This window comes from Lutjanus erythropterus, chromosome 12, assembly GCF_056507025.1.
Source record: "Lutjanus erythropterus isolate fLutEry1 chromosome 12, fLutEry1.hap2, whole genome shotgun sequence".
NCBI classification, from domain to species: domain Eukaryota; kingdom Metazoa; phylum Chordata; class Actinopteri; order Lutjaniformes; family Lutjanidae; genus Lutjanus; species Lutjanus erythropterus.
In genome coordinates, this window is record NC_139328.1 from 36,675,455 (window position 1) to 36,943,888 (window position 268,434).

The 268,434-nt window shown below is 39.0% G+C and overlaps 1 protein-coding gene and 1 non-coding gene across 2 annotated transcripts; one reads left to right on the forward strand and one right to left on the reverse strand.

Moving 5' to 3' along the window:
* The first annotated feature begins 19,881 nt into the window (after positions 1-19,881).
* Positions 19,882-185,492, forward strand: LOC146318420 (cadherin-12-like). Its single transcript, XM_084732514.1, has 13 exons — positions 19,882-20,052; positions 66,222-66,884; positions 99,610-99,734; positions 102,229-102,398; positions 108,963-109,082; positions 111,239-111,406; positions 111,572-111,759; positions 133,853-134,106; positions 140,950-141,086; positions 152,422-152,543; positions 152,748-152,862; positions 156,741-156,992; positions 184,591-185,492. Exons 2-13 carry the CDS (start codon positions 66,579-66,581, stop codon positions 185,205-185,207), a joined length of 2,574 nt encoding a protein of 857 aa, XP_084588640.1. The 5' UTR covers positions 19,882-20,052; positions 66,222-66,578; the 3' UTR covers positions 185,208-185,492.
* Positions 32,578-32,649, reverse strand: trnam-cau (transfer RNA methionine (anticodon CAU)). Its single transcript has one exon. It is a non-coding gene; the product is annotated as a tRNA-Met (tRNA).
* Positions 185,493-268,434: the final 82,942 nt, after the last annotated feature.

The following is a 268,434-nucleotide window of genomic DNA, read 5'->3' on the forward strand; positions in this document are numbered from 1 at the left end:
GTATTGTAGCATAGATTAATATATACTGCATATGACAGATGACTTGTTTCTCTGTGTGTCTTAAGTTAATTCGTTTTAATTAAAAGCCAGTATATCATTTTTAGACAACTACTGTATATATAAGCACAGTGGCCTTTCTTTCCCTGTAAGTTTGGAGCTAATTAAGAGGAGGGATTATTCTTAATTAGAAACAAAAACAGTGTAAAATATGGGACAGACTGACAGCTGGACTATTAACTAAGAAAACACAGTCTTTCAAACTTGACCTCTCACCTCCTCATTTGCATACTCCTCATTTATTGTGTGGGTTCTGCACCAAAACAATTTCCTCATCCCACAGTGCTTGTGTTTGTGTAAAACTCTAGTTTTTGGCCTTTAGTGAGTGGTTCCTTTTTTCACGTCAGCTGTTAATGTTCTGGGCTGCACCTCTCCCAGATGCGTTCGACACGGGGTCCAGTTTTTCAGACTTTGAAAGCCAGCATTGTGTTTCTAAGATGATTTCATCTGAAGGACAGTACTTGAATGCAGTTTTACATTTTTCCTTAACGAAATTCAGGACCTTTCCCTGCATTTTGACCCCACTAACACCCCAAGCATTCCTGCTCCAACACTGCTGTGACATGTTGTGTACAGCTTTTGACAGAAAACATTGAAAAAGACGTAACAAGACAAAAAGACTTAAAAGACAAAAAAAACAAGAAAAAACATAAGACATAACTGGACGAAAGGCAAAGGCTTAGAAGACAAAGGCAAAAATGACAAAAAAGACATAACAAAGTGAAAAAGATGTTAATAGGATGAAAAAGACATAAAAGATGTAACAAAATGAAAATGACTGAAGACATAACAAGACAAAAATGAAATAAAAGACGTGACAAGAAGAAAACAAAAGCATGACAAGACAAAAAAACAGAGTAACAAGATGAAAATTACTTAAAAGATGTCACAAGATTTAAATGAGAAAATAAGGTGGAAAAACAATGTGGAAGATGTAACAGGACAAAGAAAGGATGTAAAAGATGTAGCTTTCGACGAACATTAATGTCATTAGCCGCGGTCAAAAGCAGCTGCTTTCCGGTTGACATTTAATTTCGAACATGTTAAAAGAAAATACAATATTTATCAAGTACCCCCTTGTTTATAGTTCATCGATAAACTGAAACTGAAATGCTTTTGTATTCCCACTTTTTGCCCCCAACTCAGCCAAGAGAAAACATTCATCACACAGCAAGAGGAAATAATCAGAATAGAATCAACAAAACTGCACAAATCAAAATCAACTACACACCCTGTCCTGTCTTCTTACTTTGTTAGTTCCCGTCTCCCATCATTCATCACATTTGCGATCAGTATATTATTTTTAAACATTCTTAAATGTATTCACTGTTCTTATTTTCATTCAGTTATTCCACAGAGTAACACAATGGCCTTTAGTGCTGCTCCTCACTGTTTGCTTCTTGAACATCAAACATTATCTTACATCACATTGACTTTCTCTCATTTGAAGTAATTTGACTGGTTTTGAAGTCAATGAGGTCTTTAAATTTTAGTGCTTTTAGTTTAATAAAGAGTGGGTTGGTTGGTTCTCTGCAGGTGGTTTTATTTACAATTCTTTTTGAAGGATGAATATTGGATTAGTGAACAGCTTTGTATTTTCCCTAAACTTCAACACAGTGGCTCATGTACTGAAGTGTGAAAGAAGAATATAAGGTATAATGAAGAGTGATTTAATATATCTTTCACTTTGTGTGATATTGCAATTGATTTAGATATTTTAGCTTTGTTATTATTCATATGTGGCTTCAAGCATAGTTCTAGTAATCTACTATTATTTATTTATGATGAGTTTTTTCTTTGAGTCCGTTAAGCAGTTCCCAAAGATTATAAATTTAGTTGTACTTAAATTCATTGTTAATTTTTTATGATCAGATCAAATCAACTCTTTAGCATTTTCAGTTCTTTTTCTATTACATCCAAAAGCTCTTCCAAATTCACTCCACTATAAAGTAAATTTCATCTGTGAAGAATATCATTTGCAGATGACATTTTTAGTATTTTAGAGACCTCGTGTGTATATACCCTTAGTGTATAATCTGAATAGCAGTGGGCTGAACACTGAGCCCTGTGGATCCCCACAAGTTATCTTCAGTGGTTGTGATTTGGAGTGATTCATTTGGATGTACTGCTGTAACCAGGACAGTGTCGCCCCTCTCACTTCACATTTTTGTAGTTTTTCATTATCAAATTGTGGTAAACAGTGTCAGATGCTTTTTCGAGATCTAGGAATACTCCTATTGCATATTTTGTTTTCTAATGCAGTTATTTCCTCTACAAATACAATACATTGCAATGAAGTAGTCCCAATAGCTTTGAAAGCATATTGCTGTTCAACAAATTGATTTAATATCTTGTAGAAGATTATTTTTGTTAAGGTTTTGGATTTTGTTGGACACTTCCTGTTTTATTTTGTAGTCTTGGTTCTCCCTTGTGTGTCTTTGTTGTTTTTACTTCCTGTCTTTGTCTGTTTTCCCGCCCTTCTGATTGTCATGTGTTTCACCTGTTTGCCCACATGTGTCTCATTAGTTCTCTTTATTTAGTCCCCGTGTTTCTCTGTGTCTTTGTCGGTTTGTTGTGTTTGTTCCCCTGTCGGTAAGCTTGTATTCCCTGTGTTTCCCTTCCTTGTGTTGTTTTTCCACCCTGGACAGGTTTTTTGAGTTTACCTTTGTGGATTCTGTTTCGTTGGTCTTTGGATTTTACCTCCCTGCGTCAGTGTAAGCCTTTGTTTCTTTGTTTAATTTCATTAAACCCTTTTGAGCTGGTTCCTTGTGTCGTCTGCATTTGGGTCCTCCGCCTTGTTAAACTGTAACAATTTTGAGAATTATGGAAGTAAGGACACTGGTCTGTAATATGAAAGTACGAAGGTTCATGCCTCTCTCCAGCTTTACATATTGACATGGCTGTTGCTATTTTCATTTTGTTTCACCCATAGGATTTATGTAGATCCAAATGAGAAATATCTTTTAGTTGAAGGCAGAACACGCCTACTCAGAGACGTCCATAAAGTCCAGGGAGCACAGATTCGGTGTATGTGCATGCATCACTTGTCAAAGTCACAGTACAGAACCAGCTCAGACCGTCGGTCTTTGACCTGCTGTGTGGAAAAAGCAGAAACAAAGTTGCACAGCGGAGCGTGTCAGCCAAACTCCTACTGGTCAGTCAAACGCTCAAGATCTTAAACATGAGTTTCATCAGACACAGAGAGTATTAGACAGAATGAAAAAGAGAGTTTGAATGCTCTGATGGAATTGTACATTTTTGGACCCATTCTAGGATTGAGTTGTTCAACTTTTTGGATCATAAAGAATCATTTGTGATCTACTATGACAGAGAATAGATGATCGAGTTTGGCTGTTGGCTATTTATGATTGAAATGTTATCCATTGACCCAGTGAAATTCAGCGTGGTTGCTAAGAGCTGAATGTTGGATAATTTTAGAAATGATCATAATAAGCTAATTAATTGCCAAAAACTAGAAATGGCTATGATTTGCTTCCTGCTAACTTAGAAAGCTGATCTGAGATTCTCGGTCCATCTTTGTGATATTCTCCCACTGGCATCACCTGCAAGCCCAGTGGTTCTCAAATAGTGGTTTGAAACCCCCAGGCACCCCTAGCAGTCTGCCAAGGGGCCTGGAAAAAGTTTTAAAATTCATTGTTTTTCTTCGTTATTTTACCTGATAAAGAGTTAATTCCACTAATTATCAAATAGTTCCTCTAATCATAAAATAAATGCAGGCTGTGATGAAGTCATTTGTAATAAATAAATAAACACCATTGCCATTCAAACAAATAAATCTGAAAACTTTTTACTGACCCCTTGGCGGAGTGCCACAGACCCCTGGTGGTCCTTGGACCACAATTTGATGACCATCTTTTTTAAAGTCCTGGACTTCACAAACATTCTCTTAGGCTCTTAGATCACCTTTCTCAGTTAACAAGAAGCCCAATCAGCCATCTCCAGTTTTTGACAATTAATTAGCTCATTATGCTAATTTATCAAATGGCCCCTCATGTAACTCTTAGCAACCAAACTTCTAGGTCTATAGTTGATGTTTTAATCATATGTTAAAAATTGCCGGGTGTCCAGTAAATTATTTACCCAGCACTGAATCAAAGCACAGTAAAACTTTCGATCTAACTAAGTTTTGGGGTGTTTTGCAAAATCGCCACATCCATCTCTTAAAGGTTCATGTCAACTTTGTGCTGCACTGCTCCACTCACTTAATGTCTTCTAGAAAGAATATTAAACAATATTCATGGATATGTGTATAGATCCTTGTGTCATTTCTATTTGTCTAAGTTGTATCTTAAGTCTGGAGAATATAATTTATGGGCTGTAGGGCACCTCAGTACTTCAGTTATGATATTCTGTCATCAAACTTCTGAAGCTCTTCTGACTTTTTTGTGTTTTCCACTCGGCCAAACTGTGACTTTGATAGTATTTTGATTAGTTATTCAGAACTAATTTGTTACCTGACCTCACAGTTGTGTATAGTAGAGGCTGTTTTTGATTTATTGTAGCTGTCGAAGCAGGGAATAGAAACTGAATGAAAGTAAATGAAACATGGTAATTGCTGCAGTTAGCTCTTCTAGGTTAATACCAACTTCATGCTGCACTGGCTCTGCTCACTAGTATGAGCCTTTTTTCTGGAAAGAGTATTTCATCAAAGTCAGGGATTTGTATAGACATCCTTGTGTTGTTTACATTTGGGTGGCATGTATTAACTTTTATTCATGTTGCATTTAGTCATGTTTGCAATGCGTCCTCACTCTCTGACATAACTGATATCTCGTGTTTTCACAGAAGTTATAGTAACTAACGCAGACCTGGGCAAAATGTGGCCTGGGGGGCTGGATGTGGCCCATGGAAAGGTTTCATGTAGCCTGCAGGACCATCATGGAAATACCACAAATCTTGACAGTCAGTAGCATTTTGCTTATCATTAAACTGTTATAAGACTTTTATTTTGAAAGGGGTCAGTGCTGTGTTCATTGGTAATGATAATGAGCAGTATGTTTTATATTAAACTAACTTTATTCACTCAGTGCTGTACATTCGTCTTCATCGTCTTCTTCTTCTTCTTCGTCTTTGTCTTCGTCTTCGTCGTCTTCTTCTTCCATTGTAGCCTGCATGGTTCACTGTAAAACATCAAGTTTTGGACGTTGCCAACAAAGTATTTGTCCACAATTCATCACATGGCAATTCAGAAAGGGTGACCAACAGTAGAAGTGGCCTATAAAGAAGACTTTTGACCATTCCATTTGGAGGTTTGGCCATGATTAGGACCTTATGTTGTTTGTGTCTGGCCAACAGCAGCCTGACCAGTTTCCCATGTGGCCCCCCATGAAAAATAATGGCCAACCCCTAAACTAGCAGCTTATTAATGACCATGAATAAATGATGGATTTCTCTGGGTTTGACAACTGAAGGAAATATTTGGGCTTGTGTAAGTACACAACTCAACACAATATGTAACATGTCTGACAGTTTTTAGACATTTTAATGCAGAAATGTTAAATATTATAGCTTGTTGTCTGGAGTCTGCTGATTTACCTTCATCAAACAACTGAAGCTTCAGTGACTTTCATAGTCTTTTGATAACTTGTTCAGACCTACTTTCTATGAAGTTATTTGTTAGTTGACCTGACAGTTGTATATAGTGGAGGTACTTTTTGACAAATTGTAGCTGCCTGAGTAGGGAAGAGAAACTGTCAGTAAATTTAATATATCAGTGTGAATAAACTGATTATTGCACTCAAGTTGTACTTATGAGTAATTCATATCAGCTGTCAATCATATATATTGCCTCACTGGTTTATCCCATGCTTTAGTCTGGATTTTAATGATAGGCTTCTGTTGAATGTTAAGAGACATGTAAATGTCAGAAGAAACTGTTTGATTTATACCACCTTTAGATGTTTCTTTTTACTCTGTAAAGCCTGACACATGAAATAATTGCCAGAAAATTGTATTTTTTATACTTGAAGTGTTTATTGGAGCTTTTGACAAAATCAAAAGGAAAAAAAACCTATCATTTATATATATATAGTGTTTTGTTTGCATCATATTTGATTTGTTGGGTATTTATGAAAATTCACTCATCACAATAATTTGTATTTTAGAGACAATTACAAATATTGTGGTTTTATCTTGTGGAAAATTTGGCACATTTCCACTCGTTTGGTTGTATTTTTCAAACAGGAATCTTTTTATTTCATGTTGTCAGAGCAAAAACAGCTCAATCAGCGTCAACTGAATTGGTCAATATAACTAACAACACTGCAAGATTGGGCTAGTAGGGGATGAGGGGTGTAACAACAAGCAGAGCTCAGCACATATACACACACACTGTGGCATATAACAATAACATACAATTATCATAGCCCAGGAATAGTTGTAGTGAAAATCAATAACTGTTTGCAACACAAACGTGATTATAATGTGGGCAGGTTGCACATGCCCATGTAAAAGTTCATATAAATACTTAAAGTTCCACTCTCTTAAGATACATTTAAATTAATTTGCTTTGGAGTGCATTTGTGATTGTGGTGGAATAATGCAGATTGCATCATGAAAGTCAATAGAATAATAACTGAGGGATTCACAGATGATCTTATGTGCCTGCTGTAGGATTTTGCTATACAGTAAGTTTCAAAATATTAAGTAATTATAGGTTGTTTCACTTAGGTAAATATGTATATTGAAATATTAGAAGCAATTTGAATGTTAGTTTTACTGTAACATTTTCAAAATTAGCAAAGATTTTCTGTCATTATGTGAAGACAGCCATGTTGGATTTTGCACCAACAGGTCAGCAGCTGCTGCCTGGAGTGCACTGATGATCCACAAGGGGGCAGAAGACATGTCTCAGGTTGATATGACAGGTTTTAGAAGTTATTGATCATATTGGTACTGTATCAGATATGAAGCAAACAGTGTGCCACACTACAGTGTCCAGTTACAGCGCTGGAAATTTGTCTTCCCCTCACCAAACACAAGAAATAACATAGAGAATTAGTAAAGCAAACACATGAGGAAGGTCAAATTAAACATTGCTAACAGTTGGCCACATTGAAACTATTATTATATATTGACTGCAAGAGGCAGCGTGCAGCTTCTTGGACCCAGACCAGTGACCTGGAGCTCAGAAGACCTGGCTGGCCACGTATATCCTTATTGTGCAAAGTGATCGATCAATATCATGTCCTTATGGAACACATGACCTGTGACTGCCCAAAGCATCCTCACCAGGAGTGGAATACTACTTAGGTGATCAACAAGATGCTTCAGATAGGCTCGACTAAACTTGCACGGAACAGATTTACTCTCGGACACCCAGCGGGAAGACTAATTTCACCACCTCCCGATGATCACTGGCATCTGCTGCCTGTGAGAGGGAATTCAGTACAATGAAGAGAATAAAATCAGACCGGGGCTTCTCTTCATGCCCGTTTCCATTAGTCATGAAGCCCCCGAAGATTCCCGAGCCCAGAAGGAGGTGGAAAGGTGATTTGTTCAGGCAGAGACAATTTGGAAAGTGAGTGTAGCCTAATTTCATTGCAGAGCAATTGCAGCTCTTATAAGTCAGAGAGAAAAATGCATAGGTGCAAAGTGTCTGCCTCTTGCTACGTCTGTTATTCAGAGTAGTAATACTGCTGCATCCCAAGTAGTTCAGCATGGTTTGTCTTTATCACCGTTTCCCAACTGAGGGTCAGTGGACTTCTAGTGGTCCCTGCTGGAATTTCAAAGCATCTGTGAAGGTCTCTGAGATAATTATGTGTATCTATTCATTTTTATCTTACACATAGTGTAATTCTTTCACCTTAAAAACAAGCTCTTAATGTGTGTCCAACATACTAAATCTTTCCAGTATTTGACCAAGATCTTTTGACCAAGATCTTTTCCTCACTTTAACACAAGTCCTGTGACTGGGTGATTCCACTGGCATGGCATGTCTGAGCCATGGTTTTAATCTGTCCTCCACACGTCCACAGACCCCACCAGCAGCATTTCAGAAATTTTGCCTGCCTGATTATGTTTACTTGCTCAGATTTTGTTGATTTGGCCCTCTTTCCTTGCTTTTTGTGCTTCCACCATGGATAAGTACACTATATAGTTGAATAGTTTGTTTGTCTTGATGATCAGAAGTCTACATGAGGACTTTTACTTTCAAAATTGACCGGATTCTCTCTGCTTTTATTGTGTTTGACTTCCTGCCCGCTGTGTTTTGCTGACTGACGCGGCATCCATCAAAAACAGACTGTGTATGACAGATTGTGTATTCGGAGTGGAGCGGAGAGCCACTTCTGGGACGATCCGAGGTGCCGGTGGTGGAATCACAAGCATTGTGCAGAATGGCTGTGATGAGCTCCAGCTGCTGCAGTGTGGCTGTAATGCAATGTAGGCATGCCTGGCCATCAAAGCTTACCTGTTAAAATTCCAGTTTTTCCCAGTTTTCTCCCGTATTTCTTGGCCATCTCCTGGCACTGTCTCATTTTGTTCTTTATCTCGGGAAACTCCTGTAATTTGCATGGCCCTTAAACTTTTTTAAAATGAATAATCATCATAAATGGATCCATAAGTTTTGTGCGTTTGTCTGACACAGGCCCGGTTCAGGGTGCAAAAACATACATTGCACTTTCAGTTTAATATTTTGGACCCTCAGCTGAATTTAAACAGTAAATGCCAAGCGCCATGTACACCTGAAACAGCTGTACCAGTCACAGTTAAAGTGTCATGACATGAACTAGGGCTGAACAATTATTTTGAATTATTTTGATTGATATTGCAATTCCAGTATGATTTGCAACATGAGAAGGAATGCTAATTTTCATATCATTATTCTCATTTTTATTGAAAACATATCATTGTGGTATGATCTGCACCAAACAAAGATGTTTTCTTTAAGTCTGTAGAATCAGATGTGAAGGCTATGACATCTCTGCAGCATGACAATAATTAATTTAAAATAGTATTTTGACAAAAAATTTGCCTTTGAGAAATATTGCACCTCCTGCGATCTGAAAATTGGCATGAGCCATATTGTGATTTTTGAACATATCACCACAAAAGTTGCCACCAAACACCGATGAGTCTCATGTTCTATCAGATAACAATGATTAGAATTAAAACTAAAGAAACTGAATTGATGATGATGATGATGATGATGATGATGATGATGATGGTGCATAACAGCACTGTGCACTGGCTAGATATCCTGCTGCCTTCATGTGCTGCAGGGATTTCATGACCTGAGAGACAAGCCTTTCATACAGTGTAAAGCAGAAGCAACATTTTGATGAAACAAGTGATGTAGTGTAAATTAAACCTACATGTCCTGCTGGAAGTTCAGCAGACACATCTTCCTTATCGTCAAAAGCTTTTAGTCCAGTTGTTTCTTCTTCTTTTAGAGAAAATATACCGTACCTAACCTAACGTGGAGCAGAGTGGGTGGAAATCTGTCTGAATGGGAGGTGGGCCAGACATATCTGCCAATTTTCTACAATACAAACAGTTCAGTGTGAAACAGCAAGTATGACACAAAGTATTCTGACAATAGCCTGTATCATATTAGCACTGCAAAGACAATGACCGACTGTTCTTCAGTGCCTTAGACTACGACTACACCATATGGTCTGCTGTAGGATATATGCCAGATTGTTCTGTTGTTTCAGAAAGTTTTGCATAGGCTACAGTACATGTTTTCTCAGTTCCCCCACATTCCCATAAAGCTTTACAGTGCTTTATGGAGACACATACGTTCACCCTACAGCATTTTGTTTTGTACAGAACGTATTTAAAATGTGTGTAGGACCACTGTTGTGCCTGTTTGCTTTGTATTTTCAGCCATCTGTAACACCTTCTGCAGACTGCGGCTCATACAGTACAGTGTGATTACAGAAGGCATAGGCCATCTAAAGATAGTCCTGTTTCCACTGATTACACAAGTGTGGGGTTGCTTTGTACATCCAGGTAATGCACCAAACTACATGAATAACAAGGTTTCATGCAAAAATCCCTTTTCAGTGAGTGAATATTGTTTTCAATATTGGTGAGTGTGTTTGGATTTTTTGATAAAATTAACCTCAAGCTGTGTCTCATAACCATACTTCTGAGTTTTGCTACCAAAATGATCCATTTTTCCACATTTAAATGCACATTTATTTCCTTTTAAAATGTGGTTAACTTTGTGAAATATGCATGTTGGTTAGGGTTAGGCAGTAAAACTACTTGGATAGATTTTAGTAACAAAACAACTTGGTAAGGTTAAATTTGTGGTGATTTTGGTGGCCCCTGTGGACAAAAGCAGTAGTGTTTCCTCCATAACCACAAAATATAAGCTTCTGCTTGTTTTTAATGTTTTAAAAATGTAAACACAGGCTTGGTTCCTCTGATTTCACTGAGAATCTGGCCCAGTGGCAGGCATCAAATACAATTAAATAGAAACAGCTAATCTTCTCACCGATGGTCTTGTTTGTTTTGTAGGTCATATGGAGGCATCAGTATTAAATTGGGACTTTTTCATAACAATGTAAAACTCCTTGTAGTAACGTTAAAATAAATATGTTATGTTAAATAAGCCATCATAACTGAAGTATGTTGTGCGACATGCTTAACATTATGTAACTTAAAACTTTAAATGAGTTGGTTTCACACAGGGACCCAAACCCCAGTCTCTTGGATGAGAGTCATGTGATGTGTCACAGGTACCTTGTGCATCCATATGTGATGCAGAGGGCCATGACAAAGTATCAGCATTTGATAGGAATACTAAAAAGAAATCAATGTACTTCACCATTTTGTATAACCAGAAAATGATGTAATATGTAAGCCAAAAAACACCAAAACATTTGAGACTTTGCAATGTAAGTTTTTCCTTTTTGGTTTGTCACACCTGTCTGCTCCTGTAATGATAGTGTTGGTTGGTTAGTTGATCAGTCCATCACTGCTGTGGATCAACGTTTCAGTTGTCCTGTGAACATCTACAGTATGGGGCACTGGGGTGACCAGGTGTCCCACTTCATGTAGGACTGCACAGCATTTTTATCTTTTGTCCCACCAGCCCACTTATTGAGATGATGTCCCTTTTTTTTTTTTTTTTTTTTTTGGCTCTAGTTTTCATAAGTCCAACCACTAGGACGCATGCTTTTCTATAATCTACTCAGTTACTGTCATGAAAATAAGTAAGGCAATCACCAGAAAAGCACAAGCTATGCAGATTCAGGCAGAATATAATGGAAACTGTCAAAAAAAAAAGATATACAGCTACAACAAAGACTGGGAAAGTACTTATCTATGGTCTGTTCTGTCCTACCTCGAGGATAAAGCATAGAGATGCTATAAGCTAAGGTGCAGAATAGAAATGTTAGATAGACAATATATAAATATTGTAATGTATCCCACATTGTCCCACACAAACATAATCTTTGTCCCCATTTGTTGGGATCTGGTCACCCTTAGTGGCTTCATATTTTCTAGACCAGGGGTCCCTAACTGGTGGACCACGGTCTGAGTCTGGACCCACACGCTGTCCTATACCCAGACCTATAACCAATAAATTATTAAGAGATTTTAAATGTCGACGGGACACTTCTATTTTAACTGGCGCAACTTTTCTAGTCTTTCCGGCGCTGGTTTATCTGATCAGGAAACACACAGACCAACTGCAGAGAAGCTGCGTGTGGAGGAGACTGTTGTTAATGACGGAGTTTATTACAACAGAAACTAACGTTATGGTTAATGACATCAACACCAACCAGATGCAATTATAAAATTAAATTAAACTGTATATGGAGGCCTAAACGTAAAACAGGAGAGTCTGTGTTTGTCTGTGAGAAACTTTCAGATCTTCTCACAGCAGAGTGAACAGGTGAGTGAGGAGAGGAGGACAGACTATTTTGACAGAGAGACACAGAGGGTTGTCTCTAGAAGGGAACCCTAGACCCGTGAAAGATCGCGTGAGTTTGATTATTTTAGTAGAAATAACGAACACAAAAAACTAGAAAATCATGTCATGGTGTCGATGTTTTTAATGTGGCGGGCCGCCATAAATAAAACACTATTCACTGATCCACAGAGAGTCACTGAAACACTGATCACTGACCTGCTGTGATGGAAAAAATACTCCCATTCTTTATTTAGGTATTTTTACATAGTGGTATTAGTGTTTTTACATAATTACAATTTAAAAATCTTGCATGTTATTGTTTCCTTTTTTGAAAAATCAACATTTTTATTGCTGTTGTTGTACTTTAATGGTATTCTTATTGTTATTTTTTGACTAAATACAGACCTGCAAACTCATAAGAGGAGAAAAAGGTGTCATGTTGGTAAACCAGTCCCCTGTCCTCTGTCCTCTGGGGGTCTGGGAGCGTCTGTCCTGCTCCAGAAGAAAAATGTTGTGATTTTAACATCCTGGTGACTGTTTCAGTTAAAAGAGTTAGTTCACTCTTCTCTTTGTGGTTTCTGCAGACATTACTACCTTTACTTTTACCTTTGTACTTGAAAAAAAAAGTAGAAAGTAAAGTAAAAACAGTAAAAGTAAATCTCTATTAAAAGTAAAGTTACTTTACTGAGTATTTTTACTTTAGTAATTTATAGTTGTTGATTTAATAGACCTGTCTTATCTTCTCTTTTGTATATTACCATTGTTCTTAAATAAAGCAAAAGTAATGTTATAGAAAAAAATGCAGAACACACAATATTTCTTATCTGATTACTTGATTAATCACCAGAATAATCAATAGATTATGCTTTAATTTTAATGGTCCAGCCCACTTGAGATAAAATTGTTCTGTATGTGGCCCCTGAACCAAAATGAGTTTGACACCCCTGATGTAGACGTTGATACAACTACTACACTACTTCAGTATATATCACTCTCATAACACAAGTTAGACATTATGATGTTCCGGACCTTTGCTTTAGGAAATTTTCTCCAACAGGACCTCTTTGAATTTTAGTTGAATACCCCTGTTCTAGACGATCCATCCTAATTTCTCTGGACTTTTCCTGCAGCCGCATGATCAGCCCAGATATTCAATATATCTAGTACTTTGGTTTATGACCAAATCCCTGAAAAAGCTTGCGATTTAGGATGGTTACAACGGGAAGCTTTATAACTGATAAACATCAGTATGCTAACAGTGTCATTGCGAGCATATTAGCATCATTTAGCGTGGCTGTTGGTTTGAAGATACTCATTTGTGACATTTTCCTGGTGTAAACATCACTGAAATCCTGCTTAGCATCAGTTTTGACATATTTGGGACATAGCTCTGGCGTCAGAAAACCTGTAAAGAGTTGGTACTGTAATATACTTTTTAAAAAATTTTGCTTTTGCAGGTACAAGTTTCATGAAAACCATTCAGAGAGCCTAGCACTGATCTGCAGCTACTCAGGAATATATATGAAGCTGATTTGTTTGAAGTCCTTGAGCTTTAGAATTGGAGTTTCATGCTGAGGAGGTGTTTATTCCATTTCTTCTTGAAGGCATGAATGCCTCTTGATGTGATGTCTCCAACAACAGCAGGGGGGAGGCTGTTCCATGTTGTTACAGCAGTAGGAGATATCGCCTGTCAAGGCGTTCAGTGTGAGTTCTGGGAGTTGACAAGGCGGTGGAAACCTCCAAGTGCTTCAACCTGGGGAGGAGCTGAGGGGAGCACTGATTTAAAACCTGCTGGACAGTTCGTAATATGCATCTACAAAAAGACCAGTTGTGGCAGCAACTGTTCAACGATGGCTCAGCTTGGTGATGCATAATCCTCTACAGCAGAGTCCTCATCAACATCAGTGATCTTTGTTGCCTTTTTCTGGATGATATCTGGCTGGCTAAGAGTGAGTTGTGAGGCATTCATTCAGGTAAAGCAAGAATACTCTGCTGAGTTTTGTAGATGTTGGTTCTGCCTTTAGGATCAGGCTTGTTGGCGAGCTTCCACAAAGGTCTGAGATGTTGTCCAGCACATTTGTAGGACAACATGTGGGACAGATGGCTGGAGTTTGAAGTCCATGCATAGTCCTAGAACTTTCATCTCCTCTCAAAGAAAAGATCAGGGCAAGATGGATTCCACTTCCTGAACAGGATCATTGTACTACACTTGGTGGGCTCGGAGATGACCCTCTAGGCATCAGACAGCTTTCGAATGATAGGTCTTTGGTTAGGCTTGGTGTGATCTCAGACCCATTTGCTGATGTTATGGATGCAGTGGTAGTGGAATCACCTGTTTACAGAAACATGTTGTTTCTGCATTGTTCCACAACCTCATGTGAATATCATATCATAAGAAAATGGAGAATAATAATGGGCCGAGATTGGATCCTTGAGATACTGATGCCTTGATGGGGTGTGTTGTCAAAGACTGACCAGAGCACACAACTCTGATGGATCTTCCTTGGAAGTAATTCTGTAGCCATATGGATAGTCTTCCAGTTACGCCTTTTGACATGAACTTTACACAAACACAACTGTACCAGACTGTGACGCAAGTTCAACATATCAGGGATGTCTTTACGTTATCTGGCTTCTCTAAGACTAACATCTGCAATCATGCTTTTGGTGTCACACAACGGTGGACATCAACTCAATAAGTCAATCAATCTATCCATGCAAACACGGATAGGTCTACTGGCAGCAGAGTGGCATATTTTACAAACACAGAGCAAACTGAAATAGTAGACAAAGAATTTAAACACATAATCCAGACTAAAATCAACACAGTTGCAGCTGCATATTGCAGGAACAACAGCTGGAAACAAATTGCTGACTCTGTGAATGCACAAGTTAATAAGCTTGCATCAGTGGCAAATAATTACAGCATGAGTAGATCTGACTATAATTACATTCATGTATTCCATTTAATTGATGTGTTGCTTGAATGTATTATTATGGCGTATATGACAATATACGCCTCATTCTTTCAGCTGTAACCTCAGGGGTGATAAACAGACTTGGAAGCAAATACAAAATAAATAGAAAAACAGAATTTGAAGTGTTAAGTAGATTTACTTTGAAAGATTATGAGTCCAAAAAGCACAAAGCATGAATGATTAGATCAGTCTCTGCTGTAAGATGATATGAGTATATTAAATGCACAGTGAAATAACTTTCCCAGTCTTTGAACACACATCCTCTCATGATCACCACACTGAGCTCCACATGATGTTCTTCTACGAGTGGTGATGAACAGTATTGAACAAGATTTTCCAAGAGAACTGGTGGTCAGTAGGCAGTACTTTTACATGTGTTGATCAGAGCAGGTTAGGTATTCAGCATATATATATATATGTGTGTGTGTGTGTGTGTGTGTGTATAACAAGACAATAAGAGTAATAAAAAGATTGAATATTGTGCAAACAGTATAGAAGCTAAATAGGCTTTTGAATTTACCTCTCCCATATAAATAACAATAGTCATTCTTCAAACTGTCAAGACTAAGCAGTTATATAACACTTTACATCAAAGTATATGTCCACAAGTAGTGATGCATCACAGTGAAAGAAGTGTTATAAATCTTGGCTGGTCAGTGAACTTTTCTGATATTTTTTGAGAAATGATAATGTGGATGTTGACCAAGAGATGCTCCTGTGTGTTTCAGCTTGAATTGGTTAAAGGAAGTCCATCAGTCTGGAAGATGGAAGTCCTTAGAATGTTGATTTTTTGCATTTTCAGAAATATGAGCAGATGAATTTTAGATTAGCAGAATCTTATTGAGAAAAGTAGGACATGACATGGCCCAAACCCTTGCAGTACATAACATAAGGCTACACTAAAGTCAGTGTAAAGGAAAAAGGGAGTTTTTCTTCTAAACACATCAGAGCATAGTTACTGAAAACATGAAAACACTGAGAAATATGTATTATTAAATTGTGGAGTTAAACTTTTGTTCATCATTTCTTTGTTCAGGATTTTTTGGGTGGACCTGAAACATGGCTCAGTGACGTGCTGGAGCCACGGTCCCCCAATGCTATATGAGCCCCACCAACTGACACCCGAAATACACCACGTCTCCCTCCTCTCACCATCCCTAAGGGTCAGTTACAGATGTACCTTCAGTGACTCTCTCAGTCCAAATCAGCCCAGCAGTTCACTTTAGCTCACTTCATTTCCAACAACCTGACACAGAAGGAAAAATATACCATCCTGTCACCGTCCTCTGGCTCTGGTGACTCAGACATGCCTGTCCAATAAAGCTGTTAGATGGACCATCCATGTTTCAGGTGGTGTTCAGGTTGTAGTGGTGTTTGACACCGAGACAGCAGAGCAGACACAAACCCAGTGTTTCAGAGCATGAGAAAACGGATTATTTTGTCCTGATTTTAAAACCTATTTTTTTGTACTTTGCATTTTCAAATTTGACTGAGTTGTTAATAACACATGTTCCTATGGTGTGACAAACTCAGAACACACATTTATTGTTACACCAGTGGTTCTCAACCTTTTTTCCTTGGAGCACCCCCCCCCCCCCCCCCCACTTGTATTTCTAAAAAGCTGAGCTACATATAAACACATATATACCAAAAGAATAAGAGATTAATTCCAAAGTTTTAACATCAGTTCTAATTGTTTCCAGCCTTTACCTTTGGCAAATGTCTTTTCTAGTATAAGCTTGACATTTTTTCTTTTCTTTTTTAAGAATGCAACAGAGTCGACTTATACATACTCAAAATTATTCATTATCGTTATAAAGTAGCCTACTATTTTTGATTGGGGACTTTCATAAATTTTCATAAAATGTGATTTTAGTTAACAAGTACAAATCTAATTTTGACAACCTCAGAGCAGACACCCTGTGATTTCTGGCGCCCCCTGAAGGTGGACCTAGACCCCAGGTTTGGGACCTATGCTTTACGCAACCTTCAAACTGTAACAGAAAATTAAATCCAGGAATGATTTATCAATGAATGAACTCAAAATACCAACTTCATAGCCTTTTTTTTACAGACAAATTCAAGATTTCCATGTTATTTTTTGTCTACTATGAGTCTTGAGAATTTCATGTGCAGAACCACCATCAAGCAGAAGTTCAGGGCCCTTTTTGAAAGCATAGTTTATGTAAAGTGCAACAATACACACTGTCATATGGAAGGAAGTTGGTTTCAAGTTGGTCCTATCATTTAATGCAGAAACAGATTGAAGACAGTTTCACGCCCCACAATAATTCTTGGAATTGTAACATCACAAGTTGAAGGAAGGACTGTTGAGATCGATATTTCCCGTTCAAATGTATATTAGTCCTCCTCACCTGTTTTTTGACTGCCTTGGATTTGAACAGAGTGAGCGAGATAAGAGAGAGACAAAGCGGAGGTAACGCGGGTGGAGGGGAGGGACACCGAGGTAGTCTGTCAACGAGATAAAAGCAGACAGGAAAAAGAAAGTCAGACAGAAAAATAGCGAGAGCGATACAAGAGCTAGGTTGGGGTGTTTGTATATAGGTCAGTCAGCAGTGAGGGACACTCATCCATCAAGGCTCGATCAAAAATGCAAGAGCTGCAGCTTTTCTGATTAGCAGTTAGATTAAAGACACGTATAAAACAGCTCTGATCATCTGTCAAACTGCTTGGCCAAAGAGACCAAGCTGCTGTCAAGTAATGAGGCTGCATGTGATTCGCCACAACACACACATTTAAAATATGTATTAGCTGAGACTAGCAGTCCTCCCCCATAAACACACACAGCATCCCATCACATGTTAAGTCTGTAATTGGCTAAGATAGGAGCCAGATGAGGGTCTTTGCGGCAACAGAGACCCCTGCAGCGTCAGGCTTTACAACGGGGGAGGGGGGTGATGTTAATCCACAATTTAGTCTTTTGTCTGTGTGTTTGTTTGTGTGTTCACCTGCTGCATGCGTGGTCGTGGATGCATGTCACGTCACAAGTGCGTTTTTGCATGCATGCGTGTCATGCAGAACGACTGTTTGGGTTACTTTGTATGCATGTGTGTGTGTGTTTATGTTCTCTTTTTGTGTGTATGTGCCATCTTTTTTTTCTGCGGGTAAAGTCATCCCGTGTTTGAGCTCATATTCATGCAGGAGTCACTGTTTGTGCGCTCGGCTGTCATAACAGGCATACTTGTAAGACCGCGTGTGTGTTTGTGTGTGTGTATGATTAAGTGCTGGGAGAGAAACCCTGCTCGAGAAGCTCAGGGGAGATGCAGTCAGATAGCGTCTCAGCTACAATACAGCGAAAACAGCCGGCAGAGAAACAGACCGTTTGCCTGGAATCTTCACGACTGATACTCTGTCAACAACTCTGAACTATCTGTTACCGGGAGGGATGGGTGAGGGGGTGTGTGTGAGGGGGAGGGGGTGGAGGAGGAGGGAACAAGGGAATAAGATAAAATGAAAAGAGGGGAAGAGGCAGAGGGAGAGGTTCTGCCAGAGGAAGAGAGAAATATAAAGTTTTGTGACATTTTCAACAACAGCCTGAGCTGAAAGAAACAGACTGCATAACATTAACAATATATCTCAGGGTGTTTTATTACATTTTATTGATGATTCCCTTTCAACTAATGAATACAGTTCAGTACCATACATGTTCAAACCATTTTCTCCATCTTCTTTCATACTCTAATACTTTCTTTCCAAGACTGAGATGAAAAGATTAAATAGAGAGCTGGAGTCACAACGTGATTAGCGTAGCTTAGCATAAAGACAGGAGGTAGGGGGACAGAGCTCTAACCAAAGGCTTAAGTGCAGTTCAGTAGTAACACAAGTAATATACAGCAATATAAAAACAATACTTTGTAGTGGTAGTGAAAGCTGCGTGCTGGAGATATTTTCTGGCCAACGTTCATCATGACAAATAAATTCCCAAAAAAATTCAGAAATCGAGAAACGTTTCTTTCTTTCTGAGATTTTTTTTTACAAGATGTTCGCAATTATTGAACACGAGCACCGTTCACTCCTGAGAGAGATAACAGCGCTCACAGCATCAACTGATTTAAAAAAAAATGTGAGGAGAGAGAGCGTGCATGAATAAGGGCAGAAGTGTCGACGTGATATAAAAACATTTTTTTTTATCTTTAGTTCTGTGGTGTATCAGTGAAGTGTATGAACTACGCTGCAGGCTGGAGTCTGTTATACACTCATCTCCAAATGTGTGTATCTGTGGAATCCCATATCCACCAATATGATAGAAAAAAAAAGATCCTGTAAATCATTATAATGAAATAATGCCTTGTAAACTCAAAAATTCAAAATATTCTCATTCTCAAAATGACTTATGTACAAACAAAATATGTTGAAGATATTAAGTAATTCTTTTGAGATACTAAGTCATTAAATACAGAAAGTTTCTCATTATTTTGAAATGCTAACTCAGTATTTTAAGATGGGGATTTTTGTATTTAATTTGTAACATAACCTCCACATATTTCCATGAAACTTCATTTTTTGTGTTTGTTTTGATGTGAAAGATCCTTAGCAGCAGAATTTACATACTATGCAATAAAACAGTATGACTACAGGACATAAACACTCTTAAGCTGAAATAATTTCATTCTACACAGAAGAATTAACACAGAGACAGCAGATTGATGCCCATGTTTTACCTCATTCTCAAAAAGAAAGTGAATTTTTCAGCATTTCTTGGCAACATGATTCTTAATTAAGGTCCTGTTAATAAGAGAAATTTGAGTTTTAGGGGGAAAAAAACCTAGAGAGCGAATGACAGAGAGATGAATCGGAAGAGGATTGGATGAAAGTACGGCAAGGGACAGAGGGAGGGAGAGGAGGTAGAGGAGGAGGAGGGGGGTCAGGGGATGTATGAGAGAGAGAAAGAGGCTGAGAGAGGGAGGGAGGGACTTAGAGGGAAAGAGGGAGAGAGAGAGCTGAGAGGATACACAGAGAGGAGAAGAGAGGGCAGATAGAGCGTGCTTTTAGTTCAACAGGGTGAACTAACGGAGAGAGGGGAGGCAAACCGCCGCGGGGAGAGTAACGTGAAATATTTGGAGTCCTCAGCAGCAGCTCGGAGGGACACTGAGAGGCTTGTGTGAGGTAACTGCTCTGCTTCTTCTACTCCTGACACTGCTTGTTGATGAGAAAAAGAACAAAAAAAAAAAGGCGCTGATTCTACACCAGAATTTCAATATGAAGTCTCTTGAAGAGCTACTTGCCGGTTTCTTATTTATTTAATGTGCTGCCAAGAATCAAGGTTATTCCTCAAGTATTTAACGTGAGAGGTGGGACAGTAAGCCGGAGGGGGGTTGGTGGAGCTTCTAGTCTCTCTTAAATCAATTAAAGAAGTGACAGCTACAGTAGAGGAGCTGCAAGCAGGACATGTTGTGCATTCCTAAACAGGAAAGCCTGTTCACTTCACTTTCAAGAACATGCCTCTGGTTTAAGCCCTTTGATCAGTTTATGATGGGATGTGGAGCTCCTTTTTTTTTTCTCCCTCAGGAAGTTCAGTGTCATGTATCTGGCTGAAGGGCTTGTTAAGAGGGTTAGTGGACAAGTCAGAGTTCAGTGCAGGAGGCTGGCTGGTGAGGCTCTGCCACTTCTCAATGAAACTGAATGTTGCACCTGTTTATGCAGCAGCATCTCTTTAAAGATACACTTACAGGCTGACTGTTGCTCTTTCACAACTCGACTGTGACCTGAGTTGAGCTGCGGGGAATTTTTAGTAACATGTCTCATGGAGTCCATTAACATTTTAGCAATTTCTGCTAATAATCATTTATATGATACACATTCCTTGACATTAATGTAGCAACCCTTTTATAATTCCATGTTGGTACATTTTCTGTGTAGTTGTCATGCTTGGTGTAGCTTATAAGATTATACTGCAGTCCTCACTGTAGTGATACATTAAATAACGTCTGTATGTTATATTACATTTATGGTTGCATCACACTTTAAAAAAAAAGACCCAGGTACTGGGCCTAATGCAAGAACATTTTTGTGTTCTTATCTTAAATTTCTTTATCTTTTTTGTGTGGTGGGCTCGTACGAACATGTCAGTCAGATTCAGCAAATGTTTACAATTTCAGACAGCTGTGCAATTCTGCCTGTGAATATCTGAGAGCACAAGTATCATACTTGTAAAGTAGCATAATTAAGGCCTCAATTATATCATATAAGGCTGTGCTTCCTGTCCCACATGTCAGGAAGTGCTCATTCATGAAAATGGCATCAAAAAGAAAAAGAACTTTATGAGTTTGGAGTTTGACGTCCTGCTTTCAGACATTCATTAAGAAGATTATATCATTTTAACAGCATCAGCAGTGGAATTAAAAGACCTGCTAAAGTAAAGACACAGGAAAAAACGAGCGCTGCCCTGTTACCTGAGGGTTGGACTGTCACTGACATAAAGATAAAATGTCTTGATATGAAAATTACTTCAGAAAAAAAAATTACTCTCCATAGCAAAGCGATCGATGACTGCAGCGGGAGGAGGGATGAGAAGGAAGGGAAGTTTTCATCACAGAGACAGAGGACAGAATAAGTGGGGATGTTGCCATGAATAGCAACTTCATAAACCTGCATGTGCAGCCAATACACCTGACAGCAGGTAATAATACATCATCAAATGAATGATGAGAGGCTTTAGATATAAATTTACATTTATGTTATAATTTGAAATGCAGTCAAACAGGATAACACTGACAAAATTATGAAGTGTAATTTATTTTCAAACTCAAAATGTCTTCAAACTAATGAAACATACAGTCATTAGTGAGAAACTTTAGTTTGGATAACAGCAGACTGACTGCACATGACTCTACGACAGGTCTGGACCTCGTAAACTGTGTTTGTATCTGAAAGAAAATTCATAATACAAGAAAATTGTTGAAAGTTCTCCTAAATTACTGTCAGGATTAAAAACAAATCTGTTCATACGGGTTGTTCTTGCATGATTATATCTGTGTTCTCAGTTTTGGATGTGATGCAGTGGAGTAGGGCTGGACGATATATCGATTATATTTGTTATATCTGAGGTTAAACTGATGTGTGAAAACGGATAGAAGATACTCAAGTTTTCGGTGTTTCTACTGGTCGCTGCTGAGAGGCAGTTACTTTATTTCAGTCAGTCATAAAGTGTGAAGACCAGCTCAGATCACAGTATAATACTCACTGAAAGGTTGTGTGTTGTGTTTGCTGTCACAGAAAAGTCCCTGTTTATGCACCGTTACTACAGTGTCTGACTACTCTTAAGTTCAACTTAGCTAGTCAGCAGCTACAAGAAACTGTGATGTCTTTTAACCATGCCAGTAAAAAAAAAAAAAATCACATTGCATGAGAAAAAGAAATCGATCATCCCGTCACATTTGTTACTCTACCTGTGGCACCCTAGCTCAGAAATGTACCTGGAAGACCTCCAGTTTTAGGCTGTTTTAATTGTCTTCATCCTGACTTGTAACAGCTAACTAGCTAACTCACTTTTACAACAAACCCCTCTAACCTCTGACGCACAGGTTACCCACAAGCCAAGCAAAAGTACCAATACCCCACGTTAAAAATACCCCACCACAAGTAAAGATTCTGCATTATAAACTTTAAGGTGAAAGTATGTCAGTATAGAAGAAATATTTACTGAAACTGTCAAAAGTAAATGTGCAGGGCTCCTGTGGCTCAGTTGGTAGGACGTGTGCCCCATGTGCTGAGACTGTCGGTCCTCTGCAGCGGTTGCTGGTTCGACTTCCACCTGTGGCACATTTGCTGCACATCATCCTGTCTTTCTCTACCCCCCTTCATCTATCAAACAATGATAAAAGCCCCCCTAAAAAAATCTTAAAAAGGTAAATGCTCATTGAGCAGTAAAATGTTCCCTGTCAGTGTTTTACTACATATTATATCAGATGTTTCTGAAGTAATTGGATTGGACAAAAGACAGTCCATGAGTACTGATATAGAGTACAACAACACTGGGACTTTTGACTACATGTATCACTCCACTTTACAAGTCTTCTAATAACTGTTAGCCCACATTAATGTGACAATTACAACTAGCTAATTACAGCCAGACAAATGCGACTAACAGTTAGAGACAGGAGGAGACGGGAGGTCTTGGACATGATTCAGGGCTGATTTTTGTGGGATCACTGTCACACACGTTTTAATCTGACAAAAAACACATTTGGCTACAAGAACAGCAGTTTAAACAGCTTCTGATCTGTTACTCAGGGAAAATACCCGCTCTCATGCATGTGTTACCATTGTTATGAAATGATTTGCATAAATATAGTCTATACATACATGACTTAAATATATACATTATATTATAAGATTGTTCCTTAAATAGTTTTCATGATTAACAGATGGATTTTAGTAGTTTAGCCTCTTAAATCAGCTAAAATAAGATACTTGCTATCATAAAATCCTGTGGTTTGTTTGTTTCCTATCAGACCACAAAGAGTCCATTTGGAAGTGGACTTTGACCCACCTTTTGAAGTAGTCTGGTTGTTTGGTCTGTACCAGACTGAGTCTTAAAAATTAATCACGGACATTCAGTCTCCTAAGAGGTCTGAGCTGAATCCAGCCTTCAGGCAATTTTATCGATCCATCGGGGCAACTAGGCTGGGGAGCTCTGCTGTGGTGACGTGTAGACCTCCATAAAGTCAGCAAGCTAAAGGTAGAGTGCAGGAAAATGTGGCTTGGCAACAGTCCAGTCCACTGATGGAACTATTTGTTTTGGCAGAGCCAAATAAATGAGTAAATAAACAAAGAAATCAAAATGTGTTGTCATTTATTACTGTTAACTAATAAATGTCTATAGGAAGAACTGTTGTATAAAAGCAATATCACACTGAGGGGGTGCTGTTGGACTGAATAATCAGCATAGCTGTGATTATCCTCCTACAACCCAATCACAGCTGTGATGATATTCAGTCCAACAGCAGCCCCTCTGATGTGATATTGCTTATTACTGCTGTAGATGTTTAAGGCTGTGCTCATTTTAACTACTTTTTATCCCCCTGGTTAGTTTAATCAACAGCAATGCATCATATTCTATAAGATCATCATATGTTTGCACTATTTGAGAATTTACAGTATGTCATTTTAGAGCAAATATGTATACTGAGATATTTATGTATTGCAGAATAGCCTCAAAATAGCAAGATATTATTTTTTAGGGGAGTGGAGTCTTTATGAATGTGCGTAGTGCAAATAGCTGTAAACACAGCATATTATCTCCTTATAAAGTGGTATATGTTGGCAAAAATATGTGACAGAAAGTTATTCATTTGGAGTTGTGTTTGATGACAAATTTATATTGTCCTGTTAGCTTTGTTTTGGTCTCCACCAGCTCCCGAGGAAGCATCTCTTTAGCTGCTAAATGCCCCACTATGTTCATAGGCTGGTTGCTGACTTTGTCCGTCTGATGTGTGGTACTGAGCAGGTGCTGCACACTGAGTTTCTCTGTGAGCTTTTTGCCTGCTGGAGGGTGAGGTTGATGAGAGCTGTGAGGATGAACCAAAACAGTAAAGTCCTGCGCTGTAAAACCAGAGAAATCAGCTGAAAGATGCAGAAACATTCTGTAGGGCTGGGAGGACTGCAGTCTGTTGTGTTACTGTGAGCAACGGCTTTCATATGTATCTGTTCTTTTTAAATATAAGGAATACTTACTTGTCCAGCTTTAAGTTGGACACTGGGCATGCTCTTTACACTAAATCTGCACTTTAGACTATTTAAGGTAAAATATATATTTATTCTTAAAATGCAATAAAAAAAATAAATGAAAACTTTATTTTAATACCAGCAAACATTTATATTGTTAAATGCAGCCTGTCATCATCAGAAAGAGGAGGCTGCTCACTCCACTGCAGGATGTTAGGTTTGCTGGACAGCGTCAGTGCACAGCCGTAGTCCTACTATTGCTGTTTGGTGCTGCTTCTACAGCCAACAACGGTGGAAAAATACTAAGGAAAGGGTCATCAAAAACGAGTGCAAACTCCTGTAAATGATGAATTTCAGTTAGTATATATTTGAAAAGAGTGTGAGCTGGAGGAGGGGGCCACCCAACTCTTATTAGGGGACGGTAACAGGCTTTTTAAAAGTGTAAGACACTGACTTACAAACACTCGAGTCTACTCGAGTGTTGGCCCTGCAAGGCTCAGGATGATTTTAAAATAGTGGGCGGGGTTTTAGACATTTTCACCCTATGAAAAGAGTTTTCATAAAGTAAACAGAGCTCTAAGCTAAGGATCTACAGGAAAGGTTGAGAATAAATACACTTGGCACTTGGCATGTTTGTTGGATTACACTAGACGAGCAGTATGGAAGCCTTTTCTATTATTTTTTGGTTGTTTTTCTCTTGGAAAACTGGTCACCATTCACTTTCATCCTTTGTGAGATTCTGCAAAACTTTTTCTGTGAAACTCCAGCTGTGTTTTGTTGACTAAATAACTAAACCCAACCTTAAATTGGCACAAGGTGAGTAGATAATGACATGAGAGTGTCATAATGTTAACCACATTAATGTCATCATGTACTTCAGGTCCACTGGTGCCTGTTGCTGGTACTCTCTAACAGTCTTATATGTTGTTTAGGGAATGATTGGCAGTCGAGGTATGAGGGCATGTTGATGAAATCACACATGAATAAAACCTCTACACTTTCCAGAAGACAAATATGAGAAGAAGCTCTCCTCTAAACCAAAAACTACTCAGTTAAGTCTGATTTGCCTAATTTACCGACTCGCTTCATGATCAGACAGACAGTTTTCCTCGTCTTAACTGTTTTCAGAGTCAGTGATGAGAGGAAACTGTTTGTTATCCCAATAAGGAAGCAGTTTCATCATGGGGGAAACAAACTTGAGAAACACTTTTAGTTTATTTCTTGACATGTTGATGTAATTCAGGTGAGAGGTAAGAAATTCTTGATTTGAAATTATGATGAAAAACAGTGATGAGACACTTGAATAGCCACAGCCACACTGTGAGTAATCTGAAGTCAGTGTGCAGAGAAGCAGTAAAAACTCTCTAGGGGAACAAGTCAACAGTAAAGAGAAGGTTTTTGGGTACGCTGATGCTAACAGGCAGGGGCGTTTATAGAGGGGGGCCACATGGGGGAACTGGCCACCCCTGAAATCCTAAAATATGATTGGGTAACAGTCCAGTGAGAGGCGGGATCTTTGTTCAAACCAACTATTTGATGAATATTTTTCAATACGCATTTTTTCTTTTGGATGTAGACATGTTTTAATTATTTACAAGGTCTTATTATTCTTATTAGTTCATTATACAATATAGTGCTGTATAATGATAAGGCTTGGGGAGTAATGGATTACATGTAAGGTTACTGTATTCCATTACAGTTACAGATAGAAAAGACACAATCAGATCACAGATACATTTAGTAAAAATGAGGACTAGTAGTAGGATTGTTAAGACCTCCAAGTTGTGCTGGGGGATGAGGGGAAAACTTCTCAAATTTCAGCTTCTTAAATGTGAATATTTTGTTTTCTTTACTCCTCTCTGACAGTAAAATGACATTTGAGGACATTATCTTGACCCCTGATCAACAGTTTTCACCATTTTCTGACATTTCATGGACCAAACAACTAATTGACTAATTGGAGCAGATAATCGACTGATCCATCCCTAAAAATACTATATTAGGCTAAAAAAATCTCACCATATTTTATACTGAGGTAATCTAAAAGTAACGGAAAGTAATCAAGTTACATTACTTTAATATTGTAATACTTTGATTGCGTTACTGGCTACATTTTTTAACAGATAATTAGTAATTGTAGTGGAATACATTTTTAAAGTAAGCCTCCATCCCTGATAATAAGGTGTTAGTTGTAGTTCCCTTAAAAACAAAACAAAACAACACATACAAAAAACTATAGCAAAATAAAACTGTTTTTCATAGTAGAATGCTCACAGCCATAGACGTACAACAGAGGTACAGTTTCTTTTTTTTAGGACTATTCATTAAAAAATGTTAAAAGCAATAATGTAAGAAACTGTAAGATACTGTATGTACTGTAATGCTGGCTGTTTTAAAAACAGATATGTCAAATAGTAAATGAACAATATTCCCACATGTTTGTGTGCGAGCCCCCCTGCATAAGTCAGTTGGGCCACCACAGTCAAAAAAGTCTGGACACGCCCCTGCCAGCAGGACTAAAACAGAGGCTGGCACTTACTTGATTACAGCTGATATAATTAGTCAATCAAAAGAAAATCAATTGTTGACAAATCTAACAATTGATTCATTGCTGAAGTATCATCAAGCATCATCCTCTGATTGCAGTTTCTCAGCTACTTTTCTCGGATCATTTTATATCAGTACTTTGTGTTTCTGACTGTCACTCAGACAAAACAAACAATTTGCAGATGGAAATTTGGCAGACTTAACAACTGATCCAGAGTAGATGATCTGTTTGAGTCATATATGTCTGAGCTATTGTGTGTTTCTTTCTTTGCATCATTATTTTCACTGCAGGTAATACAATTTTGAGGTATGGTTGTTTGTATCGGTGTGTTGAATACACAACATTGTGGTGGACTGTGGTGTGCAGGTGTGACAAACTCAGCAGAGAGCAGATTTAACCTTGAGCAGCATGTGTTATAGACAGCAACAGTCTGAGCAGGGACACCGCAATAAAACCATCTGTACTCACACAAGAGTCACACATCACTTGTGTTCAAACCATATAAACTAGGATGTATTTGTATTTAATGTCTGACAGAATGCTACATTTTTTCATTTCACAGCATAGTGAGCAGCCATGTCATTTTTAAAAGTGTCTCAGAGTTCTCTTAATGCTAATCAGAATACACATTTTTAAACCATAATTCTTATTTAACTTTGATTAGAAGGGCTACAGAGTTAACATGTTATGGTTGAGACACATCTGAAGTGAGACAGGGGTCCTTAAGGTATAGCTAACCCTTTTTATGCCTGATTAAATCATGTTTTTACAAAAATCTGATGGAAATCTGGAACACAACCTTAAAGGACCAACATCATTTTCAAAACAATCAATTTTAAAACAAAGATGATTATAATAGCTCATTTTTACATCTATGTTATCAGTAGGTATAGTTAGTTTTAGACTTTGAAAGCTTTTATCACATTTTTTAATTGTTTTAAGTTGTGAATTCTTGTCTGAGATGAGACTGTTTTCTAGTAAAGAGCAAGTGTAGAAATGAAAGCAATTAAAGCAAACCAAAACAGTTCATAAATTACATATATTTAATGTACATAAATACTTAAAGAATACATTTTCACCCCTCAGAAAACTGGAATTAGAGTGGTGGTATTCTCCTAGCTGTTCAAAAGTCGAGACTTAAATCTAAAGGTGACAGGGCTTTCTCCATCAGGGCCCCTCAACTGTGAAACGACCTGCCCAAGGAGATAAGGCTTGCAGATTCAGTAACATCTTTTAAATCACTGGTTAAAACCCATTTTTATAGACTTGCTTTCATGTGATGTCGATGTTGTCTTATTCCATCCCTTTATAGTTTATGTTGACTTGACAACATCATGTTATGTCTCTGTAATCTCTGCCCTCTTCATTTGAACTTATTCTTAGTGTCATGTTTTTCTAGTTTTACTGTTCTTATTTATTTTACTGTGTTTTATTGTTTTTTTTCCTATGTTTTAGTGTCTTTGCTTCAGTCTTAATTAACTCCTGTTTGTCTCTCTGTTGTTATTTTTCCATGGTATCCTGCTCTTGTGCTCTTTTACTTTGTCTGTCAAAGCACTTTGTAAACTTTGTTTTTAAAGGTGCTATATAAATAAAGTTATTATTATTATTATTATTATTATTATTGTTATAATGTTTTAAGTCCTTTTGGAAGGACATGTTTTGTCCAAATTCTCAGGAATGGATGAACAACAAATGACCTGTGAAAATGCAGAGTCAAACATAAAACAAGACTAATGTCCATAAATCCATAGCCCAGGCTTATTATGGGAGGTTTCTCAACCGCCAAAGCCTGGAATGCTACAATATACATTTTTCTAATATATTTCTGTCCAGGTTTGGTGTGGTTTAGTCGAAATATTACTGGAGATGCTGCTGCCTCAGCCCAATAATACTGTAAATGCACGTACACCTGTGACAAACAGGGTTGGCTGTTCACATTGAAGAAAGGCGCCTTGCCTGAAATGTCTTCTTGTGCTGAATAAAATATCAGAATTGGAGTGCGGTGCTGGACATGACAAAGATGCACAACTCATTTTTCTCTCAGAGAAATAGAAATTCCTCCCTGTATAGAGTTAGAATATATCAAGTGGCTCTGCTCTGATTTCTAATAGCTCTTGGGTCTTGGTAACACATTTTAGTATTAGAGGACTCACCTCAAACGAACCTCTTACATTGGATGAACCTGCTTTGAGCGAACATTCATCCTAGTATTCATTTGCAGTGTGTGCATGAAGTATAAATACCCCAACATGTCATTGTTTAAAATCTTACTTCCAAACCACAGACATTATATCAGCCCAGTACTGTAACATCCTCCACTCTCCTGTACATAGACAAAACAATTCTAACTCAAGGTCCACTCACTGTACCACACAATCTCTGTCATCAAACTGAGTTTACTCAGTTGTCATGGAGATGGATCAGTTGACATGAGCTCCGTAGATGTAGTAGAGGTTTGGTGGATGGATCCATGGGCAGGGATTCATGTCCTGTCTGAAACCAAAAGTCAATGTTATCTTAAATTTTAAGTTACTTAACATGGTCACATGACTTGCATCACAAGTTGCTTTTCTTACATCACGTGATGTATGTAACATGCACTGGGGCCAAAAAACAAACAAACAAAAAAACACAAAAAACCACCGCTATAGAGAAACTCCACGTGAATAAAATAAAATAAAATAAAATTTCTCCATCACAAAAACAACAGTTAACAATTTTCTGTACAAACACATCACAGACACTAACAGAAAGCAACAACTGTACGTTGAAAACACCAACAAAACGCAACATTTGTATTTTGGAACATAAAATAGTAAATTTAAACTCTCAGCAATGCATCATGGGTCTGAATCCTACAGCACCCCACAATAGTTGAAGGATGCCATGAACACTGAACAAACCTCCCAGATGGTGAAAACTCCCAAACACAGTCCATCAACAGTTCTGTCACACAACTTTTCACCACTAGAGTTCAGTTTCAGCTTCATGTAACCTTACACAGTACAATAATAATAATAATAATAATAATAATAATAATAATAATAATAATAATAACAATAATAATGGCTGATTTTTTCCACACAGAAAATCAACAGGAATCGATCTGAATAAGAATGAGGTTTATAAGCAGAATCTATAATGACATTGTTATCAATAAAAACATATCAATTCCCATCCCTAATCACGTTCTTATTTTAATGTCATGATCTTTTCATAAACCTAACCAATTATTGTTGCCTAAACCTAACCAAAGTGCGACTGCTTCACAGCGTTGAGCACATATTAAAATGGCTCTCTGGCAGCGTCCCATATAGCCGCCAAAGGGTACCTTGTGCATCAGAATGCACAGCAGGGTGTGACAAATATGTTGGTATTTGACAACTTCAGATGAGAAAGGATTGGTGTTGTGGGACAATGTGCTATAAAATTGAAGGCCCATGTACTTGTGATGCTGTGAAAGATTTCCTTTAAGAGCATGGAGCAGGAACTTCAATGCTACATGCTATCATGAAATGCACGTTTTTTTTTTAGGTGAGTGGGACAACCCTTAAATTAACAGAAGAGTTCAAGACATTGTTAGACCTTGTTTGCAGCAGAGTCATTGATATACAGGATGGTATCGTCAGCATAAAAACTGACAATGCAATACTTTGTTGGAAATAAGAATTAGTTTTTGTGTAGACTTATTATAATGTTGACACCTTTGTCAAACATTTGCAGTCTTGAATTGAAACAGTCTACCAAGAATGTATGGTTGAAAGCTCTGGAGTGGACCTTGAGTTGGGACGTTTTTTGTCCAGAAGCATTATTGAGATTGACCACTCAGTCCTGACAAAGGTGTTGGATGATCGGGTTGAGGTCAGGGTTTAATCCAGTTAACTTCTTACACAACAAACTGGGGAAACCATTTCTTTATGTGTATGGGGTACTGATGAGTTGAAACAGCAAAAGACAGCCTGGATATCACAGCGCCTCTATGCTTTTCACATGTCATTCATATCATTCCACACCATGTAATCTATACTGACTTAAGCTCAGTTCAGACCAAAGATTTGCGACAAGACTTTTTGAAACTTGCAATGTGTCATTCTGCAATGTTCTGATCACCTGTCATTTTACACCAATGTGACTAGAATAGACGCTGTATCATCTTCATTGCAAATATTCTATGTACTTGAGCTCTAACTGCCGGCAGTTTAGGCTTTTTCTTTTGTAACTGCAGTATTTGTAGCATCTTAAAATATTAATGATTGTAGTGATAGTGAGTGACTTTCTACAGTAGCGTTCATAGTCTTGTTTAAACAGCGAAAACATATAAGGTGTGTGTGGACTAGTGTGGCTGAGTGGAGGGAGAGACAGAAAGAGACACACTCACGTCAAGAACGGAACCTCAGATGCTTGAAAGAATTCACAAGGGGCACAATGAAGAAACAACATGGTCAAATCTCATCAGAGTTTCACAAATCAAGGGTTCTGTTCTAGAGACACACAAGGAGCAGCTGTACGGCGTAGTGCAGGTAGCGAGAAAGCCAGTGATCAGAAATGAAACATTATTTTCTGATTGTTTCACAGTGGCAGCACAAATAAACACCACTGCACAACAACAATTGTGTACAAATGTTGCAGAAAGCCTTGTGTCATACAGACACGGCTGTTCCTCAGACAAACTGATGAGCTGGTCCTCTTTATCCTATGTCCAAAACTCTGCCATTTCTGACAGTGACCTGAGAGCTGACTTTGCTACAAGCTGATTGGCTGTTAAAACAGTGACATTCCAAGACCAGCTGTTGATGCAGACGATGCCATCAGCTGGTTTGAGTCGAGCTGAGGCGGGCCAGCTCACTACACTGCAACATCTCCCTACAACGTTCTAGAAACAATTTTATCGTGTCTTTGGCCATAGTTAGACTTTATGCAGAGATGGCATGTCATTTTTGAGCGAGTCATGGAGAGAAAAAAATGTCAGAAAATGTTAACAAAGTCAGCATCAGGAGGAAGTGGGGTGGAAGGATGGGTTAAACAAACACAGGACTTGGACCGCAGTTTGTGTCCCGCGGAAAACCAAAAGTCAGTGTCGACTTATTGTAACATTAGTAGGTACACACAATATACAAAATTCTTCCGCTAGACGTCTCTGACATTAAAACCATACCAAAATATGACACTGGAAAGTGGCATGGGATCATGGGAGTTGTTATATTCACTTTTAAAAAAAGCACATTGGCTGATTACAAGAAGCAGAACATCCTTTATTACTATTCTGGCCCCATGCAGTCTGGCTTCAGTGCCTTGTTTAGGGGCACCTCTCCAACTATCAGTCCACTCTGCACTTGGACCTGAGCTGGACTTGAACTGGCTACCTACTGCTTGGCAAGCCAAGTCCTAATGGACTGAGCTACCTCTCAAAACACTGATAGCAGAGGATGGTTTCGATCCATCGACCTCTGGGTTATGGGCCCAGCACGCTTCCGCTGCGCCACTCTGCTGTGAAACACCCCAAATGGGATTCAAACCCACAATCCCTGGCTAAGGAGGCCAGTGCCTTATCCATTAGGCCACTGGGGCTTCACATAATAATATGATTCAGGCGGAATACATTTTCATGATGAGGTCGTATTACAGTTTTATTCATGTTACGTCTAATCACATTCACAACAATGTATCTGACATATCCTGTGCTTTACTGGAAGTTATAGTAACTAGCAACTAGTTGGGAGGAAACACACTGTCACCTTGAATAAATAATGTACTGTTCTGAGTTTGTTATGTTTTTTTTAGTTGTGTAGTTACCTACGTTTCCATCAATGTGTATGGCATTTTTAGACATTTTAATGTGGAAATATTAGATATTATAGATTTAATGTACTTGCTTAACTTACATATTAAGTTCTTCCAAATTTGATGTCATGTAACCCTGAACCTAACTTGACACGTGTAACTAATTTATTTTAACCATCTTTCCTAAACATAAGGGAGAAATCTGCAATATATTTACTGTAACAAGTCAAATATGACCACACAGAGACCAAGGAAAGTTGAAATACTCACTTCTCTGGCTATGACACTTCAGCCACACTGTCCCCGTTTGAAATTTCTGTTCCTTGGCCAGAATCACTCTTTGTTTATTTTTTTCACATTAATTTGAGATAATTAGACAGCCGTGTCTTTTCATGAGTTGTAAGAAGTCATTAATAATCTTGTAGAAGGTACAGATGTTTATAACTGTTAAATTGAGCAAAATATTAATGGAGTTTGGCAGGCACTGAAACAGACAGTCACTTAACTCATCGTCCAGAGTGTGTTATTTCAGAGCAGTGAGCTTTTGTTTTCTGCATAACAGGCTTAACTTTAATTTGACGGACAACTGACAGATGAAACAGCTAAAAACTTGGGAGGACTCGTCCTCGCTTGTTATTGTCAATTTACGATGTTGTGTGCATCCTGCACTCCTGTAGTGTTCCTGCAGCCTGCAGAGCTTCTCCAAGTCTGGGAGGCAGGAAGAAATAACTTACTTCAACCAATAAATCACATATGTAACAGGATTACAATTTATTTAATATACAGTCTATTTCTCCAACTCACTACTTGACTGCTGGTCTCACTTTTTTTTTTTTCATGTGCAGTTACTACATATTGCTCCTTTAACCAAGTAGTTTTGGTGTCTAAAACTAACCAAACCATGGTTGTTTCACAATGTTAACCACTTCAGAAATTAGACATGAAATTAAAATTTAAAGTAGTGTGCTTTTAATATGCCATCCCATGACATAATGGTGACAGATAAGATCACAAAGCTTGAAGTACTATTGTTTAAAATGTCATTGTACCCAGAGCACTACAGCATCTGCAATATGAGAGTCTGAGGCTGTCTGTCTTCTTAACCACCTGTTCCATCTTCTTTTCTGATGCGTGCATTGACACAAAAACTCTTTGTCTTACACTTGAAAGAATTTACATGCAGGAGTGTCTGCAATGAAACGGTAAACAATAACATAACCTAGCAACGACCACAGCCCACACAGCCCACACAGACCACATCACCGTCTGCAATGGACACGAAGGAGGCAGACACAATAATTCAAGCTATTGCATTCAAGATATACAAAGGACAGATCATATAAAGATGCTTTGGTATGCTATTATTACCTGCAGGTTGTGTGGATCCTGATGAGGGGTTCATGGTGCAGTGACCAGAAAATCTGATCTGTTTGTTTCTTTAGCTGAATGTCATATTAACAGATGTTCACACATGAGGGTGGCTGAAAACCGCTCTGAAAATATCTCTAAGTACATCATCACATACAGCATCAGAAATAGTGTTAGAAAATACACTGTTTATGCTTTAGTGTCTGCAATGCACACTTCTAATGTAAAGATTCTGTGTTAACACTTTATATATTAAGGTGCTTGTAATAAGCATTAATTAATAGTTAATGAGGTTCTCATAAGGTGCTCTTAAACATTAATATGTGAAGACTATATAAGACTGTATAAGTATTAATAATAGCATAATGAACATGTTTATTGTGTTATGTGTTATTATGACAGCCTTATGAGTTTCATATAATGGTAAAAGCATCATAAACACATTTATTGATTTTAACTAACCTACCTATTATGTGATTGTCAGACCTTTACTAAGCTTTTGTTGTTGCTTTGTTAAGATTTCTGCATACTTTATTATGCATTTATTAGCAGTTAACTATACACTTACTTACAGTTAACTATGTGTTTTCGTGGTACCAGATCTAAACTGTGAGCAGTGCTTATTATAGTTAATTAATTCTTTATTATGCAGTTGTTAACAGTTAACAGTGCATTTTGGGGGTACCAGAACTAATGTGTGAACAATGTTCATTAAGCTTAATTAATCCTTTATTACAGTTAATTATGCATTTTGGGGTATCAGATCTAAAGTGTGGACAGTGCTTATTATGTTAATTAATCCTTTATTATGCATTTATTAATAGTTAAGTATGAATTTTGGGGATACCAGATCTAAATTGTGAACAATGCTTATTGGGGCCAAGTAATCCTTCATTAAGTACTCATGAATGGTGAACTTTGCATGTTTGGAGTACCGGATCTAAAGTGTGAACAGTGCATATTAAGGCTAATTAACCATTTGTTGTACATCTATTAACAGTTAACTATGCATTTCAGGGGTCCAGAGCTAAAGTGTTAAGAGTGTTTATTAAGGTTAATTAATACTTCATTATGCACTTTTTAATAGTTAACCATGTTTTTTGTTTTTTTGTTTTTTTTGTTTTTGTTTTTTTTCAAATTAGTAGTATTAGTCTTAGTATTTTGAGACTTTGTGCATATTGGACAGTGACAGCTGCAGAGAAGAAGGAGAGAGGTTAAAGTAAGAGGGGACTTCCTGAGCCGGATTCAAACCAAGGACACTACAATAATCATTCTACACATAGAGCATGCACTCTACCATTTGAAATACTGAGGGAGTTTGTGAGCCAAGCTCAACTCATCTCAACTCAACTTTATTCATAAACTTTCAGACAAACATAAGGGCCTAATTGTGTATGCTTATTACAAGCACCTAAATATAAAGTGTTAGTGATTCGGGTCATGGCTGACTTCACGCCCCAGTGGATCAGCCAGATGTGAACAGCAGTGATGTTGCTGCTAATTCAGCATTGTTTGCCCTCAGCAACAGGGGCAGGGAACACAGGGGTGGTTACTCAGGATGGAATTAATTTTGTTAAACAAAGACAATTCAGCATCGCTAATAATAACAGAGTGCAGCCTAACTCTCTTATTCACCTTCAGCAGCAGCAGCGGTAGCCTCTGTCAGAGGGAACACTCAAATCTTCAGTTATCTCCTAAAGCTCTGCTGCTTGACTGCAACTTCAGCTGTGGCCACAGAAAAAGATTGGGACACCACCCGGGAAAAACTGAGCCTGACATAGAGAGATGACCTGCATCTTAGCCACCCCCGACGCCCCAAAGAACACTGCCAGGAAGCCACGAAGCACACGTCTCATTCAGCTCCACTCCACTTATTCTATGTCCTTTCCTATCATATCGTGGTATGTCGCTTACCAAGACGCTAGTGAACAAATAATATGTACCTACACCACAATGGCTGGGTTGCACTAAGATTTATTTAATCTAAGATTAGTACTAATCTGAGTTTAGTAAAACTAGGTTTGAAATAAAATAATTCAGATTTAAAATTGAGCAGAGGTCTGTTGCACAATTTAAAATTAATCTTCATTTAGTAAAGCCAAGTCAAAATTAAACCAAGTTTAACTAATATAGACATGCTAGCTTACCTAAATTAAAATAGATAAATACAGATAAATAAATCTGAGTGCTGTTGGGACCCAGTAAGTATAACAGATGGAGGAAAACCATTATCTTTCAGTTGCTCTGTATTCCTTAACAAAATGTTACACTGTTTGCTAACTACCCTAAAAGTAAACTAAACATGACATAATTTGGTAGGTAGCTGGTTATTCTTGTTAGCCTACTCATGACGGCTCAGCAGAACATAATTCTGCTCAATCCATCTCAAAAAGGCAGCTATTTTAAGAGTTAAACCTCTAGTCTAAGTTTAAAATTAGTTCCAGATCACAATTTCAACCCTGTTAAATGTTTTGGTGCAGCAGAAATGAATTTAATCTTTAGAGTGAAAACAAAACTCAGGTTTATTTTAAATCTTTCTTTAAAATTTTTAAGATATTTTGGTGCAGCATAATTTAAAGGTTTAAAAATGAATCCTTGTTGGTGCAACCCAGTTTATGCATAAATTCCAAACTTAATGAAATAATGTATACTTTACGTTTTAAGTGGCTCTGTAAACATGAAGCCAATAAGATTAATCTGTTGTTTAAATATAGACCTCACATCTTAAAGGAATAGTGCAGATTATTTGAAGTGGGGTTGTATGAGGTACTTATCCATATATATTCCTGATGTTAAATTGTTTTACCTCACAGAATATGTCAGTTGCTTCTCTGCTGTTGCTTCAAGTGGTTATTTTTTTGTGTTACTGTGTGACATTACCAATGAAGTTTGGTTACTTTGGAGAGACTTATATTTGGCTTCTATAACAGTGATTTCCTGTCACCAAATGCTGCCTGACAGCAAGATAACGCAGTGAAAATATTTTAAATATAGTGTAGATTTAAACTGATATTGCTTTTTTTTAGGTGGCTAAACAACATGTTGCTACTGACCCTGTACACCCAGTAGAACATTGCTTAGCTTCCCACACCAGTACTCCTGCTGCTTCTCCAAACTGGGGGCATGTTAACCGCCATCTACTGTGTATACACTGATTATGGATAAGTACCTCATAGAACCACATCTCAAATAATCTGAAACTGAGTTTTAAATCCGGCCTTTATAAGATAATTTATTTGTGACAAAATACACAACAAATAAAGTTTTAAACTTGAAGTTTCACACATACACACACTCTCAGCCACTCCGCTTTATCTGCTCTTTGTGGGTGTGTTTGGATCTCAGAAGATGATTCATATTGCTAAATATCAGACAGTGACTGTAGTAAATTACAGTAAAGCAGTCAGTCCCGAGAGGTCGTGGTTTACATTGATTTTAGAACAGTTAAGGGCCGACGCAAAGCAATAGGGTTTAATGTGAAATGCAGTTTTCATTTTGCTTTTGTCCACAGGGTCCACCACAATCAACCCAGAATGAATAGAATGTAATTGCTTTAATCCAAACTGAGGGTCTGAATACATATTGTCTGTACAAGAGGTGTTTTTGTTCTTTTATGAGCTGCAGAGGTCAGCTTGAAGGCCCCAATACCCACTTTAAATCAAGGCTGCAGCTCTATGAATATGGAAAAAGCAGACCATGAATAAGTAAATATATGAAAAAAAAAATCTATTTCCTGTCTAAGTGCTCTTGCTATAGTGAAGGAAGTGCTGGTGATAGATGGGAATGAATGAGTGTAATACATTGGCAGCGTGGAGAGTTTCTGTGTGGCTCCAACTGGGGCAGCTCGCCTTGTTCCACCTCAGTGGAAGATTGATGACTTCTGGGTTCTGGGATTTGCACCTGTTTCCACTCCTCTGTCTCCCCCTCTCCCCTCCTATCCTTCCCTCTATGTGCTCTGCTCTCTCCCCTTCTGTTCGCTCGCTTTATTGTCATTATTAAATATTAATGAGAAAAATGATATCATTAATGTATCAGAATTCAATTTTCATTTGAAGATAGAGTGAACACATGAGCAGCTTCTACAGGTTTCGTCAGCAGGCCTGTTGCACATGGACTGTAATGGTTTTACTAGAATGATACCAGTATATTTAAGAGATAGTTCACCAAAAAATTCAGTCATTATCTACTCACCCTCATGCTGATTGAAGGTTGGGTTTAGTTATTTAGTCCACAAAGTTTCACAGGAAAACAGCATTGCAGAATCTCCCAAACAATAGAAGTGAATGGTGACCAGTTTTCAAATTAAAAAAAAAAACCAACAGAATAAAAACATAAAATGCCTCCATACTGCTCGTCTGGTGTAATCCAAGTCTCTGCCAAGCTGACTAAAAACATATTATTTAGCATTTTTTAGCCTGAATCTTCACTGTAGATCCTTAGCTTGGAGCCATGTTCATGTGCACACTGTCTGAACTGTGTTTGTTGTGATGGTGTGCAAACAGCATGTTGGGGCTTTAGGAGACTTGGATTATGCCAGATGAGCAGGGTGGAGGCATTATATGTTTTTTTCCAGTTGTTTTTTTACGTTTGAAAACTGGTCACCATTTACTTCTATTGTTCTGGAGACTCTGCAATGCTGTTTTCCAGCAGTGTTTTGTGGACTAACAAAGCATACCCAACCCTAAATTAGCAGGAGGGTAAGTAGATAACATCAAAATGACACATGTTCTTTAAATGTCATATGAAACGTTTCTAGTCAGTACGGTTGGGTACCGTTCACATTTTAACCAATATGGTACAGATACCAGTACCTGGAAATCAGTGTCGGTACCCAATGGTACCTTTTTTTTTGCTATTTTACCCTCTCTGTAATAACAAAAAATGACAATTAAATTGTAAAATTGTTAATTATTTTGAATATTTTGTTATTTATTTAGAGCATTTCACACATCAAGCTAAATAAAATCCCTCCTTCAGTCCTCTCAAACCTGTCTCCACTACCTGCAGCCTGTCAGTCTGTCATCAGGGCAACACTTTTGTTTGGGTTGTATAGGAGGCACCCATGATACATACTGTAATATTCCCCCTTTAACAGTGTGCAATTCACAACTAATGGTTTCTCACAAGGTTTCAGACATACTAGTAAATCTCACACATTTTTGTAGCATGCTTAATATCATGTTGGTAGGAGTTAAGCCAACCAAGACTGAAAAAAGTCATTTTTTCTCCAACAACAACTTAATCCAGTGAGCTAACTAATCACTTGAAGATGTTGAAGAAGCTGTTGTCCTCCATTAAGGCTTTAGATGCTGGCTGCAGGTGTGCTAACGTTAGCTGCAGCTGCTGCGGGGAATTAAGAGTTCAGGCTATGATGAATGTTGCACTCTGTAGCTTTTCACTGGACTGTACTTAGTGTGTTTTAGACATGTTGCCCTCACCAGCTTTGCATGTTACATTACATATACTGCAGCCAGTGTTTTCTCTGTTGAGCTTGAAAAGTTTTACCACACTTGCAACTGCCTATTACTAACTCACTCACTCCACTGTGTGACTTGAACAACCGGTTGCTACTCTTGCAATGATTACACTGCGAGGTAACAAAATTTGTCACTGATTTATTTAACATAAATTGGTATTTGGTAATACCAATGTAATTCCGTCAGTATGCTTACAAGCACTGAGTTTGGCACCCAACCTCACTGGATGTTGGGTCAGTCTTCAGTGTTACCTGTTTTTATTTATAGGAGCAACTCAACCAGTAATATCTGAGATAATGCTGGATATCTGCTGCCAGCCTAGCGTGTGTGTGTATGTGTGTGTGTGTGTGTGTGTCACTAAATGACTCTTCGGTGTGACTGCTTCTCATGCACATGCTTTTGACTTTCTTATTTCAGCACATTTCAGCATGTATATTTTGAGGGTTTGCATATATTTATCATTTTATTTTTAGTTATTCTTGGCAGTGTGCATGACGTGATTGTTGAAATACCCATCTTCATAGCCTGGCAGCCAGAACAAGCCAATGAACCATTTACAGGGGTGTTCAACATTTGGCCCGTGGGCCAGAATAGTCCGACCAAAGGGTCACCTCCAGCCTGATAGATTAGATTGCAAAGCGTAAAATATTACAGAGCATTCATTAATTCCAGACCAGAATACAGTCTGAAAAAACACTGAATACTTTTTGTTCCTGTTGAAAGGTATTGAGCACTGTCCAAAATATTGTCCATCAGAAGCTTCAGTAAAAGGAAAAGTAAAAAAAGAAAAAAAAAAAAGAAAAGGAAATTCTTGTGCCAGATTTCTCTAAAATTATAGTAACACAAGAATAACAACAACAGAGTATCAAATACAAGTAAATATAAAATATAAAGTGTACAAGGAGTAAATGTAAAGACAGCGCCTAACAGAATAACAAAAGAAGTAGGTAAGTAAGTAAGCTAAAATAGAAAATGTAGTATTGGAAATGACATTGAAAAGTAGTACTGGTAGTGTTTTTGAGTTGTAATGAAAAGTTATACTACACCGTATAATGAAAGTAAAAATAGCACATGATATTACACCTAATAGAAAGTACTATTCCATATGATAATACAAAGTAATATTACACATGATATTTGCACCCTGCTGGTGAGTCACTGCCAAAACATCAGAGTTGCAAAATGGTGTGTTAGGCAGGAGATAACTTCTTCATCATTAGCTTCCCTGAGCTTACCCATCTGCCCAAACTGTTCAAATTGCATTGTGAAAAGTGCATTTCAAAAAACTGATGCATGTCCAAAGCTTTGAAATATTCTCATACCACCGAACCTTGGAAGCCAAAATACAGCAATCGGGACAGCTCTAGTGACAAGATAAATAAAAGTAAAGTACATATCTCTGGGCTACTGTGACATCTGAACTACAGACTGTATGATCAGAGCAAGTTTCAAAGAGTGACTTAAAGTTTATTCTAAAAAATCGACAATTCCAGAATGAACTCACAAGAAATTATTTACTACACCACCCATAACAAAGTATTCTGTGTGTCGCTTGAAACCCCACTTATTTTTCTGTTTGTTCCCTGTGCTACTGAAGTTGAAAACCCCTGATGTATACTTATTAATTAACTTGCTCCCAAACCGACCGCGTCTTCATTGTCCTTGGAGTCAAAGTCCTGGTCGGAGCAGCTGTGAATCACCTCAGTACTGTATTCCCTGTCGTAAAACTAGTCTCAGTCGGTCTTGGAGGCTGTGTCCCAGTCTGACAGGACAATTAACTTTTCTAACCAACTAATGGCAGCCACAGCACAGTTATCAGCGGTGCAGTGCAGCTAACAAATAAATGAAAACTTGGTTGAGTAAGACTGTTCTCACTGACTAATTTGGTCTGACAAGAGCATAACAACTGACCAATCAACCAGAAAGTGTACGTCATTATTTAGTTTCTTTTTTTTACACAATCCATCCTTCTCTCCTGCTTACTTTACTATCTCCCCTGCTCTCCTCCTCTCTGCTCTTGTGTTGTACATCATCCTCTGACTGTGCAGTTAAATCAACACAGTGTGTGTTTGTGCTCACACATGCAGAGATCAGCATGCCTCGCCCAGACATAGTACCTGGATCGCTGCTATGCAAACTAGCTTTTTTTTTTCGCCCCTGTTTCATCAGATTTACACGTTTAATATTCAAACATTGGGACTGCATTCACCTTATAAATATTTGCTCTAATATTTCACACGAGCGTCCTGCAGATCATCAGTGTCAGAGCCACCTTTTTAAAACAGAATCATGCAGACCATCAGCAAAATGGAAATGGACTCATGAAATTTTCAGCACTCGAAACATGAAATTACTCATCATGGCAACTCTGATGGAACTGATTTTACCCCTGAGAGCGCAGACTATGTTATATTTTCATTTATGAGTTTTCTGTGAAAAAAACAAGCAACACTTAGTGATTACAAGTACAAAAAGCAGAGGCCTTCAACAGTCACTGATAGAGTAGTGAGTATGAAAATGTCACGCATACATGCTGGCTCATTTCTTTCTTTCTTTCTTTTTTTTTTTTTTTTTTTGAACATTTGACTAATTTACTTTCATTCCCCTGTGGCTCATTCTAATATCAGTGAGGACTGGGTTACTTCTGCTGAATGGCAGTGGAAACATAAAGGGTTTTGGTACTCTATTAGACACCTGTCCCCAACCACACACACACACACACACACACACACACACACACACACACACACACACACACACACAGTCTAAAGTTTCTCTAATGTCTAACTAAAATGTCTGACTGAAGGCAGTGCTGGGTCATATCAGGTTGTATGACCATGACTAAAACGTCCTTGGACATGGTCACTGTCAACTACAATCAGCTTTAACTTAGTGAACTTCCACTGCATTTCTTTCTTTTGTTTCCTCTGTATTTAATACATGTTTTGTTCAGTTGGACTTTGGATTACTTATTAAAGAAATAATGGTGTATGCTCAGCCTTGAGTAATGATCATCCTCAGGTCAGCGATGTCTTCCTCATAATGTGCACACTTGCATGAATAAATCATTACTGTAGATTTCTTCAAAACAAGTTAACTTCTGCTAACGAGATATTTTCAAATCCCTTAAATGAAAAAAAACAAACAGGTTTCTTCTTCTGAAATCAGAATTGGAAATGAGAGTCGAGCAATCTGATGTTCTGTTAAGCAAAGGTTACAACCAGAGGTCAGCAACCTTCACTCCTCTCCGGTGGCTCCCTGTGGCTTTGATACAAAATTACACTGAAATGAATCCTTGTTATTTTTAAAAACATTTTAATCTTTTTAATTTCATCTATCATTGTTGTAGGTTTAAAGTTCTCATATTCTCCAAATTTAAAAAGGTGTAGCATAAACACAGAAAAAAGAAAAAAGTTTGAATATTTTGTCAAGCAAAATGTGCATCAAGCCTGTGTCTATGTCTCTATGACTCGGGGCCTTTTCCACTAAATTTTGTTTGTGGCTAGTCTTGAGCCTCCGTAAGCTAACTAAGAATGTCAAGTCCAAACAAACAAAAGGGTTTTTTTATTTTTTGTTTTTTCATTTTTTGGCAAAAATAACGGCTCTTCTGGGAGTAACGGTTCCTGACCTCTGGACTACACACACAAATATTCTTAATCACTGTTGTCCAGTCAAAACAATCTCAGACTCCATTGACTGATTTAGCCCCTGGGGGCAAAGGGCAATGTTTCAGGGCTTCTGGTACAATGGATATATGGTTTATCGGTCATTGTTTCCAGTCCGATTAGCAACTTGAGACTTTGTCAGCAGCCACTTAATCTCTATGAACAGTAGGACTGTCCCCAGCTAAAGACTTTCCCAGTCAACTAGAGGTTGACAGTTCCAGCCACTCGTTGACTGGTTGCACGTTTATGATATTCATTTATTTGAATATTTCTGGGGCACACAGTGAGTTGCCTGTTAAGTGCTAACGGATAACGTGGTAATAATTTTGAATGTGTCTGCACACTATTTCAACACAGTCTAACCTCAAACGAATCTTACTGTTCAAGACACAGGAATAAATAACTTCCAACTTCTTAAAAACAGAGACTTATCAACATGATGGATGTCCTGGCCAAAGCACCTCTAAATAACTTTGGTACTGTGACATTATTTCTTGGCATCACTGTGGCCTCTGTCAGTCTTGGAGGCTGTGTCCTAGCCTAGTAGGACTGCTAACCAACCTAACTAGTTAATGGCAGATACAGCACAGTTAGCAGCAGCGTGCTGGTGACTGCAGTGCTGCAAGAAAAAAGGACGGTGTTGCAACGATCCCCTGGGCCTAATGGCATTGTGCAGCTCCTGTAAGCAATTTGAGGTGCAGCCTGAAATGCCTGATTTTATGGCAACATTAAAAAAAAAAAAAAAAACATTGTGATGTTTTTAGGCATTTTTAGCAATTTTGAAATTAAGAGACCAAGTGAAAATTGCAAAAGAAAGTAATTTTTTTTGTATAATTCATTAAAAATCAAATGAAAAATAAATGTCAAATGTTCTTTTCAGTACATGTGACAAAATAAAAAAATATATATAAATCCAAAAATCAGTGAGTGATAATTCAAAAGACTGGGTCAGTTCATTGAGCTGTACATGTATGACGGGGACTGCTGTGATTGGTGAAACTTGTGTGGAGCTGCAATCAAATTTACAGAAAAGTTGTGGTGTTAGGAAAAGTTGCATGGTCGCACAGAATTTAGGTGGATTAGTTGCACAAGATGGCAACATCGCAGCTTACTGGAGGGCCTGTCTTTTGCTCCCCACATGGACTGTTTACTTGCATGTAACCAAAGCCCGCTAAAACATGATTGGACAACACTATTCAGACTACAAATAGAAATCAAACTGCTTCTGATACCAAAATCTTATTCCTTGCCTACAGATACTAGGAGAAACCTCTTAGTAGAAATTATGACAAAATGATCAAATCTCACTCCTGAATCTATTTCCCTGTGTGGCCATGCAGACAATAGTGAGGAAAAACAGCTTGTTGCATCAACTGAATGCTTTACAGAGCGATGTTATGCATACTGTCCTGAGACACTCAGAACAGATGTTATGGTGGTGGACAGAATTACTGGCTCAGGAAAGGATTCTCACAGGCTCAGGGGTAAGCTTCCCAAACCTCGAATGTCGAGTACGCTCCACTCAGAGTGAGACTGTGTTCACAGCACCGGAAGAATGGTGGCACAGATTTCTGCTGCTGTGTCTTGGTCTACGCCAGGGGTGTCAAAGTAAGTTAGATCATGGGACCCACACAGCTCAATTTAGATCCACAAATGCACAAAACATTTATGTATTTTGGAACTTAACAACAACATAGTATTTTACTTCTTAAAGGTCATGTAAAGCAACAATAAATGTGTGTTCTGAGCTTGTCACACCACAGAAACATGTTACTGATCACCCAGCCAAATTTGAAGGATTAGAAAAAAATGCTAAGTATATAAAATTAGGTCTCAAATTCTCAGTGTCAAACACTGCTACGACCTGAAAACAACCTGAAACATGGACACTCTGTCAAGCAGCTTTATTGGACATGTCCAGACATGTTTGGGCCACCAGAGCCAGACGACAGTGACAGGTTGTTGGAACTGAAGTGAGCTGCTGGGCTGATCTGGACTGAGAGAGTCGCTGAAGATACATTCATAACCGACTGTTAGGGAGAGTGAGGGGAGGGCGAGGCGGTGTCAGTTATCTGTCAGTTCATGGGGCTTATAAAGTGTCAGGGGACCGTGGCCCTGACACGTCACCAAGCCACATTTCAGGTCCACATAAAAAATTCTGATCACAGAAATTATGAAAAAAAACTCTAAATTCCCTTTACACAGGCTTTAATTATTCTAGAAATTCCTTTACAGTGTCACATTAACAGCAAAGTCATCCAGAGGCTGGATTGGACCCTCTGGTGGACTGGTTCTGGCCCTTGGGCCATATGTTTGACACATGTTGTATACGCCTTGGCCTTTTGTCTGTTTTCATTTAGGAGTCCCTTTCCATTTATCAGTTCTTGTTGGCACTTCAGACCTGTACAGCTGTAGTTGGACATAGCTGCTACCTGGATGTTAAAGGGATAGTTCAGGGTTTTTTTCTGTTTTAAAACTGGTCATCATTCACTTCCATTGTCTGGGAGATTCTGCAACACTGTTTTCCTGTGAAATTCCAGCAGTGTTTTGTGGACTGAAAAACACTAAACCCGACCTTTAGTCAGCGTCACGGTGAGTAGATAATGACTGAATTTTCATTTTTGTGTGAACTATCCCTTCCACACCCAAGCTGAGCCGACTGATGATGTTTTATAGTGTTTGAGTTTGGAATGAATCAATTTGGCCCCAACAAACACTTCAACAGTCCTTATCAAAAGGCCACAGCCACAAAGCTCCTCTGAGATGAGTTCACACTGAGCAGCAGGAAATGTCACGGAAGCTGATGTGTTTACTGATCTATTCTGTCCATTAATGTTTGAACTGGACCATCTGTGATTGTTGGCATATTTGTGACATCATTCTTATTGAGATCTCATACTAAATAATGTGTTGATTGGCTGATGAAGACGAAGTATCTCTTGCTGTAGTCATCTTATCTGTGAATGGCTGTTATAACCTCCTCATATCAGCTGAACTTAAACAGGCTTTATAGCAATGTGTCTCATCCAGACTCAGAATAATGAACTAAGAACATGCAGTACAGCTTCTGAAAGTTGAGTTCTGCAAGAAGTAAAGACAAAAATCAGAAGAAAAGAAAAGCCTTTGGAAAACCCACCAGGCTTCAGCTAAATAAATATATATATATTTCAAATAAAAATGACTGCAGTCCCACTGTATCTGTCTCAGTGGAGTTGATCTGCAACTCAACAAACTTGAGCTTTGAGTTCACTCAGTCTACTGAAGGCTGAAAGAGAAACCATGAAAATTATTTCACTAAATGGCCAGTGTACTGCAGGCCTTTATCATCTACAAGTATCACACAGACTTACACTGCAGTATCAGAAGGAATAAATATAAACTGTATAAGTAGTACACTGTAAAAATGAAAAAGTTGACAAAACTCAAAATCTCAAAGTTTTGAAAAAGTTTGTTGAGATAATTTACTTTTCTTCTTCAGATAAATTTAAAGGTTTGAATTTTAGAAATTCAAAGCATTGTATTGCACAAAATATTGAGTGAAATGAAGTAAAATATTTTCAGTTGAAACTATTTAATTTTTCAGGCACTAAAAAACAGACAAATTAGGTTCACAGATCACTGAGACCATTTTTGTTTTTAGTTTCTAAAACTCAAAAGTTCAAATTTATCTTTAAAAGAAAAGTCATTTATCTCAGCAAATCTTTGTATAGTTTATTTCAAAACTGAAGAGTTTGAGTTGGGCTCAAAACTCAAAAATCTATAGCAGTGTGTTGCCTTGAAACTTTAAGTCATCTCAACTATTTTTTTTACAGTGTAGTCAAGGTTATAAGACAGGTATACAACTCATCAAGTATGGAAGCTTGGTCTTTCACATGACTCAACTATACAGTAGTTACCCCTGAAGTGTACATGCAGGGCTCCACAGTCAAGATAGCAATAATAAATATGCAACAACTGGTTAGACCTTTAAAATAAAATCACAAAATCACTTTTTAGGCAGGTTTAGTGGGCAGAACTACTTGGATATGTTTAGGACTGCAGCTGAACTGTGAGTTGGAGGAAGGTCAGGGAACTGGCTGAGGGAGCAGGTGTACTCCCAGTGGCTGAGGAGCAACCCAATGTTCATTGTCTTGTCCAGGGACAAATCAACATATAAACAGGAGGAGGCGCTGATTGAACTGCCAACCATGTGGTTAACTGACGATCTGCTCTTGATCCACAGCCACCTAGGGCAACCTTTTAGCAATTGTTTTATTCAAGATTACAATTGCATACAAATATACCACTCATTCTTGAGAATTGGGACAAAGCCATAATTTGAGAGTGTTTTGATTTTTATATTTGAATTATGCAGGAAAATATTAGAAAACTGTTATCTATCAAATCTTGTAATGGGTCAAACTCCCAGTGATTCAATTTTTTTTATTAAATATAGATGTCACCTCCGTGAGATGCAATACCTGATGTCTTACAGAGTTGGCAAAATGTTACAGTCGCAGTGTCTCAGAGTTCTCTTAATGTTAATCAAAATACACATTTTTAAAGCATAATAATTTCTTAGCTACAGAGTTGACATGTCATGGTTGTGACACATCTGATAGAAATATTATTTAATGAATTTGTCTAAAAATAGAAGGTTTACCAGTGTTTGAGCAGAATACCTGCCTTTTTTAAACCAGGAAGTGAGAGAGGGGTCCTTAGGGTATAGCTAACCCTTATTATGCCTGATTAAATCATGTTTTTGAAAAAAACCTGACAGAAATCTGGAACACAACACCTAACAACAATATAGCAAGTTTATACCTATATTATCAGTAAGTATTGTGACTTTTAGATTTTGAAGGCTGTTGATACATTTTTGAAATGTTTTAAAGTTGTGAATTCTTGTTTTCTGGCACAGAGCAAGTTTAGAAATAAAAAAATGAAAGAAAACCAAAACATTTCATAAATTACATGTATTTCATATATATAAATCCTTAAAGAATACATTGTTGGTATTAATCATTTCTAAAGTTTTATTTGGTAGGACATGATTTCAGTGATCATTTCATTGCAGTTTCAATTTAATTACACTGTGTTACATAAATTGCAGTTACAAAGTTCCTATAGCCATCTTCATAACACTCTCACGTGTCTCAGGTATGACATCAACATGTAGAACTGCCACATAGTCAAGTCAGTTTTATTTATACAGATCCTAATCATTACAGAGGTTTTCCTGGGGAACTTTTTTCCTAAGAGCAGGTCTAGACTGTACTTTTTAGAATATTATTTACAGAAACACAATGTCTCCCACCAAGAGCAAGGACTAAAAAAATATCAGTGAGTACATGTACAAAATATTCATATTTTTGCTCTTATCTCAGAAAAAAAAGACACTGAGCTGTTTATGTAGCTCAAATGAATATTCCACTCATATTTTCATTTACATGCAGCCTAAGACATACATCCTACAGTGTTCGAATTGATGGTATTTTTTTAGGTAGGACATGATATGTTCCATTTTGCAAGAATGGGTGAAATATATTTATTTCCAGCAAAGCAAGATGGAGCTATAAAGCAACCCAAACTCTTTTCCACCGCTATACCAACTAGACAGCTCAAATAAGAACCATATAAAGTTAAATCTATCTGATGTATATCCAGTCACAGTTGCATGATATGTCCCCATTAGACAGCAGCACATACTGGTGTAAAACCCCGGGGACTTTGGCTCGAATGTGGTCTTCTAGAAGATGAAGTGGACTCTGCCCTTCAGCCTCTCCTCTGTATCCGTGTTCAGACTTCACCAGCTGCGGCTTCAGCTCCTGATAAGTCTCAGGAGTCACGACTCTCTCTTTTACACCACCGAAGATACTTTCTGACTCTGCACTGGGCAGCAGTTTTGTTTTGAATGAGGGTGACCTCTCGACACGAACAGCTTCTGTTGAATTAGCCCCATCTTGGTCCTCAAATGGCTGTTCAGAGGCTGCGTTAGTTTCAACTTCCTTTTGTCGGAGGCTGAGCTATACTTAACTGCAGGCTCTTTTTCAGATTCAGCTCCTTCTTGGTACTTTGGGTTGGTGAAGAGTTTACAGGCAGCCTCTGCTTTGTGTTCATCTCCATCACCATATATCAGACACACATTCTTCGGGGAAAAGCGGACCCCCGATATCAGTTTGCAGGCTAGATGGCCAATTATGTGCTCAGCTGCAGCACATTAAACAGCATGTAAACGTCGCTGCAAATGCCACTTGGGTCCAGTTAATGTGGCCGTTACTGTTCAATACCACTAACAAGGCTCTGTCTGCACTTGACATGCAGGCTGCAACACAAGTTTGTTTACCGTCTCTTGTTCCATCGGCCTGTCAGCTGCTGTCAGTCAAACACAGACAGGGACACGCCCCTCCAGACGGCTGAGAGGAATATGAGCATTTCTGATATTTCAACATTTCCAACAGATATTTTCTTCTTTTTAACAGAGAAGGGTTTTCAAAATGTAATCTAATATGTATTCTTGGTTGCTGCCATTTGAAAGTAACTGCAGAAATAAAACTAAGCATTATAAAATGGAAGATCATGCAGTTTTATAGCATTATCCCCAGAAATGTACCTGTATCGCAACACCTATGGTAAAAAAAAACAAAAAACATTTCAAACAAAATCTGAAGCTTATTAGTCTAAGCTTAGTCTTTTTGTCTTTTACACCTTTATTTTGATAGGGCAGCTGAAGTGAGGACAGAAAAGCAGGAGAGACAGTGGGGGATAAGCAGCAAAGGGACGCAGACAGGAGTTGAACCCACAGCTGCTGCTGAGGACTCAGCCTCGGTACATGGGGTGCACACTGTACCATCTGAGCCACTAGGTCACTCCAGGCTTCTATTTTTTTTATGATGCACATGCAAATGTGAGATTGATGTCCAATAAGACAGCACTGAATAAATTTATTCATCTACATTTTGCAACCTAGACAGAGCAGAGTGCGCTGCTCTCTGGCTGTCTGCTCGGATTTGTAATGTAGGTTAAAATATTGAAGACGGCCAACATTTCTCAGCAGGCCTGGTCTGGACTGAGTAGTTTATTAAGTTTGCTATTTTATGTTTCAAAATGCAAACGTTACTTTGTGTTTGCAAACTCAGAACACACATCTGTTGTTGCTTTACACAACCTTTAATAATAAAAAAAAACTTAAAATACACACTGATATTATATTTGATTTCAGTTCGACTGCAAAGGCCTGATTAACTAAAGGTTTATGTGTTGTTAACATGTTGAAACTTGATATCACCTGCAAATAAATGTGCAAACTGATTACTAACTTGCTCACTGAGGATTGCGTCTTCCAAATGTGAAAGACAGCATGCAATGTCCATTTAGTACGTTTGCCTCAATGAATATGCAATGTGGGGCGTTTCTACCCTTCTATGCAAAACACTGGGAGGAGAAAACACAAATAGGTTAATTTAGCACACACACTGTGATTTACCAAGCTTGAAAATGATTTTTGGTGACTGTGACTGCATCTGTATTTAATACGTTTGAAAGGAAGATGCTGATGGGCCCAACAGTGCACAGAGATGGCTGCTGTTAGTGTGGCGAGGAGGAGACGCTCTGATTTCAAAGCATTTCTCATGAGCTGTTTGTGTAATGCATTTTTTTTATTTCATTCAATAATCTTTAACACAGAGAAACACCAAGATTGAACATAAATATATTGCAGCCTTTTGCAACCAAACTGAACTGAACATTCACAGCCACTGTAGCCTAAAAAATTAATCCTTATTATGTGAGCTGTCTTGTCTTCATATTCCCTTCTAACCAACATCACATTTTGAACTGGGGTTTTTTGGCAGGTTGTACGTCTCTGCCCCAGTGCACTCCTCTCCTCCAGCACGCTCCTCTGCTCCCTCTCCTGTCCCTGGCTGCTCCGCTGTGGGACCGCTTGGACAGACAGTCCTCACCACTGCCTGTACCCTGTCTTCGATCCATCTTTCTAGGGCATTTATGGCCATTGTAAGAGCAGACACAGCCCTGACCAGATGCCTGGTGTGTGTGTGACAGTGTCTCACCTGAGCGCTCGGGAGGGACATTTCATTTTGTGCTCGCAGTCATTTTGCTTAAACTCCCCATAGCAGAACCCTGTAAAACACACAAAACCCTCATTTAAATCCTGCTGTCTCTACAGTGTTTGCACCTGTTGTCATTTACATAATATTCTTAGTTGATCACCCGCAAAACACACACCAACCAAACGTGTAATTAAATAAATAGCACACACAATGTAGCACTCTTTATCTGGGATGCTAGTAAATCAAGTCCCATGCGGCTTACTGGTAACATACATTGAACATGTTTCTCAGGTTTTCTTGGGCTTCCAATGCTTTGGGGCATTACAGTCCTCAGTGTTGCCAACTATCTTCAATGAAAAGTAGTCAGTGTCTGCGGGAAAAGTTGCAAGATGTTGCAGAATTAGATTGCATGTTGTTGCATAAAAACACACCACCTCTGACTGTTGTCTGAGGCTGAGACACATGGGGATTATAGTATATATAAAGGCATCCACCATATCAAACTGATGGCAATAACACAAACCTCTGGTGTTGTTGAATTATCCATGAGACTTGTGTTTCTATGTTGTGGAACATAGAACATGGCAGCAGGATTTCATTATAAGAACACTTTGTAACACAGTCTGCGCACATGTTCCTGCAACAACTTTCTATTTCCAGCTGGCCACTGTTATTTTCCAGCTGGTGTTATGGTGTCATACATGACCCTCACCCATATCACAGAGGTGTTCCTGTCCATTAGTGTCTGCTGTATGACATGCCGTGGTTACAGAAGTTGAAATCTATTTTTGCTGCAGGTGATTCTTTGTTTTCATGTGTTTGTGTAAGAAGCTACTGTACGGGATGGTGTGCTCTAATGCTTGGAGACCTAAATATAGACCAGAATGAAATATGCAAGAAAAATCTGAGTGCTTCTGCAAATTCTGGGAAGAATCTACAGTATGGCTTTTCACTTCACGCACACTCTCTCACACAAGCAGCACCATCCCGCGTCCTGTGTCTTAGCTAAAAAAGTTATAAATTGCTCTGTGGGCTGGTAGGCAGCCGCTGAGCCTGAATCACTGTGACGCTGTCTGGGCCTTTAAAGATCACTGCAGTGGAACTGGGCCTGGATACCCTGCTGCCACAACACACACACACAAACACACACACTGATGGCCGAAGGCACAAACAGGTATTTGCCTCATAATGTGTTAGAATGTCTTGTGAAGTGGTAAACAAAATGTAGTATGTATGCACGTGAATGATGAAATCTAATAGATCATCACTGGGTCCTTTACTAAAGTGTAAGTAGACATGCTTATGGACATGGACAGCTACAGACACAACACATTGTTGTAGTTATGTTGATACCACTTTCTGGAGTCCACTTGGGAGTGGAGCAGAGATTGAAAAGGGGCTGAAGGTATGCTACTTGTGGCACAGTGGCATATGCGGCAATCTGTAGAGTGGTATGTCACTCCTTCAGTGGCATACGCTGGCCTCTACAGTGGTATGTCAAAGGTTCTTTTTATTAAAGAATGTGTAAAATTAAGTTAAATTAAATAAAACAAAATGATTAACTTAATCTACTAAATTAAACAACACACCCACACACACACATACACATACACATACACACACACACACAAGACAACAAGTGCCTTTGCTAGCTGGTGGAGCTAGCAAAGCACTTGTCACTCAACTGCCACGAGTAGTCTAACCTGCCACTGCAGGACTAGACTGCAGATTTGCAGACCTCAGTCTGCTGAATGGCCCGCTGTCCCTGACTGGCTGCACTCTCCAGGCTTTTAACACCCCAGGTCCTGATTGCAGAGTGACTACACCCGCTGTCAATCACTGCAATCTGCAAAGGGGGGAGGGGCAGGACCTGGGCACAGCAGGGTACAACAACACACAGATACTGTGGCATGTAATAAGTGGCATATGCCAGTGTCATCCTTGACAGTGTGCCACTTATGTTCCACTGGCAAGTTGTTGCCTAATGGCAGGTGCCACTCAAAAGTTAGGCCACTGTCAGGCTGTCACCCCAATCCATATGCAAATTAATTTCATTTACCTTGTATCCAAAGCTAATGTTGGAGCTAGTGTTTAGCTAAGCCACCATAACCAATCTGACTAACAGATTACATAAATTTAGAGCCAACTAAACAAATCCTTGCGTCTTGTTCTACAGTGGTGTGCCACTTGTTCTGCAGTGGTATGCTGCTCTTTCAGAGGCATGTGCTGGTGTCTACAGTTGTATGCAGCTTGTTCACCAGTGGTATGCTGCTTGCTCAGTAGCATATGCTGGTGTCTACAGTGGTGGTGTGCCACTTGTGTTCTTTTTGTTAATTAATTTTAACACAGTTGAATAGTCTTGGTATCCAAGACACAGGGATAAATAACTTCCAAATTTAATTTGATTTCCAAAATACTTAACACAATCAGTAATGCCTACTTAGAAATCACACCTCTTGCACTTCACACACCTTCCCTGTCCTTGATCCCTTTGTGTTTTCATGCCCCAGGCGTCAGAGTCCTGGTTGGAGCGGTATATCAACTTGGTACTGTTGTCAAACTGGCCTCTGTTGGCGTTAAAGACTGCCCTTGTTCCCAGTCTGCCTAGACAGCTGCTGTACCACTTTCAACTGCCTGGTTGCCTGGCTCCAGTTTTGGTGCTTATCCCAGCAACACTCCCCATTAGCATTCCCCACTAGGTCGAACTTTACATTGTTAGCCACAGTACTGGTAAGGCTCTCAGAATAACACATTTTCAGGCTGGTGTTCCTTTTATCCACCTCTTTTCAGGTTTACAAAGTGTGAACATCACAGCCTCTGGGGGTTAAGTAGCAGGACTCTACACACAACTGAACAACACTATAGTTTTTTTTACAGAAGTGTTGCCTGTCTTCACAATAGAGAGGTACATACCAAAGGGACATGCAGACATTTGCCAAAGAAGCCTTCCTGAGGTTTTCTCACACACAAACCACTGAGATGACGTTCATAAATTCAAATAATCCTCATAACATTTAAATTTTATAGAATAGATTTCAATTGTGTGTGCAGTTCATGGATGTGTGTAGAATTAATGAGTATGTGTGTGGGCAAGAATTTTATTACAGACCACTTTGAGCATGGCTAATTAAAATCTTAACCACAGCCACTCAATAAATCTGCAAGAATATCTCTTTTAAAGCAAATGCTCCAGACAAAATCCATGAATATCTTTTGAAAAAGTCCACAAAGAAAGAAGAATTGGATTCTACTGATCGCTTTAAGCCCAGTCTTCATCAGTTTGAGCACTGGTAGTTATTGTTCAGGGAGCGAGAAAATGGCAGAATAGGGCGACCAGAAATGAGAGTGGACTGAGATGAAACGCAGCAGTCTGCCAGTGGGCGGCTTATCACAGCAGTCCACATCACGCAGTGAGTCAATCATGATAAATAGCAGATATTTGATTAGTGCGTTCCACACAGTTTATCTGTGAGAGTCTCAAAAGATGGGAGAATATGGCATCAGATGGGTCTCGATATTACTGAATATGCACAGAAAGACGCACAAATATAAATGTATAATACAAATGTCCTACCAAAAACTTTACCAATGATAAAGTACCAACATTTGAATTCCATTTTTTGGTGAAAAGTTATTCTTTAAGGATTGTTATATATGAAATATATGTAATTTATAAAATGTTTGCTTTAATTTTTTTAATTTCTAAATTTGCTCAGCCTTGTCCCAGACAAGAATACGCAACCTCAAACAATTTAAACAAATGTTAAAAGTATTCAAAATCTAAAACTAGCGACACTTACTGACAACATAGGTGTAAAAATGTGCTATTCTACATATTGTTGTTGTTTGTTGTGTTCCAGATTTCCAAAATCATGATTTAATCAAGCATAAAAAGGATTAGCTACACCCCAGAGACCCCTGTCTCACTTCCTGATTTAAAAAAAGGCAGGAATATTGCTCAAACACTGGTAAATTTTCTATTTTTAGACATATTATTTAATGAATTTGTCTATTTTTAGACAAATTCATTAAATAATATTTCTATCAGCTGTGTCTCAACAAATAAGAATTATGGTGTAAGATGAGATTTATTTCTGTGAGGACAAATTCAGCAGATTGCCTTATTTTTTTTTTTTTTTTTTGACTCTAGATAATTTAATTAATATTAACTATATTTATACATATTTTATAAATGTAAGTTTAAGTTTAATCTATATAATATGGCACACCTTACGTGCAGGTAATGTGAGTTATGATTGAGATTGGCGGAGTGATATGCAAGATGTGAGATGCCATTTCTGTTGTCAGTATTAGTTTTTTTTTTTTTTTTTAATGTTAGCATTAGCATTAAGAGAACTCTGAGCAACTTTGTCAGATTTTCATTTTCATTTTTTCCTGACAGAGACATTTAATTAAAAAGTTAATCATAGGAGGCTGGCGTTTTGCAAGGTTTAATAGCCAAGATCTTTCAAAATGTATTTTCCAGCATAATTGAAGAGTAACAGTCATAAAACCCCCTCAAAATATGGTTTTGTCCCAATTTTCAAGAACTGAGAAGAAAATGACCACAAAAATGTATCATGCTATATAAATGAAAAGACAAATCCACATATTGGAAAAAAATAATGTTCATAAATGCATTGTTGAAACACACACGGCTTTATTGTTATAAGTAAATGTAAATGAAATCCATAAATGTATGTTATATGTCACAATAGTCACTCAGAATTGAGAATTTAGATCAAAAGAGAAAACTGCAGTACCTCTTTTTCCATTGTGATGTATTAAAATCTGTAATAAACCTATGCAAGGTTTTTTATAGTTGATTTTTCCTCATCAGCTCATTTTATGTTGTCATTTTCGAAACCTAGATCATATTATTCACAAAAATGTGTCCATTAGTATGTAAATAGGTGTTAACTGTGTTGGTGGAAATGCCACCAACTCTGAGAAATGTCACCATCAACTGTTTATGGCCTCCCTGCTGCTCCTGTGATATTTCCATTATTATTTAATGATTAAAACACTCAGCAGAGGGGAAAGTCTCCAAATCTGGAATACTGCTCCGTGGGTGCCACCTTTGACGTATGATTGACAGGGTCATTAATTAGCTAGTTAGCGTGAAGTGAAGCGTGGAATATTACAGGAGACACCTGTCCATTTGGCTGAGAGTTTTCACCATAAAAAGTCCAAACAGCTTACTTCAAGTGGCAGCTCTCAGGTATATTCATGCTCCATCAGTGTACTTCAGTAAACAAACTTTCCATCCTGTTTAGGTGCTTCAACCTTTGGTAATTAATTGAGGTTGTTTGCAATACTTGTGTGGGCTTTTTTAATTTGCTATCATATAATTACACATAATAGAAACACCATCCTGAAGTTAGGAATTTAGTCATAAAAGACAGACTAAACTATGGTGATAGCTGACATTTATCTGGTTTTTACATAAACCAGATTCTCCTTTATTGAAAGGTGGCTTTGAAAAGTTTGTAGCTTACTAATACTGTGTGATTTTTGGGAACTGAAACAATAAATTGTACCAGTCTTTTTCAGCATTTAGACCACAGGGCAAAACCGATCAATATCCAAGAATAGCTGAATCAATTGGGGCAGCGCAGAGGTTCAGAGCTCTGCACTGTTGTCTCACATCAAGAAGAATCCACCGAGAACCCACTGGCAAAATGTCCACAGTGTTTGGACGTGTGTGTGTGTGTGTGTGTGTGTGTTCACAAGAATATATCACCTCAGTGTAGCTTAAAACATCTAAAGATGCAAGAGCCATTAAGAGGCTGCATGACCACTGTTACGGACTGGCTCAAGGCAACAAAAAGGGAGGCCACACGCAGATATAACAATTAAAAGTTGATTTATTTAACTCAAATCAACCCACAAGGGCAGGTACCAGCAGGCTCTCCCTCCTAGCTCTGCTTACCAGCCAACTCCCAGTAACTGCAAGAAAGCACAGTGAGACACAGGCAGGCAAACTGAACAGGGTCGTCACACCACATAAAAAAATAATGTGGACATGGACTAACCCTTACAGTAGGTCCAAAAGGAGTGGGACTAGTGAGACAGCCAGTGACATGAAGACATCTGTCAAAAGGCCAAATACGGCACATTTAAACCAATCAACATACTTCAGACCGCATCAACGACAACTTGTGGCATCATTCTTTTCAACAGCTTCTTATCCTGGAAACCAAACAAATGTCCCAAGCCCATTTTTCCATTTGCTCTGGCAGATAGGGCTGCCCTCACTTCCATTCAGACAGAATTCCACCAGCCTTGGATCTGGTCAGGCCATCAACTGTTGACCAAGGCACTTGGTCTACAATGATTGACAAAAACACGTCACCAGCCCAGATTTGAAAAGTCGCATGTCAAACGTTTTGCCAACCAATTACATCCAGTCTGAAGGTCTGTCCCGCAAAATACCTCAGACTCTCAAAACTCTGATCAAACCGTCAAACCTGGCAGTGCTGATCAAATATGACTGAAGATTCTGTTATCTCATTGTCTATGTCTCACCTCAGATGTCTTCAAAAGCACAATTTTGCATGAAGGAAGAGGTTTGACGTGCTTCAACTGATTCACAAAGAATTGCAGGCCTGTCTGGTACTCTCAAGGATAGGATAATCTTCTCACAGGAGCCCATGGAGTCAAAGCAACAAACTTTATTTAATGACTGTAATTTCAACACCAGGACACTGATGAAGACGAATCTGGTGTTGAAACATTACACAGTTTAGTGTACTGTTTGGCTGTAATATGAAAATGATTGTGACCAGGCGCCTGACAAATTGTTTCCAGCTTTCAAACAAACTTGAAGACTCCTGAAACTCTGGTAAAACTGTAAAATCTAGGCAGTGTTGATCAAATATGAATCAAGACCTACTTCACAACACAGTTTTTTTCAGAAAGATATGGTAATGACATTGTAGTGTACTCTTTAGCGGTATTACGAGAAAGATTGTGAAGACGTGGTCACAGTTTTGTGTCCTGCTTGAAGATAGACCAAGCATTGTTTTGTTGCTCTGATTGGTTGTAGGTCTACCCAATTGTGACCTGAGGAATTTTTGTCTGTTTGTTGTAATAAACACAACCACTGGAAATTGAAAATGAACTGAGAGTTTCCAGACTGTCCAGAACAAACCAGAAGTCATATTTGCGAATTAGACTGGCGACCACTGGTGCACTCAAGCAAGGGGGCAAGGGGGCGCGATCGTCCCTCCTGGTGCACCAATGTTTGAAAAAAATTATGCAGTGAGTGCCCTATTGGATGGCCCTCGATAGATAAAACATGCTGTAGTGCCCTCTAGAGCAGTGTTTCCCGAACTTTTTAAAAATAACAAACCATTATGACCCATTTAGGCATAAACAACCATTTGACCATTTTTACTCCATCGCCTTGTATTATCACAGCATATTTTATTGAAATTATACACATTTTATATGCTTCATAAACGAGAAATAAATATATCTGGAGTGACTTAACAGACCATCTTATTATTTTTATTTTCTCTCATCAGTAAAACACTACACACATTTGAAATCTTTGCTGAATTTCTTCCATAGTCTTTTTTTAATTTGGTGACCCAAATAAAATCTCCTGCGACCCTCCTGTAGGTCCTGACCCAGTCTCTGGGAATGACTGCTCTAGAGTGTCCTTCCACTGAAGAAAACATGATGAAGTGCCCTCTTTTTTCTAATCTATGTATGGACTGGAGCTGTTTTAGCATAAATGCATCACAACTTTTGTCACGTTGTTACCCTGCCACATACAGCTGGTGCCCTTTTTATTTTTTTTGCCCTTGACCCCTGGACAACTTGATTCCGCCGCTCCTGGCGATGCAAACAATGTACAACTGAGCATCTTGCTACAGTAAAAAGTACTTGCTGTGACATCTGTAATTGTGGTGTAGCTAACAGTACAACAAGCTTGAAAGTTCCAGGTCATTGAGATCTGCAAGTAGGTTATCCACTCTGAAGTACCACTCCACTTACATGTTCCTTTCAAAATTATTTTAATACTGTGTGAGGTTATGTGCCTGAGCTAAAGGCTCTCTGGAGAACATCCACACACACACACACTTGCACACACACAGAGGCTTCTCCCAAGAGGCATTTTTACCATCTCTTGTTTCAGGGAGCACTGATCCATGACAGCCTGGTCATGTGATGGCGGAAGGGCCAGTGGAGCACAGAAATGTCCCTCATGACCTAAAGAGGAGAGAGGAGACTTGGAGAAAGCAGTATTATTCTTCATGGCAGCTCTGAGGATGGAACAGATTTTCTGTATGTGAATTAGAATTTCTTTTGTCAATTCAAGTTCATATTTCTTGTGCATCGCCAATCCACAATACAGCATGCCCACGTTACTGATGGTGCTTTATGACAGCTGAATAATAGAAGTGGACAAGCTTCACGACACCCACCTCTACTGTACTGTACATCTCTGCTACAGTTCAGAGGACATTCATTTGTTTCCACTGTACTGGAAACAAGTGAATCTCTGACCGAAACTGCAAACTGAGTCAAGCACAGCTCCAGCCTGCAGCAGTGGTTAGTCCAGGGCAAACAGAGGCAGAGCCAGCCTTAATGGTTAGGGCCCGCTGCCCTCTTGCTCTCGATGATTCAAAGCCCTGATGTGTAAAAGTTTGGATGTACTTTTAGAGTCAACAATTATTTTATTAGCCTGTGGACAACATGGCGAACTAGAGAAGAGAGGTCAGGATGGTGAGTGGGAGATTATGTTCTCATTTATATTACCCTAACCTTAACTAAACCTTAGTTGCCATGCAAGGATATTAAAGAAAGAAAGAATTCTTCAAGTCAAGGTGAAATACAAAGTCTGCTTTTAGATCACATCCCTGGTTTTATTGTGCACAACAATATATGCCAAGTTTTTTTTGTATTGGTATATCAAAATCTAGTCGTGTTTTCTTCCTGTAAAACAAAATGTGGCGTGTGCATATGTAGGCTACAACCAACTAGGTTCAACCAATAATATCACAACATCCACCCACCAATCAATCTTCAGCTTTTAGCAGAACACAGCTAAGATTCATTAGTTAGCTAGCTAGTAATAGAGTGCTATACCGTTTCACTTTGAAATACATTACCACATGGAAGCTAAAAAAATAGTTTTATTTGGACTTTAATGTTGGCATCGGACATAAAAAATATGAAGATAATTTGGTTTTGCTAAATTGTCTAATATTGATGTTTTTGTCCAGTGAGAGGCGACAATTAATGAAAAACCAATGTGATCTCTAAAAGTCTATGTTACATAAAAGTGTTTGATTTGATTTAATTTAGCACATATTAAAAAAAACATAAACAATACAATATAACTAAGAAGCACAAGAATGTGCAAGGAAGACTAAAAGCCTCCAAGGCTTACCATGAGTTTCCCCCTGTTATACACTGAAGCAAATCAATTCAATTACAATCACTGAGTCTAAATATTTAGATTCAGAACCTTAAGTCCCGTCTTTATAGCATAGGTCTCACAAAAATGGACAAAATATTCAGCTTAGGAAACAATGAGGTACAGGGTGTCCTGGAAATGGCAGCTCTAAAGTTCCATTTCTGAAAAAGAAAAGGTGACTTGATGTTTGACAAATGTGTACTGGCCCATAAAATATAGAATCTTAACAATATACATATATTAAACTGTAAGTGTAAGAAAAGTCTCAGTGTTAATAAATATTTTGTAGGAAATATAATGCTGCCAGATGATGTTTTTTGTTTTTTAAATCAACATATTAAGCAGTGTTTCTCAAACGTTATACACTGTGTACCACTTCAGAAAATATGAAGCTCACAAAGAAACACTGTACTGTTTTGTACTGTCTGGTCCTAGCAGAGACTGTGGACTCTCACATGTCACTGGCAATTCTTACAGTAAGTATCCACTAGTGTTAGTGCTGGGGTTCCTGTCGTCCACTTCATTCATTCAGCTATGCCACAGTTGTGGCATTCTTGAAGTTCTCATTTCCAGTGTCTCCACTTTACTTTCGCTTACTCTCTACCATCATAGTTTAGCTTGTAGTTACTGGTCATCAGGCTGATATTGAGGCAAAAATACAAGAAGGACAAAAATTTTATATTCCACTTTAGTGATCTCGCATTATATATGGTATTATATGTTTGAAATTAATTAGTTCCTTAAAAACAAATTGACATCCCTTCACATTCCACTAAAGGGAGCTTGCTTACATGCTTACATGACCCACAGCTTGAGATCTGTGCCCGAACTGAACAGGACGTGACAGGTTTGGGTTGGGTTGTGCCATATTTCTCATATATTTCATGGGCATATGTCAGATTTGTGCAGCTGCATTATTATTATGCCTAATGTTTGGTACATAGAGGGAAGCTGGTTAAGAAAAATGGTTTGTGCTGAAATATGCTAATGAGGGACAGGTTTGGGTTGGATTTGGATTCAGACTAAGCACAAAGCAATGGGAATTGGAAAGGGGGAAAAAAATTACATGCTATTTTATAGGAAAAGCTGTAAAAATACTACTAAGTACTACTACATAATAGTTACCTTCTACAATGTAAACACCCTGCATCTACAGTTCTGTTTAGGAACTTCTATGTAGCTGTCTTGAAGCACTTCCTTTATTGGAAAAAAAACAAAACATGGCCAGTGAAGATAATCAAGAAGTAAATAACTTTTCTTCCAAAATATAGTTTAGTATTTCAGAAAACTTTGCCAGAAACATACTGAAGGTGTCATTTTTGTCTCGTTAGTCCTCTGTGCAAAGATGGTGCTGTTGCATGGCAACATGTTGTGAGTTACATGTCAGTATTTATTTTATGCTTCATCATGAACCTTTTCATGCGTACACTTTTATATGACATTCAAGTCAAAATGAGATAATTCTTTATTAATCCTCTCTACCATTACTCTCAAAAGAGACATTTTTGGCCGCAAAAAGATGGAAAAATCATTTGGGAGCCACAATTATTTCTGTTTTTCCCTCTGAATATTTGGATTTGGCATCCATAGTTGCCACCAGCAACATTTAGAGGAAAAGGCACCAAACTGTACATGTTACCCATGTTGTACATTTTAGCTGACAAAATATTAAAGCCTAAAAAAAAAAAAAAATCACAAAAAACTCCCGGGCGCTCTCTTTTAAAGTAATTAAAATGCCTGTCTTGTCACAACATGGTCATGGTAGATCATAAAGTCTTAAATCTAAAGACTTCTGTGATTTTTGAGGACGTGTCCCTATCCAAAGAACACCTCAACAAACAACAGGAGTCCAGGAAGCACTCATACCCAAACATTTTTTGATTTACACACTTTGGCAATTGGAGAATGCAAAAAATCACTTTTGGCCTACGACAATGATGGCGAAAAAAAAATTAACCCTTATTTTTTCCATATTTTCAAAGCCACAGGGGGACACTGAAGAGGAGAAAAAGAGCTACATGTGGCTCTTGTGTGAACCTGTGTGTGATAGCATTACTGTATACTGTCTATATGTTGACTTGCATGGAAATATTTGTGGCATTTTGACTTGAATCCTTGAATCTGCATGGACAAACCACTGGCTAAACGGATAACAACTAGTTTCAACTGGTTTGCATCTATCCTGTTACTTTAAACAGAGAAAGTGCAGACAGAGATCCACATTCATCAGTTGGGTTTCAGTGTCTAGACACAGTAAGAGTTTAGTAGGACAAGCTTGTCTAGTGAAAGTCTGGAGGGACTGGTCTATCAATGTGAGCTCGACTGTAGTGGAAAACTAATTGGTGATGGATGCATTGTTCCTGACTTTGGGACCAAATTACCAGCAAGCTTATAACAGACAGGTGTGTCGAGACGTGACAACAGATTGACAGCTGTGTCAAAGCAGTTTGTTAGGTGACTGATGTACGTGCTGAATAACAGTAACTAACAGTAAAATGTGCGGCACTTTAGAGCGCGCTGACAAATGAGAGGAATCGTTCTGTCATGAGGTGAGTGATGGCGTGTCAGTCTTGCCCTATTTTGTGGCAAAGGTGAGGGACACTTTGTCTCAGTAGTGTGGAGAAAAAACACTAGGAAAAATTCTGAGTCATAACTTAGATTTGAACACACAGACATAACACACAAATATGTAGAGTCAGTGTAACTTGTCCAAATATATCATTTTAATGGTCATTTTGACTTTATTATTTCTGATGATAAATACCAGACTGAGATTAATTTATTCATTCTATTAGTTTACTTTTTAAAAATGAAATGACACCAAAATGTCAATTTTGTGCAATTTATCAATATGCAGCCATCCCATGTAGTAAACCATAATAATTGTATATCACAGCAGTATTTTTCTGTAGGATAATAACCAACAGTGATCAGATTTGAATTTTCGATTCATTTAGAATTACACAGAGCAAGAAACAGTTAAATGTATTTTATAAGATTATAAATATGCTATTTTAACATTAATACTAATACATTTCCATCTAGAACAGGGGTCAGCACCCTATACTCTCAAAAGAGCTAAAAACAAAAAAAAATGTAAAAAAATCTGTCTTCAGCCACAACTACTCAATTCTCTTTAGACTTTGGATTTGGCATCCATAGCTAACCAAGGGGAACTCAAGACTAGCTACTGGCAAAATTTGAAGGAAATGCCACCAATGTAGTCAGTGATGTTTAAACTCATGCATGCATACATCTAAAACCAGGGTCTGAAACTGCTGCGTCCAGAGCTGTGGAGGATCTGTGGCTCTGCAGGACGACGTGTCTCTCTCAGACTGAGCCACTCAGAAATTCACACTCTCAAAAATGGTCACAGTCTTGAGCCCTGATTATAGCACTCTATCTGTTCATTTACTGATGAACCTGCAATACGGTGGTTTACTGTGTCATGTTTATATGTGTAATATTGCGGTTTTACTGTGTATTTTGTATCATTTTGTTGGTCTGTTGGTTTTACTGTTGAATCTATGAACACTGGCTTTTTAAAAAATGTATCGTAATATGAGTGATTGCAAAGATGCTGGTAACTATATCTGTGAATGTTCTGCACTGATGCTGAGCCCAAGAAGTTTCCCAAAAGGGACAATAAGGTAAAACTTATCTTAATGTTGCCAGTTTTGCAAAATGTAAACAAATATAGGATAAACACCTCTCAAAGTATCCTGGGTATTTCAATACATCCCATGTTGCACTTTGTTTACTTTTTATTTTTTGGCAGTAAAACTCAGAATGACCCATCAACATGTTTCTTATATTTCTAGAACACTGACACTCTCTGATATAATACAATAAAATAAAATCTTATTCCGTTAAAAATGACACATATGAGGCTCTCAAAAAGTGCCCTACGTAAGCAAACATCCCTTTCATCAACTTCAGCACGTGCACCATGCATCAGCTGTCAGACTAATCCAGCAAGCCTGCCAACCTTGCATGCTAAAGCCTTTTTCTAATTAGAGCCCTCTGATCTGATTTGATCTTGGTCCTCGGCCTGATGTGCTGTTGACAATGACTGTAGAGATGATAGAAGTCATCTACACTGAGTAAACACTTCACAGCCCCTCTCAGTTGTCTTGCATAAATTACAATAATGTGAAAGAGAATGTGTTGCGTCAACTTTTCACTTCAAGAGTTTCATGAAGCAGGTGGATGTTTCCTTCTCAGAACTATTATGAAGACAATGTTGTGATCTACATATGTTTGCCGTATATGTGCATGACAACAACAGTAAAATGAAGCACCGGTCTGAGACAAGCACTACTGTAGGACTTTTTATTTATGATTCACTTAATTAAGCAAAAAGCTTCACTAGGTAACAGTGTCTCTCACTAGACCCAACTAATTCACAAAATGTGTAGTTTGACAGTTTGATCTGAGTTGGGAGGGTCTGGTGCATTGTCAGTCATCATATTGAATCCACTCAATATAAAATAAGATCCAGAACTTGTGGAAATCTGCCTGGTGGCCAGACACATCTTCAAATAAGCAAATAAAACATGGTCTTGCAGATTTGTCTGGTTCTCAGGCTAGGTTTCTTATGTTCAGTATCAGATCTTGATATGGAATCCCGCTCAACACTTTTTCATGCATCTCAGCACCTCATACAGACGGAAAAAAGTACATTTTAGCATTGTATAACAAGCTTCAGTGTAACTTGAAGCAGGTGGATGGATGGGTCATGTGGAACCTGAAGTCAACATTATCTAAAGTTACATTACATCACCTGACACATGTATGTAACTTACTTTTATTATTATTTTATATATACCATGATCTATTCCTAAACCTATCCAAGTAGATTTGGTGCCTAAAACTAAGGCTTTCTGGCACTGTCTCATACAGTTGCTAAAGAGTTCCTTGTGCATCAGTATGAGCACCTGGGATGAGATGATGTTGCAATATCATTAAAACAGGATGATCACTTGGAGGGTGGCATATCTGGCCATATCAGGCCTGGCCTGGCATTCAAATGTCTACAAACAGGAAGGTGTCCTCATAATTCTGCACTGGAAATATAAAAGCTAGCAAAGCTCTGCAGTGTTGTGAGATTACAGATCCTAAAGTCAAATTGATGTTTCTTCTGATAACAAAAGCCAAAATTGAAAACAAACAAAAAGTGCGAAACTTTGTTAATGTGATATATAGTATATTTGTACCAAGATTTATTTTTTGTGGCCATGATCAAGAAAAAACTTTCATGCTCAACATTTGTATCTTGATCTTTCCCTCTAGGTGTCTAAGCTGAGGACTGCCAGAGAGGAACTGAAGCCAAGACGAGGAGGACTTCTTGGATCTTTGCAGTCAAACTCCAAATATTACCTGGATATAAAAATACAGACCAAAGACCAAACCAAAGTGATCGGCAGTTCCCTTATCCAACATAATGATCTTCAATAACTTCTGCACTTGAGCAAGGACTGTGCACTAACAGATCTTCTTCTCATCATCTTGGATCATATTGGAACTGAAACACATTGTCCAATGCTTACCTGTGCAGTAAATCCATCTTTGGATGTATGTCCAGTTCCAACCTGGAAATAGCCTGCTTTTCGAACATTTCGTAGCTTTTTTTGACAGCGATACTCCCTGATGATCACAAGGGAATATGTCACTCTGTTTCTGGTGGCCTCTTGTTTTCTGTTGGACTACAGCTCCCAAGTCCCCGCGCAGGCTCAGATGCAGAGCAGAACTAAGGCTGGGGGGATGTCAGCCAGGGGAGGGACTGGAGGTACAACTGTGAGGGCACCTTTGGGGGAAAAGATGTCATTAGAGGGCAGGAAGAGGCTAAGGAGACATGGGAGATCGAGGATCCAGCGTATTAAAAGAGGATGGGTATGGAACCAGTTCTTTGTCCTGGAGGAGTACATGGGATCTGATCCACAGTATGTTGGAAAGGTAAGGAAACACTGTTCACACCTCAGTTTAGATGCATTAACTGGTTCCTCTCAATGTGTTCTCATGGACTGAGACCTAAGACCACTGTGATCAGTTTATTTAGGGAGACATTAAACTTAAACAACAGTGCTAGGATGTACTGGCATAATGCTAGCACTGAATTAAGCTGGATGCCACAAGTTAGGAAATGCTTTTGATCAAGAACTTAGTTCTGGAGCTTCCACCAGTTTCAATTTTAGTGCAACTTCTTAACTAGGGTTGGGCGATGTCTACCAAATTGGCATATGATGATGCCCACAGTGGCACATCGTGGTGGATGATGATATTGCTGCTGGGTTTAGAACAAAGGAAGCACTTTGCACATTTATTAGATAAGACAGGTGTGTTGAAGAGAGGCAAGTGGACCAAAAACTTGCAAAAAGGGCTACCACACACTGTCTGTAATATATAATTTATTTGCAATGCTTTGGTACTAGACCTTCATGCCTGATGATGATTATGGCCTGATGAAGGTCTAGTACCAAAACACTGCAAATAAATAACACATTGTAAGTTAGACAGTGTTGAGTCCTTCATTGTTGCTGGGTTTAAGAGGTTCTTTGTCACACGTCTGTAACTAAGATGTGTTAAATAAGAAAATAATAAACACAACACGGAGATGTAGTGCAACGACCAGCAGTAACAACTTGTGTCATCACGTAACATTCGGGAAAATGTAGCACACATGAAAGCATACTGCTGGCCTGGAATTAAGTCATTTTTAGGGCAAGGCCACATTCGCCCTCGTTAAATGCAAATATACTGGGGCATTGTAGCTAATTTGTAGGGCACCAAGACCAGAACCAGAGTTGCAGAAACCACAAGTTAGATGATGTGAAAGCAAAACACAATCAATACAATTAGCTAATCCTGTCAGTTACTTGTGTAAGTCATTAATCAAACTACTAACTAACTGCAGTCAGTTTAGCAGTTACCTAGTGTTTCTGTAGTGGTGACATATTGTTCAAAAGTATACATACAGTAGCAGTTTTAACTAAAGGGAAACTCTGCACCAAACTTCCTTTAAAAGATATGACAAATTAATAATTCCTCATATGTTTCTTGAAACACTACTCTAGAAACACAAGATAAATGCCGTCATATGTCGACAGTTTTCTTGTCAGTTCGGCAGCAATATAACCTACAAAGATAAACTGTATTTATGTGCAAATGCCTCAACTTGCCACCATTTTCATTTGACAGTATTTGAGGATGTTTTTTTGGTCATTACAAAAGTAACTACCCGGTTTCCAATTTCTCACAGCAAGTTATAAACTCTATCTAAGTTTATTGTTACATTCTGCTACTGTATATTCAATAAGGAAGAGATGGGGACATTATATAACAGTCAGCCATCCTTTTTTCTTCCTTTCCTTCCACTATTTTCATTTTTCTGTGTTTGTCTATAGTTTAATTTCTCTTTCAATAAATAACCTTGGTCACATGTGTGGCCTTCCCTCCTTTATTCAGCCTTGAGCTGAGGTTGCGACAAATTGGGGGCTCATCTGGGATCAAATTAACCAATTTGGTAAGAAAAAATATGGCCTTCGTGTTAATTTGGTTTGGTTTATGTAGTTGCAACCTTCTGTGACAGACAGACGAAAAAGGAACGGAGCCATCAAAAGTAAGGTTGGAAGCCAGGGTAGAGAGAAAAAACTGGCTGACTGCCACCAGTTTACAGCTTGACCAGGTGAGCTGGATTTCCCTGACAACTGAACTCCTGCAAGAGAGTTCAAGGTCTCCTACTTAGAGAAGGTCGACTTGTCACAACTACAAAAACTATAAAAATTAATCCCTGAACCTGGCTCAAGCACACTCAACATTCAAACACAATAACCGTGTGAAGCACATGCAAGAAGTGATGAGTTGATATCAGACAACTGTACTGTAGCTTACTGCAGCAAATGAACAGAGCACAGTCAAAGCAGTTGGGCTCCAGCTGTAAAGATCAAGGGTCAAGTTTAAGGGAAACATAGCAGAAGCTGCAGCAGTACTCATTTACTGTCTTATTTAAATAGAGCATGGCCCTGCACACCTATAGTCCACTCACATAGTAAGTGTTCACTTATTATAATTGATTAAGACTTGGCACAGTCAGATGAAATTTGCTTCCCATTTATTTTTGTGAAGACCGGGATGAGACACATATGTGTAACTAATTGACCTGCCCAAAGATCTTATACTATACTCTTTTCACAGGCTGAGTACCAGTAATGGTTTTAATTTGTGTTTATGTTAGGGTTGTTCCAATACTGATACCGGCCTAAAATGCTGGATTGGGTATTGGCAAGCATGCCATCCAACACCGATCCATTATCATGTAATTTATTAACCTTGAAACGGAACCCTGGTACTTCCCGGCAGTGTCCTGTAGACATTTTTTTTAACCTGAGCCAGGCCATACAACAATGATAGTGATCACATCCATCTATCCATCCATCCATCCATACTTTCAGCCATCTTCCTCCGCTCCTCCGCTTATTCGGGATTGCATTGGCAGAAGTCTGAGCAGGGTATTTTAGATATCATTCTACCCAGTCAAACTTTCCAGGTGTCCCCAGGCCAGAGGAGATATGTACTCCCTCCAGTAGGTTTTGGGTCTACCCCAGGCTCTCCTCCTCGTGCCCGGAAAACCTCCAAAAGAGGGCATCTAGGAGGCGTCCTAATCAGATGCCTGAACCACCTTAACTAGCTCCATGTGATGCAAAGGAGCAGCAGCTCTACTTTGAGCCCCTAACAGATGTCCAAACTCCTCACTCTATGTCTAAGGCTGAGACCAGCCACCCTAAACTCCTTTGTGCCGTTTGTATCCATGACCTCGTTCTTTCAGTCACTACCCAAAGCTCATGACCATAGGTGAGAGTCAGAACGTAGATCGACTGGTAAATTGATAGCTTTGCCTTCCAGCTCAACTCCCTTTTTATCACAACAGTCAAGTACAACGCTCGCATTACTGCTGACACTGCACCAATCTGCCTGACAAGACTTGAACTCCTTCACTTGGGGCAACAATGCGCTCCCTCCCCCGGCTGGTCAAATCCAGAGAACCATGGCTTCAGACTTGAAGGAGCTAACCCTCATCACATCCGCTTCACACTGGGCTGCAATCCACCCCAGTTAGTTACGTCCATACAGGGCTAGTAATATATTAAATAATAATAATAATTCTAATTATAATGTACATATTATTTTTAACACACTGGTATCGGATTGGTCTTGAGCACTAGCCAGTATGTAAAGTTTGAATATCAGACCTGCAAGTTTAATCTAATTTACTGCATGTGGGTACATGTTTATTTTCTTCCATAATTACTGACGATGAGTCATAAAGCACCCTGACTGTCAATGATGGACAGATTCCTGGTGCAGATCAGTTTTCAAACCTTTTAAACCTCCTTTTATCTTTGACAATGGTGTTGGAGGGGTCGAGCCGGAGGTGTGGGTGGGGGGGAGTTCTGAAGCCTTTCATTCCTCTTTGTTGTCTGAGTCTCCTCTCTGAAGACTGTGCCTCCAAGATCGATGGCTGCACTGCTCAGTAATTGAAGACAACAAGCAAGGGGAGGAAGTAAGGAAGTCTAGGAGATAAAATACCGACCAAAAGGGACTGACTCAGGGCAAACTTTAGACAACAGTACATCCACAATGACTTAAACGCGACTGCTCTGAGAGAACAGGTACATTCTTCATCGAAAATAATTGCACTTGGTGTGGCAGCAGGGTCATGCATACTAGGGAAGCCATAATACACTGTCGTAATATGCTGTGGGAAGACAGACCTCTGGGACAGTAAAAATTTCTGCTTTCCCAATTGCAGTGATGATATACTTGACATTATATAATATTTTAAATAATTGACCTATTTGTGAACATTGGTAATTGAATAAGTTGCTAGAAATCCAGATATGTACATGATTTATTGGGTTAATTCAGCTCAGTCTCTTGAACTTTATACTTTACACTTTCAAAGGCAGTGCACACACCAAAGTCCAATTTTGTCCAGGGGATATGACAGTCCTTCTGATAACCTTCTGTGGAGAACAGATACATCCAAATAGCACACATAAAACATGTCAGATGATGTTGTATGAAGAGTGCCAAAGTCCATTTGGAGTGGTGGTTGGAATTTTAACCAGCAGAATGTGTTTGTGTCCCACATGAAACTAAAAGTCAGTCTAGAATTGTTTTAATGAACATATGTAAGTTAATGAACAAAACATATTTAAATTGCGTCAGAGTTGTGAAATTCAGGTTTGGACCCAAATGCAAACTATGGAGGCAGACAGTTGCAGTTCTATGATATTTGAGAAACTCAAGAGTCCTCAACGAGAGCAAAGTAAAAACAATCCAGAATGAGCACCAGGAAAATCAAAGTTCATCAAGTAATAATCCCAAAAACTCAGAGGGGAAAGTACTCTGGAAAAATCCACCAGAAAACGCAAGGAGACTGGACAAAGAAACAAGGTGAACTGGCAACTATAAAGAGGGAACAGACACAGAGCTACATACAGAGATGTTGATGAGGGGCAGATGGAAACAATCAGAACTCAAGAGGGTGGGAAAACAGGGAAAGACAGGAAGTAAAGCCAGAAACAAGAGAGAAGAAAAGAACTACAAAATAAAACAGGAAGTGATGAACAAAGCTCTAAACCATGACACACACATGTGATCTTTCCCTGAAGTTAATGGAGGATTGCCATATCTGTTCCAGACGTGATGTATTTAACTAACACAACATGCTTATTTTATATGAAACCATGATCTTTCTTTAAACCTAACCAAGTAGTTTTGTTGCCTTAACCCCAACACAATGTAACTTGACACACTTATTTTACCCCACACATGATCGTGTAGTTTTGTTGCCTTAACCTAACCACTGTGACCATTTCACAATGTTATCCACGTTTCTATTGTTACTTTGATGATGAAAGATGATGAAAAACTGGCATACCACCTTCATGCTGGACGCAATGCATTGAACTTATTTAACGAAACTAAATGAAACACAATGCAACATACTTGTTTTAAACAAACATGATCCTTTTCTTAACCTAACCAAGTAGTTTTGTTGCTTAAAGCTAACCAAACTGTGACTGTTTCACAATGTTAGCCATGTTTTTTAATTGTTAATTTATTAGCGAAGATTACTTGACTATGGACTGCAACACAACATACTTGTTTTAACCCAACATGATCTTTTCCTTAACCTAAGCAACTAGTTTTGTCAGAGGGTTTTGTTTGGATTTTGGCGTATGCACTGCATGCAATTTAAAAGTGTAAAGTTTTGTCATTTGTATGCAGATTGAAGAGAGCAGATTGGTTTATTGCCTCCTCTGGTTTCTTGAAGAAACTAATGTCCTAATAAATATGCTGATATATGTGTTAGTTATCTTGGTGGGATCCTTAATAATTCTCAGCCAAGAAAGCAGAATTTTCTCAGCTTCACACATGAGTTAGTTGTGAGAAGCACTTTCCAACACGATGTCCCAGTGACATTCCTCAAAGTATTACCGGGAGCTCAGGATTCTCAGAATGCTGCTGCTGTTGATGTGATCGGTTTGGCAGACTAAGTTGCCAGCAGCTCTCCACCAGCCTGCCTACCGCAGTGGACTGGCGGCAGCTTTTTCCCAGCAGGAGGCCTGAGACCTCCAGCTGGCAGACACACAGAGAGAGGCGGAGAGTATGTGCGTGTGGGAGCGAGGTAAAGAGAGGGTCAGAGGCAAGGAGAGAGCAGGATCTTTGTTGGTAAATCAAATAACCTGGATTTGTGTCAAAGGAGGTCATCATCACATGTGGCTCAGAAAAAAAAAGCCACAAGGAAAAACAGTGTGATCTTATGAAGGCTGGACTCAGGCCTTCATACCTGGATGACTGAATGAGCCTGATCTGATTGTTGATGATCTAATACAAGACTGTTATACTTCTTCTGACCTGGCTTGGAATATAGCAGCAGTGCAGGCTGATTCAGTTAGCTGGATCATGACCCGGGTCAAGACTTTACAAGGTGAACGCCACAGTGACTCCATTCTCGTGACACAGAAATCTTCATGCACCCATTCTTCAAAACTGGGACAATTCATGCATTATGAAAAAATCTTTTAGGCTATATATATGGAATACATAAATAAAGGTTTTACATTTCTAAACTTGTCCTGTGCCAAAAAACAGCCTTGTCCCAGACAATTATTTACAACTTCAAACAATTTAAAAATATGTTAATCTAAATCTAACAATACCTACTGATAACATAGGTGTACCAATCTGCTATTATAATCATCCTTATTTAAAATGTATAATTTTAATGAAAATGTTGGCCCTTTAAAGTTGTGTCCCAGATTTCAATCAACCCTGACAGATTTGAACAAAAACATGATTTACTCAAGCAAAAAAAGGTTTAGCTATACCCTAAAGACCCCTGTCTCACTTCCTGGTTTAAAAAAGGCAGAGATACTGCTTAAGCACTGGTAAACTTTCTATTTTTGGACAAATACATTAAATAATATTACTATCAGATATGTCTCAACCATAACATGTCTGTAGTCTAAATAAGAATTATGATTTTAAAATATGTATTTTGATTAACATTAAGAGAACTCTGAGACATTTTAAAAAATAAAAAAGCTGCTCACTATGACTATGCTGTGACAAAAAAATGTCAACTCTAAGAAGAAATGAAGGCACATGCACATACTTCATGCCACCCCTGCATGTCAGTACCCCCTTGGGCCACCCCAGTCAACAAAAATGTGGAAACGCCCCTTTTTTCACTGTGTATTTCTGACTCAGGCACATCACACAGGAAAAATAGGCAAGACTGCAAATCTCTAGACGAAGCATGGCTGCAGGGCAGCTCATGCAGCCAGTGTGGCCTGGTCATAATATTTCTGTTACAAACTGAGCTGATCTGCACACTTCTCTTAATTAGTCGACTTAAAACATCTTCAGTTTCAGAGTGTATCTTGTCTATAGCGGTCACTATTGTTGTTATTACGCCTTTTTGATTTTGGTGGATAGCTTGACCATCCTTGAGAACCCTTGACAACAGCCTGACAACAGCATTAATCCCACTCAGCGGTGCTTATTAGTTGGTCATTTTCTAAGACTGCTGTTACATGTCATGATGCCAGATCAGTCAACTCCATGAAATGGGTGAATTCGAAGGTCAGGACCCAGGCAAAGGCAGAACCACATTCCATGGTAATCCATCCAGTACTTGTTGAGATTCAGTCTGGATTGACTGACCATCATTGTTTATACAGCCACACTGCTGGCATGGCTGACAAACTGTGGATAGTATGTTATATCTGTGGTAGTGTTGGTCGATATCTACCAAATTGGTTTTTGACAGTGTCCACAGTGGAAAACCACAATGGATGATGATATCATTGCTGTGTCCAAGGGGGTTGTTTCTTTGGGATCACGTCTGTAACTTAGTTGTGTTTAATAAATAAGTTATTTATTTATTTATTCATTTATTTTAATTTTCCCTCCTACTGTCAAAAATGGACCTTATGCAACGACTCTATGGCAACTTTAATGGGACACACTATCTCAAATACAGAAGGCTTTTAAATCATGGTCTTACAATGGCACAGGGCTCAGTGGTTTATTGTTGACTGTCAGCCATCGTGATGGACGATGGTATCATCCTTTGATCCAACCCTGATCTCCCTACATATTTGGACTTTGGGAATTAGACTTGTAAACTCTGTGTGCTGGCATGAGTGAGCACAGTTGATGCCAAACATTTGGCCTGATGAAGGTTGGAAAGTTTTGGTTATATCCTTGAATTGCGACCAAGTATACAGAGCCTTAGATTGCCAAGGTTTGATGTCTTTGTCTGTAGAGCAGTTTGTGTGTTGTTGTTGTTGTTGTGTGTTGTCAAGTCTAGTGATCTCCTTTAGATAGATCTTTTCTTGCAAAACTGTTCTTTTGTTGTGATCATTTCTCGTTAGTTGAGACAGATATTTTACCATGAAATATTTCTGATCATGTTACCAGCTCCATCACTATTACGGTAGGGTAGTGCCTTCTGAATGTTGGTGTGATTCAGGTGACAGACAGGCTGTAGAAAAGGAGGTCTCTGGAAAGTTTGCAGGGCAGGAGGTCTCATTTAAGTGTACTGTGGGTGCAGCAGAGGTCTGGGTGTAATTGAGGGGCAGACTAATTAGAAAAAAATGCTTGGCTGACAAATCCATAACAGTCTGTGATCCAATGTGACCACTCAGCAACAGGTCAGCTGCTGCCTGGCCTCACAATCAACAACAGACAGTCAGGTTCAGGTCAAGCACTGCATAATGATCTGCAATCAACAATCAACACTTTCAGATCAACTGCAGTCACATCACGCTGTCCTGAAGACACTCTGCTTACTGTCCACAGCCGCTGAGCGCCCTGCCAGCTCCACCACACATCAGCAGATCAATACTCGAGTATCAATACCTCCAGCACTTTCCACTCCGTCTGATAAATGATCCTCACATAAAGAGAACAATTCTCAAGCAGAGCATTTTCTGCAACAAACAACTTAAATAATTTATTTGGATTAAAATTGAATGTGCAGAAATAGGACAGAAAGTATTGTTCTTCTTCAGCGCTGTGTCCTGGAAAAACATTGAGCCAAGTTATTCATTATTCTTGTTCATTATCTCAAATGTCCTGTTGACTTGTTATGAAAAACGTCCTGTAAGCTTGGTAAAGGTTGAAAGTTAAATTTTCCATCACTGTTGAACATGTGCTGATATTGAACAGAAACACATTTTTGGCAGTTCTACAGCAAGCGTTATAAAGCTCGTATTTTTATACATAATATGCCCATTTATCAACAGAATTTACAAAGATGAACACAAGCAGACTTCAAGATAAACTTATGTATTTTTCAACCTGACCCCCGTGTTTGTGTGTCCAAGTGACTAATGAGGACAACTTTTTTTTTTGAATTTGGTCCAGTATTGAGGGAGACTGCAGCAGCAAAAGAAGCTGCAATGTAATCCTTAAAGGCACCGTCCACCAAAAATTCTTGATTTGCCTCTGACAGGCTCAGACATTAAAGGGACCTTCACATGATAAGAAATTTGTCCTGGACTCGCCACGAGGCAGTGCTACAACCGCTACGTCCTGTCTGCCTGGTATACAAACAGCTGAGCTCAAGCACTGGATTTAGCAAAGTTCATAAACTATATGATTCCTAGATCTTATAGCCAGACCTGACTGTTCACAGTTTGCAATGTATTACATTTACTAGCAAGATCGTAGTCTGTTTTTAATGTTCTGGAACCCTGAAAAACTTTTCTTTGGTTGTGTCTTGAAGGGAGCCCTTGATTCGTGAAACTCTTGCAAGATTTGTGCATGTTGTTCCTTCATTCTGACGTTGCACAAACATCATAATTATTGCTCTTGTGAGATCCTCTGCAGTTCTGGGATTACCCTCTGCTTGTTTCACTTCCAAACATCTGCGGTCTCTATTGGCTGCATCATCACATACAGCTGCTATCTCATCGGTTGCACTTTGAGAGGTCAAAGTTTAAATATTTGAACATTGAGCTGAGAGGTGTGCCATGCAGTGCTGCTTAGCCAGCGCCATTGCTCTCTCCAGAGGAAAACGTGTGTTGGGGCTATTATTCTAAGTCAGTGGTTCCTAAAGTGGGGGATGGGCCTCTTGGGGGGAAGGCGAGGGGCAGAGCTTCTGCAGGGGGGTACGTGAATGACCAGGGGAGAAATATAAAGTGAAACAAAGTTAAAAGAATATGATTTATGGTTTATGTAGGGGAGTTTGCTGATGATATCATGATAACCTTTATTTAATCAAAATTCAACTTTTGAATCCTTTTTTATTAGTTGCTGCTCCAATCATTGTTAATGATTGATAATAATTGTGAGGGGACCTGAACTTTTTTCGGCTGCTGAAGGAGGACACGGCAGAAAAAGTTTGGGAACCACTGTTCTAAGTGATCCCTACAGAGACAGAGCTTTTTGTTAAAGATTTGGCGGCTGTTCAAATTTTTAAACTTTAGATTGCATAAGGCCTTAGAATATCATGACACAAGTATATAATGTTCATTCCCATGATCCTCTGTCTTGTCTCATACGTTGCTGCAAAATTTAACCACTTCTCACCACTGGAGAATTGATAAAAATGGTTAAAAACTCAACAAATTAAGATATGACGACCTTGATGAACACATTAGGCCGGTGATATACTTGCATTTAACAAGGCGTTCACTTCCCTACGCATCTATACACATCATGGCTGCTTCACATATCCCGCATTCATTTGGTGCAATGGTTGTGTGCTTCCTCAGAAATTATACACAAACCTAAATGTGTGGTTAAACAGATGGGCTGTGTATCGGCAAGAATCTGGTGATAGCATACATATCATGATACAGGGGTTACGATTCAATATACTGTGATATATTGCCATACTGTAAGCAAGATGATATATTGCTATTTTTTTCTTATCTAATTTTAGAACAAACCACCATATGTGTAACATCTGAGTTAAAACTTTTTTATGCAATCAGAACAGGCATGATGCGTCTCATCCACAACCATGACTCTGTAGCCCTTCTAAATCAAAGCTAAATAAGAATGATGGTTTAAAAATGTGTATTTTGATTAACATTAAGAGAACTCTGATACACTTTAAAAAATAAAATGGCTGCACACTATGACTATGCTGTAAAATGACACATTCTGTCAACTCTAAGACATCAAATCTGTCAGATTTTCCTTCTGACGAAGTTAATGTCTGCATTTAATAAAAAAATTAATCAACAGAAGGTTGGCTTTTTACAAGATTTAATAGCCAAGATTTTCATCTTTTAAAATGTATTTTCCAGCATAATCGAAGGGTAAAAATCAAAAACCCTCAAAATTCGGTTTTAGCCCAATTATCAAGACTGAGTGAAATATATACACAAAAATATCTCTTTAATAAACCACGAGTTAGATTATTTAGGACATTCGTCTTGTGTTAGATCACACTTTACAAATATAATTTTCTCCCCTCGGGCTGCTGGGCAGTAGAGGTAAACGGCCAAAAATAATCATCCAACCAGGAAGCACTCTATATTTTCAATTTTCCTTCAATTGCATCAGTCAAATTGCGAACACAAATTAAAAGCACTTGACATACAGCTTCTGAGCAAATAGGAATTAAATGAGAGTCCCAACTTAGTGTCTGTTCTATGCTAAGTCACTGTCTGACTTTATGAAAGAGGTAGCGGCGGCAGAATAAATTATGATACTGATGAGAAATTGATGAGTGGATTCGCTGAGTGTCCCTCACAGCCACGCTGGTTATTTATCAAGACTTTGACTTCAAAATAAGTTTTAAAACTATGACGGAGCCTGTGGGAGAAAAACAACTGGATTTATGTTTGACTGTAGGTTTGATTTATTGTTCAGTGTCAGAGTTTACCTGCTGTGCAACACTAGACAGATGTATGGTAGAGGAGACAGAGCACAGACAGAAAGAAAAGGAGTTGATGTAAGAGCATATAGTATGTTTAAGATGTGTTTAAGATTATTTACACAGATAATAATATGTGTATTATCATCATGACATATATTTAAATATCACAGTTATCAACAATACCATCAGGACACCTCTAATTGAGACACATATTGTGAATGTGCTGTATAAATGTCTGAAGAATTATCCTAAAACCTGAATAATATCAGTATATCCCACATGCCCAAATCAGAAAATGCTTCATTGGGAATAAGGCCTAAGTAGGCACATTCAAATGGAATATACTGTTAGCATGACCTCTATTAAATTCAGAAAATTGTCATTATTGTGTGCATGTAAACGTGGTCAGTGTTGAGACAGCAGCCACAGCGTGATGAACTGGGAGCTGTCTGTGGTGCTGAAACCTGGAAGTTGATCCTCAGATGGGAAAACAGATTTTTTTAGATGTATGAGACCCATCTCTTTATTAAAGGGACAGTGCAGATTATTTGATGACATTTTGTAAGACTTATGTATTGATAGTCATTGTGTTACCTACAGTAGATGTGGGATGGCACACCTCCATCATTAGCATGGAAGCTAAGTGATGTACTGCTGCAGACAGGGTTAGCAACAAAAGGTGTTTTAGCCACTTTAAAAAAACTCCATCTAAAACAATCAATATTAGTTTAAGTGTACACTATATTTAGAATATTTGTACCACTAGGAAACTTAAGTTATATATGCCTAATATTAACCAACCAAACTCCATAGGTGAAAAATTAGTCATTTTACCTTGCAGAACACAGGACTTGCTATTCTATTGCCTCCTTGATCTGTTGCTTTGTTGTTTTTGTTTGTGTTAGTGTGTGACTTTGGTGTTATAAAATTATAGTTTGGATTCACAGAAGTCAAGTAAAAGCACAAATAAACCGATAGATAGAGGCAGCGGAAGACCAGCAACTCATGTGTCCTGCAAGATAAAATTACAGATTTTGCCTATGGAGTTTGGTTGCTTTGGAGAAAACAATATTTGGCTTGTGTAACAGCAGTTTCCCATCAGAAGAGACTGTCTGATGCCAAAGTAAGGAGGTGAAAATATTCTAAATATAGTGCACACTTAATCTGATGTTGATTTTTGTTGCTGACCCCGTCCAGGTCAGTATATTGCTTAGCTTCCGTGCTCGTCCACCCTTCTGCTTCTCCCAATTGTGCTGACCAGTATGCATTGTCGCTAATACACTTACTATTGAGTCTCTCAATAAGTCTCTCAGACGACCCTGCAATAAATGATCACTTCTTGTTTTTGTCAGTTATCTGTCCTGTGAAGATGACTCATTCTAAGACCTTAAAACATCCATTTCAATCAATGTGAAGCCCAAATATCATAGAAACATGGACGATATGCTGGCTGAGGTTAAAGTTTTAAACCATGATGTAATGCAGCTGCTTGGTAACATTGGTGTGTGTCGTTTCTTGTGTCTGCTCTCATTAATTCATCATAAATGTGCGACTGAATCATGTTTACCTCTCGTAGCATCTGAGTCATGGCACATTATGTGTGCAGCTCACAGTCACTTCTTCACTATGAATCAATACAAACGCTTCACTCCACTCCGTTTCATTATGAGGCTTTTACCAAAAGTTGTAGTGTTCCATGTGAGCGAGCACAGAAGTTGGATTCACAGTGACGTGTGAATGAGCTGCCTTGTTAGCTGTGATCAGCTGCTGCTGTATCTCATCTGGGCAGCAGCACAGATCCACTTTATGTTCCAACTGAGATCACATTATAGAGTGCTTTTACCTCATTAATTCTCATTTTCTTGACACGGTGGAAACAAACATGGAGGAAATGTTAGCAACATTCAAATGTACCATGAAACAGCCATAAATAAAGCAGTTCAGAGTAGAAATGTTTGTCTTGAGCTTATTTGGAGGGTTCATGCTATGGAAGTGCAGGATTCTACTCTTCCCACAATGCAACTTGACTCCATCTGATCAGTGCTTGCTGTAGTTGCTGTAGTTGTGTGAGATTTTCTGTTAAATAAGGAAAACTACTTATATTTTAGGCTTGCAAAAAATAAATATGAAACCCATCCAAATACAGCTGCAGTGATTAATCGATTATTAAATGAATGCGCAACTTTTTTGACAATCGACAATCGGTTTGAGTAATTAATTTAAGCAAAAAAAGTCAAATTCTCTGATTTCAGCTACTTAAATGTGAATATTTAAGATGTCGTCTGGAACTGTGGGAAACACTGATCAACATTTTTCACAATTTTCTGAGATTTTATAGGCAAAAAACAATTAATCGAGAAAATAACTAACTAATATGATGAAAATAATCATTAGTTGCAGCCCTCCATCCAAATAATATGGTCCAGAAAATCTAGATATACTGAGACTTGTTTGCAACCTCTCTGATCATCGTTTCTTGCCCTGTTGGAGCTACTTTTGCAGTATTTCTGAATTCAGTTACTCTGGTGAGTACAATGGGTGTCACGCATGAAGCCTTTGTATGCACAGATTTGATCTTAAATTGTGCATGCAAAAAAATTAAGAACTTTTGTGGCATTGATTAATGCCACAATAATACTTAAGTACTTCCCGCTCCTTTCTTCCTCGTTTCCCGTTCTTTCCTTTTCATTTCTTTTTTCTTTTGTCTGAGTTTTACATCACCTGTCAAATGTGGCTTCTTGCTTTGTGGGTTGCACACCACAGTTAAGTCTGCTGCTCTTACATGGAATTACTGGGGAGTTTCTACATGCTATCTGCAAACTTCCTGGCACTCACATCCAATTTTAGATCAAAGGCGATTCATCAACATACTCAGCTGTGTAAGAACAGACTTGGCTGTCTGCACACGTTTCATGACTCCCATGTAAGATTTTTCCTTCTTTCCAGCTTTGTTGAAGAACAAATATACTAGAGAAATAAGAAAACATTCATGCATGAGGCACATTGTTGTCATAACCTATAAAATGATCTACAAAATAAACCCTACAAGAAGACCCTTAGCTAAAAACAGCACGGTGGCATGACTTAGTAGGACATAAGACAGTTTAACAGTTGCTTGAACTTGGCCACCCAAAGTTTGCCCATCAAATGAAGGCATTGATTGAGATATAGATTGGTGGTGGACTATGGAAAGTATTTCCCTGTCTCCTCTGTTCCCTTGATGAATTTTCCTTTTCTTTACAGACTTTGAGAACTCTTTCATTACTGCATTAGTGATAGATCATTTGCACATCACTGACTGACTGAGCCAGCTTAATGACATTACACTTGTTGCCACTGGACTAGAATGAATGCACAGAAATAAACGGAAGCAAAGGCAATGGGGCGGATGGATGATCAAACAAACATAGGACTCCCACCCAGGAGACCGAGGTTTGTGTCCTGTGTGAAACCAATAGTTGACTTTTTCAAAATGTATTTAACATATGACGGTTAGAGCTTTGATAAGGCCTGTAAAGTTGAGCCTGACAAGGCCCAAGCCAGGCAAAATTCTGTCTGAAACCGACCCAAACCTCACCCTTCTTAGCATATTTCAGCCTGAACCCGATTACAGCCCAACATTTTTCTTAATAAGCTTTAAACCTTCCTCTATGCATCATAGGACAGGTGACCAGATAGTCTATTTTCCATTCAGTAAATCATATAGAGGTAGGAGAGGTTATTAGACAAGAATAGAAGTCATTGTGACATGCACAATACAAAAATACAGTCTCATAATTTCATGGTAAACAGATGGTAATTACCAAGCAATATATTTGAAATTTCTGAGAAATAACCCACAAATTACCCTCAAAGTTAAGAGTTAAGTATGTGATAAGTACCATTTTTATGTAGTTGGTGGTAATTACAAAGCAACTTTTCTCTGAATTCACCAGCCAATTACCCAGGGGATGATAAGTGGTTTTGAATAGAAGAGTGTGTTGTGGTGGGCTCAGGAAAGGCAGGGTTGGACCCAAACGCAGGCAATGCAGGAGGCAGAGGAGAGCAGTTCAAAAAGGATATTTACTGAACAAAATACCAAACAAAAGCTTACATGAACGACGAGCGTGAATCCAAAAAACAGGTAGGGAGGAACAAAACCAAAAATCCGAAAACACTGGGAAACACTGACCAAGACAGAGACGAGACAAGAGAGTGAGAGTCAAATGAACCAACAAAGGAAAGAGGACAAGACACAGGATTAAATACACTAGGAAGGGGAAGGAAAACAAGACACAGGTGAGGGCAGTCAGACAGGTGAAAATCATTAGTGAACACAAAGGGCGGGAAAACAGAACAAAGACAGGAAGTAAAAACAGGACACACGAAGGAGGACTAGAAACTACCAAATTAAAACAGGAAATAAACCACCAAAATCCAACACCGTGACAGTGTGAACGCATCGTGGGTCAGAAAGAAGCGATCATGAAGGAGCTGATAATGCTGGTAGGTCGCCATGTACAAGGACAACTTTTCCACCAAAATAATATGCATGTTGTGGACTTTTTGGTGAGTTGCACCAACGCTGCGATGGTTATCAGGGCAGCAGCAGTGTGAAAGAGCCTTTAGCTTGGATAACTAACAGACTTGTTGTAGCCAAAACGGTGACATATTGCTAAACCCTGCACATGCAAAATATTGCATTCTAATCATAGCGTAGGGCCACTGATCAAAGCTGCTGTATTTGATGAGTTAGGAGTGAGAACATGTTAAAGTAGCGTATGGTCTGGATCCTGTCTACGGTTCATCTTTGAACACTTTACATGGTCTGACCCCAGCTTTCATCAGGTGAGCACCACAGGCTTGGATCACTACCTACACATTGCAGTTGGCTGATTATTGTGCATAATTTTTACACTACTGCCTATTTTGCACAAGGATACATTTGCAGTAGCTGGAGATGGTGAATGTAGTTCTGTGCTGGCCCAACTCCAGGCAGGGAGGAGAACACGTGCGAGGCAGTCAGGCTGAGTAAGCTTGGCTCCACTCGTGCCCATGCAGCCAGAGAGGACTTGTGCCCAGGGGCTCCTGATTAATCTGCTGTTGGTGCTAATAGCAGGGTCACAGCTTGATTATCACTGGAGGAGGCAGGGCTGTGTGGAAGGAGGGGGAGGCAGAGGCAGAGGGAATCCGACGACCTTATGCTACTTGGGGTTTGAGTGAGAGCTTTTAGTGCTAAAACCTTTGCTTGAGTCTGTGGCAGGAAGGTTTAGAAGATTAATGCAGAGCCGGAGTCCCACTTGGACTAAAGGGGTTACAACTAAACACATGCACATCGTATCAATGGCCAATTATCTCTGACAGGCAAACAGGCCACACACATAAACACATGGCAGCACTGCTTGTCCTAAAATCACCATAACTCTCCATCACTGTGAGCTGCAGCCAGCACAGTTTTGGAGATATCAGCTGTAAAGATTTCTGCCTTCTCTACAATATACTGGCACTCAACAGCAATGTCTCTTTCAGGAATTTTCAGGAAGACAATCCTCAGCCCTTGTTATGAGCAGTTACATGTAGGAATTATTTTCTTTTTACCGAATTACAACTGTATCATTGTGCAGATGGAAGCATGCATCTACCCATGGACAAGAGGCTTGTGACAACACATATCACTGCCGTTCAGGTAGCATGATGATACGATTGGTGGGTGTACTTTGGCAGACATCTTTAGGGCTGATAATCAGATCACTCAGAATCTAGATGGACAAACAGCACTACAGATAAGTGGTGATGTGGTGAAGTGTACCTTTAAAAACACGGGCATCACACTGGAGGAACTGTTTAAACAATATAAACTCCACAGCAGCTGGAGCTCACTAACACACGCTGTCTGCACAGTTTCTGAAATAATAAATCACTGCAGATGTGACATTAACATCTTGACTGTTTGAGATGAATTTTTGCTTTTTGATGAATTATGAATCATCTGACAACTGAACAAACAAAGGGAGCCAGGCTCATCTCATGCCTTTTGTTATCCTCTTATTACTAAACTCAAAGACATTTCAGATATTCACACTCTTCCATCACAAGCATCTGTATGTAATTATCTATATCATGATTTTTCATTCTCCTACAGAAAAAGTGACAATTCAGATTGGTCAAGAAGACTAGAAATCACATACACATTATATCACAATCCAAACATCAATCTACATCTCTTTATTCATTTAACTTGTGTTTTTGTAAAAGTAATTCCATTTATTTAATTGTGTCTATGGTGTCTCTCCGTTATTTGCCATGGCTTTTCAAGCTGGCCATGACAAACTGGGGGCTCGTCCGGGAGGAAGGAGTTTCATTGCATTTGTAGTCTTGGTTGTGTTGGGGTGAAAGTGGTTAGTAGTCCATGGTTTCTGAGGCGTTTGCCAGCATGCTGATCATTTCTCCAATCCTAGGGTTGAGCTTAGTTAAATGTTTGCTTAGGTAGATAGTTGGGACACTTCTTTTAATTTTCACTTTGGTCTTTTGGGGGCATCCAGTCTGTTGATGCAGCGTGTTTGTAGATTTGACAGAGTTATGCACAGAAGATTGAAACTGGTCAATAAAGGTCAAAAGAAAATGTTAAATCAATTCTAAAAGCAAATATGTTTCAAATGATCTTTTTGGCAAATGTGGAAGATTCTAAAGCCACCATAGTGTCTCTCGCTCCAAGTTTATCTTTGGTGTCTCGCCCTTATTTGTCATGGCGCTTTGATCCAGTCATGACAACCTGGGGGCTCATCTGGCAGGAAGGAGTTTAATTGCATTTGTTGTTTTGGTACTGTTGGGTTGAGAGCGGTTAGTAGCCGTTGTCTCGGGGTAAAGCCCATGCTTTCTGTAGCAGTTGTCAGCATGCTGATCATTTCTCCAATCCACTGATTTTCAGTGCAGACGTACCAGTGACAATTAACCTCATGAAGCCTAAGGTTGAGCTTGGTTAAATGTTTGGTCAGGTAGATCAAGGACACATTTTTCTCTTTTGGGAGCATCTAGTGTGTTGGTGCAGTGTGTTTGCAGCTCCATCTGAACGTTTGATAGAGTTGTGTACAGAAGACAGGTTGCTTAAATTGCAGACCATTATAAAATTGAAACTGGCCAGAAACGGTCAAAAGAAAACATCAAATCAATTCTAAAAGCAAATATGTTTGAAATGATTATTTTGACAGCATGTGTGGGTGATTCTGGTGTGAGACTTAGGTTACCTTAGTGTCTCTCATTCCAAGTTTATCTTTGGTGTCTTTCCCTTATTTCCCTTGGCGTTTCCAGACGGTCATGACAAATTGGAGGCTTGTCCTGGAGGAAGGTGTTTGATTGCACTTGCAATTTTGGTAGTGTTGGTGTGGGATTTGTCTCAGGAGCTTGTCGATGGTTTCTGGGGGATTGCCAACATGCTCATCTCCAATCCACTGATTTTCAGTGCAGAAGTACCTGCAAAAATTAATCTCATGAAGCCTGGGGTTGAACTTAGTTAAAAGACAAGCTACTTAAAAGTGCAGACTGTTATATAGATGAAACCATGATGAAATTGAAACTGGTCATAAAAGGTCAAAAGCAAAAGTCAAATCCATTCTAAAAGCAAATATGACTTAGTTTACCTTAGGACCCTATCTTATGCTGACCTAAAAAGCAAGTGGAAAGTGTGAGGTGCAATGGCTTTAATTTGTTCAAGGTGTGTCCAAATCCACCTTTGCCATCTTGTGCCAGGGATGCTGGGGTATCCTGCCCTGTCCTGCCCCTTGTGCCACCAGTACACATCTGGATACACCTATCAGGTGTGCTCAAGTGCTCTCATTAAGAGCATTAATTCACAGGTGAGTTTAGGCTGAACATGCAATAAACCAATCAGAGAGTCAGCTCTCATCACATTTAAGAGGCAGGTGCACCAGGAGCGCAAGCGGTGTCAGCATGACGGTGGATTCACCAGGAGGAAACAAAGAGAAAAGGTTTTCAAGAGAAGAGACAGATCTCCTGGTTCGAGAAGTGAAAGTGCGAGAGCATGCAATATATGGAGACAGCAGGACGTCTCCAAAACAGCTTCATGTGGAAATAGTTAATTTTACATGAACAACAACCATCTGATAAAGACGATCTGACAACTGTGATCTTGTCCCCTCTGCACTTTGCAGGTCTGTTGAGATTTATGAGGCTTTAAAATTATGACAATAATTCCTTTTTCCTTATTAGGGAGATTAACTTTAAACACACACATGCATGCACACAACTGTTAAACATAAATGAAAGGCGTTTTTTGATTGTGGAGACGTGTTTGCGCAGCCAAGTGTGAGACACACACACCAACATGCTTTTAAGTTCAATATTTACACTTAAGTGCTGATAGAAAATCTGTTCAAACAACACTTTACTAATCCACACTCCTGTGTGGAGACTGAACAACACATGCTGGTTGCTATCTTGTGTTTTTAATCCAATATGCCGAGCACAAGAGAGCAAATGCACTGGGCCACACCTTCATTTTGTCTTCATTTTTAGACCTCCTGCCCACAGACCAGGTGTGAGTGCGTATGCTATCTTGCCAGTACAACGGCTTTGCAACATGCGTAAGATAGGGCCCTTAGTGTCTGTCATTCCAAGTTTATCTTTGTTCTCTCCCTTATTTGCCTCGACCTTTTGAGCCAGTCATGACAAACTGGAGGCTCATCTGGGTGGAAGGTATTTAATTGTGTTTGTAGGTTTGGTAGCGTCTGGGTGACAGTGGTTAGTAGCAGTTGTCTTGCGGAAAAGTCCATGGTTTCAGCATGCTAAACCTAGGGTTGAGCTTAGTTAAATGTTTACTCAGGTAGATGGGGGTCTTTCAGTTTTCACTCTGGCCTTTTGGAGGCATCCAGTGTGTTGATACTCTGTCCTCCACTAGCATAAAGATGAAACTATAAGGATTTAGGTCTGTGAACTGTTTGCAGCTCCATCTAAAGAGTTGTTGATTGTGTACAAAAGATGAAAATCTTAATAGTTTTACAAGATAAGAATGTTACCTTTTGAAATGTTTTGAATTGCAGCCAGGCAGGTGAAAGAAGTGTGAAGGAACAGAGAGTGTTGAAGGAGTGCAGAAGGCTGTGAGTGTCAGACTCACAGAGCTGTTCTTCCACTGCATAAACCCGTCTCCAGGCAGGGTTACTTTACTGTGGGCAGCAGAGACTCACTGCACTGTGACAGGATACACACTGCGCAGAAGTCCTGCACACTCTCGGCTGAATACATATCCTGGGTGCAGGTCGAGGTGGAAGCTGGAGTTCCCCTGGATTTCTCTCTTCACTAGTCATCTGTGACAAATGAGGTTGTATTTTCCAGAATGCAAGCCCAGCAGGGCTGTGTACCAGGGTGTGCGTGTGTGTTTGTGGGGAACTGTGTTCTCCTCCCTGTGAGTAGGTTCTTCACCTTGTCAAGTCATTGTTGGTGACAAGATTAGGCATTAGTTCTGCTCTACTGAGGAATGCTTAAAGCCAATGTGTCTGTGTGTGCGTTTTTGTGTTAGTGGCTTTTCATCACCAACCAATAAGACCGTTCACACTTGTGTTATCAGACAGCCAGGCTATGTTGGTTAAGTCCAAACTAAAGTGGATAATGGCCCGTTTTTTAAAGGATAAGAGGAAATGAATATTTAGGTGAACATTTGACTCCAGAGCAGCAGTAATGCATTAGTAAAGCTACACAAGTCAACCTCACAAAGTAGTAGAAAGTTTGACTTAGTGTCATGTAGCAAAGTCCATGGAAAAATGCTTTACCAATTATTCAGGAAGGCATGAGTCTGGATCCAATTGGGGTCTAGCCCAAAATCCAAAGCCCAAAGTCCAAAACAAGACAAAGATTCTAAAAGAACACAGGAAATGCTAGAAAAATGCTGGTTAACAATAAGGACAAAGACTACCTGCCAGTGAAAGGGAGGGAAACACTAAAATACTAAGGGAACTCTTCAGAGAAAAGTGAAACTGGCCAGTGCTGAAAATATGCAGGAAAAAACAGACAGAAAGTAAAGTACACAAAAATGCATTAGGAAAGACCAAGATACCATGACCTGGATGACTGTGAATCTTCACAGATATCTTGCTATGAACTTTTGGATGAACACCCTTTGACTGGTGTGGGAGTATGAGGGGACGCCCAGAAAACTTGTGGATTACAGAAACCGTCTGTGATTCAAAATATTTGCAGATACCATGACCTGGAGGAGAATCTTCTCATGAGGCAAGACTTATGAAGTAAAACAGCAGTATAAAACAGAGCATATGCAAAATATGTCAAAAATTGTGAATCGCCAGGACTACAAGACATCCTTGATCAAAAAGTCATAAATCCATCCATCCATCTTCAACTGCTTATCTGAAGTTGGGTTGTAGAGCTAATGGTTTCAGCAGGGGACCCCAGACTTCCCTTTCCTCGGCCACATTAACCAGTTCTGACTGGGGGATCCCAAGGCATTCCCAGGCTAGGGTGGAGATAAAATCCCTCAACCTAGTTCTCGGCCTGCCCCGACCAGGTGGCAGCCTTACCAGCTCAATCAGCTCCTTTCTAGCAGCAGTTCATCCCGAGTCCCTCAGGGATGACTCATGCTACAGTCATAAATGTACACAATAAATATTAGGCTAATAGGTCCAGTGGTAAGTGAGATTTGGTGGTGGACAGATATATGTGCGAATATGGCCTTCGTCAAGACTTTTTTTCTCCAGTGTGTACTTTATTGGTCCAGCTCCAGAGACATATAACCAATAGGAGGAGTGACGTGACTTCTGCAATGATTTGTGGTAAAGCATTTTGGTTTGCTGATTTTTTTCTGTGTGAAAAGAAACCAAGAAGTGCAAAACACTTTATCTACACATCCACTGATTAAAACTAGAGCAAACAACCTATGGGCTTGAAACCTTAAGGATACTTAAGGGTAAGGCTACAAATGTGGAAATAAAACTGTGACAAACTGTTGTACTCACTATATCCTGTCCTCTATGCATTTATATCCTATCCACCATCGTGATTGTTGAAATGAACTTAAGTGCATTTGCCCATTTGGTTCAGTTTGTTTAGACTGGTGTAAAAGTTCTCAGTTGAACTCTGGTGTGGATCAAACAACTGGACCAAGACTGTTTTAAAGGAATGTCTCAGTTCACTTCCAAGCAGACTCTGTTTTGGTTCAGTTAAGGTCGGATGTCAGCTTTTGGCATGAATTTAAAAGATAAACCACTGTAAATTAATCCATGTTCCATGTCCATGTTGTTGTGTTTTTTTTTTGGTGAGTCTGAATTAACCCTTTAAACACCACACTGAGGGCTGCCATCTGCTAACCCCACCTCACACAACCCCACTTCAAATAACAGGAACAATCCCTTTAAGGTCAATATTTTCATATGGAACATTTCCTTCGGAGCAGTGCTGAGTGTGTTGTGTTGTTGCAGTCATTATGTAGAACTCATATTTGTTTGTCTCCCAGCAGGATGTATGTGTGTTCAGCTTTTGTGGCCTTTTGGGGGTGAAGACATATCACCCCAGTGCCCTCATTACATATGTCTGCCTGACCTTTGCAGTGGCACTTCCATCTGTCACTGTGGGGTATGACGGCTCGACAAAATGACTGTCCGGAGCACATTGTGAGGTCATCAGCATTCATCAGAAGTGAGCATGAATCTCACTCTATGACAACAGCAGCATCTATCATCACAAATACGTGTAGCACGCAATAAATATGATTTCCATTTGAAATTTGCATTTCTGCTCATCCTACTGTATTATAGGCTACACAGTCAGGAAACAAAGGGATTCATCAATCAAATTCAGGCTAATTAGCCAGTTTAGAGAATAATGAATGTCTTAATTCCAGCTAAATTAAACACTTGGACAGAATATCAGTCCTCATTTCAGAAAAGATTCCACACAAGCCTCCAAATCAGTGCTGTCACCTCCCATTATGACTGACTGTATGAAAAACAGTCAAATATAGTCAAATGATTAAAGATTGAGATGAAGTGATGTAAGTTGGTGTAAGGATGATGCAGGTTTGAGAGAGTCCTAATTAGATGAGTGTCAGAGCTGCTCTCTGTACTGATGTGATGTTATAATTTATTAATGCATTGACGCATTCCATTGAGGGTCAAATACTGGAAGTAATGGTGGGTTTGTGTGCACGTTTATCAGGCTGACAGACGTGCTCATGTGTGTGCTAGCCTGGCAGCAGTGTAGCATATGGGAGACGGATTTTTGTGGGTAATGTTTTAGCAAACGGGATTCCCTAAAAAGTTGGTGTTTCACATCTTTACACAAAGCATTGTGTGCCTGATGTGCGTTGTTGTCAGCTCATAATGGGTCATCTTGTCACTTTCTGGACAAAGCTGGCAAAACCACAAATGGAAAAGTTGTTCACAACCAAATCTTTGCCTTTACACACATTTTGGCTTCTTGTTTCGCAACTGTGACTAACATTAGACTTCTCAGATTTTCAAATGATTCTGCCTGACTGTAAATGAATTCTCAAATTGACCATAATAATGTTTTCCTTGAAAAAATGATTAAATCAGCAGTTAAGTGGTAAATACAGTAATACAATATTTGTTTTCCTGCATATATTTGATGCAGTTGATTTGAAAATAGGTGAATAAGCTCTCAGCCTCATTAAAAAGAGGTGCATAAACTGAGTTTACTTGGGTTTACTTCCCACTATGCCCCTGAACTAAAAAGCACTAAAATATGTTAACAGGATGGACTAAATTATGTTTAACAACATAAACACACTGAGATATGGAGTCTGTATTCTGCCCAAATGGGGTTACAGGATCACAAACATAAAACAAACTGCATCATATATCGTATGTGTGTATTATTCAGTTTACTTTACTTAATTTTCCAAGTTATAGAAACCATTATCATTATCTTTCATTTGGAGTCATATCTCTGTCCAGCTGATGAATGTGTGTCCAGTATTCACTTGTATTTAGCTCAGTTTTGGTCTCACCGGCTGGGCAAGTACAGAGGCTGGTTCCAGCAGCTGACAGCAGACTGAAACAGTTGAGAAATGATTGGATTTGCTTTTTACAGGCCTTGAACAGACACAGACACCACATTATTTTAAATTTTTTAAATTTTACTTTAGAACATTTGATTCATAGATTGCTGTCAGGGGAAGAACATTTAGAGAGAAAGAGAATTTCAGTATTTATAACAAGAAATGCTTCTGAAATACATAACCTACTCTACTCTAGATTTAAAGGGACAGTTCACTCTCAAATCAAAAATACACATTTTTCCTCTGACTTGTAGAGCAATTTATCCATCTAGATGATTTTGGTAGAGATGTCTGCCTTCTCCCCCATATAATGGAACTAGATGGCACCAGGCCTGTAGTGCTCAACACACCAAAAAATACATACACATACAAATACATTTGAAAAACTCAACAGTATTGTCTCTTTCCAGAAATTATGACCAGGTTACTCAAGATGATCCACACACATTGTATTGAGCATTTTTTTTAAAGGAGGAACTACTTTCTTTCTGCAGTAGAGTCTACCAGAACTATTTTGTTTCTAATTAAAAGAAAGTAGTTCCTACATGAATCTTCTCACAATAGGATTTGTGGATCATCTGAGTCATTATGTTTATGTTTGGAAAGAGACACTGGTTTTGAACTTTTTAAATGTTTTTTTTTTTCTTTTGGTGCTTTGAGCATCACAAGCTGAGTGCCAGTTAGGTCCATTATATTGGAAAGAAGGCAGACATCTCTATAGCTGATATCTCCAAAACTCTGCAACACTACAGGAAAGGGGAAATACATGTTTTGTTTTGTTTTTTAAATTTTGTGGTGAACTGTCCCTTTAAGCATGAATTAAACCTTAAATCAAGCTGTAGCATTTCCTCCAGCTTACATGAATGTGCATGACATGACCTCCACTGTGAATGTCATCCTTTCTGTGTTGGACCAGTATGTGGCAAATGCAGCTTACATAAAAAGGAAAGAACATTATGGAAACTAAAAACACAACCTCAGGACAGTGTCAACTCAGCCAGAAGACACGAACACATGAGACAAAGGACAGAAGGACGATGACAGCATAAAGGTCAACTGTGCAATAAAGTGAGACACACTTTAGACAGGAGTTTTTGGTCCAGTGATGTTGTGACTGACAGGGTTTTTACAAGGAAACAAACAACTTGATGTTTTGCATTTAATGTCAAATGTACAGGAGACCATGAATAATGAAGAATTTACTGTCTGTCCCATTCTTTAAAATTGGCATAAATGTCCACTTGGACTTGAGGATGAACTGATTAGTTTTTGGTGGTCAAAGGTCAAAGGTCACCATGACCTCACAAAACATATTTTCAGCCATAACTCAAGAATTCAATTATGAAAAAATGACACACAAATGTTTTGAGTTTAATAACTTCAAAGTCTTCACTATAATTGCGCCTATAGGAGAATCCTTTTTGGTGGAACCTTTTATAAAGGTTCTACCTGAAACCTTGTTTGAGAATCCAACCCAACATGAAGGGTTATACCTAGAACCTTCTGTAAAGGGTTTCACCCGGAAACCACCTATGAGAGGTTCTACAGAGAACCCCTGTAGTAGAACACAGTGCATTCTACTACAAAACTTTTTTTTTATTCCAAGAGTTTTATCTAGAACCCACTCAGGGAGCTCTATCAAGACCTCTTTCATACTATAGTACAAAGAGCCCTTGAGGAAAGAGTTCTACAAGGATTTCATCAATCTTTGAAGAACTCTCTCATCCAAAAGGGTTCTTTGGATAAAAGGGGTTCTTAATGAAGCCCTTAGTCTTACAAAAATCTTTTGACAAACCATTTCTTGAATGAAAGATTCTTCAGTATTCTTCAGATTAGAAGGGTATAATCTCTGACCCTCAGGAAGAACCTTTTTAGAGCCCTTATTTCTAAGAGTGTTCATTATGGATGGCAACTTGGCAAGAGCAACTTGGCTGTCTGGTGGAGGCATACAACCATGAGGCAGTAATTGTAGTTTACCTCGCTTCTAGTTTGACTCCAAATGAAATTAATGCTACTGTCATAACTTTGCTGAGTTGTAAAATCCTGTCTCAGAGTTTTATTAACAGCTGTTTAGTGTTTCATCATCTGAGAAGCTTTCCACTTCGCAGAGCTGTTCCTCAAACTGAACTCCACCAGCGCAGCCCTGCGGTTTTATTTTATCACAGGGCTGATTTCCGCGAGGCTGCATACTGGAAAGGCAACAAGAACATTTTCAGTGTTCTCTAAAACTCCTTGACAGGCTGGTGATGACGTAAACTGCTCCCTTCATTTTAATAAATCTGCTTATAACAGTAGAGAAGTTTCTGTAGAAGCACTCTCTGTCCTGGAAATGCATGAACTCTCTGTAAAGGACAAACCTCACGCTGACCTGACTGCAGCTAAAACCATTTCATACATGACAGACTCAACACTGTGTCCTCCATCCCCACTGCTGCATGTGCCGGGCATATGCTTTCTCATTTGAAATATATATTAAGCAGTTAATATTTGAAGAGCTATGAGCTACTGTTGGACTGTGTCACTCTAATTTAACAGCAGCTCTTGTGTGCACTGACCTCGTGCAGAGGACTGTGCGTCGCTCAGCTCCCTGTATTGTGTGTTAGGCCTGCAGTTAGTCCTCCTCTGGTTCTTATTAACTTTCACACCAGTATTTCAGCTCCACTGGATCTCCATTAAATTACATCAATATTCAGGTCCTTGTTTCACATCAGTGTGAGGAGCCCACAGGGTCTTGGTCAGTTAGTTGTTAACTTTCACATCAATAGACCCCTTTTCGAGAAATATAATGAATTCACTGTTGGGGAGCATCACCTCACTTTGAAGATTCATGTGTCATGATCAAGTCACTGCTACTACTATGGACATAAACATGTAGTTTATTACTTTGGAAATTGTGTTGTTTAGTCTATAAATTGTACTGGTTAGTTGTTTAATCTACAAATGGCCTTGTAACTTTGAAATTGTATTGTTTGGTGTAGAAATTGCATTGCTTAACCAAGAAATTACTATATTGTTATCCCCCTCCTTTAAAAACAATGTCACAAATGTCAGTGTCAAACTTGACACAAATGTTCATTTGGACTCAAAGAGGAACTTTTTTTAGATTTTGGTGGCCAAAGGTCAAAGGTCACAGTGACCTCACTAAACACATTTATGGCCATAACTTACTCACATGCTAATTGTGAGAAAATTACACACAAATATCTAACAGGATGAAATGATGACTTGATGGTATTTTATATCTAAAAGGTCAAATGTCAACTTCCCTGTGACATCATCTATCAGTCCTCTGTCCTCCTCTGTGAAATTAGTCTATAAATGAAGACAGCATGTTTCTACCTGGAAATTATTCATTGGAATCACACATGTCTAGTGAGAACTTCCATTTTGACAAAAAATATACTGAATGCCTTTTGCTAAATTCCTTCAAAGTTATAGGTCAATATTGTGATAAGTTCTAAATTAAATCCCTTCAAAGTCTTCACTACAGACATTATATGAGTGTGGAGAGACATGGATGTGAACTGTAACTTAACTGGTTAGTGGAGACAAACAACTGTGAGGCAGTAATTCTATTTTTTGACTGCTCTGTTTTATACGACCATTGACAGCTTGACATCTCACTCTTCTTAACCGGCCGCTAGGTGATCTACAACTTCTTTAGTTTGAAAACTTGTGTCAACTTGGGACAACGTATGTGGAGGTCATGTTAATGTTGCCGGAACTTTGCAAATCTCTGCTGGTTGCATTTGTTAGTTGTGGTGGCATTGCAGTAGGTGCTTCACCATCGGTTGCCTGTCGGGGATCTGGGCTCTACTGAGTGACCTCTTCTGACAATGATACTCTCGTCTAGAAATTGCACGATTTAGAAAATGCATTGGATTGGGGTCAGGACACACAGTAGGTATAATATTAGCTAATTTAAAGTCATGAACTCTGTGGCTAAAATGTAAAGATAAAATAAACAAGTGCAACACAAATGGAGGGCTGCAAAACTTTCCTTTCATCTCAAAACATTTTTCATACTGTATAGCAAAGCATAAACATGACCCCAGACGCCTCTTTGACATTATCAGCCACACCACAAAACCTCCCTCACTTTTTTATTGAGCCCTCGGTTGATAAATGTGACGAGATTTTTATCGTTTTTCTCAAATAAGGTTCAAGCTGTTAGGAATGCAATTATCCCTCCCTCTCAATCACTCCCTGACCGTTGCTATAACAGCCCCTGTACCCTGTTAGCATTCAAGTCAGGCACTAATGGATCTAACTAATGTCATTACTCCTTCACTGGACATTCTTCCAACCTTCTTTTTTAAAGAAATATTTAATTCAATATCCCCATCTCTCCTAGCTAATATCAACTCCTCACTTTCATCTGGTCAAGTACTTGATTATTTTAAATCTGCTTCTGTCCAACCACATATCAAAAAGCCATATCTTGATATATCCAACTTCCATCCAATATCTAAACCTCACTTCCTGGCTAAGGTCTTGAAAAAATAGTAACTCACTGATCATATGATTGAAAACAGGCTTTTTGATCAAATCCAGTCAGGTTTTAGGGTGGGTCATAGAACTGATACAGCAAGTCTTAGTTCTTATTTATATTATTTAAGCACCTAACAATGGTCAAACATCGGTTTTATTGTTTTTAGGTTTTACTGCAGCTTTTTATATACATTTTAACCATTGGTATAGTTTTAGATTGGTTTTATTCTTATCTTTCCAATCCTGTGTGGCCATTGGTGATTCTGAATCCTCCACCTTGCATTTCTCCAGTGGAGTGCCTCAAGTATCAGTCCTTGGCCCCTTATTATTCTTAGTCTATATGCTACCATTAGGTCAAATGTTCCTCTTTATGTTCCAAGGGTTTTATCTCGAATACACTCCATGGGTTATACAGAGAACCTTACTATACTCCAGTGGTTTTATCAAGAACCCGCTCAGGGTGTTCCACCGAGAACCATTTAATATTACTGTTATAATAACTCTTGACAAAGAGTTCCTCAAGGATTTCAACAACCCTTGAAGAACCCTTTCTCTTCCAAAAAGCATTCTTTGGATAAGAAGGGTTCTAAATGCAACCCCTAGTCTTACAAAGAACCCTTCACAAAGCCATTTTATCAAAACCAAGAGGTTCTGGCTACAACCTAAGCCCTTGAGGAAGAACTCTTTTGGAACTCTGATTTCTAAGAGTCTACTTTGACAGAAGCAGCTGCTGCCCAGTATTGTTCATTGAGCGAGACCATTCAATTCTGGGACACTTTCATAACCCAATAGTCACCTAACACACATCACACCTGCCTCGTTTGTCAGTCAGGTTTAAAACAGACCGTGGGCCGTTTCCAGTTTGTTTGGGCTGGTGTGAAAGCTGTCACTTGAGCCCTGGTGTGGATCGAAGAACCGAACCAAGTCCGCTCCAAAAGGTGGGTCAGTCCCAAATGAACTCTGGTGCGGTTCGTTCGTGGTGTTAAAGCAAACAAACCAATCCCAGGATTTTGATAGCAGATGTGATTTAAGCACAATTTCAAATCCATCTGCTCATTGTTGAATCTGTTCAGGAGGCGATCGTGTAATTGATGAGACATGTATAGCCTATATTTATGAAATTCATTTAGTAACAGGTAAATACATCAGTGCAGGTATTTTCCCTAATTAACAGACCAAAATATGTTAAAACTGCTGAACTTGTGTCAACTCTGTGTGCTTTGTCAGATTAGATAAGATGCGTGCTATCCCTCCCTCCTTCCCTGTATCTTATTCTTTGAATGAGGGAAAACAAAAATCTAGTTGCTTTCTTCTTGTTCTTTTCTTCTCCTCGCAAGATTTCTGTAAACTCAGTGTATAAAGATGTATAGTTAGGCTGGCAAATGCAGCTTTGCAGTGCACTGTCCCTGTGTGAACAAAACACACATGCGAGCCCCTGCAGGTGAGTGAGTGTGCATAGGTGCACAGTGTGTTGTAAGCTACAAGATGCCTCCTTCTCATCCTTTTTCTTCACTCAGTCATTATTCATAACATGCCATGATTTGCTAAATAATGCTATAACTGGATTTCCTTTTGAGATTAAATATGCATGTCTGAAGCATTAAATTGCTGTAGACCTCTGTCACTCACAGGAATTTTCAATGATGCACTGATGATGCAAAATGACAATCAGCAAAACTGTCCAATCAATGCAATATCTGTCAGTATGTAAATCCGCATGTTTCCTCCTCTTGTTTCTTTTGTAAAAAGTCAGTGTGAACACAAACCACACCAGGACTAAAATGCAAGAAAAACATGAGACAATGCGGTCCTTGTTGAAAAACACAGAAGTTACCCTTTACGTCATCTGATGACTGAATGTCAGTTCATTTTGAAAGAGACATATTTCCTTTACAAATCTCCTCAGCTCAGTGGGACTGCTGAAGTTCTCACATCAGGAGGCAAAGTTGGTTTTCAGCACTTAAATGAAACCCGTCATCTCTCCAGTCAGCACTGCAGGAGGAGTGAAAGAAGTGAGGAAGTGAAGAGTGAAGCACTTACTGGAAGTCGCTTCGAACAACAGAAACATAACTTTATGTTATTATATGTCAATGTTATTCAGCACACAGTAAACAAACAGAACAAATAATACATTTCATAGAAAACTTTTATGCACAGCATATATAATACTTAAGTACATTTTTATTTAAATTTCTTTGTAGCAATGACTCATTAGACCTGTAACTAATGTAAAATGACCTGGAGGATAACATTCACACTGAATAAACATGCTCCAGTTTGTATGCTGAGGACGGCTCTGTCTGCCTGAAGCATTGCATTAATAAATAATTTAATTGGAGTTTTGTTATCACTTGTAAAAATGAAGAGCCAGCAGAGTCTAGAGCTGAATCATCAGACCTTCACACAATCTGAATGCTTCAGTTTTGAATGCAGACTGTAAGCTGTCATTCTACTGCCAGCTGTAGAGTCAGGACCTCTTGGATTTGTCTGTCCAGCTTTTGTCTGTATTGATTCATTCATCTAAAGCACTGCTCGAACAGTACAGTACCTGATGAACACTGAAGGAATGGAGGGACCTGGCATTCTCGAGTGTGAAAGACAGCGCTTGCCCCTCCCTCGTTACCACCACTGAGGTGCCCTTGAGCAAGGCCCTTCACCCCAACCGCTGCAGTGGAGCTGCTCAGTGGCCGGCAGATAAGACTGTGGCTTTACTGGGAAGCTTTCAGGTGTGAATGTGAAACTGTGTGAATGTGATCGGGGCGTTCCTGCAAAAGAGAGCCTCGCTGTCAGTGAACCCACCCTGAATAAATAAAGGTCAAAAAGAAAAATTAAACACAATTTAAAAATGTCTTGAAAGCTTTAAAAACCTGAAACTAACAATACCTGAGTTTTAAAAGTTTAAAGTTAAGAACTTTAACAGCATTTCTCGTATCAGTACTCGGTATCAGCAAGCACCCAAATGTAAGTACTTGTACTTGAACTCAGTCTGAGAAAAGTGGTATTGTGCTATGATTTTGTTGGCCCTTTAAAGATTTACATCAACTCTGTCAGAGTTTTACAAAAACATGATTTAGTCTGGCATAAAAAGAGTTAGCTATACCCTGGACGCCTGTCTCACATCCTGGATTTAAGCGGTTTTAATACTACTCAAGCATTGGTAAACTTCCTATTTTTAGACACATTCATTAAATATTTCTGTCAAATGTGTCTTAACCATAACATGTCAACTCTGTAGTCCTTCTTAATCAAAGCTAAATAAGAATTATAGTTTAAAAATGTATATGTTGAACTGTGTTAGACGTTTACATTTAATAAAAAATGTAATCACTAGGAGGTTTGTCATTACAAAGTTAAATAGCCATGAGTTTGATCTTTTAAAATGTATTTTCCAGCATGATTGAAGAGTACAAAATACGGTTTGGTCCCAATTGTCAAGAAACAATTGTATTATATAGAACTCTTCATTCAGCTATCAGTTCTATTTATCACCTTCAACTTTTGTTTATTTGTTAAAGTGTGTAACTTATAGTTCTTCATCTTGTGTCCACCATCACCATATTGTGAGAATATTTTGCATATTTATTCTTTTTCAGGTGCCAGAAACTTCACATTACCTTAGACACATTATTTCAGATGACGCTGACCTCTGCAATAAATCAGGTTTTATTGTGACTGATTGCTGCTGCAGATAACTGCAGCAGTGCATTCAGGCGCTTTATGATTTTTAATGTTCCGTGTGTATGTTCTTCCTCCTGCAGCTCCACTCAGACATGGACCATGGAGACAACGCAGTCAAGTACACTCTGTCAGGAGAAGGAGCTGGGTCCATCTTCACCATCGACCAAATTACAGGAGACATACACGCACTGGTGGGGCTGGACAGGTCAGTGCTCATCAGTAATTACAACAATACTGTAATGAGCTGGGTTATTAGCAATTTTGCCCATCACTGTGAATTATTCTTTTGACTTTGACTTCTCTCAAGTTATCAAAGTATATATTTATTCATATATTCATAGAAGCTTTGGGCTGGTATTATCTCAGCCTATGTTGGAACTCAAAGCTCTGTGGATAGCTGCCTGTATTAGCTCACCTTTTGTGTCTTTTTAACAAAATTAAGGGAATAATCTAAAATATATTTACTGTAATAAATTATAAAATTACCACAATATGTCATCAAAGATTAAGGAAACATGTTTACCTGAAATACAGGCTTTATTTGACATGGACACTGCAGCCACGGTGTCCATCTTTGAAATTTCCATTCTGGACCAGAATAACTGTTTTGTATGTCCATTTCACATTAATCATAATTTAAAATTGAGGCAGAATTTTCACAGAATGAGTAAGTATCTGTTTATGAATTGTAAGAAATCATTAATAATCTTATAGGAGCTGTAGATGTTTTTAACTGTTAAATTGAGCAAAATGTTAATGGAGTTTGGCAGACAGTGAGACAGGCTGTCATTGAACTCATCATCCAGAGTGTGTTATTTCAGAGCAGTGGGCTTTTGTTTTCAGGATAACAGGGTGAACTTTACAATGACAGGCAGTTCAACACAGCTGATCAACTTACAGTACTGGTTGCCACTTGTTATTGTCAGTTTAGGTTGCATGCATCTTCTGCTCCTGCAGAGCTCCTGCAGAGCTCCTGCAGCCTGCCTGACTCTGTGGTGTGTGGGAAGGAGGGGGCAGGGGGAAACAACTTGTTTCAACCACAGATCTTATATTAAACAGGATAATACTTTATTTAATATACAGTCTAAGGCTCAAAATATTTGGACTGCTGTACTCATTTTGGCACATGTGATGGCTACATACTGCTCCTTTAAATAGTCAGCAAGGAGGGAAGGACAAGTGTGTTCTTTGAAAAAATAAAATTTGGAAGGGCTTGGTTAAGGTCTATACATTGATCGTGATTACATTATGGTTAGAAAAACACTGAGTTCGATAAAAATTCACAAGTTCTGTTTAACCAGCTGTCCACCCCTTCATTTCCCCAAGACATTTCTGCGATAGTATAACATCACTCTGCTGTACTGTATTTGCTTTGTTTACAGATAAACATAATTACCATGGTTATTTGTTAGGAAAACTTAAATATGGGTAGTAAGTGTAACGCGATTGACAACTATAACGTTGATTTAAAATAATCAACATTCAATAGTCACTATTGAGGGAATTACATATGAAATGAAGAACTTACTGTATGTAGCTAAAATGTATTGCTCTAATACATGTATCATTATATTGTAGAGTATTACGGCAGAGCAGACATATGGGGATTTTAATTTTGTATTTTAAGGCTAAAGTCAAAATGTTAGGAGTAAATTAAAATGGTATTTCTCATGCTCAACATTTTGATTTCCTCCTCTGGTCTATTTTTCTTCTGCCTGGCTAGATGTTATTCTTGACATTTTGACTTTATTTTCAACATCTGGACTCGTTTTACTTTTTTTCTTGACATTTGAACTTCATTCTCAAAATTTCATTTAGCCTTTACGTTCAAAATTTTAAACTTTATTCTGAACATTTCAACTTTTTTCTAGAAATTTTAACTATATTGTCAACATTTCAACTTGATTTCTCGACATTTTGCCTCTGTCCTCGACATTTCGGCGTTATTCTTGACATATACACTTCATTTCACTTTATCTTCAACATATCAGTCAGACTTAATTGTCAAACTTTCAACTTTTCTCTGAGCACTTTTACTTCATTTTCAAAATGCTGTTTTGTATTCATTATGCATTGCCATAATACAGATCACAAACACAAACATTTTTAACATTCAACATTACTTCACTATTCATCTGCTTCAGAAGTTATCAGATTTTTTTTTCTATCTGCTTCAGTGCACTTCCACTGCAATGCAGAACCACTGAAATCTCCTATATATAATACACAGTACTATACTAGAGATTACTTTATGTCTATGTGTGTTCACCATTTTGTAGAGTTAGACTTCATGGTTAATCATGACCAATGTCACCAACCACCAGCTTCAGAGTCAGATGTAGAAGAGGAAGCAGAGGAGATGGTGCAAGTGTCACACTGATTGACCATGACACCTTGACACCATGACCCCAATCCCCTGAGAAGCCAAACATTATTACATTTAGCGTGTGGGCATGTAAGCAGAGGTGTAGGAGGAGTGTCCTTTGTTTCCATTCATCCTGGTATTAATGTGTGATCTGCAGCACATATGGAGAATAATCAGAATATCTGTATCACCCACAGTGCTGGCATTAACACAAAGTCACTTCAAAACCGTGTGACAAAGATTTTAAAGCCTGCCTATATAATCATCATGTTATCTCTGTGGACATATTAACATGAGTGCATTGCATGTGTATGTAATATTTGACGTTTTACAGGGAGGAGAAGTCCTTCTACACACTGAAGGCTCAGGCTGTGGACATTCACACAGGCATCCCTCTGGAGCCGGAGTCCGAGTTCATCATCAAGGTGCAGGACATCAATGACAACGAGCCACGATTCCCTGACGGTCCCTACAGTGCCAGTGTCCCCGAGATGTCTCCGACAGGTAGGACCACTAGAGGCTGAGACAAGAAGACAAGCCCACAGCCTTTTTTAATATACACGCCTGTATCGTCTGCATAGAATAAATGTTTGGTGGCCTAAATGAAGTAAATTCCCAGACAGAAGAACAGTGAGGGGTGAAAAAAGATTATAAAAGGCTTAAGCTGCCAGTGTGTCTCTACACAAGTTCTTAACAGATGGTCCAACAGCCCCCTCGCCCACACACCCACCCCTCCTTCCACACCTTTCAGAATTGGATTAAAGGAGCTGTGTCCGACAATTTCTGTAACTTTCCAAAACTTGTGTCACTATACTGAGTGCGACACTTTGAATGTGTTCCAGGAGGCACTGTGTGAAAGTGTGCCCTGTTATCTATTGATTCAAATTTTTACCCTGTTCACCGCTGTCTTGTGAAATTTATGGAATTTTACAATGCATATCTTTATTATGTTTTTTCTCATACTCTGAGCCTGAAATTTCTCTTCCTCTTCAGTAGCGCTCACATACACTTTCCAGTTTTATTCTAAATTAGTTTTAATCTATATTCTTGACGTTTTTACAGAGAGGGTGGTACATTTGAGTCATAGCCTGATTTATATAAGGTTTTATTACTAACAACAAGGCAATAATAGATGCAGACTGAAACGGTGGAGGCAGAGTGCGTTTAATAAAGCAAACAAATGGTCAACAGCTTACTTAAATGAAGAAGGTCAAAACCAGAGTCAGGAAGAAAAAAAAAAAGAATCCACGAAGGCAAAAAGCAAAACTCCAAGAAATGAGAACAGGTCCAACAAATGACGAGGTGTGACAGACAGTGAAACCAATGATAATCAAAAAAAAAGCGGGAAAGACAGGAAGTAAAGACAAGACACATGAGGGAGGACCAGGACTACAAAATTAAAACAGGAAATGACCAACAAAAAACAAAACCGTGACAAATAACAACAACAACAACAGCAGCAGTAACATGAATTTTGAACCTGGCTTTGAGTTCTGAAAATGTCTGCAAAATAATACGTTTAATTCTGAAAATGTAAATATTTGTAATACTTGTAATACAAAACATAACAACCCATTGTCACCCCAACTCATAAACATAATGATCTTTTGTCACTGCATCTCAGTGTCTGATACCGGTGCACAGGTCCTCTTTAGCATCTGTATCAGACGTGTCAGAAAGTCTTTTTGGGGGTTGTGAAACAGTTTGGTTAGGTTTACGCACAAAAAGTCAGTGGGTAGGTTTAGATAAAGACTATGTTTGGTGTTACAATAAGTACGTCATGTGACTTCACTGAAGCTACTGACTGGCTGAAAGTCATGTAACACACCACAACACTGTGCATCTTAAAACTTTTAATGACTATTTGGTTTCACACTGACCACAAACCCATGTCTCCTGGGTGAAAGTCCTGTGTTTGTTTGAGCCTAATTCACCTCCTCCAGACCTGGACTTTCTTACTATTTATACTATGTATAAAGCCTAGTGCACAACTTGCCAACCTTGACACCTTAAAAATAGGGAAAGATTTGACCTTCAGAGAGACCGTTTTTCTTGCATTGTGGTGACTTTTAAAGAATAAAGATAGCAAAACACTGATTATAATAATAATAATAATAATGATAATGATAATAATAATAATAATAATAATAAGTACGCTGCAACAGGGCTGCATCTAATAATTATTATCATTAATCTGTTGATTATTTTCTTGATCCATCAATTAAATAATCCTGTCACAATCTTGTCACTTGAAAAATAGGTCCAAACATACTGGTCCTATAATGATTATTTTTATTATCAAACAATCTGTTAGTCATTTTCTTGATGTATTAATTTGTTGTTTGGTCCATAAAATGTCTGAAGATGTTGAAAACTGTTAATCAGTGTTTCCCAAACTCCACGATGGCTATTTTTTTGTCTTAAAAAATCCTCAAACTGATTAATTTTAATTATTATAATAGTTGGCGATTAATTGAATAATCAATTCAATCGTTGCAGCTCAACACTGACACAATATTTTTATGCTGAATACCTTTATTTTTACTTTTAATTCTCAGGAAACAATACAGAGTAATTTGTGCCTTTAGCGCAAACTGGCATAAATCTCTGATATAAACTAATATTCATCTATTCAGCTAAGACTAATATTTCTGTCATTCATTCATTTTATGCCCCTTAAAGAAAACTGATATGGCAAATTTTACAGAATGCATGAACTTTTCCTTTATGATGTTCATTAAGAAACAGGAATTCTTAGGCCGTCTGGTTTGGTGTTTATTGTTATACAGGTGGAAAAAGATTTTATCATGTCTTCAGCCTCAACAGATACCAGGTACCACAGTACCGGTGACACATCATTGATATTTGATAAACTCCCCTTAATTTTTCTGCAATCTGACAGTTACATCTTTATCTTTATTTAGATGAAAGGTCGGAGGGTCACCAAAAGCACTGGGACTCATCCTCACAGGACACTGAATGCATTAAATTTAACAGCATCTGGCCAGTATTTGTTGAGATATCTGAGTCAGCATGTGTTGGATGGACTGAAGAGATGATCCAATGACATCATCATCATTATCATCCTCAAACATCTTGAACGGTGAAAAAAACAATGAACAAAAAATTTAAACTGCAGAAAATTTGGAAAAGTAGACATCATTAATTTAAAATCTTTCAATCATTATACTTGTAAAAAATACTGTTTGTGAAAATCTTGATAGTATTTAAAAGTAAGCTGAGCTAAAATTATTTGTCATGTTTGGTTAAGCTAAAATTCATACACATAATTGTATTTTCTAAGCTTTTTGTTTGAGCTCAGTTCTTAAGTTTCACTTTGCAGTCTGCTTGAATGTATTAAGTTGTAGCTGCGGCACACACACACACAGTGCACTAAGCCAGACTTAGTGGCCCATCTGTCTGCTAAATACCATTACTGAGAGGTAATTTAACAGTCAAGGTCTTTAGGCCTTAAGCTGTTAATGCTTCAGCTGAGGCCCAAAGTGCTCGCAGAGAACACACGCTTGACCCCAGTATGTCTCTGTTGCAGTGAAACACAGCAACAAACTGTATAGGGGATTAGCTGTGGTAGCAAACAGCCCAAGTATCCATATGATAAAAAACATAATCCCATCTATGAGAAGACCACCGCTAAGAATAGATGCAGCCATGTTTTCTCTTTTCAGAGCTCCGGGTTGCACTGGTGTCTGTGGAGATCTCAGAGGTTCTATTATGTCTTTAATACAAGCCTCATAGTGCACAGGTTCACTGATATGCATTTGCATTGTAGTAAAAGGACACTCCATCAGTTTGATACATGAAGCTTATTTTATTATATTTTTTTATCTTTATTTAACCAGGCTTGCAAATTTTACATTTGTCGAGTGGCAAAAGACAAGAGCCTCTTGAGGAAACAGGGCAGGGAGTGAAAGGATGTCAAACAAGCAACATATACAAGACAAAGACAATAAAACAGCCATGGAGAGGTAGCTAACAGACAGCAGCATCAGGTAGCACAGCAGCAATAAAGGAGCATAGACATGCAGCAAGACAGACAATGCGAGGTAACAGCAGTAGATGACAGGAACAGCAACAATAGCTGAACAGTCATGCTCAGCAACAGAACAGCAAAAAACAAACGCAAAGCAGGAAACAGCAAAAAGCAAACAGGAAAGCAACAAATAGCAAGACAGAAATGCAGAGCAATAGACAATAACAGCAAAAAGAACAAAGGGTCATGCACTGGGCAACAGAGAGTAGCTGACAGACAGAAGTTCTGAAAATGTCACTGGGTCAAGCGGCAGTTGCATGTATCAGAGAGAATGTCCAGTTTTAGTGTTTTTTACAGGTCATTCCAGTCATTGGCTGCAGCAGCCTGGAATGACAACCAGCCAAGTATCTGTTTAGGGGAACAAGTTCAAGTTCAGCTCACTTGTCACGAGGACGTCTACTGAACCTGTGAAAACAGTCACCAGTTACCAGGCCTGGGCTGATGGACAATGCCACCATCCATCACTATGACCACTGAGGCCTCTAACGTTGTAACACTGTCATTTAAAAGTCACACAGGTTAAAGAGGTACAGGGTCCAAAATTAAAGCAAAAACAAAATGTGGGTAAATTTTGTAGATTAAAATTTGTAGAGTAAAATCTTCTTGCTGAAAATGCAAAAGCCACACAAGTTAAAAACCAAGGCAATAAAAGTAAATTATCAACAAATGTTGCCCCTTCAAAACTAATAAGGAATGTCAGCCAGACAGTGTAAAAATGAAGGAAGGGTTGCTTATTCCAATTATTCTGAGGCTATAGCTCCTTGTACCTGGTTTATTAAGATAAAAACTTCTTATAAAATCACATTATTTACTGAAAGCATGTTTTAATTTATGCCAAAAAATAGAAATGATTTTTAAATATTAGCTTTATAGCTTTATTGCTGAAGCACATAGGCCCAGAAATATGACAACAATGTCATCATCATCATCATCATCATCATCATCATCATCATCACCACCATAGATAGCGCCATGTTTCACTGTGGACATCAACAATATACCATTTTGGCAGACATCCCTCAGCCATAGTATTTATACTAGTTACATAATTGTTTAATGTCTTCTGTGGCTCTGGAGGGAAATTCTACTGAGTTGCAACACATAGCTACATTATGTCCATTTGCAAAGACAAAATGCTGTGTTGTTTTTAACTAGCAGCCCAACAATAGGAGTCAGCATTCTTTTTTACACAGAGAAAGAAATAATTATAATGTTTACTGAATTCTCAAGAAGACCCAAAACATCAATAATTTGTCATAAACTGTATTTCACAAAGTTTATAAAGTTTCTCCTAACTTGACAACTCACAACACTGCACGGTTTTTAAAGGAGTCTGGGCATTTTCTCCATGGGTAACAAGGGATGTACGAAAGTATTAATACACTTGAGTATCATGATATTATGTTTTTTGATACTGTATTTGTCACACCAGGCCAAAAGGAGGACTCAGAAGCTGGACTCAATCACTGGTTTCTTTAATGAACAAACAAGAGCAGGCAAAACAGGAACAAAAAAGCAGGAACAGGTCCAAGCGTAGGATATCTCTAGAAAAACTATACTGCTAGAACACTCTCTCAAACAAAGAGACGAACTGACACAGACAAAGGGTGGCACAAGGACTAAATACACAAGGGAGGAGGGGTAATGAGGGACAGGTGAACCCAGTCAGGGTGGGGCAGGCAATCACACAGGAGGGAGACACACAGGGGCAGGAAGTGAAGAGCCTTCAGGATGTGACAGTACTGACTGTATCTTGATATCCTGACACATGCAAAGATTGGTGGCAGTGGTTCTTCTGTTGTGTCGAAACCCCTGATCACCAGAGAGCAGTGTTGTTATCAATCTTCACTATTCTGTCTGCATAAAAAAGTAAACTTTTTAACTCAGATTTCATGACTTTTGTGACTTTTAGCACTTCAATTTTGATAGATTTGGTAAATTGAAAATTTAGCCCTGTCAGCCATGACCAAAGAGCAATGTCAAACATAATCGCCTAGTTCAGGCAGCTGCATCTTCATTAAGACTTTGAAAATGCCAGTTACATTTCAGCAAATGAATGTAGCATAAATACTGATAGCAGCACAATTTATTGACTGTTAACTTTAGGCAAATGACATACTAGGTCGGTGTATTCAGAGGCACCTGAGCAATGCAGCAAGTGCTTTGCAACAAGTGCTTTGCATCCCCACTTTCTAGTTAATGTAACATTGCTACTTTTGAGCTAATTTGGATCAAAAAAAAGTCGAGAATCATAATAAAATCAAAGATTTTTGATCTTATCAGAAGGTACTATAGATGCATTTTCTCCAGCATCACACAGGAATCAGCAAACCGGGTAGTTACTTTGTTAACGGCCAAAAAGACTCCACCTCAACAGTATTATGAGTTAATTTGATCCACCAACCAGCACTTATTTTAGTGAGAAATCTTAATTTTTGAAACAGTTTGCCTTTCATTTCCACTGTCTTCTCCCGCTAAGATAGCACAGCTCACCGACGGAGGCTCAAGTGACAAAATCCAAAATGTAAAGTTTATACAGAAGTACAGTTTATCCGTGTTAATTACAATTATATATATATCTTATTTCTTAAATGGAGTTTGGTGTAATATTTTCTGTGAAGAGTGCATGAAGCTTTTGGTTAACTGGTAATATGGGTAATTTTATCATCATTTTATCACCCCTGCAGAAAAAAAAAAATCCTGCAATACTTGCACTCCCACTTTTAACAATAACTAGGTGTCCATGGCTGTAGTACCTCAGCAGAATGGATTGCTGGGTATAGATCATTGGTTTTCATGGTTGGTTTTCTCTAACTGAGCATGCAGATCAAGGCTTCTAACAGTGACTGACCTTCACTTTGATGAGGAAAAAAATCTATGAGAAAAACTGCAGTTTAACGCTTTATTTTTAAATGAAGGTCAGTGAGGCTATGACTTGCGGTTGCCTTTCTGTTAAATGATGTGTTGAGAATGGAGGCACAAGTACATACCTTGTCTGTATGTGTGTGTGTGTTCAGGAACCTATGTGACCCAGGTGACTGCCACAGACGCAGATGACCCTACATATGGCAACAGTGCACGCATCGTCTACAGCATCCTTCATGGCCAGCCGTATTTCTCTGTGGACCCCAAGACAGGTGAGAGAACAACACCATTCATGCTACATGAACACTTTTCCATTACAGCTTCCATACCAAACCCAGAGTTATTCATAGAGTTGTAGAACAGATCTGTGACTTCTGCGTGAACCCGCAGCTCACACTCCCAGCTGCCTTCACTCCCTCCTAGAAATCATGAAATTCAACTGGTAACGACACAGCAAGCGGTCCTGGGAGGGAGTTTCTCCTCACTGCTGCACCTGAATACTAAAACACACAGTAAAAGGGATGTAAAGATTTTCAGTCCTTTAACAGACATCTCAACCGACCGATAATTACTCTGAACATGAAGTGTCATGTTCCATTTTCACCCTGAGAAGCAGTGTGCCTCACCAACCAGCCTCTTTATGAGTACAGACTGCATCAAAGACTAAAGCGTGAAACAAAGGTAGGTTTACTGATGAAAATCTCAAACTGGCAGGAGAATGTTGGAAACTATCAGCAACTGGGACCAGTTATCTTTTCCAGTTGGGACCTTTATGTGACATTACACATTGCTCTCTTTTATCCTCAGTGTGCCACTTTATAATTTCAACATGTAACAAATCAAAGCGAATTAGAGGTTTGTGTGATTTTAAAGAGGAGCATTTAAATATGATTTTCTATACTAAAGTTATGACTATAATAATAACCTTGCACAGTTATTACTATGTTTTCATAGTTGTGTGAGGTTATACTGTCTCCTGCTGGTTGTTCAGACACATTCAGAGTCATTATCCATTTTGTCAGAATTGAATTCATATTTTAAAATGTGCAAAGACTAGTCCATTATTGGCTTAAACTTATATAGACTACCAGTTGACTAGGACCTTTATTTGGTGGCAGTCCTTAAACACAAACACACCAGAGCTTGGACAAAGTCATTGTTTTGCAATTCACAAGTAAGTTTCAGCTTTTTGCAATCAAGACCTCATTGAACTCCCAAGTCAAGACAGGCAAGTCAAGTCCCAAGACCTAAAGTTTGTTGTTAAGTGGCATTACATTTGGTGAAGATTAGATATGATGTGATTTACATGATGTTACGTGAAACTCAGAGCCACGTCTTCTTTGTGCAACTTCAAATGTCAAACAGGCTGGGCATTGTTGCATCTTTGTAACATTTTGCAAAATGCAATAATTTTTTTGTTGAAAGACAGTTGATTGTTGAGTGACTGTTTTGTTGAGTGACTCAGACTGAACCGCCGACCCAAAGCGTTGGTATTTGACGACCAGCTATTATTCTCCAGAATCACACAGTATCCCTAAAAGGCAGAGTAAGTTTAGTTGTGAACTAGACATCCAGAGACATAAACTTTTAAAACACCATTAAAACTAGAAGTAATTCAAATTAGCATTAAAACTGAAGTGAGCAAGCCTCATCATGACTGATAAGACCAGATCAGGAAGCAAACGTGTCCTTTCCAAAAGACTCTGCTTCTGCCAGTCCAAACTAAAACACAATCCAGGAGTTTCCAAACTTAAACTGGGTCAGTAGCACAGGCATGGTGCCAGGATTTCAATTTTGGATGGGTCAAAGTAATTTTGGCTGGACCCTTTGATTCCAGAAGTTTCTTCTGTTTGGGTGTGCGGTCTTTTGGATGGACCTGTGTCTGTCTGATGACCAGATGTCATCATGTCCTTCAAAGGCTGAAAGAAAGATGAAATCTGTTTGAACTTTGGCAGAAATTGCTGTCTACATGTAGAATCTCACTGATGAGGAGAAGCTGATTGAAAAAAAAATGTTTTCAGGGCCTTCAAGCTGCCTGATTAGCTGCTCAGAGCACTGTTGTGCACCTCTGTGCACCCCTATAACCACTTCATCAAACCAAGGAATCTTTACTGTAATTGACAAGTCCTTCACCTGGCCTTAGGGACCTTTAGAACACCTTTCAGTCCTTTCTCCTGTTTCTTTGACTGTGCTTGCCTGAACTTTTGAACTGCATGCTGGTTCAGTTCTGATCAGATGTTGCTAAGAGAGAGGGGCAATTAGGGATAATTAGTCATTTGAGGAATGAGTCCAACAGGCAAAGTACTTTGGTATGCTGACCTGAAGGAAGGTTAGATTGAGAATATATTGTATCTCTCTGTCTATGTGTCTATATGGGAGGCTGATTATCATAACCTTTTCAACCTTTTCAACCCCCCTCCTCCTCCAGGAGTGATAAGGACAGCTCTAGCCAACATGGACCGTGAGGTGAAAGGGGAGTACCAGGTTCTTATCCAGGCCAAGGACATGGGAGGTCAGCTGGGAGGACTGGCCTCCACCACCACCATCAACATCACCCTCAGTGACGTCAATGACAACCCACCGCGCTTCGCTAAGAGTAAGAAAGTCTCACTAATGATGTCCACTTGGTTGATTGTTTGGCTGGATGAATAAGCCATTGATTAGTTTGTCTGTTTCCATAGATGAAATCACTGTTCATATTCTTCCTTGAATTATACTTAACTGCTTTTCACTCCCTCCCCCTCTGCTCTCTCATCATCAGGTATCTTCCATCTGCGGGTGCCAGAGTCGGCATCAGTCGGCTCAGCGGTGGGTCGCATTCGAGCCCACGATCTGGATGCTGGCAGTAACGCACAGGTGGATTACGCCATTGTTCCAGGAGATGAAGGCAACATGTTTGACATCATCTCTAATGACCAGACCCAGGAGGGAGTTGTCGTCTTAAAAAAGGTACATTCACTCATCACTAACTACACGGTAGCTGCTTCTGACATAAGTACGTACTGTACACTGGCCAGCATTTTATGCTCATGATCCATTGCATTCTAAAAAATGGCCAGGTCTCAAATAAAGGCTGGGAGGGTGGCCGGTGTGAACCAATTAAGGTTAGTGCCAGCCAACATGAGGGTTTTTAGATTTATTCTTCATCTGAGACAATCACAAACACTTGACATTTTAGTCACAAAAGATTAGTTGAAAAAATGTTGACTAATTTAATTTTGGCTTAGTTTTAAGACCAAGAGACCAAGAATGAGCTTTTTCATCCAAAGTACTGTCAGTTAAGGTTTCAGCCAACAGATTTTATGTTTCAAAAACTGCTGCTGAAAATTAGCCACAAAATGAAAGGTTTGTATGATTAAGAATGGAGGGTGTCTGGTCTGATGATAATAACTTAAGCAATATATCCAATGACAACAGGGAGATTTGGATTTCAAGATTGATTGAGTCCATGTAATTTAGTCTTGGAGATTTCATCAGTTATTGTTTGAAAGCAATAAAAAGACACCAGAAATAGCAACAGCGCAGTAATAGGTTGCCCCAAAGGTAACATAGGATATAAAAGTGCAGGAGAAACCAATTAAACAACCCAATCAAGATTAATGAGTGATTTATAAACCAGCAGCACAACTTAAAAATCTATTCCAAAATTAACTAGAAGCTTGTGTAAAGGTTAAACAACAAGCATAATGTGCTCATTTGTCTTGGCAGTTCTTGGGAAGACCAGACAATAAAGTGTTACAATACTGCACCCAGTTGAGAGTTTCTCTAAATCTTGCCTGGTAATGGTACACAGTATCAATTACCTTGCAAGGCAGCTGGATTCACAAGATCATGTGATGATGTGATCATGTGATCACGCAAGACTCCACCAAGCTATCCATTTGTGTGCACACCAGAGGTGGTGTGAGCTAATCAGAGCCCTAAGATGGACTACTGGCAGCTACGGGTGTTGTTTTACATGCACCAACAGCAAGAAGTGTCCATAGAAATGTCTCATCTTAAAACAAATATTGGCAGTTCCTGAAAATGTTAGCGTGGATACTGTGATAGCATCGGTTATATCTGAAGTAGAGAGTATTTCTTCATTGAAAGAGGAGGAAAGAACAACACTGATGGCTTTTATCTATGGAAAAGATGTCTTCACTCTTCTTCCGGCCGGCTTTAGTTTGATGAGTTGATCTGACTGGTTGAAGTTAGCCTGTGTTAGCCGTGACAGATGGTTCATTCAATAATCTGCCAAGTGTTTTGCTGAAAGTGCTTGCCCTTTTCCATACAGGTTCTATGGATGGCTTCCCAGATGGTTCTGAGTAACAAACCACCTGTCAGGTCAGGTTACAGTATCAAAGGCTGCACTAAGAAACTGATGATTTACATTAAATTAAGACAAATCACTTTTAACACCTTTATCAGTGCAGTCTCAGAGCTGCTGCAGTGTGGTCTGAAACCAGATTGAAATCTGTCCAAAAGGCCATTTAGATCTAAATTATACAAGTAAATTTTAGTAAATTATAATATTAATTTGTATATTTCAATACTGAAGGATTTGGGTTGCTTTTTCTTTTTCAAAGGAGCTTGATGACTTTTGATGATTTTAGAAAAAATGTGACTAGGAGTGAGCTCTTGATGGTTGTAACATCTATTTCCAAACGTGTTTTTTAGAAAAAAAAAAAAAAAAAAAAAAAGCTGGTTGGCAGGGTGTTAGAGTAGGTAGATCATTTAAGATGCTTCACTACATCATTGAGAGGCCACATTTTGTCTGTGTGGTTGCAGTTGTCCGGTTCCATTGTTTGACATGGAGGAATTTATTATTACACTTATTCAGACGCTGGAAGTCAGGGGTTGATCATGTTGGGAGATAAATAGCTTTTCAATTATTTTTTCTCCATTTGTGCTCAGCTTTCCTGCATTCTCTGCCTGACATGTGCTTCCTCCTTGCCAGAGATGTCTTTACCTTATCAGATGCAATGGCTTGAATAACTTTCAGAGTTTTATGGTCAAAATGATCAAAGTGTGAATCAGCAGCCTGAAGTTAAGTTTACGGACATAGCTTCATTAAAAGACAATGAACAGGCTAATTTATATAACTTTTTTGACATAAACTGATCTGGTTTGGTATCAGAACAAACATATAAACGAAAAAAGAAATATCAACACCTTGCCAATTGTGTGCGGGCAAATCAAAAGTTTCAAATACAACGCAGAATCCCCTGGCTGTTTTGTCTTTTGGATGATCAATGTGAACATGAAAATCACCAGTTATGACAAAACAGTCAAACTGTGTTGAGATAACAGAAAGCAGCTCAGTGAAGTTGTCAACAAAGTCTGCGGAGGATCTCGGAGGTCTGTAAATTGTTAACAGCAGGACGCTTGGTGCTCCTTTCAACACACTGCAAAGATATGCAAAGGAGACAAAATAACCACATGACAACTGCTTACATTAAAACCAGTCTTTAAATATAGAAACAAAAGCACCACCTCTCCTGTCAGGTTAAGAAACAATCATAAAATAAAAAATTGTTGAAGAAAATGTGTCATCACAGTTTTTAAGTCTGTGGAAAGGGCATTCAGAGTTTTTCTTCTAAACACATTATACATGTTGAAAAAAGTTGCTGAAAACATGTGAAAACGGAAAGTGAGATGGGCCGGAGAAATCGGAGCAGCAATCTTCGTTCCTACTCTCACCTATGGTCACGAAGGGTGGGTCATGACTGAAAGAACGAGATCACGGATACAAGCAGCAGAAATGTGTTTTCTCAGGAGGGTGGCTGGCATCTCCCTCAGGGATAGAGTGAAAAGCTCAGTCATCTGTTAGGGACTCAGAGTAGAGCTGCTGCTCCTGTTCGTAGAAAGGAGCCAATTGAGGTGGTTCGGGCATCTCATAAGGATGGCACCTGGTCGCCTCCCTAGGGAGGTGTTCCAGGCACGTCCAACTGGGACCACGGGGCAGACTGAGGACTAGGTGGAGGGATTATTTTTCCACCCTGGCCTGGGAACGTCTCAGGACCCCCCAGCCAGAGCCGGTAATTGTGGCCGGGGAAAAGGAAGTCTGGGGTCCCCTGCTGGAACTGTACCCCCATGACCTAACTTTGGATAGGCGGTTGAAGATGGATGGATGGTGGATGTGAAAACACAGACGGCTATGTAGAACTGAAATGTGGAGTTCGACTATTCAACTGTTCATGATTTCTGTGTTCAAGATTTTTTTGGGTAGACCTGAAACACTATATAAGTCTATATAACCCTCCCCCTCCCCAAGATTCAGTTACAAATGTACCTTCAACGACTCTCTCAGTCTAAATCAGCCCAGCAGTTCACTTCAGCTCACTTCAGTTCCAACAACCTGACACAGAAGAAAAAAAATACCACCCTGTCACCGTCCTCTGGCTCCAAACATGTCTGGACGTGTCCAACAAAGCTGCAAGACAGAGCATCCATTTTTCAGGTTGTTTATCATGTGGTTTACTTTGAGACAGCAGAGTGGACACGTCTCCAGCATTTCTGAGCAGAGAAAACTGCTAATTTTTTAATTATTTCAAGACCTAATTTTACATACTTTTATTATATACTTAGGGGTTTTTTTGTCAATCAAACATGGCTGGAGAGTTAATAACATGTGTCTGTGGTGTGACAAACTCAGAACACACATTTATTGTTGCTTCATACAATCTATACAATCTCTTCACAAAATTAATGGTATGAGTTTCACTTGTAGTTTGTCTTTTTAATACAAGTACGGTTTTATTCACTCTTTAATTCCAGTGCCTTCTCCTTTGCCATTGTTCCATCTGTTTTAAGTCATAATCAATGAAACTCAATACCTCCTGTGCATTTTTTAAAATTAAAAGCCTACAAGAGAGGGGGCGGGGTGTTAATGCTCTTTGAGGTGATAATCCTTAAGATTTCAGTCCTGATTGATCTGGAGACACCTAATTAATGGTGGTAATAGCAAGTGTGTTTTGGGGCCGGTAGCAGAATAAGCAACAGAATAAGTTGCGTGCATGCAGCCTGTCGCCTGCAGCTCTTCATCTAACAGCTCACTGTTTTAACACTAACTGTTCCATTGCTGCCTTCTAATATAGAAACTGATTGTCTGACAAAAAGATCTATAAACAAGAACAGAGACAGAACGCAGCATGTCAAGCTATGCAACCAAAGGCTGAAACAATAACAGAATGCCTGCAGCTAGCTACAAACATTTCATTCAGAGTATGATTTTAGCAACATATATTTACCAGAGAGGAAAAGTTTGATTGACAAACTTAAAACAAATATTGTCAGTTTATCTCAGTGCCCCTTCTTATTACTTAATTGGTGTTTTTTTATATTTTGAAGAAATGATCCCATCAAATGACCACAAGTGAAATTCTTTTATCTTTACATTTGTTTGAACCACCAGATAACATCATCATTTAAGCTAACGAAGATCAAACCAGGCTATTCATAGATTAGCTTCAAGCTCTACTGAATGTCTGGCCAAACTGTAACTTAGACAGTCAGGATACCAGTTTTCTCATTCTTTCTGCTGATTTTATTGCCTGTATCTGCTTCCGTCATCAGTTTTTCAGTTTGGCAGCTTATAAACACTCAGTTCTGGGTTGTTCATCCTGTTGATAGTGCATCACATGACACAGCAGCTTTTAGGCATTTGTTCTGTTGTTTGCTTCCAGACAGAAATGACAAGGTGACACCTTCACATAAAGGCAGTGGAAGGCCAGGAATATTTTATCCTCATGTGTGGGCGGGACTTAATTGTGCTCTCTTTCTATTGTATGTTTTGAAGATGCTTTCATAATGAACGAGTGTGGTCAGCACTAACTTCAGTCAGCGACAAATGAATTGTGTTTCCTGTGACTGCTTCACAATAAAAGCCACCCTGTGGTTTGCCATTTGATGGTAGCTTTACATCCATCAAAAACTGGTAAAGTAGAATTGACTGAAATTAATAAGTGAGAACAGTATTTTTCATGTTGTGTAATAATGCTGTAGAAATGTCAGCCCATAATGTGTAATGTACTTATTTCATCTCAACTTCCATAATATATCACTGCTGTCACAAATCTTGTATCTTCATATTTTGACATTTTTATTTTAATTCACAAATCAATGCTGTTGGTCATCTTTTGTCTGTCTGTGGGTTTTTACAAATATTTAACCATTGAAAAGTGTCAAGAAGAGCTACTAACTTCAGCAGCATTCAGTTAGTTCAATTATCATTATTATTATTATTATTATTATTATTATTATTATTATTATTATTATTATTATTCAATTTCTGAAAAGTAACCATTTTGGACATATGAGGTTTCTGCTCAAAGTTGCATTTTGTATGGAAACTTCTATAACTATGGTACTTATTTTAATCCAAATCCATCTTTTATTCGACCTAACAAAATAGTTTTTGTGCCTTTATTTTGAAAGTCTACACAGTTGCATGTTTCTTGATCCCAGGAGACCGGGGGTCATGTGCCATGTGACACCAAAAGTCACTATATCACTATTACTATATTTCTTTTAAGCTTACATAACATAGGTAAATTATGTTAAGTTTTTTTTGTACCTTAATGAAGTCTACCCCAGTCTTACATTTTTATTTTTGCTAAGTTTACCTCGGAGCCCTGCACATGCAAAACTGACACTATTATGATGGTAGCAAACAGCACCAACATCAAATTAAAATGTGAGGAATTCAGAAAATAGGAAGGCCTATGTTAAACACATTACATTAAACCCTAAACATACCTTTATTTACCTCAACTACAGAGAGGACCAGGCCTTTATTTGAGACCTTGTATTATTTTAAGTATAAAGACAAGACAGAATTATTACCTCACTGCTCTACCCTGCATAATATGTCGCCAAATATCTGCAGATTCATACCTTAAAGGGATAGTTTGAATTATTTGAAGTGGGGTTTTATGAAGTACTTATCGATAGTGACTGTATTAGCTACAGTAGATGCCAGTGGGCAAAGCCCTAAGTTTGTACAAGCAGAGAAGAGTACCAGCATGGAAGCTAAACAATGAAGTGCTGTGGACAGGGTAAGCAAAAAAAGGAATTTAAGCCACCTCGAAAAATCAATATCAGTTTAAGTATACACTATATCTGGAATATTTCAATTGCTTCACCTCACTGTCAGACACTTTTCAGATGGAGAATTGCCATTATATAAGCCATGAATTGCTCTCTCCAAACCAACCAGACTCCATAGACGAAATCAGTCATTTTACCTCACAGAACAAAGCAGTTGCTGGTCTGCTGCTGCCTCGATCAGTCAGTCAGTCAGTTTGTTTGTATCATTGTGTGACTTTGGTGTCTTAAAGGGAGTCACACAAAGTCACACAATAAGATAAACAAAGTTACAGAATGAAGCAGTGGTACACCAGCAACTCCTGAGTTCTGCAGGGGTAAATTTACATTTTCTCATTAGAAAAAGCTGTCTGACAGTAAAGTACAGTGATAAAAATATGCTCATTATAGTTGATTTCTTTAGACTGCTAAAATACCTTTTGCTGCTAGCCTCGTCCACAGTAGTTCATCGCTTAAACTCCATGCTGGTACTCCTCTCTTGGGCAGACCGACTGGGATCTACTCAATTGATGAGTACCTCATACAACTCCACATTAAATAATCCAAACTACCCCTTTAAAGGGTGATTCTGACTGACAAATATCAAGTTTCAGTGAAGAAATTTAATTAATTTAATCCCCAAATCAGATGCATTTAAACTGATTGTAATATCCCATGATAAGCTTTTAGTTCGTTAGATCCAAAGGCAAATTTTTGCAAACCACAGCATTTCATTAGTGATGTGCTGTCAGTGATCTAAGAGTGGGAGGAATGTGCTGATCTGGCTCTGATCCCAATCATTCTGCCTCTTAACCTTCCACTGAACCAAGCTATTAGACTAGATAATGCCTTCCACACAAAACACGCTTCATTCTGCAGCGTCAGCCATCGGATTCCCCCGGATGATTTGATTTAAGATCTGTGGTTTATATATCGGAAGAATGGGAAGAAAGAGAGGAAGGTGTGGAGGGAATCAGCGGGGGAGAGGAGGGGAGAAGACAGCAAAGATGGATTAATTTTAGATTTGATGTGATCTTAAAGGCAGAAGTTTTGTTGTTCAGTTTTATGTTTTGGTTTTGGTTAGATACCCATTCTGTCCCAATGGAAAACTAAAGTCCTGCTTGATTTTCATCAAGCACAAACTTGAACATATGACACATGCTCCTGGTGGACCACAGCATCTGGATTGTAGCTCCTCATAATGGTTTTAACTAGAAGTCAGATCTCAGAGTAAAGCTCTCCCAAAAGGAGTCATTTGAGGACTTCAGAAACTTAAACTCTGTTAAACGCTCTGTCTAGAGGGATACCACCTCATATCACACTCACACACACACACAGAGGAACACACAGTGGAACACACAGCGCACATGTCACATCACATCAAGCAGTTTAACATCACAGTGCTGCGGAGGCTTTTATTTCAGACTGTCCTCTAAATCAGAACAGACACGACAGCTACTTTCTGAGCACGAAAACTTTGCCAGCTACGCCTCTTATTTTAGAAATGAGATAAGCCATAAATCCACGGCTCTGAGCGCTGACATTCTGTCCCCGCTCATTGTTTTAAAACTAAGAGGCAGCTGTCGAGCATTAAAAACAAATCGACTCACCATTACCAAACCAAATGTTCTTCAAACTTTCCACGTCTTGATCTCTGACTGAAACTTCATGTTTTGAACTGACAAAGTGACTGACAGCAAACAAGTGAAACTATGTAAAATGTCTGAATGAAACTTTAAACTTTTTTTTATGTTTCATATGATATATAACAGAAGGTATTAATCATCCATCACAGGATCATTTATTTACAATAGAGTGGCTATAGCTAATACAAATATATTTTTTATAATTACATAATATAAAATCACAATATAGAAACAATGTTTATGAATGTAAAAGGTATGGAATCCCATTTCTGCCAATATGATGATAGAAACAATCTTACATTACAACAAGAAAATTTCTCTATATAATGATAAAGTATCTCATTTGATCATATGTGATCTGATATCCTGCATTGTTATTATATAATGTTATTCTATGCTATCATATTATTAATATTATTACTACTGCTATTGTATATTTACACTCTACTGTTTAACACTTTTTTTATTATATGTAATTATGTTATTATAATTATTATTATTATTAGTAGTAATGGTGTTATTGTCGTCTGTTGTCCACTCTACTCTTTGCACATCTATCTATCTATCTATCTATCTGTCTATCTTATCCTGAAATAATGAAACTATTTCAATATAGTTTCTCATTCATTTGACACATTAGGTCAACAGGTGTGCTATCACACATAGCCTTCACCGCACTTAAACCAAAAGTCAGTTTAGAGTTTGACTGACCTGGTGCCTCCTCTGCATTCAGTCAGTCAGTTACTTCATGTATGTTTGTGCATACTAAGTGGAAATGCTTAAAGTCAGTCCTTGAAAAAAATGGGAAAAATCCATAATTTGTCAACAAATGCATGTCATGCATATTTCTCAGCAGAACGAGAAAAGAATATAAATACGTTGCCTCAATAACAGCTGAAAGGAATGTATTACCTATACTATTTAGGTAATACTTTTGATGATGTTCATGTCTCTAATGCATGATAAGCACTGTCATAAGACATTATAATGCATTTCTAAGGCTTTATAAAAGTCTTTATAATAAGGTTTACATAATGTATTATAAGTTTAGGCATTCATAATGTTATTTGTTACCCATTTCTCAATATCTCAATGCCAAAGTGTTTTAAAAAAGAATCTGAGCTCTAGACTGCAGAGCACATTATATCTACCATGACTTCAGTCAGTTTGGTTGTGGGGGGGCATGGGTGTGGGACTGGCCACCCCTGAAATATAATTTGCTATCCCAATTGGCAATCTGTTATCCTTAATGATATGACTGGCTGTCTGTCCAGTGAGAAGCGGGACCTTAGTTGATAATTTGATGTGCATTATTTTGTTTTCAGTGTTAAATTTACCTTTTTAATAGATTATTTAAATGATAAATCATAAAAGTAACAGTACTTTTCATGATGGAGAGCAGCAGATGAATTACAGCCTGAGAAGCTGTACAACAGAAGTATAATTTCCTTTTGAGGACATAAAGAATAAAGTCTGGAAGCTCTGTATTATATCTGTATGGTGTCACTCTGTTGTGCTGTAATTAGAGGGACTATTTCTTTGAAGTACACTTTTTAAACACAAGAATAAGAAGCTGTAAGATACTGTAATGTTAGTAATTCAAGTAGATGAGTACATTAGTGTGCACATGCTGCATGTGAGTCTTACAAGTCAGAGCCCCCACTCAAGCCACCCCCATTAATAAATCCTGGAAACACCACTACTCAGATTCTTCTTTCAAACACTGTTGTGACTTTGGCATGAAGCTATAAAGCATTATGAATACATTATGTCCACCACTTTGTGAACCTTGTCATAAGCTGTCATGCATGGTTGTAAACATTTAAAACCAGGCTGCCTCCTAAAGGCTTATGAATTTGCTTATAATGCATTACAGACATGACCTTCATAGGAAGTGTAAACTGATACTTCTGATGTGATTTTTACAATTCGTTCTCATCCCAGCTTGTCAACTACTGAAGTCTTTGTCACCGTCCTTCAATGTCTTATACAGGTACACAAGGTGTTCTTCAGTGTCTGTATGAGACGCTTGAACAAGCCTTTTTAACATGGTTAATTTTGTGAAATGGTTGCTTTTTGCAGTAGGTTTAGGCAACAAAACTGCTTGGGTGGGTTTAGGAAAAGATCATATATGTCACATGACATAAATGAAGCCACAAGACAAAAGTCACTTGAAACATGTCTCCTTATTTATACTGTGTTGAAAACCTGGTGCATCTCATACAGCCACAGATGGTGTTTACATGCAAGTCACTTACAAGTCAAAAGAGTCACCAAGGGGCGTGACAAAACATCTGTATTTGGCAATTTGCACTGTGAAAAAAAGTGTTGAGATGACTTAAAAATCCACTGCAGTGCGTTACCTTGAAATTTTGAGTTTTGAGCCCAACTCAGACTCTTAAGTTCTGAAGTAAAGTTTAAAAAAGTTTTGCTGATCTATAACCTTTAGTTAAGATAATTAACTTTTTTTAGATAGGCTTTGGCAAGAGTTTGATCTGATTGGCTGAAGTTAGCCGGTGTTAGATGTCACAGACAGATGGTTCCTCCAATCACCTGCCAAGTGTTTTTTTAAGTTGTCCTTTTCCACACGTGAACAATTGCATCTAAAAAGATGCTTCTTCTTCACTTACCTGTGGTGAATGTAGCCTTGACCAGGAGGAGCTGACATCTGAACCGTAACACCATCCCATTGGTGGATCAGTAGCAGCCAAATCACCGCCCATCTCCCCCTTCTGGCTTCCAGCTCGTCTCCTCTCTCGTGTTCTGTGGCCAACAAGAGGCTCTCTCTGCTGCCTCCCCGTCTTGTGAGCAGCTGTCTTCCTCTCCTTTCCTGTAATTACAATGGCTGTTAGCATCCTTCAAACCGACTACAGCCGACCTCAACTGGGAAACAGCATTTCCATCACTTCTCCCTGTAGTTTTGCAAAAGGTCCTGGTGTTTGGCGCTCTTCCTTTCAAAAGCTTGGTCGCACCCTTCATCCCTCGGGACTGTAAGCCCCTAACCCCCTAACCCTAACCCTCATGAACTTGATCGACAGTGTTTAGTCTCTCCTGCTCCAGGGTGTTAGCAGTCTTCATGAGCACCTTGTCATGGTGCCATCTCTACCTTCCTTGGGTGAGTCCTGCTGGCAGGATGTGTGCCACGGTGCCAGTCTCCCCACAAAGTTTGTAGAGTGCGTTTTCTCTCATGCTCCACCTGTGTACATTTGTCAAGCTCAGGAGTGTGTCATACAACAATTGCAGCAGGAAAGAGATGCACAAAGGTTCCAGTTTCCATAGATCCACCCCACAGATACTGAGGATGACTGTGTAACAAACCATCTAACCTGTCTCGTTAACATTATACACTCTTTTACAATATTTCATGCACATTTCATACAGCAGGCCCCAGGAGTGTGTTTCTAACTGTTCTATCTTATTGTTGTTGTGTTTGCGTGGATCTCAGTACTTGATGCAGCAGTAATTGATAGAGAGGTTTATCCAGAAAACTAAAGCAGATTTATTTCAGAGGTAAAAGACAGGTACAGGTAGGCATGGAGCTCTGAGGAGATACCTGATGCATATTTTCCCTCGGGACATATTACAGAAAAGGAAATGACAATTGAACAGGTTACAGAACGAGGACGTGAAGCTGTTTCATGTGCACTGAACTCCTGAGGAACTTGTCATTTTTACGTCGATTCGTTGTTCAAAAGGAAAACTTGAGTCACTGTTGAAAGAGATTCCGTGCTGCTCAGATTGACACCCTAGATTTGTGATTCACAGGCTAAAAGTTTGATTTGGGAATACGTGTAAGCGTTGTTCTGTGAGTCGTAGATGCTTGGATGAGTCCTCCTTAAGATTTAATAATCGTCCCTCATTTATCTGAACTTCTACATCATTAAGGCACGGGATAAACTGATTAAATCATTTTCAGGCCTTTAGTCATATGTTTGTTTAACAAGTGTCTCAGTCTGCAGAAGTGAGTGACGGGATGACAGCAGTTTGGAACACAGCACATTTAGGACACATCAGAGTGCTTTTCATGATGAGAACTCCTCTGACAGAGTGTGGCCACACACTGGATTGATGTTCAGGCCTATTTATGCAGAGATGATTTCTTCTGATGTCTCTGATATGATTGAAGCAACCAATTAAACAGTTTATTATGTGGGCCTGTCAGTTTCTTATCTGTTTACAACACCAGTCCAGTCAGCAGAGTTCTTACGAAGCACCAAACATCTCTCACATTTATTTTTAATAATGCTGGGATACAGTTTTAATTCACTCACTGGTCTTTGTTTTGAGCTGACGACATTGGGCTGTTTATCTAATACTTTTACTGAGTTGGACTGAACATTAGAGAGGCAAAAAATGTTCCCCTTTGTAATGTTAGCTACAGTGAGGAGTAGGGCTATCCCCATCTTTTTCCAGTTGAATCAGATTTGTCTGTTATATACAAATATTATACAATGATTCACTTCTTTTTTATAGTTCAGTGCAGCGCACTAAGCTCCTATCAGCCTACACAACTGTGTTTTACCAGTTTTAACAACGTTCTGTCTAACATCTGTGAGGTGAAAACATCAGATTCATCAGAAGTCCAGTCCCCAGCTGCTGTCTGGTGTCACCTGCCGTGCGTGCTACACATTCGTTCCTGCTGTGAATTAAAGATTCATTTTGACCAAACCAGAGTTGGTGATTGTTGCAACAGTGGAAAGACAAGTCAACACGTTTTTGTTGATTTTGTTAAAATTAGAGTTTTACAAAGGGAGTCTGTTGAGATCAGCGAGAGCAATAAAACAGCTGTTTCTGGTTAAACTAAACAAATCTTAGACCCTTTCCATCATGTTATCAGACATTTATAATAATCTGAGCCTGTCAGTGGTAAAAACAACAACAACAACAGCTGCCCTGTGCGCTGTGCTGGTGCGCTCTGGTGAAGTGGCTGACAGCGCTCACCTGTCCTCCTCTTCTCTCCTTCCATCACAGTTTTGTGGCTTGTGCTGTGATTTTTAGACTCGATTTATAAAGTTTACAGTATTTCATGCTGTTGCATTACTCTGAACACAGAGTCAAAACTTGTTTACCAACCACAACTCACCCTCTTTTTTTAAAATAAAAACGGCAGCTAATACAAAATATATTTATTATCTCTTGTTTATAAAGCCTCATTGAAATGTTCTCCCTGTGCAGTTTCTGTAAGCTGTCTGTTTTATCCTGTAACTGTAATACACAATGAAGGAAAGAAGGAGTAGCGTATTATCTGGTGGTATTAATAAATATTGAGGCAGAAGAACACCCTTTCAATATTAATTAACAATAATATAAACTGCCGTCTGGCTGAACAGCATCATAGAAGATATATTTCACAATTCTTCATATTATAGACAAACTAAATTTGTTAAAACAAATAGTTTGGGGTTTTTAAATCGTTCTTTAAACCTGGAGGGGGCTTAGAGCCACTGCAGGGGCAGCATGGATGGCCAGGGGAGAAAAACAGTGATAAAAAGTTGAATGAATGTCGAAGAATATGGAGGGGAAATGAACAATCAAGAGTTAGCTGACACTATCATCCTGACCTTTACTTCACTAACATTCAATTTGAAAATCCTTTTTATCAGCTGCTTTCCCAATTATTGTTAATGACTGATAATAAATGTGGGTTGCGGAGGGCGTGAACTTTTTTCGTCTTCTGAAGGGAGGCGCACCAGAAATGGTTTAGGAGTAACTGCTTTAAACTGAAACATATTCTGTTTGCGTTCAGAGGCTGCTGCTGTGCACAGCAGAGGGCTCCCACCATGTGCACCGCAATGACAGATATAGTAAGCTATCTTTCTTCATTGAGAAGATCCAGTGTTCTCACACAGTTGGACTTGGAATTTTGTCTGAAATTTCAACTGTGACAGAAAATCTCAGTCCGAGCCATTTTAACCTTCATTAGAACCGGTGCATGTCATTGTTTAATCTTTTGAAGTATTTCCACGCAAAGCTGGTGGCAGAAAACATGTTATGTTAGTCTAATTCTGATGGTAGAGCCACAGGTAGCTGTACTGACTGCATTAACAGAGGAATTTGAATTCCTGGTGCTTTGTGCTTTTAAAGTAGGTAATTATTTTAATTGTGCTTGGTTGGTAAAACATAAGAGCAAACGCACTGCGTTATCGTGTAAACTGAATATTAAAAATAATGTAACATATGCTATGACTCTGTTGTCCTTTCAAATGCTAATGAAATTTATTTGTCTATGTAAGATGTGTAGCTGTTTTTTTCCTGCTTTGAGGGGTCGCTGCACCCCAAGGCCAAGGCACAATTGCAGTTCCAGCATTATTATTATTCCAGCAGTACAGAACACTGCAATGCTAGGGCCTTTTCACACCTGAAAGACAGAAGGAAGGTTTGTTTGTACACATTTGATCCAGGTAGTTAAGGTTTCACATTCTATATTGCAATCAGACAGCAGTCTAAAGAATTATACGTCACACATCTAACTCCTGTTGTCATCACCCACATGAACTGCATCTTCCTATACAGGCGAGTGACTGGTTTGCAGACTGGTGTGTGTCTGACGTCTGTGTGTTGTCAGTTCATTTATTTTCTTCTTTTTCATCCTGTCTGAATTTGTCAGTTAAACATCTCCACATGGCTCGTTGTGTATGGTTGCATTGTTTTTAGATGTTCCTTTTGCTAGAACTTCCTGTAACTGATCTGAAAGTCCAAACCATCAAAACAAAATAAAATCACAAGAAACAAATCGAACCATGGTTCAGTCTGATACAGACCTAGACCACCTCTTTTGGTCAGACCAAGACCGGTGATAGGTTTCACACATGTAATTTTGTTTGGAATCAGAAAGAAAGTCCAGACCAAACGCAGTTGGAGTGAAAGTACACTTATATAGCCCAGCATCATATCTAATTTAGTAGTGCTTAATGCAAATCACTGAGTTGTAGTCTCAGCACATACCCCTCTACATTAGAAAACAGTCCTCTGACAGTATGAGGGCTTCTATCATAATGTTAAGTGCTGCACAGTTGGCTAATAATCATCTGCAGGTCATTCATTTCATTAAAAAAGCTTTTCAAATCTCTCTTTTTATATACTTGTATCACTGAATACCTTTATATTTTATTCTGTGTTATAAGGACAAATCATAATCCACTCAGTTAGGAGCTTTTCTTTTTTTTAAAGACTGTATAGACTAAACTATTTGACCATCATTCAATTTGAAAGTAATAGTTAATTGCTTCTCTACTCAAGGCCTGTTTCACTACAATCCTACATTCTAACATATTGCATGTTTGATTGATGTGTGTTTTGCAGGTGATCAACTATGAATAATTGCGTAAATAATAGCAGGTGTAACCACTGTGGAGACAGCAGGATTTAAATCAGGGTTTCACATGTTTTACAGGTTTCCTTTCCTTTTTGAAATTCCTTTGGGAGTTTTGACGGAAAACAGAATGACTGCAAGTGCAAAGTGAAATTCAGTCCCATGAGGTGTCGAAGGAAGAGGCAAATAAACATTTTCGTTAAGTTACAGCAAAAAAAAAAAATCAAGAACATTGGATGAAATTAAGAGAAGATGGCAAGATGTAAGGTGAAAAACAAAACAAAAACTGGCTTATAATAAAACTTTTTCGACTACCTTCAATCAATAAACACATAAATTACAATAACTGGTCAGTGCTGTATCTGGTCTGACAAGAGCCATCAAAAACAGGGTACATGCAGTGGTAAGGACTCTGAGTCCATCCATGTCCATATCTATGTCCATGTCCATGTCCTCGTCACCTGCTTCATGGCTGTTACACGTAGTATGTTGTAAAGATGCATGTCAGTGGCATTTATTGTCTCTTGCAAATTTATACCTAAATAATTTTCTGGTTTCAGGGGTTCATTTAACTCAAAGATATTCATTATGGTTTTCTCAACTTCGGCCCAGAAAGGTTTTAACACTGGACACTTAAAGAATGTTTGTGTATAATTTGCGTTTAGTTCTCCACTTCTTCTCCAACAACTAGTCCCTACTAAAGGGTAATATTTACCATATATGCAGGGTGTAATAAAATACTTCATGCTCACTTTCCAGGAAAATTCTTTCCAGTATTTGGATTGTGATGTCTTAAGATTCCTATTTAAGGAGCCTTTCCAGTCATCTGTTGGTATATTAATTTCTAATTCTTTTTCCCATTTTTATTTTATGCTATTATCTACAGTGGTAAGCTTTTGTAATATTTTATAAATACTTGAAAGATTGTCTTTAGCTTCATTTCTATTTCATTTGTTAGAGTATCCATTTCTAAATGTTTCAGGACATAACCTCTCACCTGTATGTACTTACAAAAATGTATGTAAAATGTCAAACTCATACTTTGGAGCAACAATTTCAAATTATTTTAATTATTTTTCTATATTGATCCATTTAGCTTCTGTTTCTCCTTTCATCCACTTCAATATTGTGAGGATTTGTGTGGCATAAAAGTAGTTCTGTAAGTTTGGAACACTTAATCCTCCCTCTTCTTTTTGTTGTAGTAAGATTTTAAATTTGATTCTCTGTCTTTTATTATTCCATATAAAATTTGAAATAATCTTATTAAATGTATTAAAATCCACTCTTGGTATTGGTATCGATAAGGTCTGGAATAAAAATAAAAATAGTGGAAGTACCATCATTTTTACAGTTTTCACTTTGCTTAGTATCCCTTGCATCACTTTCAGTCAGAGTGTCTCCTCGCCATAACACCCATTATCACCTTCCTTTCAAACATATTAAATAAAACAGTCACAGAAAATTTTTTTCAGTCTTGGTAAATCACAGTGCATATGCTTAATTAACCTATTTGCATGTTCTCCTACAGTATTTTTCACACTAGGGTAGAAACACCCCATATTGCATATTCATTAAGGCAAACATACTAAATGGACAGTGTGTGCTGTCATGCACATTTTGAAAGATGCAATCCTCAGTGCACACCAGTAGTAGATCAGTTTGCACATTTGTTTGTGGGTGATATCAAGTTTGTACATGTTTTTACACACGCAAACCTTTAGTAAATCAGGCTCATAGTGTGTTGAGCCAACTAAAGAAACTAGTAGATATATACCTGAAGTCTCACTTAAAGAAACTAGTGGTTATGGTTACAGCGTAGGATCTCAATAGTTTGAAATATTGTTACAAAACAAAATATTTTTCTCAGGAGTTGGTGGAGGCCAAACCAGAGCTAAAAGGAAAGCAAATTATATACTTGGCCACAAACATGACCACAAATACATTATAAAGTTTCATGGTGTTTTATCTTTGTAGTCATTTTGTGTCTCTCTGTAGTTATCTGTAGTCTCTTTGTGGTTGTTTTGGTCCTTGTGTGGTCATTTGTGTCTCTGTATTTTGTGTCTCTATGGTCATTTTGCATTTCTTTGCAGTTGTTTTGTGTCTCTTTGAGTGAGCTGTGACTCTGTAGTCCTGGGCCCATTCAGTAATCCATCCATTGGCATCTGTTTGCGTATAACATATGCAATTTACATATCAACTTTATAAGGAGGTATGCCGATGTTGTGTTTACAGGTTGTTGTACTCGCCCCAAGTGGCAAAACAAAATCAACAAATGCACGTGTGATACACCATGGCCTGGAGTGTGGCTTTGTATTTGAGGATTAGCTCGGTCAGAGAGTGTGACTTTAAGAAAGGCGGGGACCTGGCATCCAGCCTGGAGCTGAGGTACAGTAACCACTATCCATAGAGCCACCTCTGGTGTCAACAGACACAGCAAATCTATATATAAAAGAGCAAGGCTAGGATTAACTTCATTTAAATGGCCAGCTTTGCTCTTTTCTTTTCTGACTTCACTTTCATTACTCATTGTTCTGTTCTGTGGCTGCTCGTCTCATCCTCATCGCCACAGCAGTTAATCAACAAAATCCACGTGACAGATCAGCAGGATGTGCTGCCAACACCACTGAAAGACAGTTTCAGCCAAAACATAGTTGTGAACACAGGCTGCAGACACACTGATACAATATCCAGTTTATTTCATTGTGATGTGAAAAGTAGCATATTGCAGCTCTATCAGACACTAATCTGTGGCCAGCTCCTCTCCTCTCTGCACGCTTTCCCTCTCCACTCCTCCGCTCTCCTCTTCCTCTCTGCCGTTTGTGGCAAGATGCCAATCAGTTAAATCCTCCCTGGCTCCCTCGCTGCCAGTCAGGCCTCTTCCCTTTCCCTTTTCCCCTCACTTAACCCTACAAGTCTGTGTGTCAGCCAAGTGAGACGCACAGTGAATTTTACTGCTGCAGGAGAGATTTTAACTCTCCTCTTTTTTTAATCATGTCACAGGTCTACAGCAGACAAATTCAGGTCAGCCAGGAGACATTCAAGTCCTCCGTAGCACAGCTGTTTGAAACTTTTATTAGTTTCTCTCTCCTGTCTGTCTTCCTGTAGGTGTCTCCACTGTTGCGTTCAGGTGTCGTGCTGTACGTCCGGCAGTCTAAGAGGATTTGCTTACTGTAATGAGTTCAGAGGGATCAACAGCAGACACAATAAAAGATTATATGAGAGACAGGTGAAGATCTATTAATGGACTGCATGTTGTGCGATTCAAGTGCTCCAAAATTCTGTACAAAATCAATTATACATTTTACTCTTAGTTAAATAACTTCTTCCACTCTTTTAAGATAGACACATTCTTTAAGTCTGTGTAAAGGAAATTCAGAGTTTTTCTTCTAGTCTATTTATCTGAATTTTGGACTCAGATCATTAAACTGTTGTCCCCAAGTTCTGCATTTAGAATTTTTTTTGGGCAGACCAGAAATACGGCTCAGTGAAGCAATGGAGCTTGTCTTTGTCTAGACTGCAAACGCTGCATCAGCATCACGCTTGCATGATGACAGTGTTCATGCCACACTGAAGCATCTGTCTACATAGGCTCTGTACTATCTGCACATTTCAAAGCATCCAGCAGCAAATAAGCAGCCAAACTATGTGTGCAATATGCAGCTTTCTTTCAATTTGTGTGAATGTTCTTGATCTATTTTCCATCAACATGATGCATAAGCACTGCAGTGTGTGTGTGTGTGTGTGTGTGTGTGTGTGTGCGCAGTGGATATGGATGAGAAGAAGAGTTGGTGATGTTGGTGATCAGAGCAGAGGGATTAAAGTTTAGCAGTGAAGTTGTCGAGTGGCAGTAAATGTACAGTTTCCCATAGAAACACTGCAGAAAAAAGCTCAAAGCCTGTGTCTTGCTTACCTGCTGCTGGTTGGAAAGAAGGCAGAGTCTCTTTGATTCAAACTGAGCAGAGTGAGCTGATCTCTGGCTGTGCAGCACACTCTGCTCCACCCAGGCTACAAAATGTGTATAAAATACATTTTCAGTGCCTTTTTGCTGGGCACCAACCCTTATGCTGTTATGCTTGTATTGTTGACAAAATAGACTAAATAAAAGCTTCAGCTCGCATTCGCACTGCTGGGAGATGCACACAGCTGGTGTAGTCAGCTGCACTGACGAAAACGAGTGTTTCTGTTGTGTGAGATGTGAGTGGAAAAACATGTCTTACTCGCTTCTGGTCGAGACAGGGGATAAGCTGCACAGCTAACTTAGCCATTTTTTAACCTGGACACTGGTCTCCCATGTTTTTGTGTCTGCCGGCAGAAGCAAACATAGACTGACATGTTGTTTTCCTGTCCTTATCTCTTTTACTGTTCTGTCTTATTTTTACTACTATACTTTTGCATGTGTCTCAGTTTTATTTCAGTTTTCGCTTTTGTCTTATTTCTGTCATTGTTTTGGCTTTGTGTTGTCACATCGCCTCCTGCATATCCTGCTCTTTTGTTTTGTCTGTCAAAGCACTTTGCAAACTTTGTAAAGTATTTTTAAAGGTGCTACATAAATAAAGTTATTTTTTAAACCTTTTGTAGAGTAAGATACATTTTGTTCAAGCAAAAAAAACAAACTTTTTTATTGCTCTCACCAAACTAAATTTAACTAAACTAACCCGTGATTCACAGAGTTAGATGTCAAAATATTCTGGCTCCACTAAGCCATTTCTCCCCACTGCTTCTCTGATGTCCAACCTCCTTCTTGCTCCTCTCCCAATATTTTCACGTCTAACTCAGAGTTGGTGATTTTTCAAACAGCGGAAAGATAATCCTAGATGATTTTGGTGTGTTACATTTTGTATCTGTTGTGTTTGAATGAAGATGCTGACAATGATGTTAAAATATACATTTTGTAAAGGGAGTCTGGTTAGTTTGGTGAAAGTAATATAATGCACAGTTGTCTGGAGGGATTACTTTATGTTATAGTTTAGTTTCGCTCCTGCCAGCTGCAGCCCTCTCCCTAAATACTTAGGATTTCCACTTTCAATTACTTTTATTTTAAAGTAACCATAGAATTCATCAGAGCACAGTATATAAATGCATCACTCTTTGGGCAGCTCCAAAATATATGGAAGTTATCTACCAGCTGTTCTCTGCATTTCCTCCAACGTAGACCTGTTTCCATCTCACCTCCCTGTACACATTTTAACCTGGGGGTTCTGAAATATCTGATTGAATTTCGCCAACAGAATTCTCCCCAAAGACCCAAACTGGTGTACGTAGATTGTACAGAGCACGTTCAACCAGAAATGACAAGTCCAGATTCTTTTTCCCATTTGTTGAGTCTTTCTTAATGAATCGAACACTTGAGCATAACTTTGAAACTTGTTTGGTGTCATGTTTGTCCATGAATTTTGTCCTAGTTTGTAGATACCTAACAAATCCAGACTTTCTAAACCATACATGTCCGAAATTGTCTGGAGACTACCCACATCTCCCTTTAATGAAATTGAGCAATATTTAAACCTCCCAATTTGGGACTTTTCTTCTATGTTTTCTACTCTAAATATCTAGTTTCACACCTGCTTGTCATCTTCCTTACATTAACTGTTGGTATAGTTGATCGGCAGGGGGCTGTTTTGTGGGAAACTACAGCATGTTTCTTTCCCACAAGAATGCTTGGAGTGAGTGGACGGAGGTCACATGTATTCATGTAGGTTGGAGATTATGCGTGTTTCCTTGCAACCATCATCTCGTCTTTAAGTGAAGTCCTCCACATGAAGCAGGTGGAAGCTTCAGAGAGGACAACAGATCCACGTGGTCTTATTGTTGACATACAATACAGAGCAGCAGAGGCGCACAGGAATGTGAATTGACTTGAGCATCATGAGAAGAACCAAGTTTGATATTTCTATGAATGTGTCTCGGTAGAGTTTGCGGCTACATTTCCATATCAAAGTGTATGTCTCCTGCGTCTCCCTCCTGTGCATTCACAAACAGATAAGCATGGGGAAGAATGGAGAGTGACCCTCCTCCGTGTCCAAATCAATCACCGAGCGCTGCCTTCATCAAAGTGATTGGACATCAATAGCCAAATATGCTGTCCTTTGAAGTCTCTACTGTCAGGAATTAATATATCAAGATGCAGAAACGGTTGCTATGCAACAATAAGGCAGGTTATCCTGTCATCATGTGTGAAATGCAGAAATGAAAACATTGAATTCTGTGTGTGTTCATGCATAATATGTATTCTTGAGAGGTCAGCTGCCCTTACACATGTTCAGCAGCCAAGGCCGATACACAGCAGCGTTCTGATGAAGTGTTTTCAAATGTTCCACAGCAGTGGATACAATACATCATGCATCATGTGTTCAATAATTCTGTCCCTTTCTACACTACAATGCTTATTTGTTATTTATTTTCTATACACTGTGAACTGCTAACATGCAGGTCAAGGTAACTGTCCTTGTGTTAATGTGTTTTTTTTGCTAAATGGTTGACATATCCTAGTAGTTTATTACAGTTTATTCACATTAGTTTATTTTTTTTTGTATGGAAGTTGATTGCATTCACTCTAAGTAAAAAAAGAGACTTCATCTTTTAATTTTGAATTCTGGATCACAGACTTGCAATCCTTTTTTGATTATTATGAGATCTAAGCGAACTAAGTAACACGCAAAATTACCCTCAATTTTTGTGAGGGAAAAACGGGCATGGCTGTCTATCAAGTGATCCCTGGAACTCTCCACTCAATGAAAATGGGTTTGATGGAGTCTCCCTTTTACAGATATTTCTGCTTCTGTGACTTCATTATAGACAGAATCCTCTTTGATTAGATGACTACCTTGTTGCTCTAAACATAACAGTTATTATTTTCATTGTTTCAAAAATTACAGTTCACAAAATGGGGTTGTCTTATTTTGGGGAGCAAGATATAAATCAAATTGAAGTTAAAAATTATTTTCCAACAAGCAACTGAGATATAATTATGTATCTGATGATTTAATCCCTCTGTTCCTTTATCTGTGTGTTTCTGTAGACTCTTGATTATGAGACCAAGAAGTCATACACCTTCAAGGTGGAGGCGTCCAACGCACAGCTGGACCCCCGTTTCCTTCATCTCGGGCCCTTCAAGGACTCAGCGACAGTCAAAGTGAACATCCTGGACGTGGACGAGCCTCCCGTCTTCACCAAGCCCTCCTACTCTATGGACGTGTACGAGGACACTCCTCCAGGGACCATCATCGGCTCTGTGACGGCCCACGATCTGGACGCCAGCAGCAGTGCTGTCAGGTAATGAGGCATTCAATAGATGCTGTAAAAATGCATATGACAACATGAGTTTACTGAGCTTTTATTATAATTTATTTCCAATCCTGGAGCTATTTTCAACTCTACTTCCTACATTCAGATTTAGCCTTATGATAATTGTTAAGTGTTTAAATAAGTGTTTACTAAGTACACTGTAAAACTAAACTATTTTTTTGACTTTTGATGAAAAAGTTTGTGTCCTTGTTGCCTTAAAATAAAAAAAAATAATAAGGTGCCTGAATTTAAAAAGACAAGTTAAGGTCATTTTCTAACGCAAAAACAAACTTTTATACTCAAATAAACTTGATATTAACTCAGTTGTGCGTCACAAAACATATTCAACATTCAGAAAACATTTTAACAAGCTTAAAATATTGAGTTGAACAAATAATTCTTCAGTCACGCTGACAATAATTTATAACATTTAACATTTATCATCATTTAGTAACTTTTGAATAAATAAATGAATTTAAAACCAACCTTCAAGTTTTCATCAGATTAGATGAACTCATGTGTCAAGCTCTGAAGTGTTCTGTAAATAAATAATAGAAATTTTAAGTTTAACTAACTTGAATAATGTCTGGAGCTGCAACTATCAAATGCTCTCTTTTCCCTGAAGACTTTTTTTGGCAGCCATAGCTTATGGAGACTTAAGAAGATGAGCCACCATCACAATTTAGAGGAAAAGACACCGAGCCATAGACACAAGCCTTTTCTCAATATGCGTTCTTCTCTGTACTTGTGTACTTGAGAAACGTCATCAGTCTCACTCCAAGTACTGTTCCAATTAAAAAGTCTGCATCTCGCCAAATACAGTCAAATACCCGGATGTGTTCTTGCCCCGCCCGTTTTATCGAGAATGCATCGACTGGTGACTTGTGTGGACTTGGGGCAGCCACATATCCCACAATGCATTTCGTAGCAACAATGGCAGAGGAGAAGACCCACAACTTTAAGTTACAAGTGTCGAAATACTACTGTTTTAGTACCACGGAATGCAATTTTAAGATATTTTATGTGAGAATGTAGACATTAAAACTTCAAATCTGTGGTCGATTCATCACGATAGTGCGTAGTTTAAAATTTGCTCCAAAGTTTTCGAAGATGTGTCTTCCTGCTAACGGGACGGCCAGCATACCTCGCCAGCTGGCAAGATGACCGGGCTGTTAGCATTCATGTTACTCCGCTATAAACAGCTTTATCCCTACATGACCTTTTGAAATTGGCTGCTGGCTCTGACATCTCTGTAGTAGTAAAACGAGATATCATTCGTTTTCCTCACATTTAAACCAAATGATACAGGGTTGTGTTTTATATCATATTTTGTTTCATTTCAAATATACATTAATGGTGAAAATAACTGGAAGTGGGTAAGCCAAGACGAGCTGAGATGGTGACATCATCAAGTACGCTATCGTCACAATAGCAGAATGACCGTCTTGTGTCCTCCCGTCCTCAAGAGACTGTACTCCCAAGTTGAACTTGCTAAGTCCAAACTGCCAAGTCCGTAAGTCCGAACTTGGCATACTTGGTATTGAGAAACGGCTACAGTCTTTGATGCATATTTTAATTGACTTTTTTGAAATTTGATGTGCAACATACTGCAACTCAAACTTTGACAAACTTTCTGTTGAGATAATTTACTATTCTTCCTTAGATAAACTCATAGTAAAAGTTTAAGTTAGAGAAACTCGAAAAAATGTTCAGAATTTGGTCACAGTTAACTGTGAACCTGATTTGTTACGATTTTGTTGCCTTAAAATTAAACAGTTTACACTATAATGTTTTAAATACAACATTTTGGGGTTTCTAAAATTCAAATATTTAAATTTATCTAAAGAAGAAAATTATCTCAACAAAAGATCAGTAGTTGGTAAAACTTTTTCAAAACTGAAGAATTTGACTTGACATGTTACTCTGACTGAACTGATGTACTATGTACATAGTATGTTGACTTGAAATTTTGAGCTGTCTCAACTTTTTCATAGACCTACAACAACGAAACATGAAAAAATATTTAAAAATTTAATGTTATTCATTTCCATATCATTTTTTTTTTGCCAAAGTCACAGGGAGCCACTGGAGAGGAGCTGAAGAGCCCCATGTGGCTCTGGAGCCTCAGGTTGCAGACCCCTGCTTTAGACTGAATGTTGAGATTTAAAGTTCTCTCTTGACATTGGACAAAATAGTTGACAAAACAATCTCACCATAACAACTTTGGCAACTCCATCTGCTGAAGACATCTAAAGCACCAGAGCAGCTACTTAATGGACATCAAAGGTTTCAAGTCAGCGGGATGCATTCAGGGACAGCACTTATGTGTAGGTCACTTGCGTTTAGCAGCACTCAGACACACAATACGCTCAACGTTATGTGTGAAAGGTCAAATAAAATAAACTCAAACCCTTAAAAACGTTTTGGGTTGCAATAATGTGTAGGCAACAGTGAATGTACAATGTGAGAAATTACACAGCTTTTGTACATTTGTCCATTAGATGTGTGTGAGAAAGGCAACTGGATAAAGTGCCTCCTGTGCAGAGTTTTAGGGAAGAGGTCTGGCTGCATGAGTTAGCTAAGCACTATTACACAGATGACCAACCAGTATTTTACTACTTATTTGTTTCCTAATTATATTTTACAAAGAAAAGTAATTGCTGATTGGATTATGTTCCATGGCAATGCATTTTCATGGCTATTTATCTACCGCCGTAAATTCATAAGGTGGTGGTCAGGGTGGATGTTGAGGGTACAAAGTGCAGGACTTTGACACTGTAAACCTGAGTTCACATCCTGAGTGCATTTATATTCAGATTCAGGCCACAAAAGCCCTTTGGTTAAGGTTAGGGAGATGTGCTTTTGGTTAAATATTAATAAAGTGAACACCCTGTCTTGTTCTGCAAGTAACTTCTAACTTTTCCAGTTTTTAACCAAACACAAGACTCTTTGTCTAATCATAATCAAGACTGTATGAGTGCCTGATCAGATTCATTCAACATTTTAATCAAGCTGTATTTGCTCTAAGTGGAAATTACATTTCATGACTGGATATTGTACGAAAAATATGAAATGTTGTCAGTGAACATTTTGCTGATATGTTCAGTATCAATGTTTTGTGGCTTAGCAAATGCAAATGTTTATCAATCAAAATAAGAACAATTATGTAAAAATGAACATTACCTCTAATATTGCAAATTATATCACAGGGTTGAGGAGACAGAGGGTCACGTCTGTCTTGTACCTGTAAACAACTTTGGTTTCTTTGAAGGTGGACCCTCATGGTTGGCATTAGGTTTTGCTGGTCTGGTGTGCGATTTAATGCAAAATGACTAAACCAGCATATGTCATTATGAGGTGTCTCAACGATGTCAGCCCCTTAGTGACATTCAACAGAGGGGATGAAAACCCCCCCCAAAAAATCTGTGGGAAAATACAGCTGCTTTCAAGAAGTGTATCAGGCACCTCACTATTGGTTAAAGGAGAAATCTGTGATATAATTAACTGTAATGAATCATGAAATGACCACAAGGTGTCATCAGAGATCAAGGAAACATGTTATTTTGAAATACTTGCTTCACTTGACATGAACGCTGCAGCCAAAGTGTCCCCCTTTGAAATTTGAATTCCAGACTGTTTTGTGTGTCCATTTCACATTAATCAGAGTTAAAATAAATGCTGAATTTTTGCCAAATGGGTAAATATTAGAGCTGTCAGTTTAACGGGTTAATTAGATTAATTAATTTCGCTCCAAATTAATGCGCTATAAAAATTAACGCAATTAATCATGAGTGGCAAGTCAATGCGCAAGCATTTTAAATTTGGCCCATTGAGTTCGGCACGCGTGTGATCCGCGGACCACGTGAGCATCATAGTTTTACTGTCACTGTTACTTTTGTATAAGTTATAATACCCGAAATCTCCATGCAGAGCTGCAGTGAAAAGACGGGACAGATGCTGCTCTGTGCAGCGCATCTCTGTGAAGAGTGACTGATTTAAAAGCCGTCACATTGCCTTGAGTGAAATCTAGACCATAACTTTTTTCACTGATGTAACTATGCTATCACCAAAGAAACAGATCATAAAACTGTGATGTTCATTGAAACTTTGGTGATATCAGCTGTCTTAACTTCTACACAGCTCCTCTCTGCTCACCGGTGCAGCTCTGTCACACCCCGTCTGTGACACAGTGTGTCTGCTGATTGATTGATCATGACTTCTAACCAATCAGATGTGCTGTGCTGTAGGCGGGACATTGAGCCAGACTACAGAGTGTAGTTGTGTATTATACTGTACAGTGTATAATGATCTAATATATGTATAGTATATACATAGTACAGCACTATATAAGTTTGAAGTTTTTAATATATTACCATTATCATTACTATTATCATTATTATTACATTACATAACTATGGTGATAATTACAGACAGACAAAGATCAAAGACAAGTGCATTTTTAAAATAATTTAACTCTAATCCCACCACTTTTTTCTTTTTTGCTGATCCCAAAAATGATGCAATCCGTGACTCAAACCCGTGATACGATCCGAACCGTGAGTTTTTTGATCCGTTGCAGCCCTAAGAGCGAGGCAAGCTTACTTGGACCTTTGAACGGCAAGTTTATTTATAAAAAGAACAAAGACGGGACTATTAACAAGAACGCAGTGATTTGTACCTTGTGTATTCAATTGATTAGTCATGCACTACAATTTTGTAATGTCCTAGAATTCAAATTATTTATTTGGGGACCTTTAGCAGATATGAGATTAAAATGCGATTAATTAGATTAATTAATTACAAATCCTGTAATTAATTAGATTAATTTTTTTAATCGCCTGACAGCACTAGTAATTATCTGTTTGCGAGTTGTAAGAAATCATCAGTAATCTTGTAGAAGGTGCAGATGTTCATAACTGTTAAATGGAGCAAAATGTTAATGGAGTTTGGCAGGCAGTGAGAGAGAGCCACTGAACTCATCATCCAGAGTGTGTGATTTCAGAGCAGTGGGCTTTTGTTTTCAGGATAACAGGCTTAGCTTTACATTGACAGAGAAATGACAGTTATGAACAGTTGATCAACTTACAGTGGAGGACTCGTCCTCGCTTGTTATCGTCATTTTATGAGGCTGCGTGCATCCTGTACTCCTACAGAGCTGCTGCAGCCTGCCTGGGGAGGAGAGGGCGGGGGAAGACAACCCACTTCAATCTTAGATCGTATATTAAACAGGATTTCAACCTATGTAAAATACAATCTTTGGCTCCAGCTCGCTATTTGGACTTATGCACTCATTTTTGCATGTGCAATTGCTACATGTCGCTCCTTTAAAACTATAAACTAGCACAACAATTACCAACACAAATCACCATGTTCTGAACAGACACATACAAACACTAACAAAAAAGAAACTTTTGCATTTTGGAACATTAAACACTAAACTTAAGAAACCACTCAGTCCAGCACTAGTAGGTATGATGGGAAATGTGGGCGGTTGCCACAATACAGTCAATGTTGTTTGCAGCCCACATAGCAGAGTATCACAGCAGTTTGTGAAATTTATTACTGAAAAGTTAATAAATAAAGCTCACACAATTTTCTCTTTTCAATATAACTCTAATATAACACTGTCCCTGACTACCATCATGCTTTTCTTATGTATTTGCCATGTTAGGGACTAGCAAATTATCTAGTCAGCTATAGTTTGTGAGTACCTCCATGTTTCGATCTGTTAAAATTACTGTATTACACTAGTAAGTAAGTAGTAAGTCCTGTATCTGTTTCAAATTAAAATCCCATCAGCCTTTTGCTGGACAGAAACCTTTCATTTCTTAATGTGGATTTCATTGTGGAACATTTCCAGAAACATGCGGTGGAAAACTCATCGACCTAGAGAGTGAATGCAAAGATGGCACCCATTCAGTCCAGTCAGAGTTTATTGCCTGGTGCGTAAGCCAAAATAGTTTTCTATCATCTGGGTTTACTTCCTGGTTACATGGACCACTGAATATGTGCAGTACCATTGCCCGTTAGTTCCCTCTCGGCCCACAGACTTTACATTGTGATGATGTAACAGATTTTTAAATTGCTTTTTTGGCTCGAGGAAAGTTTTACAAATATAAAAATTCCATGCATCAAAATTCATTCATCAACTGATGTTTACAGTATGAGACATGTCATTCAGATTGGTGGCCAACAGGGGAAAATACTTCCTGGGCTGGTGGGGATTTTTCACTGCAGTACTGCCAGTGGCCACTAGGAGAAATTGGCGGTGAGGCTGTGCAGCAAAGCCCTGTCTTTTTCTATAATACATCATAAACTTGTAACGCCACTATTATTCACAATGTTTCATTATTTTCCACTTGGGATCAGGTGAATCACATGTGACACCTAAGTGGTAACATTTGGCACTATCACCAGGTGGTTGTACTTGCCTAAACTTAACCAGACCTGAAACAAAAAGGCAGCCAAGGTAGAAAACATATGTTTAGCTATTTTTGGAACAATCTTGTTGTGCGTTGTCACATTTGTTCTGGTTTAAAAACAAATACAGCTGTACTTGTGTAGATTTGATTGGTTCATAGTTATTTGGAGTCTCAAAATGAACCTCCAAACACCAAACTGCTTTGCTACTTCGGTGCTTAAGAACAGCAAAACTAGCACTTTGCTGTTTTTAATGGGTTCTCCTGTGACAAAAGTTTTCTTCTCTGTGCCCCGCCACAGGAGTGAGAGCGTTTTGCAAACCGGGGTCCTTTGATGACAGAGCACCCGGCCCACCGCTGTAACTTGTCTCCCTCTCAGGTGAACTCATGTGAACTGCTTTTATCTCTGCAGGTACTCGCTGGAATGGCACACAGAGGCTGACAGCTGTTTTGATATTGACACAGTGGAAGGAACCATTTCCACTAATGAATACCTGGACAGAGAGACAGCTGTTCAGCACAATATCACTGTGGTGGCAACCAAAGTCAGTAAGTAGTCCACACTGGAAACACCCTCCATCTGAGACACAGCTACATGGTGATTATGTCGATCATGATACTGTTGATGGTGGCATTTTGTCAGCAATAACCATCCAATGTATTGACATTCTAATTACCTATCAGTTTTAATTGTTAGAGCGTGACTTTCCTGCATGCAGCTGAAATTGTCCACCAATGTTGGTGCAATGCAATGTCAGACATCAGATCCTGATTTAATTTTATTCAAAGTCTTTGAGCCAAAATGGAATTTCGTTTTAGTCATGTTAAGACATCTGAATTGTTTCAGTTTCTGTCTAGATAAACTAAATATGAGATTTTATTCAATTAAATCTACAGTGGAACACTAAGCAGGCTTTACTACAACCCCACTGTGAATAAAACAGAATGCAATGATTTGCAAAAACTTTCCAGGTAATATTTAGTTGAATACAATGCACAGTCATGATATTTAATGTTCAAACCAATTAACATTATTGTTTTTTTGTAAATATACACTCATTCTGAATTTGATGGCTGCAACATGTTCCAAAAACTTTGGGACCAGAGCATGTTTACCACTGTGATACATCAACTTTTCTTTTGACACACTTTCAACAGTGCAGGGTCTCTGTTGTTGTATTTTGTGCTTCCTAATGCACCACACATTTTCAATGGGAGACAGGTCTGGACTGCAGGCAGGTCAGTCTAGTACCTGAACTCTTTTACTACAAAGACACACTGTTGGAACACGTCCACAATGTGTCTAAGCATTGTCTTGCTGAAATAAGCAGGGATGTCTCTGAAAAAGACATCGTCTGGATGGCAGCATATGTTGCTCCAAAACCTGTTAGCATTAAGTTGCCCATGATGCCATGTGCACTAACACACCCCCATACCATCACAGCTGCTGTCTTTTAAAGTTAGTCCTGGTAACAATCTGGACGGTCCTTTTCCTCTTTAGCCCAGTGGACATGATGTCCATGATTTATGAAAGTCTGAAATGTGGACCTGTCAGACCACAACACACTTTTTTTTCACTTTGTATTATTCCATCTCAGATGAGCATGAGCCTAGAGAATTATGTCTTGTCTTTTTACTGTATTAAATTAAACATAGAGAATATCTAAAATGTTTTGCAAATCATTGCATTCTGTTTTTATTTACATTTTACTCATCGTCCCAAAGTTTTTGGAATTGCTGTTGTATATTTCTGTTCCTTTTCCCATCATATCTCAAACATTAAGTATATTACATTTCTTCAAACTTGCATTCTTCTTTTGTTACATATTTGTTTCAATTTGAGGACAGTAAAACTTTATGCTTATTGTCTTTAGCATGTCAGTTGATCTTATAAATCATTATTTTATTTCAGATTTAGCAAAAACACACTAGTTCGGGTTAGCTGATAAAATATCATTAGCGTGACAAACAAAAACATTTAACCCCAAATTTCTTTTTGATACAAAACTCACTCATAAACGGCCCTTTATAGTTCCTCCTTTAATGCAACTGACTTCATAGAGTTCTTCACTGCTAAAGTTGATGAAACCAGAAAAACGATATCCTCCTCCTTCTCCATTTCAACCAGGACACATTCCTTTCATTTTGATTTTTGCAAACTCAGCCACTTTGAGAATCTCCCTTGAAACACTGTCTGGACTAGCTCTAATATTAGTGGACTTATGCCTATCTTTTAAAACAGGGGTTATCAGGCCAGGCAGAATAACCTGGACCCCAATTTGATCAGCAACTACAGGTCAATCACTAGTCTGCCATTTTTGAAACTCCTTGGAAAAAAGCAGTGTCTCAGCAGCTCATATATCACCTGTCATCCAGTGATCTGTATGATGCTCATCAATCTGGTTTTAGAAAATTCCACAGCACAGAAACGGCTCTGATAAAAGAGGTAAATGATTTACTACTCGCCTCAGACTCTGGCTCCATTTCAACATGGACCTCAGCACAGCATTCGACACAATTGATCACCACATTCCATTAGCTCATCTAAAAAGTTATAGTGGTTTCACTCTGCTCTGCTCTCGCCTGGTTTAGATCATATTTAGCTGACAGATCTCGCAACAACTGTTCATCACATCATGCTAAGGTCAGCTGGGGTTGTGCCACAGAGAAATGAGTGGACAACAGTAGCACAACCCCTCCTTAAAAATCCTACGCTGGGCCCAGACATTGTCAGTAATTTCCAGCCAATCTCAAAACTGACATTCCTTGCAAAGGTCCTAGAAAATGTTGTTGCAGCAGATACCTTCTTAAATGAATAGTAATGGTCTTTAGTGTGGTTTTAGGGCAGGTGATAGCACAGACACTGCAACCCTGAGGGGTTTAAATGCTCTTCTTTTAGCAGCTGGCTGCGGTCAACACACTGATTAACTCCTGTTGGATCAGTCTTCTGACGCTGTTGATCATAGACTTTGAATTGAATGTCTTAAAAACTGGGTGGGCATCTCAGGTTTGGCTTCAGAGTGGTTTTATTCTTATTTATCTGGAGGGTCATTCTGTGTAGAAATTGGGGATTATCAATCAGCTCCAGTGCCACTGAAATAATGAGTTCCACAGGGTTCAGTTCTTGGGCCCTTACTATTTTCCATATGCTACCACTTGGTCATATCATTATAAAACACAATATCAGTTACTATCTCTATGCTGATGACACACAACTATATCTCTTCTATGACACTAATTACACCATGCAACCTTCACATGCATTGCAGACATTAATTACTGGATGGCATCAAATTTTCAAATCGTTAAACTCAGAAAAATGTAAAATTATGATCACAGGCCCAGATTCTCTCATCAAACATTACTAACTCCTGCAGAAATCTCAGTATCATCTTTGTTAACCACCTCAATTTCAACCAGCATATACATTCAGTTCAATCATGCTTTTTCCAGCTCAGAAAAACCTAAAAACATCCGGTCATTTTTATCTACGAAGAACTTTAAAACAGTAATTCATGCATTCATCTCATCCTGGTTAGATTACTGCAATGCACTCTTCTCCTGCCTCACAAACAAAACAAAACCTCAGGAAATGTCAGATGATTCAAAATGCCACAGCCAGACTCATAACCAGGTCCATCAGGAGAGAACACATCACACAGATTTTCAAATCACCTCATTGTCTCCCAGTCCGTCTCAGAATAGATTTTTAAATTTTAATAATCACTTTTAAGGCTCGTAGTGCGACCTGAGATCTTTTGGTAGGTCATCCCTGTACATTCTTTGGTCAAACCTTAAAACTAAAAGTCACCAAACCTATGCCATTCGGGCCCCTTAATTGTGGAATGACTTTTAAAAACTCACTTGCTTTTTATTGATTTTACTGTTTATTTTATTGATTTTTATTTTATTTATTTTATTGTTTATTTTGGTAATGTTTCAATTTCCAGGTCCCATCATGTCATGGTAAATAGGTCGTAATTACCAAGTAATATATTTGAAATGTCTTAGAAATTACCCTCAAATTTCATGGATAAGTATTCGATAATTAGCAAGTACCACTGTCATGTAGTTAGTGGTAAATACAAAGCAACATATTTGAAATGTCTAATTACAATCTATAATTACCATTTGCTTATTTAGAAATACTGGAATGTAATAATTAGATAATGTTGGGGTAATTTTCAATAAATCGGAGGTAATTTGTGGGCAATTCCAACAAAATATCCAAATATGTTGCTTTGTAATTACCACAAACTACATGAAAATGCTACTTGCTAATTATCACATACTTAACAATGAAATTTGTGGGAAATTCCAATGAAATTTCAAATATATTACTAGGTAATTACCTCCTTGTTGCCATGAAATTATGGAACTTGGAAACTGAAGCATTACCTTCATTTTTATTGACTATACTGTTGTTTTAAGGACTTCACTGTGCTCTATTATCCCTTTATAATTTTATGTTAAGTGTTTAGTAACTTGTTTTGAAAAGCACTGTATTATTATTATTATTATTATTATTGTTATTATTATTATTATTATTATTATTATTATTATGAGCAGTTCATTTGTTGATCATGTGTCCATAGAGATGAGTAGGTAAACCAACATGCTGTGTAAAACTAGTTGAATCAATGAGATCTAGATGACTCGGCTTTGTCATCAACGTGTTATAAATATAATAATAAATAATAAAAATATGTTAAAATATTTATTTAATGGTATTGGGTCAATTAATGGATGAAGAAAATCAATACCAAACAGAATGATCAACACAAAAATTGATTGTGTTTAACCAAACATATGTAAAGTCAGACACTGCCACCACATGAAGCTGGATCACTACATCAGAGGCTGTTTAAATAAGTGTCTTAGTGTGAAATATAAGAATGGATACAGGTCTATCTGACTGCTTTGATACCGTGTCCATGCTGCTATTTATATTCATTGCTTTTCTCTTGAGCTGGTCATCCCACAGCATGATTTCCCTGCGAGTGCTCCTGCCTGTAGGGAAGGAGAACAAGTCCAGACTTTGAAGTTTAGAAGAAAATTTTGGACTTTACTCTCCTGCCAGTCTTATGAGTTTAAGTTATCAATTGTTTAGTTATACCACAACCGTTTCTGCATTCACAGAGGACGTCCATCTCGGGCTGTTTGCCCCGCCATCTTCAAAATGTGATTCTGGCTTATTTTAAAAGCGACTAATGTGTTTGTAAGTCAAGTTCCTCAACTAACAGGGCAGCTGTGGCTCAGCAGGTGGAGGGGGCCGTCCACTAATCATAGGGTTGGCAGTTTGATGCCTTGCGTGGGTGCTGCCAATGGTGTGCAACTGTGTGTGTGTGTGTGTGTGTCTGAATGAGAGGCAAATTATACAGCGATTTAGATAAACAGCATTACATAAATGCAGGCTGTTTAACTAGAAGAAACGTATACTTACAGATTTCCTGAATTCTGAGTATAGCATACTCTTAAACTGAGTTTTTTTTACATTGACTTTTTTAGGTGGCTAAAATACATTTTGCTGTTGACCCCATCCACAGCAGTACATTTCTTAGCCTCCTACACAGGGTGTGTGTCAGCCCCCATCTACTGTACGTAATACACTGAGTGGATAAGTACCTCACACAACCCCACTTCATATAATCATAGCTTTAAAATATATGATTCAAAGTTAATTCTTTAACATGGAAAAAGCAAAAAACAAACAGTCTCAGTGCTCATTCAGTAGCAGAAGCTTTTGATCATACTACATGACCTTTATCAGCAGATTAAGTGAGAAACATGATTTGCAGTAAACAGGTTTTAGCCTCATATTCTAATACTAATACTAATAATTTTTAAATTCTCAAGGGAAGCTTGAGTTGCTTATCTCTGTGCCCCTTCCTTTGCATGTTTGGTGGGAGTTCAGCAGCAGCAGCAGCTGTAGTGACTGTGCACTGGAAACTAAATTTAGTAAATGTGAGCAAGCAGCTTAAATAGTGCAGACTGTGTGAGCGCCATATGATTTCCTCCCGTAAGCTTCTTGAGGAGGCAAAGGGCTGCAGAGTCACAAATCTGCCAAGCATCAGACAGAGCAACAATATAAATCCTGCGACTCCTCCCACGCACTCAGTCACAGAGACAAACACAAGAGTTTGTTTTAAGTGAAATGACAGCGGGATGATCCAAACTGATTGGAGCGGATTATCTGACAGGTGTTTGAGTGGAAGTTAAAATCCCACAATCAGCCAGGGATCAAATGAAGGATTGGTGAGTGTCTGGCTCCATCTAGTGGCCAAAACAGATGCTCCAACAGGACAGAACAGCAGCAGCATTTGGGTTGAACTAAATAATGTCATTTAAGATGATGTGCTACTTATTTCATTTAGCTCAGGTGGGTCTGCAAGTGACTAAAGAAGAAATGGAGAATCACATTTCTTTCTTTATTTACTGTTAGTTTATTTCATTTTGGACATGTTTAAACTTTCAATTCATATACAAATGGAAATAAATACTGGTTGGTTACTTTTGGATTAGACTGGATCAGACCAGGAGAGACATAAAGAATAAAACAAAGTTGAATGAATATGGTCTATATAGGAGGAATCCACAAATAAGAATTTGGTGATTCTATCCTGATAACGTTTGTTTCACTAAAATGTAACATTTGAATCCTTTGTTTATATGTTTATGTTTATGTATTCCATCCCCAATTATTGTTAATGACTGATAAAAAATTGAGAGATAGGTGGGGTGCAAATTTTTTTTGGCTCCTAAAGGGGGGGGGGGGGCGGGGGGGGTGCCAGAAAAGGTTGGTTTAGCCTGATGTAGTGTTTTTAACACTGCAACTAATGATTATTTTCATCATTGATTAATCAGTTGATCTTTTTCTCAATTAATCTATTAGTTGTTTAGTCTGTAAAATGTCAGAAAATGATGAAAAATACCAGAAAATTTACTTTAATTTACATTTAAGGAACTGAAATCAGAGACTTTGGATTTTTTTAAATTAAAAATTACAAAAAATAAAATAAAATAAAATAAATTAATTAATTAATTAATCAATTAATTAATTCTGTCACAGTCTTGTCACTTTGGAAATATTTTTCAACTTTGATTATCCATTTTCTCCATTAATCAGTTTGTTTTTTGGTCCATAAAATGTCAGAAAGTTATGAATAATGTAAATCAGTGTTTCCCAAAGTCCAAGATGACATCCTCAAATGTTGTTTTACTGTCAGAGAGAAATAAATAAAATATTCACATTTAAGAGGTGGTAATCAGAGCATTTTTTTTTTAATTTAAAAAAATGAATCAAAATAATTAATATATTATCAAAATAGATACAGATTAATTGAATAGTTGATTGATTGAGTAATTTAAAGCCCCCCAAAAAATTACACCCAGTGAAGCTTTTTCTGTGCATGATAATGAATCGGCAGCAGTGTGTGTACCATGTATGGTATTTTAAAACTGTAATACTTCTAAAAATCCCAATTTTTACTAAATGTAACTGTAACCTGATATGTCTTTTTTTTTAACTTTAATGGAATAGAGTCACCTGTTTTGTATCCAGATTACATAATCCTGTTACATGTAATCTGTTACTTCCCAAGCCTGTTAAAGTATGAAAAGTCAAAGTCAAGAATTGAGCAGTAAAGTGCTCGCAGTAATTTACTATAGTTGTCAGACAAATGTAGTGGAGTAAAAAGTGCAAATACCTCAAGTTTGTACTTAAGTACAGTACTTAAATAAATGTACTTAGGTACGTTTCCCCACTGGATGTGAGACAGAAGCTAAATGTGTGTTGCTGGTCTTTTACATTGTTTAAAGTGGTACTCAGGCCTTAAAGAAGGCCGAACATATAAACTTGTCAAAGACATTTAACGCTCTATGGTACAGTGTTGCCTCTTTGTAATATAACCATTCTTGTCCCTTTACACTCTCACAATACATCCTTAATTATAGTGCAATACTTTAAGAGGCAGGACCCTGAAGAAACTAATAGCAGTGTTTAATTTGTCACATGACTCTCTGGAGGTCATGCTGAGTCCTTTTTTTGCAGTCTTCCTCACATACTTCAGCTCCATCATCTCTCTCCACAAAATGTCTTTTCTGTTATTTTACAATCTGGAAAAATTGGATTCACATCAATAGATAAGTAAAGATTTATTTTAAATTGTTTAATGTATTATATTTAGTAATCATGTCATGGAAAGTCATTAAAATGTAAATGTTGCCTAAAGGCTACAATGCTCCATTGTGGATTCCCACCATGACATTTCTGGTTTTGTGTATTTAGCTTTAAATTCTGTTCAACTAACTTCAGACAGGGTTTAAAAAAATAAGTATTTTATTTTATTTTGACTAATAAGCAGTGAGCCAAAGACAGCAGCAACACAACAACATCCTGTCTGTCAGGAAAGACACACACCAGGAAAACAAGCATTTAAATGTAACACAAATGATCAAACACTGAAATGTGACTCGGTGTCTTGTTTTTAAGAAGGTTCTGATAGTTTGGTTTGATGGATTATTGTTAAGTAAGCTCAATGAAATATTCTGACACTTTTTAACACATTCAGATTGTTCTACAATGGTACAATGTTGCCTGAAGGTCCAGACAAACTAACTTCTGAAGAGTTCATTTTTCAATATAAAATCTTTTTCAGTGTCAAATGGCATCAATTTTAAACTGGTGAGGCAACTTTTTTCATTCCTTACCATTTGAGGTAACCCTAAAAAATATATATTTTTTTGAAAATTCCATCATATTATGAATACTTTGTCTATCTTATGACAAAAATGTGACAATAATTGATGTAGAGGGTTAACTATAGAGACGTGAGAAATTTGCATTTCAAAAATTTATTTATTTATTTTTCTTAAATTTAAAATATTATTTTCCAGTAGGTTTTAGTGTATTCAGAATTGTCTCAAGGTCTGTGTTGCCAGATTTCTTTCACACTAATTGAGATACTCTTTGTTTAACCAATTGTGGTATAAAAAATAATTATTATAAAGACTATGCACTAACTGAAGTACATTAATTTATCTTAATTAAGCACATTTTATTATCCAAATGTTCATTCAGCTCAGCAAATGCAAATAACAGGCTTCATTAATTTAAATACACTCCTGTACAACCTGAGTATGTTTGGTTCATTTTTTTGATTATACAAAAGATAAAAACAGAAAAACATTAAATGACCTTCAGTCATTTTATGTTGTCCCACTGCCAGTTTACACTGAAGAATTTCTGGAGGTAATTGCCAGTTCGGAGGAGGTGGTCAGCTGGTCTGCTCAGAATCTCTATGATGCTCCCAATCTGGAGAGAGAATATATAAAATCACATTGGCCGACGCTCGAGTTTGGATGTTTGTTTGGAGCAGTGTGTCACAATCTGTGCAATCAAATCTAGATATATTGGGTTACTTACCATCTGGTACTCGCATAGATGAGTGGTTGGCGAGGTACAAGAATTTGAGAACAAAGCCAAGACCCCCATGTTTGTTGCCTCAGAGACAGAGAGGCCCGGGGCGAATTCAGATGCTCTGTGTAGCACACAGGAGCAACAACAGCACACTGTGAAATTCAGAGTGTGTATCAGAGACTGACACCTCTCCTTAATCATTTACAGCTGAAAAACAGAAGCGCAAACATGTCAAAAGATGAGCTTTGTAGAATGAACCAACCTGTGACCAAGAGGCTGAATCCCCCCACCGTGTTCCACTCCGGGTGAATGACACAAAAACCCTCCAGGGCGTCAAGGCCTGCCAGAAACTCCAAGGACAGAGGAAGAAATGTCAATGAATAAAGATATGTGCCATCAACCAGGGTACAGGCTTGCACAGATCCAGAGGAATACAGTTTGAAATATTTTTCTGTGCATATATGTAGACATTTGCCATCCATTTTAATGTTTAATGGTTTTAAATATCTAACTGCCATTGCATCAGACTGTACCTGCTGTGCAATTTGATCTCATTTCACTTGATGAAAAACTGAAAAAGACCTCTTGTTGAGAATTTCAAATAAAAACATGACTTTCTTCTTGACTGGACACTCACAACTTCAAGCGTGTCCATCTGTGGAGAAAAGAGGAAAAAAAATCATATTTTGAAAGTTACACAGCATGTTTATAGTTCATCTAATAAATAACTAAACATAATCTGAGCAAGTGAACTGCCAGAAAGCATCAAATATCATCAAAAAGAATGAAATGATCTCTCTTTAAACTGATATGGCAACTTTGGCAAACCATTCACTGTTGAAGTCCAGAGCGAGTTGGAGACTTGTGTTGCTGTAAAGTATTATTGTGACCACACAATAATACTGTACACAACATTTAATTCAGTCAACACAACATGCACAAACAAGAAGCTGAAGCATTCAAAATGCCAATGTGAATAAATGTTTGGTGCATTCAATGATCACAGTGTGTTAGATACTGAATATGAGTGGTATTCCTAAAGATTAAGAGAAATGAAATACACTGAATTAGATGCAAGAAGCAATATGACGCAATGCTTTTATTTAAAATTGTATGTATCGTATGTACGTATTATCAGCTAAAACAAAAGCCAACTGCTCTGAAATAACAGAGCTGCCTGAAAAACTCCATTAACATTTTGCTCATTTAAACCATTATAAACATCAATGCCTTCTATGAGATTATTAATGATATCTTACAAGTCATAAACAGACACTCATTCAGTAAAAATTCAGCATTCATTTTAAGTAATAGTACAGTGCAGGTGTAAAGTTTGTGTGTGTATGTCGGGGTGGGTAGTAGTCCAGCGCTTACAGTGGCCCTATGTTTCAAACTATGATGCTGTAGGTACCCCTCCGGTGTCGGTTTTTGCATGTGCAAGTTAAAATAAGTACGTCAGCAGACGCACATTGTGTACACAGGGTGAGGTTCAGAGGCAAACTATATAACCTACGCATCATAACTTGTGTATGTAACATGACGTACAAATATAACGTAAGTTTAAAAGACATCAGCGTTGACCTTTGGTTTCAGATGGGACACAAACCTGTCTCCTGGGTAGAGGTTCTGTGTTTGTGTGACCCATCCATGCACCACACCATCCCTACTCTCGCTCTTTGTGCTATGTCACCTGACTCTGATGGCACATCATAATATATACACTAGAGGGGTGCATCCAGAAATGATCTTACAAGGGTGCAGGTGTAGAACGGGCTGGACGTTTTTGTTAAAACTGTAGACTGTCAGTTTCCCTCTGCCTTCATGACTTACTGTACATGGTGAACACTGTTGCCATCATTATCCCCACCATGCACAAGCCAGCGGGAGGAGATCCAGTGATTGCTTGTGTGCGTGAGTGCATGCGTTAATCAACAGACCTGCAGCTTGTCCACAGCTAATCTTGCATTCTACTGGACAGATCAACTTGTGACCTTATGCTGAAAGACCTCTGTGAAACCTTTGTAACATCTGTGTGCCTTCATGCCAGTGACAGCTGTGGCATTATGTTTTAAGGTCATCAAAATTTCAAGAACACCTTGAGGGAATTTCTTCAAACTTGACACAAATGATCACTGAAGGATCAGCTGATTAGATTTTAGTGGTCAAAGGTTGAAGGTCCAAGGTCACGATGACCACACCAAACACCTTTTTGACCATAACTCAAAAACTCACTGCACTAATCCTCACAATACGACCATTGACAGCGGGCTTCTCACTTTTCTTCTCCTCCGGGGGTCATGTTAATGATGGCAGAACTTTGAAAATCTTAGCTGGTTGCATATGGAAGCTGTGGTGGCATTGCAGTAGATGCTTCATCATCCATTGCCTGGCCAGGATCTGCATATGCTGTGTCATGTACTGTATGTACGTGTATAGTCATCTATGACTTCATGTTGACTCTTACAGACAAGCCTCTGCTGTCCACCAGAGTGTCAGTGACAGTCAATGTCCTGGACGTGAACGAGTTCCCTCCTGAGCTCGCCGTTCCTTCAGATACCTTTGTCTGTGAAAACTCCAGAGTTGGACAGGTAAACTCAACTCTATCTGCTCAAAATGATCTGCTGATTGTATAGTCATACACATCCCAGGATCAATGCAAATAGTTCAAATATCGTTCAGGTAAAGAATGGGTATAATTAAAGGGTGGTTGCATACAGTTGATTTATATATTCTACCTAGGGTTTTCTGATTCTGTGCGCTGAGTCGATTCTCTCTCTGTTTGCTCCCTGCAGGTGATCCAGATGGTCAGCGCCGTGGACAATGACCTTCCTCCTGTTGGCCAGAGGTTTTTCTTCAAGTCCCCCAAAGAGCTTCGCAACAGGAACTTCACTGTTCGAGATTTTGGAAGTAAGTAGAAGATGAAAGATGATTACAAATGGTTTTAGTGTATTGTGATGTCTTTGAAGTGGCTATGATCACTATTTTTATAATAATAATGCAAAAAAGTGACAATATGGCAACATTGTGGTTTGGGTTGAAATAAATACAATCAATGTTGACTATTTGCAAAACATGAAACTTAAACCATGTTCTCACATGTGAAAGTCCTGTGTTTTACCCACCAATCCACCCCAAACTTTTTATACTATGTGGGTTGTGAGTTTTTTGTAATTTATTTCATTTAATTAATTAATTTATTTAAATCCTTTCCCAATGAGGGAAAAACCTTATTTACAGTGGTGCTTAGGTGCAGACATACAATTAGAAAACACAACATCAGAGCATCAGGCTTGGAGGTGGCAATAAAGAGGGATAGATGGCTAAAACAAGATAAAATTAACTATGTTAACAGGTAAGGTGCAGAAATTGGTGAGACACATGGATAAATAAATAACCAGAGCAATTTAAATGTTTAAAGCAATAGCAAACTTTGCATTTAAAGCCTGGAATTGTCTCAGTGATTTTCCTAACTATATGCATGATTTTGTAGGACCTGCAAGGCAAGCCAAGTCTGTGAATGTGTCCAATGGCTACCAATAAAGCAAGGTTCAGAGATATGGGGAGAGTTTTTGTAAAACTGCTCTATGAATAAATAAATAAATACAAAGGCTGATCTCTCTCACAAACAGAAAGGAACACAGCTCCAACAATTCTTTTTGTGTCAACATGGACTTTAAAAGAAAGATTATTATTGATCAAAAAAATCCAGATATAATAGTTAAAATCAATTTTAAGTCATTTTGGAGAGTTTTTGGATGAGGTTAGCACCTCTTAAAACATACATGGCTCAGAGCTCAGTAGCTGAAGATTCAGGGTGGCAGCATGAATAGTCCTCACAGGAAAAAAGGACATTGTCATCAGCATAAAGATGAAAATTCCAATTATACAGTGAAGAGGTGATATGATTTATATAAATGGTGAATAAAACTGGCCCAAGGACTGAACCTTGAAGAACTCCCTTTGTAACAGGGAGAGTGGAGGACTGGGCATTACTGATTTTGACACACTGTGCACCTGTTAAATCATTTTACCTGAGCACTTTTTAAACCATGTATAACTCAGAGCTCGTATTAGGATCAATTTGTGCTATGAAGATGTTTCTAGATAAGGTTAAATGCTGGTTATAGAATCAGGGTGGCAGCCTGAATAGAGTCTGCACAGGTACAGAAGACAGCATCATCAGTGTAAAGATGAAAATTATAATTACACAGTGAAGTGACACTGAACCTTGAAGAACTTCCTTTGTAATGGGAAGAAAGGCAAACTTCACATTACCCATCTTGACACACTGTGCATCTGTTATATCATTTTAATGTAAGTGCTTTCTAAACCATAGGTAGCTCAGAGAAATGATGCTTAGCCCTGCTTTTTCTAGGTTTTCATCATTTGGCAACAATCTGTTTTTCTGAAAACAAAGAAAACACTGCTATTTAACATCTTTTGTCTGCAGCGTGTCTGCCTCTGTTGTCTCGTAGTGTTTCTGTGGGATGATCGGCTTGTTCAGATCTTCCCCTGACATTTCCTGCGTCCCACTGCAACACCTCACCAGCAAGCATTGTTGGATTCTTGTATGTTTGTACCTACACAGTCAGCTTCACATCTGATCGAGTCAGACACACAGGCCTACAGCCACCGAGGGGAACTGGAGCGCGCGTGTGTGTGTGTGTGTGTGTGTGTGTATAACAGGAACAAGGTGCCTTAATGGTCTCTACCTTGTCAAGCTACATCTCTGTCCAGCGAGGGGAGAATGGATCTTTTCTGACACACACAGACACACACACACACACACACATACACAAACACACTAAAATGTATCTAAATATGTAGTTTGAAAGATAAAATAGTGTGCTCTTTACTGTATATAAGCTGCACATCCTCTTTTTAGTCCACCATGAAATATTAAAGCCATCATACAGGCTCCTGTGTGTTGTGTAACAAGAAGTGTACCACACGATCGCTGCCATAAAAGGAGCAGAATGGTTTGTATGACTGATCTGTAGCTGTCTGTTGTCAAACTGTTCGTGTGGGATGTTTGCAACAAAGCTCACATTAGTCAAAGCAAAAATAAACTCACTGCACATAAATTGTTCCAGTAATAGAAGATTTTCACACAGCATGTTGCTTGACAAGTCTGATGTTTCCTGAAGACAAGTGTAAGAAGAAATAAAAAAAAAAAAAAAACGTCATATCAGTGACATCAGACCTGTTAGAATCGCTAAAAAAATCTGTGCTTTGGGCAGCACCTTAAAGGTATCACTTTTTTAATTTAATCCTCTTGTGTTTCCTTTGTCAGTTTTTATTGTAGGGATGTCACAATGTTTCCAGATCTAAGCAACTAGTTTGGAGAGAGTACAGTTTTATCATATTCAGTAGAAATGACTAGGTGATAAGGGACTCAGACAGAGCCATCTGCCCATAATCTGTTTTTCAGATTATCTTTTGCTTTTATTTAGTAGGGATAGCTGAAGATCTTACAGGAAAGGGGGTATAGAGAGAGGAAATGACCAGTAGCAAATGGGCCGCAGGCGGGAGTTGTCGCTGTCTATGACGCTGTCTATGACGCTGTCTATGACGCTGTCTATGATGCTGTCTATGTTTGACTCTTCTTCTTCTTTTTTGGGGGTGCCCTCTAGTTGATGTATTCCCTCATTGGGTCTCGGAGGCTATTTAATTCTGCATATTTACATGTTTTTCTTTAAAACAGGATGCCACAGCTGCAGTTAGCAGCAGGCAGTTGTAACAACAAGTCTGTCCATCAGGAATCTGAGTAAATCACCTATGTAATGTAGTCCCTGTTGTCAAACTGGCTTTATAACATTTAATGAAGAATCCACTTTAGTTGAGGTCAAGGAAAATAATCATGACTCAGTTATAATGGTCTTGTGACAGCCAACGTCAAGGCCAACTACATATGACAGTATAGTGTAAAGATCTTCCTGTATGAGGTATGAGATATGAGGAAAACAGCTGAGAACCAGACTTTAAGGTCAATGATAGGTAATGCTGTCTTCATTACTTTTAACTATGTCAACATAACTCACTGAATGACAAATGTCATGTCACAATTATAACAGTGTCATGGTGGCCAAGTAGCTCAGTTGGTGGAGTGTGCCAAGGCTGTGAGCCCTTTACAGCAGCCATGGGTTCGAGCGCTGTCTGTGCCCCAAAAATACTTAAGAATAATAATAACCTCTATAAATAAAGTGTTACCATCTTTTTTATCTTCATAGATTCTCCTGAGTGTTTCAGCTAATTGCTGACATTAATCAAATACTTCTAACTTTCTAAGCACATGTATTTCAATCAGCAGTTGTTGAGTGCATGATATGAAATCTAAATAACCTGCGTCATGCAAAAAAAAAGAAAAAAAAGAAAACAAAACAAAAAAGAGAGAGAGAGAGAGAGAGAGAGAGAGTGTGTTTCCCTAGTGGAAAGCATTAGTTTGAGGAGATATGAAACAGGCAGTTTGACATTGAAACAGCACAGTAAAAGAAAGAAAAAGTAAAAGTGAGGACACATTGACCTTAAGCTCTTCTGACAACCTACTTTCGATCTCTGGGACAAAAACTTTTCTACTGAAAAAGTGGTCCAACTTAGAACCTTGTGTCTTAGAAATTCTGTTCATGTATTCCATTTTCCAGATTGAAAAAAAAGTCACTCAAGTCTCAAGTCACTGCAGACTTTCTTCATTAAACCAGACTATGATCTTCACTAACCTTAACAATGTTCTTCGAACTGTCTGGGACACTGTCTGTGATCTAACGTCATCCTCTGTTGGTTTCCAGATAACACAGCTGGCATTGTGACTCGACGCTCTGGCTTCCAGCGGGGGCTTCAGGACCTCTACGTTCTTCCCGTTGTGGTTGAAGACAGCGGTTACCCCGCCCAGAGCAGCACAGCCACCCTCACCATCCGAGTGTGCTCCTGCGAGGCCGGAGGCTCGCTGCTTACCTGCTCAGCCGAGGCCATCTTCCTGCCTGTGGGCCTCAGCACCGGAGCTCTGATGGCTATTCTGCTGTGTGTGGCTCTGCTGATCGGTAAGCTCGTCTTCCTTCTTCTAGAACTACAACAAACACCAAATCACTGTTCACAGGACTGAAAGCAGCACAATATATCAGACGTTTGACCAGTTTTGTCCAGCACAGACTCTTTCTCCTACTGTAGTGAAATGTATTAGCGTTACTTTTTGATCTATTTACTGTGAAAAATTGTTTGTTTCTGATCGCTGACCGCCTTGTGTTGCTAAATTAACATAAGCAAACACTACAGACGAGCCTTCAACTTTTGTCATTATAATTAGCTAATAGTTAGTAAATTGTGTCACTTCACTGTCTGTTTGTAAAGTGCTTAACATCATTTTATAGAAAGGACACAGAACTTGTTTTTGACTGTATGTCCACAGAACAAAAAGAAAAACAGCTGTTGCTGCACTGGATGCTGCCATACAGAAGAACTAAAAACAGATCAGTGTTATAATGTAAAATGTTTATTGTTACAGCAAGATAATTTCACATGATTACCATATACACACTTATAACATTATAACACATACCTTTTCTTGTTATAACAATACAGTGTTTATTTTTGATGTAACAACGTGATGACTTATTTTCTTATAATGTCATGTTATAACAATATAAAAATTATCATGTCATAACATGAAATACCTCATTATACCTCATTATAACAAGATAAATAGACATAAAACATTTCATCTTATATCAATATTTAGATATCACATTATAACATGAAATGTCTCATGTTATAACAAGATAACTAGATGTTAATACATAAAACATTTCACCTTATAACAATATTAGGTCATCATATTATAACATTAAATTTTTCATGTTTTAACAAAATGAATAGTACATTGTTATAACAAGAAACATTAGCTGTTATAACAATATAAATTATCATGTTATAACATGAAACATCTCATGTTATAACAAGATAAATAGATGTTATTACATAAAACATTTCACCTTATTACAATATTAAGTTATATTATACCAAGAAATGTTACATATTTTAACAAGTTAAATAGCATACTGTTGTAACAAGAAACATTAGCTGTTCTAACAATGTAACATTATAAATGATCAATTCAAAACAAATGTTTTATGTTATAAAGTGATAACTTATATTGATATAATACATATATACATGCTCATTGGTTTCGTTATGATGTGACATCATTACAGTTCATTACATGGCTTTGAGTACACCATTCTGATTGGTCAATGAAGCCATTGTAAGGTCTGTTATTGCTGTATAACAGACCATTGATATTAAGAATGGACTGTTGCTCTGGGCAGAGTTTTGATCATAGGCTTTGGAGGAGCAATAAGATCTTTGCTGAATTATTATTTTGTTTTCAATTATTGATTTTTTTTAGTAAGTAACAGTGTAAACAGGATAATGTACAGTGAGCAGGTCATTACCCTTCATGTTGGGCTCCTGCATCATGCTGTAGGGTTTTATTTCACTACAATAACCCGTGCACTGTATATTATCCTTAACATAAGTTATCATGTTATAACGTGACAAGTTTCATATTATAACAAGGTAAATAGTACAATGTTATAACAAGGAAAGTTTCTTGTTATAACATGATACTGATCCATTTTCTGCTTCCATACAAATTCAGCTAAAAACTTTATGAGTTCTTCTTTATTCACATTATTCATTAAAGGACACATCATATGATCTGCAGCAAATAGAAAATCATGTTACCTGCAGAGACGGCACTCTACTCCCACACCCTAAATAAAGAACAAAAGCAATGAATAATAATAATAATGATAATAATAATAATAATAATAATAATAAAAATAAGAATAAGAATAAGAATATAAGTAACAGTAACATGCATCAAAAAAGGTTTAAACTTAAATGAGTTTTTTAAACTTTGTGGGACCATTGCATTAGGTTTGTCTATCCACACCATTTCTTTTTGAGATGAAGGTTGCTGAACTATGTACATTGGTAATTGTTGACTAAAATGTTAGCCAAAACAACATCAAATGCAATCATGCAAGAGTTTAGGCATTTAATGGAGTTTTTCTTCCCCGGTTGGTGAAAAGAATCAATGAATCCAGCTTCAGAATGATTTTAAGTTGACTTAAAGCAACATTATGTAAGGTTTGGTATTTTTAATGACTTTGTGCCTCTACAGTTCACTTATGCGCTTACACGTGCATTGGTTTTGATTATATTACTTGTGATCAAAAACTAGCAAGCATAGCAAGCCAGCTAATATTACTTAGTAGTCCAAGCAGCAAGAAGGGCGTGGCCTCTTGCTTGGTCACACTCTTTTTCTCTTCTGAGCCCAGTTACATTGCTACTCACCCGGCTCCGGTTCTGGTACGACACCAGCAACACTCCCAGCCAGCATGCCTCACAGCCCCGGCCCTGAAAACCTCCTCCTCCCAGCAGTCCAAAGCTCCGGCACTAGCAGCATAAATGCCAAGACTACCCTGGTGCTCTGAGCTCGAAGTCTGGGCAGTATGGCTGACTGAGCTAACTAGCTAGCGGCAGCTACATTTAGTTTCCTTCTCTGTCTATCAGGAAACTCTGTAAGTCAGAGTTTAGGCGGAGCAGCCGGAGGACATCAGTGAGAAAACAGGAGAACACTTTCTCCTTAAAATATGATCTAGTCTTACCAAAATCTGGTGGTGTGTGACTTAGAGTAGTAAAGCAGTGCACACTTGTCACAGCCTGGCCACCAAGGTTAGAACAGAGGCACCATTCGCCCTATTACAAGTCAGTGTAGCATCGAAATGAGTTTGATGCTGTTATTTTAAGGTAAAAGAGATACATTATGTTGCTTTAAGCACTTCCTGTTCACTAAAATTGAGTGACTTTCCCACACTGGTCATTTGATGCAGGTGAAAACATCTTTAAATTATTCTTTAATGTCAAAACAACTGTTGTGAGCCCCTTTTTAACACTAGAACTGGTCATTTGACCTTCTAAATTCAGTTTTTAGATTAATCTATAAATACTCAAAGAAAAACAATTAAATGTTTTTATAATATTCAGACATTTTATTTTTACATTTATAACAAATTTGGTCCAAGAACAGTCACAGAAAATAATCATAGCCTATGGGAAAAAGCTGGAAATTAGCTGATCTATAGCATAAAACATATATAAGCATATAATATAATATAATATAATATAATATAATATATTCGGTGTATTTTTTAATTATGCAAATAATAAAATGTGTGTTATGTTGCTATTTGAGAGCTCTGACACAAAAGAATCATAGGTTATAGTTGCTGACACAGAACAATTAAATGTATTTTGTAAGACTAAAATATTTTATAAATTTATGACAAATATGGTCCTACAACCATCACAGAATAGTCTATTCTGTATAGAATAATCATAGATTATGGGGAAAAAGTGGAAATGATCTGATCTATAACATAAAGCATAATAATATAATATAATATAATATAATATAATATAATATAATATAATATAATATAATGTATTTCCAATTGTTAACATTTTTTGCATTTTTGGAATGGTGCAAAAAATAAAACCAAAAAAGTACATATTGCTATTTTTGGTAAGTAAGGGGACTTTATGTCAAATTTGAGAGCTCTGACACAAAAAAATCTTACAAAGAGGGGTACAGCAGTCCCCAGTCTCCCCTATTTCACTGCTCAAGGTCTTCATTTTCTCTCCTTATTAAGACGATTTACCCTAATTATTTGTATTTTACTGTAGCAAATTAATTTATTTATTTATTAATTAATGTAACTCAAGATCACTTGCAATGTTTCTTTGACAGAGACAGTGATAGTTGCTTAGCAACCAAGATGCATCTCCAAGATGCAGAAAAAGGTACAAATATAACTGCAGAGATATTTGTGCAGTCGACATGCTCAGGGAGTGATAGCATTTTCTTTGCTTTTGTGTAATTTATATAAAAATTATATAATAACACATCTGATAATGATGGGGTGAGGGATTTTAATAGTGAACTGATGCATGTGCTGTAACACTAGAGGGCACCAGCGACCCACAACAAACCTGTGATGGTCACGAGGAGATGCTGTGAGTCCACTCAAAGAGGCTCATTCCTCATTTACTTCTTTTCTCTTCATTTCTGCTTCTGTTAACAGAGAATTAAAGTTACATAACCACCTGTCCATGTGCCGTGAAAACACGCCAGGCTACATGCACACAGCTCTCATTTTGTGTTTGACGGTGTGTGTGTGTGTGTGTGTGTGTTATCATTTCAGATAAAGCAGAAATGAAATAAAGCCGTGTGAAAGCAGTTCTTTATCCTGCCCTCACAACTGATTCACTCCAATCATGACAGGTGCATGTAGGTCTGTGTGTGTGTGTGCATGTGTGTGTGTGTACTGATGGCATGTCAGAGAAGAATCACAGCCTCCTGAGGGCATTGTGCCTTCTTTATTGGTGTCCTCTGTGGAGTGGGAGGATGACTGAAAGAGGACATAAAAGGGGAGAAGGGAGGATGGGCTAATAGCTGCTAACACGTAACATCCACCTTTTCATCATGCCTGACACACAGAGACATTTCCTCATATATCAGGATGGTAGTGTAGCACTTTGCAGTAACAGAGGAGGGGGACTTGAAGGTACACTGCTGATATCCTGGTATGGTGTTAATTACTGATATATGACTATGTTTACATTTGCTCCTAGAATTGCATGTCTAAAAGCTGTAGATTTAGCTAAAGAAGGGTTCCTGGAATAAATACAATGGAAAACTGCCACTGCTGGTAAATAACAGAGCGATAGAAAATATGTTCGACAGCTTTGTGTCTTCCCTGGGGATGGTCTTTGGCTTGGCATCTCCTATTGTTTTATTAGCTTGCTGTTAGCCTGTTACCTTCAGGGCAAAAACACAAAGGCAGTCGGGGGGGACTGAGGCCAAAAAAACAAACCTGTCAAGTGTTTAAGACCAAGATAAGAAAATGTCAGAGATCCAGACAAGAGAAGATCATCAAGACTTAGGAGTGATGTAGCAGTTTGTTTCATTATAGATCAGCCTGTGGATTATTTCATGTGTTACTGATTAATAGTTTAGTCAATTAAATATTAGACAAGAGTGACAAATGGTCATCACAATATCGATGTGATGAAATTTTTGATCAAAATTTTAAATGCTACCATGGTTATAATTAATAAAAATAGTAATTATAGACACAAGATTATGTTAGGTCAGCCATATTATTTCATTTAATTGTAGCTATATTAATTTATTATAGCTATATCAGGTAATTTTAGTGTAGCCATAACGTAGTGAACCAACTGAACTGGGATGTGTTTAATGTCCCCATCAACCATGGCATGAAATATCCACCCTTGCCTTAAAGCCAGACTACTGCCTTCAAACTGCTTATTGTGCCTAAATAACAGAGACCACACTATATGTGCAGTATAAAGAGGTAGTTTGTTTAGATTGGCTGTGGGATTCAGGATGGAAGGGATTTTGTTTCTTAAAAACAAAACACAATTTAACTACGCAGCATATTTAGTCATGGTGGAAGTACAAAAATCCAGGTAAAATCAAAGCAAGTTGATCAAATCAGGCAGCAAAACGCCTCACATCTGAATGCTCCTGGTGGAGCATGAATCCGTGTGGGGACGGATAAAAAAATACATGACAGATGCAGCCCACCAAGTAGAATCAAGGCATGAAATGCACTTCTTTGATGGTGTGAGGAAAGTGGAGCACCAGTAAGGAGCTGGAGAGGACAAGTGGACTCTGATGGAAGTAACCTGGGATGACTGAGGTTCCACAGGTGATTGGACAAGAGGCACAGGTGGTTTAATTAGTGAGACACAGGTGATTGGGTTAGTGTGAAACAGTGATCTAATCTTGTTCCTCAACCTTAGTTATAATAACTTGATTCTTAAAGTTAGTACACAGCAAAGGTGGGACCAGGCCATTGTTTGGCATGTCACAAGTAAGTCTCAAGTCTTTGCAGTCAAGTCTCAAGTCAAGACTGACATGTACCAAACAGAACCTCAACTTTCCGTACTTTGTACAACTTTAAATCAAAGTTCCAAGTCTGCCTTTAAAAATTGGAAGTTGATCCATCTCTGTAATTTTCAATCTGCCTGTCTGCAAACTGCAGTTCATTTCTTGTTGACCAGCGTTTCGTTTTTGTGTGTGAAGGAAACTGTTAAGCGTATATTATTTTTACAACTGGAGGTCAATTATGTAATGTCAATCATGTTCTTCATGGCTCTGTCCTGCAATTTGATTGGATGCTGTCTGATTGGTTCAAACAAAGTGGATCTGGGAAATTAAGTGTGGACTTGAGAATCAATAGTGTTATTGTTAGCTGATGCAGGAAGTGAAGAGAAATTAAAGTGATTCATGGATTCACACTTTTTAAATAACAGACTTTTCCATTGTTGGGCTTGAGGGAGGATGTCGAGTTTTTCCAAGTCAAAAGGTGCAAATCCACCTGATGTCACTGATGTTGAGTTGCAAGTCTTTCTTTTGATTTTGTTAAGCCCAGTCTACAGTAATCAAATTTGTGATATTTTGAGTCTGACTCAAGTCCAAGTCATGTGACTTTAGTCCACAACTCTGGTATACATTGATACAACACAGAGAAAAACAGCAAATTCTCACATTTCAGAGGCTGTCAGCAACAAATGTTTAGTATTTTTGTTTATTACATGGCTTTGTAAAATATTCATTTCTGATGACAGCATTCTCTTATTTCTGTATAACAGACCAATGCTATGGACGTAGTCCTGACCACAGACTCCAGATGAGCAATAAAGTTATTTTTAAATCCATAAAATCATTTTAAAATTAATATATTGTGTCAAATTGTTGATATTTTGGGGGAGGAGTAGCAGGATAATGTACAGTGAAGAGGTCATCACTTTATCACCCTCTCTGGGCTTATTTTGCAATAATGACCTGCTCACTGTATATTATGCCTTGTTTTGTAAATTCACAAAAAATATTATCAAAAATGTTATCAACATGAAACTAACTGTATTAGCATTAGACTAAAACTGCAACACAATCAGTGTCTCCAGATGGCTGGATTTTATGAAGTGTTGGTGTTTCTTGTATAAAGCTAGTCAAGTCGAGCATAAAACAGAGACAGCAGGAAAAAACAAATAGAACAAAAAAGATAAAATTGGACAAATATGACAGAAAAGAAAGGAAAAGAATGATTTAAGCAGGGATTTATAAAGATGACTGACTCCTGAGGCAGGCAGTTAAAGCACAGCAGCTCCGAGTGTGAAAGCAGATTAATTCTTTGGTATTCTGTCAGGATTTTGACACAGTTGGAAAGGTGTTCTCTAATTCAGGCTTATAAAGACTCAAATGGTCTCAGAACTTTGGGGCCAAACTTTGCTGACCCTCAAGGACTAGCAGCGTGGCATTTAAGCTGATCCTTAAATTAACCATTGTAGACTGTGACGTACGGTGAAATCTTTGCCAGGGTAATGTGACATACAGTAAATCTACATTCACTTAATACAGAGGCCAAAACTCATAAAAAAAATTATAGTCCACATTAGTTAGAATATAAACCAGCAAATATGCCTTACAGGGCTGACTGCAAAGTCTGTCAGATATGGAGTCAAAACTAATCAATGGACACTTTTAGCTTCCAATGTACTCACATGTTGTAGACTTATACAACACATAGATAAAGATTAGAGTTCTTGTGACAGGAAATGTGTGAAATTGCTGTTTAGTGATGTAACAGGTCAAATTAATGTGACTTTTTAAGATTTACCTGACTTTTTTCCTTGACCTTTGCATTGTGCACGCTGATATAAACTCAGCGCTGCTCATCCAGGACCATGTCAATGCAACACATGCTGAAGGTTTTCAAGGCGATCTGAGAGCGGACATGGCCTGCATAATCATTGCTGTGCAAGTTCACACAGTTCCAGAAATGAACTATTTCATGTTTACATTACATTAAATTACATTTAATTAAAAATTAAAATAGAACCTCTTCCTATCAGGGATGCTGGAGTCTTACATGATCTTCATGTTCTCATTGGAAGTCCTGGGAATACTCACCCTGATACTTATTAACAACAATTCACAACAATCTGAGAACGTTTTACACTGCAGCAAACTTGAACACCAACAAACCATTGGACTTTCCAACTGGGAAGTTGAACTTGAGACTTTCCAGTGCAAACTGAACACATAATACATGAGAACTGCAGGGGGATGAAGGGGGAGACAAGGGGGGGGGGGGGGGACGAGGGAATATAACTTCATGCTGCAGATCAACCAGAAGTTTTTATACTGAACTAACATTTCTGTCCATATTGTCATGCTCTGTCTCTCTCTGTGCTGTGATCACATTTTTTTTAAGCAGCTGATGCTGTGAGAGCCGTTATCTCTCTCAGGAGTGAACAACACTAACATTCATGTTCATGCATGTTCAATGAAAGCCACTCTTTTAGTGTGTTCATGTACAGCACTGCATGCAATGTGACTTATATAACATAAGATGCTGGCATTCTTATCCCGTGTTTTAAGTAGAGTTTATTCTTCTTTTCTTTCAGTTGAGTGCACCAGGCTAAAATTCTATATCAGCCTACATGCCAGTAAAACATTTTAATGCCTTTCCTCATCATCTGTGATGTAAAAACACAGATTTTCACACAGTCAGAAAAAGTAAAAGTGTGTATCTCCATGGCCCCTGTCCAGCATCTCCTGCTCTGCATGCTCTGCACTTCTTCATGCCATGAATGAAGGATTTATTTCAACCAAACCAGACTTTGTGGTTGTTGGAACAGTTAAAAGATGAACTAATTTTGTTTTTGTTGAATTTGAATGAAGCTGCTGCTGATGATGTTAAAATTATAGTTTTTCAGAGGAAGTCTGGTGAATTTAGCGAGAGCAACAAATCACCTGTTTCTGGTTAAAGAAAACATATCTTACTCTTTTTTTAAAAAGAGGTCTGTCACTGTTGTGACTCTTTCCATAATGTTGTTAGACGCAGAATAACAATCGGAGCCTGTCAGCGGCAAAATTAAGCAAACAAGCAAGCATCACCTGCCCTGTGCGCTCTGTTGGTGCACTCTTGCTAAGTGGTTAACAGCGCTCACTGAAATGCAGTCAAACAGAATAATATAAATGTGATTATGAAGTATAATTTAGTTTTCAAAGTCAAAATGTCATTAGGCTTATCAACTGCTCATCAGCAGATCAACTGCACATGACTGCTGCGACAGGTCCAGCCCACTCAGAAATTGAGTTTGTATCTAAAGGCGTTTCACACCGGCCTTGTTTGGTCCAGTTAAAACGGACCGTGGTCTGTTTGCCTGTTTGGTGCGGTTCGATTGGGCTGCTGTGAAAGCTGTCAATCGAACCCTGGTGTGGACCAAAGAACCGGACCAAGTCTCGGTGCGGTTCCAACTCTGGTGCTTTTTGTTAGTCGTAAGATGTAATTTTGGCACGACTTCAAAAGTTAAATCCATCAGCTGTTTGTTTTATGTGTTGAGGAGGAGATTTTATGATTGATAAGACATGAACTATGTTGAGGCAAGTACCTAAGCGCACCTGTTTTCCCCGGTTAACAAGCCAAAAGCTGTCCAAACTGCATGACACACTGTATGACACACACATGAAAAAGTGAAGGGCGGATGCATTGTCCACTTCCCCCTCCCTTTGTCTCTCTCTGTCTGAACAGGGGAAAACAAAAATCCTGATCCTTTCTTCTTCATTCTTTTCTTCTCCTCTCAGAACCTCTGTAAATTCAATATATAGATCTACAGTTGTGTTGTCAGACACAGCGTTGCAGTGTACTGTCTGTATGTGGACATTACACACATACGAGACAGCAGGTCAGCGAGGTAAGAAACAGGATGAAAAGAAGGTGTCTTGTAGCTGTCAGTTATTATTCATAACATGCCACAATTTGCTGGTTGTTTCTTTGTGAGCTTAAATACACACATCTGAAGCATTAAAGTGCTGCGCAAACTTCTGTCAGCCAGAATCAGATTTTCCCACGTGAGTCCTGATGATGCAATGATGATGCAGGACGACAATCACCAAAACTGTCCAATCAAGGATTTATCTGTCAGTCTGTAAAACTGCATGTTTCCTCCTTGTGGTTCGTATTTAAAAAGTAAATGTGAACATGAACTAGACCAGGACTAAAACGCAATAGTGTTTCTTTTTTTTTCTTTTGGTCCGGCCCAAATAAACCAAACTACAGGTGTGAAAACAGCCTTAGAAAAAATTCAGAATACGAGAAAAGTGGTGACAAAGTTTGTATTAGTGGTTCTTGCATGAGGTCCAATCATTAATCATGAATTAATTAATGAAAAAAAAACAATAGAAATAATTAATTGCAGGCCTAGTTTCATTCACAGTGAGCTGCCAGTGGCTGGATCAGTCCTATTTCTCACTTCAGTTTGGCTCAGAAGGTGCTCTATGTTTTTTTGTTTTTTTCTTTTTTTCCCGTTATGTCTGAAAGAGGCTTTCTGCTACATTACAGCCTGGAGAGATTTCAGTAATTTACCAAGCCAACAACCCCACCTCCTCTTCTCACAACACTAAATAAATCCTCCTGTAATGCTAACACAGCGGTATTCTACCACCTGCAGCAGGGTACAGTGCTGCTGCTGATCCTGCTGCATCACAAACTCATGTATGATTTTACTATATCCTGCCCTGTTTATTGCACATCAGTTTTATATTTCTGTACACTTTTGTGTGCATTTCCTACTCTTGTAAAACTATTTAATGACTCCAACGAACAGATTATTGGCTTTAAGGTGCCTCACAGAGGATGCCAATAAACACAGCATTGCTTTCAGTATTATTTCTGGAACGCTGTTTGTTCCTTTTCACATCCCTCAGTTGCATCAAGTTTTTCTTTCCTCCAGCAGCTTCAGAGAAAAGCCCTGATGCTGACACAAGACGGTTTTCTATTAAGTCTCCCAAAGAGCTGAACATGCTGAAACATCAATATACTCCAGTACATACCAGCAGCCCCCATTAACCCAGCCCCTGCTCTACACTATGACCTTGTTTGGTTTGTATAGCACACACCCCGAGGGGATGTTGTTGTGTTTCCTCGCCTGTGCACTGATCTGCTTCACAGATCACACCATTGGTTTTCTAATGGAGGGAGGTGAGGTGGGGGCACAGTCCATATGAGGACCACATAAGAGCACATCTGCATGCAGGGCATCAGTGAGGACTTTCAGCAGCAGAGGAGGGGAAAGATCATGTGTGGATCATGAGCTCTTTGATTATTAGCCCTCTGGCGTCAGTGTGATGTACACAGTTCTTTCTTCCTTCGATGGATGTTATCATAGTATTACTTTAAGATGGAAGCCAAAAATTCATTCAGAATTCAGATGATTACAATATTACTTGTGAAAAAGATGAAAAAGATCAACAGAAACCGTTTAAAGTGAGAGTTTGGATTATTTAAAGAAGGGTTGTATCAGGCACTTACCTATCAGGGAATAAGGATAATAAGGATTGACCGCTTGCCTGGGGCAAGTACTATGCCGTGTCAGGCAAGTTAGTTGCTAGATTTACTTGCCTAACTGAGAAAGTGGTAAAAAAAAAAAAGAATTAATTACCATTAACTTATCAAAATAGTTTAAGTTATTTTTCATGCAAAAATGACAGAAAATGTTGTTTTCAGCTTCTCATATATGGCGATTTCTATCTTTTCTCCATTAATTATCACATAAAACTGAATATCTGTGTTTTGGACTGACAGACAAAACCTTAAAAGACATCACCTTAGACTTTGTGAAACTAAGATGGAGAATTGTCAATCTTTTCTGACATTTTTATTTTTTTTTACATTTTATAGACCAGGGGTCAGCAACCAGAGGCTCTGGAGCCTTTGGCCCTCTCCACTGGCTCCCTGGATTATATAGATATGAATAAATAATAAATAATTATTAAATATTTTTTATATTTAAATTTCATTTATCATTATTGTTGGCCTAAAGTGATTCTTGCATTCTCCAAAAGTAAAAATGTACAGCTTATATTCTGATTTTTAAGTTATTCAACTAAAACATGCATCATAGCCGGTTCAACGCCTTTTCCTGTAAATTTTGCTGGTGACTAGTCTGAAGTGGGGCAGCAACTAACAATTATTGTCATTGTTGATAAAGCTGTGTATTCTCTTGATTAGTTGTTTGGTCCCTGAAATGTCAAAAATGGTGAAAGATATTCAATTTTATGTCAGACGAGTAAAGAAACCAGAAAATATTCACATTCAAGAAGTTGGAATCAGCGAAATTTGAGGGTTTTATCCTTAAACAATTACCCAAACTGAGCAATTCATTATAAACTTAACTTCATTAATTACTTGACTTAATTGATTTAAATTAATTTAGTTGTTGACATTTAATCAATTGCAGCAGCTCTATTCTTAAGTCTCTCTAGGCTAGTTAAATTCCAAAAAGTCAAAAGTCTCAGAGACTCTTTAGAAAAAGGTTGCTGACCAAGATTAAACATGACAATTAACTCCTGTCTTTATTGGTATTTGGTAACTGCTGATAAGTATAACCATGTTTAGATTTCTGACCCACTTGCCTTGACCTAGCAAGTGGAAAAAAAAAACAAAAAAACAATTACAGTTGAACCCTGTCCACAGTCAGTGTGTTACCTACAGTAGATGGCGATCGATACGCCCCCAGTTTGGAGAAGCAGCAGGAATACCGGTATAGGAAGCTGAGCAATGCACTGCTGTGGACAGGGTCAGCAGCAAAGCATGTTTTAGACACTGAAAAAAATCAATACCTGTTTAAGTGTCAGCTTTATTTAGAATATTTTCACCACTTTACCTTGCTGTCAGGCAGACTTTTCAAATGGGAAACTGCCAAATGTCACTCTTTCCAACCCAACCAGGCTCCTTTAGCAAAAACAATATTTTGTACCTCGCTGTTAGTTTGTTTTATTGTGTGTTATAAGTGTTTTACAGGTTTAGTTTGGATTGACTGAAATCACACACCCTACAGGGGAAAGTCATTTTGGCCTCTTGTATCTACAATCTCATTCTTTCGTCCACTACCCAAACCACATGACCACAGGTCATCCAATCCACCTGTCCATCTCACCCTCCATCTTTACTCATGAACAAGAACCTGAGATACTTAATTTTGCTGGCGGCAGCAACTCCCTCCCAGAGGGAGAAATCTACCATTTTCTGGCAGAGAATCGTGGCCTCTGACTCAGAGGTGCTGACCCTTATCCTGGCCACTTCATACTCAAATTGCAAACTGCACCAAGGGTGTGCTGAAGGTCACAGTCTGAGGAGGCCAACAGTATCTGCAAAAAAACCAAATTCTTCCCAAATCAGACACTCTCCTCACCCTGGTTGTGCCTCGCAATCCTGTCCATGAAGATCACAAACAGGATCAGAGACGAGGGACAACCTCACTGAGAACATGTTTGACTTTAAGCTGAGAATATGAACACAAATGTAAATTTGGTTATACATATTATCAATACCCCCCATGAGATCCCCTGGTAAGCCTCTTACCTATCATGTTGACATCTGTGCTGTCTGATTGACTGACTGACTGATCAGTGACGGAGACCACAGACCTGCTCAGTAGCTTTTGAAGAAACCTATTGACAGGAAATATGCTCACAAGTTCTTACATTACCTCATGAGCAAAAGAAAAGTGTTTTATTCACTGTTTGAATTATTAAAACAGAGAAAAGTGTACAAACATACACATTGTTGAAGATGTGCAGAGTTAAGAATCACCCTGATGACAAGAGTGTAGGCCTGTGTGGCAGGACTGAGCCCCAGACTGCTCTGATCCAATTTAACCCCTGAGTTTAACACTTTATTTGTTAAAAGAGTGCAACAGAGTGGCTAAAAGTCTCTGTATTTCTCACACAATCAATAACTGTAGCTGTTGTTGGAGGAGCAAACAGGAACAGCCTCCCTTGTGTGGGCTCTCTATTGACAACTCAACCAATCACTCATGAATCCAATTGTTAGACTGGTTTCTTTTTACCCCCACAACCTTTACCTTTATTGTACTGCAGCTGAGATTGTCCATTAGTCCATTAGACATTAGTTTCAAACTGTTTAACTCCATATGAAGTAATATAAAAGTACAGTAACTTTAAAACTTGATATTTCTCCACTTCTGTTGCCTTAAATGAGATGAAACTTCGTACATGGCTTCTGCATAAGCACGTGCACAAGATATTGCCTGGTGTCAATAGCGCCATCTTGTGGTTATTAATATAATGCCATCATGTCACTTTAAATGGATTAATCAATCACCACCAATTTTGAGTGAGTTATGTGAACCTTCAAAAAATGTTAACATGGTAACAGTTACTTAATTTTCTTTGATGTATCCCATGATTAACTGTCAGTGCTTTTACTGCATTTAAAGTTCTGTGTCATCAGAGATCAAGCAAACATGTTAAGTCGAAATACTCGCTTCAGTTGACGTGATTTGATTTACATTCCCGATAGGAATAACTGTTTTGCATGTTTGTTTCACGTTAATTACAGTTAAAATTAATGCAGATTTATCACCGAATGAGTAAATGTCTGTTTATGAGTCATAAGAAATCATTAATAATTTTGTAGAAGGTACAGACGTTTATAACTGTTGGATGATGAGTTCAGTGGCTGTCTGTCTCACTGCCTGCCAGAGTGTGTTATATCAGAGCAGTAGGCTTTTGCTTTTTGTATAACAGGCTTTACTTTACATTGCTGTAAGTTGATCAGCTGTTTATAACTGTCAGTTGTCTGCCAGAAGTCATTGCTTGTTACTGTCAATTTATGAGGTTGCATGCATCCTGCACTCCTCTGAAGCTCCTGCAGCCTGCCTATGCTTTCTGTGTCTAGGATGGAGAAAGCGGGGGGAAATAACTCACTTCAACGATAGACTGCATATTAAAACCTATTTAATATACACTCTATGGCTCTAACTCGCCATTTGGAATGTTCTACTCATTTTTGCACTAAATATTTAATGATAATTTATTTTTTACTTTTACTTTTATATTTAAGCTTGCTGACTCTGACCTAAGCTGCATGTGTGCATCTGTTTTCTCGATTAATAGTTCTTTGTCTATAAAATGTCAGAAAATTGTGAAAAAAATATTGATTGATGTTTCTCAAAGTCCAAGATGATGTCCTCAAATGTCTCATTTTGTCCACAACCCAAAGATATTCATTTGTCTGTCAGAGAGGAGTAAAGAAACCAGAAAATATTCACATTTAAGAAGCTGAAATCAGAGAAGTTTGACTTAAAATTTTATTCAAACCAATTAATCCAATTGAATATCTAAATAGGTTGTGATTAATTTAATAATCTATTAATAATCAGTTACTCAGTTAATCGTTGCAGCTCTAATAAAAACCCATTTAATGTTTTTTATTGCTCTCTAAGAAGTATATGTATGTGTTCCTTTTGGACAGCAGTGTGTCGGTATGTTGCAGTGAGCAGCAGCTGTGGTGGCAGCAGCCTCGAGGATGAGGCCTCCCACAGCAGTTTAAACTCATTGATTGTCCGCTTAAAGCAGCGACCTTTGTTTTCCTGCTCCTATTGATTATATAGCAGTGGACAGGACACACAGTGGACAGATAAAGTCCTGTTATCAGTAGTGCGGAGAGGGTATGTGAGAGAGCAAATTAAAGGTAGAGAAATAAACCACAACAGAGAAGAAGAGAGACAAAATATTATTTTAGCACCCCCTATGGTCTAGAAAGATATTACGTGTAGAGTTCTTATGATTATATAATATTCTGATGACAAAGGCTTTTGTTTGCAAACAAATAAGACAGTCTAGTAAAATCTGTTGCCATCAAAGTGTTCCTTCAGCCTCATGTCTGCCAGGATGGAGTTACAAAGTGGCCTTGTTCTGTGTTCCCATTTTGGTTCTTTCTTTTAATGATATCCAGTGTTATATAACATCGAAACACAGGGCTCTCCCTGATAATGTCTGTGTTTTCTGTTTTGTGTATAATCAGACCTGTAGTGAATTCAAAACACTATATTTGAATTTAAGAACAAAGTACCATACACTCCAAGAAACAAAGTTTCTAACTAGAACCATAAAGGGTCCTCCAGCTTGTCCCCATAGTGGAACTGTTTTTGGTTCCTGGTTAAGCCTTTTATAAAGGTTCCATTTTGAACCCTTTCAGAGAGTTCAAACTAGAACCACTTAAAGGGTTATGGCTAGAACCATCTGTTAAAGGTTCCACTCAGAAGGTTCTACAGAGACCTCTTCAATGGTGTAATGGTTCCAACTGAACTCTAATCTAAAACATTTTTATATTCCATCGGTTTTGTCTGAGTATGAGAACCCTTTTATATAACGGAACAAAGAACCCTTTTTGAAAGAAAGATTTCCTCAAGGATTTAAACAATCCTTGAGGAACTCTTTCTTCCAAAAAGGGTTCTTTGGATGAAAAGGTTTAGTCTTACAAAGAACCCTTGACAAACCCTTTCTTCAAAAAAAGGGCTCTTCAGAGGTTCTGAGCAGAACCTCAGCCCTTAAGGAGGCACACTATTGGAAGCCTTCTCTCTAAGAGTGTAGTTGCTGAATAGAAGCCAAACCCAGAATCTCAAAGTTAGTCAAGTTCTCTGAACTCATTTCCAGCTTCCACATGCTGTTATTTTCTAATACAGTTGTAATCTTTTGTACTGATGATTCAACCAGGAGAGCTGCCAAGCCATCCTGTAGAAGAGCTCCAACTGTCAGTCAGCTCACACTGTCTGTAGAGAGAAGGAATATAACTTTTGCAACACTATTACTTTGTTAAGCTATAATTAAGCAAACTTGATCATTTTCCAGTTCTACACAAACTGACTTTAAAGCAACAGTTTCAATACAACAGTCCTGCAGAGAATATGTGTTGACACTATAGTCTGTATGCATCAATCAGTCATAACATTAAGACCACTGACAGGTGAAGTGAATAACACTGATTATCTCTTCATCATGGCACCTGTTAGTGGGTGGGATATATTAGGCAGCAAGTGAACATTTTGCCCTCAAAGTTGATGTGTTAGAACCAGAAAAATGGGCAAGTGTAAGGATTTGAGTGAGTTTGATAAGGGCCATATTGTGATGGCTAGATGACTGGGTCATAGCATCTCTAAAACTACAGCTCTTGCGGGGATGCACTATGGGAAGAAGGCTAGCCAGCAGAGGCAGTGTGATGCTTTGGACAATGTTCTGCTGGGAAACCTTGGGTCCTGCCATCCATGTGGACGCGACTTTGACACGTACCACCTACCTAAGCATTGTTGCAGACCATGTACACCCTTTCATGGAAACGGTATTCCCTGATGGCTGTGGCCTCTTTCAGCAGGATAATGCTCCGTGCCACAAACCAAAAATGGTTCAGGAATGGTTTGAGGAGCACAACAACGAGTGTGAGGTGTTGACTTGGCCTCCAAATTCCCCAGATCTCAATCCAATCGAGCATCTGTGGGATGTGCTGGACAAACAAGTCTGATCCATGGAGGCCCCACCACACAACCTACAGGACTTCAAGGATCTGCTGCTAACATCTTGGTGTCAGATACCACAGCACACCTTCAGGGGTCTAGTGGAGTCCATGCCTCGACGGGTCAGGACTGTTTTGGCAGCAAAAGGGGGACCAACACAATATTAGGCAGGTGGTTATAATGTCATAACTGATCACTGTATAAAGAAACAGACTACAATAACACTCCCTTAAAGTGAAGCCAAAGCATCTGATAACCCCCTGGTGGCTGGCTGCAGTACAGGTCATAAATCATGCCTCCCCTATGTTAAAAGGTGGGGCACATCTAAGTGCACATCAAAAACTTTTTTTTTCCCCAAAGATGGTTTCTATCATTTTAGGTAGTTCTTACCACACTGGTGTTTGTTTAAGTATTTATTTTTCTGATCAGTTTGGTTTTAGTTAGTTATTTAATGATATATAGACAGGGTTTCATGCCACGATTGACAGCTGAGCTCTACTCATGATCGAGTCAGCTGGCTGTGTGGGTGGGACCCTCAAAGCACAACTCCAGTGCTGGTCGCTAATGCACCAACTCTGTCTCCAAATGACATCACCAGTGCAAGATCGCAGAGCTTGTATCTGGGATATTTTGGCTTCAGTTTTGTACAGTCAGGAAGTGGAGAAGCGTTGTCCATATTTAATTTATGTCAGTGGTTGATACTGTGTCATATAGATGTAGATCCTCTGGTAATGTCAGAGGCATCAGGTACTTAGTGGTGGCACTGTATTAGATTATAACACAGTTTAAGAGATTGTACACTGATCAGCCACAACATTAAAACCATGGACAGGTGAAGTGAATAACATTAATCATCTCATTACTGTGGCACCTATCATCATTTTAATTATTCAGGTAGATGGTAAACTGCTATGACATTGCTGCCTGAGGCACCTCCTCTGCAGGATGATCAGCCAGGTACCACCGATCTCCAATGTTTCAACCTTTTAAACCCAGAATATCTCCTGGTGACAGGGCAGTGGCAAAATATACTTCATTCAGACTTGACAGAAACAAAGTAAGTTTCACTAAAATCAACTTGGTTCATCTTTTAACTGATCCAACAATCACCAACTCTGGTTTGATTGAAATAAACTCTTAAATCACTGAGTAAGCTGTGACAGTACTCTGCCTCTTTCTGCTGTTGATGGCTGGTTTGTGTTTTTTAGCTTGCTCAACAATAGACTTTGCTAATTTAATGGTCTGCCTGCAAAGACCAGGTGACAGAAGCCAAAGTACAAGGACAAAAATCAAACCAAACAGTGATGACTGAGGCAGTCACTGATAGCTGATATATATTTTTGTCCAATCCTCCATCCCCAATTAGTAGCCATCATAGTTGTCCTAGGAATGACAAGCAGTGAACTGGTGACAGGGTCATGGGCACCCAAGGCTTGTGCATCTAGGGAGTGAAGGCTAATCTGTCTGGTCCAGTTCCACAGAGGAGCTACTGTGGCACAAACTGTTGAAACAGTTAATACTTGCTATGACAGAAAGTTAGCAGAACAGACAGTGTATTGCAGCTTGCTGCCCCATTCAAAGAGAAGACCCCTGTCCACCACTGGCAGCGCCTGCAATGTTTGAATGTCAGAACTGGACCATGGAGCAATGGAAGAAGTTGGCCTGGTGATGACAAGATGAGGACTTGACCTCCACATTCCCTAGACCTCAATTTGATCAAGCATCTGTGGGATATGCTGAAACGAGTCCGACCCCATCTTGCAGATTATAAGACTTATAGGATCTGCTGCTACTGCCTTGGTGCCAGATACCACAGGGCACTTTTAGAGTCCGTGCAGTCCATGTCTCGATGAGTCAGAGCAGCATGAGGGGGACCTACATAAGATTGTAGTCTTAGCCAGGGAGTTTAGTTCTGTAGCTCTGGTTGATTGGTGTATCTTGCTCCCATATACACTCTGCTTTTGTTTTAACTAGGTGTGCCTAATAAGTCAGTCTGACAGTTGATAAAGCCTTTCTTCATGAAGGTTATAATGTTCAGTTTTAGAGAGGTGTTGCTTCAACTGCATGCTCATTTTGGAAGCTGTAGTTTGTGGTGCTGCTGTTACACTGTGTTGCATGATACAGAGAGGTGTTTCTATTATTTTGTCCAGCCCATTTATATCAGTGAGGGTAAAATGAACAGCAGAAACATCTCTCTGTATCATGCAACACATTAATTTAAATTCATGCAGCACAAGCTTTATGAACAAGTCTGGTCACTGGTGTTGAATGAGCCCAAATTTTGAAAGTAATCCACACCAATGTGTTGCTCTGTACTCTGCATTCTCAGACTCTAAAGCAGCCTTCTGTTCTCACTAATCCATTTCAGAAACTAGTTTGTGTCATGTTTGTATTTGGGGGAAACATTAAGCTGTGCAAAGCAAAGCACAAATGTTCGGGTTATAGGCTACACTTCCGTCCCTCACTGTGCAGGTGCAACCAACCAGCAGGAGTCACAAGAGGCAACCAGGATATGGAACTCTCCCACCAACCAACCACACAACTGAGCTGCAGATTCTTCTATCAGAAATCAATCCCCAGATCTTTAAACTCACCCCTTTACCTCCCATGAAGTGGGAGATTACTGTACACCAAGTCAGATCATTGCATTCAACCTCCCTACCCTCAAACTCTTGAGAGTTTAGAATTACACTGGCTTCTAGAGAAACCTGAGCCAATCAGCCAGATGGTTGCGCTGTAGTAAATATCCAAAAATGCAATTTTGGAAAAGCCATAAGTCCTAGTGTGGCCAGTTTATGCAACTTAGCATGAACTGAAAAACAGTAATAGGAATAGAACTAATTGGATTTTAACTCTGAGATGGAGATACATATTTCTCTTCTAAAAGTACAGGATCAGTTAAAAAACATGGCCGCCATCAGTCAATATATCATTACAAATGTTGGGCTTTGACAGGAAATTGCCATAACTCATTAAATATTTGTCTACTTGTCATAAAACTTTGTAGTCACAGTTTTCTACTGAAGCATTTTGAGTCACAAATTCCATGAATGCCATATTGATTGGTGAAAGTGGGCCTGGCCTTTCACATATTTGCTGTAACACAAGAATGAATAGATCAATCCTGATTAAACTCACTGAAAACATCCTGCACAACCCCTTGAACATACACACCAAGTTCCATTCAAATCTGATAAACTTTTGATGAACTTTTAATGTGTATTTATTGAAATGCTGGAATGATGAAATAAGTGTGTGACTGGTCTCACTCATTCTTTAACCAGAATTCAACCAGCTTTTGTGGCTTTGCTCAGCTATATGTTGTGATGAAAACACATTTCTAACCATTTATGACTGCACTACTGAATAATTTTATAGTAACAATGGATCAACTGACTACATGTAATATGAAAGGGGTTGCTGGTAGTGATGAATCCAGAGAATCTGGACAACTCTGTTGTTCCTCTCAGCTTTACAGAGCATTTTGGTATCTAGTCCTTCTGAAATTATGCACCATTGCTGAGGAACCAACACAATCTCACAGCAGTTTGTGATGAATGTCATGAAAAATTTATCTATTAGTCATGTACATGGATATGAATTAGGGTGTAACGATTCACTCATGCGCACGATGCATTGGACTTTAATGAAACAAATCGATGCAGCACTAGCGTATCGATACATCTCGTTAGGATGTGCATACGTTTAATTTTGCCATCAGGGAGCTGCCACTGTAACTTTCCTCCGTCTTCTCTCTCCTGCTGTCTCTGCCTGCACCGCTCTCACTGGACGCCCGCTGCCGTGCTCACAAAACAAGCGCTCCCTCTCCTGTGTCTCCTCTTCATTTGCTCAAAACAGATGGTGCTGAAAACAGCGACAAAAGTGACATTGTACCACGTCGCACCACCAAACTTTCACAATGTGCAAGTGTAGAATAAGTGTGTGTTCTAGAAGAAAGATGAGAAACGCTGCTGCAGATAATTTATGTAAAACATGTCAGACAGCAGAGTACAGATACATGAGTCTGAGCCACAGAGACGTCATGTCACTGTGAGAGCAGGTAACACTTCACTGTTCCTCCACACTGATCAGAACCACAGCACTCTTCATATGAAACAGAGCAGCAGATCATCTTACTGCAGAAATACTCAGATTTTACAAAGTTTTAAAGTTTCTCATTTATCTCATCTCATTTACACATGAGACTCATAATAAGATATAAACATAACTGGAATATGTCTCTGTCTCTACTCAACTATCAGGATTTTTTGGCAACTAACAGCACTCTACAAATGTAGCATTAATTGAATCAAAATGTAAAGACTGACACATTGCATTGTCTTGTATTGCATCGTATCGTATCGAACTGAATCTTTGGCCACTTAAAGATTTATAAAATATATTGTATCGCTGAACATGTATCAAGATACGTATCGAATCGTCTCAGTCAGTGTGATACACCTAATGTGTATTTTTTCCCCTGACATTCAGCACGACTTTCAAGCTAATATATTATCCACCATAGTTCCACTGAGCCAATAATCTTTAGTATATACTTTGTTGGAAAACAACAAAAACAAAACTCTAAAACCCATTCATAGCAGTGACTCTGGCAGCTTGGTGGAAATCCAATTAAAATCACTGGACACCACACATCTCGAAATAAAACTACCCCAATCTGGCACAACCTAGACTTTCAGATCAAGAATAAACCAATTTCTTTCAGTTTATGGGGGAAAAAAGTAGGAAAAATTACACATTTGGAACACCTCTTTCATCATGTCTCACTCTACAAAAACTGAAACAGAAATATGATATCGGTGGTGACAGCTTCTTGCAATATTTACAACACCCCCAGTGTTCAATCAACCCAAACTTATAACCGCTCAAAAAAGATCCTTTACAAAAATGTGCAATCTTTGAGTAAAAACAGACAATAATCTCCCACAACCAGGAAAAGATCTAGCTGTTACCATCAATCTGCAACATGTTCTCAATGTCCCCTAATCCAAACTGGAACTTTCTTTGCAGTGCACCTCACCCATTAAACACTACATGAAATAGGACTGACAGACAACAACACCTGTACACATCCGTCATATATGTCATATATATATATATATATATATATATATATATATATATATAATGTAGTTTTTTTTACCCAAACCACCTAAACCTAACTAAGTAGGTTTGTTGTGTAGATCTAACCAAACTGCAACCATTTTACAATGTAAACTATATGTGTCACATGAGTTATGTAGTCATGCAAGTGATGTTATGTCCGTCAGGTGACATATGTAATGTACTTACTTTAACCCAAACCACAATCTTTTGCTAACCCTAACCAAGTAGTTTTATTGCTTAAACCTAACAAAGTGGTTTCTGTACCTGAACCTAACCAAGCTGCAATGTCCATAATTATGTCATGTGACAAAATAGTTAGGGTAAACCTGTCACTGCTGTTAGTTCCCACCAGTAATACTGTCAGTTTTGGAGCAATTGACTATCGACCAATTCTGGCGTTTAGGTATGAGGATGTGTTGGACTTGGCCCTGACCACCAATTCAAACATTCTGGACAAACATGAAACATAAAATATCATCAACCACTGGTCGCAGGATTCCTCTCATCACATCTGTATATGTTGGGAGATCTTCCATCAGTTGAACCACCACTGAAATATGAACAACCCATACTGATCACCTTAGAAATTGCTAAAAAGACAATATTACTAAGCTGGAAAGACAGAAATAACCTCTCAACATCTCAATGGCACCATCAAGATACAAAAACAACTTTAAAATTTCTTAAAGGCAGATATGACTTTTTACTTTTTTCTCACCATTAACCACAAGATGGTATATTATACAGAATCATTGGGGAAGTCATCCACATGAACTGTTTGGAAAGGGGCAGGTGCTTTCAAAAAATACTTGGCAGGCGATTGGATGAACCATCTGTTACGTCTAACATAGGCTAACTTCAACCAATCAGATCAACTCACCAAGCCGAAGCCGGCGGGAAGAAGAGCGAAAACATCTTTTACATTGAGAAAAGCCTCTTCTTTCAATAAAGTAATCCTCTCCAGTTCTGATATAACTGATGCTATCACAGTATCTACGCTAACCTCTTCAGGAGCCACCATTGTTTGTTCGAGATGAGTCCTTTCCATGGACACTTCTTGCTGTCAGCACACCTAGAACCATACCTGAAGTCCATCCTAGTCCCTGCTGATTGGCAACCTTACCATACCCTCACAGTAGAGGCTCCTAGAAACTCTTACATGTGACTGTCCTATGTCTACATATTTCAGATTTTTTTTTTTTATGTAGGAGGTATCTATGGGATGATAGTACAGCTACAAGGACTGGCATTTCACTGTTATGTCATGCCTGAAAGAATTCAAGTCATCAGAAATATTATGAATCACCACATTCTACAATACATCCTGTCTGAATGTGTCAGAATGTGGGAGCCTGCATTGACAGATATGTGAGTAAACACAGCAGAGTTTAGAGAACAGTCCAGGACAGTGTGTGAGTGTAATCAATGATTTTGTGCCTGTAAAGAGGAGCTGTGAGAATCGAGTGAGCAGCGGGGCTTCCTCCTCTCACCGTCTTCAAAGCTGCTTTCGCTATGTTTTGGCAGGTTTTATCCCTCACATGCAGACTCCAGCAGAGAGCAGAACAAATTACCCTGGCCCTGACCTGGGAGTGGAGTGTCAACCTGTTCGACCCCACCGTCAGGATACTTTACACTGTGATTCTACAGGTTTCCATATGTCTGATGATGTAAGATACACGACAGAACAGCTGGATTTTAGAGGTGTTTCTTTTAAATCAGAGATTGTTAATCAGACTCTTTCTGGCATATGTTAAGAGTGAAAGAGTTATTGGTGTCATGCCAACACAGCCCTGGGGAAGTTGGCACATGCTCGTGTCGGGCTTCTGGGGTTTTGCCAGCAGTGCATATATTATGCAGCACTAAAACTGAGCGTTTGGCTGCAAGGCTAAAAGCAAGGTGGGAAATGAACTTTTTAAAATGTGAACACCCACCAGCCACTGACAGATTAATGTTCAAATTCAACAACCACTTGATAGTAAATCATTATTTTGTATCTGAAATCGACCAGTTCATTTCATATTTTACCAGAATTTGGCTGGTGGCTGGTGCTAATTTCCCACCGTGCTAAAGGTTAGGTGTGTGGGCCCACCTGCTTCCTATCTGCACCCAGAGAGTTCATTTTGTAGACATTAAACACATAAAAACAAAATTCTGCATGAAAAAGGGGGAAAACTTTACAATCCTCTCATCGTAGCATTCAAATATTGTGTATCTGTCTAACCCCCCTCCAAAAAAAACAACAACAAAACAAAAAAACTTTACACTACACCACAGGTCTGCAAACATTTTTGGACTAACAGGAAAAAAGGAAAATCTGTCTGGAGCTGCAACTATTAAAATATCTACTTTCCTCTGAGACATTGTTTTTTATTTGGCTTCCATAGCTAGCCTGGGGAGAATTGAGACTAGCCATCGGCAAAATTTAGAGAAAACTATGCCAAATTGTAGCTTTAGGCTAGGACACACTTGCCAACCCTTCCAATTTCCCTGGGAGACTCTTGTTTTTCATTGCCCTCTCCTAGTATCCTCCTGGGATCACAATTCTCCTGTATTTCTCCTGATTTAACACATTTGTACTCTTTTGCTTACTTAAAGCTTTAAAAAAGGAGAAGATTTTTCGAAGAGCAGCCTAAATTTATTATTGTTATATGTGCTGTATATTACTGTTATTTTAATCACTACCAGGCTAAATGCTATGGTCCCATTGTGTATTTAAGCTAGTAATTATCATTTATAAGTCATCTGCACACATCTGTTTGCAAATAAATGCTACTTACTATGTTATTTTCATTCTTTAAAAGTTACCAGAATGCAGGAAACAAAGTCTATGAAACTCAAATTTTCTGTCCAGCTTGTAGAAATGCTCCCTATCTTTGAGGTCTGAGGTTGGCAATATAGGAAACACAGGCTAACTCAACTTTCTCATTTCTTATTTTAGCATCTCCCCGTTATCTCCTCAACACTCTCTGCTACTGCACAGCAAACTATTCCTTCCCCACCTTCATATGTCTGTTTTTACACCTCCTATCAGGAGCGCCTGAGATGTAATTCAGATCAGCTTTCCTCAACACTCTGTATAGACCAGCAAAACCAGGTCTGAGCTGATCATGTAGTCCTTGGACCAACACTACCACCAGGTCCCCTGGATCAAAGGTGCACCTTGCTGCCTTCTAATCATACCTGTCCTTCGTGTGGGTCTTTGCCCTTACCAGGCTCTTAGCAACCTCGCAGGCTTACTGCAGTCTGGGCCCAAAAGAAGAGACATACTGTAGGACATCTTACACCTGGTCTTAAGCTAGGTTTGTCTTAACTTGGCATTCAAAGTCCAACCTAATAGTTATGCCACTTGTACCATCAAGGTTTAAACCTTCTTCTTGGTAAGACTGGGTGTAAATCTTATACCTAGTCAGGTGTAAAGTCAAAATCTATTCTGATTAATACAGATATACAGCCTTGAATCATAGATACCTTCTATTCTGTGTAATGAATACTCAAAAAGATGAGTTATTCAACAGATCTGTGTGGAAAATTTAAGCAATGCAGGTGGGAAATGAATCACAGACAAAAGAATGAAATATCATTTGCAGAATTTACAAGAAGGTCCAAATAATTAAGAATTTGTCACAGACAGTATTTCATAAAGTGTATTAAGTTTCTCCTCACTCAACCAGGGAGGGAGTCTGGGGATAATGTGGTTATTAGTTCAGTGGTAAAATCAGTTAAAACTGTGTGCTCACTAACATCTGTACATCTATTTTATCTGAACAACCATTTATGTCTTCTGTTATTTCTCTCCAATCGATTGCTTCTTATTTGCTATTATGTTGGACTGCTGTGTTTTCTTATGCTGTCTGTACAACTCCAATAATTTTATTTCCTCAAAGCAAGAAGAAAGTGCCTTTTCTTTATCTTTGATCCTCCATAATGTTGCAAATTAGAAATGATTAGCTACAAATCAGCAAGACAGCAAGACAGTTCACAATCTATCCCAGCAATGCACACACCTAGGCAACAGCCATAGTTTTGTGGGCATTCACATGAACACACATTGCTAAGACCAGGCATAGTTAAGACTAGGCTAAAGTCTGGTTTGTACAAGTGACATGAAGTCCATTCTAAAGTCTGGTAAAACCTAACGTAGCAGTTAGGACCAGGCTTAGTAAAGACCAATAGGTTCAACCCACTCCTGGTGGCATTGATGTTACAACAGGATGAACTCAAAAGGGCTGAAACCCAGAGATTAAGTGAGGGTATCACAGACAGCAAATAACAACAGTGATTTGTGCTACAGTACAGGGTCCTGTTGGACTGTAGACAGGTTAGCCGTCACTCCTCACAAACATCAATAAGCCTCCGGCACCCGTTGGTTCTTCTTTGGAGCGTTTTTGCTGCTGCATGCATGCTCTGACCCAGTCCTCTAATCATTGTGTCTTTTCAAAGTTGCCAAGATCATTACCCTTGTCCATTTTTCCTGCTTCCAACACATGAAGTGACTGTTTGCTTCCTGCTAATACTAATATTAATAAAATGAATATATTCCACTTGACAGGTGCCACTGGAACGAGATGATCTATGTTATTCAGTTCACCTGTCAGTGGTTTTGATGCTGTGGCTGATTAGTGTAATTATCCTGGAAAAAGTGGTGCCTGGTGGCAGACAGATGAAAGTGGGGCTTATAGGGAACCAATTTAAATGGGATGATGTCATTATTTTATAGACATTACACTGCGCAATCAACATTTACTTTATAATGATAAGTTCAAGCAAAAAGTTGTCTATTTCCACTTTAATTGGCTCAAAGACACTGAGACTGCACTGATTATCACTTTGAGTGTATAATTTCTTTGAGAATCAAAACCTATGCAGACAGAATAATTTGCTATAATCACAAAAACTGTATACATATAAGTTTTAATGAACATCCATTCTGTGACAAGTCAGAGAAAAAAATGTAGAGAAACAGACTGGTCAAATTTATAATGCATTTATAAGTATATTTTAGCTAACCCGTCACTTTGTTCTCTTTGTGTCTTGCAGTTATGGCAGCTTTATATATGGGCCAGAGGCGCAACAAAGAGAAAGAGACTCTGATGACATCTAAAGAGGACATCCGTGACAATGTCATTCACTATGACGATGAGGGCGGTGGCGAGGCGGACACTCACGCCTTTGACATGGGCACTCTGCGCACCACACACTCGCAGCGCACCAGCACCCACAGCAGCACCTCCAAGAAGGAGAAAACAGGCTACGGAGACGGGGTCTTGCTGCATCTCAGCAGTCGCCCTGATGACATCAGGTCACCCGACATCCACTGTCAAACAGCCAGTGTCCTTGCTGCCATAAACAACAAGACGAACACGCTGTCCTCCCGTGGCAGGGTGACTGAGGACGACGCCGAGATGATCAGGGAATTCATCGAACAGCGGCTGGAGGAGAGTCAGCAGGGTTACGCCGCCCCGCCCTATGATTCACTGGCGACCTATGCCTACGAAGGCGAGGGATCAGTGGCCGGCTCGCTCAGTTCCATAGAGGAGCCGTGGGTAATTGATGAGTCGGGGGATTTTAGCTCCCTTGGTGACTGGGGACAGCCGTTCAAAACACTGGCAAGTATCCTGGACAGACAGCCACCCACTCTGACTGAGGAGAGCTGAGAGGACGTTGGAGACCAGAGAGACATTGGGTGGCCATGTGGGGATTAGCTTTCTTTTCTAGACATGTTTTTCTACTGTGACAGGCACTGGCTAGAATGATGTGAGGACTTTTTAGGAAGCTGTCCATGTGAAGTAGAGTTGTTGTTGGACTGGTCTGCTAGAGAGCAGAGAATCTAGCTACAGTTGCGTGGAAAGGTAAACTTGATAGCTCCTCAAAGTGCCTGAGGTACTATATGTTTACATGTATTTTAATTCATGATACTTAATAAAAAGTTCTTCAATGGATGTTTGGATTTCAGTGTTAGATTCTTAAGTCTCATTAAAACATTTCCTGACAGTGATTCAACCAGAAAATCGAATGCTGTTTGCTTTGCCTCGCTGAAGGCACCAGGAATCCAAAGAGTGAGTCATTCAGTCTGCCACTTTGGTCCAGTGCACAATATCTCAGCAAATATTGGATGGATTGCTGTGAGGTTTTCTACAGATATTAATAGTTCCCAAAGGAACCCACTGCCTTTGGTCATGCGCTGATTTTTCCTCAACACCTCCATGAAACTGCCATTTTTGTTTCAGAGTGTCTGAATAACCATTGGATAGATTGCTAAGTAATTTGGTACAGACATACATGTTAGTCCAATACTTTGGTTTATGACTAAACTCCTACAAAACTAGGGTGTTCCCATCATCCTCCACTGTGCTGTGCTAATTAGCTAAGTGTTGCTGTTGAGCGCAAACCTCATATCCCCATATTTTGACAATTTTGCTTATTTGTTTTTATAAATCAATGCTACTGGCCACCTGTTATGTCTGTCTATGGGTTTTCAAATATTTAGTCTTGCATAGCCTGGCTTCATGTGTACACATTCTTTTACAGGAGTAAAACACCCTGCCATGTTTGCATTTCTTTAACCAATAACAAAGGTTTTGGGTGGTGCTAAGCCCAGGATGCAGCAATGGTGCTGCTGCAAAATAGTGTCAAGGGGGAAGTTGTGTCAGTAGAATATTTGCATGTCTGCCATTTTCAGCACGTAGGTTGCAACTAGGAGTTTGTTGCCGTTTCCCAGGGACTATGATGATGTAGATAGCAGACATGGTGATGCCGCTTGAAGCGAGCAATCAGTGACAGAACTGCTATGTGCATTCCATGAGTCAGACTAATCAATGGAAAGGATTAAAAAGTGCTACTAACTCTGACTAAGCAGCATTCAATTTTTTTAATTTCCTGAAAAGCTACAGTTTTAGACATTCAAGGTTTCTGCCCGATGGCGAAAAAATGTTTCCTAATGTTGCAGGATTCAAAACTCCTCAAAACTAGAAAAACAGGCATAGTCAGAAAAATGTGGTGGTGTGATTTATTATGCCAGCCTCCCAAGATGCAAACAGTGATATTTACAAAATAAAGTGGAAAAAAAAGGAGGAAACAAACAGGCAAAACAAGATTAAAAAAAATGTCACAAAAAGAGTTCCTCAATAACTCAAATACCTTTTAAAGGGAAAAAAAGTACACAGGTCTGGAGGTCGAATAGATGTTACCTTCACTGTAACCAAAGCAGCCCCCTTTAAACCTGTTACCCCTCCCACTGGGCTTTAGTATTCACACGAAAAATCACAATCCCCACATTTTCTTACAAGATACACAATTTACAACTTCTTGAACTTCAAATATATATAAAGCAAAATGTTTCCCTTAAACCAACATAAGTAATTTGCAACAAAAGTTTACAAATTGGAAACATAGTCATGCAGGTCACATGGGCATGAAAACACACAAGAACAGACTATAACAGAGCAAAGTGTTATGCCCCTGTTTTGCCAACCAAACTCAGACAGCAGCAGACCACAGGGTGAATCTGCGATGCACTTCTATGTGGTAAGTGACAGGATGACTGTGAATGGATGCCTAAATGAAGGTAGAGCTACCAGATGTGCACCCTTTGTCGTGCTACGGAAAGGGAGAAGGAAAGAGGGATAATTGCAATTTTTAATTAATTAGTGAAAACAGGAGGGGAGCAGGGACTCTGTAGTGAGAGTGTGTGTGTGCGTGTGTGTGTGTGTGTGTGTGTGTGTGTGTGTGTGTGTGCTGCCCACAGTCAGCGAGGAAGCCACTCCGTCACATCATCGCCCTCCTTCTGGGGGTGGTCAGTGTGCAGAGCCACTCCATCCATATGTTAAACTAAGGACCTTTTCACACCAGAAAGTCCATAGTTTTTGATTTGTTTTGATCTGGATAGTTTTAGTTTTATATCCATTCTCGAGAACTGGGACAAATCATGTCCTACCAACAGAAACATTAAGAAGTCCAATTCCAATTCCCCTTTTCTGTGAACAACTGTTTTCAGACTTTATTTGCTCGCCATTTGCTTTAAATGTGGAGCAAATTGTCTGATTATGCAAACAACAGACAAGTCTAGACAAAGGAGAATAACAGATTCAGAATACAAATAAAAACAGATGGGCTGAGTTCAAAACATTTGGGCTGGATTTCATGTCCTAAACTCTGAGTGATCAGTCTGGGAAATGGCTTCCGTTTGGTGGGAGGACACAAGTGGAGAATGATGCTCAGCCACAGGTCACACGTTGACACTGATGAGTGGGCTGTGCACTAATTGTTCCTGTTTGTCCACAGTGATCATGATGCTGAGCCAAATGCAGGACCACAATGAATCTCAGACTTCTCAGGTTACCCATGTGTATTTAGGAAGCTGATTTTCTTATAGGAGTTCTCAGCATCACCGGAATGATCTAAGTATTTAATCTCCCTCTACCAGCTTTTACAAGGTTTTGCGGCTTTTCTGGTTATGGCTTTTCTGTTACAACCGTTCAATATTAGGACCCAAAAAACAAGCAAAGCCTGGAGACAGAGAAGTTTAGGCAATTTATTGTGGATAGTTGAGGGCGGTCTGAAGGCTTGGCTGAAATGGACTGGATGCAAAGGGCAAGTTATGGCTGAGCAGGGAAGGCAACGCAGCTGATGGTTGAACAATGCAAACTGGTGGCAGAAGATGGAGACGAGGCTGGTTGGAACTGGTGTTCTGGTGGAGATGGCGAGGAATTTTTCTTCTCTGAAGCACAGAGAAGGACTGATGTCCAAGAAAACACCCCAAAAAACACAATGGGCAAACTTCTCTGAAAAAGGGCCTAGATGTCAGTACAACAAGGAGACTGAACGATCTGGCAGAATCTAGATGTCTGAGCCGGGGTTATATACAGTGGCTTGATTAGTGGATTGGGTCCAGGTGAGCAGGACAGCAGCTGCAGAGGATCAGATGGACAGGCAGGTGGAGGGAACTGAGAGTCCACGCCCAGCAACAGAGGGACAGACTGAGACAAATGTGACACACTAGGGAGGGAAAACAGGAAACACAAGGGAAGGGAGTAGCGATGTGTCGGTCACAAACGATCCAGATCTTAGAGCCGGCTCTTTGAAGTGAACGACGGGAACCGGCTCTTGATTGGGAACCGAATTGTTTTTTTCTCCTCTTTTTTTCTGTTAAAGTCGCACGTGATTGGTGGTGTGAGTGTGTGTCCACACTGAGTAGAAGGGGGAGGGGAGGGGTTATAGACACACAACACAGTGAGCACATAAGCAAGTGGGAGGGAGACGAGAGAGAACATGTGCTACAGACAGAGACAACACGCTTGAAAGGTGAGAAAATACACTCGTTTGAGATGAACTGCGCCTCGCCTGAAAAGTAGACGAGATCAGGCGGCCACAGCAGGAAGTGGAGACGAAAATCTACAGTCAAGTTGGACAGTTTTCAACAGAGTCAAGAGAGAATAGAGGAAGAGACCACCTGTAGGTTACCTGTAGTCTACAGACCACGATCATAGCTGAAGAAATAAAGTGTGTTCTTGATCACTGATTGAGGTTAAAATAGAAGAGATCCCCCTTCTGATACATGTAACATCTGTTCTTTTATCTGCCTTGTAAAACCAAGTCATATATAAGTCATATATATAATCTTTATTATTATCAGACAAAATATCTGCTTGTTGACAGATTAAAACTTCATTACACAACACAAGACTAATATATCAAGTGTTAAATATTACAATTACACAGAAAATTAGTAATTAACATAATATGTGGTGTTTGTTGTCAAAAATATTGTAGTACTCTCCTCCATGTTGAGTATGTTGAGTGTATAAATAAAGCCATATAAATAATAAACATTTGATATAATGTATGTTTTTTACATTAGTAATTAATTTTACATTATTTTGGGTAATAAATTAATTTGAGAACAAAAAATCTGAGGAGCCACTTGGGAGCCAAAAGAGCCGGCTCTTTTTAGGAAGCCAAGCCAAAAGAACCAGCTCGCTAAAAAGAGCTGGAATTCACATCACTAGAAGGGAGAGGCAAAGCCCAAACTAACATTTTCACAGTGTTCTCTGCATTTGTTTCATTTAAATTCTTGCTCCTCAACCTCCAAACCAAGGTCGTCATGATTAGAAAAGTGCTAAAAAGGTGAAATACCTGCACCACATACTTATTGTAAGTTATTCACAAAGCTCTAATCAGTATTTTTTACAACAATAGACCTATTTTACTCCCTAAAACCTCAGTGGCCGTGGTTATGCAGAATGTGCTGTGTGCTGTGAGTACACAAAAAAAATTATTGGACTGTGTGACCAAATTTCTAAACTTAGAAAATGAGGCAAATTAGACTGAATAATGCACACATATGATATGAGATCAGTTTATATGATATTTTTAAGTCTTGTACGCTCGTTTGGGCAAAACATGCTACACTGATAACAGAATACCGACTGCACATCTTAGTATATTCCTGTTATTGGACATGTTTATCTTGTCAGTATATTTTACTGCTCTACAAAGGAAAAAGGCACGAACTTCCCAGAGTGCTGAACTGAGACAAATGAACTTTTCTTGTTCTTGAGCCAAAATAGTTGCAGGCAGATGATTTGATATGAGGCAGTTTTATAGCTTTATATCAGTTTATTATTCTTACAGATTAATTCTGACCTCTGATTTGAGCTTTGACCTTTGAAGTTTCTGTTGTCTGCCTTTGCAGAGCTTTATTTACAACATTTATTAGAATATAACGGCACACTTGTGATGTTCCAAGTAAATAATAAAATAAAATTATTTCAGTGGTTTTGGGATGTTTCTAAGCATTTGAGGCTGCTAAGATTTGCATTATAATAAAAGTAATAAAAATATTAAATACTATCAAACCTTTTACTCTAATATGACACTGATTGATTAATTTTAATGCATTTTCACATCTGGGATCAACACACACATCAAACACATTTGAGAGAGGAAATTTGTCTACATGACAAAGGATGTCACAAAAATAATTGTTGCTAATTTCTGGCAAAAAATATAAAATGTTACTGCCTTTTTCCTTTGTAGGACAGTTTAGCATTATTTAGTTCAGGGGTGTAGTGAGGATAAATGTAAGTAAACTCAGTTTATCTACCTCTTAGAAATGAGGCTGAGAGTTTTCTCATTTTAATTTTATTTTTGCGAAAAGAAGTACTGCATTATTATCACTACACCCCTGATTTAGTGATATTTTTTCAGAATAAGGTTATGATGCTCAATTTAAGAATTGATCAACAGTCAGGTAAAAGTCTTGTGAAACTCTGCAGGGAAGTCTGATGTTAATCCTGGAGTCAGCTAAATCTTGTGTCTTTGTAAATTGATAATCACACACTGTAAATATATTTAAAAAAGCAGCTTTGTTTGAAGTCATAGTCAGACATTAGGTCAAGTTACAGCAAAGGTTAAGGTTATTAAACCACTTTTTATATTACAGTTTTGCTAGTTTATCCAGAAATTGATGAGAAGACATCCAAGTTTTTTGGGAATCCCTTTTCACAGCAGCCTTTTTGACTTGATATAGTAGAGTGAACACACGTGTTACCAGTGATACTAATTAAGGTTCCACTCCCTTCAGGCCATTGGAGTCAAGGTGCTGCTATTGTGCATGCTGGCTCACTGGAAACGCTCTGCTACACTAAATGGAACAGGACCTTAACCCTTTAACAGGAACACTAAGAAATACATTTGCAAAAAATATTTATTGGCATAACTGTGTTCCCGGCTCTAAATTTAGAAACTTTTTTGTTTGTTTTCTTTCAGATTTTTTACTTTTTTTTTTTTAATTTACTAAACTTCAGACATTCAGGTAGCAGTTAGGGCTGCTATGTCTGTCTATGGGTTAGAACAGTTAGGGCAGTTTTAAGCATGAACTAACTCATATGAGGCATCAACATAAGTGCCTGATTAATGGAGCAAATGCATCCCCATTAATCAGATAGACTGAGTAAAGATATGGTTTCTCTCCCCAACTTTTTGTCTGTCTAAAACTAAACTTATGATCACACAGTCCCTGCAATCAGGTGATCATGTTGAAGCAGCTTATATCCATGATCATTTTAGCATTTTCAGCAACTGACAAAAAAAAACCCATCAACACTTTCTTGTTCTGCCTGTAGCAGAGCGATCTGAAGGGGAGGGAGGGCAGAGGGAGCGGTTTCGCCATGCCCACAGCCAAGGGGCCCACCTTGGACTCATTCTGCCTGACTGAACCTGTATTTGCCAGCTTTGGTAACCTTGTGCATCCCTACTTTCCAACCCTGAGACCTAAAGAGTTTAGGATTTTGAAAACAAAAATTTGAATGTCAGAGACTTTGTTTATTTTGTTTGCAAAGAATGAAAACGACATAATAAGTACGCTGCTAGAGCATTTTTATGTTAAGTACCTGTTATTCTCAGGAGAGAATACAGAATAAGTGAATGAATCTGTGTAAATCTCTGGCATTAACTGCTATTCATCAGTTTTCTTTCATGCATTTATTTTTTATCCTGCCCCTAAAAGAAAATTGATGCAGCAGATTTTACAAAAAAGCCCTTTCTTGTAACACTTTCCTCAGTCTGTTTTGGTGTAGTTGTTGTGTCCAGGTGGAAATGAGTAGACTTTTGAAGTTGGAGGGGTTTTACACGCTGTGTGAAAATTTGCATAAATCAGGATAAATACAGGAGAACTATGATCCCAGGAGGAAATAGGGAGAGGGCAGTGAAAAATCTTCTTAGCATATTTTACGAGGCTCTTCACTGATGATAGAGCGCATAACTGATCAAACCAACTTGTACTCAGTTCAACAGACCAGGACTTCTGCTCACACCACAACTGCTGAAATCGAGGATTCTTTTGTCAGTTTTTGCTGTGCATGTTTGTTTTTGAATTTCCCTCTATGAAAGATTACTGGGCCTGTGAGTCACGTGTCCCACCAGTGGCTGATTCCAGGCCATCGAGGCATTTCAAAGTGCAAAAGGCGTCCTTGACCCACTTTCTCCATTTGGGATGTTTATAGATGTCTGACGAGACCTCAACCAACCTATTCTTGATCCTCCATTTCTTGTCGGTGGTGGTAAATCTTGACTGGGTGGAGGAACATACTCTGCATTGTTGTCATCCTCTGGATCATTGAGATCTTCAGCCTCAGCATCACATGGAGCAACAGGTGAAACTTGCAGCAGTACTACCTGAAGGCCTGCGGTGTCCATAAAATGTGCAACAGTCTAATATGTCCATTATGGACATAGGAAACATTGCTTTACACAAAAAGGACATTAATCAGGTTTGTAACTGGAACACCTGCAACCACACCATTAGACTTGGAAGAGCAGTGTGCTTTGCATCCCCACTTCTTGATCATACAACTTTGCTATTTTATAAACATTTGAACTAGTTTGGATCAAAAATTGTTCATAATCATAATTAAATCAAACATGTTTAATATTATTAGAAGGTAGGTGTGCTCTCTCCAGCTTCATACAGGAATCAACAAATGTAGTTACTTTAGTAACAGCTGAAAAAAACTCCTCAGTGTTATGAGTGTGTGTATGCATCTGACCTACCAACCAGCATCTATATCTAGTGAGAAATCTTTATTTAGAAACAGTTCTTCTTTTCCCACTACAATAGCACAGCTAACCAATGGAGGATGGTGATGACTTGAGTCTTAAATGTAATGTTTGTACAGATATACAGTTATCTTTATATATTATATTGATGCCGAATTGACAAGACTGTCAACATATGAGGACTTCCATGTTGTGTTTCTGTGTGTTTTTCTGGACATGTAAGGATTTGTTAATATGTTATACTTTTTAAAGGGAGTTTGGCATAATAAACACTTTTTGAGCAAACTGACCAATAAATTAGAATGATGATATCATGCATGATTCTACATGAAGCAGAGCCATTAAAACATGAAGAGGTGGGATTGGATGAGGCCAGTCCAAATGAATAATGCCAAGGCCAAATTTTGTTTCTAGTCCGATCCTGTCAGTGGATATAATCAACATTACACACTCCACTGTGTGGTTACAATGCACATTAAAGGGTTAATTAGCATCGCTGCTTACACCTGTCCTTACCCCGTTATTTCACATCAATCTAGCTGCTGTGAAAAAAGGTCTGTTGATATCTCACATCAGAATGTTTCCAGCTGCAGTAGGCAGCTGTATTCAGTGATCTGACAAACAAAGTGACTTGCTGGTGAACATAGTGGAGCAGTTTCTCTCAGGAAAGGAGACAAAACCAGACCTATAGAGGGGTTTCTTATATACAAATGCACACACATTTAGGGAAAAAACGGCTTTGGTAGCTGGTCAAAAGATTACAGTCAGCAGTTGTAATCAAGTTCATTTTGCATGATTTCTAAATCTTTTTTTGACTCAATCATAACAGGATCTGCTTGTTTGTCATATCATATTAATACATTGTGTAAAATGTTAGCTAACAATAGTTGACTCTCAGTACAGTCATCAGCCCTCTGAATGAGGACCACTTTTACCCTTGATTCATTCACAATTTTCCATCTCTCTTTCATTCCTTCTCCCACCTCGTCAGCTGGTTGTAGGCATTCGCTTTCCTCTCAACTAATCCAGTCAGATTTCACCACAGTCTTTGTTAGCCAATCATTTTGATGCTGTCAAACTTTCAATCGATTCTTTCTCTGCACCGTCAGCTGTCATTGCAGACAATCACCGTGACCCTCCTCCACCCCAATTCACCCCCAGTTCATCAAGCCAGAAGCTTGAAGTCCTTTGTACCCAGTCTGCAGCATCTTCTCATCCCACAACCACCAGTGACTAAACCCTGGGGGGTTCCCTTTTCTACTGCAGCTTCATCACCCACTATTACTATGTACATGCATATGTATATTCACCACAACAGGATCTAACCTTTTGTTTAGCCAAAAGGAGCCAAATCACAAAGACTTTTTGTTATCTGTTAATGTTGCTCAACATAGCTGGTTCTATTGCTGACTGAGTCTGTTTATTTGACCATATCAGGAGCACGGTCATAATGTTAGTGCCAATAAGATAATTACCTCAAAGGAAAAAATCTTTACGACAAGGTTACTCTACGCCCTCCACATTTAAAAAAAAAACAAAAAACTGACAGCAACTGTCAACATCCTGTATAAGACATGAGGCATGTGTGACAGCTAGCTAGGTCTGTGACAGTGGGGAAATGACATTAGAAATAAACTCAGATTGCACCAATTACATCAATAAATTAGTTCTCAGTAATGGTGAGAAATCAGATTATCTATAGATCTACTCTGTATAGGAACATTCTAAGCCAGAGATCCAGAGAGAAAGAGTGAGACAGGAGGACAAACAATCTACTTACATACAGGCCACAGCAACAGCATGTCTAGAAGGGAACCCTTGATTTGTAAAACTCTTGCAAGATAGAGGTTTAGGCCAAAATAATCACTGTGGTGTGATTTCTCGCAGGTCTGGGGTTCCCTTCTAGACACAACTGTTCTCCTGATCCCTATGGTACGGTGGCCGACAAGTGCAAACGCGCTGCATATACAGACAGGCGCTGCAAATACAGAAACGCGCTGCATATAAGAAAACAGATGCAAAAGGAAAACGCTGCAAATACAGAAACGCGCTGCATAAACAGAAACATGCTGCAAATACATAAACGCTCTGCATATAGGAAAACAGATGCAAAACGAAAACGCTGCAAATACAGAAACGTGCTGCAAATGAGAAAAGAAATGCAAAACGAAAACGCCGCATATACAGTCACACAACGGAAGTGCTCCAGGGCTCTAGGGGCAGTGCTGAGCTTTCCCCCGAGAGACAGACAACGGACGAATCAACCTGTGGAGGAGAGGAATAGGCCTACGTGAGAAGTAGAAAGTTATTGGTGAGAGGAAAATTGGACATACAGTATACAGTAAAAGATGAGGGCCACATGTGGAAAAAAGAAAGAAAGAAAGAAAAAGAAAAAATAATACGTACTTTTTCATGTAGCCTCTCCCGCCTCCAATTTTGCTCTCACCAATAGGTGCGTTCGAGATGATCCAGGCCTGCGCAGAATCGATCAGCGGTGGTCGGCACACAATGCATGCCGGTTAGATTTGTGTCCGACTTGATCCCGACTTGCTCTGATGTCATGCACACGTAGGCAACGATAACCTCACGAGATCGAGGTGGCCGCAGTTTGTAGAGCCAGGCGCCGCAGCTGCCTTCCACCGACTGCAAACGCCTGGCTGTCACCTGATCGACAAGCTGACAGGCTCTGATTGGCTCTTAATTTTGACAACAAACACCACGTGTTGTATAAAATACTAATTTTCTGTGTAATTGTAATATTTAATGCTGGACATATCAGTCTTCTGTTGTGCAATGAAGTTTTAATCTGTCAGCAAGCAGATATTTTGTGTCTGATAATAATAAAGGTTATATATATATATATATATATCTATGACTTATCAAAAGAACAGTTTAGTTCTTTACAAGGCAGATAAAAGAACAGATGTGTCAAAAGGAGGATCTCTTCTATTTTAACTTCAATTAACGATCAAGAACACACTTTATTTCTTCAGCTATGATCATGATCTGCAGACGACAGGTAACCTACAGGTGATCTAACAGGATGTTCGTGTCTCTTCCTCTAGTCTCTCGTAAGTCTGTTGAAAACTGTCCAACTTGACTGCAGCTTTTTGTCTCCACCTCCTGCTGCGGCCTCCTGATCTCGTCTGCTCTCCAGGCGAGGCGCAGTTCATCTTGAACGTACCTAATAACTTTCTACTTTTCACGTAGGCCTATTCCTCTCCTCCGCAGGTTGATTCGTCCGTTGTCTGTCTCTCGGGGGAAAGCTCAGCACTGCCCCTAGAGGCCTGGAGCACTTCCGTTGTGTGACTGTATATGCGGCGTTTTCGTTTTGCATTTGTTTTCTCATTTGCAGCGCGTTTCTGTATTTGCAGCGTTTTCTGTTTATGCAGCACGTTTCTGTATTTGCAGCGTTTTCTGTTTATGCAGCACGTTTCTTTATTTGCAGCGTTTTCCTTTTGCATCTGTTTTCTTATATGCAGCGCGTTTCTGTATTTGCAGCGCCTGCCTGTATATGCAGCGCGTTTGCACTTGTCGGCCACCGTACTATGGTGTTTGCAGAATAAGTTGCTTAATTTGTCACTGCTCACTTTTTAAAGGTAAAGTTGCTAAAAGTGTCTGAAAAGTTGTTAAATACATTGGCAACACTGACTGTTAAGAGGATGAGTGCCTGCCCTCTAGTTGCATGAATATCTTTGTGATGATGTTGCACTGAAATCCATCTATAAGGAAAATGAATATGTCACAGAATGCAGAATGTGGTAATATCTATATTGTGAATTTTGTATGATATTTGCCTGTGTGTCTAATAACATTGCTGTGAAATATGAAAGAGATGTACAAATGACTGAATGGTCTGAACGTCACAGTGGACCTTTCGCTGATTGACACACCTGCTGATCAGTGATCTCATTCAAAAATTGTCCCTCCCACTCCTCATAAGGAAACGTTGGGTCTCTTACTTGGGCGCTCAGATACTCACAGGGGAAAGGCTCCTGTAGCCTGCTGCTGAAAGCTGCTGCCATCTCCCCTCATCGTGGACTGGATCTACACTTCTCCTCACACTGCTGTGGACGGGCTCGCCTCCCCTTTTACTGGTGAGGCTGATCTCCAGGCACTGATGTGCTTCAGCTTAAGGAAAGCAATCTTTTTCTCCTCACCGGGTGTGTGTAAAGTCCTCCTGAGTTAGCTGAGTGTATCTGAGTCCTGCTGTGTTGAGGGTATCGAGTCCAGAGTGTGACGACAGAGCAGCATATCTATTGATGGGCACACATGACACTGTTTAAAGGGAGGCGATCACGACTAGACAGTCAGATCTTCTTTAAATTTGCTGGCTAAAAGGTAGGCTCCTCTCCTCTGATGGCGGCAGGCTGGCTACATAGAAGCCCTGACGTTGGATTTTGGCCTAGGAGTTGAGTGGACTGGACTTTTGGGTATCTCAGAATCTATTCTTTGGGTATCTATTCAGACAGTGCTTTTATTCTGATCTCTTTTTTTCAGGAACTCATTCATGAAATCAAGAAATAGAAAAAAAAATCATTTATACATAATTTTGTCATACAGCTTAAACCCTGACAATGCTTGTACTTTACTAGTTTATCATCATATATTTTGTAAATTTTTAATCTGAAATGTAAACAGTAAATATAGCTGTGTGTAAATTACTCCCTACTCCTGCACTGGTCTGGTCAGTGGTCACCTCTCCAAACCTGTGCCTGTGTCATGATTTGTTTTTGTCCAGATGACATGTTTTTCTTTGGCCGGTTTCACCTTTCATCTGCATTTTTGTAGCTTTATTAGCTACTACAATGCAGATGGATGTATGCAGCCATAGACTGAATGTTAAATAGGTTGTAATCCTGTTTAATATATGAGCCACGGTTGAAGCAAGTTGTTTCCTCCCGTTGCCTCCTCCCCAGACTCAGGGAAGCTCAAGCAAGCTGCAGAAACTCTGCAGGATTACAGGACGGACACAACCTTGTAAACTGACAATACAAGCAAAGACCACTCTAAGTTGATCAGCTGTTTATAACTGAGTTGTCTGTCAGTGTAAAGTTTAGCCTGTTAACACTCTGGGCCCCGTTTCCCAGAGCCTTCGTAGCGCTACGTGCGTCGTAAGTTGTATCTTAAGGTCTCCCCAACTCTGGGAAACAGCCCGGGAGACCTTAAAATACAACTTGCGACGCACGTAGTGCTATGAAAGCTCTGGGAAACGGGGCCCTGGACAGTAAGTTAAGTTTCTGCCTGTCTCACTGCCTGCCAAACTCCATTAACATTTTGTTCAATTTAACAGTTATGAACATCTACAAGTTCTACAAGATTATTAGTGATTTCTTACAACTCAGAAACAGCAACTTACTCATTCGATGAGCATTCAGCATTAATTTGAACTCTAATTAATGTTAAACAGGCAAACAAAAGTAGTTATTCTGACCTGGAATACAAATTTCAAAGAAAGACGCTGTGGCTGGATTGTTGCTGTCAAAGTGTATTTCAGCTTATTATGTTTTATTCATTTTTTATGTCATTCTATGATTAATTACAGCAAATATATAACAGACTTCTCCTTTAAGTAAAATTACAGACTTGAATACCCCCCAAAATAATAAGTTAAAGTAATTTAAATAGTTTAGTTACTTCCACCACTGGTTGCAGGTGTACCACATTTTGTTTTGTGTTACTTTCCAGTTCTCAGATCTGTGTGTGTCACTTAATGGCGTTGAGGATGTCAAGAAAAGAAACACAAATCACAAATTCTTTTTGCTGCAGCTATTCAAGAGAGACAGTCTGATCCTAGTTTCTGAAATCAGTTCAGTTTATACCAGAACTGATTGTATTTTTGTGATAAAGCAAACTGGATCCTGATTTCGATCAGTTTAAACTCAAACTGAAATAGGAATCAGTCATGCAGTCATGAATAATCTGTTGCTTCTTATTCTGTGGTGCTATATTATGTACTGTATAGTTTGTGCCTTGTATTGTTGTGTCTGTATTTTCCATCTCTTGTGGATTTGTTGCTGAGTCTTTTGTATCTTAAAGGCCAGGCTAAGAATGGGCATTGCAAATCAACTTAGGCTATAAATGCTATAGTGTGGCATTGATTTGTGTACATACTTGTCCCTGTACAAATAAACATTAAATAAATAAACAAATCAGCCAACTCCGGTGTCTGAAGGATCCCAGATTTACCTCTGGCAGCAATGTTTTTGCAGTGAAAAAACTGCAGAGACGAACAAAACATCCAACCACCAAGTGCACTCTCAGGCGAAAAGAAACAAAGTGCCTACAGGGATTTTTATTAGAGCAGCCAGGTAACCTGCTGTGTCCTGTCGCTTCATTGGAGGAATACCTCTCATTGCTGCTGCCCAGTCTACTGGCCCTTTATCTCCATCCAGGGAGGACAAACTCCAACGATCTGGGCCACATTTTCCAGTTTTGATGTACCTTAGTGTTCTACAAAGGTTTCTAAGGTATACCTTAGCAAAAGAACTTTTTTCCTATGAGTGTTTCCCAGACTGACCCTTAGCGGGTGCCCTTAAAGAAGAGCTGCTAAGGTACATCGTAAACTGTCTTTCGCCACAGTACACACATCGACTGATTGCTTGTAAAGGCTCATAAATGATGTTTTAACATAACAAGTGTTGCCATAATCATTTATCCACACTGTGACTACTAAAGATCATCTGCTTCATCTATTGAAGAGTCCAGACAAGAGTTACCATACATGCTTACAAAATATAAACAGTATGAATCCGGAATTATAAGCCACAGTGTGAGACTTGTTGAAAGGTCAGGATAAAAGTCTTATATATTATTAGCCTGCATTATCATGATGTGTTTGGCACAGACATTTTGTTTTCATAATTAATTTTCACAGAGTTAATTTAACTAATGATGCTATTTGAGCAAGTAACCTAGATGTGAACTATACTGTAACTGTCCAGGTGAAAAGCGTAATGCTGGTCTAATAAATCTAATTCAATCAGGAGAGACTAAGAGTAAAAGAGAAATGGTTTATTGGCACATGCATGATATATGAAACATGGACAGTCTTTGGCGGTTAGACCCCAATGAGGTGAAACAATATATATATATATATATATATATATATATATATATATATATATATATATATATATGTAGAGAGCTGTAGAGAAGAGAACCCCCCGGGGTCTAGACACTGGTGGTGGTGGTGAAGAGGTGCAAAGCAGAGACAGATGAGGTGAAGTGGCTCTGGACTCCTGCTGCCTGGACCTGAAGACTGGAGGAGAGGACGTCAGGGAGGATCGAGGTGAACATCTTGTGGCTACCTGGGTCCAATGACTGGAGGAGAGAGGGGTGGAGGAGGGTTGTGCGACTGACTGAATGACAACTGATGGAGCAAAGACAGAGGCTGTGTTTGTAGCTGGAATCCCGCAAAGCCGTTCCCAGTGGAATCAAGCAGTTTTTGTTTTAGTAAAAGCTGATATTGAAATAATGGCTGCACCATCAGTGTTTCAGAACAAAAAAAATAATGCTGGGGTTGTATTGATTTTTAAGATAATTTAAACTTGCCTGGGGGGTTAATAACAGCCCAGCAGTTCACCTCAGCTCACTTCAGTTCCAACAACCTGACACAGAAGAAAAAAAAAACATCCTGTCACCGTCCTTGGGCTCTGGTGACTCAAAAACCTCTGGTCCAATAAAGCTGCTAAATGGAGCATCCATGTTTCAAGCGCTTTTCAAGTCATACCTCTAATTTACACTAGGCGCGGCTGTGCCGCGTAACACCTGCGCTGCGGCACTTGGAGAGATACGCTGCCATTCTAGTCAATGCTGCAATTTACACTAGAAGCCCCGCGGCACGTCTCAGCAGCGTCCCAGAAGCAGCTCGGCGCTCCGATCCATGGAGAATATGTAGCAAGTCTATTTTTGATGGATGGCGCATCAATTGGCACAGAGCAGGTGGAACGGGCAGGAAGTCAGGCACAGAAAACAGGGGAGAATCCGGTTGGTTTCCAAAATAAAAGACCCCGTGCAGACATCATAAAGACAGACAGAAAATAAACAATTTAACTAAGTAGCCTGCTTATCCATGGTAGAAGCACAAAGAGCAAGGAAAGAGGACTTAATCAACAAAATCAGAGCAAGTAAACATAATCAGACGGGCAAAACACTGCGCTGCTGAAACACTTCTGAAATGCTGCTGGTGGAAATTGAAGTCGCATGCATGATGGAGCAAAACCGCGGCGCAGGCGCGCCTGGTGTAAATTACGGGATAGTGGTGTTTGACACTGAGACAGTGGAGTAGACACACCTCCAGTGTTCAGAGCAGTGAAAACTGCACATTTTTTCAGGATTTTGAGACCTAATTGTATATACTTAGTGATTAATTTAACCTGGCTGGTTAATAATATGTTTCTATGGTGTGACAAACTCAGAACAAACATTTATTGTTTCTTTACAGGAACTTAATAAAGGTGAGTAAAAAATATTAAGGGGAGGGGTTTGAATTACTGTACCTGCACTATAGTATTGTTCTTAGCAGCTCACATGGTGAAATCAATACAACAAATTTCTCAACAGCACTGATCTCAGTCATTATAGCTATTGTCAGGTCATACTTGATCTACTGTTGTGTTCACACTAACTAATAACATACACTCTCTTTGCTGTTTTTTGAATGTCTGAATGCCTCCCAACAGCTCAAAGAGCATAATCCCTCCTGATCCCTGTTGGCTTTTAATTTAAAATATATGCAGGGAGTGTTGAGTTTATTGATGGGAGCTCAACAGCCATCGAAAAACACAAGAGCAGAAGTGACTGCATGAAAACAGAGCTGCAGATTAACTTAAATTAATGCTGTGGAAGTGGGGAAAGAAGGAATAAAGTACTGACTATAAGCCTGTCTCAAATTAAGGGCTGCCATTAAGGTTACGGGGAAGCCACAATAATGCAGTGATATTGGTGGCAGATTCAACATCAAAATTGGGAGTAATTGTTGAAGCACAAGGTCTTTGAATCCTTACAGAGGTGAACAAAATCAGCTTCTCATTTCTAGCTGACAACGGTGGATTTTGTTGGCTAAAATAATGACTCACAAGCACATTTCATAAGTGTAGCTGGCTGATGTAAGCTAATGCTAACACCACCGCCGAGAAGTCTCCAGCTGATGTTTTAATGTTTCCATCTGACACGTTCTAAAAGAAGAAAGTGAAAGTGTTTATGTAAAGTTAGCTAACAGCTGCATACATGATAACATTAATGCTAAAAGACTGAGGCTAAAGCTAGCTTACATCTCAACATACATTGGTCAGATTGTGAAATACGGCAAGTATATCTACATGAAAGATGACAGAAATACACTTATTAATGTGGGAAATGGAAGTGCAGGGACTTGATTAGTGCAGTGGACCTTGAGATGGGTCACTCGGCCAGACCAGCTGGACCGCGATCACAGACAACAGCAGGGATAAGAGCTAAACTAACCTGGCTTAGACCAGAGACAGCGAGCCAGAGAGAGATGCATCATCGTCGACCCACTTTGATTCTCCATCAGCCCACATCCTCCTCCTCAAACCCCCACAGAACAAATGCAGATGCAGTGGGATCTAACAAGTTACTGCAGCTAGTAAGCTATCACCATCCAGGCTCATGAAATACCAAGAATCACTCTTCTCAGAGTCTCCTGCACACCTTTAACATGGAGAGAAATGGAAAGCTTGACAGATCTGGTTATGGTTGCTAACCTATGATTGGACAGTTGGCTTAGCGGCGGGTCAACTGTGCAGGCAGGGGAGCAGGAACACAGGTGATTGGACCCAAACACAGACTGAGAACCAGAGATGGTGCAAAACAATGATTTCATGCAACAGTGGATATATGAAGGCAGAGATAGAATGTAGTGAATAAAACAAATACTTCATTACTGTTACATTCCATTATTATATATACATTAATATATAATATTATTTCACTAGCATGCATGTTACATTACATGATATTACATTGCTTAAATAGATTTAAATAGATTTGACAATTTCTTTTTCTGGCATTTTTTTATTTTTACACCCTACGTTTAAGTAGTAAAGTTTAGTGGATGACATAACAATAAATAATTACACCAAAATATCTTTGGAAATTAATTTCTGAAAGTGATATGACACAGTACAGTGACTCTAAGCACACCTGTCGCTGAAAGAGCCATGTAGCTCCAGGTCTATGTCTGCTGCATTCATATGAATTTGATGAATTTTAATGGTTTCTTTGAAAATTAATCTCATGCTCTTTTACAATGTAAATTGTCTGTAATTTTCTCGCAGGGTCTTTTATCTTTCTAAGCATGTTGATCATTATAATGATCTTGATAATGTAAGAAATTGTGCATAATTTTATGTGCCAAGTTTTGTGTTTAAATAACTGTGTGCTCAATCCAGTTCTTTAGAAAAGGCACTGATTCAGAGTTACTATAATGTTAGTTAGTGCATGCAGCAGCCCTGTTAAAGGTTGAGTAAAGCAACACTAAATGTGTGTTCTGAGTTTATCACACCAAAGAAACACGTGTTATTAACCAAACAGCTAAATTTGAATGATTAAAAAATTCTTCCAAGTATATAAAATTAGATCTCAAAATCATGAAAAAATGATCAGTTTTCTCTGCTCTGAAATGATGGGGGTATGTCCACTCTGCTGTCTCAGTGTCAAATACCACTATGACCTGAAAACTATCCAACCCTTACCCTGAAACATGGACAGTCCATCTAGCAGCTTAATTGGACATTTCCAGACATGTTTGAGTCACCAGAGCCAGAGGACGGTGACAGGATAGTGTTTTTTTTCTTCTGTGACAGGTTGTTGGAACTGAAGTGAGCTGAAATGAACTGCTGGGCTGATCTGGACTGAGAGAGTCACTGAAGATACGTTTGACCATATTTCAGGTCCACCCAAAAAATCCAGAACACAGGTTTAGTGAACAACAGTTGAACAGTCTAACTCCAGTACTACAAAGTTCTTACTCTTTACACGTTTTCAGCAACTATTTTCTAACATGTATAATGTGTTTAGAAGAAAAACTCTCTTTGTTCTTTACACAGACTTTAAGAGTATAAATAGCAGGACACTGTCTATCTGTGCCTCTCACACTGAGCTGCTGGGTTGTTGTACATGAACAAGATTAATTCCCCTGCAGAGGCAGTAAACACAACTCATTGGCCCCCTGATAACTGCTGTATTCAGAACTCAACAGGATATGAAGGGCTTATGAACGGTAATGTGGGGCTGCAGCCATGTACTGCACTGACCCTCCCCCACAGACACACACACACACACCGGAGAACTTCTCACAGTACCACACAGGTGCCCTGACAGTGACTCTCTCAAAGGGACATAAATGTGCTTCTTATGACTGTCAAAGTGCCACCAGACTCCCTGTCTATCTAGCAGAGACACAGTGTCTGACAGAAGCTGCTCATGGCTGGTTAGCTCTGACTACCAGCCCAACGTCTTTGTGCGGGGGTAAGACAGTGTCCCCTGTGTGATGACCTTCTGTGTTATACACTACTGTATGTAGCTACAAGGTCCTGCCTCCCACAGCTGTTGCTTCCTGTAACATATTTTAAAAATATACTCAATGGGAAGGTTCAAGCAGATTTTAAGGCTGTAGTTTACCTTTAATGTTGACGGGCTCTATCTTACTGTGTGGGGTACAGTGCAGGGTAGGGCTGTGATGATAACCATGTTACCAGAATACCATGGTCAAGTGATGCCTACTGTGGGGTTGAGCTCATTACCATCATTACTGCTGATTTTATTTTGAAGGGCCAATCTCATGTTGAGATCAGCACATTGATCTATTAATACATCTGTGGATCAGCACTGTTACACACAAGTCAGGAACATGGCATCTGATTGGTTCACAAGTCAGGAACACAGCCTCTGATTGGTTCACAAGTCAGGATCACAGCCTCTGATTGGTTTACAAGTCAGGATCACAGCCTCTAATAGGGTCAAAGGTCAGGGACACAGCCTCTGATTGGCTTACAAGTCAGGAGCACAGCCTGTGATTGGTTCACGAGGCAGGATCACAGCCTCTAATAGGGTCGAAGGTCAGGGACACAGCCTCTGATTGGTTTACAAGTCAGGAGCACAGCCTGTGATTGGTTTACAAGGCAGGAAGACAGCCTCTGATTGGAAAATTGTGATGCCTAATTTGAGCCTGGTAATAGTTTTTCTCATTGTGAATATAATTTTGTTGTTGTTTTAATTTATTTATTTTTTAAACTTAATTCAATCAGGGAAGAATTGCTGATCAATTCTCTTTTCACCAATATGTTAATCAAAGACTCTGAATTACCGACACACAGTGGTGGACAGTAGTGAAGTATATTTACTTGAGTACTGTACTTAAGTACATTTTTTGAGTATCTGTACTTTACTTGAGTATTTTCTTTTTTGGAAACTTCTGACTTTCACTCCACTACATTTCAAAGACAAATATTGTACTTTTGACTCCACTACATTTCTAGGAAGACTGTTGTTACTTTTCATCTAAGCACATCATTGAAGTCAGCTGTTGGTGTTTTTTCTTTTCTAAAATGCAGTTGGTCACATGCTGTGTTCCTCACAGAAAGAAACCAATCACAGTAGCTCCTCTCAAACTGATGTAAAAGTGGAAATACATCATCCAGGTGCTCTCTGTAACAAGAACAAGCAAGCTCTCCCTCTTTCATTCAAACAAAAAGCCGTAATGGTGACAGCAGGAGAAAGACTAAATTAAACCTCACGATGTTATTATAATTATTAATTATTCCAGGTAGCTTTTAAAGTTGGATTGTTTTTATTGGGGTGAAAAATACCACATAATTCATGTATATATACTGCCTCTGAAGACAGAAAGAAATCTCAGTTATTTAACAGACTTGGAGAACTCCTTACAGTTAACTTCAATCTAATTTCATGATGTGATTTTTATACAGTTACATCAGAAAATGACAATAACTGTCCTTTTTGTTTTTGATTGTATTTCTATGTTGAAGTTTTTATAGGTGTTTCTATAGACTTTGTGTAGCAGAGTGGTTCGACAAGCAGGTCAGTGCATCATTAGATGGTTTCAGAGTTACAAGCTTCTGTAAATGCATCATGAAAACAATACAGTACGTATTGATATTAGAAAATGTACTTTGTAATTTGTACTTTTGAATACTTAAGTATTTTTAAAAAGATGTACTTTTGAATACTTACTAGTTTTAAAAGCAAGAACTCTAGTACTTTAACTCAAGTAAAATTTTGACTGAGCAACTTTCACTTGTAGTTGAGTAATATTTGACCAGGAGTATCTATACTTTGACTCAAGTACTGGGGTTGAGTACTTTGTTACTGCCTAAACATAAACCATAAACAGTGTTGATAGGGAACATTTTTTACCGACATGTTCAATGTTAACTTCTCCATTTTATGTTCCATATAATAAAATATAATTGTATGGCAATGCAAAACATGGGAACTCTTGCAAATAAGTTGTGTCTGATGATGAGGCTTGTAAATACTAAATTCTGCTTCTAAATGTAGACATAAACACAGGTACAGTTGCTACTAATCTATATCCGTCATGACATTAAGGTAAACAAAATGAAGAGCTGCAGACACTGACAATGAAAGGACAGGAACTAACTGCACTGCAGTAATAATCAAACGCAGTTGCTCTGTGTCATGTGGTTTGCTGTTGTCTCTCATTTAAATGATTTAAATTGTAATTCCAGTGAAATATGTATTCTGCTTTCTTGCAGTGACACTCCAGCTTACAGTCTTTCGCCACTGTCATTTGTCTCAAAAGTGTGACGAATCATCCCGTCAGGGGGATTCATTTGTGCTTAAATAGTGTGTGAGACTCCCAGAGGGGCACAGACATTACTCTGAGGCAAATAAAAACAGTTAAACAGTTGGGAGACCATTTTGTTTGTCCTTTGGAAATTGCCAAATCAATACCTGTCTATGTGCATCAAATCCATCTTCTCTTGTGCGGCTGCTGTGATGGAAAATAGATTTTGTTGATTGCTACGGCGTAACAGATAGCCTCAGACAGTGGGGATGACCTTCACTTTATCAAGCCTCTATCTCGGCTGCGACAATGGACAACAGGCGGCTTGGCAGGACAGGGTCAATTCACTCCTGAGTTCATTTTGATTTAGAAGGTAAATTACTGCCGCGGTATGATCGTTCCAATCAGAACATGCCAGGATGGGAAAAAGATTGATATATGGGAAGTGAAATGCCTTTGGATTTATATTGAAAATGGAAAATCTATTTCCCAGCTGACTTAATTGAGGAGTAGATGAAGCACAGAGGCACTCAGCTGTATTCTGATGAAAAGGTGGAGGACGGAGCAAATTCACTGCAGTGCAGGCAGGTGGGGAGGTGTTGGACTTTACTGACAAATCAACATATCAGATATATTACAGCTTAAAAATGTTCATTTCTTCATTCCTGATGAGATGATCTAAAAAATTCCCAAGCATTTGTTTTTCTGCTTCTTGAGTCTCTTTCATGAGGTGAGATGCTGCTACAGATACATACTGTACAAAAATAGCCTGCAAGTCTTCCAAAGTACAAGCAGCACTTCAGTCACAGCAAAGTTCAGAGAAGCACCAAACCCTCTGAGGAGCCTCACCAACCTGCTGTCACCAGAGCTGAAGAGTGGAACTGGCTGAATCTACACACAATCCACCACAACCAAATGCATTCTGATTTATTATAACTACAAATTTGTGTACATTTGTTCATAACTCTCCCCAAGTTGAGTACTGGACACATGGTGACATTACTAAAATGAAGTCTTGATCAGCTGTTTAAAACTGTCAGTTTTCTGTCAATATAAAGTAAAGCCTGTTATCCTGAAAACAAAAGCCTACTGCTCTGAAATAACACACTCTGGATGATGAGTTCAGTGGCTGCCTGTCTCACTGCCTGCCAAACTCCATTAACATTTTGCTCAATTTAACTGTTATGAACATCTATGCATTGTACAGCATTAATAATGATTTCTTGTGATGCATAAACAGACACTTACACATTCAGTGAAACTTCTGCCTTAATTTGATCCCTAATTAATATGAAATAGAAACACAAAACAGTTATTACAATTTGGAATGGAAATCAAATCATGTCAAGTGAAGTGAGTATTTCAACTTGACATGTCTGCTTAATCTCTGATCAACACATCATGGTCATTTTATGATTTATTACAATCAATATATTCCTGGTTTATTCTTTAATTAACATTAAATACTGTAAAAGCATAAACAGTTTTTAATGGTTTACACATATAATATTAGTATATGATTAATAAAGATGAAATTAACCATTTCATTAAGAGAAATCTGTTTTTTGTAAATATTTATTTTTTATCTTAAATATGATTCAAGTAGAAAAAACAGCTCACAAACTAATTTCTTTTATTGATTTAATATTTTAGTTTTGTTCTTTAGATAAAATTCAAACAACCCAAAGAATTCTGTATTTCAAAAAAGGTTCAAATAGTTGTTTAAATGAATTTACAGTTTTTGAAATGCAAAAAAGAAACAAAATTTCAAAATTTAAGAAAATTTGTAGAATACAGTTACCTTGAAATTATAAGATTTCTTAACTTTTTGGTGAAATGCTCATCTCCATGACCTCTGTCAGCCTTTGTCCCCATATATTTTAGATTCATATTTTCTAGTATTACACTGAAGCACTTCTCATTCTGAAAACGTAGTTCAAATATAAAACTAAGAACATTTTCACAAACGAGGCCCCAGATCTAAACCGGACTGAACAACTCTGTGCAATAATTCACATTTGTGATACTGACTTGTGCAATAACTCACCATGCAGTACATACAAAGTGTTATTACACTATTATATATGATTATAATGTGATTCACATTTGTTTGTTTCATTGTATATATTTGTTATTATTACTACTGTTATATTGTCCCTTTTATATATTTTAGTAGAATGTACATATTTTTACATCTTATATTTTTATTCTTATAATTCTCTATGATTGTATTTTCTAGTATTGCACTGAAGCACCTGTAATGTCAACAATTTCCCCACAGAGACCAGTAAATGATTTCTGAAGACCGAGTCCAAGAACAAAACTAAGAACATTTTTATAACCGAGGCCCCAGATCTCAACTCAACTGGACAGCTATGGGAGATTTTGGAGCATGGTGTGGTGTTGCTCTCCACCACCATCATTAAAACACTAATTAAGGGACTATTTTTTGGTAGAAAGCTGTTCATCCCTCCAGTAGAGTTTGGTAATGAGCACTGAAGCTGTTCTGGAAGCTCCTGGTGGAACAGCAGCTCACTGACCCATCTGCAGATATTTGGTATAATTTGGTAGTTTTAGCAGCCTCTCACCTCCAGAATGAGCGAGCTGGCAGGGGACACATAAATCTGCTCATCACCAAAAAGGGAAGAGAGATCAATCAGTCTTTTTTTTTTTTTTTTTTTTTTTGGACAATGTTTCCTTGAAGCTGTTGTGTGTCTGTTCAGATCAAGACATCCAACCTCCCCGGCTCTGCTGGCTGACTGAGGGCTGCGGCTAACACTGCTGCAGCTTCTGGATACACACTTTCCAGAGGAAAGTGCATATCTGCATATCCAGCTGCTACCACATTCTATCTCCATTCATCCTCTCAGCTTTGAACCTCTGTCTTTCCATCTTTATTCACGCTTTAGTTTGCATGTTGCTTATCTGTTGGAGCCTTGGAGTAAACATGAAGATAAGATTATAAAAGAAATATGTTGGAGTTGTGCAGCCGGAGAAGTAAAAAGTAGGATTGCTAACAAATGTGAAGTGAAAAAGTGTCTGAGAGTGAGTGAGGGGGTGTTATCCAGCAGACGGGGCAGCAGAGCTTATTAAGATGAGTGGAAGAGGTACTGTAGACTATGAAGGAATTTGGGCCAATGAACAATGGATGAATAACAAATGTAGGACACACATACAAAGATGATGGTGCCTGAGGGAGAAGGAGACTGGAGCTCAGAGGGAGGAGGCAAACACAAGGACGTTCACTCTCAGCTCTTATTTGAGGTTGTAATAAAATTATAATATGCTTGTATAGCTTCAGCAGCTCCAGCCCCATGTGTTTATTATTGTAACCACGACAACAAAGATCTCCAAACCTTAATGAAGTGGTCATTTATACCCAAACTATTATCTTTGCCTAAATGTAAGCAACTGTTATCCATAGCATTGTCATATGATGAAACAGATCTGGGTGTTTCTACACTCCACAACTTCTTAAAATTTTTATCTGGAACATGTTTATTTTTTCATGGTTTTCACCGTTTCTTCTTATATATTTGTCCATTAATCAACAGTATAATGAACTCATGAATGATGAATGATGGCGCATGCAGCTTGATGGATGAAATGTGTGAGGATGAAATGCAAAGCTCAGCCTGTGATCTGTTACTGTCTGACTGAATGGCCTCATGGAAGTTATATTTTTCAATTTACGCTAATAAAAATCATTAAAACAACTAATTTGCTCTTTTCAAAGTCATTCTACTGAGCTGAGACAGATTCATATTCTGTCTGCGTTCCAAGACTGCTGTTGAGCGCAGCAGATGGCTCGCACCGTGTGCACTGCAATGTTCAACATAGTCGGCTTAATAAAGTTAATGATCACTCACAGTTAAAAACCTAAACTCTAAAAAAAAGCTCTCACTCACTTGGTGTGAGGCTTCAGATGGATTCATCAGGTGTGTTTGGCATCTTTCGTTAGTGAGAGGTGCATCTCGCCACAGCCAACTGCTGAAGGTAACTGTATCTCATGCTGCAGTATTTCATCCTGAAGTATTCTGGATAAAGTACAAATCCAGTGTTCTTGAAGCTTTGGACTTTCACCAGGAGTTTTATCTGAGATTCCAAATGTCGCAGCAAACTTCAGCCCAGCGCGTTTTATCCCTCCAGTACAGCGCACCATGTGCATCTTCATTGTTTAATATTCTGAACTATTTCCACACAAAGCTGGTGGCAGACATCGTCCTCTGTGTCTAATTTAGATGGAAGAGCCACAAGTTACTGTATTAAGTGCATTAATGATCAGAGGTGTCTAAAGTCATGCTGTTTTGTGCTTTGTTTTGTGTACCAATTAATTAAAGCACTCAGTGTGCTCGGCTGACAACACATAAGAGCAACAAAACACACACTACCCCACATGTAAATTAAATATTAGGAATAATATAGCATATTCTGTGATTTTGTTTTTGATCTTTTCACATGGCAATTAAATGTATTATTCTGTGGCAGTGTTACAACATTTTTTCCTGCTTTGCCTCAAGTCTGAAGGATTGTTGCACCCCCAACTTCAACTTTGGTAGGGGTCAGAAACCCCACTTAGTATCCAGTTGGTAATTAGGGTGTGGCATATTGAAGGTCAGTGTTTTACAGGTACACAAACAAACAGTGCAAAGTGTGATTTATGTTTAAACTTGAAAAATGTATTTTACAATTTCTATTTGAGTGATAACGATTTGTTGTTGATACATGAGCTTTGAGTTTTTAAACTTGTGTACATAGTTCAGTTTTTGTGTGTGTACATTTAAGGAAATGTTTCATTTTATTCTTTCTATTCTATTCTATTCTATTCTATTCGAGTGCCTTAATTAATTGGTTAACAAGCACAAAACAGCATGACTTTAGACACCTCTGATCATTAATGCACTTAATACAGTAACTTGTGGCTCTTCCATCTAAATTAGACACAGAGGACGATGTCTGCCACCAGCTTTGTGTGGAAATAAGTGTGGCTGTGGAGAGATGCACCTCTCACTAATGAAAGATACCAAAAACACCTGATGAATCCATCTGAAGCCTCACACCAAGTGAGTGAGAGCTGTTTAGAGTTTTGTTTTTTAACTGTGAGTGATCATTAACTTTATTAAGCTGACTATGTTGAACATTGCAGTACACATGGTGCGAGCCATCTGCTGAGCTCAACAGCAGTCTTGGAACGCAAACAGAATATGAATCTGTCAGCTCAGTAGAATGACTTTGAAAACAGCAAATTAGTTGTTTTAATGATTTTTATTAGTGTAAATTGTAAATTATCACTTCCATGAGGCCGTTCAGTCAGACAGTAACAGATCACAGGCTGAGCTTTGCATTTCATCCTCACAACTGCAGCAAAGGTCAAGCTGCATGCGCCATCATTCATCATTCATGAGTTCATTATACTGTTGATTAATGTTGAAATGGGGTTCTTCTACCTCAATAATTATTAATACCACCAGGTCATACACTAAAATGCTAAGGTTTGGAACCCGCATACATCTAGACAGCGTTCCTCTTTTCCCAGGACAAAAAAACGGTATAAATCCGTCCTCAACATATCTCACCATCTAAGATTACATGGGCTGATATTTTTTGACCCCCAAATGTTCCACCCAAGTCAGGGCCCAGATAATTACTGTATACTCTCAGAAAGACAGTCTGAATATTCTCTTACTGTAGTGTTTTTCATTTCATTTATCAGTCCAGTTACTGCGAGCTTTGTCTCAGGGGATACTTGAGATTTTTTTCAAAATATATAAACCCAGAGCCCCCCCCATACCAGGATCGTTTGACCCAACTTGGCACATGGCATCACCTGTCAATCACTGTCGCCTTGATAACTCAAACAATGGAGTCGTGGTTAAAGCAGAGCAGCAGTGCTGCTGAAAACACAGAGGAACAAGTGACAAAGAAGGCTAAATTACAGCCGGCAAAAGTCCGACAGTATTCGGAAGAATATGTTTTAATGGGGTTCAAGTCCACAAGCTGCAACCCACTCATGGCACTGTGTTTTTTATGTGGGGAAAAACTAGCCAACAGTGGCATGAAGCCAGCGCATCTCCAGCGCCATCTCCAGACAAAGCATGCATGTCATGTTGGTAAGTCACCTGAGTTTTTTTAAAAGAAAACTTTGGGAATTCAGGTTATCTCAAGACGTGATGTGGAAAGCATCCACAACATCAGTTTAAGCCCTGGAGGCCTCGTATGCAGCGTCTTTGCTCATAGCCAAAGCCAAGAAACCATTCACTATAGGTGAAGACCTGCTCCTTCCAGCTGCTGTTGTGCTGGCTGAGACCATACTGGACAAAAACATAGTGGAGAAATGAAAGACTGTGCCTTTGTCAAATGACTCTGTTAGCCACAGAGTAGACAAAATGGGAACAGACATTGTCGAGCAAGTTGTAGGGAAACTTAGCAACTCTTTTTCCTTCCAGCTGGATGAGTCCACAGATGTCAGTGGAAATACACAACTTGTTGCTTTTGTGAGATACGACGATACTGACGACATTTATGAGCACATACTATTTTGCAAAACTTTGGAGAGGAAAACAACAGAAGAGGATATGTTTAATGTTGTCAACACCTTCTTCTGTGGAAATGGCCTCAGCTGGAAATTCCTGCAACAGCATCTGCATGGACGCAGCAGCATCAATGACGGGCAGCGCGAGAGGACTCATAGCACGCATTAAAAAGGAAAACCCCGACGTGAAGTGGACTCACTGCGTGATACACAGGGAGGCATTGGCGTCCAAGATAATGAGCCCTGAGTTACATGACATTTTGAACGATAATGTCAAAGTGGTCAATTTTCATCAAGTCAAGGCCACTAAATGCACGCCTGTTTCACCGTCTCTGTGAAAATATGGGAGCTCAACACACACAGCTGCTGCTCCACACAGACGTGTGCTGCCTCTCTCGATTATACTTAATACTCAATTGGTTGTTGAAATTACGATCAGAAATACATACCTTCCTGACTGAGCACAAATCCCCCCACACCACCTTGTTTCAGGACACAGACTGGCTGGCAAAGCTGTGCTATCTGGCAGATATTTTCAGCAAACTGAACGAACTGAATATGCCTCTACAGGGCAAAGACACCAGCATTTTAAACCTGTATGACAAGGTGGGTGGCTTCCTGAAGAGAACAGGGCTGTGGAGAAGTGCCTGTGAACAGGGAAATTTCAACTGCTTTCCTCAGGTGGATGATTTTCTCTCTGGTGAGGATGTGGACAGAGCTCCAGTTAAGTTGGTCATAGTGCAACATTTGACCAATTTGATTCAAGATTTTCATTCCTACTTTCCTGACATGGAGGAGAAATCTGGATTGGATCAGAAACCCATTTCTCTTGTCTGAAGCAAACAGAAGCAAACTACCTGTCACTTTACAGGAAAAACTCTTGGAAGTGTCGTCTGACCGTGGCCTCCAGACGAAGTTTGCCACATCCACACTCACACAGTTTTGGGTGTGTGTGAAGCAGGAGCACCCTGACCTGGGGCACAAAGCTTTGGAGCAGCTACTACCCTTTACCTCCACATATTTATGTGGGGCCTCCTTCCCTGCAATGGCTGTGATCGAAACACAGCAGAGAAACAGACTGAGCCTGGAGAAGAGCTTGATCACAGCAGTTGCCTCCCTGCCACCAAGACTGACCAAGATCCTCAGTGAAGCACAAGCCCAAGTTTCTCACTAAAACGATGCATTCTTCAGTGTGGACAGTTGAGATGCCAGTTTTATTTTGATCCTTAGTAACTTAGAGATTCTTTTTTTTTTTAACATTTTCTGCTTTTCTTGCACAAATATATTAATGATTTTTTGTGTTTATTTATTGAGTTTAAAACTGATCTTTATTATTAGCCTAAAAGAGGACACTTTAAGTTGCTGATTGTTTTTATGTGCACAAATCTTAACTTATAACTAAGTTAATTATTTCTTTTTTAAGAAGCCTTTAGGTTTTTTTTTATACAGATTTCTTTTATTTCCAAAAAGAATGCAATGTTGCACAGCTAAAGTGCATAGTTACAAAGTTTAATAAATCAGACACTGACAGTGTTTTACATCTTTTTTTTTCAACCAAAAATGCTTTGCGCTGGTTAGGGGGTACTTGGCTGAAAAAATATTTTACAGGGGAACCACTGCTGTATGTAACATAAAAATTGCAACCTATTTTGAGGACAGAAAAACCCATAAACATGCAACACGGCCTCATGAACAAAAACAAAGATAAGCAGTATTTTCATGGTAGTGTTTTAGACTGATGCTGGGAGAGGTAGTCATATGATACCTGTGTGTATAGTTTTGAGTTTTGACATGATGGTGAACGCTTTTCAGTTTTTTGTTTTAGAGTTTACTGTGGTTTCAGGAAACATGTTCAAACAATTAAAAAAAACCATAACAGTATTTGAAGAGTGCATCTCAAAAAAGTGTTTATCTTTACTAGAATCTTTACTAGAAGAAGTTGCAGCAGTTCATACTGACAGCTGCATTTTCTATTTTGTCGTCCAGTTTGTAACAACTGATTGAAATAATATATCAATTTGACCACAAGTTGTGTTTCTTGATGGAAGTATTTGCTTTTGTTGCGTGTTTTTAAAATTTTGTAAATGTTGGAGCATTTTGCAAAGAAAATGTCTCATTTGGTTCCAGAGAGTTTCAGTTCAGGCCTGTTTGTGAACTGTTTTGAAAACTGAAAAACATCTGAATGGACAAATGAGTTCAAGCAAATGAGACAAACTATAAAGAGTTGTTTGTTTTACAGTCACTTACATCCAATCTGTAGACACATTTTTAAACCTCAAAACACTGCACAGCATCCATCTGTTCACAAAAAAGGCTTACATTTCCTTTATGACAAGCTTACCAGAGACCAACGGAATGGATCTTTGTTGTCTTATTTATACAGTTTTAGGGCCCTATCCTACACTGAAAATGGAAAGCGCGAGGCTCAATGGATTTAATTTATTCAAGGTGTGCCCAAATCCACCTTTGCCGTCTTGTGCCAGGGGCAGGAGTGATATTTTGTCCTGCCCCGCCCTTTGAACCAGCAGCGCAAAGCAGGATACACCTATCAGACGTGCCCAAGTGCCCTCATTAATTCACAGGTGAGTTTAGGCCGAGAACATGCAATAAACCAATCAGAAAGTCAGCTCTCATCACCTTTAAGAGGCAGGTGCGCCAGCAGTGCAAGCGGAGGCAGCATGACGGCGGATTTACCAGGAAGAAACAAAGAGAAAGATTTTTAAAGTGAGGAGACGGATCTCCTTGTTTGAAGTGCACAAAATTACACACAGATCTATCCAACCAGCTCTGATAGAAGCACACAGACCTTTTTCTCTCTGGGTTGGGCCGGACTCGTGCAGTCAAATATAGTGTCTTGTATATTTGTGTATTTGTTATAGATAATAATTGAATAATCATTGATTTTCTGGATCATAACAAACACGCAGACACAAACCCCACAGCTGCTCCAGATGTCATGCTGACTCATCTGATGAAGACGATCTGACAGCTGTGATCTCGGCCCGTGCGCACTTTGTAGGTCTATTTAGATTTATTAGGCTTTATCATTATATTTTTTTCCTTATTAGTGAGTTTATCCTTAAAGACATATGCACGCACAACTGTTTAACATTAATGAAAAGTGTTCTGTGATTGTGGAGATGTGTGTGCACCTCAGCCAAGCGTGAGACACGCGAACACTTTTGACAATATTAACAATTTATTGCAGATAGAAAACATGTTCAAATAACACTTAACTGATCCACACTCCTGTGTGAGGAAGAGAATGACCATAAATGAAGGTGTTTTGTGATCCAACACAAGTGTATTTGCTATCTTGCAGACATGGCAAAATTTGCACTTGCACTGGTGTAAGATAACAAAATCACTTGCACCAGCAGCGTTTTGCGCCTGGTGTACAATAGGGCCCATAATGAGTTTAATGAGAACATGTGGGCAAATACTGAAGATCTCATAGATTAGAACAGGACTGTGGAATTTTGTGTTTTTTTCGCTCTGTGCTTTTTAAAGCATAAAATAAAAACTCCAGTCCATTATTTTCTCCAGGTGTTGTCAGTATACATCTGCATATCTATTTCTGCACAAATGGATGTAAATTGTATAAAATAAGAGGAATCCCAGTGGAACACATCAGCAGGTTCTTTCCTTAATTCTTCAATAGGTTACTGTAGCTTTGTGACTCAAATATAATACTAGTCATTCCATTATTTCTTTTTGACTTGTTATGAAATGACAATTTATTTATCAGTAAATTGTGACATGTCATTTTTTTTCAGCCTATGATTATGCCTCCATCATTTCTATTTCTTCTACACGATAACACTTTATTGTTAAATCGTCTGAATTCCATTTGATACAGATTGTGAATTCAAATGATCTATTATTTAGCTGAACCACAAACAGCCTCTGGCACTTTCAATATTATGGTATAGGCCTTTATTCAGTGAACTCAGCATGATCTCCAGTGTTATAAATTGGTGTGATAACAGCAGTTTTCAAACTGTTAGGGACAGCTGCTCCTGTAATGACTCATTAAACAGTACTGATGACTTCAGTTCCTTTAACCCTTTAAAATATTAATTGCATCCTAATCAGAAACAATTTAGAGACAGAACTGGGTAGGTGTGACCTGTAACCATTATAAAAATCTATGCCTAGTACAGGATTACTAAAGATTTCTGACAACTCATTCAGTGAACATTTGACATTAATTTGAGCTCTGGTTAATGTGAAACAGGCAAACAAAAACAGGCAAAGCGAGTATTTCAGCTTAACATGTTTCCCAGATCTCTGATGATCTATTACAGATTTCTCCTTTAGTTGCCTTTAGTTTGTCTGAACAGCTATAAATCTACACTTCCTTACTTGATAAAAACTGGAGTCACTGCAGCTCTGACTGGGTATTTGCCACTCAGAGAACGTGTTGAACAAAATGTTAAATGCTTGTCAGTTTCCAGCTGTTTGTTCTCTGCAGCACACGAGCTTACGAACATGTGACAGCTTCACTGCTCAGACTGTTAATCACATGTACTTTCTCTGTCATAGGTGAAAGGTTACATAACATAACAAAAGCAAGATGTAAGACCTACACATATACTATATACAAACCACTGTTTCAGAGCCTGATATATTGTCTCAATCATATTAGTTATCATTACAGCTTTGAAGCTGACATGAATACCTGTGGTGGAAAGAGTACTGAAAATCTGTACTCAAGTACAAGTACTGCTGCACTGCTAAAATATTACTCAATTACAAGTAAAAGTCCTGCTGTTAGAAATATACTTAAGTAAAAGTACAAAGTATTTGTCTCAAAAAGTATTAGTTACTTTTTACCATTGATGTCACCTCTCCAAACTAGGGTTGCAAACAATCAACTTATTAGTAATGATTTCTAAGATACAAAACATGTTTTTTTCCCTCATTTTAATTTTTTTTGTTTCTTTTTCAATTTTTCCTCATTTTAAGTCCAAGTTTAATTTTCCTTGTTGAACAAACGGCTCCACTAGAAAAAACATTGTCAAAATATAATATAAATATCCATGGATACATTTTTAATTGGTTAAATTCTTAATGACAATAAATCAATTAATGATTAATCATGTCTGCTGCCATGCCGTTTTGTTTTCTTTTTCAGTTGTATGTCCTGGTTTCCTTTATCCAAGCAAGCAAGAGATTTCTTCATATAAGGCGATTCCTTTTGACTTACACAACTCACCAGCAACATTCCAATTTCATCTTTAGTTTCTGAGCTGGTCATGACAAATTGTCCATTACTTGGTCGCTGGAATTGTTTCTCCTTCCATACAGACCTTGAAAAGATCCCCTTTCTTCATGATTCATTATAAGGACCCTATTTGATTTGCTTGTTTTTTTATTATTATTTTTCCTCTTTGTCCTCTTCAATTGCATTTTTGAGGGGCTAAATGTGCTTAATGGCCAATGGCTTGGCCATGCCCTCTAAAAATCAGCCCCCGTGCCAAGTTTCAATAACATGCACGTGTCACGCCGAGACCCACAAAAACCAGTTGCCTTAACCCAACAGGAAGTTGGCCAATCTCAATTTTGGGGATTTCCATGTGTTGTATTTTAGCGAATTCCTCCTACAGAATTCATCATAAAGACTTTAAAATCAGTATGTGACTATGTTTTTATGTCTTGCCATGAAACACGAAATTGCTATAACTTTGGTGTAAATGGTCTGATCTGCACCAAACTTGACATGTTTGATAAAAGTCCTGGTCTGAACACATACATGACAAACAGGAGTCATAATCATAACACCTAGTGGAGACAGGAAGTGACATCAAACTTGTTTCTGCTGTGTCGAAAGTGAGTGAAAATTCAGAACCTCATTGACCAGTTGGCATCTGGCAAAGGCACCACGGTCAACGCAGGCCCCAACTGGCGCTGGGGTGCGAGGGCACATTGAATTTTTCATGCAGCTTTAATAACATTTTGAATTACCAAATTTCAGTGTAAGAGGAAATGTTGTATTAGAACAACTTAAACTTTATAATACACTCTTACACAGAATGTAGACTGAATTTTGTTATGAATAAATGAATATAATTTCTATGAACCTTATTAGATTCTCTGTAGCACTACAAACAGCTTTCAGGTGACTTCTACAAAAGACATTAAGGTCTTATATATGGTAGTTAAATTATTTTAGACCAAATAGTTTGCTGTATTGTTCTGTTTGACAATAAACCTCTTTTGAGTTCAGTTTCTAAGCAATAAGTACCAGGTTATAATCCCTCTGACAAAAAGAAAGGATTTAACAGCTGTCTTAAGTACTTAATATCAAAAACTGTCAGATCAGTTTGGGTTTTTTTTGTTGCCCAAGTTATCCTTGTTCCTCTGTTTGTTCAGAACAATAACATAGACATAATATTTTGCTTTTATCTTGTTCTCTCATCTGATCCAAAATAGCTACAATGGAAGATGTTGCTCAATGCCAAACAAAAATATGTGCAATTGAGATGTGGTTCAAAGCTCAGAAAAAACATAATAAGTGGACTTTGAGATTAGATTTTTTTGTGCCAGAGACAGATGAACTTGAAGAGATAAATTCAAGCCAAATATGTACTTGTCTTTAGTTTGTCTGAACAACTATAAATCTACTCTTCGTCATACTTGATAAAAGCTGGAGTCACTGCAGCTCTGACTGGGTATTTGCCACTCAGAGACTGTGTTGGACAAAATATTAAATGCTTGTCAGCCTCCAGCTGTGTGTTTCCCGTAGCACACAAGGTTATGAACATGTGACATACACCAGCTTCACTGCTCAGATTGTTAAAGGGATAGTTCACCAAAAAATGAAAATTCAGTCATTACTCACCCTCATGACCATTGAAGGTGGGGTTTAGTTTTAGTCCACAAAACACTGCTGGGGTTTCACAAGAAAACAGCGTTGCAGAATCTCCTAAATAAATGAAGTGAATGGTGACCAGTTTTCAAACGTCAAAAAACAACAAGAAAGCAACAGAATAAATACATAAAATGCCTCCATACTACTATCCTGGCATAATCCCAAGTCTCCTAAAGCCCCAACATGCCGCGTTGACTTAAAAATGTTATTTACACCATGTTTTTAGCCTGAATCTTCACTGTAGATCTTTAGCTTAGCTAGTCTGAACTGGGTGTGTATGGTGTGATGGTGTGCAAACAGCAAGTTGGAACTTTAGGAGACTTGGATTACACCAGATGAGCAGTATGGAGGCATTTTATGTTGTATTTTCCACTTGTTTTTTACATTTTAAAACTGGTCACCATTTGCTTCCATTATCTGGGAGATTCTGCAACATTGTTTTCCTGTGAAACTTTTGAGGACTAACAAAATAACTAACTAACTAACTAACAAAATAAGCCCAACCCTCAATCTGCATGAGGGTGAGTAGATAATGACTGAATTTTAATTTTGGGTGAACTATCCCTTTAATCACATGTACAAAATTGAACTGCGGTCTGTTACACTTTGTACTCCAAACTATCCACCCTGACCACCTCCATGAGACATTTTGTAGTGGTATAACAATGTCACACTACCTGCGCCTCAGATCCTGTGTGATGAACCTGCCCCTTTTGGTTTTTGGGTTCTTTCCTTCAACTCCTCGTAGTTTGTGTCGTGGAGCAGGTCATGATAAACTGGGGGCACGTCCACGCTTGCATGACAGATGCATCTCCATTTCCACGGATAAATTTGATCTTTGGTAAAATTGTTTTGTGGTCATGAGACCCGACTGGCTGGCAAAGGCACACAACCACAAGGCTGTATTACTTTCAAGTCTAATTTAATGCACATAAAGGTACTTGTATGCCAACAACTACACAAAAATGTCTTGGTCAGTGGAATTTCTCCTTCCTTACTGACCATGAAGAGATCTTTTTCCTCCACTGTTCATTATTACATTCAATTTCCAAATTTCAGTGTACGAGGAAACTTTGCACTAGAAGGACTTAAACTTTATAACACAGAAAGGATTTTTTGATGAATTCATGAATGCAATTGCAGTGAACCTTAATAGATTTGTCTGTAGGACTATGAATGACATCCAAGTTAAATGTTTTCAAACCCAGTAATTTGTTGTATTGTCCTGTTTGACAATAAACCTCTTTTGAGTTCAGTTTCTAAGCAATATGTACAGGGTTATAATCCCTCTGACAGAATAAAAAGCTTTAGCTACTGTCTTTAGTACTTAATATCAAAAACTGTCAAATCAGTTCGGGTTTTTTGTTACACAAGTTATCCTTGTTCCTCTGTTTGTTCAGTAAAATCAGACACTGTATTTAGCCTTTATCCTATTTTTTTCATATAAGCCCCAAAATAGCAACAATGGAAGATGCTGCTCAATGCCAAACAAAATATGTGCAATGAAGATGTGGTTCAAAGCTCATTTTTTGTGACAGACACTGATGAACTTCATTGCTAAAGAGATTAGTTTGAGCCAAATATGTAATTGTCTTTAGTTTGACTGAATAGCTACAAATCTTCCCTTCCTCATACTTGATAAAAGCTGGAGTCACTGCAGCTCTGATTGCCACTCAGAGTATGAATGTGAGAATGTGTTGGGCAAAATGTTGAGTGCTTGTCAGCTTCCAGCTGTATTTTCCCTGCAGCACATGAGGTTTCCAACATGTGTAAAATACAGCAGCTTCACTGCTCAGATTGTTAATCACATGTGCTTTCTTCATTATAGCTGAAAGGTTACTAACAACAAAAGCAAAATGTAAGCAAGATGTAGGCTGGTCACTAGTCTTTGTCTCTGTGTCCTATGTTGTAGAAGCCAAGAGATGCCAACTGGAACTTTAATCTGGCCTGAAAAGTTGAGCCCAAAAAGGCTCAAGCCTGACAAAATTCTATATGAACCTGACACAAACCCATCCCTCATTAGGATATTTCGGCCTAAAGTGGGAGTTGGCAGTGACAGGGATATATAATATATGGGGGAAATTTGAATTGGCAATGATAACATTGGAAAAAGGGAAAAATTATTAGAAAAATTAATTAAATGGTACAGCCCAAACCCAACGTAAACCCATGAAATATATGAGAAATATGGCCCAACCCAACCCAAAACCCGTCGGGTCCTTTCAGGTCCTGTCTCAAGCTCTAATGACAACACTTCTGATTTACTGCCACACCTCACAGTATTTAGATTTTTTGGTGGTTTGAGTTAGTTTTAAATAAATAATTGGTTCTTTGCTTTAGCTCCTTGTGTGTGGTTTCTGAGCTGGTCATGACAAATTGGGGGCTCGTCTGGGATATGAGGGTTACTAACAACAAAAGCAAGACAAAAGGTCTGCCCATATACAGTACACGAAAACACTGTGCCACAACAAGCCAAATATATTGGATCTTTGAGAACCACTTTGCAGTCACTTTGAAGTTAATGTAATCAAATCAAATCAAGTTTTTCAACTCCAAAATCACTTCAAGTAATGAGCACAGGACCAAAAGACCAAAAGACCATTAGTAACTGCCCCCATCAACAGTCCTATGTGTGTTCAGTTTGCCAATGGAAAATCACGTTTTTGAACTCATTACTCAGTCTAACACCTTCACATGACACCTGGATCCAATCCCCACAACCATAGTTAAAACATGTTAGCCCTCCATCATTTCAGTGACAACCTCCATTATCAACACCTCTCTGTGGTAACTCTCAGAGAAGGGGGAAATGTACCAGTAGACAATCAAGTCAACCCTAAACAAACCTGGACTAGACTCCAATTACTGGTCCCATATCGAATCTACAATTTACCTTCAACATCCTTGAGAAATAGTTGCATTTCAACTCCAATGCTACCTCAATAACAATAACCTATTTGATCAATTCCAAACAGGCTTCCACCCTAAACATAGCACAGAAACAGGCCCAGGTAATCCCACCAATAGCCTCAGCCTCAGACACTACGTACTCCCAAACATTCATCCCAACCACCTGCTTGAGACATTTTGCATTGGTAAAACAATGTCACACCACCTACACAGAGAGAGAACACACAAAAAGGTCCTATGTCAGGAAACTGTAAGCATTGTTTTAAGTATTTGAACATAAAAACCAATGATGATGTTTTTCTGGCGAGGACAGTCTAGTATTAGGGTGGATTCATCCCTGCCATGTTTAGTCCAGGTGAACCGAACCCTGGAGCATTTACCCCGTTTGTGCTTTTGTTTGGGTTGGTATGAACTCCAGACTGTCTGGTCTCGGACCACTGAATTCCGGAGCAGCTCATTTCTGGACCAATCATTGACAGATATGTATCATTGTATGTATCAATTCAATGATTATAAAATCTCTTATCGTCCCTTTTTAGTGACCAGTAAAGTGGCAGCTAGCAGAACTAGTAGCACACAAAACTGTGAACTAGCAAGGGAAAAAGTTCATATGAACAGTCCTCTAAAGTCTGCTGATATGCACTCCGGGTCAACACAGAACCTGACAAGGGTTTGTGATGTACAATATCCAGATAGAAATTGAAGGCGTTTTTACACCTGCCTCATTTGATCCAGTTAAATCGAACCGTGCTCCATTTGCCTGTTTGGTGTGGTTCGGTTGGTCTGGTGTGAAAGCTGTCAATCGAACCCTGGTGCGGAACAAAGAACCAGACTGAGTCCACCTGAGAAGGTTGGTCTCGATGAGGTTCCAAAGAACTCTGGTATGGTTTGTGATGTAAAAGGAAACAAACCAACCACAGGATTTTATGATAGAATATGTGATTTTGGCACAATTTCAAAAGCTAAACTGCTAATAAATCCATCAACTCATTGTTAAATGTATTATGGAGGCGATCACATAATTGATGACATGTATATCCTATTTTGATGAAATTCATTTAGTATATATAAGTACTTCAGCGCATGTATTTTGCCTGATTAACAGGCAAATAGCTGTTAAACTGCTGTGTTCCCACTCTGTGGACTGATTCTGAGTCTGATTAAAAAGTGTGTGACAGCCATCCCACAGTGATACAACTGTATGTCACACACATGAAAAAAGTTGGGTGAGGAGTAGATGCGTTCTTTCCTCCCTCCCTCTCTCTCTCTGAACAGGAGAAAACAAAAATCCTAATGCTTTCTTCTTATTATTTTCTTCTTCTCCCAAAACTTGTGTAAACTCATATATAAAGATCTACAGTTGGGCTGTCAGACGCAGCGCTGCAGTGCGCACTGCAGGTGTGCACAGGTGCGCAGTGTTCTGTAAGCTACAAAACGCCTCCTTTTCATTCTGTTTCTGTCAGTCTTTATTCATAACATGCCACGATTTGCTGGTTGTTTCTTTGTGAGCTTAAATATACACACCTGAAGCATTAAAGTGCTCCATAAACCTCTGTCAGTCAGAATTTGATTTTCCCATGTAGGGTCTTGATGATGCACTGATGATGCAGGATGGCAATCACCAATCAAGGAGTTACCTGTCAGTCTGTAAAATTGCATATTTTCTCCTCTTGGTTGGTTGGTTCTTTTTTTTTTGGTCCAGACCAAATTTACCTGTGTGACTGTTTGCACTGGCTAGTCCGTTTAAGTTTTGCCTTTGTGATCACAAACTGGAGCAGTTGGAAAAATTAGACAATGTGTCATGCTTGCATTGGTTCTAATCTAGACCCAGACCTTTAGGTGTGAACCTGCCCTCAGACAACTCCCTACCCAAATATTCTTGATTTGACTCTTTATTGTGTTTTTCTGCGGTCATTTGGCCATGATATTGTCATCAGTGTCAGACAAACAAACAACTGCATACTAATGAAGGAACTTAGTTCCTTGTTGACCTTCCAAAAGCTTGTGAGATAAGTGTTTCTATCAAAAACAACTTTGTAGCAAAAGCAACTTCAGCCAAGCTGTTTGCCTTTCAAAGCTTAAAGAAAAGGTAAAACACTTCCTGAACCTTTTTAAAGAATTTTATGCTTGTCTGCAATGTTATCATGGAGTACTGACAAGAAATGCTGTAATGGAAATCAAGATGTATGCATCAATTCAGGTTTGAGTATTTGGTTCATGGATCTGGATCCTAATCACAAGCAAGTCTCAGAGGAGTGTGAAAAAAGACTGAGGGATGATTTTCATATTTAAAGAGTAACAGCTGACAGCATGCAGCTCTGCATCAAACAACATTCAGTCCAGTGAAGTGAAGCGAAAAATACAACTGTGATGGGCCCAAACATTAGCTTCTCTCACGCCTGTTTACTGGGTTACATAATTCAGAAGAGTCTTTGAAGCTAAGCAAATAGCGTGTAGAATTTTACACATACTGTATGTAGGCTATGTGGGGTAAATGAAAATAACCAGAGGCTGTTTCTCCTGGTGAGGCATTCAATAGTGAAGGGTTAGTTTTCTCAGAGTGGTTTAGGTTCACTGAACCTCTTTAGAGGGTATGGCCAATACTAATGATGTAATAATGTTTAGATCTTTAATCTTTAAACCAATCACAAATTCTGTCTTGGGCTGCCATAAATCCAGGATGCAGTGATGGTGCTGCTGCAAAACAGTGTCGAGGGGGAACTTGTTTTGGTGGAACATTTGCATGTTGGCAGGTGAGCTCTGGTATTCAAATGGCTACATCACTACAAAAGAAAAGGTAACAGCTGTTAGCTTGTTTATGTTTGTACCATTAGCATCGCAGGTGCTAATTTGCTATTTTTAGTGTGTAAGTTGCATTACTACTTAACCAAGTAGCATGCCTAAACCTCAGAAAACTGCTGCTGTTCTACAACTGCCTGAATTGTAAAGTCTTTACACTCCATTTTCATATTTAATCTGACATTACCTCCCCTCAAATTTCACTCAGGGAGGGGGATGGGTTTCCGTAACCAATCAGTAATTCACGCAAATTCAACCAAACCGCATGAATTCTGTGTGACCTTGCAATTTTGTCCAAACTCCACAACTTTTCTGCAAACTTGACATCATACATGTTGGTCCGGATGAATTGTCGTGTTTTATTATTCATTCGTTTTTTGCATTTATATTTTCCTATTTTGTTACACGTAGTAAAAAGAACATAAGGTTTGTCATTGTTATTGGCATTGATCAATGCTCTATGCATTTCTTCATCTACAAATGAAGCAGATTTTCTTTGAGTTTATGTAATCATGAGCCCTTTTGGTGAGGTTACATAGGACACTCAGAACAGAGTACGGTTTTGTTCTCCCTGGTGCAGGTTGCTTTTGATTGCAATTAATTATATGAAATAACAACTTCCTTTTGCAACCTTTTGCTCCCACAATTCCAAAAAACAGCCTAAAAACATTGCAACATGCATTGCAATTTTTTTTTTAGAAAAGTTGGTATGAAATCAGGTATTTTAGGCCACAACAATCCTAAAATCAGCCCACGAAATCCTGGTGGGACTGCTTAGTCAGCCATGTGTGTTTAGATCAGCTGTGTGTTGTGTTTGCTGCCACAGAAAAGATTGAATAAAAAAGTCCCTATCATTTTACTACATGGTCTTCATGTATTCTTCTGAGCATATTTGGTCCAAACTGTGTAAAGCTAAAGTTAGCTAGTTAGCAGCTACATGTCAGACAAAGGACAATTATAAAATAGCCTAAAACCAAAGGTCTTCCAGATGTTTCACAGCTGTGGAACAGGTGGAGTATCTAATGCAATCAGATAATTGATTTTCTTTGGGCACCAGCCACCATGAAGTTAGCTTGTAGCTGCTAATCAGCTAGCTCTGCTGCTGCATAAACATGCAACAAACAGGAACTTTTAGGTCTTTTCTGCAGCAGCACACACAATACCCCTCCATGGTTCCAGTGCACAGCTTGACAACAGTTTGATGGTGGTGTTAACCCCACCTCCTGGCACTGATTGGCTCATTCCACTTGGTGGACAAGGCAGTTTCAAAGTTTCACAAGATTGAACATGTGTTTAACATCACACTACTGACACCATATAACTTATGTGGCATATTTTAAGGTGCAAGAAGGAGTTCTGTAGGAACATATTTTATATTGACTGTTGGGTTTCATTTCCAGATTGTTAAATACTGACATTTTGGGAATGAGACCTGTAATTGGCCCCAGTTTCATATCACAGACGAGGTTTCGAAAGCCTGAACACAGAGCCACGAGGCAGAGGTCTAGTTTTCTCACATAACACTTGAATTACATCATGCTCAAAGGTTATTGTGGAACTTTTGTGAGGGGAACAATCACACAGGGGTTTTCTTTGGGAGGGAGCATTTCCTTATGCAAGGGTCTAGGGACAGAGGATGTTGTAACATGTACAGACTGTTGGTCTATAATACAAGTGACTTGAGTTATCACACCCAACCAATGGTGTAAAACATCCATACCCATTGTTTTTCTGTATGCATGTCCACACACCATGTGTCAAGGGGCATCAGGAAAAACAGCAGTCCTGGCCCGGTGCCTGAATACTTCTCCTGTCTGTTTGACATGTCCGGTGTGTGCTGGAGGCATCAAATGATGCAACACTACATTACAGCTACAGTCATCAGCTCATGGCCACAAGATTGAGATAATGAAAGCCACAGAAATTGACACCTTAATCAGTTAAAATGAGTTTTCTCTGTACGGTATGCAACTTTAATATCAGTATATTCACATTTTCAGAATGTTATGAGAGAGAACATACAGCAGCATGTAAACTTCCTGAACATCTTGCTATACAGATGTTTAAATAGAACCTCTGCCAGACACAACAAAATGCAGCAAAATGGAAAAGGATTTTGCTGGAATACAGTGGGTACAAGCAGCCGAAATGGGTTTTCTCAGGAGGGTGGCTGACATCTCCCTTAGGGATAGGGTGAGAAGCTCAGTCATCTGTGAGGAACTCGGAGTCGGGCCGCTGTTCCTTTGCATAGAAAGGAGACAGAAGAGGTGGTTTGGGCATCTCCTCCCTAGGGAGGTGTTCCAGGCATGTCCAGCCTGGGAACGCCTTGGGATCCCCCAGTCAGAGCTGGTTGATGTACCTGGGGAAAGAGATGGGGTCCCCTGCTGGAACTGTTAACTCCACAACCCAATTTCGGATAAGTGGCTGAAGATGGATGGATGAAAGAATAAACAGCAGGCAGCAGGTAGCTTGTGACATGTGTAGTGTGTAGTTGCCACATACAACAAACCCAGTAGAGGGCAGCAAATACCACACAATGATAATATGAGAGTAAGTCATGTTTTTTCTAGAGTTTTCTTTACTTAAACTTGTATTAAACAGTAGATAATTGACATTTACTCTGTTATTATTGTTTGGATAACTTATATTTAAGTTTGTGTTCGATAATAAGAGCTGTAATAATCTATATGAATCACTCTGAGTTTCTTTTTAACATTCTTATTTCTCTGTTTCAGTACCACACACAGAGTTACATGTAACAGAGATCTCCAGTTCTATTATTTCCATCTACCAACACAGCTCTGTCTGCTGTGCTGCACTGTTGGAGGAAGTTTTAAAAAAGAAGATTCCAGTGTCTGAAAGTTGTTTTGTAACAGACTCTGGGATGAGCATAATTTCAGTCTCCTGAATAACACAGTCCTTTACAGATTCTACGCTATACTGTGAAAGTCCACCTTGTAAAAGGCAGCGCTATCAGATTAGCCGCCTAGCAACAGCATCCGCCGTGACTGCTTCGCCTTGAGCAAGATATGTCTGTCCTTCAGGAAGGTCTAAGGGGATTATTTTTGGTCCCACCCACTGTAAATCAAAATGTGATTGGTTAATTCACCTGTCACTTTCTAAACAAACACACAGGCTGTGGCCTTCTGTCTGATTGGATCACTTTATTTTTCTGTTTTCAGGACAGTAACCCTTTCATTTCTGCAGCAAAGTCAATAGAAAATAAGATTTAGAAGTAGAAAACACCCTAATTACTAAATGAAATAATATATATATATATGTAACGGATGTATGGATAGGTGTAACAGAAGACAGCCGCTGGTAGTTTTCTGGCATTTAATATCTCCTGCAGAAGACATAACACATTCTTTTAAGTCTTCTGGACTCTCCCATCTGCTATTCTGCCCCCTCAGCAATGCAAAACGGCACTGTCTGATTTACATTTTTTTTTCAAAATGCATGAGTTCACCATCTTAACATTATATATATATTACATACACATTTCTCTATCAAGAGCTATGAAATTCTACCAGAAAACATTTACAAATAACACCTTTCAACAATAAACATCCTAAAAATCATGAAAAACTTCATTCAAGAAGGACAACAATGCCACCTTGTGGCTGAAACACAACAGCGTATGGGGTGGAGTGACTTAACAGAAACAACAAAATTCATAACTTAACAAAGGGAAAACACATACCTGCAGAAGACATAACACATTCTTTTAAGTCTTCTGGACTCTCCCATCTGCTATTCTGCCCCTAAACATGCCAAACAGTTATTTTTAAATGCGGAATTTCAAGTGGTGCTGCTTCAATACTGTGACGCGGAGCGTCCGCCATGATGCAAACCGCGCCAAAAACAGTGAAGTGGTATGGACTAAGAACGTATATAAAACTTAAATTCGTTGTGAAAACAACACAAAAAGGATTGGTAACAATAGCGAAATTTAACAGTAAACAATATTCATCAACGGTTACAACCCAAATTGCTAATTATTCAAAGAGAACAATATAATACAGCGGCAGCATTTTCCACACAACTTACCCTCAGCAATGCAAAACGGCACTGTGAGGGGTAGAAGGGAGGGGCTACGGAAGCCCAGGAGGTACGGAAGAGGCAGAGTGCAGGGAGGCAATTTTCAAAGGAAAAAAATAACAAAATGACGGTAAATAAAATAATTCATAGAGATAAAATTCACACACTCAAAATAATGAAATTAATTGACAGATTTCAGATTCACAATTTTAACTCTGTTACACCCACCCCCACTGAATTTTATCGAATATGAGCACCAACTACACAATATACATCAAATAAATCTCTACAAGGTCACAAAGCACGAGGGGTCAGCATGAGAACCAACAATAAATGTATCCCCTGAGGAGGAAGTGGTATGAGAGCAGCGCTTATCTCTCAACCCAGCCACTGGTAACAGGGTGCCTTATACACCCCACAAAAACCCAACACATAGTGTAGTGTAAGCCCAAAAAACAGTAGAAAATGAAAACAATAGAACATTATATCAACACAAAAACCAACAGACCCAAAGGGGCACACTCTATATCGAAGGTATTAGTTAGCAAAAGCCTGGAACACAGATTTGCAAATGGTTTTAACATTGAACTCATCTCGAACAACATCCTGTCTGGACATTGACTGTATGAGCCGGTTCACAGGTTTGACTAGACGACCAAATCTTGACCTAACCTGCGTCTGTGTATTGGAATGATCACAGCGTGTACATGAGGTCTGGTCAGCAGTCTGCAGAGCGTCTGACGTACTGTTTGTCTGTGTCATGGTATTGAGGGCAGGGTCTGTCTGTCTCACACCTACTGGAATGTCTACAACAGTCACAGGAACAGAGTCACAAGTCACAGACTGAACTGTCCAGCGATCCCCTCGTGAGACTGAACAGGTCTGGGGGTCAGAGGTCAGGCTTGTAACGTCAGTAACGTCTGCTTCTGATAGACGTGGTGAAGACAGCTGCGTAATCCATTCTATGGTTCTCCTCTCAGAGTCCACAGGTTCCGGATCCGTTAAGGGGCCCCGTGCCTCTTCCACAGTCACAGGCGAGTTTTTGTCACTTTCAGAATCAAGGTCCCCATCAGCTCCACATAGAATCTTGCTCTGTTCCTCAAATAAAGTCCCTCCATCCTCTTGGACACCATCAGTTCCTGGAGCTGAGGAGTCTGAGGCAGGCATGGATGAGGCAGGGTCTGACATTTCACACGCATCCACCACAGGGAGGAAATTCGCCAGCATCAGCAAGTTCCTGTGGATCACCTTCTCCCGTCCAGTGACTGTGTCACAGATTTTGTACGTATGTGTCTCTGGGTTCAGGTCCACCACAGTGTAGACAGTTGATTCCCATCGGTCGGCAAGCTTTTTCTTACCCCTTTCCTTCCTGTTGGCCAAGAGCACCCTGTCACCGATGTCAATGTTGGATCCCTTCACTCTCCTGTTGTACAGCTGAGCATGCCTGTTCTGCTCTTTCACAACATGGTCCTGGGCAATCACCATCGCCTTTTTCAGATCATCAGCAAGGCATGCTACATACTTGTCATAGCTCATCACTGCAGAGTCATGAAGGACAGTACGATAGAGGACATCAACAGGTAAGCGGGGGACTCTGCCAAACATCAGGTAAAAGGGGGGGTATCCTGTTGTCTCATGGGCCGTGCAATTATACACAAAAGTCAGTGTCTGCAGGCGTCGTGGCCAATCAGCCTTCTCTTCAGGGGACAATGCACGGATCATGCCACCCAGGGTTCGATTGAAACGCTCCACACTCCCGTTTCCCATGGGGTGGTAGGGGGTTGTGTGTGACTTCCTGACACCTGATACTCGGAGGAGCTCACTTATCAGCTGACTCTCAAAGTTAGCACCTTGGTCGCTGTGGATCCTTTCAGGGAAGCCAAAGATACAGAAATACCGATCCCACAGAACCCTTGCCACCTGCTTAGCCGTCTGGTCTTTACATGGAAATGCCTGAGCCATTCTTGTGAAATGGTCTGTTATCACTAGGACATCAATAGACTTGTTCCTGGAGTCTTCAGCAGACCAAAAATCAATACAGACCAGCTCTAGTGGCCTAGTCGATGTTATAGTCTCCAGGGGAGCTCTTCCCTCAGGTTCACTTGTCTTGCTGACAATGCACCGCTGACAATGACGGACATAGTCTCTCACATCTCTGTCAAGATGTAGCCAAAAAAATCTCTGTCTTGTCAAGCTGAGGCTCCTGGACTGGGCCTGATGACCTGCTCCATCGTGAATCCCCTGCAGGACTTCAGTCTTGAGGGAGTCAGGGACAACATATTGGAAACGTCTCGCTTTTGTTTTCAGGTCCCTTGAAATCCTGTATAGCACACCATTGCTCACAGTTAGCTTATCCCAGTGCTTCAAGTACTTTGTGACAGAGACGGACTCCTTGAACCTTTCTCTCCTAGAAGGCCTCCGATGTCTCTCAACATAGTACAAGACCCGAGAGAGAGTGCCGTCCTCCAACTGCTTGTCACGGAGGTCCTTTTCTGTGTAAGCTGGTAAGGTGTCCTGTCCAGGTGGAACCAACTGAGGCAGAAACTGCAACACTTCAACAGCACGGGACCTCGGACCAGCATCCCACTCAAGGTGCGACTGCAGTACGGCGGACACATCCTCCCTTGCAACAGACTGAGTGTGTATGTGTGGGAGACCGTATGTGAGCTGGGCATTAACACTCACTGGAGAGGGTTTCTCGTGACCACTGGATGATCGGAAGGCATTTTGCACTGAGGAACTTGACACATCTTTGACCACAGCGAGAAGACCTTCATAGGGTTCAGCAAGCAGCCTGCGGCCAACACTCTCCTTGACAAATGGCACACGGCTCAAGGCATCAGCCACAATGTTTTGTTGACCTGGGACATATTTGATGTCAAAGTCATAACTGGCCAACTTGGCTACCCAGCGTTGCTCACAACAGTCTAGCTTTGGCTTTGTCAGGATGTGAGTCAATGGGTTGTTATCAGTCCAGACTGTGAATTTGTTGCCTTTCAGCCAATGACTGAACTTGTCACAGACTGACCATTTCAAGGCCAGAAACTCCAGCCTGTGAGCTGGGTAGTTCTTCTGGGACTGAGACAATGACTTGCTGGCAAAAGCAATTGGTCTGGCTCGTGCTTCACCATCTTGAATCTGAGAAAGAACAGCGCCTATGCCATCGAAATGACTGGAGGAAAAGGAGATCATCAGAAAATCAACCAGTGAATACGCATCACCATTGGTGCTTGTGTGGAAAAAAAATGGGGATCTCCGCATCTGTACAGACTTCCGCTGGTTGAATAGGAGAACCCTGAAGGACGCTCATCCCCTTCCTCACCAGGCAGATTGTTTGGCAGCACTGGGAGGAAACTGTCTGTTCAGCACAATGGATTTGACCTCTGGGTTCTACAACATGCCACTCCATGAGGATGACAGGAAGTACTCAGCCTTCACTACTCCCATGGGTTTGTACGAGTACAACCGTCTGCCGCAGGGCCTCTGCAACAGCCCGGCAAGTTTCATGCGCATGATGACCAGCATTTTCGGAGACCAAAACTATCTGAGCTTACTGTGCTACTTGGATGATCTGTTGGTGTTTGCACCTGAGGAGGAGACTGCCTTGCAGCGGCTACAGATGGTGTTCGAGAGGCTACGTAGCCATAACTTGAAGCTGGCCCCCAAGAAGTGTTTCTTCCTTAGGAGGTCTGTTAGATTTCTCGGCCACATGATAGATGAGAATGGTGTTTCAACAGACCCAAGTAAGGTTGAGAACATCACAAACATGACAACCACTGACCTCATGGAGCCTGATGGTGTCACTCCATCTCAGAAGCGAATAAGATCCTTTTTGGGGATGATCAATTACTACCAACACTTCGTTCCCAGATACTCTGCCATCGCCAAGCCGCTCTTTGACCTACTGAAGGGCGAGAAGAGGAAGGGCAAAAACCTTAAGAACAAACTGTCAGGCAGAAAGTTGTGTGCTTCTGACTGGACAACAGAGCAAAATCGGGCTTTTGAGAAACTGAAGGCTTCTCTGGTTCACAGCGCTGTCCTAGCCCACCCTGATTTCAGCCGTCCCCTCATGCTTTCAACTGATGCATCCCTGGCTTAACACGAAGTCCGCCACATCCAACAAGGATCACATTTACATCAGTCAGGTTTTGGTCAGTTATCACTCCAGCTGCTCTCAGTTTTGATTCAGCCATCTCACTGATGCTGCAGGCCATTGAGCCACTGTCCAACATTCCACCCATCTTCACTGTCCCACCCATGTCAACTGTTGTGTAGAAGAGACTGTCACTGTTGCCAACTTTGTGGATATTCTGGTAAACAACAACTTCAGAGTCATTACATGAGTCTCTCACAGAGGTGTAAACAGTCTCAGCATCAGACATGTCGTCACTTCGGGAGTTTCTGGTGTGACCTGTACTGCCTCCCTCCGAATACAGGTCGGCTAGTTTCCCTCAGACTGAGATTGGGGGGTGTCATTGGCAGGGCAGTTCAGTCTGGTGTGGCCAGGGGCGAGGCAGGCAAAACACAGTCTCTCAGACATGCAGTGTGAAACAGTGGTGTGACTTGTGTCACTGCAAACTCTACAACTTGCTTCTCTGGGACGTCGTTCACGGGGGGCGCGCTGGAACCTACCACCCCGAGTTGGATTAAAGGTGTTGCGCTGCTGCATCTTCTCCATCATCTCCTGAAATATGTCGACCATACGAGCGAGAAGCCTCTCCTCTGACTGTTGGAGATTCTGTGCCACAACTGGTACAGAGGCTTGGCCTTGAGAATGCAGTGAACCACCCTGAACTGGGGCAGATTTTTCAGAGGGGCAACCATGAAGCTGGGCTCTGAGAGAGGAGGGTGTGGAAGAGGGGGAGGGACTTGGGGCGTGGCACCGCTCAGATGTTGTCAGGCTCAGTGATGGTGTACTGGGCTGCTCAGTGGTGACAGTGGTGATGTGGCTTTTCAGCTGTGCAGCATAAGTGGTTCTGCTGCTAGCTCTTAACTCCCTCTGATAATCATCAATCCTCAGCTGAACATCACGTGAGGTCCACTCACGAATTGGCTTACACTTTAAGATGCAAGATAGTTCTGGGTCGGGGCAGTGTTTGACGAACATGAGAGCCACTTCATCATTCATGTTCTCTGTCTGCTTCCCTTGTCTGTGCAGGCCCTCAAGAGCTAGGTCGGCTGCCTTGTTCAGCCTTATCCAGTAGTCAACTGGATTCTCTCTGTGCTTAAGCAGGGTAGCATAGAAGTCAGCAAGAGGGAGACATGAGGGAGCTTCACTGAAATAGTGGAGAAGAACATTGTATATTAGTTCAGGCTTCTTTTTAGCATCAAGTGAAGTGTCACTACGCAAGGCAATCTTCACAACATCTCTGGCCTTGCCCATTAAGTGGCTCATGATTTCTTCTGCTTGGTCACACACAGGAATTTCTTGCTTCCTGAGGTGAGTTTTGGACATGTCAATCCAGTCCTGGACTGAGTATTTGTCAGTGTTGTCACCTCTAAATGCTTGGAGGTCGTTATTAGATTTAACATGGACTGTCACCTGTGGGAGGGTATGTCTGTCAACGTCACATTGTGCGTTCTGGATGGGAGAAGTAGCCTGGTGATCACTAGTCATGTTTACAACACCAGCTGACATTAACTTGGCAACAATGGATTCACCAATTTGAGCACCTAACTGCCCTACCATGTCTGTGAGGTGGTGAATAGCATCAACATCACTGTGGGGTGTGGAAGTCTGGGGGCCCTCCCTCATTATCCCACTAACAGGAGTACAACTTGGGCTCTGGCCTAACCCCGTATCAGCACAACCATCAGACATGAACTTTGAATGTCCCACAGCCCTACTATCAGCAATATCTCTGAACCAAACACCCCTACCTTTAGGCAAAGTAGGACTAGCAAACCTATCCATTATGATCTCAGCAGCTACTACTAAACATTAAATGTACTTGCGTTGTGTATTTTCAGAAAGAAAAGAAAAAAAAGAAACAAAACTTATTTCACACCAACAGGTAAACGAGAAGTACAAAAATAATATAAATGGCAGTAAGTAAGAATTACTCCAATTTTCTGAAGGCAAAACTGTCAAGTAGAGTGCCCTAAACCACTCTTTCATAAATCTAACCACAAGAAATCTTGAAATGCAGATCCGAATGGTGGCACAGCATCCACGGCGATGAGCATCAAGCTGATCGGAAGATCCGAAGGGTCACGGCACCAGTGTAACGGATGTATGGATAGGTGTAACAGAAGACAGCCGCTGGTAGTTTTCTGGCATTTAATATCTCCTGCAGAAGACATAACACATTCTTTTAAGTCTTCTGGACTCTCCCATCTGCTATTCTGCCCCCTCAGCAATGCAAAACGGCACTGTCTGATTTACATTTTTTTTTCAAAATGCATGAGTTCACCATCTTAACATTATATATATATTACATACACATTTCTCTATCAAGAGCTATGAAATTCTACCAGAAAACATTTACAAATAACACCTTTCAACAATAAACATCCTAAAAATCATGAAAAACTTCATTCAAGAAGGACAACAATGCCACCTTGTGGCTGAAACACAACAGCGTATGGGGTGGAGTGACTTAACAGAAACAACAAAATTCATAACTTAACAAAGGGAAAACACATACCTGCAGAAGACATAACACATTCTTTTAAGTCTTCTGGACTCTCCCATCTGCTATTCTGCCCCTAAACATGCCAAACAGTTATTTTTAAATGCGGAATTTCAAGTGGTGCTGCTTCAATACTGTGACGCGGAGCGTCCGCCATGATGCAAACCGCGCCAAAAACAGTGAAGTGGTATGGACTAAGAACGTATATAAAACTTAAATTCGTTGTGAAAACAACACAAAAAGGATTGGTAACAATAGCGAAATTTAACAGTAAACAATATTCATCAACGGTTACAACCCAAATTGCTAATTATTCAAAGAGAACAATATAATACAGCGGCAGCATTTTCCACACAACTTACCCTCAGCAATGCAAAACGGCACTGTGAGGGGTAGAAGGGAGGGGCTACGGAAGCCCAGGAGGTACGGAAGAGGCAGAGTGCAGGGCGGCAATTTTCAAAGGAAAAAAATAACAAAATGACGGTAAATAAAATAATTCATAGAGATAAAATTCACACACTCAAAATAATGAAATTAATTGACAGATTTCAGATTCACAATTTTAACTCTGTTACACCTATATATATATATAATATTTGAAATACTGATATGTTGGACCTTCACTGAAGGCCTAGAAGGCCCTCAGGGTTCCCCTCTGGTGTGCTGTATTTGTCTGAGGGCTTGTTTACAGCTGGTTTTCTTACAACACTCTCCATTCAGGAAAAGGTTCTGCTGCAGTTACAACATGATAGCATTAAGATTCATTAGCAAAACCTCAACAATCCAGTGCTCACAACATTACCACGTCCATCTTAAAGTAAGTAAATGCACTAATGTGATGACATGTGCCCACAGTTATGAATTTTCAACCAACAGTTGAAAACATTTCTAACTGCCAATATTTCTATGAGTGACATTTTTTACCCCGTGGGTGGAAATTTTCCCCACTGTGTGGAATTCATTTCCGTCTGCCTGATTGGCAGATTCCATCAGAATTTGCATTACTGTGTGTGAGTGTATGCACAGCAGAGATGGCTGAGGAACCCACTTCTAAGTTGGGAGATTTTCACAGGAAGTAGTGCGATTATAAATTCCTGCAATATGGTGACTGTTGATGTGTATAACAACAATTATACTGTACACAATTCAGCTTTTCCAGATGGACTCTCATAAGAAGCCAAAAAAGAGAAAGACTGAAAAAATAACTTTGAGTAGTATAGTTTTTGTTTTTTTAAAAAAAATAGTTTTAAGTGTTTGTTTTCAGTTCAGTTTAGTTTCAGCCAGTTTTCCAGAGTGGGTTTACTTGTTTCTGTTCAATTTTTATTGTTTAAAAATATTTTGTTTTAGTTTAGTTTTTATTAATTTCAATTTTAATTGTTTTTAAATTATAATATGGGTGGTTTGTCAAGGGCAAGAAGTTCAGAATAGGTATGACAATACAAACAACACAATAGGAAGGCAACTGACTCACAGTCATTTAGACATCACAATCTCAATTTATTTTAATTTTTTAGTTATTTTTTTATTTTAGTTTAGTATTTTAAGTTCACAGTATTGTTTCATTTAGTTTAATTTTTTCTCTAAAGCCTTATTTCTATTTCAGTTAACTAACGTGTTTTTTCACACACCCTTTCAGTTTTTAGTTTAACTTTAATTACCTTGCTTTGAGCTCCAAGTAGTCTGACTCGCCAGATGCACACTGCTGGTAGAAGTCCTGCCATTGGCTGCTCAACAAAAAAACCCTCCGAGCTGCAACCTACATGGTGAAAACGGCAAATTAGCACCTGGGATGCTAATGGTACGAACATTAACAAGCTAACAGCTGTTATGACTCATGTTGTCCATACATAATAATAGTACCAGAGCTCGCCTCTCCACATGCAAATGTTCCACCACAAGTTCCTCCTCAACAATATTCTGCAGCAGCACCATCGCTGCATCCTGGGCTTAGCACCACCCAAGATGTTTGTAATTGGTTTAAAGAAATGCAAACAAGGCAGGGCGTTTCTTCCCTTGTAGAAGAAGGTGTATGTGTGGAGCCCAACCTTTCTCCAGTGCTTGGTGCTGTAGAGAGATGTCTGACTATGTGAGAATAAAGCTCCAGGTGTCATCTGCTCCAGCGAGGACACTAGTTTAAAAAGCTTCCTACTTATAGAAAGTGACATTTGAAAGTCAAATGAACACGAACATGCATATAAATGCTGGTGAACATGCATGTAATAATTTCTAATATTTTAATAATTAAATGACAGTGACAACACCAGCAACCCTTAACAAACTAATTATTAAATTTGAAAATGTCCATTTTTGAAGTCCTCCACAGCAATGAAGTGCAAAGATTATTTCAAGGTAAAGACTTGATTATAGGCAGTGGTGGAAAGAGTATTGAAAATCTGTAGTCAAGTACAAGTACTGTTACATTACTAAAACATCACTCAATTACAAGTAAAAGTACTGGTGTTAGAAAATTACTCAGGTAAAATTGCAAAGTATTCATCTCAAAAACTGCTCAGAATATTAGTTACTTTGGTAACTTTTCAGGTCCCATAATTTCATGGTAAATAGGTGGTAATTCCCAAGTAATACTTGAAAGATTGAGACCTGAATCCATCAACAGCAAGAATAAATATATTGGTTTTGGTTTGGGAGTTTAGTTGGTCTTTACATAATCTGATTGAATAATATGACAAGAAAAACACTGTTGAAGAGAATTACATCATAATTCATCATAATTACATATTATGACTGTTTAGTATGGCAATAGGAGCAAGATGGTTGAGAGAGCAACCGACAGATAGTTGTCTCCACTAGACTTTCCTCAGTGTGCCTCAGTGTTCATTTAAATGGCAAGAATGACGTTGGGCATAGAATCAAAGAGTGTGTCAAGCTGTCAGCAGGGAAGGTGTTTTTCCAAGGAGAGGCATCCCAGAGGTACAGAACATTTTCTGGCTCATAGCACAACTTCAGATAGTTTAGCAAGACTCATTTGAAAATAACACTAAAGTCAGTCTTCAATTCATTAAGCGCATTTATATGCACAGCTAAAATTAGATCTTGAAACAGTTAAGGCAGTACTTCCAGCTATGGAACGTTTTTTGTTAAAGGGATAGTTCACACAAAAATGAAAATTCAGTCATTACCTACTCACCCTCATGCTGAATGACGGTCAGGTTGATTTTGTTAAGTCTGCAAAACACTGCTGGAGTTTTAGAGGAAAACACAAAAATACAATCTCCCAAACAATGGAAGTGAATGGTGACTAATTTTCAAACATAAAAAAACAACAGAGTAAAAACATAAAATGCCTCCATATTGCTCATCTGGTGTAATCAAAGACTCCTAAAACCCCAACAGGCCAAGTCGACTAAAAAAAAAGTTATTTACACCATGTTTTTATCCTGAATCTTCACTATAGATCTTTAACTTGGAGCCACGTTCACATGCACACTGTCTGAATTGTGTGTGTGTTGTGTGACAGTGTGCACACAGCATGTCGGGACTTCAGGGGACTTGGATTACTTGGATTTTTTTTTTTTTTTCCAGTTAGTCACCATTCACTTCCAGTGTTTGGGAGATTCTCTGCAACATTGTTCTCCTGTGAAACTCCAGCAGTGTTTTGTGGACTAAAAAACTAAACCCAACCTTCAATCAGCATGAGGGTGAGTAGATAATGACTGTGTGAGTGAACTATCCCTTTAAAGATGATTTTACCCAGGGCAATCATGGCAATTATTTTTTTTTTTTTAATTTTCATTACTTATTTATTTTACTGTGTAATTCTTTGCTGGTAAAAGCTTGGTTTATACTGCTAGAATAAAAACATACTGAAATATATCAAATCAGTCAATTACAGATCTGTACAGTTTTAAATGTCCATGTCCTCTGTGGTTACTAAGAGCTCATGTCTTATTGTTAGCTGGTCGTGTTTAGCTAACATGGTGTTAGCTGATGTTAGCTGGTGATGTTGTAGACAGGAGTGAATGCTTTGTTCCTTGGTTCCCAGGTGAGATTACTGCAAGGATGAGAGTCTGGTTTACAGGGATGGAAGTAACTAATTAACTAATTAACATAACTTGATTACTTTCCATTACTTAGATTAGTTACTAGATTACTTAGATTACCTCAATATGAAATATGGTGAAATTGTTTAGCTTAATATAATGATTTTAGGGGTGGAACTAAAGATGATTTAAACACTTGATTGTTTTCTCAATTAAAGGGACAGTTCTTCCGAAACACTGCTGGAGTTTCATTGGATGACAGCGCTGCAGAATCTCCAAAAAAAATTAAACCCCACCTTCAGTCAGAGTGAGGTTGAAGAGTTCATGACTAAATTTTCATTTTGGGGGGAACTATCCCTTTAATGGATTTGTTGTTTGGTTCATGAATGTCAGAAAATGGTGAAGAATGTTGATCAAAACTCAAGATGATGTCCTCCAGTTGTTTTGTCCACAACTCAAACAATATTCAGTTCACTGTCAGAGAGGAGTGAAGAAACCAGAAAATATTCACATTTAAGAAATTGAAATCAGAGAATTTAGACTTTTAAAATGAAACATTTACTCAAAACTATTGTTACATGTAATCTGTTACTCCTCAAGCCTGTAGGTAACCACACTAAAAATGCCACCCTTCTCTTTTACAGATGAAATTTGAATTTTATATGGGTATACTTTTATCTACATTAACTGTCAGTTACCTGACAAACATCTTGTTCCATGAAATATCGGAGATGACTGGGTGGCATTTCACCACTTCTTCAGGCTCTTATTTATGATGTACAGTAAAACTCTGCTTGATGTGTTTGTGTCAGTAAAACAGTCACTTCAACTAAAAGACTTTGGAGAGACATTTTGAGGACCAGTTTTCAGTAGGTATTTCATACCCCTCCCCTCCTTCACTGTCTCTCACTACCTGGGTCTCACTCTCTCAGACTCTCCCCGCGTCTCTTTCATCTCCCTCTCTGCCTCCATCTCTGCCCATTTGCTCTTCATCTCTCCCAGTCTGCTCCTCATCAGTCGTATCTCCCTCATCTCTCACTCCTCTCCTCAGCCCCTCTGCTCTCTCTGTGGGGCATCTCCTCTCTCCTTTTTCTTCATTAGCCCACTCTCCTGCCTCACTCTGCTCCCCTTCTCCGTCTTTTATCCACTTCTGCTTCCTCTTTCCTGTCTTTTTTCTCTTCTTTGTGAAGAGGCTGTAAATGTTTTAGCCTTCCTTTTGATTTGATCCTCTATCTGGGTTATTCTGACCTGCAGCACTCAGGTGTAAAAGCATTTGAAGCTGCAGCCTCTTCACTGTTTCAACACTTCTGAATTAAGGTCAAACATTACAGAACTCAGATCCACTGCTGTGGCTAACATTAGCTCTGTTTTCACTTTTCAGTTTTATTATTTTTGATTGATTCTTGACAATTAGGGAAAAATTGTACTCTTTAATTATGCTGGAAAATATATTTTAAAAGATAAAACTCTTGACTATTAAACCTCCAAGGGATTTTTTGATTAAATGTTGGAGTAAATGTCTTGTGAAGTTGGCAAAATGTTCATTTTTTTAATTTCATAGCATAGTTTTGTAGTGAGTAGCATGTTATCATCTTAATGTTAATCAAAATACACATTTTTAACCATAATTCTTATTTAGCAGGATTTAGAAGGACTACAGAGTCGACATGTTATGGTTGAGACAGATCTGATAGAAATATTATTGAATGAATTTGTCTAAAAATAGAAAGCTTACCAGTGTTTGTGCAGTATTCCCAACTTGTTTTAACCAGGAGTGAGTCAGGGGTCCTTAAGGGTACAGCTAAGCAACTTTAAAAGGCTAAAATTTTCATAAATATTGATTTTAAAACAAAGTTGATTATTTAACCCCCCTTTTAATACATATGTTATCAGTAGGTATTGTTAGTATTGTTACTGAGCATTTCACCATCACAGTTTCAATTAAAAAAATGCAATATGATTTAATTTCCAAATTGTGCAGCCCTACTTGGTAGACTGCAAAAAATTAAGTAAATATTTAAATGAAAACTCTGATGCATCTATGCACTCTATGCATTGCCTCTCACACTGCCTGTGGGCACCAGCATCCTATCAGACTCAAACTTGTCTCATGACTTGGTCCTTGTTTGTGTTGCATCAGTTCTCAGATGTACATCACTTCAGATAAAAGCATCTGCTAAATGATATCGTAAACTGTAAGCAACACATTGGGCCTCATGCATGAACATTTTGTTATTCTTATCTTAAATTTCTCTTACTTTTGTTCTTACGGTGGGCTCCAGCAAATGCTTATAACTTCAGATAACTGTGTAAATGATCCGCATGTGTGTATTTGACTACACGTGCATGAGACTTATAAATTACTTATAAAGTAGCATAATTAATGCCCCAATAATACCATATAAGGCTGTGCTTCCTGCCCCACATGTCAGGAAGTGTTCATTCATTAAAAAAAGAACTTTGACGTCCTGCTTTCAGAGATCCATAAAGAGGTCTGTCATTCTAACAGCGTCAGAGGTGGAATTAAAAGATCCGCTAAAGCAAAGAAATGGAAAAAGCGAGTACTGTTAATGCCACGTTACCTGAGGATCGGACTGTCACTGAAATAAAGACGAAACATCTTGATATGAAAATGACTCGCCACGGTAAGGGACAATCAATGACTTCAGCAGGAGGAGGTGGTCAAGAGGAAGTTTTCATCACGGGGACAGAGGACACAGTGGGGATGTTGTGTGAGGATGAACCTGCATATGAAGATCATTGAATCAGTGAATAGATCATTGAATGAATGGTGATAGGCTTTATAAGCAGGTTTACAACGTTTCTAATTTGAAATGCAGCCAAACAGGAAAAGGCCGACAAAATAATGAAGTGTAATTTGTTTTTGAAATTCAAAATGTTTTAGTAAAAAAACTTAAGTTTGGATTCCAGCAGACTGACTGCACATGACTCTACCATGGGTCTGGACCTCATAAATTGTATTCATATCTGAAAGAAAATTTGAAATACTAGAAAAGTGGTGAATGCAACAAGTTCTCATAAATCACTTCTACACAAGAGTACATCTGTTTGTATGAATTGTTCTTGCACGAGGCCCAGTATTTCATAGAATACAAAGCAGAGCCGGCTGGCCCGTTAGGCAATATAGGCACTAAGGGTGCCGTGGCCTCCAGGGGGCGCTAAAAATCAGGAAAATTAATATTACTGCAAATGATAATACCAAATAAGTCCACTGGAATGGATCTGTTTGGAGGGATGGTCTAAACTCTGTGATTGCTTGTTTCACCTGACAGGGAAACAACAACCGGTGGACTAATGACTTATTACTAGCAGTAATTACAGCTCAGTTACATTAAGTGTTCCAGTAACAGTGACAGTGAACCAGCATACACAATAGACGTACCTTCCCTACGTGGAATGCAACAATCATTAGTATGTTTTCGGGTGTGACATGTCAAAATGTCTGCTGTGCAACTAGTCCAATGCTGCACCTGAGCTGTGCAATAATAAGAGTTTCACACAGGTGCACTGGAGATTCATAATTATGTTAGCAGTTTCTCTCAGCTCTGAATAGGTGCTTTCCTTTTATTTAACACAGTTCACCAACAGAGTTTTGAACCTGCCTATGAAATCTGTGAACTGTTTCGACAAAGGGTGTGAAACGTGAAAAAGAAACACATTTCCAAGAGAAGACTTCTTCAGTGCTTAGAAAGTGATGATGACAATGAAGCAGGCTGCAATTTAATTAAATTTGTCTTAGCACTCTTATTGTTACATGCACAGTGTAACTGCAGTACATTGTAGTTGTTATAGGATGTCTAAATATAAATAACACAACCCCCAGTAAAAATAAAAAGTATGTCAAGAGGCAGCAAAACAAACAACAGTAATTAGATGTCACTTTTGCCAATGGCAGTACATGGAAATGGTGTCCAATTTATGCTGTTGTTAAATTGACCAAATACAGGCTGAACAAATGCAATCTCCATTTCAGAGTGTTTGTTTGAAATAATGATATGAGTCCGTGTCGTCTCCGTCCTCTGTAGCGCTGTCTCTGCCCTCTGAGCATGTCTTGGCACTGCTGCTGGCATTTATTTATTTATTAGCTTGTTTATTTATTTATTTCCAAGTCTTTCTTTCTGTCTCAGGAGTCTCTCGGCCAATTACTGTGACACTGCACTCAGCATAAAATCTGAATCCACAGAGCGGTGCCTCCACAGACATACAGTATCTTGCTGCTTCAGCAACAGCAAGAAAAATTGTGTTTGGCATTAAATTAGCAATGATTTGGGGGGATAGTTAGGAGCAGTTTGGATTGGAAATGATGTTCAGCCCTCCTCGCTGATTAGAAAAGAGGCATTTGATGGTATTTGTAGCATTTACACACAGCCGATGTGGACTGTGTGTGTGTGTCTCTGTTTGAAAATGAAAGTAGTCTGCCAAGAACATTCTTAGAGATTGTAGAGCCAGTGTAAACAGCTTACTCAGGGCACTGACACACCAAACGTATCAAACCTAACCTGACACGCCAGATGGTTTGTTACACAGAACCATCCTGGAAGTCGTCCTCAGAGACTGTCTGGAAAAGGGCAGGCACTATCAAAAAACACTTGACAGCAGTCACATGTAACACAGGCTTACTTCAACCAATCAGACCAAACTCTTGACGAAGCCGAGAAAATCCTTCAGTGTCGTTCTTTGCTCTTCTTTCAATGGAGAATTACTCTGATAACTGATGCTATCACAGTATCTATGCTAAAGTCTTCAAAAGCTGGCATTGTTTGTTTGAGACAAGTCACTTCCATGGACTTCTTGGGGTCGTCACACTTAAAACCACACCCATAGCTGCCAGCAGTCCCTCCTAGGACACTGATTGCACCACTTATGATGTGGACATAAATGGATAATGTGAAGCATGGCAAGTTGAATTCTCATGTGATCTGAATGTAATATCAACTCCTCACCAGACAGAATGTTGATGCAGGACAATTCTACAAAACCTTGGGTTGCATTAAAAAAAACACATTCAGTTACTGTATTCTTGTAATATCTGAACCACAGTAGGTCAAGGCTTAAGGCCCCTACACATGATCAGTGGTAAAAACGCTTTGCGCTGGCTGTCCCATTATTTTCCTACAGAGAGAGCGGTGGCGCCCGACGTAGCAGCACCGCTACCCTCAGTGTGGCGCACCGCTCGGATCTGCTGCTCACCGCTACACCCAAAGTTCAAATTATTTTAACTTTGACCTCGTTTGCCGCTGACCTTTCAAAGCGCAACCAAGGAGATAACAGCTGAATGTGACGTAGCCAGAAGCGACACATACAAACAGAGGAGGGAGAGACAATGGAAGAAAAACTCATTCTCTGTGTTTCCGAGTTCCCCGAACTGAATAACACCACATTAAAATCATACCACGATCTCGGCAGGAAGAGTATTGCTTGGCGAAATGTCAGTAGTCAGATCGGGCTACCAGGCTTGTGATTAGACAGAGTTTACGTGCTACCATTAAGCTAAATACAATGCTAACGTTAGCTTAGCTGTTTGTGTACATTTGTTATTCCAGGCAGACACAGTGACAGGATCAGTGCTTCGTAGCTATAAACTGTTGTTTAGCTCAGCAACAGTAAATCCTATCATGTTGTTACATAGAGCTGTGGTTAGTTTTTGCAGAAGAGGAGTCTGTTTTTTCCTCCTTGTCCTTTTTCAAGTAGCGTTTGATGTTGCCTAGCAACGGTGAATAGCTCGCACTTGTTGATGACGTATACCTGAGCTCCTCCGCGTCTGCTCGGCACCTCTGCGCCTTACCTGGCGGTGAGCGAAAAGCAAATTTCTTGTCATGTGAAGGCCCCTTTAGGCTTACACAAACATCTGCCACATTTTACATAATTTCTCTGTACCTTGACACCTCATAAAGGGCTCACTATTTCATGCATCACATTGACAGTAGGGATGGTTTGATACCAACCTTGAGTATCTTTTTATCTCTTAAACAACTAAGTCACAATCACACAAATATTCTGCTCTGCTGCAGGAAGAAATACATCGACCACAATATGACTCAGTTATGCGGCGCTGCTGCTTCTTTTTAATTTAAGGTCATGTAAAAGAAACTCAGGGTGTGTGTTCTGAGTATCATGAAAAAATGAGCATTTTTTTTTGCTCTGAAACACTGGGGGTGTGTTGGGTTGGGGAGGCAGCGTCATTGGCAGCGTTGTTCATGTGTTGGTTTGTGGGGTTTACTTAAGTCTGCGCCATGGTTTTGATCCATCCTCCACATGTCTGCAGCCCCCAGCAGCGGTGTTTCAGAAGCAAAGAGTTTTGTTGATTTGGTCCTCTTTCCCTGCTCTTTGTGCTCCTACCATGAATAAGTACACAATGTAGTTAAATAGTCTCTTCTCTGTCGGTCTTTATGATCGCATAGGTGCACAGGATCTTTTATTTTGAAAATTGACAGGATTCCCCCTACTTTTTCTTCCTGCTTGCATGATCTTGCTCTCTACTGATTGACGCGCTGTCCATCAAAAATAGACTTGGTGCATATTTTGTACTAGTACAAATCAGTACTACATAGTTCTGTCGTTTCACATGTTTTCAGCACCTGTGTTCTAACATGTATAATGTGTTCAGTAGAAACACATTATACATGTACATTTGTATAGTTGCACTTTTGTTAACCCAGCCATCTAAAAAACAACCTCCTCACAGACCACAACATAACTTATGCAGGCCTGCTGCTTCTTTTTATTCAAACTTTTTCACACACACAAAACTCATAGCTGCATTTTGACATTAACAATGAAAAAAAGCATAAATAATGCATACATTTCACTCAGCTGTTTTGCTTGTTTCTTCCTTGAGCTTAAAATAACTGTGCATGGCTGACACAACGACAGCGCTGCAGACAGGTCTCACTCACATTCGTGTGCTGTTCACGTGACACATGCTGTTCATGTGTGTTACTGTGACACATCTCTCTCTGTACGGCATGTCACTCACAGTACATTGACAGCTCCAGCTCCAAAAGTGTAAAGTTGTGGTCATGGCTAACAATGTTGATTGTGAGTCTAATGTTCCATGGCTCTGGCATTGCCAGACAATCCAAAAATGTGAATTAGTCTCAAACTACACAGTTCATTTTCATTGGAGAAACTGTTTTTGTATGTCTGTTCCTTCTTAAATAGTGTTAAAATGAACGCCAAATATTCACCAAATGAGTTAGTGTCAATTTATGAGTTGTAAAAAATTATTAATAATCTTGTACAAGCAGTAGATGTTTATACCTGTTAAACTGAGCAAAATATTAATGGAATTTGGCAGGCAGTGAGACAGACAACTTAAAGTCCAGAGTGTGTTATTTCAGAGCAGTGGGTTTTTGTTTTCAGGATAACAGGCTTAACTGTCATGGTCACGGCTGTACCCCCAGTTGTTTCCCTGTTTCCCTCCATTTCCTTCTCCTCCTGCGTCTCCTGTCATGCTCTGTCTGTCTGTCTGTCTGTGTGTGTGATGTGGGTGTGGTTCTCCTCTGTCTCTCTCTCTCTCTCTCTCTCTCTCTCTCTCTCTCTCTCTCTCTCTCTCTCAATCAGCTCACCTGTCCAGCATCAATCATTATCACTGTCACAAGATCCCTGTTCAGTCGAGTCAATGCTAGATCATTGCATCAACTAACTCGAGTCTAGTTTAAGTATTCTAGTTCTGTGTTTGTTTTTCAGTGGATTTCTTGCCAGTGGCTCCTTTTTGCTTCAGGGCGTAACTCATCAGCCTGCCTCCAGATCCCCAGCTATCAGCCCAAGCCTCTTAGCTCCCAGCCAGCTAACCTCCCTTCTCATCCAGCTTGCCCTTCTATTTGCTCTCAGCCAGCTACCTTCCCTTGTATTAGGACTCAGCCCCCCCTCAACCCACACCCCGGCCTATTTGCCACCCACATGTCAGCCAACAGCCTTCAAGCTGGTTGATTTGACTAGTATTTGTGAGCCTGCAACCTGTCAGTCCTGGACCTGCTGGTCGCCTGCCAGTCCCTGTCCCCGTAATGGTTAGTTTATCACCTGAGTCCACTGTTGATGATCCCTTGGAGTCTCTTTTTTGGGGAATCAAGCTTGCCTTTGAGATGGCCCCCACATGAAAGAGAGGACAGCTCCTGAGTCAGCCAATGAAACTTCACCCCCTGGCTCAGCCAACACCAAGTCTGTTCCAAAGTCAGCATTCAAATCTTCAATCCCAGCTGGGTCACAGCCATCTCCTGTCCCGGTTGGGATGCAGATGCCCGCTCCAACCTAGGGCCAACTCTTCTAGTGTCTTCTGCAGCCCTCCTTGTTCCTCACTGCCACTGCCACCAGAGGGGTTTCTGCCTTTGTCTCTGTCACCAGCCTCTAGAGGGTCCTTGTCTTCACTTTTCTTAATCTTCCCCACCACCAGCCACCCTAGGGCTTCCACCACCATCTTCACCAGCCTCCTGCACATTTTCTGAAAGCTTACGAATGCGGATGAAACAGCCATGGGGACAGTGTAACCAACAATTCAAGCAAGACATGTCCACAGGACATGTAAAAGAAGTTTCAGAATTTGAAAGTATTTGAAATGATGTTATCGTCAGTTGGTTTGTGAAAAAATACCCTGTCAACACGTCGCTATGTATTAAATTGCTGCACAGACCACTGCCATCTACACTGCCTCTTTCTCAAGAGGTTTATTGTTATAGCCTTCTCCAGTGTCACAATGTTTGTTGTTGTCAGAAATGTTTTACTTTTCTTTTCTAGGCTAGCTTTTGCAGCTCCCTCTAGTGGATTTATTGCTTAACATCCCTGCCACATTAAAGGATGCAGGATGCATATAGGAGCCATAACAAAACAAAAACCCACCAAGTGGGTATCATTTAGAAACTTTTTATATTCCAGAGGTTTTATCTAGAACTTACTCAGGGGGTCCTGCTATGAACTTTTGTATTGTCTATTCCAAGGGTTTTTATCCGGAACACACTCAGGGGTTCTACTGGGAACCATTTTATATTCCAAGGGTTTCATCTAGAACCCACTGACAGGGTTCTACCAAGATCCCTTTGATATTATGGTGCAAAGAACCCTTGACATAAGAGTTCTTCAAATATTTCAGCAATCCTTGGAGAGCTTTTTCTTCCAAAAAGAGTTCTGTGGAAGAAAAGGGTTCTTAATGCAACCCTTAGTCTTTAAAAAAAAGTCCCTAACAAATACTTTTCTCAAGAAAGGCTTCTTCAGAAGCTGATGGTTCTGATTAGAAGAACCTTTATTTCTAAGAGTGTAGATCCTCTTGGATTAGTGATTTGCAGATAACTAGTCAGCTACATAAATAAAATAATAAAATATGAGTTCTTTTTAGATATTGCTCTGTGTTTGTAGTTTTTGACAGTTGTGGAAAATTGAAAAAAGTCAGTTTGTTTCAGAGAGGAAGGCTCACACAAGAGCGAACACACATGACAAAGCAGATTATTGCCACAACACCTCAAAGTAGAGCTAAAGTACGGAGTTAAGTATGTTGCTATTCAGCTGAATCTTACAAAGATGCTAACTGGCACTTTGATGCAGTTTGATGATGTTGCTCAAGTCAGACTGGTCCTCTGGGATTTAGGATTTGGTGTGACGTGAACTCACAAAGGTAATTATCAAAGTAATAAAAGCTTTTTCCAGTCTCAGCTGATGAGCTTAGCAACTATATAAACACTTCAAAGTTGGTCTTTACCTCTCTGAACCCTGCAGGATCAAAACACTTTCCTTATTGCATCAGCTGCAGTATTTTCTTACGGAAATTTAGAATGTGTCTCTTTATGTTAGTGTTAGATTGGCAGTGATTTTCTATCTCTTTTGTTTCACACTTTTTAGAGAAGCTGTTCCAGTGGAACTGTAAAGATTCTCAAATCTCCTTTCCATGACATCAATCAGCACATAACACAGATTTCCTCTGACACTATCGAGAGCTCAGGCTGTGTCACTCTTGCACACGTTCTGAGGGCCATTTTCAAAGCTGTGTTATTATTTCCAGAGATCCAAGAATGCCTCACCTATTCTCAAGCAAAGCACAGTATGTTTCAGAATGATGGAGATGGAGATGCCAAGCCATTTTATGAAAAATATTTTTTTTAAAGAAGATTTAAAGAGGACACGAAGGTAGCTAAGGATCTAGACAACATATAGGTTTCTTGTTATCAAGCTCCAATACCCTGGTCTCCTTTCTACTGAACCTTGCTTTAGACCTGGACAGTTCACAGACTGTTAGCCTTCAGCCAGCTGATCAGTTGGCTAGCACTGACCTAGCCAGTTCCCTGTCTGATCCTGCCCCAGAACCACCTTCTGGGAAGCCTTCCAGCTACCCAGCAACATGGAGGTTTTGCTGCCCAGCACCACAGAAGATCTGCTGCCCAGTGCCCCAGCCAACATCTCTCCAGTCCCTGGTTTGGCCTGTGATAAGACTCTGCATCAGCCAACACAAAGTCTATTCTTGAGTCAACCCTTGCATCTCCAATCCAGGTTGGGCCTCAGCCATCTCCCGTCCAGGTTGGGCTGGTGCAGCTCCAACCCTAGCTTGTTTGACTCTCAATGAAAGGTTATTCCACAGTTGTGGACCCCTTATGGCAAATGCTTTACCACCATGTGTCTCAAGTCTTGCCCTGGGAACCAAGATCAACTGCTGGTTTGACATTTGATTTTAAAACAAGTTAAAAAAAAAAAAAAAAATGGAAATCAATGGATAACCAGCACAGTGAGGTAAGTATATGGAACCACAGCTGTGGTTTGCACAAGTCAGAGGCAGTTGATTGACTTTTGGGGCAGTCCACCAAATAATGAGTTACAGTGATTTAAATGTTATGATAGTTTGTGTATCACTGAATGAAAGTAATGATCAAATGATATTTTAGTAATACTCCTGATGTGACCAATGGGCCTGTATTTGCAATCTTGCTAAAAGCTCAGATCAAATCAAAGATTACTCTGAGGTTTTTGGCCTGATGGGTGCAAACCCTGGGACTAACCCTGGGACAATGTTTTACTAGCAGAACTCCGTGTGCTTTGGTTCCACCATCTCTTCATTTTTCTGGCATTTAACATCAAAGTTATTGGACATCTAGGACTTTATGGCTTTAAGATTGGTTGTGAGTGAGGTTACAGGGATGGATTTATGGACAGATAGATTTGTGTATTATTCATTTATTTTACCTTTATTTAACCAGGATGTCCCATTGAGATTCAAAATCTCTTTTACAAGACTTGGCCAAGGTAGCAGCCAATTACAGCATATTAAAATACAACAAATGCAACATAATAAACAAAAATCCACAACAAACCAACAACTATTCAAATACACTGGCCTCTCAAGAAAAACAGGCACATCTCCATCACTGCATCCTTTATGTTGCCCTTAAATTTATCAATAGATACAGTCTTTTTGTAGATTGTTCCATGCCCATGGTGCGCGATAGGAAAATGTTACATGTATACATTAATTTACTTACTTGGAGGAGCGTAGCTGGTGTCATAACAGACACAGAGAAAGGTGCAGAGATGGGCTGAAAATTTGCCCAAAATTACTTCATAGTAGGGCTGCGCGGTATACACGGTACGATGGTAGAAACTATATAAATTTGGCCACGGTAGAGATTTGTGCTCTGCCGTCATACCGTCGATGACGTCATCACACCTGCCTCTGTGTGAAAATGGCCGCAAGTACAGTAATGGCGGATAAAAACGGTGCTACATCATTTGGACGTGGTTTAGGTTTAAAAAGTCAGATGTTGAGCAGAAAAATGTCATCTGCAAGATGTGTGGAGTAACTGTGACCGCTAACAAAGCTAACACGAGCAATTTATTTTCCCATTTGAAATCAAAACTCGAGTGCTCGAGTATGCAGAGAGCCAGAGCCTGCGCTTGGCTCAAACACCAGCTCAGTCTACGACAGGGGTCCCTAACAGGCGGACCGCGGTCCGAGTCCGGACCCAGACGCTGTCCTATATGGACCCGGACCTATAACCAATAAATTATTAAGAGATTTTAAATTTTGATGGGACACTTCTATTTTAACTGGTGCAACTTTTCTAGTCTTTCCGGCGCTGGTTTATCTGATCAGGAAACACACAGACCAACTGCAGAGAAGCTGCGTGTGGAGGAGACTGTCGCTAATGACGGAGTTTATTATAACAGAAACTAACGTGATGGTTAATGACATCGACACCAACCAGATGCACTTATAAAATTAAACAACTGTATAAGGAGGCCTGTACGTAAAACAGGAGAGTCTGTGTTTGTCTGTGAGAAACTTTCAGATCTTCTCACAGCAGAGTGAACAGGTGAGGGAGGAGAAAAAATTAAAAAATAAAAATGCCAAAATTTGTGACAAACCAAACCTGGGTGTCCACACAAATAAAGTCTTTGTGTGAAACTCTGCAGAGTGTAACATTGTGCTGTTTACAGACAGTCTGCTGTCTGTAGTTTGACAGACAGACAGAGAGGATCGTGTGTAGAAGGATCGCGTGAGTTTGATTATTTTAGTTGAAATAACGGAAACAAATCTCGCGAGAGTTGTGCAAATAAAGAGTTACCTTCTAGACACGACCGAAAAAGGTGCACGGCTCCAAAAATAGAAAATCATGTCGTGGTGTCAAAGTTTTTAATGTGGCGGGCCGCCATAAATAAAACTATTCACTGATCCACAGAGAGTCACTGAAACACTGATCACTGACCTGCTGTGATGGAAAAAATACATTCTTTACTTAGGTATTTTTACAGGATTACAGAACCTTTTCACGGTTTTTGTCATTTGCCTTAAAGAAAACCTCTTACTTGAAGTACTGTTTACAATATCCACTTTATTTTTGTAAGAATTTTTGTACTTCTGAGGCACTATCCTTACTTCTGTTGTTCTTCTGCACAATAAATGCTCAAAAAATTACATTATATCTTTGCTTTTGTTGTTGTTTTTTAAAATCAATTTAGTTTTGCTAAGGGACTACAAAACCCATTCAGAAACACTTACATTATAAGTTTTACACCACAACATTTATACCGCGATATATACCGTTACTGTGAAGGGATTCAATTTATACCGTGATATGATTTATACCAGTGCCGTTGTCTGCAAGTGGTCAATGACGTCCAACCCACAAAATCATACCGAATGCAATGGTGAGTGAGGGACTTTGCATTTGTACATGCATGGTACATTTGTACCACAATGCATGGTACACTGAATCAAGGCTACATAAGATGGAGGAGGCTACATGCATGTAGAGTATGTCACCATAATCAATCACAGCCAGAAAAGTAGCTTCCACAATTATTTTCATAGTACTGAAAACCAAACAAGTTTATTTCTAAAACAAAACAGAATCTTCACTTTAAGCTTCCTAAGTAGAGTAGTAATATGAATATTGAAGGACACCTTGTCATCTATCCATATACCAAAGTACTTGCACATGGGATCAATGGATTTCTCGTCAGATGTAAAAATGCTAAAATCATCAGGCGACTGTGCAAACTTTTGTGAAGACCATGAACTTCATTTCTGAGCACTTAAAAGCATTTTAAACCCAGCAAAATAGTTTGTAATTGTGACGGGTGTAGTTAGAACCCAAACGCAGCACTCTGGAATTCTGGGACCGTTGGTAAAGACTTTTATTCACACACAAGCAGAACAGGAACTCGAGCAGATGAGGAAACACAGAAAACAGTTCTTTCTTCAGGCTCAGGGCCCACACAAAGTCTCTGGGTTTCAGGCTCGAGGATTGGGTCAAGCTGAGCCTGAATGTGGAACCGAGGTGGAGGGCGTGAACCCCCGGACCCGTACAGTTCTGTTCAACAGCAGGCAGAAGTGACAGAGAGGGGCTTACAGGAGACGAGGTCAATGAGGCGAGGAGTCCAGAACCAAAAGTGCAGGCCGATGATGCAGCAGAGCAGACAGGGGATGAGCAGCAGCGAAGACGGGAACAGGCGGAGAAGTCAGGACCAGGTGAGCAGACAGAAACCAGAGACGCTGAGGCAGAAGTCGTGGTCAGGGACAGAAGGCTGGCGAGTTTACCGGGAGACAGGCGAGGCAGACAGGCGAGGCAGGCAGGTCAGAGGCAGACAGGTTCGGCAACAGGAGGTCAGGCAGGAAAGGAATGCTGGAGAGTCTCGCATGAATGCTGAGGAACAATCTGGCAAAGAGTGAGAGAGCAGGAGAGGCTTATGAGCAGGGCTGATTGTGGATGAGCTACAGCTGTGCCAGCAGGTGAGTGGAGTTGAGCTGATGAGGTGGGAGTGGCTGACAGGTAGAGTGGAAATTTACTGGGGCAGAGGGACAGGAGGGAATACCTTTACTTAGATGTTTTTGTTTTTGTTTTGTTTTTTTAAAAAAAGGAAAACAAACTAGGCCCCAAAATAGACACCTTTAGTTATCTCAAGAAATCAAGATTTGTGGCCTCCTGCATTAACACACTGAGTTACAGTCTATAAAATAATTTTGGAACCAGTTTACAGCCTTAGGACCAAAACCAACATTTCTTAGTTTGTATTGTCTGCATACAAATGTAAAGTAATATTAGAGCTGTGGATAAGTTGACCTAGTTGTAACAAGTAGGTACAAAAAATAGTGAAAGGTCCGAGAACAGGCCCTTGCAGAACACCACAGATGATATTTGCATAGCTAGAGGAGACACATCTGCTGCTCAGGTTGGACTTTTCCATGCTGTAAATACTGGGAAACCTTTTTTAAACTTTGTTGTTGATGATACCATTGCCTGTAACATTACTTGACTTAGGCAGTAGTAATAAGTAAACTGTTCTTATTGGAGTAGTTTTAATGAAGGGCATTTACTTTGTTACATTCTTAAGTAGATTTTGATAGAAAAATAATGTGTTTTAGTTTGTCATATTTGAAGACTTTAACATTCTACTTTATTGTGGAGATTCAAACAAAATGTCTTTGGCTTCACTTTTTACTTTCTTCACTGCAGGAATGGGCTTTTAAGTAGTTCTGGCAGCTCATATTGCCATTTGTTTTACAACCACTAATATCCTTTTGTCTAATCTGTCGTTACATTTCCAAAAATCTAAACATAATGAGCACAAAATCCATCTGTTATGGGCCATACCATTCAGGATGTTTTCACAGAATATGCAGTCAATTTTCTTTACATACAAACTGTCTTATTTACAAATGCTTCCACACAGCATGACAGGAAAAGAAACCCTAATATTCAAAACTTTCAATATGGAAAAAAGCCTCTGCTTCTGCAACCACAGCTGATTGTAATCTCAATCACAGACACAGTCAGGTGCTGAAGTTCTGTCAATTACATGGACACAGACACAATAAAAGAAGGGCTTTTTAGATTGGTTTTGTTCAATGTGGGCACAGAGTAGAGAGAAAAAAACACAGTCATTTCTGGACAAGGGACACAAATAGGTGGACAAGTGAAAGGAGTAGTTGGACCACGACAGGGGAGAAGGAGAGGAAGGGGGAGATGAGCAAGAATGTGCGGCAGTGGTCAAAGGAGAGCAAAACCTGTTGTTACTGATGAAATAAGATGCTATCATAGATCATGTGGTAAACCAGTGTGTCACTGAGAGACACTGGTGAAAGAGTCCAGCCTAATGTCCAGAACTTCAAACAAACCACAAGGTAAGTAAGGCATTTCACAAGAGCTTCTTCTATCACTTCAGTTGTGTTCCACAGTCACTGTTGGCCACTAGTGGTGATCAAATACAGCACGAATGAAACAGTTAAACAGACAAGGAAGCCCGGCACCAGTATGTCCACGTATGTCCAGTGCACTATGCTACTTCCAGTAAGCATTTACACATTCTGTGTTTGATTTTTTTTCAGCGAGTCATGGAGTAGGAAGCTAGTCAGACTACACATGAAATCATTTATGTAGATGTAAGATGGCAAAAACATGTAGGCGGGGAAGAGAAACTGTTAAAGTTCAGCGAGAAGGAAACATCGCAATGTGTGCTGCTGTCCCAAACTGTGGTTCAGTCCTACATTAATGCCAGTTGGACAGATAGATTTGTGTATTGTCTGCATAGAAATGTAAAGGAATATTGGAGTCACAAATAACTTCACCTAGTTGTAACATGTAGGTATAAAACAGTAAAGGTCCAAGAATAGACACTTGTGGAACACAAGTGATAACTGCATAGCTAGAGGAGACATCTCCAACTGATACAGAGAAGAATCTGCCAGTCAGGTGAGATGTGTTCAGCTCTATAATCGAAATATTGGAAGACCATTCTTTCCCTTTGTTGCCCATGATATTATTGCATGTCATTAATTTAGGGATAGGGGTAGTATCAAGTTAAATTTACTTTGTTATATGCCAAATTTGTGTTATCTAACACAAGTTTGACTGGACCTAACGTTACTGCAACTGATAAGCAAGCTCTTAGTTAGCTAAACATGCTAACATTTGTAGTGTACGTTAGAGCAGATAAAGACAAAGTTTAATAGTAGACATAAGCAGGCAAAACACGTCGGAGGGGAAAACATGTCATCAGGAAAAGGGTTAGCGTTAATGCGCCACATCAAAGAAAAGGAAACATCAAAATGCGTGCTGCTGTCTCAAGTGCTGGTTTGGTTCCTACATCAATGCCAGATTAGTCCCTACAACACGGAGTGCCTTCTTTTGTTTTTAGATGACCTCACGCAGCACTTGTTCCCAAAAAGGGAACAAGTGGGAGGAAACATGAGAGCTTTTGTTGCATGGGACAATGTAGTGTTCCACTATTCACATGCAATCACAGACTGGTTTGCAGCACATCCAAGAATAGTTTCCCTTTTCCTCCCCCCCGACTCTCCTTTTCTCAACCACACTGAGGAATTCTTTTCCTGCCTGGAGGTAGAAAGTATATCATCATCGGTCACATGACCAGTTGTCCCTCCTGGATGCAATGGATGCTGGCTGCAGAGACGTCTCAGCTGAAGACTGCCAGGGTTACACAAGGCATGACAAGCGTTTATATCCAAGGTGCTTAACAAGACATGACATAAGATATGATGTGGACAAATGCAGAAAATCATCATGTAGTCACACTTGAGAGATACAGACTGGTAATATGGTCCTGGTGAGTATGAAGCATGTTTTCTAATCAGGAGATGATGACAGGTCACAACCTGACATAAACACAGTTCTATGTTCCATGAAGATCTGTGGATGAAATGATGTCATATCCACATCAAATAAAACAAGTGGAAAAAGACAGCAGTGTTTCTATGTTATTTTTCCATTTGCAGTAAGTTACTCACTACTCAGTTAGTCTTTTCAATAGATACCAGGGTCAAATTGGGAAAAAAATTCTTTCCCTGCATTTTTCGTCTGGACCGGCCCCATCCAGTCCAATCTGTGACCTGTATGTCAACACTACAGGATTATAGTAAAGGTACACTCAATAACAACACAATTACAGAATGCACCGCAGAGGCCACCTTTGAAATGAACAAAAACACAAAGCCTAAAAGCTCGGCGTCACATATAGCAAACACAGGAAGACTTTATAAGCCTACATAAATCACAAAATATGCTAACCTTATGCAGTGCAGTTTTTTTTTCTTGGCTCAGCTTCACATGAAATCATCCATACCATTATTCAGAGGAAGTGCAATTTATTGATCAGTTCAGTCTCAATGTCCACGAGAGAATTTGCCTTCAGGCATTATAGTTCTCAGCTCATTTTTAATCTTCCTTGACAGGTGTTTGTTGTGCCAAAATTGTCTGCCTGCCAGTTACTGTAATGTGTGAGTTTAGTTTTATTTTGCACACTTTAAAACAAATATTATATGTATATATATACAGTTGTGCTCATAAGTTTACATACTCTGGCAGAGTTGGGTAGTTTCTGTTGTCATTATGATTTAAAAAGAGTAAACACAGTTATTTGATAATAAATGGCTTCACCAAACCACTAACCACAAGTGAAAGAAAAAATTTTGTGTTATCATTCATATTCTATGAAAAATGGCCAAGAAATCATTTATTCTGCCAGGGTCAAATAATAGAGTGCAGAAAGAGGAAAAAATCAAAAGGGCTTATTTGAAATCTTAAAAAGTTATTAAGAACTTGTACATCTACAGCTGCTTTTATCTGGATCAAACAGTCATAATGTGCTAATACATGTAACTTTATGTTTGTGGTAATGGCAAGGGTAACTTTCTTGTAACTGAGAAACGTTTCACAATTGTGGCCAAAGCAGTTTATAGCATCAGCCTCAAGATTTATTTTCTTTTTCTCTCTGATGTTTTCCACCCTGCTGCTTGGTTTTCTTTGGTTCTTTATACATTTCATTCGTGTTTTCAACTCAAACTCTGCTCTTTGTTTTGATCAGGGTTGCCAGGTCTGTGTGATAATACCAGCCAAATAGCCACTCAAAACCAGCCCAATGGCAAATAAAACCAGCACAAAAAACAGGTCAATACCAGAACTCAAAATATGCCTATACAAAACCATATACACTGTTTATTAAAGTCCATTGCTATCATGGCAAAAGGTATCATAATATCTACAAAATAACACCATAAATGGTGAGTGTGACAGCTTTAAAAGCAATTTTCCCAAAACAGTTATTTTTTTTACTACAGCCTTGTGTAATTACACATAGTATATTATCATAAATAAAACATAGCAGTGAACACAAACTAACTTGTTGCTTTGTCTTTTCAGTCCCTCTTCTCTTCCTCCCTGCCTGCCAGGGCAACATAAATGTTTTGTTTTTACTTCATATGCATTGCCTGTAGTTAATGTAATACCTTATTACACCTCAGACACCTTATCATGTTACTTCAGTATAATTTAATCATATATTTACAGTAAATACATGTGTGCATGCATGTGTGTATGTGCTGATCTGGCCTGGAGGCAGTTTGATAGCATCTGTGTGTAAACATGTCAGTACATTCAAAACATGAATCTTTATTCATAGACATTATTCATGTCATCTGCATACAAAATAGGTCTGCCCAACCACTGACCTGGCAACCCTGCCAATGGCAGATCAAAACCAGCCCAACAGCCAGTAAAAACAGCGCCAGCAGGCAGAGAGCACAGGCACATCGTATTTGTGTGTGTTTATGTGGTTGTGTATTTGCCAGGTTCATGTTGATATGGAGTCAGGATTTAGGTTGAAATAAATGATTTCATTTTAAACATGTATTAATACATATTACTGGTGTATTTTGCAGCAAAACAGGTAAAAAAAAAAAATCATCTGACTGCAACACTTCAAAAGTCCCAATTCTGCAGAAAAAAAATGCAGACCTGGCAAACCTGTTCTTGTTTTCACTTGATTATTTCCTGCTTCAACACTGACATGGATGGACTGATCCACTTGAAGGGGTGAGGGGGGCAACAGTCACTTACAGTATTAGGACCATGTTACACCCTAATTGCATGGCCTGCTTCAACAGGAAGTGGACCACAGCCAACATGTCAAATTTATTCATTTATTTTATTTCATTTTATTTTATTCTATTTTGTTTTTCTGGTAGTGGCCATGCAGCCCACTAGGTGGACCGGCCCATGTGGCATTAGCCAGAGTTGCCAGACCACCAGTCCAAGCCTGGTTGATACTTTTGTAGTCTGACTCAAGCAGTTATTTTGGCACCTACTTTTACTTCTACCCAAGTACATGTTATTTTTACTAAGTAACAGTACTTTGACTGTAGTACAAATTTTGCTTACTCTGCCCACCTCTGCTCAGGTGCTGTTCTGTCGTCCCCCTGTGAGTCCAGTCAACAACAACATGGAGGTTGATAGATGTTGATGCTGACGTGGGCTGACAGTCAGCTTCTCTTTCCACCACTTTATAAATGTCTGGTCGATGGCTGTCAACAGCAGTCAGACGAGACGTCTCAATGACAGACGCTGCGTTACAGATGGGCTGCGATGGATTTTTAAAACCCTGTGGGTGTTTGTGGACAGAAAGTGACAGCTTGGATTTTAGGAATTTGATGATTAAATATTTTATTAAAGTATTACATTTAAATGATTGACTGTTATCATGCATTAATAAACACAAATTAAAATGAAACAGATTTTATTTTTCATTTTTTCAGTTAAACTGTGTCAGTTTCTCATGATGATGATGATGCTCTTCAACATGTTGACCCAGATGTACGGCTCTTTGCAGTCAGCCATTGTACAGAGATGGACTAACATATTATTAGTTTGGGTCTTTTCATGATGATGTGATATTAACAAACATAAATTATCACAGCTTTATTCTTTGCAGGGTTATGTTGTGTGCCATGTCTACTCATTTTAAGCTTTTCACGTGTCATTTTAAGATGTAATATGTGACATTTCTACATTAATTGGGGCTTGACATGAAGCTTTTTCAGCCACTTGTCGCAGAAACGTTTTACTTGCCCAACAGCCAAATTTACTTGTCCAAAATGAAAAACGCTGGCCTATTACAAAATAAAAAAAATCAACAGAGATTTAGATGTTTATTGTACATTCTTACAGTATATACTTTTACATTAGCAAAGTTTAGTATGCAGAACCTTTTCAAGTAGCAAAGTTTTTTCACTGTAGGGTTGGTATGAGTTTTGCTTCAGTAATGGACCTGAATACTTCCACCTCTGGTTAGCAGACCATCAGTGTAGCTCCCCTTTAACTGAGGTGGCTTTGTGTGTCAACTGTGTGTGTGACGGAGGTGTAGAGTGCCTTGCTGTGAAAGTAAGCAAACTAGTTAACAGACTGAAGACAATGAAAATAGCCTTGAATGTGAGGTCTCCCAAATAGAATTTGGACTTGCAGAGCCGGAAGCTGCAGCAATCAGCTGAAAAAAAAAAATTAGCTATGAATTGTAGCTGTTAACTAGCTATCTCTGAGCTCAGTGGAGCAGACAGCTCCAATCCAGAGTCATATCACATCTTCTTAACATTGCATGAAGTTCTGAAGCAGCCTTGACAATAACAAACAGAAACACTGTCCAGTTTTATATGGCTGGAGGAATACTGTTAACCAAAAACAGGGCGGTCACTCTTTATTCCACTCTGTGGTGTGTTTGGGATCAGAGCCACTACATAGTTGGAAACCCAGGAAAATGAAGATTAAGACATCACATTTGGTTTTCACTGGCCTGGTGGGAAAACTGCATGAGCATTCCACTTGCCCAAACACCGAGTTTACTTGCCCCAGGCAAATATGAAAGTGTTCATGTCAAGCCCTGCTTATGTTATATATTTTGTTGAGTTGTGTACTTACATTACCCAAATGCCTGAAGCTATTTATAAACATAGATAAATACATCATTTGTTCAAGGTAATTATGAGTTTTCTATTAACAGCTAGTTGCTTTAACTTCCAGGAAAATACAATATACGTCATTTACATCAGAGAGCGAGGAAGGATTGGTCAACATGACTAAATATATATCTAAAAAATTTATAATGTGAATCAGACTTATAGATTTTCATGAGCAATGGTGGTTGCAAGGCCAGGGGATGCATTTTTGATTGGTGGGTGGACTGTCCTTTTAAATGGTAACATATGACATGACTCTATGACATGGTGTCTAAATTATATGCCAAAACCAAGTTGGTAAAATATAAATTATTAATTCAATAATAAACAAATATTTACAATGGGTTATTGTTAACTTGTAACTTTCTGTGTGTTTAGTTTAGTTTAGTTTAGTTTAGTTGATTTATAAAACGACAGTGTGCAATGACACCAGTCATTTACAGGAAATGAAAACATGGTTGCATCAGATTTAGTGAGACGGTAATTTCCATCTGTAGTCCTACACAAAACAAGTAGACGCAACAAACAAGAATTCAACGTACAATACGGACTACAGTACATCCAAGAGCCTACCCTAATAGAAGCAAGTGCAAACTGCATAGTACAAAATATAATATGAAATACACCATAACTGACACTCCCAGTTTTAATAAAAAGCCAGCATCATCCTGGTGTGCAGTACTGCATCACTGCTGTCATCAGACAGCAGCTAGAAAAAACTTCTGAACTTGAATTGACAGACATGAGGACAGAGGAGGAGAGAAGAAGAGGACGACTATCAGGTCTGTGGAAGATTCCATCCTTCTCCTAATGCATCTGACAGCGTAATATCACCATCAAAGTAAAAGCAGAGCTCTGAGATGAAGGCTGTCATATTTTTATGGCGCTGCCACCCTAAAGGAGAGTTGTCACTCATTCTTTGGTAGAAAGCACACATTTCATATCTCTCCACCTGAGGCCTTCTCTCCCTTTAAACATACCCACGCCAATCATGTTTATTCTTATACAATAAATTATGCATGCACTCAGATGAGTTATACCGTTTGACGAAAAATGCAACACTTCATTCAACCGTTCCTTTAGTCACTTGCTTGTTCTCTCCTACGTCGGCAGTCATTGTCACAGTTAATAAGCAGCTTTCCTGATAAAAATCATTTTTGGGGTGGTGTCTGAATCATTTCGGAGTTTCAGTCAAATCTGGAAGACAACATAAAATTTGAGCAGCACAAAAACTAGGAAAGAAAATGAAATGTGGAGAAGGGGCGTCAAGTTTGTGTAAGAAGCTGGCTCTCAATTTGTAATGCGAGTGACGTGTGCGCACATTACAGCAGGGAGAGGGATGACAGCGAGTGAGGAAAGATTTAGAGAAAAATGAAAGTAGAGAGCAACGGAAACCAGTTCACAGAGGGAATGTTACAAAGAGTTTATGTTTTGAATTTAAGTGACTACAGAACATCTGCGGTAGAACGTCATTTTGTTTGATGAGCTCTTTGGATTTGTGTTGCAGAAAACGACGCTTCACACTATTTGTTTTTCATTTTGTTTCATTAGCAAAAGCTGTGACTCAGCTTCATTTTGCACCGGCAATTGAATGCTTGATTTAATAATGAGTAGCTGTCACTATCAGTGAACAATACACAGCACATTCCCACTGTGATCAACACAATGAAAAGGTCCCGTGACATCCAGTTCACTCTGCCGCTATCATCATCATGTGTCCTGCTGGTGTGATTTCGTTTCGGAGAACATTAATTTAAAAGTTCTCCATGGTTGTCCTTCACAGACATCCTCCTTATCCAACACTGAAATATGTTTTTCATCACCTTCCAAAATGATTCATATGTGCTTCGCCACTATTGGCAGGAAAACAGTTTATCTGTGCCTTACAAAAATGTTTCAAATGATCACATTTGCTGATCTGCCACCACTATGATTAATATTTGGTCAGATTTGAGCATAAACATAACTTGGTTATGTTTAGGGGCATCTCACAGTGACCAAAGCTGACCTAAGGGTTTTAATTTATTCCAGGCATGTCCAAATCAACCTTTGCCATCCTGCACCATGAGGACACAGGGTTATCCCACCCTGTCCTGACCCATGCGCCTGTGGTGCACAGCAGGATACACCTTATCAGCTGTGCACAAGTACCATGATAAATTCATGGGTGTGTTTTTGGACATAACATGCAATAAACCAATCAGAAAGTCAGCTTTCACCATCTTTACGAAACAGAATCTGTGGGCAAAGGTCACGATTCTGGTATTGGTTTCCATTTGTAGTGAGTTTTGCAGTCCCAGGTGTATCGATCGATCATGTTTGAGCAGGTTTTGGTTGCATGCAGGTCTACAGTCTGTGTCTAAGTCAAAGTAATTTGACAACAATTTAGCTTTTTGTTAGTTCTTTTAAAAATTTGCCTGCATTGATATGAAGATATCTGTTTGTGGAGATTCACCAAAATATTTTCTGGACTTGAAACATCTGTAAAATGTATTGATGTTTATGTCCCAATCTGTTAATCAGACTGTAAACAATGACTGGCAGACAGATATCCAGATATCCACTGGCTACACTATAAGCCCATAAATGGACGTTGCCCCCAGAGGCTAGATCATTATCACATAATAGCTGGTGGGTTCTGAGATCGTGCTCACAGCACAGTCAGCATGGTCCTAGTTGGTTGAAGGGGAGAGAAGTGGCAGCACTGGAGCTCAGCTTTGTGTGGTTGCAAACAGGGTCAGCAGAGAAACATCTTTTAGCCGCATAAATAAAGGCTCACCTGAAAAAAAAAAACCAATATCAGTTCAAGTGTAAGCTAAATTTAGAATTTTTTCACCACTTTAGTTTAGCATCAGATAGTCTTTCATTTTGGCACTACATTTTCACAATCACAGTCCCTCCATATATTCCTAGGCATAGAAATGCCTGCTTCTGCTGTGCTCTGTATTACACTGCAGATCAGCTGTTTGGCTCAGTAGGTTGCGAGATCAAACTGAAATCAAACTTTACAGTCCTAAAGATTTCAAAGATGGTGCTTAAGTGTGGCTGGTTGCACTGAATAAAGACATCATCACTGTGTCCAAGACTGGTACAGTTGTGCATATGCCCTGAAGAGAATTATGTAAAATCACCAGCAAACAGGCCCAACCCTATGGTAAGATATATACCTAAAAATGAATGAAATGACACACCAAACGGCTAATAAAAATGTTCATTATTATTTTTTCTGTCTCATTTTGAAAATGCCATGGCACTACAAATTTCTAAAATACCCACATACTGCAGATGTGTTTTGTATGCTGTGTGAGATTAATTTATCTTTATTGGTTTGTGTTTATGATGGAGGTGTGGGCCTACAGGCTATTAAAAAACCATAACCAAACGGGGCTCATTTGTGATTTGTATATTCAATATTGTTTGCACAGTCTTGCACTCCACCAAAAAGAGAAAACCATGAAGAACAGTTTCTGGGGCTCTACAATCCAGTCCAAAGAAGGCACCTGAAAAGAGCCACCAGGCCTCTAACATTAGCATCTCAAGTTCTCACCACTGACCACCTTCAGCAGTGAGAGGTTTCATGAGGGACTGCTTGATTTTATAGTATTATTATGTTCTTCACCTCACTTACCCACAGTGTATTTCCACACTGCTGTCAGTACTGCAAAGTCAAATTCTCCAAATTCCATCCATGAGCAAGATTCAACCCCTGCCTATAAAAAAGCCAGTCTCTCTCTCACTCTGACTCTCTGTCTGCCTTTCTCTTTGTTTTTCAGACTGACAAAGTTGTGTTTCAGAAAAAGTTTGTGTTTGTGTCATTTAAAACTTGTTCCTCTGGGATATTATGCTAATCAGCAGCTAGATTGTGTTTGACAGCAAGCCCTAACCAAAGAGAAAATTAATTCTCAATTTGTTAATGATTGATCTGAAAAGCTTTGGTCTGTGTTAGAAAGTGGTCTGGTCCTGAATGATGGACACACTGTTGTCAGTACTTTTCAATGAAGCAGCAGTTTTTCCTTAATTGTTTTAATAAAAATGCCATAAATAAGAATCCATCTGGTGCCTTCATTTGAGAAAAAAGTCTTAATTACTTTTATCATGCTGTTTGAAGAAAATGTGTCTCATTGTTACCTTTTTTTGCTAACTGACATGTAAATTACACTCAATCAAGAGACCAAAATCACCTCAAAATCAAAAATACATATCTTTCCCTTGGTCTGTAGTGCTGTTTATCCATCAATTCTTTTTTTGGGGAGGGGGGGGGGGTTAGGGGGGGTGAGTTGCAGAGTTTTAGAGATATCAGCTGTAGAGATATCGGCCTTCTCTCCAGTATAATGGGACTAAATAGCCCTCAGCTTGTAGTGGTCAAATTGCCAAAAAATACATTTGAAATATTCCAAACCAGTGTCTTGATCCAGTTACTCAGGATAATCCACAGATCTTGTTGTGAGCAGTTTCATGTCAGAACTACTTTCTTTGTGCTGTAGAATCTACCAGAACTACTTTCTTTCTGCTAGAAATAAAGTAGTTCCTCCAGTACCTGCCATGGAAATAATATGTATTTTTGATTTTTAGGTGAACTGTCCCTTGAAGTAAGTCTACATCGAATAAGAATATTTACATTGTAAAATCTTTTGGCCAATTTGAGGGTGAAAAAAAAAGATCAGTTTAGTAACTTTACCACATCCTCTGGTCTAAGGTTGAAAGCTTAAAAAAAATCCAGTGAGTGAACTTTTTGTTAAACTACTTAGAGTTAGGGAAATATCATGGTTAAAGGGACAGTTCACCCAAAAGTCTAAAATTCTCCCCTGTCCTGTAAATGCCTTTCAGCATGTGGTGTTCAAAGTACAATCAAATACAGCAATACAGCAATGTCTCTTTCCAGAATTATGATAATTATGATCCACTTACTCAAGATAAGATAATCCACAGACCTCACTGTGATTAGTTTAATACTGGAACTGCTTAAGAATCTACCAGAACTACTTTCTTTACTACTAAAAAGAAAGTAGTTCAACGTCTCTAGATTGTCATGAGTTACTGTGTCATAATTGTTGGACTCGGGTTTAGGTTTTTCGCTTTTTCGATGCTCACTTCGGTGCAGGAAAAAAAAAACAAACATGATATATGACGTCCGAAGCAGCAATTGGCTCGTTCTGTTGGGGAATCAGCAGAGTGGTTTGTGTAAGTTCAAATCAATTTTGACAGGTAGAGACAGGCTTCCCTGCTACATATTCACTCAGAAGGTCGTCCAAACCGAAATGTTGGATATTCAATAAATCGACAGAAAGCGAGACAGTGTGCGGGAGTCTTTCTGGTTTTCTTCAAGGTGAATCTTCCTCTGATGCACCTGTCATACATTCAGGTGTGCAGAGATCTTTTTTTGGTAAAAGTCAAATCATAAAACAAATGCAGGCCACAACAAAGCTTTCATTTTGTAAATGAATACATGTATTTTTATATCATGATAATGTAAATGAATTCACCTGAAAGATATGTGACAATGACTTTGAGGGCTCCACCTGAGATAGCACACCTAGGGTTCCAGTGAGTGACCTTTGTTCCATGTCTGTTGGGTTCCTCTCCTCACAGCATGGGCCTCTTCATGCTACATTCAAGGGAACTTCTGTCGTTGCATGCTTCCTAACAATACCGAGAGCTGAACATGATTTTAGTGCTCAGAACAACACATGAAACTTTTCAGCCAAAGCACTCCTCACAGCAGTGTGAGCCATGACCAGCAGCTACACAAAACTGCTCAGTAAACAAAGAAAAAGAGCTCTCAGTGGGGCGCTAGACAGCACTATTTCAATGCAGTATGATTTCAACACATCCTGAAAGACACAATAAGTTGTTTACCATTGACTTACAAAATGACATACAGCAGGGACCTGCAACATCTTTTCAGGCCGTGGACCTGTGGTGGCTGTACCAGCTGCTGCTCACCACTGTTAGTTTGATTTTCTTCACAATTTAAACTCATACATTTTTCCAAATAAATGACACACCACCATGTTTTTTGTTTTTTTTTTACATATTCTTTGTTTTCTAAATTGGGTGCCTGTGATTTAGTTAACATTCTGCTGTATTGTCCTTTAGTTTACATGCAACACTCACCTTTTCTTTTGTTTCCTGAGCTCCTTTGGCAAAAAAGCCTGAAACCAGTTAAAGATGGCCCACAGGAAATGGAAGGAGCTATTTTGGAGTTGGAAGGGGGGGGTGCTTGAATTCAGACTTCTTTAAAGTCTCCATTTCTATGGCTCTGTTATCATTTGTTAAGTTAAAATGATTTTTTTCTTACAAATTTTTTTTCATAGATTGGCATGTTTGGATATAACTGAGTTTGCTGCATGTTTAATGTTGTTAGTCAAGTTTCCCCTTTGTGTCTGTCTAGGACTTGTGTATGTGTTTGTAGGTTTAGGTCAGTTTATGTCATAACATTTGATATATATTTCAATGTACACATTTTCTCAAAAATCACATATCATACATTCAAAAATAGTGTAAA

Excerpts from the sequence above, each read along its gene's own strand:
- LOC146318420 (XM_084732514.1), top strand. The coding sequence starts at position 66,579 with ATGATCACAAGGGAATATGTCACTCTGTTTCTGGTGGCCTCTTGTTTT. Across the intron at positions 99,735-102,228 it reads GCACTGGTGGGGCTGGACAG|GGAGGAGAAGTCCTTCTACA; the intron begins GTCAGTGCTCAT and ends GACGTTTTACAG. Across the intron at positions 152,544-152,747 it reads AAAACTCCAGAGTTGGACAG|GTGATCCAGATGGTCAGCGC; the intron begins GTAAACTCAACT and ends TGCTCCCTGCAG.